The sequence below is a fragment of the Lagenorhynchus albirostris genome, chromosome 14 (genome assembly GCF_949774975.1).
Source record: "Lagenorhynchus albirostris chromosome 14, mLagAlb1.1, whole genome shotgun sequence".
Taxonomy (NCBI): domain Eukaryota; kingdom Metazoa; phylum Chordata; class Mammalia; order Artiodactyla; family Delphinidae; genus Lagenorhynchus; species Lagenorhynchus albirostris.
This window is the reverse complement of record NC_083108.1, coordinates 421329-702613: the sequence shown is the minus strand read 5'-3', so window position 1 is coordinate 702613 and position 281285 is coordinate 421329. Positions and strand designations below refer to the sequence as shown.

At 52.5% G+C, this 281285-nt stretch overlaps 8 protein-coding genes and 2 long non-coding RNA genes across 31 annotated transcripts; 7 read left to right on the top strand and 3 right to left on the bottom strand.

The window, feature by feature from the left end:
- Positions 1 to 5097: 5097 nt before the first annotated feature.
- Positions 5098 to 8467, bottom strand: TIGD1 (tigger transposable element derived 1). Its single transcript, XM_060121821.1, has one exon. The coding sequence runs from the start codon at positions 7393 to 7395 to the stop codon at positions 5620 to 5622; it is 1776 nt and encodes a 591-aa protein (XP_059977804.1). The 5' UTR covers positions 7396 to 8467; the 3' UTR covers positions 5098 to 5619.
- Positions 8468 to 8871: 404 nt separating this feature from the next.
- Positions 8872 to 50082, top strand: CTDP1 (CTD phosphatase subunit 1). 7 transcript variants are annotated; one of them, XM_060121819.1, is made up of 13 exons: positions 8872 to 9337; positions 14791 to 14874; positions 15530 to 15623; positions 17003 to 17131; positions 18710 to 18860; positions 21710 to 21800; positions 23698 to 23864; positions 24714 to 25697; positions 26004 to 26145; positions 26727 to 26930; positions 33064 to 33226; positions 41638 to 41822; positions 49349 to 50082. In XM_060121819.1, the coding sequence occupies exons 1-13, from the start codon at positions 9033 to 9035 to the stop codon at positions 49488 to 49490; spliced, it is 2841 nt and encodes a 946-aa protein (XP_059977802.1). In that variant the 5' UTR covers positions 8872 to 9032; the 3' UTR covers positions 49491 to 50082. The 7 variants fall into 7 exon arrangements, with proteins under 7 accessions (XP_059977802.1, XP_059977799.1, XP_059977797.1 ...); XM_060121816.1 differs by having other exon boundaries at positions 25920 to 26145; XM_060121814.1 differs by lacking the exon at positions 49349 to 50082 and adding an exon at positions 45712 to 46577 and having other exon boundaries at positions 24732 to 25697; positions 25920 to 26145.
- Positions 50083 to 73955: 23873 nt separating this feature from the next.
- On the top strand, positions 73956 to 152688 carry KCNG2 (potassium voltage-gated channel modifier subfamily G member 2). Of its 4 annotated transcripts, XM_060122084.1 has the most exons (4): positions 74464 to 74679; positions 102357 to 102575; positions 113788 to 114507; positions 145100 to 152688. In XM_060122084.1, exons 2-4 carry the CDS (start codon positions 102495 to 102497, stop codon positions 145898 to 145900), a joined length of 1602 nt encoding a protein of 533 aa, XP_059978067.1. In that variant the 5' UTR covers positions 74464 to 74679; positions 102357 to 102494; the 3' UTR covers positions 145901 to 152688. The 4 variants fall into 4 exon arrangements, 2 of the variants coding, with proteins under 2 accessions (XP_059978068.1, XP_059978067.1); XM_060122085.1 differs by lacking the exons at positions 74464 to 74679; positions 102357 to 102575 and adding an exon at positions 73956 to 73979; XR_009534938.1 differs by lacking the exons at positions 74464 to 74679; positions 102357 to 102575; positions 145100 to 152688 and adding an exon at positions 119223 to 123177 and having other exon boundaries at positions 114448 to 114507.
- SLC66A2 (solute carrier family 66 member 2) lies at positions 148410 to 197397 on the bottom strand. 3 transcript variants are annotated; one of them, XR_009534939.1, is made up of 6 exons: positions 197058 to 197397; positions 191856 to 191989; positions 184342 to 184392; positions 162517 to 162733; positions 150483 to 150768; positions 148410 to 148640 (listed from the first exon to the last, which is right to left on the bottom strand). XR_009534939.1 is itself a non-coding variant. In XM_060122087.1 (5 exons), the coding sequence occupies exons 1-5, from the start codon at positions 197258 to 197260 to the stop codon at positions 150561 to 150563; spliced, it is 813 nt and encodes a 270-aa protein (XP_059978070.1). In that variant the 5' UTR covers positions 197261 to 197397; the 3' UTR covers positions 149097 to 150560. The 3 variants fall into 3 exon arrangements, 2 of the variants coding, with proteins under 2 accessions (XP_059978070.1, XP_059978071.1); XM_060122087.1 differs by lacking the exon at positions 148410 to 148640 and having other exon boundaries at positions 149097 to 150768; XM_060122088.1 differs by lacking the exons at positions 148410 to 148640; positions 184342 to 184392 and having other exon boundaries at positions 149097 to 150768.
- Positions 197398 to 197648: 251 nt separating this feature from the next.
- LOC132504549 (uncharacterized) lies at positions 197649 to 208328 on the top strand. Of its 3 annotated transcripts, XR_009534942.1 has the most exons (4): positions 197649 to 198515; positions 198923 to 200433; positions 206374 to 206709; positions 207225 to 208328. It is a non-coding gene; the product is annotated as an uncharacterized LOC132504549 (long non-coding RNA). The 3 variants fall into 3 exon arrangements; XR_009534940.1 differs by having other exon boundaries at positions 197652 to 198515; positions 206374 to 208328; XR_009534941.1 differs by having other exon boundaries at positions 197656 to 198515; positions 199340 to 200433; positions 206374 to 208328.
- A 5093-nt stretch (positions 208329 to 213421) lies between these two features.
- HSBP1L1 (heat shock factor binding protein 1 like 1) lies at positions 213422 to 216754 on the top strand. Its single transcript, XM_060122089.1, has 3 exons — positions 213422 to 213819; positions 214808 to 214867; positions 215874 to 216754. Exons 1-3 carry the CDS (start codon positions 213769 to 213771, stop codon positions 215988 to 215990), a joined length of 228 nt encoding a protein of 75 aa, XP_059978072.1. The 5' UTR covers positions 213422 to 213768; the 3' UTR covers positions 215991 to 216754.
- Positions 216755 to 221359: 4605 nt separating this feature from the next.
- On the top strand, positions 221360 to 225231 carry LOC132504495 (uncharacterized). Its single transcript, XR_009534915.1, has 2 exons — positions 221360 to 222531; positions 223796 to 225231. It is a non-coding gene; the product is annotated as an uncharacterized LOC132504495 (long non-coding RNA).
- TXNL4A (thioredoxin like 4A) lies at positions 224815 to 237415 on the bottom strand. 6 transcript variants are annotated; one of them, XM_060121982.1, is made up of 4 exons: positions 237323 to 237415; positions 236755 to 236995; positions 229172 to 229275; positions 224815 to 225225 (listed from the first exon to the last, which is right to left on the bottom strand). In XM_060121982.1, exons 2-4 carry the CDS (start codon positions 236977 to 236979, stop codon positions 225054 to 225056), a joined length of 501 nt encoding a protein of 166 aa, XP_059977965.1. In that variant the 5' UTR covers positions 236980 to 236995; positions 237323 to 237415; the 3' UTR covers positions 224815 to 225053. The 6 variants fall into 6 exon arrangements, with proteins under 6 accessions (XP_059977965.1, XP_059977966.1, XP_059977964.1 ...); XM_060121983.1 differs by lacking the exon at positions 237323 to 237415 and adding an exon at positions 237281 to 237298; XM_060121981.1 differs by lacking the exon at positions 237323 to 237415 and adding an exon at positions 237138 to 237273.
- Positions 237416 to 237528: 113 nt separating this feature from the next.
- LOC132504494 (glyoxylate/hydroxypyruvate reductase B-like) lies at positions 237529 to 259622 on the top strand. The gene is given in 8 exon segments (XM_060121987.1): positions 237529 to 237758; positions 242750 to 242839; positions 250024 to 250405; positions 252136 to 252307; positions 253781 to 253941; positions 253944 to 253958; positions 255399 to 255492; positions 259423 to 259622. Coding segments are annotated over 7 exon segments (1047 nt in total). The 5' UTR covers positions 237529 to 237758; positions 242750 to 242773; the 3' UTR covers positions 259580 to 259622.
- Positions 259623 to 260798: 1176 nt separating this feature from the next.
- Positions 260799 to 281047, top strand: RBFA (ribosome binding factor A). Of its 4 annotated transcripts, XR_009544367.1 has the most exons (9): positions 260799 to 261115; positions 263814 to 263856; positions 265083 to 265259; positions 265820 to 265932; positions 269080 to 269164; positions 273342 to 273412; positions 274489 to 276106; positions 276932 to 277475; positions 277543 to 281047. XR_009544367.1 is itself a non-coding variant. In XM_060170752.1 (7 exons), exons 1-7 carry the CDS (start codon positions 260799 to 260801, stop codon positions 274850 to 274852), a joined length of 1170 nt encoding a protein of 389 aa, XP_060026735.1. In that variant the 3' UTR covers positions 274853 to 276383. The 4 variants fall into 4 exon arrangements, 1 of the variants encoding a protein (XP_060026735.1); XR_009544366.1 differs by lacking the exon at positions 276932 to 277475 and having other exon boundaries at positions 280494 to 281047; XR_009544368.1 differs by lacking the exons at positions 276932 to 277475; positions 277543 to 281047 and having other exon boundaries at positions 274489 to 274985; positions 275917 to 276383.
- Positions 281048 to 281285: the final 238 nt, after the last annotated feature.

The following is a 281285-nucleotide window of genomic DNA, read 5'->3' as shown; positions in this document are numbered from 1 at the left end:
CACCTACGAAGCCACAACCAGGTTAACAGACTTCCAACAATAAAAAATGGAAACCAGAATCTAATGAAATCTCTTCTAAATGAAAAGAGCCACTGTCACTCTATAGCTGTTTGTCTACCAAGATTACCTTTCCAGAGTGAGAGCAGAATACAACATTCTCAGATAAACAGACACTGAGAGTGTAACTCCAACAGAACTTTACTAAAGGAATTCTAAAGAATATATTCCAAGGTGAGCCCTAATCCCAGAGGGAAGATGTGATATATTTACAACACAGTATATACAAATGTGTATGACATGTACATGTCGTATGTAGATTATATATTATACAAATATTTTAGGTATCCATCATTTTAGTAGAACCTGTTTATTTTCATTGGAATGTATCTCTTTCATAATAAATTGTTACCAAAAAAAAGGAGGATATGAAATGTTAAGGAAAAAATGATGAAAAATAAATTGGTAAACATATGTTAAAGCAAAACATTGTCTAGAAAATAATGTCTAATTTGGGAATTGTAAAAAGGTAGAACTGAAATATTAGACAATTATAGTGTATAAGTCTGGAGAACAGAGGTATAGTGTTTTAAGATCTATATATTGTTTGGAAGGAAACTGGAATATTCACTTTAAATTTATTAAGTTAGGAATACAAGGTTCTTTTGGCTTCCAATTCCAATACGTGTGTGTGTGTGTGTGTGTGTGTGTGTGTGTGTGTGTGTGTGTGTGTGTGTGTGTGTGTGTGTGTGTGTGTGTGTGTGTGTGTGTGTGTGTGTGTGTGTGTGTGTGTGTGTGTGTGTGTGTGTGTAGGCTTCCCCACACCAACAAGAAATTCTCAGATGCCAGCAGGATGTCCAAGAATTCGAAATCAATCCTGATACTGTCTCCCTGGAGATAGAATCAGATTCTACAGGTTAAGGTTCAGTCCCACAAGACAGCCCTCCACTTCAGGCTCCAGTCAAAAGCCCAGGTTTCATGCTCCTGACCCACCGGTTACAAATTCGAGATCCCAATGACCCCCTCCAACTCAGGATGCCAATCACAAGTCCAGTTGTTACTTGTACTTCTGATCAACTGGCTATGAATCAGAGGTTCCCACAACCCCCCCACCCCTCAGGTTGGATTAATTTGCTCGAACAGCTCACAGCACTCAGGAAAACCCATTTTCTTACTGGATTACCAGTTTGTTACAGAAGGCTATGGAGAAAGGATACAGATGAACATCCAGATGGGAGAGATACACGGGACAAGGTGTATGGGAGGGGCGTGAACCTTCCATGCTCCCTCCAGGTGCACGACTCTGCCAGGTCTCCACATGTCCACCAACTGGGAATCTCTCCAAATGCTGTCCTTTCGGGCTTTTATGGAAGCTTCGTTACTTAGGCACAATTGATTAACTCATTGGCCATTGGCAGTTGATTCAACCTGCAGCCCATCTCTCCTCCCTGGAGTTCAGGGTAGAGGTGGGGATGGGGTGAAAATTCTAACCCTCTAATCATTTGGTTGGTTCTCCTGGCAACCAGCCCCTACCCTTAGGTGGGGCCCTACTGAAAGTGTTTTCAGGAACTAAGGACAAGAGACCAAATATTATCCCATTGTTCTTATCACTCAGGAAATTCCAAGGGTTCTGGGAGATGTGATCCAGGCACTGTGGATGAAGGCCAAATATATATTTCTCCTATAAATCACAATACACAAAGGTAAAACTGCAATGGTGATCGCCAAAATAAAAAAAATGGAGTAAGAAAAAATATAAGAAAATAAACAGAAAACCAGATCTCAATATATCCCCAAAGGGAAAAAAAGATGATAAGGGAGAAAAGATATCCAAAGAAAAATTGGAAGGTTAAATATAAATGTACTGGACTTTCCAACTAAAAGGTGGAGATTGTCAGAATGAATTATAAAAGTCTAGCTAGATGCCATTTATAGGAGAATACCTAAACTTAAGGTGTAAAAACTCTAAAAGTAAAAGTGAAGTATATACCAGGCAAGCATTTATTAAAAAGAAGTTAAAACAGTTATATTACTTCAAGCAAAAAACATTTTAATAGATAAGCATTATTCAGGATACAGAGGGCTCTACATAACAAAAAGTTTCAATTCCTCAAGGATATAAAAATTTTTAACATGTATGCCTTAATAACAACCTCTGCCCCCAACCCATTTGTGTATGTATGCGTACAATTGTGTGTGTACACACAAAAAATTAATAAAACTACAGAGAGAATTTGGTAAATCCACTATCATAGTGAGAGGTTTCAACATGTATCTCTCAATCACTGCTTGGTCAATCAGGAAAAAAACATGGGAAATTTTAATAACACATTCAACAAGCTTAACTTATTGAGTAGATATAGACTCCTGATTCAATAAGGAAAGATGACACATTCTTTTGAAGTACATATTAACCATATACCGGAATTATGTTAACTGCATTAAATTTCAAAGAAGTAGTATCATTCAGATTATGTTATCTAACCATAATGCAATTAACTTAGAAGTCAACAATAAAAAGATGGAGAAAAATTCCCACGCTTTGGACATTTTCAAATATACTTCTAAATAACCCATTTGTCAAATAAAAAGATCATAATGGATATAAATGAATAATTGAATGACTGAAATGAAAAAACTATATATCCAGACTAGTGAGATGAAGCAAGAGTGATATGCAATAGCACACAAATGGCATTGAAGTTTTACTTAAAAAGAAGACAGGCTAAAATTAATGCTTTAAACATCCAATTTAAGATGCTAGAAATAAGAATGAATCCAAATAAATTGACAAAATTCCTAGAAAATGCAATTTCCGAAATGACTCAAGATGAAATAGAAGGTGTGAATAGACCTATAACTAGGAGAGAAATTGAATCATCAGGGTAAAATCTTCCCACAAGGAAACAGCAAGACCAAAAGGTTATAAAGGCTAGTTACACCAAACTTTCAAGAAACAGGTCATTCCACACTTACAAAAAATCTTTCAGAAATAGAACTAGAAACAGAAAAGAAAAGCTCCCCAACTCATCTCATGACACCTACTGGCCTTGAAATCAAGTTAAATAAGGATAATATAGAGGAGGAAACATATGGACTATTCTCACTCATAAACATGGAATGTATAATTTTAGTTACATAAACAGAATTCATATATCTGTTATGTGTGCATATGTGTATATGTACATATATGCATATATAATTTTAACAAAAGAGAAAGCCATATGATCCCTCAAAAGATGCAGAAAACATCTGATAATATTCTAAAATAGTCATAAGAATCTTTTAAGAGACTATGAATAGACTGAAGTTTCTTTTACCTGATCATGAATATACAAAAAACACTCATCACGTGTCTTTCCTAATGGGGAAATGTTGGAAACATTCCCCGTAAAATGTGGGGTAAAACAAGGATACCACAATAACTGATCCTGTTATATAACTGATCACTGCAGTATAGGGATAAACTAGCACATTAAGACAAGAAAAGTAATAAAGCTATAAAACTTGGAAAGGAAGTAATAAAACAATTATTTGTAAATGATACGAACTCCTACATTGAAAACTCTGAAGAATCTACTGATATACTATTTAAAATAAAAGAACTTATTAAGGTAAATGGGTATAAGATCAGTTCACGAAAATCTACTGCATTTTTATATACAACCAACAGTCAATTAGAAAATGTCAATTTTTTAGAAGTATCATGTATCAACAAAAGTATCAACAACAAAAAGTAAAGTTAACTAGAAATATATCTAACCAAAAATGTGCAACTCCTATATGCAGAAAATTATAAAACCTTATTGGAAGATTTTAAAGGGGGCCTAAATAACTGGAGTGATATACTGTTTGTGGATGGGAAGATTCAAATCACAAAGATGTCACTTCTCCCCAAACTGAATTATAGATTCCATATAGTTCTGATCAAACAGGTTTTACCAATAAACTTGACACATTAATTCAAAAATTTATGAAACAAAGGCCAAGAATAGCCACAAAACTTCTAAAGAAACTTCTAAATAAGTAAACTACTGTGGGGCAATTGCCCTCCCAAATGTCACGCCTTATTATGAAGCTACAGCAATAAGACGATACAAGAACAACCCAGAATAGAAAGTCCAAAATAAGCTCGTACCTTTATAGAGACTTACTCTGTATCAGAGACGGCACCACAGCTCAGTGAGAACAAGGTAAGCTTTTCAATATATAGTGCTGGGATAACTGGTTACCCATATGGGAAAGAAATCAGATCCCTGCCTTACAACATATACAAAACATCCAGTTCTTATTATTTAAAGACTTGGCTGTGAAAGGCAAACTTTTACAAATTTTAGGAGTAAAAAAGGAAGCTATCTTTATAACCTCAGGTTAGGGAATGCATTCTTAAAATTAAGGACTTCTGTTCTCAAAACAGAAGTTTTGAGAACTTGAAAAAGACAAGCCAAAAATTGGTAAATGATATGAGTAACATGTAAACAGTAAAGGATCTGTATTCAGAAACCATAAGGAACTACCACCACTCAACAAGAAAAAGACAAACAACCCAGTAGAAAGGTGAGCAACAAACGAATAGACATTCTGCAGAAAACAAAAAAGGTAAATTTTAAAAAACAGGAAAAGATACTAAGCCAAAAGGCTATCAGAAGAGTGCAAATTAAAACCACAACTTAATTTTAACACAGATTTTCATTTAGATTGGCAAAGATAAATAAGTCTGATAATACCAAGTTGTTGAGAATGTGGTGAGAATATAAACTGAGACAACCATTTTTGCATTATCTCATAAATCTGAACATTTGCATATCCTGATTCAGCAATTCCACACTTATGCACATATCCTCACATTTTAACTCATTACACCAAGAAACACACAGAAGTATGTTCACTGTAGCAAGTTTCAGAATATCAAAAAGCGAAAACAATCCAAATGTCCATTCACAACATAATAGATAAATCCATCCTGGCATATTCACACAATGAGCTATTATATAGAAGTCTCAATATATAAACTATACCCAGATAAAATAATATGAATAAAATTCGGATTCATAGTGATGAATGAAAAAGCCATTCAGATTTAAAAACATGATGCATTTTTATAAACCTCAAAAAAAAGTGACTACACAGTATCTTTGTGCATACATATATACAAATGCAGCAAAACACCGTACAAAAGGAGAAAGACAAACATAAAGCCGAGGACGGCAGATACCTCTGGTGGGGAATCAAGGGGATAAGATGGGATGGTAAGGAGTGCATAGGTAGTTGTAACAATACTGGTCATGTTCTAGATTTTAGATTGGCGGATATGTTCATTTTAGGGTTACATAGTCTTTGGTATGTACATAATTTACATAATTTTTAAATGGGGGGAGAGAAGAACAAAGGGAGAGAGAGATCCAACTAAAGACCATGACAGGTCTACCTCACAGTATCACAGGTTTGGTTCCAGACCATTGCAGTAAAGTGAATATTGCAAGCCTCACAAATTTTTGGTTTCCCAATGCAAATAAAAGTTATGTTTACATTATACTGTAGTCCATTAAGTGTGCAATAGCATTATGTCTAAAAATAAGCATACATACCTTAACTTAAAAATACTTTATTGTTAAAAAAATGCTAAACATCCTCTGAGCCTTCAGTGAGTCGTAATCTTTTTGCTGGTGCAGGGTCTTGCCTGGATGTTGATGGCTGCTGACTGATCAGGTCAGGGGCTGCTGAAGGCTGGGGTTGATGTGGCAATTTCTTAAAATAGGACAGCAGTGAAGTTTGCCACATCAATTGACTCTTCCTTTCATGAACGATTTCTCTGTAGCACGCAATGCTGTTTGAAAGCATTTTGCCCACAGTAGAACTTCGTTCAAAATTGGAGTCAATCCTCTCAAATCCTGCCGCTGCTTTATCAACTAAGTTTATGTAATATTCTAAGTCCTTTGTTGTCATTTCAACAATCTTCATAGCATCTTCACCAGGAGATTCTGTCTCAAGAAACCACTTTCTTTGCTCATCCATAAGAAGCAACTCCTCATCTGTTAAAGTTTTATCATGAGATTGCAGCAATTCAGTCACATCTTCAGGCTCCACTTCTAATTCTAGTTCTCTTGCTATTTCCACCACATCTGCAGTTACTTCTTCCACTGAAGTCTTGAGTCCCTCAAAGTCATCTATGAGGGTTGGTATCAACTTCTTCCAAACTCCTGTTAATGTTGATGTTTGCACCTCTTCCCATGAATCACGAATGTTCTTAATGGCATCTAGAATAGTGAATCCTTTCCAGAAGGTTTTCAATTTACTTTGCCCAGATCCATCAGAAGAATCACTATCTATGGCAGTTATAGCCTTACGAAATGTGTTTCTTAAATAATACGACTTGAAAGTTGAAATTACTCCTTGATCCATGGGCTGCAGAATGGACGTTGTGTTAGAAGGCATGAAAACAACATTAATCTCACTGTACATCTCCATAAGAGCTCTTGGGTGACCAGGTGCATTGTCAATAAGCAGTAATATTTTGAAAGGAATCTTTTTTTCTGAACAGTAGGTCTCAACAGTGGGCTTAAAATATTCGGTAAACCATGTTGTAAACAGGTGTGCTGTCATCCAGGCTTTGTGGTTCCATTTATAGAGCACAGGTAGAGTAGATTTAGCATAATTTTTAAGGGCTCTAGGATTTTCGGAGTGATAAATGAGCATTGGCTTCAACTTCAAGTCACCAGCTGCATTAGCCCCTAACAAGAGAGTCAGCCTGTCCTTTGAAGCTTTGAAGCCAAGCATTGACTTCTCCTCTCTAGCTATGAAAGTCCTAGATGGCATCTTCTTCCAATATAAGGCTGTTTCATCAACATTGAAAATCTGTTGTGTAGTGTAGCCGCCTTCCTTAATTATCTTAGCTAGCTCTGGATAACTTACTGCCGCTTCTACACCAGCACTTGCTGCTTCACCTTGCACTTTTACATTATGGAGATGGCTTCTTTCTTTAAACCTCATGAACCAACCCCTGCTAGCTTCAAACTTCTCTTCTGCAGCTTCCGCACCTCTCTCAGCCTTCATAGAGTTGAAGAGTGTTAGGGCTTTGCTCCGGATTAGGCTTTGGCTTAAGGGGATGCTGTGGCTGGTCTGATCTTCTATCCAGACCACTAAGACCTTCTCCATATCAGCAATGAGGCTGTTTCGCTTCCTGATCATTCGTGTGTTCACTGGAGTAGCGCTGCTAACTTCCTTCAGGAACTTGTCCTTTGCATTCACGACTTGGCTAACTGTTTGGCGTAAGAGGCCTAGCTTTCGGCCTATCTCAGCTTTCGACAGGCCCTCCTCACTAAGCTTAATCATTTCTAACTTTTGATTTAAAGTGAGAGACGTGCGACTCTTCCTTTCACTTGAACACGTAGAGGCCATCGTAGGGTTAATAATTTGCCTATTTTCAATATTGTTGCGTCTAAGGGGATCGGGAGGCCCGAGAAGAGATACTGACACGGAACGCACATCAGTGGAGCAGTCAGAACGCACACAACATTTTTCAGTTAAGTTCCCTGCCTTACCTGGGTGCGGCTGTCAGCGCCCCAAAACTACAACAGCAACACCAAAGGCCATCAATCACAGATCAGCGTAACCAGTAAGGACGGAAAAGTTTGCTTGAATTACCACAATGTGACACTCAGGAAGTGAGCAAAGGCTGCTGCAAAAATTGGTGCCGACAGACTTGCTCCATACAGGGTTACCACAAACCTTCAATTGGTAAAAAACGCAGTATCTGTGAAGCAGAAGAAAGCAAAGTGCTGCAAAATTATGCACGTACTACTGTTGAGTTGTCTGCCTTCCTTAAATTACGTCAGCTTTTGCTTCATGCACTTGGGGGCTCTGCCGTTGGGACAGGTGGTTATGTTCAAATCCCACCAGAGAAAGTGCAGCTCTTCAGAAATCCTATCAAGAAAGACCTTGAAGGCCCCCGCCGACGACCACTCCCACTCCTCCCTGACGGCTCGGCTTGTCTCCACAGTGGCTCCTGGTCCCTGCGCACAGTGCACCTGGCCTCCCCAGGCGGGCACGACGGCGAGGCGGCTCCGACAGTGCGGGAAGGGCCAGACCCCGAGAAGACCCCAAAACACGCACCCCGGGGCGACGCGAGGATCCCGGCGCCCACCAAGCTCCAACCCCAGACCGCGCACAGCATGCTGGGACCACAGTCCACGACTCCCGCGAGGCACGTCGGGATTCCAAACGTCTGACTGGGATTCATGGGACAGCGGCGCGCTGCACGCTGGGCCTCGTAGTTCTACGACGGACGACCGGCCTTAGCACGTGATGGGAGGAGTTGTGGGACGTCAGCCCCTGTTGCATGCCGGGACCAAAAGCGCCCGATTGGGTTTCTGGGACACCGGCCTCTTAGTCCTAAGACACCAGCCAGCCCTCAGCGCATAAAGGGTTGTGGGAACAGCAGAGCGTTGCATGCCGGGACTTGTAGTTCTCATGACGCCGGCCCTCAGCCGGTGACGGGGACTGCGGGACAGAGACCCTCGTTGCACGCCGGGATTCACGGCGCCTTACGGGGATTCGTGGTACAGTGGGGCGCGTTGCAGCCCGGGACTCAGAGTCCCACGATGTCCAGCCTCAGCGCCTAACAGGGCTTCTGGGCCGGCAGCTCCGCGTTGCATGCCGACCCACAGCCCCAGATGCCGGCGCTTATGGGGTGGATGGGGCGAAGGAACACTGTTCCCACCGGGCCCAGTCGCAGAAGCGTGGTCCTAGGACGCGCCCATTTCCCATGGCCGGCGGAGGACCTCTCGGGCCCCGCGTGGGCGTGTTTACACCCAGGCCCTCGGCGCCTGCGCGCACGAATGCGGTGGCACGTGACGTCGCACGCTGTCCCGGAAGTCGGCGCGGAACGGGCGGCTGGTGGAAGCCGGTGGTGCCGAAGGGGGAATCGTAGCGCCGCTGCCGCCTCTGCTTGGGCCGGGGTCGCCCGGTAGCCTGCGATGGGCGCCGGACCCTGAGCGTCCACCGCCGCTTTTCCACAGCGCCTCCACTCGGCTGCGATGGAGGCACCGCCCAGTGGCCGCGTTCCCGCCGAGGACGCCCAGCCGCCGGCCGTGGCCGAGGTGCGCTGCCCCGGCCCCGGACCGCTGCGCCTGCTCGAGTGGAGGGTGGCGGCTGGCGCGGCCGTACGCATCGGCTCTGTGCTGGCCGTGTGCGAGGCCGCCGCCTCCGCGCAGCCCACCGGGCCCGCCCCTACTCGCGCCGGCTCCGGGGGCTGCGTGCGCACGGAGCGCAGGCTGAGGTCGGAGCGCGCGGGCGTGGTGCGGGAGCTGTGCGCGCAGCCTGGCCAGGTGGTGGCACCCGGGTGAGTGGGAAAGAGGGAGGGGGCTGAGGTCTAGAGGGAGTTCTGGGCTTGGGCCGGGAAGGGGTCCTGGCCCGGCACTGGGTGGGAAAGGGTCTCCGGGGCAGCAGCTGAAGGCTGCACTCTGAGAGAACTTTGTAAGTTAGAGCCCACAGCGGCTTGGCTGCCTGTTTATCTAAGGCTGGACGGCAGTCACTGCTAGTGACTTTACTAATCAGAGGCAGCTGGCTTTTTTTAAAAAACTCTCCGTCACCGAAATTGCACCCTTTGTAAAACAGTTGTGTTCTCTTTTCTCTCTTTCTGTAATAGGTGTCTCCCCCACAAGACTTCACGTTTGTAAACTAGGAAACCTAGGGGGTCATAGTGCGCACAGGACTAATCAGGCGTACTCCATGCTTGTCGCAGTGTCAGCTGTTGGGAGGCGTGCACTTCTTTAGGTTCTAGTAAACCTTGCGAAACGTGGTTGTAAAACCTGGTGCAGTTCTGCATCTCAGCTCAGGAAGGGGGTGCGGCCTGGGCACAGGTAGGTCAGAATGAGAAGTAGTAGTGCACCCTCCTGCCACAGGCTCTTGCTGTCGTACCTCTGTTTTAATCTAGTAAAGGGTTTTTTTTTTCTTTTTTAAAGTGTGTGAACCTGTCAGTTTATATCTTCTCCCTGAGTTGACCAGTGTTGTGCACAAAGGCGTGTGCGCATGGCTGGTGTGGTTGCTGTCATCGTCAGGGACAGAAGCCTGGGGCAGGGGAGCATTCCTGCCTCCTGCTTAGTGGCTGGCGTGCAGCTGTCCTCTGTGGGGACCTCAGTGCCCTGGGTGCTCAGTTCCCTTTCTGCCCACCCTGGCCCTCCCCGGGGGTGGGGGGGCATCAGTCCCTGCTACTCTCCCTGTGGCTCTAATTGCCCCTCTGTCTTTGGAGCATCTTCTGCCTAGTCCACACAGAGTGGGTGACCAGGATAGAACCGGCCTCCCTGGGAGTCTCATCCCGCATCCTTTCCTCTCCTCTCCTCTCCTCTCGTCTTTGGTGGGGAGCCAGGCCCTCAGCCTTCTGCTCAGATGCCTGCCCCTGCCCACTGAGTGCATCCGCCACCAGAGCTGTCTGCCTGGCCTCCTTTAGGGGACAGGGGCTCGCTGTGCTGTGTGTGTGTGGCACACTGTCAGCGTTACTTTGAAGTCAGCTCTTAACCTGACCATTGGTTGGTCCATAATGAGCCTGTAAACCTGCCAGCTAAACGATGGAGGTGCACCCTGATGCTGCTGTATCACTGTGTAGAAAAACCCTGAGGGAAAGACATCTTCTTCATGTGGTTCTGTTCCTCTGCATGGAAAAGGCCACCAAGGCCCAGACGGGCCAGTTACTGGTCACGGCAGTTAGTGAGACTCACGTGCATGCATGGATCAGGACAGCCAGTCCTGCAGATAGATCAGAGTAACCCAGTGAGGTCATGTAACCAATCAGCCCAGTAGCTGATAGAGTGACAGGCTCCCAGCTGTGAGTAATTCTCTTATTGGTGTGTTTTTGGTGTTTCAGGTCTTGGGGTATCTTACTGCAGTGGTTCATCGTGGGGCTTTTTGAGGACCTGAAGAGTGGTAGCATTTCTCCTGGAAGGCAGGTGTGTGGGGGAGGAGAGCACCAGCGCAGCGTCGGGCCCACCTGGCTGGAGTTGTCCTTGTCTCCATCTGCACTGTCCTCTGCAGGACTCATCCTGACCACGTCAGAGGTTGTTCTCAGGCAGTGAACAGTTGCAGGAACGTAGAAGTCCTGCCTCTGGGTGTAGTGGAAATAATCAGTAGTTACTGTTGTGATCTGTAACGGGATTGCACGTTTTTGTAGTGCTTCGTGCAGTCGGGGAGAACGGGAGCTATTCTGACTGAGACAGAGGAAGGGGCTGAGGTCCCAGGAGGTTTTGATAAAACAGCACTGTCCCTACTGAGGCTTTGCCAGGGCTTCCTCTGCGCTGCTCTCTCCTTAGGCTGCGTTTCATCCAGAGCGTCCCCCTGGGGGGAAGCAGATAGAATGAGAGTCTGTTTCTGTCTTCGTAATATATATGTGGATTGAAATTATTTTGATTTGAAAATTTTCTGACAAGGCACTGCCTGCCAGAGAGTAAGTCTGTTAATTGTGTACCTGATGATGTCTTTCCCCCTCACCTGTCTGCTTTTTTTCAATTCACTCGGGTACATTGATGTCTCCAAAGGAAAGGAAAACATATGCATAAAGTAATCAGGAAACAAGTGTGGTGATGGATAAGGACCGACACGGGAGGAGGCTGTGTAGGTGCGCCTTTGCCTCTTCCACTGACATCCAGCCAGCTTGATCTGTGCCTGTCTGAACCTGCTGTTTTTATCAGGGTTGTACAGTGCCGATGTTCTTAATTTCATCGCTTCTGCTTTATTTCTTGCTTCGTTTTCCTCTGTAAGAACAACTAATTTTTCAGTGTGGATTCAGGGGTTCTTATTTTATTCAGTGGCTTATGGTCCATTCCGATGACTTGCCTTGATGCTCAAGCTGTCCTGGATGTGGAAGCGGGCGCCCTTCCAGGTCCCGTTAACGTAGAGCATGGTCCTGTTTTCTGACACAGATGGCTTCTGCTCTCCCATCCCCAGCCCTGGAGTCAGCCATTTCTCCAAGAAATCCTGCCTTCTTTTAATGGAGAATGGCATTTAGAAACCCCAATCTGGGTGCACAAAATAGTCTCTTTTCCTCCAATATTTTTCAGTACTCAGAGGTTTAGCACTTAGAAGAGATCCCGTAGCCCTCCTAACCTGTAAGCCCTACCCAGATCCAACACCTGACAGTGACTGCTCCAGGGAGCAGCGTGCTGGGGCCCAGCTCCCTGACACTGCCCTTTCTGATACACCCTGTGCTCTCTGACCTTCCTATTGGAGCAGACACAAAAGCTAATGAGTACAAAAAAATTAGAGTTTGATACTTGTGTGTTTTGGGGAAAATAACTTGTTTAGAAATTGCATTTGATGGTTATCCTATGGATTTTCTCCAGGAACGAACCAGGAAAGCTGACCTTTATGGGTGACTGGCCTGGCATTCTGCGGCTTGTTTTTAGAGTTCACGGTGCATCAGTCCCTTGGCCGTGTGGAGGATTAGGGTAGAACACAGCCCACTCGGCGCGTTTCACCCGGCCTCGAGCAGTGTCTGCAAAGCTGGAGGAGGAAACAACTTATGCCAAAAAGGACGTTGCTGCTGTGCTCCTATCTAATTCCCTTTCCCTCTCTCTTGTCATTTTATCTGATGCAGAAGTCATTTGGGATAGACAGTGTCATACTCAGCTCTGGCCCTGGAGAGCAGTTCCGAGTGATCTAGTAATTGACAGGAAGTACAGTCCGGCCCTCCACACCACAGGTTCCGCATCTGTGTATTCAGCCAGCTTGGATTGAAACATTTGGGGGGTGGGGGGGAAGTTCAGAAAGTTCCAAAGAGCAAAACTTGAATTTGCCACATACCAGCAATTATTTACATAGCGTTGGCATCGTGTTGGGTATCATAGGTAACTGAGAGGTGATTTAATGTACACAGGAGGGTGCATTTAGGTTATATGCAAATACTAGGCCTTTTTTTTTTTTTTTTTTTTTTGGCGATATGCGGGCCTCTCACTGTTCTGGCCTCTCCTGTTGCGGAGCACAGGCTCCGGACGCGCAGGCTCAGCGGCCATGGCTCACGGGCCCAGCCGCTCTGTGGCACGTGGGATCCTCCCGGACCGGGGCACGAACCCGCGTCCCCTGCATCGGCAGGCGGACTCCCAACCACTGCGCCACCAGGGAAGCCCACTAGGCCTTTTTATATAACGGACTTGAGCATCCTCAGATTCTGATACCTGCGAGGTCCTGGAACCAATCCCCTGTGGATACGGACGGGTGACTGTCAAGTCTGTTTCCCCCTCCTTTTAATTTGGGCCGAGTGTTTCTGAGCTGCTGTACCCCGTAAGTTTCACTCCACCAGTGTGCCTACCAAGAGGAGCGGTGTGTGGAGGCTGAGCCCCAGGTCATCGCTCCTGGCCCAGGAGCTCTGGGGTCACTGGTGTTCGTGTGGCCTGCACGTTGTCACAAGGCAGCAGGTCAGTGGAGCCTGTAACTGAAGTATAAGCAGCCTCAGCATATGTAAGCCTCCTGGGCTGGTGGATGAGCCAGTTACTGTTTCTCAAACACCTGCCGCCAGCGTCCCTGGAGGTGAGCGGCAGACTTTTCACCAGGTGCCAAAGGGCCCACACGCACCACTGGCCCGTGAGCAGCTGTCTGAGACGCGCCTTTGAGCGGAGCAGAGTGCCTCCGGTCCCCTTGCTGGCTCCACCGCGCCGTCGCAGATGCTTCCAGGGCCCCGTTCCTCCCCTCGGGCGCAGGAGAGCAGGGCTGGCTGGGAAGGGTCCCGGCGGGGAGGGGTCTGGGAAGGTGGGTGCCCCGTGTCAGCAGTGAACGCCCCCCAGAACCGACCGGGCAGGGAGGACCAGCTGTGGCCCGGAACCGGGCCTGGAACCCAGGGCATGGCCCGCATGCGGCCGAGGTGCCGTGAGAGCTGGGAAAGCAGAGACCCCGACCAGGCCGCGGGCGGAAGAGCCCTGGAGGCGCTGCTGGCTGAAGGGGTCGTGGGCACCTCGTGGAGGGATTTGGGTGGACGTGGGGGGCTGGGGGGCCACACGTGGAGAAGGCCAGCCAGGGCAGGGCTCCCCCGGGTGCCGGATCACCAGCGGCCGAGGCGGGCGGGACCTGGAGCAGGTGCCACCAGAAGGGCAAGGTCGAGGGAGGAGCCGCGTGTGCTCAGGGCAGCCCCTCATCCGCCGCTCCGGTTTGTCTAGGATCGGGGCGAGGGGGGCCGTTTCAGGGAGAGGTTGAGACGGCGTTGAGGGTGGGAGAGGGGCCAGGCCGGCGGGGCCTGGTGTGCCCACCCCGCCCAGCACCGGGGTCGGGGGAGGGGGGCGTCCTGGCCCAGGGCACCGAGTGGCTGGTCGTGATGAGCAACGGGGCCGGAAGGGCGGGGAGGAAGGAGGCCCTGCTCGGAGGAGGGGTGTCGCTTCCCTGGTTTTGCCCCCCATTTGGCAGCTCTGTCTGCCCGTGAAAACCATTTGCAGTCCAGAGCCTTTAGGACAGAAACGGGTGAGGAGGGAGGGGTGCGGAGCCGTCCACCCTCACGGGTGGGGCACCGACCAGGAGGCCGCTGGGCCTCAGAGAGGGTCTTTGCTTTGTGGGCAAACGCCCAGCAGGGCCTCCCTCACGACACCGGCACGGGGCACAGGTGTTTCATCGTAGATGAAAAAGTCCTTCATTTTATAGCCAGAGAAACGGCAGCCCTGGAGGGTGATGTGAAGTTAAAGTTATGCAGGAGTCGCCGGGAGAACCGGTACCAGAATCCAGGTGCCTTGTGCCCACTCAGATGCTCTTTCTAGAGGAGTTGGATAAGGCAAGAGATTTTAGGTCTTGCTAACTTGTGACCGTTTTCACCCCCGATTCTAGGGCGGTTCTGGTGCAATTAGAAGGATGCAGCCACCCTGTCGTCATGAAGGGCCTGTGCGCCGAGTGTGGCCAAGACCTGACCCAGTAAGTTCTGGCAGCTTGAGAGTGGGACACCGTCCCCCCTGGAGCCCGAGGGTGGTGGGTGTGAGCGTGGAGGGCCAGGTCGCCTGAGGGGCTCAGGTTGGAGGATCTGTCTCCGCTGCCCTTCGTCTGCCCGCATGTAGCGTGAGTCAGTCCGCTTCCTCTCTGGTTTGATTTCTTTGAGCTCTGGAAGCACTAAAGCATGTCTGCCGCCCACCCCAGGTGTGGTAGGAAACAGCTGGTGGGTTGGGATTTGCCTTCTCATCCCCGCTGAGTGAACCGCGCTTCCGCACTGGGACCGGCCATCCCTGGACACAGCCGGCATTTCACAACCTCCAGGCCCCCATCTCGCAGCCTGCGCTAGTTTGCCACCACTGTTGAGTGGCTTACCCCGTTTGTACGTGTAGAGCAGTGTGGACTGTTCTGCTTTCACGCTCTGGGCCTCTGTGTTTCAGTGGGACCATCTTTATTTTCAAAGGGAACTCTGTGAGTGTGACTCTTACTTAATTTTTTCCTTGGTTTTCCTGTCTGTTTTCAGACAGTGGGGGAAATTTCAGCACTAAGCCCGCAGGACTCATCAGCTAAAGCCTGAGCTAAAATTTCCGCGTAAGTTAATGAGCTGCAGGTGTCGCTTCAGCAGCCCCTTCTCGCTTCGCAGGCTGCAGAGTAAGAATGGGAGGCCGCAGGTGCCGCTGTCCACGGCCACCGTGTCGATGGTGCACAGCGTCCCCGAGCTAATGGTGAGCTCCGAGGTAAGTGTGCCCCTGGCAGGGGCAGCGTTTGGGAAGACGGTTCCTGAGAGCCGTGAGCGCATCTATGGGCCGCTCTTAGTGTCAGGAGCGACAGGAGAAGACACCAGCTCTGTCGTCGCCGTCGCTGTGTTCACAGTGTGCCCGTGGTGGACGGGTGGTTTATGTGGCGCATGTGGCCTGCCCGCGGGTGAGGGCTGCACCCCTTCCTCCTCCTTCGCCAAGCGATCCCGCCTGCAGGCAGCACTGCTCCGCGGGGCTGCGTTGGGTCGGCAGCTCTCCAGGGTGCTGCAGCCGGACCCTGGGCTTGGAGAGCTGCGGGTGGGAAGAGAGCCGAGGGGGAAGTGCAGAGCCCGGGCCCATCGTGAGCAGGGGTGAGGGGAGGGCATCTCGAGGGCTCCTGCCCGGGGAGCAGGGGGCCGAGCAGGAGGGGGGAGGTGTCAGGTCTGATCCGCGCTGGCTGCGTGGACGTGGGGTGGAGGGTGAGGGCCCGGTGCTGTGCTTTCATGTGCAGAGACGTGCGAGTGCTGGAGAGATGTCTGGAAAGAAAAAGGTTGCTTTTTGTACATTGCCGTGTTGGTCAGAGGCCTCCTGACACCTGGGCCAGGGTCCACACGGTGGGGTGAGTGAGCGTCGCCAGGACCGGGCACTAGGCACGGTGCCCACCTCACGGGGCTCCGTAACAACTGGCTTTTTGTCTTACCTCAAGGCAGTCTCGGAGCTCTACGTTCTTGCAGGTAGTAGGTAATAGCTCTCTTCAGTGTTATGATTTTGTTAGGTGTGTGCTTTTAAATGATGTGTACCTGCTTTGTCTTTCATGGGAAAGGCAAAGTGCGAGGTACGTGATTCTGGCTTTTCTGAATTGCTGAAATTTAAACAAATACAAATACATAAGTGTATGTTTAAGACAAAACAAGGAAGTTTGAGGATAGAAAGAGAAGAAGGCGCCCCCCGTCGTTTCTGCTGTGCAGGACTAATCCTCGCCCGTCCTGCGTGAGCCGCTTCAGGAGCGGACGGCGGGATCCCCTCCGCCCCACGCTCGGCTCGCTGCTTGTCTCAGCTCTGCCGGTCGCTTGCCCTGAGCAGCTCCAGAGCCTTCGGCTGAGTCTGTATAGACACAGCCACTTTCTTCTCAGCCCCCGTGCACCGGTCTGCCTGTTTAATGAAAAGCAGTCACAAGTCGGAGTGGCTTCAAGAGGGTTGGACCACGCAGGACAGGCACTGGGGCCTAGTCTGCAGGCCGCTAGGCTTGCGAGCGAGGCGGGCGAGGCGTGTGGGGCCGTGAACCCCTCGGCTTCCTCTTCTGTTTTCTCATAAGACCGAGTTTTGTTTTGGATCCACATGTACTTGCTTTGTCGTCTCTCTTTTTCCTTTTTAACTAGCAAGCTGAAAAGCTAGGAAGGGAGGACCAGCAGCGACTGCATCGCAACAGAAAACTAGTGCTCATGGTGGACTTGGACCAGACCTTGATCCACACGACGGAGCAGCATTGCCCGCAGATGTCCAACAAGGTGAGCTCCTCCGGGGGCCGGGGGGGGGCAGGTCATTCAGCGACACGCACAGGCCTGTGCAGCTTAGGTACAAGCTTCGTCTGAAGGAGCGCGGATCCTCGGCTCAGTAAGTGTGCAGGAGCAGGGCGCTCTGCTCCGGAAGCTCTCGGCCACGGTGCGGAGGCCGGTGAGTAGCTGGTGAGCGCTGGCGTCGAGTCCCTCACCCGCAGAACAGCGTGTGCTTTTCAGTTAGTCTTTGATGTCGTGGGCTCTTCTGTAAGACGCTCTTTATGTGACGTCCACGATTGGCAGGCGTCTCGGGGGTTTCCTGCATCACGACCGCTGCACTCAGGCTGGGGGGCAGAGCTTGAGGGCATGGCTGCCGCGAGCACCGCAGCCTGCGAAGCCGGCCCTTTTCACTCCTTGCATAAGAGTTTGCACGGTTACGCCACTCCCGTTCTCAGCTTGTGTGGCAGGAGGGTGTCCTCGGGGCCGTGTGGACGGCGCTCAACTGCTGCTGGGGGCTTCCCTGTGCCTCTGCCCACACCTGCCCACTGGCCAGGCCCCTCTGGACCCCCAGACAGCATCGGGACGCATGGCAACCCCCCGCCTCGCCCCCAACTCTGGACGCACAGGACACCTGCTGGCGACAGCCAGAGAGGCATGTTGAATCCTTAACCTCGGAGATCCTAACTTGGGATTTTAAGGATGTTTCTATTGTAGCTTCTGGACGTTTTAGCTGTTGAGTATGGTGGAAGGTGTTTTATACCATTTCACACTCCCAGATGTTTTACCAAAACAGCCCCATCATGAGGGGTGTGACGAATTTAGAGCTAGCAAAAAATTAACTAGGCCTCAGGTTGTTTCCTTTCTTTTTAGTTTATTACTACTGAGAAAATGAATGACAAAGAGGATTGAAAGGATCAAAGTTTAACTCCCTAAGGAGAGTGGACGTGCGTGCACGTTAATCACGTATAAGCAGGTTGTCTGTCTCCTAAAGATGTCTGCGAATAATGTTTCAGCTTCTGTGTTTCATTTGTACGGTAGTAAAGTTGCATCTTAAACCGCCCATGAGTTAGACTGAGTGATGTGGGACCCTTGGTCTGTGTTCATCTAGCTCTGGGAGACACTGTCAGTAGCCCCTGGAGGTGGGTCCTAAGCGGTCCGCAGCGGCTCTGCCGCTTGCTTCTATGGGCAGTGACTCTCTCAGGGGTGTGCACTTTGTCCGTGATCAGGGAAACAGTGTTGGCAAGACGGTCAGGGTGTGTAAGCGTCCACCGGTGTCCTGATAGCCTTTTAGTGAAGCCCTCGGACAGCCGAGTTACCATAGTCATCACAGGAAGTTATCCCAGGTAGGTAGTTACCTGGTCGTTCTGGGTAGCTCCTTGCTTGCCCTGGGCGCTTACCACAGGTGGTTACTGCAGCAGGGAAGGTGGAGCCCCCCTCCTCCATAGAGCGTGAGAAGGAGCGTTCCTGTGGAGTGGGCGTGGCTCACTGCAGTCAGCCCGCCGGTGACCCTGCTGTCACGTGTCACGCGTCAGCCGCAGGGCCAAGCCTTCACGGCGGCTCCCGCCCCCTGACTGGGCCTGTTCTCTGCAGGGCATATTCCACTTCCAGCTGGGCCGGGGCGAACCGATGCTGCACACGCGCCTGCGTCCGCACTGCAAGGGGTTCCTGGAGAAGATCGCCAAGCTGTACGAGCTCCACGTCTTCACGTTCGGCAGCCGGCTGTACGCACACACGATCGCAGGTGAGCGGGCCGTGGGGCTCAGTCCCCGCACTGGACGCTTCACGTTTGGCTTCTCTCTTTTTCTCGATGTTTCTTGAAGATGAAGGGGAAAGATCAGGAAGGTCTCCCAAACTCAGTTTCAGTCTCCCAGCTGGCAGGTGGGGGCCCAGTTAAGTCGGTCCACAGGCTGCAGGCGGACGAGAACCTCCCTGCTCTGCCGGGCCCACGGGCCGTGACAGACGCGCTCCAGTGCAGAGGGCAGGCTGCCATCACTCCAGTCAGCTGCATGCCACGGGCCACTTTGGAAGTCGGTCAGGACCACACATACATGGAAAAGTAGAAACTCTCGCTATGAGGGTTCTGTTAAAAAATGTTAATCCGTTTGGAAATAGCTCTGGAGCCGTGTTGCTTGTGTTTGTCTGCAGTTAGCACTTTCGGCGCAGACAGAACAGTCTCTCTTACTTGGAAGGGAGCAGCGTGATGATGTATTAACCTGCTGTCCTAGTTCGGGCTTGCGGTTCTGTGCTGGCTGCTCTCGTGCATGGACACCGGAGGCCCCTGGCCCCCAGCTCTGGCTGGGGACGGGGTGAAGGGCACCAGCTTCCCCTGCGTAGGCACATTTGGGCTCTAGCCCACTGGGGCCCATCATTGGACATTGGCACCCGCAGTATGTCACAGCTCCTAAGGATTAGTTACAGGTACGTTAAACTAAGTACTTTTAAATGCAGACGCCTTTGCAGACGGCTCTTGGTCTTGTCAGTGGAGAAATACATTTTAAATTCCCTTTAACATTTGCTGCCTCTGTAGGAAATGTTAGTCACAAACACAGAGGCAGCGTCATTAGTTAATCCATCTTGTAACTAACATTCAGCGTGTTCACCTTCAGCGTATGGCTGCTCTGCGGCTCCGCGGGAGCGTGCTTTGGAGACTGACGCAACTCCTTTGCAGAGTTCTCACACCGCCGAGTAAGCCACACCCCACGTGGGAATAGCAAGTGACGTCTTCAGGTGCGGCCTCAGGCTTCTCCTTGTGGCCGTCACCTCTGGAACCTGGCCTCGCTAGGTGTCAGTTAGTGAGGCACGGAGGGCACCAGCGAAGGTCCCGGGGGGGGGCAGGCGTCCCTGCTCAGCCTGCCGCCCTGCCCCCCCCCAGGGCCTGTGGCCATCGCCGCTTCCTGAGGTTCCTAAGAACAGGGCTCGCCCCATCTCAGGCTGCGCCGTGTGCCGTAGAATCCCAAGTTGCAGCAAGTCCAGACGAGGCCATCACGAGGAGACCGCAGGCAGTATCCCAGCGACAGTGGGTGCAGAGACCCTCCAAGCAGCACCTCGACCAGGGGACCCGAGGTGGTTCGGCCACCCCAGTGAGGGCGTTGAGAGCGACCACGGTTCACCTGCAGAGAGGGCCCGGGAGGAAGCACGTGGCCCCCAGGGCTGGTGCCCCACATGGCTCTGGGAGCTGCGAGGCCTTCGGGGGCACGTGGATTTGAGCTTAGTGGCCACTGCGCTTTTCGCTGGAAGGAGCCGGCTGACCGGCCGTGTCAGTCTGATCATTCGCAGATGACAAGCAGAGGCCACACGTGCGGAGGCCTGACAGTGGTTTTAACAGTGATGGTTTTCGTAACTTCCTCTTCCTGTCAGCTTTACTGTTTTCACAAAATGTGTCCTTTCGGTGTAGCGAGGATAGAAACGCTTCCGTTGGGGCGGAAATGTTAAGCGCTTCGCGTGCTCTTCATTTGTTGTAGAGGCTCTGATACTCAGTGTTTTAGATTTAGCCGCTGAGAGGCTTCAGCGTTCATACAAGTTCTTTACATAGAACGGTAGTGTGTGTTTCTCCTGCGAGATGGGCGTTGCCTGTCGATGAAGCAGACGACTCAGTGACCTCGAGGCCCTGAGCACCGGGCGGCTGCCGCCCCGCTGCACAGGGGCCCTCAGGAGGGGCACACGGCTCCGCCCGGAGGAGGACCTCGGGCTGCAGGCCTAGCGACAGGTGACGCGTCCGTCTCCGTCAGTAGTAGGAAACAGTAAGGCGTGGGTGTCAAACCTGCAATGTCAAGGGTCCTGTCACCGAGGGAGGCGGCTGTGGGCAGGCCGTGTGGGAGAGGATGCACGCGAGGTTATGAAGGTGCCTCCTCGTCCGTGTAAAGAAAGGCTTGAGGAAACACGGGTTCTCCTGTCACGGTGTGAGTTTAGGAGTGCTGCCCGAGCACCCTGCCCTCCCCTTTGCTTTGTGAACGCGAAGGTCAGGGAGACAAAGCCAAACTAGCGCGTGAACTCCTGTTTGGCGCCACTTCTGTCGGCGACGGGCTCCTCCCTGATGCCACTCCCAGTCCCCTGCGAGGTGGGCGGATGTGGTGCTAATTGCCCGCGGCTCTGAGCTGCCGGGTAACACTGAACTTTGTTCATCCCGTCTGCTGTCCCAGCAAGATTCCAGGTGATGTGAGATTCAGTCAACATTTCCTGGACCAAAGCCCTTACCTGCGTTAAGATTAGAGGGAAGGAGGGCTTCCCTGGTGGCGCAGTGGTTGAGAGTCCGCCTGCCGATGCAGGGGACACGGGTTCGTGCCCCGGTCCGGGAGGATCCCACATGCCGTGGAGCGGCTGGGCCCATGAGCCATGGCCGCTGAGCCTGTGCGTCTGGAGCCTGTGCTCCACAACGGGAGAGGCCACAGCAGTGAGAGGCCCAGGTACCGCCAAAAAAAAAAAAAAAAAAAGATCAGAGGGAAGGAGCTGTACGAGGGTGTAAGAGGGTGACGGTCTCACCTGGAAGAGGAAAGTGCTCGATGCTGGTGCTCTGTTCTGCACATCACCGCATGTAGGAAGGGACGTCAGCGCGTCGCAGACACGTGACCTTGTCCTGTTTTCTTTTCAAAGGCTTCTTAGATCCTGAGAAGAAGCTTTTTTCACATCGAATATTATCGAGGGACGAATGTATTGACCCGTTTTCCAAAACGGGGAACCTTAGGTATGTACCTGGCTGTGCGCATCTGAGGCCACCGTTCAGTTTCCGTCGTAAAGTCTGCGTTTTGAGCATCAGCCCAATCGTTCTGTATTTATTCTCCCGGTTACCAGCGCCCACTTTCTGGCACGTAGCGAGTCCGCTGTCTTCTAACCAGACCCCTCCCTTCCCTGCTCTCCTTGAATGTCCGGGCAGTGGTGGCTCCTGGGGCGCTCGGGCCAGAGCCCGGGGCGACATGGGTGTCGGGGGAGGAGTGAGCCCAGGGCCTGGGGGATGCGTGGAGAGATAGTCTGGGCGGCCCAGCCCCCAGAGCCTCCCCAGAGGGCGAGGGGGCTGTTTGGCCTAATCGGGAGTTTTAGGGGGTGTTGGCACCTCGGACTTCTGTTTCCTTAAGACCTGCGTGCTGTGCAGTGTACAGTCAGTTATCAAATCCTAAGTCGTGCTACTCTGCACTGGCGCTCGGCCTGTTTCCACGTCCTTCCGTCCCCGTGTGCCCCTCCCGATCCGGGTCTGTGTGCTCTTACACCAGGGCTCCCTCCCATCCCTCCCTGAGAGCTGATTTATATTCTTGGGAACTTCCGGCTCACTGTACAAGGAATTTCCCCACTGCTACCCAGAAAGTCGCCTCCCCGCATTGTGTCCTGTGTCAGGTATCCCTTTCTTCATGGCTGTTGATTCTTGAGACTTGGACAGTAACAGTTGTGGCCCCAGTGGCCTTTTGGCTGGCGTTGGCCACCCTTAGCTAACATTTCGTGTTTCAGATTTAGGGTATCCACACAGACTGAGACCTGTTCACGTCTATGGGATGCAAGAAGAGAATCAGAGTACTTGTTTCAGAAACAGTTCTCGTGTTTACTGGTTAGGCATCCGGACGAGCAGGTTCGAGGACGAAGGAAATCGAGGGAGGGTGTGATGACTGGTTCGGGGGAAAACCTACCCGAGGCTGAGCGTGTCAGAGGGGAGGGGCTCCATGGCAGCTCCGGGGGCGGCGCTTGGCTCTGTTCCCCGGTCTCGATTTGGTGTGGTTTTCACCTCCCTCGTCTGGAATTAAATGTGCTAAAGGCATTAACTGTGTAGGTCATTTTAGCTACCGCTTATGCTTTGCCTATGGAAAACAGACTCACTGAAGACAGTTCTGGACACGTGAACGTTTTTTTCTGGCTAGTTGTAGCCTTTAGTAGCAGCTAGAAAACCTGAACAATGACATGCGTTTCTCCTGGGTTTGTTTCTCGATCCTAGAAAACAGGCAGGAAGCACGCATCCTTCTGAATTTTGCATCCTTGCGCCTGTCTGTCTGAATCTAAGTGTTGTGGGCAGAAATCAAGTGAAAAGACCACAGAGCAGGCCTGTGTCCATAAGGTGGCTTTTTGGACCCTTGTTAACATCTTCCTCCACCCATACATCCTCATAGCTTTCGGGAACACAACAGTCACTTTTTGGACTTGGCATCGTGTAGGTGCCCCAGCCAAGATTTGAGTAAGGCCTTGCCCTCCTGCCTGTAACTGAGAGCTCTCACCGGCACAGGCCGAGTGCACGTACACGTGTTTGTAAATAAAGCCGTGTTGGGGTGTGGCCCGGCCCGTTGGTCCGCGCCAGCCCCCCTGGGTGCGCGCTTCCCACGGCCCCAAACAGTAAACCTTCCACTCTCTGGCCCTTTGAAGAATTTGCCATGACTCCTGCCTTAAGGAGTGTCAGACGCTGGAGAAAAGTGTAACTATCTTAGTATAACTTTCTCTGGAAACTTTTTTAAATGTGAGCTAAACAAAAGCCCTTCAGTGCAGTTTGCATCTGGTTCTGATTAATATGCTCTCTGCTGGTTTCATATAAAAGATGGTCTTGACATTTGATCGATGATGACCTTTTGTAGATTGTGCTAGTACTTCCGATGCATTTTTACTTCTAGAAATCTTTTTCCTTGTGGAGACTCCATGGTTTGCATCATCGATGACCGAGAAGACGTGTGGAAGTTTGCCCCCAACCTGATAACTGTGAAGAAATACGTGTACTTCCAGGGCATAGGTGACATCAATGCCCCATCCGGGTCCCGGGAGCCCCAGGCGAGGAGGAGAGGTGGGTGTGGCCCCTCCTGGCTGTCAGATAGCACCGGCTCTGTCCTGTCTCTGTTGTGGCTGTTAATTGAGGCTTCAGTTTGGTTTGGGTCATTTATTTATATTTCAGTAGTCATAGAGATTGTGTTGGGTTTATTTATATTATGCTGAAAAACGTGGTATTATTTGGTTTCAGTTTGGGTTTTGTTTTTTTCTTTTACTAGTACCAGCCTAAACATTTTTCCCGTTGAGTAAAGATTAAAGAATACTATTTAATTTAATGCATCTGAATACTACCTTTCATCCCGGCTTTCCTTGAAAGACAAGCATGACACTGAGAGTTTGGTGTGTGAGGCTCCAGCCCGTGGGCGGTTGGTGCCGGGCCCCGGCCCAGAGCCTGCGGGGAACCTCCCAGGCGAGCTGGAACCCAGAGTTTGAAAAAATTTTAAAGTTTCGGTTCGAAGTGTTTCTGATGATCTTTAGCTTTTAAATAATCCATTTTGAGGCCTACAGTTATTGCTGTAGTCACTAAAGTAGAGCTTTGAGGTGTAGGCAGGGGAGTGAGACCCCAGGGCACCCTCGGGGGCGAGGCTGCCCAGCACAGCTCGAGCTGGGCCCGATCTGGCCACAGCCTGGGAACCAAGCATGTTCTGCGCATTTCGTACCACTGTGGAACCCAAAACGAGGCGGCCGGGCGAGGCCCGCAGACCTGAGATACTCGCCCTCCAGCCCTTCCCGGCTGAGGGCGCCCTCCCTGGCCAGAGGTCCCTCCAGCTAGCAGCTGGGGGCAGGTGGATGGAGTTTGTTTCCACAGGGGGTTTCCTCTTAAATGTTAGGTGACGGTGACCTTGTCTCTCATGCACACGTGCAGTCAGTCCTTCTCCTAAAGGTGCCGATGCCACGGAGCAGCCTCCATCCGTCAAGGATCCTGAGGAAGGAAGGCAGGTGTCTGGGGTCGAGCAGAGCAACGGCCTCGGGAAGCCCACGCGGGAGCTCAACGGGGGCGCAGGCCCTCGGGGGGGCTGGCCCTGTCCCGGGCAGGAGGAGGAGAGGGGCGCTCGGCCTGCCGCCTGCGCCCCCTCTGCTGACGGTCGGGGGCCCCTGGCGGGCACCCAGCAGCACGGGCGGACGCCGCCAGAGAAGAGGCCCGTGCTGGGTCCGGTGGGCCCTGACCCGGACCCAGATGTCCCCAGTGACAGCGGGAGCAACAGCGAGTCCGAGGGCCGGCCGTCCCCCATCCCCTCTGATGGGGAGAGTGGGGAGAAGAGGACCCGGAGAAAGCCTGCGGCCACCCGCCATGCTGGGGACATCGTGGCCCAGGGCAGCGCCTCGGGCGCCAGTCCGTGCGTGGAGCCCGGGCCCGGCGTCCAGGCGGCCGTGCAGGGGGAGGGTGAGCGGGACGGCCTCTGCGGGCTGGGCGGCGGCTGTGCCGACAGGAGGGAGGCTGAGACAGAGTCCCAGAACAGCGAGCAGTCAGGCATCACGGTGGGCGAGTCCCTGGACCAGAGCGCGGAGGAGGAGGAGGAGGAGGAGGACGCCGACGCCGACGACCACCTGGTCCACCTGGAGGAGATCCTCGCCCGCGTGCATGCCACCTACTATGCCAGGTATGACTGCTTTCTCCGCGGGGAGACCCAGGATGCCCCCGACATCCGGAAGATTGTCCCCGAGCTGCGCAGCAGGGTGCTGGCCGACGTCGCAATCATCTTCAGCGGGCTGCACCCCACGAACTTCCCCATCGAGAAGACGCGGGAGCACTACCACGCCACGGCCCTGGGCGCCAGGATCGTCACCCAGCTGGTGCTGGAGCCCGGCAACCCCGACCGGGCCACCCACCTGATCGCTGCGCGGGCCGGTGAGTCACGCCCTCCTGCCCCGGCCCCGACCGCCTCCGGGTGGGGCTCCGGCTCCCCCTCCGAACCGGCTGCCTCCACGGTCCGCGCTGCGGGGGCACCCAGGTGTCACTGCTCCCCGAGGCCCCGGGCTCGAGGCTCTGGGGTGGGTGCCGAGGTAGAGAAACGGGGCCCTTGAGGAGCCATCACACGGTGGGCCCTGCTCTGAGGGCTGTTCCCTCCAGGGCCCCTGCTGTCCCCGCCGCCCCAAGCCCTGATGGCAGACCAGTGGCCCGCGGCGGCTCCGAGCAGAGTGCATGTGCCCGCAGGCACGGAGAAGGTGCGCCAGGCCCAGGATTCTGGGCAGCTGCACGTGGTCAACCCCGACTGGCTGTGGAGCTGCCTGGAGCGCTGGGACAAGGTGGAGGAGCGGCTGTTCCCGCTACGTGGTGACCCGGCCAAATCCCAGAGGTGGGCGCCCGCGGGGGGCGGCTGGTGGCTCAGAGGGAGGGTCCGCGCTGGAGCCCACACAGCCGCTGCTCCCGCTCGGGAGACGCCGCCGCCCCCGCCGCGCAGACTGTCACAAAGTACCTCTGACCAGTGTCACCTGGAGGAGAAGCGGAAGTGCTTCTCCTAAGACACAAGTCAGCTTTACGCAGCGAATCCTAGTTTGCGGCTGTTTCTTTCGCAGCTGGGACGTGGTCCCATCGAGTCACAGGGTCTTTACAGAGTCCAGCGTGGAGGGAGGGGGTGGCCAGGACGAGGGATGGGTGCAGAGGGCCCGTGGGCAGAGCCAGGCAGCACGGACAGCGCACCGGCTCCATCAGAGCGCGTGCTGTGTTTAGAGGTGAAGCCGGAAACAGTGTCAGAGAGACAGCGGTGCAGCCCGCGCTCTCCAAGGGGCCTTGTGTCCGCAGCCGAGGTCGAACCCCAGGCTTAACGGAGAACCACGACTTCACGCGTGGATTCACAGTCCCGGCGGGAGGGAGGTGCGGGGGGTCCCGATCTGTTCCGGCCTCTCCTCACCGCCCTCGTTCTCGCCTCCCCCCCAGGGAGGACGGCCCGGCCGCCTTTCCCGACAGGCAGGGCCTGCTTCCAACCACCCTGTTTCATCCAACACCCGTGCATCCCAAGGCCCCGCCTGGCCCTGAAGTTCGGATCTACGACGCCAGCACGGGCAAGCTCATCCGCCAGGGTGCTGTGGGCCCCGGGCCCCCCGGCTCCCTGCCGGTGCACGCGGAGCTCTCCTCCTTCAGGTACGCGCGCCCCGCACGCAGAGGTGTCCTCGCAGGGCTTAGCCAGCAGGCAGCAGAGTGAGGTGCCTGTGGGGTCGGGCCAGGGGCACAGTCCTCACCCATGCCCACGTCGGGCCTTTCTGCATGTTCTTCCGTCCTGTCTCGGGTCCCGGGACTGGGGCAGACGAGTCTGTGGCTCAGCCTGGACCTGCAAACGCCCCACCTTTGCTCGGTGCCAAGGGGTGGCCTCAGGCGGCTGGACCTGACCCTCCTGTCTTGCCCTTCGGGTCTGTCCCTGCTGCCACCCCCAGAAGGGCCAGTTGGGAGCAGCTCTGCTCTGTAGCCCCGGCCCTCAGGTCACAGGTCACACTGGTGGCCGTGGCAGTTGGTAAATAGGAATGTAGAGAGAGACCCAGGTCGGGGAGGAAGGCACTGCCCGGAGGGAGCGTGGCCAGTGGTTTCCACACGTGTCTCCACGGGTGTCTGTTTCCTTTCTGCCTGTTGACTGGAAATCAGCTGAGTTGGGGACCTCACAGAGCACCCTGTAAACACCTTAGCACTCCGAGGTGTAAGTGAGGGACCTGAAGCTTTGCTTTGTTTTTGAGGGGTGGCCACTGCCTTGAAACGCTTGTGCTTCTGCTGAACGCACGTGGTCTTGCTTCCGGGTCCCTTCCTTTCTGGAGCCCCGAGCCCATCCCGAGAGCCACCTTTGCTGTTAGTGGCCCACGTGTGGTGGTGGATTCCTCCTGCTCTGGTGGCCTGGCAGCCTGCGCTGACCGCGTGGCTCCACCGGAGTGCTCGTTGCAGGGGGCGGGGACTCACCCGATTCCCTACCCTCTGGCCTCGGCAACAGGCCGCGGGGGCCGACATGAGCCCGGTTGACGCCAGCAGAGTGGATGTGGACGAGGGGCCCCTGGAGGCCAGCGGGGTGTCAGTTGACCCTGCAGCTGGGCTCCAGACGTGGACAGACGCCCGGGGTTTAGGCCAGTTTCAGTTGGGCTATTGGTTGGTGGATTTTTGTTCTAAAAGCATCGTCGCTGATTAAGCTCTGATTTTCTTCCGACAACATGGTATCTAATTATTTGAGAAGGTGCATTGTGATCTCTGTGCTGCCTGTACTCCCGTGGAGTTACTTCCAGAGCAGGGTCACTAGGTTAAAGGTCGTGGATGTCCTTGACTTTAATAAACGGGGGCAGTTGTTTGTTACTTTGCCAAAGATGTGTTGGGATTTGTGTCCCGCCCGGCAGGACCGGCCCCTCCCTCTCCTTCCTCCTTGATCGGTCTCAAGGCGCACGGCCGCCCTCTCTCTCCAGTGAGGCCCAAAGTGGGCCTCCCACAGGCGACGACCTCGGGTGTGTCTGAGGGTGAGAGGTGCAGGGTGGGGGGCAGCACCCCTCACGGAGACAGCGGGCTGCGAGTGGCCCCGGGCTTCCCGACACCATGCACTGACATGTATCTCCCTGCACGGACAGCCTCTGCAATTCCGAATTCCTTTTCATTTACCCTTTGTTTGTCGTGTGCTATAAGTTGTGAACTTTTGTTTTCTTCAGTAAAGGTTTTATTTTGAGACAATCGTAGACTCACAGGCAGTTGTCAGAAGTAACAGATCCCAGGGACCGTCAACCCGCTGCCCCCATTGGCGTCATCTCACAGAACTGGCCATAGGGCGCAGCCAGTCTCGAGCCGGGACGCCGGCACTGGCCTGGTCCTGACGTAGCATCCAGCCCCACCGGGCTCCCCGGCCCGTCTCCAGCCCTCCCAGCCCCACCCCCAAGCCTAACCCGGCCACCACTGGTCTGTCTCTGTCCCTGTACTCCCGTCATCCCGAAAACACGGAGTAAGTGGAATCACACGGTGTGCAGCTCCACTCAGCACAGTTCCCTGGAGATTCTGCCCCGACGTGGCCGCGTCCGCTGCTGAGGAGTGTTTCGTGGAAAGAGGTGCCGCGGCTTCTGTGGCGTTCACCCGCCGAAGGTCATCTGGGGCGTGTCCAGCTCTGGAATGTTACTGATACGGCCGCTGCTGTTGTAAACGTCTGTGTGCGTCTCTGTTTCTCCTGAATCAGCGCCCAGGAGTGGGACTGCTGAGTTGTACAGTGAGTGTGTTTAGTTTTACAAGAAGCCGTCCAGTTTTTTTCTGCAGTGGTGGTACCTTTTACGTCCCCACCAGCGGGTGGGGGACATTGTTTCTCTGCATCTGGTGCCCCCGTTTCCATTTGAGCCTCCCTGAGGGTGTGGGACGTGTGGTTTCATGCTCACCCTTTCTCTCGGCCCTTTGCCCCTGTGGAGTCTCCTCAGCGAGATGTCCCGTCGCCTGCCCGTGCATTCGAGGCCCTTAGGGTGTCTCAGGTCCTTGTCCTGCGTCAGTTGTGAGCCTTGTGAAAGCTTCTCGTGCTCTGGGGATGCCTTCCACCCTCTTACAGAGTCGTTGGCAGAACAGACGTTTCCCGTTTGGGGGAGGTTCTCTGACTGGTTGTCTTTCCGTGAGTCATGCTTCGGTGTCAGGTCTGTGGACCCTGCCTGGCCTGGATCCTGCTAGTTTCACGTATTGTATTGAAGTCCGTGGTCTGTTCCGAGTGAGTTTTGGCCTAATGTGAGAGGTCTGAGGGTGGGGCCGTTTGTGGGCAAGGCCCTCTTTCCTCCATGGGCTTGTTCTGCACCTTTGTTGGACTCAGGGGACCGTATTCCCATGGGTCCGTTCCTGGGTTCTCTGTCTCTTCCAGTGGTTGGTGGGCATTTTTGCCTTTTTCCTAGTCTGAGGGGGGAAACGTTGAGCCTCGCACCGTCACACGTGGTATCGGCTGCGAGTTTCTGTAGCTGCTCCTCCTTGGATTCCTCCCGTCTTCCCTGTGTTTCACCGTGAATGGCTGTTGAATTTCTTCGCTTTATCTGTGTTGACCTCAAGCTCACGCAGTTTTTCTTCCTTGGCGTGTTACTTGAGTCGTGTTTCCCTTGTAACTGGAGTAGCATTTCTCTCACTGCTCTCAAGATTTTTTTCCTTGTCTTGAATTGCAGATTTGACAGTGATGTGTCTTAATATGGATGTGGGCGTTTATCCTGTTGCGGATTCACTTAAGAGTCTCGAATCTGGAAGTTTCACGTCGTTTTTGCCAAATTTGGGGCATTGTTTCCGGCCATTATTCTTCAAGTACTTTTTCAGCTCTGCATGTTTCTCCTCTCCTTCTGGGGCACCAGCAGTGACATGATCGGGGACTCTCACTGTCGTCACGTGGGCCTGAGGCTGTGTGCGTTTTTCCTCTTCAGTCTGTTTCCTGTCGTTTACATGGAGTACTTTCTAGGGTGTCTTCAGATTCAGATTTCCTTCCCTCTGTCCGCTCCGTCGCGACACTGAGCCCACCTAATGCATGTTTTTGTTTGTTTTCACTTCTAAAATTTCCATTTGGTTCTTCTCTTTATCTTCTATTTCGTTCCTGAGGCTTTGTTTCTTTCATTTATTTCAAGCATGCTTGTAATTGCTTATTGAAGCATTTCTTTTTATTGAGGATACTTTGGAATCTTTGTCAGACAGTTCTGTCATTTCTGTCACCTCAGTTGACATCTCCTGATTGTCTTTTTTCAGTCAGTTGGAGATCTTCCTGGCTCTTGGTGTGACAGGTGGTTTTCAGTTGAAACCTGGAGACAGGTCTCTTTCTGAGAGTCTGGACCTTGCTGAAACCTTCTGTTTAGCTGGCTTTCGCAGGCCGTGCTCCCGCAGCAGAACTTATAAGACACCTCCTCACCCCTGCCGGGCAGCGGCAAAAAAAATCCAGGGTCCCACTTGGCCTCCGCTGACGCCGGCCTGGGGGTCACTGTTACTGCTGGGCAGCCTTGGCGCGGGGTCCACGACAGTCTGACGCCTCCCAGTTTTTGCAGGTGGGTGGGCTCCACTGACACTGCAGCGCGTCACAGACCTGCTTAGAAAATATAGAACTAGGATATCGGACCAGGCAGAGTCCACACACTTGACAGCGGAAGCATGACCCATAGAAAGAAAACTGATCAGGAGCTCCCTCCAAGTGAGAAACCTCTGCTCTGCAGGCGACTCTGCCGCCGGCTCCGTGACGCCCCCGCGCGGTGGGGCGAGGGGAGGCAGCGGGCGGGGTTGCTGTCCAGTCCTGTGCTGGCGGCTGCGGCTGTCGTGAGCCGGGCCTGCCCGTGGGCGTGTCCAGTTGCCGGTTCCCGGGATGAGCAGCGGGAAGCGCCAGAGAAGCCACCGTGGGGCCTGGGGCTCGGGCTGTGCGTGCGGAGCCGATTCAGAAGCCACAGGGACGCTGCTCCGTCCGGGGGGAGACGCGCGAGCAGGCGGCGGGGGCTGCGAGCTGGCCCTCCAGCTGTCCGTCCTGGGGGCTTCGTAGCCTGGTGTTCACCAGGTTAGAAAGCAAAACCGAGGCGCCTTTGAAGTACTCGCTTCTCATTCATCTCAAAAGAGCAATAAACCACTGCCCGTTAACACTGTTTTAACGAAGAATAGCTCTTCTCCAAACCCAAAAGAAATGTAATGAGGAGGGCGGCTCGTCTGCATTTCTGCAAATCTCTCTGGCTTAGCGGAAGACGGGGTTCCCACCTGCCTCCTGGTCCACCTGGTGTGACCTGCCATCCGGTGGGGACGCGGGAGGGAGTTCTGGCCTCGCCCGGTGTGTCTCTAGAAGAGGGAGGATCTTGCGACTGCCCTGAGGGGGTTCTCAGGAGCCCCCAGCGTGGTGGCCGATTTTCAGCATCTTCCACGTGGAAGAACATCCTGCCTTTTCAGGTGCTTGTGCGCAGCTCAGGCTGAGCCCACACCCCACTGCCTTGAGGACCAGTCAGCCCCTGGGCCCATGAGCCTTCCGTAGGGGGTGCACGTGTTCTCACCTTCCCCGTTCTGGGTCTGAAGGGAGGCTGTGCTAGTAAAAAGGTACTTCTGCCGTTTTCCATATTCGTAAGAGGAGCTCTGGGTGGTGGGGTGACGGTAAGTGGGTGTGGGCTGAAGTGCAGCCTGATGCCCACCCAGGTCAGAAGACAGGACGGGAAGCTCTTAAGCCGCATGGATACGTGGAGGCGGGCAAGGCGTGGGCCGTCGAGAGGCTGGGGACAGAGTCTGACTTCGGAAGAAGCAGGGGTCAGCGGTTTCTAGATGGTCCTTCATGTTTCTGGGTCAGAGATCTTAACCACATCAGGTAGTATGTGGTTAGCCCAGTACAGTTGCTTCCTTTCAGTTTTGTGATTCAGACTTCTTATTACCACCACTTTTCTTCAGAGTAACGAGGTTTTGCTACGTCGTCTTCAGTTTCCTGGTGGCCGTGAGGTGCCCACGGCCAGCTCCAGAGGAAGGCACGGCCGCCCGCTTCACAAAGCCCCTTAAGTTCTGAGGCCGTCACGGGCACTAACCCGTGTTGGGAACCTGACACGGGATGAGAGCATGTGCGGGGGACAGGGGTGCTCTGGGGTCTGTTCCAGGTGGAATGGAGAGGGTAGCTCAGAGGACAGTCACTGTCACACCAGCCTGGGGCTCGGCTCCAGGACAGAAGTGTTCTGGGAACAGAAGGTTGGTTCCTCATGCAGTGTTGATGTTTAATAGTTTAATAAAACCACACACATGACCCTGCATGTTCCTGTCCTCTGTGGACGGACGGACTTTCACTACGACCCAGGGCACTCTGTGTCTTAAATTCTCTATCACGTTATCTCTACTTCGTAGCCCGGATGATACAGAAATGGTTGGTTTCTCGCAGTCTTACAGCTGCTTGATCTTACTTGGAGCATAAATGGCACTGCGGCTGGTTTCTGAGCAAGTGTTCACCGTCTCTCTGCACCTTTGCCCTTTGTTCTCAAATGAGTCCCGCCAGGCGGATGCTCGGACAATGCGGTTTGTTGATGGGAGGAGCTAAGTGTTCACTTTTAGCCCGAAGAAGGGCGAGCCTGACTGGCCCACAGCCTGGCTGGACTCAGGGATTTGGTTTCATAAACAAACGCATATCAAGCCTGAGTAGGTACCGTCCACGAGACAGCGTGTGTTTCCACAGCTGAGATATCTCGTGTGTGTGTGTGTGTGTGTGTCTGTATCTGTATCTGTGTCTGTGTCTTTACCTATCCCGAGAATTGGGAATCTGATTCAGGGCTGGAAAGGTGACTTCAGACCAACTTTCCTCATACGGGGCCTGTGAAATTCCTTTCAGAGCGGTCCAGCCACATCACCAGCAGATGTTTGGTGAAGACTTGCCAGCCAATCAAGATGGAGAGCAGCCTGGTCCTTCTAGAAGGAAGCGGCAGCCCAGCATGTCGGAGACCATGCCACTGTACACGCTGTGTAAGGAGGACTTAGAGAGTATGGATAAAGAGGTGAGCCCCGGCCCGGCCGCAGCACACGCCTCGCGCGTGGCCTCACCTGGCCTTCTGGTCTCCAGGGACGTGTGGGGGAGGAGGTGACGACAGCAGGAAGTGACCAGTTGGTGTATTGGCAACATAGAAGGCAGGTTTCTGCACCGACGGGCCTGACCTCCCCCTTCCACCCCGGGGCCCACGGTGGTGTCTGGCGTTGTCGCTAATAAGGGGGCTCCTGGCGTCGAGTGGGTGGGCGCCAGGGGAGCCGCCAAGCAGCCTTCAGTGCCCGGGCGGCCCCCGCGTCCTCAGGACCCAGGTCGAGACACCCTCTGCCCTCTCAGGTTGCACACCCAGATCGTGACAGGGAATTGGCTGTCACACCACTAACAGGTGTCGGGCAACGTGGGTAGAAGTGGTGTTTTTCTTCCAAATGCTTAATTGTGGGAATAATGATGATAGGACCCAGAATCCCTTTTGAAGTGAAGATTAAATACAGAGGGGATTCTTCTTAGGACCAGAACAAAACTAAACTGTAGATAATTTTGCAAGTCAGCTGTTTGTCTCTGGCCCACGAGGGAAGCAGTGGGAGCACCTGTAAGCCCGCCCTTTGTCCCTCTCGCCCTGTGTCCCGTGCCTGCCCCAGGGCCTGTGTGCCCCTCGTCCATCCTAGGTCAGGCCCCTCAGGGAAGGCCCCAGCCTGTGGAAGGTGGCTTGGGCAGCATGGCTCTGGGGCTGCTGTTCTACACAGGCACCGTTGTGGACACCACACCTCACGTCCCACTAAACGGAGCTGGGCCCGGATCAGGACCGACACTCCTCCGGCCCTCGGATCTGCGTCTTAGAGACAGACAGCTCCCGCGGCCACTCAGCCACTCGTACTGTGCAGACAGAAGTCGTCCTCGGACCATCGCGGACGCCAGGGAGAGCCCTGAGGACAGAGATGCATTTCAGCTTACTTCCAGTGGTAGCAGAAGAATGTTATATTCAGTATAGAATCCTACCAGCAACTCAGACCATCATCTTCAGATGATAATTTATCCCGTGGCGCTTAAACCTGCTTTCAGATGTGCCGAATTTCTCTGTTTGCCGTTCGTTTTCTGCCTTTTTGAGCATTTAGCCAGTACACTGCTGGGGTTTGTTCATAAAAATGTTTTTTCCTAGAAGAATTTTTTTAGCCGTAAGCCTGTCTTCTTGATCAAGGATGTTCCTTGTTCTACGTGAGGGACGCTTCCTGCTGGGGGTTGGCAGGGGACAGCTGGACACTCACTTCTCTCCTCCTGCCCACCCCCTCGCCCCAGTCCTCCCAGGTGGGCGGGGCGGCGTCGCTGCTGGGCACCTGCAGAGACACGGTTCAGTTTGTCAAGCAGTGGCGACGATTTTGCTACTTGTTTGTTGCACATCAAAGGGTGGCGAAATCTTAACATGAAATAACAGTGTTAAATACACTTCCCATCACTCTGAAACCTGGCTTTTCTTTCAGAAATGAAAATTAGCCTTAAAACCTTCGTTTTGGCTCTTCGGGAAGAAAGGTTTTGAAGGAGAGAGAAATCCTGGACTTGGGATTCCAGCAAACATGACTGTCGTTTTATAAATGAGGGAACCAGGGGTTGGTGTCCAGCGGTGCTCAGGGGATCCTGCTCGATTCCCGGTGACATCTGGGCCCCAGAGAGACTGCTCGGTTAGTGCCGGGCACCAGATGACCAGGGGAGCAGGCACCTGGCTCTCCATCTTCCCTGCGTGGCAGGGCGGGGGCTGTGTGGGGCTTTAGGACTTGAGGCCGGACAGAGCTGGGCAGAGACCCTGTCCACCACCTGCAGCTCTGCTCAGAGAGACAGCCAGGCTGTGGTCCCCAGGGTCGCACGAAGGGCGGAGGTCCCCGTGGGGCCGCAGCAGGCGGCTGAGGCCAGAGAGGTGTTCCCTCTCCTTAAAGTTCAGGGGAACAGGACTACTGAAGAGGGTGCTGTCTGTGTGCTCATCTGGGCGGTGGCTCTGAGCCTGTTGTAGTTGTAGTTTACTCCACCAGAGGGGGCTCTTTAGATGGTCCCGGACTGGCAGCGACAGGTGCTTGTCTGCTCTACACTTTGAGGACCATGTCTGGGCGCTCCACAGCCAGGGCGTCCCAAGCACAGACGCCTCTCCCAGCCCCAGCCGCCCGGAACCCTTCATTTCCAGGGTCAGCTCCTCTCACCAGAAGGCACATCTCACCAGCACCAAGGTGTTCTGTACTCGCAGCCTGCACCTAAACCTGATCAGGAATGCCGCTGTTCTTGTAACACGCCACGCGCAGGCTGGCGTCTCAGATGAGCATCTTTGCAGACCCAGAATCTGAGCAGAACCTCCTCGTTGCTTTTTCAAAGAGGCAAAAGTATACGCACGTCTGGTGTGATCACCGCTGTCTTCGTCTTGTTGATGCCAGATGGTTGTATTTGTGTATTTTGGTTCACGTGAAAAAGCTGTTTGCTGAGTAGAGGCTCAGCAGCTCCCCGTCTGCCGTGGTTCAGGCGCAGTCCGCGTGCGGACTTTGGGCAGTGGTTCCCTTTCAGCACCGCGGCAGCCTCCGTCAGGGAGGAGATTGTTGACTTTATTTGATAGTTTAAGGGCACGCTTTGTCTGTTTGGACCAGCGAGCACCATCCGTCAGCACAGCGAGGAAATCCTGTCTCATTTCCCACCTGTGGACATTAACACGTTTCACTGGAGAAATTGAGACCTCAGGCGCAGGTTTGCTATCTGGTGGGTTAAAGCCTTTGATACGCAGTAACCAACGTGTCCGAAGGTGGTCCCTTGACCCCGAGAGGCCACCGTTGCACACGTGGGTGGCAGTTTCAGCCTGCTGCCCTCACTACCGTGGTCCATTTTGCTGCGCGTGTCACGGGGCTGTTTCCCCAGGGAGATCTGCAGAGTTGCTTAGCCCACCCTGACGGCGGGTCCGCTCTGCTGGCGGCAAACACTGTCTTGTGAGGATTCTGTTCTGGATAGGACAGGCACATCTTCCACGAGCTTCACAACATTGAGAAGAAGCCAGGTGATCCCAGAAGCTACCTGAAGACCCAGCTTCAGGGAGTTGGGAGGCTGGAGCAGGCATGGTCCAGCAGCGTTTTGAGTTTGTGTTCAAAAGTCAGGGCCGTTAGCACATTTGTGATCCTTTTTGCAAATTATGATGATTCTTAGGATTGACGTGGCCTTGCATTCTGCGTGGTTGCCATAAAGCTGTCCTTTCCCAGAGTCGGTGGTGTCTTCTCACAGCATGTTTTTGCTGGTGATCAGTTCTGTCAGCACGTGTTTTTGTTACCAGCAGATGCACAAGAAAAGCGTGGAAAGTTCTCACAGCGCCTGCCGTGCGGCGTCTGCTCAGCTGGAGGTGCACAGTTAGCACGATGCACAGGCGGCGCACGTGTCGGGGGAGCAGATGCGGGCAGCGCGTGTGGACGGCGCCCACGTGCCGCGCCCCCCGGCCAGTGCAGGGTTGCACTCTTCCTCTGGCGCGCTTGACGCGGCTGCATCTCATGCCTGCGGGCGCTCTGAGCGCACGGACACCTCCCTCCTCTGCCACCTTCCTGCGCCACTCTCGCTCTGCGGTGGCCCGCGTGTGCCGGTGTGCGTGCGTCCCGTGTGCTGCCTTGGCTTCCGGCTCTGTTTCTGCTCCTCCCACTTTTTTTGTCTTCAACTGTTTGTTAGAAGTCGATCCCAGTCGTGCTGGGTGTGGGGCGGACAGCACTGCAGAGGCGTGAAACTCACATTGCAGTCCACGGCCGGCAGGACAGAACTTTCCATCTTAGCCTGACTGGGCTGGTCACCTGCTAAAACACGAAACCCTGTTCTCCAGAGCTTCTACCAGGACATGATATTCAGGATGTCCAGCACACGATTTAACAGTTACTCAACACGCGAACACAGCAACAGGCGATTCCCAAGAGAGTGACAGCAGGCGCCTACCCGGATAGCCCAGGCGTTGGGATCGTCAGACCAGCACTACAGCAGCGGGCGTGGCCGTGGCCGTGGCCATTGGGAGAGGCACAGCCTTGAAGAGAGTGCAGACCACGAAGAAGAACCACACGGAAACATCAGGACTGGACACGCACTCAGGCAGATGCCCTGAAATTCACCAGGAGGACCCCTGGTGACGGGAGTGTCGAGGAAAGATTAAGTGAACTTGAAGACAGGGTTATAGGAATCACCCTGAGGAACAACAGGAAAACAGCCCGGGCCGGGGGTCAGCGTCTCAGGGACACCGGGGTCAAATCAGAAGTTGAATGTTTGTGTCATCTGAGCTGATAAGAGGGAGAGATCGGTGCAGAAAAAATACTTGGGGAGATAATGGCTGAAAACCTCAGGTTTGGTGGAAGACTTCAATTTACTGCCTTTGATGGCATAGACTAGTTTGGCCAGTTGTGGAATTTCTTCAGAGGTGGTCACGACATCCAGGCTCCTTCTCCCCTGGGATGGAAGCGGGCTGTGGGAAAGGCCGGCCCAGCGGGACACAGATGGTCACGGGTTGGGGGTCGGGGTTGACACCCGCTTGCCCTCCTCCCCCCACGCGTGGGCTAACCTGAGCTGATGTGAGGCCAGAGCACGCGTTGCTCGGGTACTGGGTGTCCTTACTGCGTGATTTAGGAGCAGTACGTATCTGCAGAGGTTTAATGGTTTGTTTTCACGACCACCTGAGTCTTCTCCTTTTGTCTTCGGCCCTTTTGCTTGGCCGGGCTCGCCCTGTGGTCCTGTTTCTGTGCAGCCCGGTCAGCCTCGACACCCGTGTGAGGTCGGTTCTCTTCCCGGGACTGTACCCGAGCCTGAGGCGGGGCGGGCGCTCCTGGGCGGGCCGTCAGGGTCAGTGTGGGGAACAGGCTCCCAAAGTCAGCGTGTCTTACCACCGCGCCGTGCCATCTGGGTGTCAGGAGGTGGGCAGCCCCGCAGTCACTGTCATGGACTCCAGTGTTTTGAGGTACCGCACGTCGGGCTTCAGGAGAAACACTTGAGATTGAAGATAACGCACGCGTGGAAACAGCACGGTAGTGCCGACGGTGGGGTAGAGGCACGTCCTGGCCTGGCTCTCACTTCCCAGAGGGCCTGTTCCACAGACTCTGCTGGGCCGGCCCGTGGGGGGCAGGTGGGTGCCAAGCGCACGGAGACCGTCGGGCCCGGCCACCGGGGCGCTTCCTGCGGAACGCGGAGCTCTGTGGGCCCCAGGAGCGCGTCCCCTCCGCTGCTGCCGAGGGGACAGCAGACTCTGGTGGCGTTCCCCTGAAGTGTGGAGTCTAGACGAGGGTCGACCACGTGGGTGTGTGCACGGCCACCTTCTGGTCCTTTTCCACATCACGGGAGCGTCGTCAGAGAAAGTTAAGTTCAATAGGCCCAGTAGTGCTTTCGGTTTTATTTCGTGAGAATGCAGCACATTAAGGGAATGACCAGGACGTTTGTTCTTCTGGCCAAGAGAGGAGTACGTTGGTGTCGGTCTAAAGACCCTTCAGGTGGTATCATTTCTACCTCACCGGAAGCGCGTTGCCTGAGACCAGAGCTTAGAATTCACGCCCGTAGTCCTCGGAGGCGTGTCCTCTTCACAGGTGGTGCTGTTAGTCGCTTAGAGCAGCTCACTCATGCTCTGCGTGCGGCCCTCGCTGCCTCAGGTTCCCTCCCTCTGCAGGCAAAGTAACAGAATGGTGAGAAGAAAGTGCTGGGACCAGGGCTGGGACAAGGCCGTGTCCCCTCTGGCCGTTCTTGGCCTGGACTTGCTGTTTCCATTTCTTCTGTTTCTCTCTCGTCTGCCTCGCTTCCACGGGTCAGAAGCTGAGATGAGTTTTACTAAGTCTTCATGACCTGCATCTTCCAAGTCGATGGATGGAAACATTCCCAAGAGCGTTTGATGTCATTCGTGCTTGCCCTTTGAGAGATTTCAGTACTTGAGGAAAAAGTGAACTTTGTATTTCTCTTCACATACTTGCTTTTAGATTTTCCCTTAATTAAGATTTTAAAATCTTTACACGAGCATTTTTAAAACAACATTTACGAAGTAAATGGTTCATTACAGATCCCTGTTTTCCAGGAAGTGCAAAGTTGTCCTCATACAGAACTTTATGTGAGGGAAGCCAGGGGAGCACACCAGGCAGGGTTAAATGAGACCAGACCTCCTGCGGGACGAGCCCGCGCTGTCCGCCAGGCCTGAGGCTAACGCCGCCGAGCTGCGAGCCCTTTGTGGGCGGCCTGGCGTGCGTTCCAGGCTGGGGTCGCCCCGCGGTCCCTGAGCTGCTGGGATTGTGTGCTTCGGGGAGATTTTAAATGATTGGCTTCTTTTAGTTCTTTCTTTTCCCCTGCGAAGGTGGGATGCAGAGTTAAAGACCTGAAGTATTTTCAGAGCAAAATTTGACAAGAGGAGGTTTGCTTATCAAAATGAAGTTAAGTACAGCCACCTAAATATACCGGTGAAGCCAATAACCTGTTAGAATTAATACAATTAGATGCTTTTTGTTAGGTGCCTTTAGTTTAACCCGAGAGGATATATTACGTGTGAAGATCTTGTGACCCCTGACGATAAAGCCAACACTTTAACTGTCAATTAAAATGTTTCCGTAGTTTAACTTGTGAGGTCCCTGCGCGTTGTTCCTCCCTAGACTGCGTGTTGATAGACTTGAAATTGGATACAGTGGTTCAAAGACGTCAGCCTTGGCCCGAGCGCTCAGGGTGTGGCTGGCGGTCGCTGATCAGAGCTGCTCTGTAGAGGGGGTGCTCCCCCCGCCCTCGAATTTAATCAGAGGGTTGAAACCCGTTCTGTCCCGTTTGCGGTGCCTTCCCCGAGGTGTCCCTGCCACGCACTGCGAGTCCACGACTCTCACAGGGAAGCGGGCCCAGTAGAGCCACGGGGAGCAGCAGGTGTGCAGGGCACACACCCAGGAGGGTGCTGCGGGCGTGGGAGGGGTGCCGAAGGGGCATCCCCTGGTCGTCCTGGGTTCTGGGCCCCACGGGAGCCTCCCTGACTCAGGGCTCAGTTAGAAGTGGGTGGTTTGCTGGAAGAAGTCAGAGTTCCCGTGAGTGAAGTCCACCTCACAGCCTTCCTTCCTTGGCGTGTTTTCTGAGCTTGATAAGGTAGCCATCCCGCCCCGTAGTTTAAAGTTCCAAAAGCCCAAGAGCCCGCGTGGCACAGCCCTCGCCCCCCCGCCGGCCGCCCTCTGTCTCGCGTGTGCCGCGCGGCCCCCGAGTGCTGGCTGTTAGCTGGGCTCCAGCCTCGCTGCGCTGGAGCCGCGAGGGCGTCCCCTGAGCGTTCGGTGCACGGTCGCTCTTGCTTGGTTGACCAGGGGTGTGGCAGTGCCCCCCGGCTTCGCCCTGAGACCTTCACCCGCAGCCGCAGCCAGCAGTCGAGAAACACAGGACGCGCACGGCCCACGGGACTCCCCGACGCCACACGCAGTCGTAAATGGGGGGTCCCGGGTTGTCACGCGTCCTTCTGACCAGCCGGCCGCCTGTCGGTTCCCACACCCCTGCCGGGGCGGCTGAGAACTTGGGAAACGCGGAATCGGGCACGCGGTCGAGACCTGACTGGCGGCGGGTGAAGGGCACACGGGTGAGGTCGGGAGGGTCCTGGCCAGAGGCTCCCGAGCCCTGTGCCTCGGGGGTTCTAGGGAGGCTCCCTGGGGGCGGGGTGGGGTGGAAAGGTCCAGGGCGCTCATCCGCTGGTGCTTCTGGGTGACCGGCCCCACCCCAGAGTCCACCACGGTCGCCTCATTAGAGCAAAGGTGCTCCCTCGTCCAGGAGACTCCGGGGGTTTGGGAGCTCTGGCTGGGAGCTCACGGGGGCAGAGCCCGGTGAGCAAATCTCTTGTCGCTTCGCACACTTGAAGCAGCTTCACAGATCAAACTTGTTAAGCGATGACCCCGCTCTGAGGCCATAAGAACGTAGTTACGCTAGCTGATGGGACACGGGGTCTCTGCTCCTTCCTGGAAAAGGTGCTGGCGGGTCCGTGTTCAGGAAACGTGGGCCCGGCCTCCTCTCGCCGCTGCCTTCCCCTTTCCAGCGCCCCGTCCGCCGTCGTGGGCATCAGGTGTCGTCGGGGCCCTGCCCCCTGCCCCCCAAGCCCCCTCCCTTGCCGTGTCTGTGAACAGTTAAGCCTGAGGTCTGTCAGAGAAGACAGACGGGCAGGCACCCCACACGTGGCCGCGTGGGTCCCAGGACCCAGCGAGGTGGGCGTGGAGGAGGGACAGCCCAGGCCACCTCTGCCTCCCGTCGTGCACCCCGTGGGCTTTGTCCACGCTCCTCGGTGCTGGTTGTAAGCATCCGTCTCGCGGCAGGCCCCGTGTTGGAGCTTTACGGGGTGTCCTGCGTGCTTAGTCACGGGAAGCGGGGCCCGTGCAGAAATCTGCGGTGGTGTCACTCCCGAGGGAGGGGCCGTCGCGAGGATTCTTCGGAAAGGTGATCTTGTGCTGACTCTTGGCCCTTCGTTAGGTGGATGACATCCTAGGAGAGGGCAGCGATGACAGTGACAGCGAGAAGAAGAAGCCGGGAGATCGGGAGGACCGGCAGCGGGGACCGAGGCCCGGGCAGCCCGAGGCCCTGGGGGCCCCGAGGGGGCCCACGCTCAGGTCAGCGCCACCCACCGAGAGGAATGCAGCAGACGGCCGGGGGCCCAGGTGAGGGGGCCTGCGAGAGGAAGGGGGGCAGTCGGGGGCCCAGGAGCGGAGGGGGGCTCAGGTGCAGGGGAGGGGCTGGGAGGCGGGGGGTTGCCCAGGTGAGGGGGGCCCTGTGTGCTGCCCCGCGAGTGCCAGACAGCTTCCAAGCGCCAGACACCTTCCGTGTTGATCAGTGCACTGTTGTTATCCTGCTGTATCTTCCCAGTGTTGTTACGGACCATGGTGTGTGGGTATCATTTTCAAGGCAATAGTGAAGGGGGTAAGAGACCTAAAGACGTCGGTCTGGGTGGTCCTGAGAGGGCAAAGGTCACTGTCCTGTTTCTGAAACATACAAAGCACGTTACAGGTTGTTTAGAATATTACGTTTGTGGTGCCCTTGATTTTTATCGTTTTTTGTGATTCAGTTACCATTCGGGCAGATGTAACTCTTCCCCTTCACAGAGTGTGTGTTGTGGGTGGTGGTTCGTGCCCAGGTGTGGTCCCAGCGACCCAGGAGCCTGCGGTGGGGCCCCTCTCCCTGAGTCCCCGCTCATGTCTGGAGGGCTGCTGTGTGTGGGCCCAGGGTGGGACACGGCCGGGAGCAGCGTGCTGTCCACCGATGGCGGCCCCGTGCTCTGTGTCCAGCTGCGCGGTGTGTTCACAGCCCCAGGGTTTCGAGTGTTCAGAGGCAGGTCGTGGTGAGAACTGGCCCCCGCGTGACCTCGGGCGTGTACAGGGCGTGGGCCGAGGGCAGCTGCCCACACCAGTGTCTGCCCTCGGGGTCACTCGGCTGTTAGGACTGTGAGTGCTGACGCTGAGTCAGGCAGGATGGCACGACGGTGCTTGCTTTTCCGTTTCATTGTATTTTCCTTTGCTTACTTACCGGTATGCACATGCGTACGGATGGATGCACGTGCGTACGGATGGATGTTTTGTTTTGCTTTGTTTTGTTTTTGCCGTACCTCGCAGCACGTGGCCTCTTAGTTCCCCAGCCAGGAATCAACCTGTGGTAGGGGAGGGGCGGTTTCTTCCGGGGTGATTCAGGCATTACGTCTGTCGTGTACCCTGTTTCTGTTATTACATTGTAACGTGCGATGAAATAAGTATACCGTTTACCACAGTGCAGAATCAGCGGGAGCCCTGAGCTTGCCGTCACTTGCCACTCACTCACAGGGTTTTGATACGAGTCTGCGAGCCATTGATTTACTATGGTCTCTGGGCAGCCAAACCTCCCTGCTAATGAGAATCTATCTGCAGCCGCTCCCCAGCGGGTCCCAGCGTCCCCACCTCAGCTCCACCCCAGATCATCAGGCATTAGATCCTCATAGGGAGTGTGCAACCAGGACCCCTCGCGTGCACAGTTCCCCGCAGCGTTCATCCCCCCTGAGAATTTGATGTCGCCGCTGACCTGACAGTGATGCGAGCGACAGGAGCTGCTGTCAACAGAGATGGAGCTTCGCTCGCCCGCCACTCCCCTCCTGCCGTGCGGCCCGGTTCCTAACAGGCCATGGACCAGTCCGAGGCCCAGGGGTTGGGGACCCCTGCCTTACACAGGTGTTTGACCCAGCTGCGTCTTCAGCTCCGCGCGAGGGCCCCGTGGGGCTCTCGAGGGACATAGAGAGCTGGGGCCCCTCTGAGGAGTGTGCTCCCGGAGCCCCGGTTCCACTGCTGCTGCGCTGCTGCGCCTGCCAAGTGAAGAGGAAGACAGAGCCTTTTCTCTAAGACTGGGAAGGACGGGCCGGAGTCCTGGGGCGCGCGGCCTGCTTTGTCTCCACGGAGTCATCTGCCCACACGGGAAGTAGCTCGGGGCCACGCGGAGAAAGCCTTGCCTGCGGTGGTCGGGGCTGCCATCGGGGTCAGAGGCGTGTGGCCTGCGCCCACCGCGGCTCCTCTCGGCCCTGCACAGTGCCGGGGAGTCCAGCGCGGGGGCCGGGGCTGTGGTCCGCGCTGGGCCCGGGGGGGGGTGGGCGGGGGTGATCGGGAGCCCCCCTTCACCCCGGCCCGGGCCTCCTCACCATCCTCACTGCAGCTGCTGTTTCACACCGTGCCGTGGGGCTTGACCTCAGCGCTGTGGGAATCTGAGATGAGTCCAAAGCCCAGGGTCCACCCGGACACCGCCTCCCCCTGGGTGGCCAGAGACCCTTGTTCCCGCCCCCGCCTGCCCCTCCGCCGCTCAGCGTCTCCCTGTACCCGACGTCGAGTCTGCCCTGCGTCGGGGCTGAGGCGCCGTGATCGGGCTTGGGAGCTCACCCCTTTCTCTGCCCAGAAGCTGGCGAATGTGGTTTTCGCGCAGGTTTTATTCCTGTCAGTGGGCTCTGGGTGTAGAAGTGTGGATGCTTTGGACTTTCCCATAGTAGCGTTTCTACTTGAAATTAAGTCAGGCTTGTTTGGGGGGTTTGTTTCTTGCCTGCGGGACATTTCGGTCCACGGCCTTTGCTGCGAGCGCTGGCGCCTTGCGCCCTGGGTCGCAGCCTGGCTTCTCCCGAGCGGTTGGCAGCACGTCCTGCCGGCCTGAGTGGCCAGGCTCCTCTACGGGATCTTAATGTCACTGGAACTTGAAGGTGACTTCTGATGGAAGGACGGGGGTGGGGTTTGGGCTTGTCCACTGAGAACCGATCCACTCTTCTTTCAAATGAACAGACGTCAGACGCCCGTCTTACACACGGCAGCTGGAGGGGCACTTCCGCTCCTTGAGGTAGATCCCTGAGTAAGAAGTCAGGGCCGTGTGGCAGGCACTTGGCAGACGAGACGTCTGCAGGCGTCGGAGACGCCGCCCTGCCCCCGCCACTCGCAGGAGACGCGGCCTGGGGTCTCGTGTCGTGGGCGGTCGGCTTGGCCAGCGGAAGCCGGCTCTCTCTCCCCGAAGCCCGCTCTCTAAGTGCCAGAGAGTTTAGTCTCGGCGCCTTCCCCATCCCACCCGGTCCCGTGGTGAACTAGTCAGGAGCGTCACTCCACGTCTAAAGGCGCAGCTCCTGACCCGCGTCCCGGGCTCCCACCGCCCGGTCCTCTGCCGCCTCCCCTTCTCCGCAGGGGTGCGGTGGCCGGGGTCCCGGCCGAACGGGTAGACGGACGGTGCGAAGTTGTGCGGAGGCCCTCATGCGTGAGAGCTGTTCTCAGTGCTGCGTGGTCACCTAGGCAAGGCTGTCTTTACTACGCTGGGGACGTTGGTCATTTCTAAAGATGGAGGAGACGTGGGCCCGGTGTTTGTGACCAGAGAGCAGACCCAGCTCTGCTGCCGCGGTGGAGCCCGGAGGCCGCTTTGCAGCCAGCCCTCCACCTCTACCCTGTCGCTGCCTTGCCGTCGGACACCTTCTGTCTGCGCTGCCAGCTGGTGACCCTGGGACCAAGGTGCTCGGCTCAGGTTGTAAATTCCCCAGGCTGTGGCTGAGGAGCTGCCCTTCTGTCGCGTGGACACGTGGCTTCCCGTCGATTCGTGTGTCGATCTGTGATGTTTAACCTGCCGTAGCCGACAGCACCGTGGTGACGCCCTGGGCCCCAGCCCTTTGCGTGTGCGAGCTCATCACACACAGTCGATTTCTGAAGGCGGGCTCGCCGAGGTCGGAAGGCCTTCGCACTCTTGGCCTGGTAGCTGCTTCAAGTTGCCCTCCGACCGTGGAGGGCCGTGCTGATGGCGAGGGGGCTGGCTGTCCCCCCCCTCCCTGCCACGGTGCTTCGTGACGGCTTCTGGGCCCTGCAGTGCGGTGGATAAAAAGCGGCGCTGTTTTAGTCGTGTGTGCCTTTCTGTCTCCCTGCGCTGAGCCCGCGCCCAAGGCTGGACCCCAGAGACGTTGCGCTGTTGGGGGGGGCGGTGCCGGTGCAGCAGCTTCCCCAGAACAGCCCCGCCCTGTGGGGAGGGGAGACCAGTGCCCGGAGCGGCTGCAGCGCAGTAACTAAAACGTCCGGTTTCCAGCAAAGAGAATCGTGAGACATCGGAGAGACAGAAGAATGAGCCACAGACAAGACAGAAGAGGCCGGAGAAGCTGCCCGAGAGGGCAACCGCGTATCAGAGAACAGACGGGATATGTTCCCAGAGCCGCAGAGACGGAGAATCGCCGAAGGGTCCTGGGGACAGCGTCTCAGACGGCACCGCCAGGCCCTCGGCGCGCACGTGGCAGGACTGCCAGGGACGTAATGACTGGCACCTTGCCAAATGTGATGGGGAACGTCATCTGACACATCGGGACCCGTTTTTCAAGTAAAAACGCTACTATGGGAAAATCCAAAGCGTCCACGCTTCTACACCTAGAGCCCAGCTCAGAGGTCCCCATCCGCACGCTTCACGGCGAAGATGCAGGAAGCCAAGACCAGGACAGGGGTCAGAAGACTTTGTCTCAAGATAGGTGACATCACCTGAGTTCTCAGGTTTTTCAGAAACAGTTCAACAGATGTGGCCCGTACGATTTTTCCTTGGAACGTGCCCTCTCGCCCTGTGGCCCTGACCTGAGCACACGCCCTGGAGCCCGGTGTTGTGTTACAGTGACCTACACGTGCACCTCTTTGAAGAAGCAGCAGAGCCTCCGCTGTCGTGACCAGACAGGGCAGGCAGGAGCCCACACGCGTCCTCTCTGCCTCGGGGTCCAGATGGCCTTCCACACCCCAGGGCAGGTGCTCCCCTTCACGCACGTGGACACATGCACACACGTACCTGAAACAGCTTTTGTTAGGTAAAATAGTGACCTTACCACCTGCCGTGCTGCTCTGTTCTTTTTCTTTCTGCCAAAAATACCAAGCTGGTTGTAACCAGCAATTTGAAAAATAAATGTGTTATGGATTGTTTGATCTTGTTGGTTAGACACTGGTATGAAATAATAATGTGTGTTTGTTTGCCGTAGTTGCTAAAATAATTGTGCATCTTTTAAACAGCAGACTTCAGGTGCGGGTCCACATGCCTCTTTACAGCAAAGAGCTCAGAGGCTGGGACGTGAGGGAGGAAACGTACACACGTGATTTATGTTCCTGTTCACGTTCTTGCTTTATTCCACGCTGAATCTGAGCTGATTCTTGAGCCTTAAATTTTCCCCAAATTAAATCTGTTAGCATTTCTCTAGGGGACTGTGCTGTTGGTTGTGAAAACAGAATACAATTATTGCAGGCTCTGCTGAGAGGAAAGGAAGCTGGTATCAATTTTAGGCATCTATTAACCGCGACTTGCAGCTGTGTCCAGTCTTTGAGGTGATCTTTAATTACTAAAACTCAATCGTGTTGGATATAGGAATACTCCAAACATTGTTTAACCGAGACTGCAGGTTTTGCTCTTCCCAGCACAAGGCACTGCCGCTGCGGCCCCCAACCCTGGTCCCCAGGCCCCCGGACACGGCCGCATGAGTGGACACCGAGGTCCCAGGGTCTCTCCCGCAGGACCAGCCGGGCTCAGCACAGTCGACATTTGTCTCTCCGCACAGAGGCTGCGACAGCCGTGGGGTCCTGCCTAGCTGTTAGCTGGCGTCGCCCTGGGGGGTGGGGGGGACACCCTGTGCAGCCCGTTCTGTCCCAAAAGGCTGCCCTGCAGCGGGGCAAGTGCAGTGCAGGAGGGCAGTGCACTTGCCCCAAGGGCAGTGCAGGAGGTTTTATCAACAGGACGCCCCGGGATCAGCCTCCTAGGGGCCTGCACTTCTCGTGCCCCGGGGTCCCTCCCAGGCCTCCCTGTGCCACCTGTGGAGCCGTCCCCGCAGGAGAGCACCAATCCCGGCCGACGCAGCCGGGCACCGTCCACTGACTCAGCCTCGGCTTCCTTGTTGCAGCAGCTCGGGGTGCGTGAGGGTCTCTGTAGGCAGGCAGAGGGCCCGGCCCTTCCTGGACCCGGGGGCTTCCTCACCAGTCACGGGGACACCTCCTCTTTGCCCTTGGATTTGCTACTTCCTGGAAGCTCGTCCCCTCGGTGACCAGAAGACGGGGATCTGCTTTACAACACGCGCGGCACCCGCCCCAGGGACACCCAGGAGGCGGGACACCCCGGAGGTGGAGGGCGGTTGGGGAGGAGCCTCGAGGACAGACCACGTCCCCACGTGCTCTCAGCGCCGCCGGCGGTGCAGCCACAAGTGGGGGCCTGGAAGGTGGGGTTCAGCCCCCTCTGCCCGCCACCCGCAGCTGAGCACAACTCAGGCCTGGGGCTGACTCTGCTCTGCTCTCGTGTGTGTTACCGCTGCCCACGCGCACACACGCGACCGCCCAGTTCTGTCCTGGGAGGCGGTGCTGGGCACTGCCCCGTGGAGCGTGGGTGTCGTTGGGGTTAGGAGAAAGCAGTCTCTAAACTGTTCCGTCTGCACGTCGTTTCTAAGTTTATCTGTTGTGTTCACTCAGCGAAGGGGAATCGTGCGAGCGCCTCAGCTTAATTACGCTTAACGCTTAGCACCATCTTTGGCTCCACCATCTCTCTCAGATCCAGAGCTAACCCTGCAGTGTGTCTGAGGGGCTGGACCCTCAGGCCGCATGTCTGCTCAGATTTGGCTCGAGCTGGCGAGGCCCGGGCGCCGTGTCCCAGCCGTGGCTGTGCTCCAGCAGACACCTTGGTCAGTGTTTGTCCTGAAAGCGCATCACAGGGTCCACACGGCTCCGTCCTCTTGTCCAGACCCTGGCGCCCTCCCAGCCGCCGGGTCGCTTCCCATCCGCGCCCCCTTCCTGCACCGACCTCCTCCCGGTGCCGCCGGGACCGAGAGGAGGGGTTTCTTTCGGGTTTACTTTCCCTTCCAGCCGCCTGTGCTGCCGAGCCAGGCCGCAGCGGCTGGGCATGGGCGGCGCTGGGTCACAGTAAGCGCGCGCTTCCCCTTCGGGTCACGTGCTCCCTCCGGGGCCGGGGTCCCTCTCCTCTGACTTCCGCCAGCCTGGGGGCTGAATGTGCTTCCTGACAGGCACCTTGATTCGCTTTTCAAATTACGTCGTAGTATCTTTTTCAGTGTTCGTTGGCCCTTTTTTCTGCCAACTGCCCTTTTCTGTTTGAGGAGTGTTTCTCACAATTAGGTTATTCCTTGTCTGTTGTAGAAATTTCTGTGTGTATTGTAGGTCTTAGGTTATAGACGTCATAGTCTTGCACGTCATTTTCCCAGTCTCGTGTGTGTCTGTGACTGCTTGAGATGCCTTTTGTGTCTCTAAGAGGTAAATCTTTTGGGGGGTTTCTTCCCTTCAGAAGGTTTCCCCAAACCATAGTAGTTGTTGGGGGGCGTATATATATTCCTACGTAACTTTTCGATAAATGGTGCGACAACAGCTGTGAACTATTGATGTCCAAATGCAGAATAATTAATCGTAGCCCACAGTCAGAAATGTACTCAGCGGTTAACTCAAAATAGATTTCATAGACCTGAATGTAAAACATACACCCGTCTGCTGGCGGCTGTCCCCGCCTCCCTTCCCAGCGGCAGCTAGCTCCGGGCCCCTCCCTCTCCCGCCTGCACACGTCCTGGGTATTTCATTACCTGCCGGAGACAGAGGCTGCCTTGGTGCCCAGCCTGTGCTGTCAGGGCTGTTCCGGAAGCATGGGGGCTGGCGGCCGAGGGGCCGGGGAGCGTGTGCGCCACGAGCATCTCACGGTGCGTGTGCTTTCCTTGCAGGGGCCACAAGAGGAAGCTGAACGAAGAGGACGCAGCCAGCGAGTCCAGCGGAGCGTCCAGCTGCGAGGACGAGGAGGGGGGCAGCTCGGAGGCGGACGAGATGGCGGCCGCGCTGGAGGCCGAGCTTGGCGACCTCATGTGACCGCGGGGCGTGCACTCGACTCACCTCTGTCCCGGGAGCTGCCCCTCCTCCAGAGGGACATGTCTGTTTGCAGAGCTCCACCTGCAGAAACACACTTTTGCAGAAAGAGGTGTTTTTAGAAGTTTCACTACAAGAAAGCCGACTTGTTAAGGACAGCGGGGCAGGGAACGCGGCCATGCCAAAGATCCTGGGTGAGCCCAGCAGAGCCGCACAGCGGGACTGGAGTTGGCGCTTTTTATCAGGAAGACGGGGGGGTGTGGGGAGGTGTTTTTCCTTTAACTAGGCAGCACATTGCTTAGGGTGAAGGCTGGGCGTCCGACCAGACAGAGGGGTGAGGCGGCGGCAGCCCAGCATCCGCCTGCTTTTTCACGACTGAAGCTACCAGAACATGCACGGGTTTCAAGCGAGGCCGTGCATCGGCGTGAGATGAGGACAGGCCTGGGGCCCCCAGCTGCCCCCAGGGCCCTGCAGCTCCCGCGGGCGCCGGGACAAAGGGCCCCGCCCTCCCGGGCATGTAAAGTTTTGTATATCTATTTCATACGTGACCCACCAAACAGATTTTTCTTTCCTTTAATAAAAGTCCCTTTTGTAAGCCTTCTGCTCTGCCCCGTTCCCTCGTCACGGGATCCAGCTCTCGCACCACGTGCGTGGGTGAGCTGCCCTGTCCCGCTCCCCTCCAGGGCGCTCACGGGGCCGATTCCTGGGTGAATGACCAGGGCCTTGGATGCTGAAACAGAAAAGCAGATGACCCTCTCAAGCCGGTCCGTGGCTGTTAGTCTGTCCCTTACTGCACCAAAGCTTTAGGAATGCCAAGGACCGGTGTTGTTTCTAATCACTAGATTTATGATAATTTGACCCAAGACACCCAAGGAAACCAGAGGCGATTCTGACCTGGGAGCTCAGTGCTGACAGGGTGTGAAACATCGTATTCGGTGTGTCAGCCAGACAGCATGGCCACGCGTGGTCCCACCCCTGGGGTCCCAGGTCTCACCCACAGGCCCTGTGTGCTCGGGCAGCCCCAGGAAGACCCCACCCAGTACCGCTGACCTGAGCCCCCTGGGCGGTAACGCTGGTGAACTTGCCTTCGTGCCTCCTCTGAGACAGCCCCTTGGTCCTTCCTGCGTGATCCCTCCGGGTCAGGCTGCAGGTGGCGGGAGCAGAGCCCGGGGTCTGCCTGAGATGCTGCATTCCTGTTGTGTGGAGGGGCAGCCCCTGGGCTGCCGGATCACCAAGACACAGAAGGTGTGCCCCCTTCCAACTCTAGATCAGCACACAGCAAACGTTCTTCTTTGCATTTTCTGGGCTAATTACTGGATTAAAAGTGAGTGTTGGGCTCAGGCTGTGTCCTGTTCACACTCTTCAGTTGCAGGTAAGAGCCGCAGCTGCAGGGGGCTTGTCTTCCTGTATCTAACCACTGGCTTGTCTGAGAAGTGGGGTGGAGCTTCAGGTGCGGCTGGATCCAGGTGTTCACCAAACGCTCAGGTGTCATTGGGAACTTGAATCCTCCTCCCATGGTTTGTCCTCTCTTTGATGGTCAGATGCCACCCACCCTCCGGATGATGGGGGTGGGGGGCAGAGTGGGAATCATGATGCACGTGGGACAGGTGTGGGCCGGCAGACGTCAAGAATCTAGGCACAGTCCCCGCCTAGTTTCCTCACCAAGGTGAGTGTACCTTCGTGTACTTGCCAGTCTCCACAACAGCACTGTGAGGCTCCAGGATTCCCGGTCAGAACCATTCCTGGGGAGCAGCAAGGGGGAGGCCCCTCTGATGGGTCTGTACTAGGGCAGGAACGGAGAAGACAGAACTGGGAACGTGACTAATCTCAAGGTTTCCCGCTGAAACCCGACACAGCGCGTCGGGTGGATATCCCTTAGAGGGCTGGGGGTAGTTACACATCTCCTTGCAGCCTTGTTCTCCGTGGCGTGTGCTTGGCATGCTGAGCCGTCCCGGGGGCCGGGGTGGCACCGAAGGTCCCCGGGGCCCCTTGAGCCTCCTGAGGAGGTGATACCACCTTTGGGGGAGGGTTGCCTGGGGGACCTGCGTGCTGCCTCACAGAGAGAAGTGCGCTCGAGTCGGAGATGCTGGGTAATTTGTGCAACTCCTCCAAGTGACATCTTTTCTGGAAATTTTAATAGAAAGCTTGAACTTGCCATCCTGAACGGAACTTAAACGTCAGGCTTTACGCTTAAGACAGCTGTCTGAAAATTCACGACCAGGAATTGGGAGGGAATCCCTTCGGTCCATGAGAAATCTTTGCACAAGCAGATCATAAATTTAAGCCACTTTTTACAAACACTCAAAGGTCTGTGACGCTGGAAATGTGACATTTTACCCTCTTCCTTGAGAAGCGCAATGTTGAAATTTTGTGTAAACGTGGGTGGATCTCATGTCCCGTCTGAGTTTTTCATGTTTTTTCACGTTTTTAAAACAACCGTGAAGCTATGACGTGGGGACACCTGTCGTGTGAGTCCGACCCGTCTGTGGGCCCACCCCACGCGGAAACCCGAGTCAGGGCCGGGGGCTGCCCGGGTGTCAGGGCGGGGGCACTGGTGTTCCCTGCAAGGACCCGGGCTGCCCCACGCGAGCAGAAGAGCCTGGAGGATGACCAGAGCCACCCACTCGTGCGCCACAAGGGCCAGCTTCAGGGTACACGCCTTGTATTCTCAAAGTCAGATTCAATCCAGTGTGGACTGCTGAGCATGTGCATGTACACGTGTGCACATGTGTGTACACACACACGTTCAGAGCTGCAGCCTGGTCTTTACATAAAGCTTTTCCATTTTGAAAGTGCTGCGCAGGTGGAAAAATGTTCAAGTACAACAAAGGAAACAGGCCGTTCATCACCCCACCCAGAGGTGACAGTCGCATTCAGCGTTTAGTCCTTTCCTGTGGTCATGAGCCTGGCTTTTTAAAAGTAATCTAATTGTGAAATTTTAACGTAGACCCCATCGAAGATGAGGAAGAAAAATTGCTATAATCCTGCCACCAAATCTAACCACATTAGCATTTCAATGTATTGTTTTAGTTTCTTATGCATATTGTTTTAATAGAATTTAGTTTTCGAGCAGCTTAAGGCTAGAGCACCGTCGAGGGGGAGGTGTGGATCCTTCCTGTACACCCCCTCCCGGCCCGTGCACGGTCTTCCCCACTATCAACACCCCCACCAGACGGGACATTTGTTACAACTGATGCACCTATGTCCACACATCATCACCCACAGTCCACAGCTGTTAAAATTCACTCTGGGTGTTGTACATTCTATGGGTTTGGACAGATGTGTAATGACACGTATCCACCATCATGGGGTCATACGGAGTGTTTTCACTGCCGTAAACATCCTCTGTGCTCCCCCGTATCTCCCTCCCTCCCCCAGCCCCCGGCACCACTGATCTGCTCACCGGGTCCACAGTTTTGTCTTTTCCAGAATGTCCTGTAGTTGGACACACAGTGCTCAGCCGTTTCAGATGGGCTTCTTTCACTTAGCAACACGCGTTTACGTCTCCTCGTCTCCTCCATGTCTTTTCATCGTCGATATCCAGCATATGCAAAAGGCAGGCTGCTGGAGGCTCCGTGAGACAACCTGGCTTCTTCTAAAGATAATTAGCGAGAAAAGCAGAAGAGATGGAGGGGAACCTATTGATTAAAGGCAAGCACGCCCGCCAATCCCAGCGCGTGGGCTTGTTTGGGTCCTAATTCACACAAACTGAAAGTAACAGACACAGCGTGACAACAGGCAATTTAAACATGAACACATGTGTGATATTAACGAATATTGTTCACTTATTTTAGGTGAAGTGTAGCTCTTAGGAGCCCCCTTTTTAAGAGGATGTACTGAGAGATTTGATGCAATGGCATGATGTCCGGGGTTTGCACTGGAACAGTACGAGGCGCAGCGGGTGGGCTGAGGCTTGGAGGGGAGCAAGGTCAGTGCAGTTTTCACTGGAGAAGCTTGAGTCCTGCCTACTTTGTATGTGTTTGGAATTTTCTGTAATAAAAAGTGACAACAACATGAATAAAGTCACTCGGTCTGAGTTTTAGAGACGCACAGAACAAGGCCGGTTGCTTTGTAGTGAAAGGACGGTTCGGTTGGTCCCGCACCCCAGGCTGCAGACCCAGGCCCCAAGCGTCCCAGACCCCAGGTGGGCAGCTGGGCTGGCCCCCCTTGTCGGCTTTCCTCCCAGGGGCCCCTGGGGCCTGAGGTCAGCAATGTCTGTGGCCCACGCTGGACCCGCTGTAGTGGTCGCTTAGCCCTGCTGAGCGTGTGACCCCCCCAGGCACACGCACACGTACATGTGGGAGCACACGTGTGCACACACGGTGTGCGTGCGCGCACACGCCACCGTTCAGGGTTGGCTGGCGCCACACCCACGGGACATGGTCTCCCGCGGGCTCTGGCCTCGCTAACAGCTGAGCGCCCGCCGCGTCCTGGCACCAACCAGGGACCATCTGTGCAGAGACGAAGGCCCCTAAGGACCTGGCCTTGGAGTCTGAGCTCCGAGCAGCAACACGAGTTGACAAGGTCACCATGTGTGGTGTCACCCGAGAGGCTGGACCGAGTCCCACAGCACTCTGTGGGCAGCTGCTTCCAGGCTCCCTGTCTCCCCCGGGACGACAGTGCTCCAGAAAAGTCGGCCTGGATTTGAGGTTGGGGACGTCCTGGCTTCCTGTGTGTGCTGCAGAGATCACGGTCAGGACCCCTGACTCACGCCACGAGGGACGAGGGGCCGCGACAGGTTGGGTCAGCCCTGCAGAGAGAGCCCCCCGTGAAGTCTGGGGGCCCCGACCTGCTCGCCCTGTGAGGGGCCCCCTCAGAGCCCGTCAGGGTCTCGGCCTCTCCCCTGCCCTCTGCAGAGGCCCCGGCCGCTGGGGAGAGGCTCAGAGGCAGGTTCCGTCCAGCTGCATCTCTGGGGGTGGAGCTGCCGCCCAGCACTCGGCCGCCATCGCCATCGTCACGTCTGCTGAGAAGGAAACAGCTCAAAGCCGATGGGCGCCATCCTGCTTGCCCTCGGGGAGGCGGGAGCCGCTGGGGGGGGCAGGGCGCGGGGGCATGCGGGGCAGGAGAGGAGGGCACCGCCCGCCACCTCTGGACCAGGGTCTCCAGGGGCCACCCCGGACTCTGTGGGCAGCTCCGCCTCTGACCCCTGGAGGGTCCCGGGGTAAAGACCCGGGGCTGCGGAGCCGGCAGCCCCTCCTTGCCCACGGTGATGCCCCCCAGGCGCCCCAGGGTTTCCTCGTGGACTTCGTGAGAAGAGGCAGCCCCCCGCCTCTGGGCTGAGATTAACGTGTGGCCCTGGTTCCTCTCTGTCCCAAGAGAGCCGCCAGCTCGACCGGCACGGCGAGCACCGAACCCCGCTGCTCCGAGATTCACTCCGACAGCAAGTGTGTGGTGGATTCTGTTCCCTCGGGACGAGGGGGGCCAGTCCACAGCCGCTTTATCGTTAGAAACAAAGTGAAGCCACGGGCCCCCGGGGACGAAAGGAGCCCAGCTCCCGGAAGCGGCTCCGCCCGTGCCCCCGATGAAGTGACGCGGGACCCCCGTCTGAGCCCTGAGTGGCGCCCGCCGGGGCCCAGGCAGCATCCAGCGACCTGCTGCTGCTCCAGATCCAGCGGGTTCCCGGCAGCAAAGCGCATCCGTGTCCTCCCCCCACCCCCATGGCTCCCGGCCCTGCTTCCCTCCCGGGACTCGGTGCCGGCCCATGGCGCCTCCGCGAGCACCTGGTGGGCGCAGTGGCTGCTCCCGTCTGTCGAGCGTCTGAGAATGGCAGCGACGGCAAAAAGGGAGCCTCTGGCTTCGGGGAGGGTGTCGGCTGGACCGATGGGTCCTGGACGGCGCCTTGCTGGGACCCCAGCGGTGGCCCGGCTTGTGCCCTTCCGGAAAGGACCCGCTGCCCTTCTGTCGGCTCACGTGCACGTCTGCACACAGGACCCAGTGCGAGGAAAGGGCTTCCTGCTAAATAAATAAGTGATCAGAACAACAACGGGAATAGCAATGCTTGAAACATCACTGACTTAATACCCTGATAGGTACTTTCAGCACCGAAAAAAAAAAACGAGAGACCCCATCTTTTCCTTTGCTGAAAAAGTCACTTGATGCGAAAATGCAAACCCAGGGGAGACCAGCGCTCAGCATAACAGGTGTTGGTCTTGACGAGCGTTTCTCGTCAATGCAATGTCGTAAGTGGCTCGTCCGTCCAGGGTGTCGCAACCTGCACTTGGTGACTGGAGAGAACACAGCGCCCGCACTGTCAGCGCCCACACCCAGACCGCCTACAAGGAGCACCTCGGGAAGAAAACAAACCCTCGCCTGGGCCCACGCAGAGCCGACCTCGCCGGGCGGGCGACGCGAGGGCGTGAACTCTGGGATTGAAAGCCTGGGAGGGCGGGTCGAGTTCGATCACCACCCCCAGCCGACGTGATCCACTCGGAAGAACCGGGCTGGGTGTGGGCAGCGGGCTGTGTCCCCAGCTACCAGCACCTGCTCGTGCTGTCCCCGCGGGGCCCTGGCGGCCCATGGCTGTGTGTCACCGGGGTCAGTGGGTGAGGAGCCTGTGCCGGCGGCCCGGCCGCCTGACACCCTGGGGACAAGCTTGTCCCCTAGGGTCCCCTGTCCGCCCCCGGTCCGGCCCGGCTCCGGCGTTTCCTCGGCCGTCAGGCCCCCTCACCCCCTCCTGGTCCTCAGTCTTTTCCTGTCACGACCCAGACCCTTCGACGAGCACAGCCAGGGATTCCCGGACGGTCCCTCAAGGTGGGCTTTTCTCAGGTTCCCGGGACCTCGCCTGGGGGGGCCAGTCAGCCTGTGTCGGGACTGCAGTCAGAGCAGCGGCAGCCAGCTTTCTACTGCGCTTTCAACAGTTCCTGAGACCTGCAGTTACCCTGCCCATCGTGGAGCTTCTGCACCAATTTTAGCCTCCATGGATGGTCTTAACAACAGTTACTGCTCTGGTTTTTGCCACATAGGGAGCCTTGAGGCCCAGCCCACTATCGGGGCCTCTAGCAGCCACGGGCCCCTGAGGCCCTGCCCACCCAAGGTCTGGGCGCACTCGGGGGTGGGCTGGGCCGCGGCGCGGCCAGCTGGTGGCGGTTACCACAGCAACACACGGGCTAAAAGACAGTGCTGGCCTCCAGCACCCAGGAGAGCCTCAGAAATACCGTCCAAGTGAAGCAACGAGCGGTCGTATTTGCTTTGATCAGGGAAAACTAGACTTCACCTCCTAACAGCTGAGCTACATTACACCTCCTAATAGCCGAGCTACATAGAGGAGGTTTTAAATTCTTTTTCGGTTTGTCTGCGTTGTTTTAACCCTCACCCCTCGGTGAGCGGCATGAGTGAACAAGCAAGCCGTACACTGCAAGATTTCCTGAACGTTGGGCCAGGCCCTCCATCCGCAAGGCGGGTCCAGCTGTCCGCGTGGTGGGCGCCCGAGCGACCCTGGAACCGGCAGCACCTGCTCTAGGCGGAAGGCAAGCTCCGCGGCTGTGAGGACCAGTCCCGGGTGAAGATGCTAAAGACGCAATGCCGCGAAAGTGCAGAGACCTGTCCCAGACGCCGCACCCTGGAGAAAGAGAGCCCGTGCGATGTGACGAGGTGGGCCCTGACAACTGCGCCTTTGAGAATTCCAGGGCGTGCTCGGAACCACGGAGGACTCGGCCATGAGGAGGACCTCCCGGGCGATGACGGCAAGGGTCAGCGGGGCCTCGGGACACCCAGAGGAGGGGAGACACGGGCTTCTCACTCACCTCCAAGAGCCCTCACTGCTGGGACAGACGGCCTGGGCCCGGCTTCGCCCCACGTGCCTTAGCGGTGAGAGCAAAGTGGGCGGAATGTACTGAACAAGATTAAGGCGGGATTAAAATCGGGGCCTGCGAGGCCAAGGCGCGCGAGGGCTTGAAAACTGGCGGCCCTGGTGGACGGCCCTCCCCGAGGACGGACATGGCAACCTCAGAGTCTGGTCCCTGCACAGCCAGTTCTGGAAACAGGATCATCAAAGAAGTAACAAGGGGGCCCTGAAACTTCTGGAAGGATAGGCAGGCACACAGGACGCAGAGTCAGACCAGTGCCTGGTGACCAGCATCAAACACGCCGTCGAGCCTCTAACGCCTTCCGGGGGGGTGTCCTGAGGACACAAAAATATTCGGCTATGCCGGAGAGAAAACCCAGCGAAGCCTGCGCCCCAGAGGTCAGAGCCCACTCTGCCTGCCTCTCCGTGCTGACCGCTTCCTGCGGCCCCTCCCCTCCTGGCTGACCTCTCCGCAGGCCGCCCCTCACACCCCGTTCCTCGGCCTCTGCCCGTAGCCAACCTCCTGGTCGTGGTCCCCACCGCGGAAGCCAGGCCACGCTTCTAGAGGGACACGTGTGTGGTGTCCAGAAGGGCCGGGGGAGCCTCACTTCTCTTAGCGTGATCTGGGGTCTCTGCAGCCAGCGGGGGGCGAGGGCTGCCCCCTGGACGGCAGCCTCCGTGCCCTGGAGCCTCGCCGGCCCCTCCTGTCTGCACCCGACTTCCAGGAGACCCGCTGGCTCATTTCACAAGCCTGTGCTGCTCTGTTTCGCTTCCACTGACAGTTACTCAGCTGCCCGTTGGGCCCAGGGGACTTCCTTGTCACCTTGACGCGGAGCCCGCGCTTTCCCATTTAAGAGGCTTTGTGGGACAGCAGCTTTCACTGACCTCCACCTTCTCTGATCTGTGAGCCGCAGACCCGGTGCGGCAGCCCCTCGGGCCCCTTGGACTCCGCCTGACCCGGGAGCAGCTTGTGATCCTGCAACGCGGCCTCAGCTGCCCAGCGAAGCTCAGGGGAAATCTCTACACGGAGCACACGAGGAAAAAGGAAAATCCGAGCTCTAGAAGAACCACCGTAGGGGCTCCTTCCTGTCCACTGTTCAAACATCAGTGTTGTCTGAAGTATATTAAAAGGATAAAATATAAAAATACGCTGGAGACAACACAATCCGTGCATTTATGATTTATTTATCTATATGTACGTATAACACATTTTGCAGGAGTTTCATTTCTGCAACAGAAAAATATAAACATGGAACGCACACGCGCATGAACTGAACTTTTGTTTGCGTTTCTTCCGCTGTAAACACATATGTGCATCGAAAGGAGAACGGCGCCTGGACCCGGCCCAAGCGCAGAGCCTGGGGGGCGGGCCCCCCCCATCCCAGCCCATGAACCTTCCTCCGCGGTGCGAAGCGTGTCCTGGTCAGACCCTCTGGGCCTCTGGGTCATCCCACTGGCTCCGGGTGACAGGCGGGGGGACAAGCAGGCCCTGAAAACGGGCATGAGGCTTGGCTTTGAGCTCTCGCCGAAATTCCTCCGACGGCTGTCAGCTGCGCCAGCCCACGGAGCATCCGTGAACGCCCGCTGCTCACGCCAACGGCACGCCCTTTGACACGCGTGTCAGAAGGCACCAGCGAGCCGGCGACAGGACAGGACAGCCCCTCCCGGCGGGGTGGCTTTCTTATTCATTTGCACATTTAACACGTATTTATTTGGTGCTGGTCAGTGCGCTGGGCACTGGAGGTGCAGCCACGCAGCGCGGCAGGATGGTTCCAGGGGAGGAACGCTGCAGTGGTCATCACTCAGCAGGCCGGGCCCCGTGGAGGGCAAGGTGCAGCCCGGCAGGAGCGGCTCCGCCTGCCCCAGGGCGACCCGGCCATCTCCCAGCCCCGGCAGCCAGCGTCCTGCAGCTGCTGCTGAGGCACAGCGAGCCCCCTTTGGCTTCTGGTGCAAAAGTCAATCACATCCAAGTAAAAAGGTGCACACGCAGAGCCCCAGGCTGCTTCCACGTGATCCCGTGACCCCGCTCACCTTCTGTCTGAGACCAGGCCCTGGAGTTCCCACATCTCGCTGGAAGCAGCCTTCTCCCTCCACTCACAGCGAGACTGTGGACAGACAGACGCCCGGCGCTGGGAACGGGTCAGGATCCACTGGGGCTGGTCTGTGGCATGTGCCGTCTCCGTGCTGTGAGTACTCCCACCTGGGGCTGGTTTCAGACCCAATGCAAGCGACCCAAGAGACAAAGCAGGACAGCAGTCAGGAACTGATGCGTTTTGCTCTGTGATACGTTATTTCATGGTCAGGCTGCGAATGTTGAACGGTCAATTCACAAACGTTAATTTTAATGACAGCACTGCTGCACGGGGCCACCTGTGCTTGCCCTGCACAAACATTAAACACGAAGGTTCTTCAGCAGCTCTGTGCTGCTGCCCTTCGGTGAGAGAGTCTCTCTCTGCTGGTCCCTTTATGGCCTCTTAAGAGCCTTCCTTCTTTCCATAGAATCAAATAACACAGAGCTGGACGGACTTCAGAGATGGGGAGGCCCAGCCTCCGGCACGTGCTTGCGCGCGGATGAGCGGCCTGAGACCTTATAAAACGGAGATTCTGACCCGTGGTGGGGGCGGAGCCTGAGCCTGAACCCCCAACAGGCTCCGGGGGTGCAGGCCTACCCTGTGCAGACCACACGTGGGCGGCTGCCATCCATTCGTTTCACATCCAGAGAGAGTCCAGAACTTCCCCCAAATCGTACCGCTGGCCGCTTGGACTGCCTGCCTGCCTTTCCTCTAACTTATTACAGATTCTCGGCTATTTTCAGTACACTCACCTGCACACACACACACATATTAAGCAAACCTCAAGAATGATTAGAAGTCCCTCTGTAAACAGAACCCCCCGGGGAAATTTGGCTACGTAATTACACAGCGTGAGATATGCAGCCCCACACCGCGGAGTAACCCATGGGGCTCCGAGCCTGCAGACACCCGCTCTCCAGGGTTTCACCCCCCAGCAATGATCTGGGGAAACGTAGGTGCCTGGACTGTGCTGCCAGGACGGTTCGGGAACGGCCACCATTGGGCCTGAGTTGTGCTGGCCTTTCTGGCCCCGTTTCTCACAATCACCACGAGGCCATAACCCGGCCTGCGGTCTGTCAAACGGCAGACGTCCCCGCTCCGGAGCTGAGCGACCACCCCCTGCCCCTCGCTGAACGCAGCACAGGCGCTGCTCCAGGCTCGGCTTGCAGCCACCTTCTTGGCCCTGCCTCTGCCCACGGCCACCGACCGTCCCGCCCCAGAGGCCCCGAGCACCAGGGCCTCCCCCGAGAATGCTGCTGCACGAGTTTCCCCGTGTGCAGCCCCCTGGGTCCAAGCTAACGCTCTGTGATTGGCTGAGCTGCCCCTCGCAGGCTCTGCGTCCACTCCTGACACTGCTTTCTGGCTGCACACCGTCCAGGGCAGAGCAGGCTCCGTCCGCTGGGAAAGCTGAGACCCACACCCTCCCCTTGGTCTCCCTGGGGCCTGAGGGCAGGACCAGCCAGGTACGATCTCTGTCTCAGAGCCTCAGCTGCGGGGGAGTGGATGTGTCGTCCTCCAGGGAAGCCTGTGGAGGCCTCCGGGCGTGAGGACTCCTCACCAAGCTCTTGTCTCGTAGGGACGTGGACTCCTGGGCACATCTGCTGTTGTGATGAAGGTAATAACGCTGGGAAGTTGTTAAATTAGGCGCTGCTTATATGTGGAGACAGTGAAGGGTACGATTCCTAATGAGGGATCTTTCTCTCTGTATGTGTTTCGTAACATTTGTCTTCTGCAAGACCTGGTATCACTCTTGAACCCGTGGGCTGTTGCGTTTCTTTCTAAAATCTAAATGTTCAGCTTTATAAAGTGGCCAGAGTCCAATCTGATCAAAAGGAAGGATTTAAAGCTCGCAGCATTTGGTACTTTTCCCCCAACAGCAACTGTCTCTAATTGCTTGGCTGTCTCGGAGCCCCTGATGGGGCCGGTGGAGGAGGCCTGGGGGAGCCTTCAATCACCTCGCTGCTCCTCTTTGAAAAGCTGTGGGTATCTTTTTATTTTTGGTTCTGGTAATCTCTGGCTCGTAGGCGTTGAGGGATGGGGAATTTTCCAGTCACTCCACGGCAAATACAGGAAAATAAGCGAGCGGGGTAACCATTCAAGTACCGGGCCTCTGCCTTCCGAGCCTCTGCAGGGCCGTGACTGTTCCCGAATTGTGTTGCCAGAGCTGCGTACCAACCAAGGAGGGGTCAACCACGGACGCCCCAGCGCTGTAGACCCCTGAAGGCGGGGGTCTGTCTTTCACCTGCTGAATCAGTCCCAGTGAGCGGCCCTGGATGGGTCCCTGGAAACTGCCTTCGCGAGAATAAACGAGGGGACAGCGAGTGTTCACGGTCAACCTGAAAAAAGCGACGCCTCCTAGAAGCGCCCCTTTCAGAACAGCTTCACGCGCTGGACGGCTGGGTTTAGGGACGCCCGGGCCGCGTGGCTGCAGGCGGGAGGGGCTGGCCTCTCTCTCCTCTTTGGTCCCTCGTCTCTTCCAGCCCTGGTCACCCCTCCTGTGACGCTGACCCCGATTCCTGCCCGTGAGGTCGCTGTGGGAGACTCACTGCTCTGTGCTCGGGCCGGAGGGGGCTGGGGGCGCCCGGGGCTCCAGCTCAGGCACCCGGGAGCTGCAGGCTGAGCCCAGAGCTGGGCCCCGATGCCACACCTGCTCCCCTGCCCTCAGCAGACCCCCCAGGTCCTGTGCAGCGACACGCCTTGCAGGAAGTGAGGCGTGCCCAGGGCATCACTCGCCTGGCTGTTAGAGCCCATCCATTCCGCCCGGAGCTGGACAGGGAGTCGGGGGCCAGCTGAGAGCCGGTGGAAACGTCTAGAAAGCCTTTCCAATGTTCTTCAAATAGGTCTTTCCAAAAAGTGATGTCCTGTCAACGCTTGTTATCTTGCTGCCAAACAAGTAAAACTTTCTACCCAAAGCAAACTTGTAACCAGCACCCTTGTCTGTTACCTATGATCCCTCGCCTGGTAATTACCTTTCCCACTTCTGATAGTAAGTAGGAATCCACCCCACTGGGGGAGGGAGGGTGCGCGTGGGCAGAGAGCGAATCCAAGGGCAGTAGAAACAGCGTGCAGCCAGCCTAAGGCTAACTTGCCCCCTGCCCCGCCCCCGGCAGCACCGCCCATTCACAGCATGCCTGTTCCACTTGTGACATCACGTGGGTGATGATGTCACACTTGACGTCCCACAGTGACAGGCCCATTGCCTGTCCCCTTGACCACCAGTCCAGCACTCTGCAGAGAGCCACAGGGGGAGATGTGACCTCAGCGTCTGAGTCACCAGGTCCCTCCTTTCCACGAGGGTCCCAGAGCCACCTCCGCTGCTCTGTCCTGCAGACTCGGCCTCCCCCAAGGACACCGCCCCCCAGACACCCGGGGCCCATCGGGCTCCATCCTGTCGTGTCGTGAAATGACCCTTCTGACCCTTCATCCAAATACACAGCCCACCACCGCTGGGTGAGCCCTACATGTGTCCTCATCGGAGAGGATGGGGGGACGAGAGGTGCCAGGGCCAGAGGCCTTCTCAGCGTCCGACGGTGTCCCAGCTGGGAGCTCGGGGGTGGGGATGCATCCACAGAAGACCACCCGCAGGCCGGACTCGAGCCCACAGAAGGCTGTCACGCTCGGGGTTGTGCTTCGTCCCAGAGAAAGGACACAGACGCGGCAGGCAGCGGGGGAGCCCGTGGCAGAACCCGGGGGGGCACCAACCTCGGGGCCTCCGTGGTCCCGGCCCTCGGAGGTGGGCAGTGTCACCGTCCTGAATCTGTGCGCGGCAGCCGCCCAGGGCGTGTCCCCAGGAGGCAAGCTGAGCCCGGCGCCCACTCTTATATGCGGCTCGGCTGGGGCCGTTCCCCCCAGGCCAGGTTCTTCCCTGTGGAGGCACGAGCTGCTCTCCACCGAGGAAGCCCAGCCCAGAGAGGGTCTGGGCCTTGTGCTCTGCACCCCAGCACCGTGACCATGAGCATCACACCCTGTGATGTCCCCGCCTGCAGCCCAGCACCAGGGGCCTGGGGTTCAGTCTGTGTCTGCTGCCAGCTGAGAACGTTCTAGCATCTCTGCTTCCTGGAGCCGTCTGTAAAGAAAACCATAGCTCTTGTTTTGTTTTGTTTTCTGTGGACCCTGCTTTTTCAGACCACACGTGCTCCTCTGAGAGTGGAAGCCAGGAGGGGCCCCGGGCCCTGCAGGCACCCGAGTTTCTGTGAGACCTGGGGCGCTGAGCCGGGGAGGGACTCGCCTGCCCGGGAGGGCTTCGTCCTGGGATCTTCGGGACCCGGCGACCCCTGTCAGGTGGCCACGGGGACTTGGTGTGATGACTTGGTGCGGCGGCCGGAACTCAGAGGCCTCGAGCGCATTCACAAAGGCCCTGAAAATGCCTGGTGCAGAGGAGCACCCAGTCCCGCCCGGGTCCAAACAGCGTCCAAGGAGCGCTTTAACGCCAGTGACACATCTGACCCCGGTTCGCCTGTCTCCTTGGACACCAGGATGGTGAGGACACAGGAGGAGCCTCGCTTGCGCAAGTTGTTGCTTCGCAACTGGGGCAGAGGCTGGGAGAGGGACCGCTGTACTGGGCGTCGCCCAGAAACTTCTGAGAGCGTGAAGCAAGGGGCACAGGACCGTCAGAAATCATGAGGCAGCGGCGGAAAGACGTGGACGTGCAGAGAGAGGTGCATTCGGAAAATAGGCCAGAGCAGAGTCAGCAAAGCGGGAGTGAGGGCTGGAGCAGGAGGGTGCCCCGGGGTGTCTCTGGCCACTTCCCCTCCCCCCTGTGGCCCCGCCCAAATGAAAGGGAAGCCGCACTGCTCGCTGCTTGTAAACTCAAAGGCCCTCCGGACACTCCTCAAAGAACTTCCTGCCTGGCCAGGGGCCAGCTCTCCCAGGGGTCGGCTAACAGATGTCTTTCCCCGCCCTGGAGGAGAGACACTGAACCAAGGCCGGCGTGTGACAAAGGTGGGGGGAATCCCGGTGGTCCGAATGTCTGCACAGTCACACCTGACTACCCACATGGTCACACCTGTTTACCTGCGCATCACACCTGGCCACCTGCAATGTCACACATGTCTACCTGCACGGTCACACCCGTCTACCTGCACCATAACATCTGACACCTGCCTACAGGTCTGTCTCCCTGACAAGAGCAGAAGCTCCTTGGTCATAGGAACCCTTTGCATGACAAGCGTCTGGCGCAGACCCAGCGCCGAGAGGGTAATTAAGGAAAGTTCATAAATGAGAGAGAAAAAATTACAAGAATGGAAAATACAACTAAGGACAGTGTCCACGCACACCAGCAGGTGCTTCCACTGTGGATCCAACGGTCAGTTGCATAGGAAATGGGAGCCTCCCAGGTACGGCCGTCGCTGTTGGCAAAGGGCGTGTGGGCTGCGGCTGCGCCCCTGCCATGCCGCGCAGGGCGAGCTCCCCTCGAGACGCTCAGCTACAGCTCCTGGATGCTACACGCTCTCTGCACCCCCGGGCCTCGAGCCGACTGGACCCCCTTCGGGGGCTGGCTCAGCCCTGGACTCCCACAGCTTGGGAGCCAGAGGGAGGACTTGGGGCATTTCATCCAGAGCCGCACACGCGGGTACCTGGCGGCGGAGAGGGCTTATGAAACATTGTAACAGAGCTGGGCTGTTTAGCCGGAAGAAGGGAGGGGACAGGCTGCATTTGTCACCAGAACATGTCTATTTTTAGCTCCTGCAACTCCCATTTTTGAGGTTTGGGGCTTCAGAAAACTATGGGGGGCCGTGAGTAGCCGGGAGGGGCACACAGGGCAGCTTCTGATGTGGCCACACATTCTGCCCCTATTTTCTCCTGTGTTCACATCCATTCGTTGCAGTGAATAGTCAGCCCTGAAACAATGAAAATAAACCAGGGTTTGCCTTATCTGTTCCTCTAAGTTGTACCTGAGACATTAGTAACCTTTCCTCACCTGTAAGTGAGAGCGGCCCAAACGACCTCTGACATTGGTAACCTTTCGTCACCTGTAAGTGAGAGCCGGCCCAAACGACCTCTGAGATCAAGTCCAAGCCAACTCAGAACCGACTGCAGCTCTGAAACAGCGATTTCCTCGCTTCATTCTAACAGAGAATTCGCGATGGCGCTCACCGGGGCGACCCTGCCGCCCCTCCACGGGCACACTCGGCAGCAGCTGGAGAGCCTGGGTGATGCGATGGGGGGGGCGCTGCATCTCGCGCCGGGGGCGGGGATGTGCTGAACCTCAGCCACAGGACCCCAGGGGTGACCCGCCCGGAAGCTGAGGGAGCGAGGCGCTGGCCCTCACCTCCCCGTGGTCCCAGCCTGATGTGCCGGGAGTCCCTGCCTCTGGACGCCGTGACGCGAGCCTAAGCACCCAGATCCCTCCTGGAAGTGTTGCCAGAACCTTCCCTCCCCTTGGAGCCGACGGGGCCTTGGCTCCGGTACAGTCCTGCCGAGAGCAGACCGAGGGCACAGACCAGAGAGACACGTGGGCCCCGAGACGCCGTCTGAAGCCTCAGCTCACGTCCTCTGCTGAGAGGAAGTGAGGTGCGGGGCTCACGCCAGCCCACTTACCTATGTAACAACTGTTTCCAGTAAGGAGGCAAATGTGATTCTCCACCAGAATTAGTTTTCTTTCCTTCTTCCCTTTTTAATGTGAGGCAGTCAACACATTTGGTTTTTCTCTGTTGAACATTTTTTTCTTCGCTCGGCTGGTCTACGGTTAGAAAAAGCACTTTCCATCCTCAGTTTTCACCAAATTGTAAAAGAATCCGTTGTCAAAGCAGGGCTAGGCCTTCCCGGAGTAAACCTTGGGGAATCCTCAGGTTTTCCATCTCCAGCCCGTTTCCTTCAGAGGGGTTTTCAGGACAGGATGACTGGGACCATTGGAAGATATTTCTTTTCATAAGGAAAAGCGGCATCTTTTCAACTTGCAGTTTTTACTTATAAGTGAGCTTAAACAGTTCTTCCAAATGTTTGTTGACATTTTTATTTTTTGTCACTTTCATTTTGGTCCCTTGGGAAGGAGCCGCTATTCCCAGGAAGCAAACAAACCGAATGAAAACATCCCCTGGACCCTGAGCGGACGGCAGTCCCCGCAGGGGAAGCAGCCCCGTGAGGCGCGAGGAGGTCGCAGTCTCCACGGGATGGGGCTGAGCTGTGCCCCGCGCCCCTCCCCCACCTGCACAGAGGACCCGGCACAGAGAAGAGCCTCCTGCTGGAAGGGCTCTCTCGTCCCCGAAACCAAACGCGACCCGAGGTCGCCATCAAGCCGGTCACGGGACATAGGGTCGGGACCTGCTACTTCTAGAAATTCACACTAAAGATCTGTCTGCCTTGAGAGGTAAGTAACGTAGCCCTTCTGGTGAACAGCTGGTTTACTAGTTTTCAGTGGGGAACTGGGGGTGAAGAGCCGCCACCTCGACTCTCAGAGAAGCTGGGAGCAGGGGCCACCAGCACCGGGGCCACGGCCAGGAGCCCGGTCCAGTCGGTTAACCAGTGCAGGAAAAGCTCTCCAGACGGCTGGGGCTGTTCCTCGGGCCACCACGTGGGCCCTCCTCCGCGCCTGGCGACATCCGCGCTCCACGGGGGGAGGACAGACCGAACTCTGCCCAGAGGCTGACCCCACCCTCGCCGCCCTAGAGCCACAGCCCTGGTAGCCCCCACCCGTGTCCCCGCTCCTTCGCCACGAGGCCCCGGGGGGCCCCCGAGCCGGAGGGGCAGATGCAGACTTTCCCCGGAAGCAGGGGAACTCCACCGCCCGCCCACCTGGCCCACCTCTGCTCCTTACGGGGTCCACCTGGGGCCGTCCTTCCGGAGGGCTCGTCCCATCTCAGCCGCTCCCGGACAGGAGGTCCGCGGGGTGTTCATGCGCAGGGGCCCGCCCTGCACCCCACACCGGGCCCAGCATCCCTGAATCCCGGAGGCTTCCTCCCCCAGGACTGAGAAAGGGCACGGAGGGGCGGGGGACGGAGGGGAGCGGCTGCCATCAGGACAGAAGGAACCCCAGCATTTCCCACGTGAAGCTCCGTGTTCTTCCCTGAGCGCGTGCACCTAGCGCCTGCCACAGCACGGCGCACACGCACACACACGTGCACACACACACGCCTCACGGGTGCACGCACACGTGCACACACACGGGCTGGCTGCCCAGGGCCCTCATCTTGTCCGAGGGGGGCGTGACCAGACTCCCAGCCCTGCTAGGAAGCACGAAAATCCTAGATGACTTGCTGTTTCGTAACCAGGGCAGGAGCTCCGCCTCGCGCGTGTAACCAGCGTGGGCGTTCTGTTCTCTCGTGGCAGATGCGAGCAGGACAGCCACAGATGGAAGTGTTGTCAGAACCGTGGGGACTCCTCGTAATTAGGATCGGGCCTTGTTATTCCTCAGCAAAGAAACACCCCAAAGCCAGCGTGGGAGCACGGGGCAGGCAGCCCTGCCGAGGCCACCAAACGCCCCAGAGCCGCGGCGCTCGGACGGTAATTAAAGACCAGGCAGACCGAGGCGCCCACCCTAGATGTCGTGAGGATGAATGTGTACCAGGGAACTGTTAGCACGGGTGCGAGGCTGAACATTTACCCAGGAAAAAGGCCAAGAAACAGGCATTTCTGCCTGAAATGCAACACGCTCTTACAAGCAATGGTCTTGCTGTGCGCTGGGGGAGATGGACCCGAGTTGTTAAAAGGCAAGCGCAGGAAGAACGTGCGTGATGAACGGCAGCCCGTCGTCAGAAGGAGGGAGCGAGCGTCGTGAGTGGGGGCCATGGACGGACGGGATCTGCGGCGAGGCCACCGGCAGGTCTGACCTCGGCGCCTGGACAGCCGGGCACCTGAGTGGACTCGGGGAGCCCAGCTTAGGCCCTGATAGCAGCATGTACGGGCAGGCAGGAAGCTCTAACCACCACCCCAGCGAGAAGAGGTGGCTGACCGGCCAGGGCAGCGTGGGGGGCGGGGAGGCAGCCCTGCTCCGCGCTTGGGCCTGACGGGGACGGTCACCCTCCTTCTGAGGGACGGAGGAAAGTGCGGTCAAGGGCGGCTGGGATGTCACTGCTCGGCGTCTGTGTTATTTTTGTCGCACCCATTCTGCTAACCCTTTTCCGAGCGTCTCCCGCACCGCTTTTATTATCACTTGCAGGAAATCCTTCCGTGCGCCTCCTCTGATTCATTCATCACTATCCGAGGAAGGCGCCTACCTCCAGCGCAGGCCATCAAGGGCCTGCTGCTTGCTACTGCCTTGTCCAGAACCCAGAATGGCTCTGCGCTCTGTCTGGGCTTGTGCGTGGGTGCCGTGGGTGCGGGGCAGCTGTAGCTTCTCCCTGTGTCTCTCTGTCTCTTTCTCACCACTGTCCTGGCCTCTGTGATCTGAGACACCACCGTTCTGCAGAGCTTGCCGGTGGAGCGCAGTGGCTTCCCGTTTGTGGGGGAGAAATTTAAAGCTCATTTATAGGCTGAGCCAGGACGGAAAAGCCCTGCGCGTCACCATTCAGGCTCTTCCCATCCGCCCACCGCACAGCTACCGCAGAGCAAGGTTTTTCTAGCTGGTTCCAGTGCACCTTTCAGGCTGCAGTGCCCAGCACTCCCGGCACCGATCGGGTGTGAAGGAGAATTTACTGAACTGGATGAGGGTGACTGGCCTGTCCCGTGACACTGGAGCCGCCGAGGGCTCTGCCCTATTCACAAAGGCAAGAGAAGTATTTCTCTTCAAAGTGTCACTGAGGCCAATAACTCGGGAAAAAGCAAGTCCCAACCAGCCAGACCCTCACTCAGTATTCTATACAGGATTAAGCAATTCAAACAATTTAAAACGTTATTGCGTCCAATTTGAGGCCACTTTCGAGAAGCATGACACAAGTGAAACTGCATGTTAAATTCATAAGCACAAAACTGAGGGAGGCAGCAAGACCCTCGCATCCCACTGTAGGTTTAAATTAAATGACGAGCGGCTCCCGTAGAAACCCTGCTGCGCTTCTGGGATCACGAGCATCTCATAATAACAAAAGCCACGTTGAGAAGTGTTGCACGAGTCGCCCGCTGAGGCACAGATTCTGAAGTTCACAGATGAAAAGCAGCAGAGCCAGGCCCACGGGCCTGGACCACAAGTGTGCTGCTCGTTAGGACGAGAGGAGGACCCAGTCCCGGGAAGAGCCTCGCTCCTTAGATGCGTGGGGTTAAGAGAATTCAAACGTGCGCGCCGCCCACCCCCCAGCCGCGGAGACAAGCTGGTTGCTCACACTTGGCGAGAATCCACCGCAGGCCCCTGTCCTCAGAGCCCACCCTAAAGTGATGCACACGTTTCAGAAGGACGTCTCTCTCCTGAGTGAAACACCGTCCTGTTCTTGAACCACAGGCATGAGGAGAAGGCCCAGGGCCTCCTGGACGACACGCCGAGCAAACGATCTACCTTTTAGTAGGTGGTGTCCCTGTGTGGAGCTCAAAGTAAGATGAGGAAATGGAAGAAGAGAAATGCAGAGCAGGGGAGTGGGGGTGGACGATGAAAGGGATGAACAAAGGGGGAATTCTGGGGAAGCTCAAAGGCCCGGCCTCCCGTGACGGGGTGGGGGGGCGTGTGGTCCATCAAAGCGGGAGGATGGGGTGGACACAGGGTGGGACAGCCACCAGTGGCCTGGGGGTGGGGGCAGCACAGATCATGGGCATCTGCGGGAACTACAAAGTGACCAGAACACGTGAAATGCTGCAAACGCTCCCGAGAAAGAAAAGTCAGAGAACAGAAAGGCAGAAAGAGGAATGTTTTCAAGTAGCAGCTGAGCGAACCACTGACAGGGAGAGGGCTGGTTCCCCGCAGCACTCACGTCAGAAATGGACATGAACAAGAAGAGACAGCAAAAAAGAAAGCCAAGAACAGGCAGATAAACAAACAAAAGAATGCAAGTGTCTGAAAGGCCGACAGACTCTTGACGGAGCTCTGAGCACCTTGCACGCAAAAGGGACAGGTGGACAGACAGACGGACGTACAGAAAGTGGGTTCACGGCACCAGGGTCCGGGGTTCTTTACGCGGAGGTGAAAGTGCTCTGTCACTGACTGTGACGGTTGTACAGCTCTGTGCGCATCCTAAAATCCACTGAACCGCACACCTGAAGGGCACGAATTGTGCGGTACCTGAATTCTTCCTCAGTAAAGCTGTTACCAAAAAGAGAGGAGGGACTGTATCATCTTGTCTCAAAAAGGAGCCAATTCATGAAAATTTTAGTTAAGTACCCAGAATAAAAGTGCTTACTTGGAAAACACTGGTGAAGAATGTAATTAGACGTGTGCGTTCATAACAGTATTCACGCCCTTCTGCACTTATACACTCACAGGAAACACCTTCCAAACACGCACATGGGCGCCAGGTCCCATCTACGCTAAGGACAAAGAAGCGAAAATAGAAATGTCCCTGCACACGGGGATTACTATCTGCAAAGAGAGAGAGAGAAACAAGTTCATATGCAAACTTTCTATTTCTTCAAGAAAAGGATTTCACTCACAGCAAGGATTTTCCACTAATAACATACCAGTCAGTATTTACTAATATGCTACTATAGTCAAGAAAGTGGGTTAAGATATATCTAGAAAGCTGTTTTGGCAGAAGTATTTTATAATTAGTGGAAAACTGGAGAAAACATAGATGTCAAACAACAGAGTCTCAGTGACAGTTTGGTACCAGCCACAAGAAGGAATCCTGTGCAATCATTTAAAATGATGTTGGAGCCTGGAAAACACTGAAGATGTTCATTTGCTATTAAATCCAGTGAAAATCCAGGAGCTACTATGATGCTATTTTTGTATAGAAACAAACAAAAATATATTCTTACATTAAAAAAGTCCAAAATGTTTTGGTACCAAAATGGGTCCTAAACAGTAACAGGGGTCAAGTTTGAATGGTGGAGATGGGAAGTACAGGGATTTCTTATTTTCTCCTTTGTATTCTTCACAGAAGGTTTACTAATTTTCAACAATAAGCACGTATTACGTTCAAAAACCATTTTGTAAATGTTTGCTCCTTTCCTAAAACAGAAGCTACACGAAAAATGCAAATGCATCAAACAGCAATGAATTTAATATTATTCAGAAAGAGCAATGATGAGTCTACTGGGGCTGATGGTACCGTCTTTTGCAACCCTGTCCCTGGCTCCCGTCCTGTGGACCAGCAGTGAATTTATAAAATCCCTGCAGTGCTGGACCCCCAGGCACGTGGCTGCCAGAGGGTCCAACATCCGCAGCGTTCGCTCCTTACTGACGCTGCCTAACAGTGGCTTCAAAACGATCAGAAATACAGAGCAAAACCTGCAGAAGTCCAGAAACAAAGCAGTAAAAATAATAAAAGGGAATGAGACACACATAATGAAGGAAGTTAAGGGGCTTAGAGAGACGAGAAGAGTACTTAAAAAGGAAGTTTGAGAATGGTCTGTCCCTCTCCGACAAGCTGAACTATTTGCTTGGTTTTAGGGAGAGGAGTTGGCCCACGTGGAAGGATGCCCACAGTGCCCATCGCATCTGCGGGTGCCAGGCGGCCCACGGGCAGAGGTTGGACTGCATGTCCTCCCCAAGGGCCCCTGGGCCCGGAGTTCAAAGCTCCTCGGTTTGCAGACGTGCTCAGTCTCTTGTTTCAGCATTCCTACCACATTCTAGTTTGTTACTGCTCTGTAAGCGCCTAAAATAATGATGATAACTGGTTTTGTTTGCTATGGCCCAGATGTGTCCTAGCGCTAACTCATTTAAGCATCAAAACAGTGAAGGAGGTTCTACTGTTATTTCCACTTTATAGACAAGGAAAGTGACCCACAGAGAGCTAAGTGATTTGAAGATGCACTGAGGCTACTAAGTGATGGACAGGACTTGCACCCGCTGCCAGCAAGTTCACATGCACTGTTTCTAAACCAAAGTGCTGACGGTTACTCCATCACGACAAGTGAAATTAAGCAGAACATGCGTGTTATCCTTTCTTTTTCGTTTTTGTAAAATTGGTAGACTTAGCAGTTCAGATGCCTAATGAGTTTTGCTTCTATCTCAGAAAGGCATTCAATTAAGTCTCCCAAAGAAAACAGAAATGTGCGTCCCTAGAACAGTCTAGATGGGGGGAGAGTGTCCCTGGCACCACGATGAGGCAAGTTGATTGCAGTCGGCACCAGAGGCACAGCTCACTGGAGGCCCCGGCCCCTGGGTGTCCTCCTCTTTGGAGAACGTTGAGTTACCGCTTTTCCACCAGCTCAAGCTGAGGACAGAGCTAATACACTGTATGATAGAATTAGGCTTCTGAAATACCTGACAGGCTCACCAAAGAGGTTAGTAAAAATGAACAAACACAATTTAATAGAAACAAATATACTGCACCTAGATTTTAAAGAACCAAATAGCTAAAAACCGCGGATCAGGAGAAACCAAGAACAACTGCACCAGTAGAGACTGGGGGAGATGGAGAGATCTTTGCTGACTGAAAATGCAGGGTTGACTGAGAACGTGACGTGATGCCAGGAAAGGCTAGTGAGTGCTTCGGCCGGATGCACAGAGGTACGGTGTCTGGAGAGGGGAGGGGCATGGGCTCGTGCCACTCCGCACATCACAACCACGGCACAAGCTCTGAAGGGGCAGCCGCGGTGGAGCTGGGGCTGGAAATTTCCTCCCATGAAGGGTTAGGGGCTGGGGAGTATTTAGCCTGAGAAATCATACATACCCATCCGCACTCAGACCTATGTAACCCAGAGGCTGGGCACTCGCTGTGGGCCAGAGATTTCCATAAGCCGCCTTGTTTACTCATTTATTGTTCAGTGTTTCCTAGAGTTGGAGGGCTTCTGTGTTAAAGGGATCCTCCACCTAGTTCTGCCTCAGCAGCTACAATATCCATCCCCAGGGGGCAAATGCCCCACCACCCATAACAGGTTCTGCTCAGCCTAGGACAGACTCTGTCCAGAAAACACGGCACGGCCAGCGCCCAGAAGCCATCACCTCCTGGGGGAGAGGTGGCCTTTCAGGGACAGAGAGGTGGCCAGGCCTCTCCGGCTCTGATATTCAGTGAGTGTTTCTGTGAAGAAAAAAGCCTTCTTTCCAAGGTTTCGGTGTCCAGGCTCAAGCTGGAGAGGAACACCTTCTTCGTGTAAATGCACGTGGTGAAACAGCCCCTCACAGAGGCCGTCAGGATTCAAGACACACCACACACGCATCTGGCAGTGCCAGCCCGCAAAGCGCAGGCTCTCCTGGTGACCGGCCGAGCGTCTCCAGACCCCTCAAGTGCCCTTCCTCCGGGCTCTCGCGACCGCGCTTACTGGAGAGCCCCTCGCCTGCCCCTTTTCCGCAAGGGCCGCTTCCGCGTGTGGTTATGGAGGGGGCGAGGGTCTCTGCGCCTCTGGAGCCGCCCCTGCGTCGGTGGGCCCGGGGCGCAGATCGGGGTCCGCGCCTCGTGCGCCCCCGAGAGTTCGCCCTGAGTGGACACGTCCCCGGGCTCCCGGACGGACCGCCGCGCCCAGGGGTCCGCTCGCCCTAGGGACCCGCGTCCGGGCGCGAGGGGGCGCCGCGCCACAGCAGCCGGGCGGATCGCCGGGGCCGGGCCGGGCCGGGGGCGGTGCGCGGGGCGGTGCCGGACTCCGCGGGCTGCGGGCTCCAGAGACGCCGCGCTCCTCCTGGAGGAGGCCGCCGGCCCGGCGAGCCGAGCGGCAGCCCGCGGAGTCGGGGGCCCCGAGGTGAAGCTGCGCGCGCGGTGGGGCCGGGGACCCACAGGGGAGGGTCCCGGGGCCGGAACGGGGCCGGGGGCGCAGGCTTCCACACTGGAGGGTGCCGATGCCGGAGCGGGGCGGAAGGGCGCGGGGCTTCTGCAGTGAGGGCTCCGGGGCGGAGCGGGGACAGGAGACGCAGTAGGATCTACACCGGGGGGTCCCGAGGCCAGAGGGGAGACGGGGGGCGGACGCGGCGGGGAGAGAGACCTACGCTGGAGTCTCCCGGAGCCGTAGCAGGGACAGCGTGTCTACACCGTGAGATCCTGGGGCGGGGGCGGGAGGGGCGCGGGGTCTACACCCGAGCGTCTGGGCGGGCCCAGGGCAACGGGGGCGCAAGCACCTGTCCCAGAGCGGCGACAGTCCGGCGCGCGCGGTCTCTACTCGGTTGCGCAGGGGGCTGGGGCCAAGGAGATTGCGGGAGGGACATTTAAGCGCCCCTCCCCCACCACCACCCCCCCCCGGCCACCGGAGCGGCGGGCGGGGCTGGGCTGGGCGCCGCCCCCGGCCCCCCGTCAGGCTCCAAGTCCCGCGCTGGGCCGGCGCCCGGCCGCAGGCGCGCGCGGGCTCCGCCAGCTTCGTGCGCTTTCATGGAGGTCTGGGCGGCCTTGGCCGGAGCCTGGTTCCAGCTGCCGCCCCGTCTGTCTGTGTCGGATCTGCAGGAGCCCAGGTGAGGGGACGGAGGGGTGGGACAAAGCGGCGTCCGCGACCGGGAGCGGGGCGGTGACCTAAGCGGAGATCGGGGTGGGGGCACCAGAGTGGGATGACCAGGGGTCTCCCAGGCACCCTCCCTGGCTGGCTGTGGGCGCACCCGGCTCCGCGAAGAGGGCGCGGGACGTGGGCGAGTCCCCGGCGCGCGGGTGCCCTTTCCTCGCCCCTTCCTGCCGCCCCTGCTGTGCAGAGGGGAAAGTCGCCCCGTATACACAGCGGTGCGCGCTAGGGTAGCCTTACACACACACACACACACACACACACACACACACGCACGCACGCACGCACGCACGCACGGCCGCCCTCCCAGCCTTGCCTTCTCTGGCCCGGGCGCGGAGCCGGGGCGCGGAGCTGAACCCAGGAGAGGGTCTGCGAATTCTGCCAACTAGGATCCCAAGCGGAGCCGAGCCCAAGGGGCTCCCACACTCGCCCTCTGAGCCCAGATCGGGCGCCGGGGCTGGGGGGCTCAGAGAGCAGCCCGGGGTCCGGATAGTGGCTCCAGAAATGAGGGGGGCGGGTGCTCAGGGGGTCCTGGGCTTCGGCAGGGATGACAAGGACGTCCAGAAGGGCGAGCTGGGGTCTCTCTGCGCCCCTAATGCTCCCCCAAGCTCCCGAGTCCCTGGGGACCCTGCCGTGTCCCTGCGCCCGCGCGGGTTTGCTCTCCAGGGGGTTCGGGTGACCGGTGGAGCCCCCTCCCAGCCCGCTGGTCCCAGCAGACTCAGTTTCTGATTTCCGACTCTCTGGGCAGGGCTCTGATCGTGGGCTGTGTCTCCTTTTGTCACGGCTTGTCACCTCATCCGAAACTCCAGCCCAGAGCTGGGTTGGCCCCGGTGGATTCTACTTGGCCTTTGGAATCCCCTGCCTGGGCCTCCCCTTCTCCTCCCTCTCGCTGGGCTGCAAAGATGCCAGTTTCCTGAGTCCTGTACTCAAGGCCAAGATTTGGAGCCAGTGGCAGTGACCCCGCTGGGAGGTGGCCTCGCGGAGGCAGCGGTGGCAGCTGGTTTGCCCCCTCGTTCCCCGGGGCAGCTGCCGAGGGGGTCAGTTAGGGGACCCCCAAGGTCTCCCTGTCCCCCAGGGGTGGGAGCACAGAGACCCTCCGTCTCTGCGGCGACCTCCAGGGCGATCCCACAACCCAGGCAGTTTAAGCAGAAGAGGGCGCCGTCCTTCCCCCACCCCTAATCTCTAGATGGTGCGGTGTATACAGCAGGCCTCCCGAGTCTTCACCACATCTATGATGCCCCGTTAGTCGATGGATGGACTCATTCTGGCTTCCCTTAAACTGAATGCAGGGGGAGCGTGATGCCTCACTTGGGGCTGGAATCCCCTTGCTGTGGATCCCCATTGCTTACCAGCCACACACACGCTAAGGATTACACAGTATTGCCAATGAAACGCTAGTATATCTGCACCTTCACTGGGGATAAGTTAGGAGAAAACTCCCAGACCCCTTCCAAGGCCAGTGCCAAGTGTCTTGATCCTTTTCATCTTACAATTTGTGTATTTCCACTTTGCAAAAGTTTTTTTTTTAATACCTTGAGATTCCCATAATTTAAGGAAACAATTGGATGTTTTTGTAGGCATGAGAGAAAAGGAGGGACACGAGTTCTTGCCTGGCACTGAGGCCTGCGCACGCCAGATGCTCAGAAAATATGTGCTGGTTGATTCATTGTTTGAGTTTAATTAAGAGATTCTACCCAGGGTATGGCTGGGACCTGCACTATCATAATTACAGGTGTATGTGCGATGATTAATAGGTCGTGTGGAACACATGGGTTGGTAGGAAATGATAACATGTTGGGTTTTGCCCTGGCAAAAGCAGGTGGGCTCCGTGTCCCTGGAGGATTTGACAGCCAGGGGCACGGGCAGCCCCGTTCCTACCCCAGCTCTCCCCCCCGGGCACCAGGAGGGCAGGGCGGGCTCAGGGGCGTTGGAGCAGGGGGCAGCCTCTCAACTTCCGCGGCAGCGTGGATGCGAGGGGTGGGAGCGCAGGGGAGCAGATGAGGCGGTGCCGGATGTGAGGGCCCAGGGGGTCCGGGAAGAATGGCCACGTGCGTCTGAATATCTGAGCACCATGTCCTAATGGGCAATTTCCCGAGGAACAGGGACATTTTAGGACTGAGGCGCGGAGCCCGCACTGCCCGCGAGGTCACTCAGGGTCAGACTGAAGAGGGCGTCACTGGGTAGCTCCAGGCCGAGGTGGAGGAGGGTGCCGGGTGAGAGCCGCTCACACCCCAGCACCCTGGCAAGCCCTCCCTCGCTGCCCCACGACGGCCTGGAACCTGCAGCATCACCCTCGGAGCTGGTCAGGGCTCAGGCTCTGGCCCCAGCCAGCCTTTCAGTGGGTGATTAGTCTGCACGTCACAGCTGAAAGGGGGTCCGCTTGGGCGTTGAAGAAACAGCCGTGTCATACATACAATGGAATATTACTCAGCCATAAAAAAGAAATGAAATTGAGTTATTTGTAGTGAGATGGATGGACCTAGAGTCTGTCATACAGAGTGAAGTAAGTCAGAAAGAGAAAAACAAATACCATATGCTAACGCATATATATGGAATCTAAAAAGAAAAAAAAGGCATGAAGAACCTAGGGGTAAGATGTGAATAAAGATGCAGACCTACTAGAGAATGGACTTGAGGATACGGGGAGGGGGAAGGGTGAGCTGTGACAAAGTGAGAGAGTGGCATGGACATATAAACACTACCAAACGTAAAATAGATCGCTAGTGGGAAGCAGCCGCATAGCACAGGGAGATCAGCTCGGTGCTTTGTGACCACCTAGAGCGGTGGGATAGGGAGGGTGGGAGGGAGACGCCAGAGGGAGGAGATATGGGGACATATGTATACGTATAGCTGATTCACTTTGTTATACAGCAGAAACTAACACACCATTGTAAAGAAATTATACTCCAATAAAGATGTTAAAAAAAAAAGAAAGAAAGAAACAGCCGTGTCTCTGTCACCTCCCAGTGGCTCTCCTGAGAGCTTCAGCGCTTCTCAGCCGAAGCAGACGAGACAGAGGCCTGCTCCCCACTCGGCGTCGCACCTGTGGGCACCTGCCAGGTACAGACGGTTACTCGGTGCCCCGTGCCATTAACGCACCCAAGCAGGCACGGGTGCGCGTTGCTGTGAGGCCAGACACACGCGTACTGGGCCTCCTCGATCGTAGCCGCAGGGCAAACGTTTCAGCTGCTGCTGCTTTGTCTTTCCTGATCCCTCCCGTGTCAGACCAGAAGGCTGCACTGAACCATGCCAGCTCTCTGACTTTCGGGGGAAAACTCGTTTCTGTGAAACAGAGCCGGGCATACATTCACGCAGAATGAAACTCCCAACACTTTAATTTGATTGTTTAGAAAGAAGACAAACTGAAATGTCACGTATAAATAGTACAGGAGACATTACGTTGTTTTTTAAATTAATGAAGCTAAAAAGCGAGAGCAGACCGCACACCGAGGGGCAGACGGTGCCCTGGGCCCCCGACGCCTCGCCGCTCCCGAGGGGCTCCGGCTGGGCCACGGCGCTCTGCCCCCGCCTCACCCACCCGACACCTGCTCTGTCCGCCCCCCTCGGCCTCCCGCCTCCCTAGACAAGCCTCCTGGGGAGGGAGCAGATAAGCTCCAGTGGTGGCAGAGCCAGAGCGCTGGGCTGCAGTTCCCAGAATTTAATGACCTTCCTGGATATTTTTAACCTTCTCAGATATTTAAACGATGGAGTTTAAACCTCAGATTAGACTTGGGAAGTGCTGGGCACATGAAAAGCGAGGCTAGGATTATGGGGCCCAGCAGAGCCTCAGAAACCCTCAGGCTGATATGAATGTTGGGTTTTTACTAAATTCTAGCTTGAAGACGCAGGTTTATTTTTGTAAAGGATTAGCCTTTTCCGGTGGGAAAGGCTGTGATCTCCGTGTTCCTGACTCAGCCCTCACCGGCCTGCAGCCACCCGGCCCCAACAGGACGCAGGGAGGGTGTGTGTGGATGGAGGGTCTGCCCCCCGCTGGCGTGGCTTCCTGGAGCCTGTGCGCTCCCAGCCAGGGGTCCCCACATGCACCCTCACCCCTCCCATCCCCAGAGGGTGCCTGCCTCCGTCCCGGGTTCTGTCCGGGGCTTGGCATGGGGCCTGGGCTTCGGAGCCTCAGCCGGAGTCCAGGTGATTCCCATCACTGGGGCAGTGGGAAGCTGGTGTGTGGGTTCTGACTGGCGTCTTTGTAGCAGAGTGAAACGGAAAGTACCGGCATGTCACCTATTATGAGTGCAGTTCTCTGTGTTCTGGGTCACAACGTTAAACGGGTTCAAAATAACGGAAAGGCCCTGCCCAGAACGTATGTCTAAAAGCCGGATCTCCCCGCTGAGTTCAGCGTAGCCGGGCAGCCGAACGGCCAGGCTCACAGCAGAGCGCAGGGCTGCCCACTGGGGTGGGGCCGGCCCGGGGCGGGGGGCGGGGGGGGGTGGGGGGCGGGGGCGCGCCGGCCGGGGGGGCGGGGCGCTGGCTTAGGCCCCGCCCCTTGCTAAGCAGGCACCTGCTGGACTCCCTGGTCCCGGAGTCCCACCCGCACAAGGGTGCCGCCGCCGGCCCCTGGGGCAGAGTCCCCGTGCGCTGTCTGAGGCCCCGACCTCCAGGCCAAGCTGATTTCAGATCGTCTCCCTGAACAAACAGCGGCCCAACCGGGTCTGGTAACAGCCAGGAAGAGGGTTCCCTTCCTTTCCGGGGGTCGAGGAGGCGTGTAGATTAACATGGGAAAAAGTGCATGACAAGTGTTAAATCCGTATGTTTTATGTAACATCATAGCAATTAATGCAATGGAGTGTAACGCTTCAGTGCAATAAAACGCATTAAAAATTAATGGCCGTTATGTAGATTAGCTACTTAGTCTTGGGAAGGGAACGGTCTTGCTTCTCAGCCTCTGATGTTTGATTGTGGTGCTGTACTGTTGTGAGGCCCCTTTCTGGAGAATTTAGCTAGTTCACAGTTACTTCAAGAAAATGACCGCTTCTGACTGTGAACAAATTTCCTTGATTTTTTTTTTCCACCAAAAGAAAAAAAAAGACATATTTTAGATGAAGAAAGATAGGAAATATGTATCGTTGGCTTCTCGAATACTCACCAAATTGGAAGTAGAAAAATTCTAGAGTCTCAAGAAAACGCAGAGGTGGGCGGGGCAACGAGCACGATGAACAAGGTGGCTTTTCATCTCCTGGAATCCTGACGTGTTGTTTTAACAAGAAACCTACAACTGGGGGGCGGAGGCTTCGCAAGTAAGAGGCTTCCGAGGGGCTGTCACTCCCGGCAAACACCTGCCGGCCGGCTGGGGGCCGCGATGCATCTGAGCCCACGCCTGGTCCCCGGGGAGGGGGGTGCCCGGTGCGTCCACCGGAGCAGAGCTGCAGGCAGACAGGCCGTTGGGAGGGAGAGGGGCCCGCTCTGCTCAGCGGCGTCATGGGTGGGTCACGTCTGGGCTGACGCCCTTTTATATGAAGAGATTATTTCACACCGAAGGGAACGCGACCAAAGAGAAGCCCGCTCCAAGCCCGAGGAGCAAGTGGAAAGGTGGCGCCTCATGTCTCCAGATACGACAAAGGCAACTAAAAATATCTGCTATTTCACCATGAAAGAAGTACATTTTTATCATAGAGGAACTGGAAACATAGATTAAAGAGAAGCATAAGTTTAAGAAGAAGCTTGTGTAATTCCACTCCTAGAGGGACCAGCTACTGATTGTTAGGATATGTCCAAGCTTGTGTAATTCCACTCCTAGAGGAACGGCTACTGATTCGTTAGGATATGTCCTTCTTTCAGGGTTTATATACAGAATTACCACCCACAGTCCCACGTACACACACTCTCACACAAGCATTTGGGATCATTTTATGTCTTCATGTTTTCACTTGTTAAATTGAATATTTTTGGGTGGATTTGTCAAAATGCGTTTGTGTTTCCTTCTATTGTTGGCCATGTGGGTTGTTTCTCATTTCTCAATATTCTATAATAGACATCTTTATCTTCAGAAGGCGTTTCATTTGGTCACAGTGCATGAGCCCTCAGGCTTTTCATACATGACGCCAGATGGTTTCTCGGGAAAGTTGTGCTGGAGTTCCCTGCACATCACCTTGACTCTCATCACATTTCGAATCTTAATCTCTGCATTTCCAATGCCAAGGTCTTTCTGTCGGAAGGTACCACGGGGTCGTTACAAAACACTCGCGCAGGAGAAAGTGTGAATCGGGACGTGTGTTGCCACCAAGCTGGCCGGCTCCTGGGCTGTTTGTCACGCATGTCCCTGCATGTCCCGCACTGGGAGATGCCTGGTTTCCTGCCTGTGTTTTCAGGGGTCATTGCTGCCTCGGTTGTCCCATCTGTCTCCCGGGAAGGCTGTGCTTCTTCCCCCGCTGCCTTTTCCTCCTGTCCTCTGTTTCTCTGTGGCGGCCTCGCTTCTCCCGTTTTTGGCGTGTGCTTCCTCCCGGACCACCGTTTGCCCACGCTGTTTGCATTTACCTCCAGCCCTGCAGTGGGCCGCCAGCCGTGCGAGCACCAGCACTTGGGCGCCCACCCTCTGGCCTTGGCCACATGGCTGTGTCTGTGCTGCAGGGCCCAGCAGACGTCTCTGAGTGTTCACAGTGAGCTGGGTTCTGTGCTGAGCATCTGGAGTCCAGTTGTGGAGGAGGAGATGTGTACAGATACAGGAAGATGGACGCAGCTACACACACATGCACATCCATACACACGTGTACACACCCACCTATACACCTACACGCATGCACATCGACACACACGTATACATGTATACACACATACATACCCACCCACATGTGTACACACCCACATATACACACATTCACACACACACGCTTGCACAAGCCTGGCGGGCAGGGGAGACCCTTAGAGAAATCTCCAGGCAACACTCCGTGAGCCATGCGGCCTGGAGACTTGGAGTGGCGCCCGGGGGTTGGGGGCTCTGAGCGGGGTGGCCCGTGTGCGCTTGTGTGGCTCACAGACCTCTTCTTGGTGTCGGTACGTGGGGGGAATGTAGGCGACTTTGAGACGTGTCCCCACTGAGCAGCGTGCGGCCGTCTTCAGGCCACGTGCCTGCCCTGGGGCTGCCCCCCGTCCCCCTCCACTCCGCACCCCCAGTTCAGGGAGGCTGCCCAGCGAGGCCCTTTGTCCGCGCTCGGTACTCAGTCGGCCTCTCACTGCACCTGCCCTGCAGCCCGTGCGGCCCTGGGCCAGGTGCGGCCTGCCCTCCCACCGCCGCGGCCCCGGGGAACAGGAATCATTCTGTCCACACACACAACGCGCCGCCCAGCTCGGCCTGGAGAAGAAGGGCCCCAGAATCGGACGTCAGTTGGCGCCATTCACGGCTGCGGGGAGGAGGCCTTGGCACGCGGCTCCCCCACCCCCGGCCTGTGAAGGGGCGTCCCGCTGCCCCTTTGGTGGTGAGACCAGAATAAGGGCTTACAAGCCCCGTTTCAGGCAGGTGAAGGCGATGTTAATGGAGGACAAACAGGACAGTGTGGGCATTTGTTTGCAAAACCGTCATTGGCTCGGGGCCAGAATTAGAAGTTACTGACTTGAGCTCTGCAGCATTTCCTTCTTCACCCTCCCCACGGGTCTAGGCTCCGCGTAGAGTCTCAAGGCTGAACTCCCTCATCTTTTTTCATGTTTAAGTATTAGAATTAGCCCCAAACCTGGGCCACTTGAGACTCCCAGGTGTTGAGCTGGAAAGAACTCGGGGAGACTCACCCCAAGGACAAGGAAACTGACCTGCCCGCGATCAGTCACGGCCCTGGGCTCAGACCTCGAGTTTGGGTCGGCGCCTGGGGTCTGCAGGCAGCGGGCGGCCGTTCTCTGCTCCCCCAACAGCGGGGCCTCTGGGGGTGTGTTTTGAGAGGTCTGTGCCCCCGGGGCTTGTCTGTCCTCACTGTCCATGTGACTCCTGCGTCTCGGGGCTCCGTCTGCCTGGGGATGTCATCACCCAGATGTCCTCTCGCTGGGGGGACAAGCCCTGCCGCCAGAGGTCCTTGGCGGGTCGTTTCCTCCATTGGATGATAAGAAACATCTGAGTGATGAGCTCAAGGCCACACAGCTCCCGACTGAGGGGCCAAGGCTCACATTTTCTGACTCACAATCCTTTCTAGCCTCCGTGGTTGTGAGGCCCCAGACCCGGGCTGGAGTCTGCACTTGAGAGCCTGGTGTGCGGCCCCAGCCCCACGCAGACACCCCGGCACACGGGCACCTGACGGGGCATCCCTGCCATTCCTCCCTCACAGCAGGGTGGGCACTCGGACCCACTGATGACACCTCCAGATGGTGCCTCTAGGCGTCCCAGCCTAGAGCAGAAGCCTTCACTTCTCCCAGGCACTGTTAACAGGAGTCTCGCCGAATGCCCGCCGACTTGGGGCCCAGCCTCCCTGCCTCCGTGACTCACTGCTGTGGTTTCCAACCCCTCCTCCTGCCTCATGGGCTCCCAGCCTCCAGGGGTTGTGAGGTCGCTGAGCTGGTGGCCAGTGTCCATGTCACTCAGGCACCTGTGGCGTGCTCACACGACTGCTGTCCCTCTCTGTGGCGTGGAAACAACCCCCATGGCCTTGCAGGGAGGAGAGCAGGCACGAAGTACTGTCGGCACCCAGGGTGGAGCTTCTTAGGTAAAAGGCCTTTCTGTCTTAGGGCAGAAGCTAGTATTTCAAAAAGAGGAGGAACTTGGAAATAGTCTAAAAGAAAAAAAATCAAAGTAAAGAGGGACAAAAAGAGAAACTTAGAAAGGAAGCGTTGGGAAAGAGACAGGAGAGGCTGGAGAAAGACGCCCGTGTCAGGAATGTGACAGTCGTGATGGGGCACAGGCTCTCCTGGGACATGGGGTGGGGCTCCATGGCACTGAGGGAGACTCATCCTAGCACTGCAGAGGGCAGGGCAGGCTGACCAGGATGCTGGGGCCGTGGCTCAACCAGTAAGAGGAGACCGACTTCAATGTCATCCAATACCAGATACTGAGTAGAGGCAGTACATACGGAAAGCAAACATTTTAAAACAAACTAGAAAAATCTAGAAGTTACTATTTAAAGTCTCTGGAGGGACAGGACTTTCCAACCTCAGAAGTGGTGGGTGATATCCGTCAGCAATGACTGTTATAAAAACAAACCAGAACTTCAACAACACTCAAAAACTGGTTGTGTTTCTATACACTAGCATTGAACAATCTGAAAAGGAAATTAAGAAAACAACTCCATTTATAACAGCATCAAAAAGAATAAAATACTTAGGAATACATTTAACCAAGGAAGTACTTGTACGCTGAAAAATACAAAGAAATTAAAGACCTGAATAAATGGAGAGACATCTTGTGTTCATGGATTGGAAGGCTTAATATTGTCAAAGTGTCAGTACTCCCCAAACTGCCCTACAGATTCAGTATGCTCCCTGTCAAAATCCCTACTTCCTGTTTGCAGAAATGGCTGGTCCTAAAATTCATATGGAATTGCAAAGGACCCAGGTAAGTAAAAAAAAATCTTGAAAAAGAAGAACAAGGTTGGAGGATTCACACTTACTACTTATTGAAACTTACTTCAAAACAACAGTAATCAAAATGGTGTGGTCTTGGCATAAGAAGAGATGTATAGATTAATGGAATAGATTAGGGAGTCTGGAAATGAACCCCAAAATCTGTGGAGGTTGATTTTCAACAGAGGATCCAAGACCATTTAGTGGGGAAAGAATAGTTTCTTCAACAAATGGAGCTGGAACAATAGGATTCAACATGCAAAAGAACGTCCAAAAGTATCTCTGATACAAAAAAAAAAAAAATCGCTCATCATACCAAGAACCAGAAATATCAAAACCTGACTGAAAAAAGACCATCAATAAATGCTGAGATGAATCAGATGTTGGAATTATCTGACTAGTCTTCTAAAGCAGCCTTCACAAAAACGCTTCACCAAGCAATTATGGGTTTTCCTGAAACAAACAAACAAGAAAAACCCAGAAAATTTCAGCAAAGAAATGCAAGTTATAAAAAAAATACAAAGAAATTATAGAAGTGAAAAATACAATAATTGAATTTAAAAACTTGCTGCATGGGGTCAAAAGTAGAGAGGACATAACAGAGGATAAAATCAGTGAACCTGAGACTAATCAAAACTGACCAGTCTCAACAACAGAGAGAAAAAGAAGACTGAAAATAAAAATGAACAGAGTCATAAGGACCTGTGGGAAAATAACAAAAATATCAACATTTTTATCATCAGGCCTCAGAAGGAGAGAAGAAACGGAATGGGACTGAAAAAGTGTTTGAATAAAGAATGCCTGAAAACCTCTCAAACCTGACAAAAAATACAAACCTACAGACTCAAGGAGCAGAGCAGAAAAATGACAGAAAAATCTCTAAATTCTTGGGAATTAATAACACACACAAACAATTCATATGTCAAAGAGGAAGTCTCAAATTTTAAAATATATAGCACTAAAAGGAGATGAAGACACAACAAATCAAAACATGTGGAATGCAGCCAAAGCAGTGCTGAGGAAAATTGATAGCACTAAAATGCTTATATTAGAAAAGAGGAAAGATCTCTATATATGATACTGTATCAATAATATAACTTTTAAAATTGTGTTAATTCTTTAAGAACTCCTAAAGAAAAGAAATCTCCAGGTCCTGGGGGTTTCACTGGAAAATTCTACCAAACATTCAAAAAAGAATTAATCCTACCAGGGCTTCCCTGGTGGCGCAGTGGTTGCAAGTCCGCCTACCGATGCAGGGGACACGGGTTCGTGCCCTGGTTCGGGAAGATCCTGCATGCCGCAGAGCGGCTGGGCCCGTGAGCCATGGCCGCTGAGCCTGTGCGTCTGGAGCCTGTGCTCCGCAACGGGAGAGGTCACAACAATGAGAGGCCCGCGTACCGCAAAAAAAAAAAAAAAAAAAAAAAAAAGAATTAATCCTACCAAACATTTAACAAAAAGGAGGGAACACTTTCTAAGTCTCTTTGAGGTTAGCATTACCTGGAGACCACATTAGACAAAGACAACACACAAAAAAGAGAACTACAGATCAATATCATTCATGAACTTGGACACAAAATCCTAAACAAAATATTGGCACTTTGAATCTAGTGATGCATAAAGTTACTGGACCAAGTGAGATTTAATCCAGGTATGCAAATGTGGTTCAACATTCAAAAATCAGTCAGTATAATTCACCTTATCAACAGAACAGATATATAATCACATCAACTGATGCAGAAAAAGCATTTGATAAAATACAACACCCACTAATAATGAAAACTCTCAGAAAAGTAGAAATAGATCCTCAACTTGATAAACAGCACCTGAAAAAAACATACAGCTAACATCATACTTAATGGTGAATGGCTGAATGTTTTCCCCCTCAGATCAGGAACAAGGTAAAGGCGTCTCCTCTCAACCTAGTACTGAAAGTTAAATAAAGCAAGAAAAGGAAATAAAAGGCACACAGTTCAGAAAGGAAGAAATATAACTACCCCTCTTTGCAGGTGCCATGATTATCTGTGTAGAAAATTCCAAGGAATGTACCAAGAAAGCTCCTAGAACCAGTAAGTGAATACAGCAAGGTCACAGGGTAAGATATTAAGACACAAAAATCACTCACATTTCTGTATACCAACAATTAATGTGTGAAACCAGTTAAAAACACAAGACCATTACAGTCACTTGAAAGAAAATTAAATACTTAGGTATGAATGATGCAAAACACTTATAGGGTCCATATGCTGCAGTTTATAAAATGCGGATGAAAGATATCAAAGAAGACCTGAACAATAGGACGGCATACCATGTTCATGGACTAGAAGGCTCTGCACAGTACAGTTGAACGATAGAACGGCATACCATGTTCATGGATTAGAAGGCTCTGCACAGTACAGTTGTCTATTCTCCTCAAACTGATCTACGGGTTTAATACGATTTCTATCAAAACCCCAACAAGAATTTTTGTAGACATGTACAGCTTATTCTAAAATTCATATAGAAAGGCACAGGCTCTAAGATAGCTAAAACAATCTTGAAAAAGAAGGATAAAGTGGATAATTACTCTACCCAATATTAATGCTCACTATATAGCTCCAGTAATAAGACAATGTGATGCTGGCAGAGGGACAGACAGATGCGTAGGACATGGAACCCAGTAGTGGACCCACACAGGTACACCTAACTGATCTTCAACGAAGTTACAAAACCAGTTCAGTGGAGGAAGCGTAGCCTTTTCAACAAATGGCAGTTCAGTTGGTCATCCACAGGAGAAAAAAAGAACTTATCCTTAACTTCACACCTTCTATAAAAATCAACTCAAACAGGGGCTTCCCTGGTGGCGCAGTGGTGGAGAGTCCGCCTGCCGATGCAGGGGACGCGGGTTCGTGCCCCGGTCCGGGAAGATCCCACATGCCACGGAGCGGCTGGGCCCGTGAGCCATGGCTGCTGAGCCTGCACGTCCGGAGCCTGTGCTCCACAACGGGAGAGGCCACAACAGTGAGAGGCCCGTGTACCGCAAAAAGGAAAAAAAAAAAAAATCAACTCAAACACAACACTGTAACTCAGTTATATTTCAATAAAATACATGTTTTAAAAATTAACTCAAAAATAGAACACAGACTTTAATGGAAAACTGTAAGACTTTTAGAAAAAAATAGGAGAGAATCGTCTGGATTTAGGGTTAGGCAAAAAGTTATTAGACTTGACACCAAAAGCATGGTCTGTAGAAGGTAGACTTGATAAATTGGACCTCGTCAGAATTAAAAACTGCTTTTCCAAAGACCCTTTGAAGAGCATGAAAGGAAAAGCTACAGAGTGGGAGACAATGTTTGCAAACCACACATCCAATAAAGGACCCAAATCTGTAGTATATAAAGGATTCTCAGAACTCAATAGCCAACAACAACAACAAAACCAAAAATATCCAATTAAAAATGAGCAAAATACATGAACAGTTATTTCACTGAAGAGGATATAAAGATGGTAAATAAGCACGTGAAAGGTGTTCACCATCATTAGCCACTAGAGAAAAGCAAATTAAAGCCACAAAAGTGTTTCACTACACACTTATCAAAATAAATTAAAAATATACACCAAATGCCGACAAGGGCGTAGAGGAATGATCTCTCGTACATCGCTGGTGGGAATGTAAAATGGTACAATCACCGTGGAAATGTGTTTGGCGGTTTTTTATGAAATCGATTATGCAACTACAATATGACCCAGCGGTTGCACTCCTGGGCATTTATCCCAGAGAAATGACAACTTCTGTTCACATAAAAGCCTGCACATGACAGTTTATTGCAGTTCTGTTTGTAATAATCAAAAACTGGATACAACCCAGATTCTTTCTGTGGGTGAACGGTTAACTGTGGTCCGTCCACACCATGAAATACTACTTGCAATAAAATAGGAGTGAGGTATTGATACACGCGGTAGCTTGGATGAATCTCTGGGGAATTCGCTGAGTAAAAACACTTTTTACAATGAAAAATCTATTTATGTGTTAGTTAGTAATATACTTTAATATATATTTCTATTGGGGGTAGGGAAGGCTTCTCAGAGAAGATGACTTTAATATGCAAAGTGGTGTTCTCTGCGGCCTTCATACAAGTGTCTAGCTGTAAAGTACCAGTGAAATAGTGTCCAGTGATAGGGCAGTGCTGAGGGAGGGTAATGGCCCATTACCCCTCCCCAGTGTCCACCCACACGCTTACAGGCAGTCAGGAGAGCTTAGGTAGGACTTGGAGTGGCATCAAAGGAGAGCCAACGTCCTATTTCCATGGGGTTCCCGGTGCCAAGGAGAGAACCACGATTTAGCGAAAATGTGGGCATTTCCCTACAGCCCTCGCTGCCCACCGACCCCGTCCCACCAGCCAGACCCCTGCGTGGAAGCCTTGCTCAGCCTTCCTGTCTGACTGGGAGGGAGCAAAGAGGAGAACTGTGTAGTCTGAGGACATGTGAGCTCCAGTGTTCCCCTGGGGGCTCTCTTGCCTCTCCTGCTGTGGACGCAGGGCCTGCAGGCACCCACCCGTCCATCTCCCTCCCCGCCGGGCACCATGCCCACTGCAGCTGCCAGCAGCCGGAGGTCAACTCAGCCACCTGAGTCAGAATACGGAAAGAACGTGGGGGCGGACCCCCAGCTCTACGACGGCTGTCAGTGGTGATGGGATTAAAGGTAGTTCTTCCTTCTATGTTATCGCACTGTCCAATTTTCCACTTTTCCCATGGCTTAGTTTTATACTTGGAACATTATTCTTTACGAAGATGAACTTCTAAGACTCATTTATGCAAATTAATGTAGAGATGAATAAGAAACATCAAAACATATCCTTCTTGTGGCTGAAAAGAAAAGTGTTGCGTCCGTGGTGGGAAGTCTCGTCCCACGCCTTTCTGACAGACCTCCTCCTCTGCATCCAGCAGCTGACCGGTGACACCTGGGGCTTTTGCAGGGTGGACGAGGCACAGCTGCCTCCCTCATTGCTGGGAGCTGGATCGCAGTGGGATCGTAGTGCTCTGTTTGGGCGAAATTAACCCTCTAGTCCCGTCGAAGCAGCTGGAACGCATGGGGTGGGTTGGGCGGGGGCTCAGGGGCGGGGCGTGTCGTCTCGGGGACTCGGGATGCTGGGAACCACGTACATTCACATCCTCCCGTGAAAAGTTCGGAACCTCCTTAGGACCCTGCGACGCTCAGGATACCACATACCCGAGACAGGGTCCGGCAGCCCTGCGTGTCCCCTGGAAGGCGGCCACTGGAAAGGCCCAGTGCCGGGAGGGCTGCCAGGAAGCTGCTAGGATCAGGCTGTGGGCTCTTCCCTGATGGAAGGCTCTGGCGGGAGCGGCGCCCAGCCCCCTGCCCCCTCCTGACTGCGGCTGCTCCAAGGGACCTGCTCGCTGCCTCTGCCGCACACCCCCAGGAAGAGTTGGCCGCTGCTTGGCCGTCATCCCAGTTGTGAGTGCGAGGGGCAGTGGACCCCCATTTGTTCTCCCACCCCAGGTCCATCCGGGCCGCCCTACGGAGGTGCCGACGGAATCCGCTGGGTGGGACCCACAGGTGAGGCGCCCGGGTCGTGGAGTCCCCTCCCTCGGGGCTGCCCTGGGCCTGTTGAGCCGCGCCCTGCTTCCTCTTCATCCCCGCCCCCCCCACAAGCTCTCCCGACCTCTTAGAACAAGTGTGCGTTGGTAAGGTAAGAAACTATTTGGGGGCTTCCCTTCCCTGGTGGCGCAGTGGTTACGTCAATGCAGGGGACACGGGTTTGAGCCCTGATCCGGGAAGATCCCACATGCCGTGGAGCAACTGAGCCCGCGTGCCACAGGTACTGAAGCCCGCACGCCTAGATCCCATGCTCCGCAACAAGAGAAGCCACCGCAATGAGAAGCCTGCGCACCACAACGAAGAGTAGCCCCCGCTCGCCGCAACTAGAGAAAGCCCGCGCGCAGCAACGAAGACCCAACGCAGCCAAAAATAAATAAATTTTAAATATATATATATATATATATTAAAAAAAGAAACTATTTGAACCGAAGAGAAAATGTTCTTGAAGCAAGTGGCACAACTGTTTATTTTGGGGCCTCTGTTAACAGCAAGCTGTATAAAAATTAAATGATACCAGTTCACCCCAAGTAGGTCATCATGTGCGGCAGCCCCTCCCCAGTCAACGGAGTTTCCTGCTGTGCTTCCACACAAGCCTCACCTGATCTGGACGCCTCATTCAGAACTGGCCCGAGGGCCTGCGTACCCCTGGGCCATCGGAGAGCGGCTGCCCGTTGGCAGGACCTGCCTGCAGTCCCACAGGCAAACACGAGGGCTTTGTTGTCATCGTAGAAATGGTCACATCTGGGCTACAGGAAGGTGATGGCACTGCCTGGAAGGAACAGCGATGGCCTCGCTGGTTCCCTACCCGGTGATACAGGCGCCGTCACTGCCACTCGCCGTCGCGGGTGGAGAAACGGACACAGGGTAGGCAGTCGACTTGCGAATGTCACATAGCTCTCGAGCTCTCGAGCTTTCGGTCCCTGAATTTAACTCCTCAAGGGACCTCCTACAATGTTTGCCCTTTTGTGACTGGCTTCTCTCACTTAGCACGGTGTTCTCAACGTTGGTCCACGTTGTAGCGGAATTTCTTTCCTTTTTATAACGTAACCTTATAACATTCCCTGTGTCTATCACCACCTGCTGCTGACCCACCCGTCGGCTGATGGACACCTGGGTTGCTTCCACCTTTGGCTGTTGTGAACCGCACTGCTGTGAACGTGGGCGCACAAGTATCTGTTTGAGTCCCTGCTTTCAATTCTTCTGGGTAGATACACAGAACTGGCATTATTGGATCATACAGTGACTCTATTTTTAATTTTTTTTTTTTTTTTTTTTTTTGCGGTACGCGGGCCTCTCACTGTTGTGGCCTCTCCCGTTGCAGAGCACAGGCTCTGGACGCGCAGTGGCCATGGCTCACGGGCCCAGCTGCTCCGTGGCATGTGGGATCTTCCTGGACCGGGGCACGAACCCGCGTCCCCTGCATCGGCAGGCGGACTCCCAACCACTGCGCCACCAGGGAAGCCCCTATTTTTAATTTTTTGAGGGATCCCTGTACTGTTTTCCACAGTGATTGTACCATTTTATATTCCCACCTCCAGTGCCCAAGGGTTCAAATTTCTCCACATCCTCGCCAATACTCTTTCTGTTTGTTTTTTTTCTTTATAATAGCCACCCTAATGGATGTGAAGTGGTATATTATTGTGGTTTCGATTTTCATTTCTCTAATGATTAGTGTTGTTAGAGCATCTTTTCATGTGCTTATTGGCCATTTATTTATTTTTCTTTGGAGAAATATCTATTCAAGTCCTTTGTCCATTTTTAAAATAGGTTTTTTAGGTTGTCATTGAGCTGTAGGAGTTCTCCATATATTCTAGATACCAGTCCTTTATCAGATATATGGCTTGAAAATATTTTCTCCTTATCATCTGATCTGTGGGCTGTCTTCCCACTCTGGTGATAGTGTTCATTGGTGAACAAAATTATTTAATGTTGACGAAATCCAGTTAATCTACTTTTCCTTTCTTTACTTGTGCTTTTGATGTCATATCCAAGAAATCATTACCAAATCCAACATCATGAATCTTAGAAGAAAAGCTCTGTTTTCTCCTAAGAGTTTTATGGTTTTAGCTCTTATGTTTAGGTCTTTGATCCATTTCGAGCTAATTTTTTTATATGGTGTAAGGTAAGGATCCAACTTCCTTTTTTTTTTTTTTTTTTTGCATACAGATATCCAGTTTTCCCAACACCGTTTGTTGCAGATGGTCTTCCGCATTGAATGGTCTTGGCACCATTTAGGCACGTATTCGAGGGTTGATTTCAGGGTTCGCAATTCGTTCTGTTGGTCATAAACTGTCTTTGTGCCAGTGATGTACTGTTTTGTTGGCTACAGCTTTGTAGTAAGTTTTGAAATCAGGAAGGGTGAGGCCTCCACCTTTGTTCCTTTTCAAGATTGTCTTTTCTATTTCGGGGCCCTTGAGGTTCCACATGAACTTCAGGATGGCTCTCCTATTTCTGCAAAAAACCTCATTGGGGTTTGACAGGGATTGCGCTGAAGCTGCAGATCGCTCTGGGTAGTGTAGATATCAGAATCATATGAAGTCTTTCAGTCCATGAACATGGGATGTATTTCCAATTATTTGTGTCTTCTTTCGTTCCCTTTAACAACCTTTTGTAGTTCTCAGGGAACGGGCTTTTACCTCCTTGGTCGGGTGTATCCCTAAGTATCTTGTACATGGAAGTTTCTTTCATTTACAACGGCCGGGCCTGGATACAGCCCAGCTTGTAAAGCAGGGGCCACACCAGCAGCCCTTTCAGGCACTGTGCCCCCGCCCGCGCCCCCATCCCCGGCCCTCCCCACACACGCCCCACCTCCTGGGGCCCTGCGCCGAGCCTCCGCCCGCTGCTTCTGCCCGGAGGTCCTCTGGGCTTCCACTGAGGATGGAGCCCCGCTCCGCCTCTGGTCCAGCCGTGTCCCCGGTGAACCCTGTCCAGTGAGGTGGGACCACGACTGGGACACATCCTTACTGCTAGTGCCCTTTGCCTCCGAGGAACTGACTTCCCAGAGGAGAAAATGTAACCAACACAGATGTTTCCCAGGAAGGGGTCTCCCGTCACTGACTGATGCCTGGTCCCTTCAGGAGCCTCATGGCTGACGCCCCATTGAAGGGGGGCGCACAGGGCCTCCACGTGGCAGGGGCCTCCGCGTGGCAGGGGGCCCTCGTGACTGCAGGAGCAGGATGTCAGGTTTTACTTATTTTGACCCATTTTTATCTATAGCAGCTGTGGATAAAGGAGAAGGGGGAAAAAGTCTTCCCATTGCTGACAGGAAGCAGCATTTCTTCTAAAAATGTTGTTTTCTGAAGCCTGAAGTCACAGCGGGGGCTCCCCCTCAAAATCGCTTAAGGGCTGCGAAGGCGTCTCCTAAGGGGTCCTAATTACAGAGAATGTGGGCTGCTGCCAGAGCAGCTAAGTCATCACCTCTGGGGACGTGCGATGGTGACCCAGCCGGAACCTGCAGAGCCTCTGTGTCCCCAGACAGAACCTTGTCCTGGAGACTCCGGAGGGCTGGCGCGGTGCTCTGCGTGCCGCTTGCAGGGTGAGCCGCTCCCAGGGAGCAGAGGTGGGCGTCCAGCAGCCTGAGGTCTGGCCAGGCTGCTGGGATCACCTGTGACACTCGGTCCAGCCCCTCGGAGCCCAGGGCCCAGCCCGGTGCCTGGCGATATAGCACCTCAGTGACCGTGTGTCAAACAAGAAACTGAGGCATCTGCAAATACTCAAGAGATGAAAGAAGCAAAGTAAGAAGAGCAGAGAGCTCTGCCATGGTGGAGGGGTGGGGTAGGTGAGACCCCCTTGACCCGAGCCCAGCGAGGGGCAGTGGCCACGTGGGGAGGCCAGCGGACGAGGCCACATGGCCACAGGGCACTGGCTATGGGAGGAGCCGGCAGAGGGACGCTGGGCAGGACAACGCAGGCAGGACCCCGCGGGCCATGGCCGCCTGGGACGGCTCCGCCGCCGGCACCGCCTGGCTGTCCTGGGCACCTGCCCTGGGGCAGGACACTCGGCCTCACTGTCCTGGGAGCTTCCCTGGTGGCCGATCGGGTACAGCTGGGGCTCAGGCCACAGCGTGTGAGCAGATGGGGAGGGCTCCTCCATGCACACCCCAGGCCCCGTCACTCACGGGTGTGGGTCCGCACCGGGTGCCACGCTGAGCACGCGGTCTACACAGCAGTGTGCAGCCGGCGCCTGCTGTCTGCTCTGGCTGGGCCGCGTCGGGGCCGTGTCACCGGTCAGGGTCACGAGTCAGCGCAGGCCACAGCTGGAGGCTCCCCACCGTGTAAAGCGTAGAGTTGGCTGTTTCAACCATTTTACATTGTACTGTTGTGGCGTTAACTACACTCACCGTGTTGTGTGACCATCACCACTATTTTCAGGATTTTTTCATCACCCCAAACAGACCCTGTGCCCATTAAGCAATAATTCCCTATTTCCCCTCTTCAGCCCCTGGTAATTTCTTTTTTTTTTAATTTATTTTTATTTTATTTATTTTTGGTTGCGTTGGGTCTTTGTTGCTGCGTGCAGGCTTTCTCTAGTTATGGTGCGCGGGCTTCTCATGGCGGTGGCTTCTCTTGCTGCGGAGCATGGGCTCTAGGCCCGCAGGCTTCAGTAGTTGTGGCTTGTGGGCTCTAGAGCGTAGGCTCAGTAGTTGTGGTGCACAGGCTTAGTTGCTCCGCAGAACGTGGGATCTTCCCGGACCACGGCTCGAACCCGTGTCCCCTGCGTTGGCAGGCAGATTCTTAACCACTGTGCCACGAGGGAAACCCCATCCCCTGGTAACTTCTAGTCTACTTTCTATCTATACAAATTTGCCTCTTCTAGCTGTTTCATACAATATTGGTCCTTTTGTGTCTGCCTTATTTCGCTTAGCACAACGATTTCAGGACTTATCCATGTTGTAGCAGGTGTCGGTACTTCATGTCTTTCTGTGGCTGAGAAATATCCCCTTGCGTGGGTGGACCGCATTGTTTATTTGTTCATCTGTTGAGGGTTGCTCCCAATTTGGCTATTGGGAATAATGCTGCTGCAGACATTGGCTGACATATAACTGTTGGAGTCCCTTCTTTCGATTATTTTGGTATATACTTAGGAGTGGAATTGCCGGGTCATATGGTAATTCTGTGTTTACTTTTTTGAGAAACCATCAAACTGTTTTCCGCCGAGGCTGCACCATTTTACATTCCCACCAGCGCTGTGTGGGCGTCCAGTTTCTCCACATTCCAGTCAGTGCTTGCCACTGTCTGTCTGTCTGACTAAAGTCATCCCCATAGAATCTCACTGTGGGTTTGGTTTGCATTTCCCCAGGGACTAAGGATGTGTGGCATCTTTTCATGTGCTTTTTGGCTGTTTGCCTTCTTTGGAGAAATGTCTATTCAAGTGCTTTGCCCATTTTAAAACTGAGTTGTTTCTCTTTTTGTTGTTGAGTTGTAAGAACTCTTTATATATTCTCGATATTAAACCCTGATGAGGTATGTGATTTGCAAATATTTTCTCCTGTTCTGTGAGTTGTCTTTTCACTCTGCTGATGGAGTCTTTCAATGCACCAAAGTCTAATTTTAATCAAGTCCAATTGATCTATTTTTAGATTTTGCTGTGTATGCTTTTTGTGTCATATTTAAGCATTACCAGATTTAAGATCGTGAAGATTTGACCCCATTCTTATTTCATTTTTATAGTTTTAGCTCTTAAACTTAGATCACTGACCCATTTTGAGTGAAGTGTTACATGTGGTGTAAGGTAGGGGTTCAAGTTCATCCTTTTGCACGTGACTGTCCAGTGTTCCCAGCACCATTTGTTAACAAGACTGTCCTTTCCACGTTGAGTGGACCCGGCACCCGTGTCTAAATCAACTGACTGTGATTGTGAGGCTTTGTCTTGGGCTCTCGATGATGCCCACGTGCCAGGACCACCCTCTTAGTTACTGCAGTTTTGTGGTATGTTCTGAAATTAGAGCGTGAGTCCTCCAACTTTGCTCTTCTTTCGTAAGATCGGCTGTTCGAGTCTCTGGTGTTTCGTGGGAATTTTGGACGGTTTCTGGTTTCTGCAGAAAGCATCGGAGGCCACGCTGGAAGTGGGCTGAGTGTCTGGGGGTTTGGCCTTTGAGGAGATCCCAGCGCTGATACCTGGGGAGGGGGTGTGAAGGCTGAAGTGAAACTCATCAAGTTCAGACTCAAGGTGCTTTTCATTCCAGTGCCTCAGGGTTTAAACAGAAAAAATTAGATTAAAAAAAACCTTCTTATTTGAACTATTTTAAACTTCCAGAACAGCTGAAAAATTAGCACAGAGTTCTCCTGTATCCCCACCGAGCTTCCCCTCATGTTAAGATCTTCTGCAAAAACACAGTGAAACCAGGGAATCAACGCTGGTCCTGCACGGTGACCGCGCTGAAGCCCGTTCCGGGGTCTCCCGTTCTCACTTGTGCTCCAGGACGCTCGGATCCCTCCCCACGTCTGGGTTGTGTTTCTCCTTCATCTCCTGAGTCTGCAATTCCAGTTTTTCTTTGCATATCGGTTGCTGACACTGCAGAAGGATGTTCTCAGCCTGAGAGTTTACCTACTCGGCACAGCCTTGCACGCCCGGCTCTTGTCTGTGGCCTCACAGCCATCAGTGCTGTTTCCCACGGCTTCTCGGGCGGGTTCTCTCTTCCTCCCCCCCCCTACGGTGAGGCTCGTACTGTTTTCTCTCCCACCTGGCTGTTGGTCGTTGGTGGCAAAGGGAACGTGGAGCGTGTGGCTCTGGGAGCTCAGGGGAGGCCCCCGCCCTGTCCTCCCCACCCGCCCAGCCGGGGACCAGTCCCTGTGGTTTCTGCTTCTCCTTCCTAAATGTCTCCTGCACAGGCAGGCCCTGTGCGTGTTATATGCCTCTGCCTCACTAGACTGTGCGTCTCCAGATGTGCCCCTGAACACACGTCCCGGAAGTCATCACGCCCGGCTGCAGACATCTTCCTCGTTCTCTTTGCAGCGGTTGGTTGCTCACTGTGTGGACCGTGGTAGTTACTCGGTCACTCTCCTCTGCGTGGGCAGTTAGTTGGGGTGTTTCTGATAATTTTCAGAGACACCGCACCGAACTGGAGAGAGAATTTCTGGTGCGTGAGGTCTTCACAGTGAGGCAGTTGCTTCAGACTTGGATTGAAGACTTATTTCTGCAGAGAGTAGGCAGCACCCCCTCTCCTGAGGTGCGCTGCTCCTTCCGTGAGGGGTTCGGGGTGCACAGGAGTCCCCTGTTGTCGGGACTCCCTGGAGAAGGTGACAGCACAGCGGTGCCCCACAGCCTCGCAGGGGCTCACACGGAGGTCCAGTTACGTGCATCACATTCTGTTTCAGAAGGTGTGGGAATGATTACTTGTTTAATAAAATTGATTTGAAAAAGGAATTACCAATTAAGAATTGTCCTGACTAAAAAGTAAAAATTCAATTATCTAGAAACTTTGCTTTGTTCACTTCCTGCTCAGGGAGCTGAGATCTGATGTTTGGAGCCTGTGAGGAGGCCGCCTGCTCTTACTGGGATCACTGGGGGCCTCTGGTCTTTTATGGGATTGCAGTGGAAGCCTTGGGCCTCCTTCTGGGGACCAGCCTGGGGACCCTCACTTAAGGCCCCAGAGAGTCCAGGGGCCCCGGAGCTGGAGTTGGAGGGTCTGGGGGCTGGTCTGGGCCAACCCTGTGCCCTCAAGCTTCAGCCCCTCCTCTCAGGTGCCAGGGATACTGGTCCACACAGGGACGCCCCACCCCCCACCCCGCGATCCCTGTGTGATGGGCAGAGAGCGGTAGCGGGTAGCAGCCGTGACCCACGAGAATTTCAAACCATCATCTTTCCATTCACTGCAGTTTCAGTAGCTCCGTCCTGTACAAACATCTGCTCTGGGGTCGGTGTCCAGGGCCAGGCTGGACTGCAGGCTCAGCCTCTTAGCTCAGGAAGCCCCCCGGGGGCCCAGCGAGAGCTCAGGCCCCCACCAGCGGGGCAGGGCCAGGGGGCTCGCTAGCTCAGGACAGCGGCTCTCAAACTCCGCGGTCTATTTTAGACCATTCAAGAGCTTTCATTATGTGGGTTTAGAAATTGATAGGGGTGGGGACAAACCCACTGGGGGCCCCTTGACACACTGAGGGTGCTCAGGATGGATTTGGGAAATGCTGCAGAGAGACAGAATGCCAGTGTGAACCCCTCCCTCGGGGCGATGCTTCCTCCAGGGATCCACGTGTAAGGGATGGGGCGACTCCCCTCCCCCCGCTGGTGCCGCAGCCCCGAGGCTGGGTGGAAGCCCCCCTCCTCTGGGCTCCAGAAGCAAAAGCACCCATGCAAATAGCTATTTCAGAGAAAACAATGATGTAGCAGACATCTGCATACAGATGTGCTAATTAGAATCCTCTCAGCTATACCCTGAAGCAGACTCAGCAGTTACCGTGGTCCTGGAACGCAAGATGCTCTTCCAGCCCCTAGGCTCACAGGCACAGGGAGACGCACTGAAGCCCATAAGGAGGTTCATGCTGAGGGTCCAGAGACCCTGACCCTGCTGAGGGTGAGGCCCAGGCGCCTCTGAAGTGACCGTTCGTCCTGTGAATCACGCAACAGAGCCCGGGGCCTGGGCGCGCCCAGAGGCCTGGGCCACGGGCAGGTGCTGCAGTGCACACACGGGTCAGCTGGGCTCCGGGCGGCTGACAGTGGTGCGCAGGTGGCCTGAGCCCTGGTGACCCCTGGGCTTCTGCCCCAGCGGCTCCTCCACTCGGGGACAGCTCACTTACAACGTGCAAGGGCATAGCTCACGGTCGTCCAGGAGGGCGTCGGGCCTGTGGGGGCAGCGGGGCGAGCCGGGGAGCCCCGGGTGGGCCCAGAGAGGGGAGGCTTCCAGAGGGACGCGCTGTTCATCCCCCGAGCGCTCTGTGGGGCCGGGGCGGGTGCGCGCAGTGGAGACTCTCGCCCAGCAGGCAGGGCCGGAAGCGGCTAGCACTGGGGGCAGGGGTGTCCATCTGTGAATTGCTCTTCTGCTGATTAGAAAGAGCCCACGGGGGCCTTGGAAGAGGGAATAATTGGGGAGGCGAGGCGGGATGAGGGCACAGGACACACACTGGCCTCCAGAAAGAATCCTCTCCCTGAAACAGGGAAGACGTGGTCAGGGGCCTTGCGTTTGAGCCTGGAGGTGACAGTTCTTACATTTATAGAGCGATACGCCGAGTGTCTGTCTGGGTCGCTGATGGGAGACCGAGAGGAGATAAGAAAAGAACAAGTTCTGAGAAGCTATTATGTTTCCATCTGTCTTGTCAAAGCCCTGCGCTCAGAGCATGTGCACACCTTGGAGATGCGAGTGAGAACGTTGATTGGGGTGAAGTACAATGACCATCACGATGTCGTTAAGCAGGTAATTGGAATAAACATGAACATTCCCCCGGGACCGTGGGGCCCCGTGACCACGGCAGACTTCAGAGGGTCCTCAGACCCCCAGACCGACCGTGTGCTTTAGGAGGCAGTGAACCGTGTTTCCCGGATTCTGTAAGAAGTCCGTGACCAACCAACGTCCAGACACGGCGCCCCGAAGGAGGGCCGACCTGTCGTTTCAGGGATTGGAGAAGCACCGGCAGACGGCCTGGGAGACAGCAGCTCTGGAAGAGGGCTCCCTGGGAGGAGCCCTGACGCGGGGAAACCAGCCAACGGTAAGAGGGTCCTGCGTGTGGCCCAGACGCCCCCGGGGAGAATGGGCTCATCGAATTAAAACCATCGCCTAAAGAGTCCCAACATGTGGACACCTGAAAACAGCGATTTCCTCAGAGGTTAACGCACAAGAGGGAGGAGGACAGAGATTTGGGGAAAGAACCAGTGGCATGGACTGGCCACTCGGACGCCTGTCCCCACCGGACAGCTCCCCGGAGCCTGAGGCTGTGCTGGGGAGGAAGGAGGGAGACAGAGACAGAGAGAGAAAGACAGAGACAGAGAAAGACAGAGACAAAGAGAGATGGCCACGAGGAGCTCTGAGTAGAGAAGAGTGGGGTGGTGGCAAAATGAAGACCTCGGGGCCCCCAGAGAGCCTGTGTCCACTGTCCCGTCCCATCCTTGTCCCCTGGGTGCCCCAGGCTCCAGCCGACCTCATTCTCCTCAGGGCTGCCTCACCCAGGACACGGAGGCCACAGAGGAAACATCATTTCGTGCCAGGACCCGGACTGAAAGTTGGGCTGCTGGTCGGGGGTGCTAACCCCCGGTGGAACTGTGTCTACCTGCCGCCAGGTGTCCCCCACCTGCCCAGGTCTCTCTCTTCTTCAGGCTTTGCTGCTACTGCCCCCCTCCATCTTCCCGCTCTCTTTTGCTTTTTTCCAAGAGGCTAGGCTTTCCATCTTTTCCACTCTTGTCTGGTACTTATGGACCTTGAGTCTGGAAGAGGCCTAGGGATCATCTCATCCAATCCCTTGACTCACCGACCGGACCCTGAGACCCTGAGAGATTTTAAGTAACTTTTAAGTAACTGGCCCCGGCACCTGGCTTCTGGCTCCGTCCCGGGTTTTCCCGCCTACATGCAGGAATCTCGCTGTGTGCAGCACCTGGCAGGCTTACGAGGTGTTCACACATTTACGTGTGTTGTTTTCAAAGAAATACAGTCTTGGCTTTGTCCCCGCATTGCAGCACACGCGGGCCCTGCGAGAGCTGGGCCGCTTCCGCCTCACCTGCTCGCCTGCCAGCTGGCGCCTCCCCGTCGGTGTGGCAGGCAGAGGCCCGACTTCCCTTAAAAACTGGCCGGGAAGGATGTTGTATAACTTTTCTCAGTGTTTCTCAAGCTTATAATGAATGGAGGCTCCCTCGCCACGTAACCTAAATCTCTCCTGCTGCCGTTGGATGTGACTGTTATGGTCCTTGGGAATTTCCGTTGTGATTCTAATTGCTTTTCTTTCGACACCTACGGTGTGAGTGATGTTTGCAAAGTGAGAAATTAGTAAGGACGAGTTTATAGAACAAAACCCAAATCTGTGGCCACGTATCTTAAAAGAAACAAACTTTTGCAGAACTCCCCGCGGACGGGCAGGGGCCACTGGGAGCAGGTCGAAGTGTGCTGAAAAGTGAATGAACGATGGACAAGTCAATATGTGCAAAAGAGTCATCTGGCCCACGTGGTCAAGACCAGTGTGGTCGGTTCTGAGTGATGGTTCTGCCTGAAACAGCACAAAGGCAGATCCACACAAGCAAAGCTGAGTCCTTGACCGGGGCCTCTGTGTCGGAGGGTGTGCGGGCTCTGTCCTAGCACAGCTGGCAGACGCCAGGAAGGGAAAGGAAGGTGGGGTGACCCACAGCCGACGTAAGCTGCCAGCCCAGAAACGCCACCAGCAGCAGGAGCAGGGACCGGCGTCGGGCGTCGGTGGAGGGGGGAGGGGGACCTTGCAGGGCCGAGAGGCAGCGGGCTCGGCTACGTAGCAGGGTTTGTATCTTTAAAAACCTTCATGCTAAGACATAAGATGTAAGACACCCACGTCAGGGAGGGCAGTCTGCTTTACTCTACAGATTAGATGTTAATCTCATTCAAAAACGCCTCGGCGGAAACACCCAGAAAAGTGTTTGACCAAATATCTGGGCACCCCGTGGCCCAGCCCAGCTGACACAGCATAACCATTATTAATGTTTCCTTCAATAAAAATGGAGGCGTGTGTTGCTCTGCATCCTGCTTTGTGAGGAGAAAAGTAATGTCGTTAGAATCACGTTTAGTTGGTTTTGGCAGGGGGCTGCTTTTTCCTAGCTCCTTTTTAAAATTTATTTATTTTATTTTATTTTTGGCTGCGTTGGGTCTTCGTTGCTGCACGCGGGCTTTCTCTGGTTACCGTGAGCGGGGGCTACTGTTCGTTGCGGCGCGCGGGCTTCTCACTGCAGTGGCTTCTCTTGTTGCAGAGCACGGGCTCTAGGCGCGCAGGCTTCAGTAGTTGTGGCTAGCGGGCTCAGTAGTTGTGGCGCACGGGCTTAGTTGCTCCGCGGCATGTGGGATCTTCCCCGACCAGGTCTCGAACCCGTGTCCGCTGCATTGGCAGGCGGATTCTCAACCACTGCGCCACCAGGGAAGCCCCTTTCCTAGCTCTTTCTAAGTGAAAAATTTCAAGCATAAAAAGAAGTTGAAAGAGTAGTACAGTGAAAACCTAGCCATCTGTGTGGAAGTATATATATATATATATATGTATATATATATATATATATATGAAATGTGTGTATATTTATGTGTGTGTGTCCATATATATATGAAATGTATGAACCATTTGGAAGTAGTTTACAGAAACCAAGACAATTATCCCTGAATAGTTAAGCATGTATCTACTAAAAATAAGGTCATTCTCTTCTGTAACCAAATTCCACTGTAACACCTAAGAAAGTTAACAACAATGAATATATCAGGTCCAAATTCAGATTTCCCCAGTTGTCCCAAAACTGTGTTTTGTAGGTTTTTTGGATAAAATCTAATCAAGGTTTATGTACTTCATTTGGTTATGTCTCTTGATCTCCTTTACCCCACATTCTAGAACATCCCTCCCACCTTTTATTTTCCCTGGTCATTGACTCTGAAGACCCCAGTTGTCTCTCCCTCTTCCCGTATCCCCCGGACACAGGGACTTAGGTCTGGACACCTGCTGGAGCTCGTCCTTGCCCAGGGCAGAGCTGGACGGCTGCTGGAGACTCTGACCGCTGCACCTTCACCACAGCCCAGACCCTTGGCACCAAGTTCGGCTACGGGATTAGGGGTGGACATGGTTCGCACCCGTCGTGAAGCCCGCCCCCCTCTCGATGACCTGGTAGCCAGCACCGTGCGGATGTCTTGTGTTCCGACGGTGAGTTGATTTTTCTCTTTCCTCCTCTTTGTCACTGTGTATACTGTATGTACCATAGACTTGAGGGCTTTACTTACTCGTGTGTTAAGTCCAGTCACTATGTATTTAGACTTTCAAAGTCTGCCTGAAGGAGCCCTTCCGTGCCACCCTCGACCTTTGACACATGCCCTTTGACCCTGGAGCCCTGCCTTGCTTTCTGGTACATGGTGTCTGATCTCACGTTGGGCCTGAACTGCTCCCATCAGAAATGAGCCGCTTCTGGTGAGAAACGCTTCTTCAGTGGGAAGACGTGGTCCCAGCTGGTGAACTGCGATTGCAGTAGAAAGAGAAAGCGTTTAGCTGTACGAGCCTACAAGCTATGCTGGGCGTGTTCATGTCCACGCTCTGAGCAGATCGGATATTTCTTTCCTATTTATTCAGTAGAACTATCTGAGCTTAATAAACACTTACAGGTAAATTAACCCAGTCTAGGCTTATTGATTTCAAATCCCCAAAAGGCAGAGGTTGAACAGAGGGGTTTGAGAGAACTGGTACATTTCTGCCACCGGGTACCGGTACAAGGTGGGTGGTGGGTGTCACAGCTGCTGGAACCAAGGCCAGATGTTCCCTCAGAATTGGTGGAATGTGGGTGAAGATTGCTATTAAAATTCTGAGTCATGCTGGGAGACTAGAGCCACTTTCAGTGACTGCTATTCTAAGAATAATTTTAGAAAAACTATTTGTTTAGAAATCAGAGTCAATGGGCACCTAAAACATCTGTTTACATATTTCTATTTACACACAGCTTCCAAAAAATGTGTAAGATACTGAGCAGCTAGAGCATGAAGACACGCTAGATGCTCCAAGCATATCATTTAAGTAAACTGTAAAATTTTTAGAGGAAAAATTACATTGGTTTTATTTTATTGTAACTTGTTTCCAGAGCCGGCAGAATTTCTTGTAAATGACTCTATTATAAGTCACAAGGTTAGCGAACATTTTATAGCTTGCTTTCAAAATCTTTGGGGACTTCCACTTCCGGGAAGACGGTGTAGACGTATTTTCCTGCTGAGCACCTAAGTCCCACACCTTATACAAGAATTAAGTCAGACTTAAATGTAAGTCAAATTAAGTCCGACTTAAATGTAAAATGCAAAACTATTAACTTTAGAAAAATAACAGTAGAAAATCTTTGGGATGTTGGATCATACACATCATTCTTGATACCAAAAGCACAGTGAGGGAAAAAAGAAATGTAAATTAGACTTTATCAAAAGTAAAAACTTTTGGGGCTTCCCTGGTGGCGCAGTGGTTGAGAGTCCGCCTGCCGATGCAGGGGACACGGGTTCGTGCCCTGGTCTGGGAAGATCCCACGTGCCGCGGAGCGGCTGGGCCCGTGAGCCATGGCCGCTGAGCCTGCGCGTCCGGAGCCTGTGCTCCACAACGGGAGAGGCCACAACAGTGAGAGGCCCGCGTACCACAAAAAAAAAAAAAAAAGGTAAAACCTTTTGCTCCACTGGCTATTTAACCCAGAGAGGGGAAAAAACCTTTATGGAAATGTTTATAGCAGCTTTGCTCGTAACAGCCAAATCGTAGAAGGAACCCAGCTGTCCTTCACCTCGTGGGCGGTTAAAGAGCTGTGAGCCTCCACACCACGAGAGCTCGTGCAGTGAACTGTTGATACAGCAACAACCCGGTGAGTCTTCAGAGAATTACGCTGAGTGAAAGAGCCAATCCTCAAAGGTTACATAACAGCGCAGGTCCTTCTATACACCATTCTCGGGATGACGGGAGCACGGGGACAGAGAACAGACCAGTGGTGGCCGGCTTAGGTTCGGGGGTGGGGCTGGGAGGGCTGGAGGTGGGTTGCGGGGGCCGTGGTGGTGATGGATGCTGTGTCTGGACTGTGTCAGTGTCTGCACCCTGCGGTTCTGCGAGATGCTACCACTGGACAAATTGGGTAAAAGGATCTCTTCAAGCTCAAAATTGAAAGTTTAATTTAAGAAAAATCTTCAGGGCCATTATATGCAGCTCTGCTGTGTATATACATCATGCTTTGTGAATAAGAGTTATTAGTTACCAAATGTCAATGTGTCTTACAGATTTGGAGATTATATGTGGTTCTCATAAATCATAACTGAAAAATAATCATCAGTCTTTCCGTCAACAACATGGCTAAAAATTAGATCGATCTAATCAGCAAGTCTTGAGTTCTGTTCATATATACACTTTAGAAGCCTTTTGTAATTTGTGTAACTTTGACGTATAGAATATAAATGCATTTCAAAACACAATAGTTGAACACACTGGAGTTTAACAACTGGAAGGAAATGATAGGAATGATCCTAATAGTACGTATCTTTAAGGCTGAAACTTCCTAAGAATCATGTTTCGTTTAAAATTAGTTCTTTGCCTTTGGATCTTTGTTTTTAACCCATAGATGATTTTTATCTTAATTCATATGATGTTTGTCTTGGTAGGACAATAAGAATTGAAAAACAAAAAAGGCAGTGGCTCACGAAATATTAACCTCTGCTCTCTTTATCGTCAGGAGGTTAGATGCATTTTTATTTTAAGCTAGCTCAGCCGCAGTCATCTGCTAGTTGGAGAAAAGCATTTCTTATTTAGATCACTTTTTCCATCCTGTCACATGGCCTGTTTTATGTGTTCGTTCTGGTGAACCTGTGTCAGCTCAGAGGTTAAGCATTTCAGCTGTAAAGCAAAGCAGGTACCTGGAAGGAGAGACCAGCCGAGAGGCTGGAATGGTCCTTGTGGAAGGGCCGGGTCACGGCCCCCTTTTCCCGCAAACCACCGGGCGGCTGAGGGTGAGAAGAGGTGAGGGAGGAGGTGGCGTGTGAACTGAACTTGTAAAGATTCCGAACCAGAACTGAGGCAGGGAACAGTCTATCAGAGCCTTTAATCACTGGATTAACTATCCGGCAACATTTACGGTGTGAAATAATGTTTTAGATCCTAAAGCCACTGGCTTTTCAGCTGAGATCAAACACCCACCTTTTGGACGCATCTGGGGGCCTCCTGTGCCCTCGGGGCGCCTGGTTCCCCCACCCTCCCCCCCGTGCCTCACCCTACCCCAGTCCCCACCCCCCAGCCCACCCCATGCCCCACCCCCTACCCCAAACCACCCACCACCCCCACACCCCAATCCCTACCCCACCCCACCCCCCACCCCCCACCCCCCACCCCCACGCCCTAACCCCGAGTCTGCACTGAGGCCCGTCCGGGGACCGGGGGCTCAGGGGCTTCATGTCACCATGGCAAGAGCTGCCCCGGGGAGCACGAAGGCTCAAGCATCTGTGGCCTGTCCGGCAAAGAGACAGGTGCTGACAGCTGGAAGTCCACCAGCGTGTGCACAGGCCGGGGACGTGGGGGCCACAGGGGGGTGCGGGGTGCCCAACAGCATGGATCCCTCGTCCCAGGTACAGCCAGGGGTCTCATTTTAAAGGTCACCTTCTCCAAGTAAGCAGCTGTCTGTTTTGTACAAGGAAAGAAATCTCTCCTAGAGAATACTTTGCTTGGTGACACCAAAAACTTTATCTCTGCTAAAGAGGTTTTAGTCTGTTCCAGTTCATGTTTTTAAGCCTAAATTGGTAAATTCAGCTACAGAATAAATGTTTCCTCCACTGTGGGTTGACCTGGTATTTGAGAACCTCTTCCTAATCATGTGTGTTTTTCCCCCTTTTCATTTTCATTCACACACGCCCCTCTGCCGCACTCCCTTGCAGGCCCCCCAGGAGATGCATCCCTAAGCGGCCCCCCTCCTGCCCGCAGCTCCAAGGGCCCAGGGACGGAATGCGGGGGTGCCAGCCGGGGCAGGACCCGACGGGCGCACAGCACGATGGGCAGACGCTCCCTCTCCTCTGGCCACGGCTGCCTTGGAGGCAGTGCACCAGGCCCCTGGCCCTTTCTGCGGTGACCGCTGAGTGTGTCCAGCCCCAGTTACAGTGTCACGGGGCTTTGAGCTGAGGGAGAGGCTGTACCAGACACAGGGGCGTCTTTCCCCAGAGTAGCTGCGAAGCCAGGTCCCACAGCACACATTCCTTTTGAGGATAAAGCCCCCAGGTCTCCCTGTAAAGCGCCAGGCGTGGAATCTCCTCGTCCTATTGTGCACTGAGCCTTTGCAGCTGGATGTCTTCCATCTTCACCACATTTTCGTCACTTGGTTTGTTTTCACCTCTTCTCCTGGGATTCCTAGTAAACAGAATTGATCATTTTCCTTTCTCCTTTGCTTGCTTTATGTGTCCTTGTCTGTGATGTCTGTCTTCCATTGACCCCTTTTGGAGGGTTCCTGGGAGAGAATGCCTCCACCTGACCCAGCCTGACCTCAAGCTGACCCAACCTGACCTCAAGCTGACCTAACCCGACCTCAACCTGACCCAACCTGACCTCAACCTGACCTCAAGCTGACCTAACCGGACCTAACCTGACCTAACCTGATCTCAGCCTGACCCAACTTGACCTCAGCCTGACCTCACCCTAACCCCAACCTGATCTCACCCTGACCCTAACCTGACAGACTCTACTTTCAGTCTCATCTGTTCACCTCTGGAAACTGTCTTTCTTATTCAGATCCTCCTGGACTTTGTGATAATGTCTTTCTTCCTCTGGGGTTTTAATTCCTTCTTTGATGTCTGTGAAGATTTTTGATAATCCTATCATCTCAAGTTCCCAGGAGCCTGATCCTCTTATTCCTGTGTCTGCTGGGGTTTGCTCGGGTGGGACTCTGCCCTGTGTATTTTATAATTTCGGTTTGTAAATTCATCTCAGTTGAGGCTTCATCAGCGGGAAGCTATGAGGCTTGAGTGGCGAGCCGTCCCTCTGGACCAGGGGTGCTGATGGCATTGGGCTGGGTCTGCCCTTGTTCTGGGGTGTCCTGCACGTGCGCTGTGGGGCTTCGTGGCACCCCTGGCTCCTTCCCACCAATGGCAGTCACACCCAATCACGACAACCAAAAATGTCCCGGGCCTTGCCAGGTGTCCCGGGGGCAGAGTCACCCCAGTTGATTATGTTTGTCTCCAGGATATTGCCAACCTGGGACCACCTTTCACGGGGGATAATTTCCTAGCTTTGAGTTTCAGAGACAAAAGTTTCAACCTCAAATCCATTGTGCAGGTAGGCTTTTCGACACATATTCTTGTAGAGCCAGGCAGAGAAATCTTGTAATCCTCCTATCCCATAGGCAGATTTTTTTCTAGTTTACCCTTTCACTAGGGTGTAAGGACAAACATCAGTGCTTCCTGTAGGATTAGTTCAAACCCTCCACCTCCTGTCATGATGGTTTACCAGTTTACTATCTATCAGAAATGAACACGTCCGAGAGACCCCACATCCTTGGCAATAAAGTGTGTCATCAAACCTTCCCACCTTACAACGTAGTAATTTGAGATGCTTATTTTTGCTATTAGAAATGAACTGGAGGGACTTCCCTGGTGGTCCAGGGGTCAAGAATCCACCTTCCAATGCAGGGGACGTGGGTTCGATCCCTGGTCGGGGAACTAAGATCCCACATGCCGTGGAGCAACTAAGCCCACGTGCCGCAACTACTGAGCCTGCGCTCCTCAACTAGAGAGAGAGAGAAAACCCATGAGCCACAACTAGAGAGCCCATGCGCCCCAACAAAGCCCTCTTGCCACAACGAAAGATCCTGTGTGCCGCAACTAACCCCCGAGGCAGCCAAATAAATTAATAAATTAAAAAAAAAAAAGAAATGAACTGGAGCATCTTTTCATATATTTAAAGTCTGTGTTTTCCCTTTACTGTAAACTCTGTGGCAATCTGCCCATTTTTTCTACTGAGCTGTCCGTTTTTTTCTTAAAATCCACGGCACTTGAATGCCTCTTATGCCCCACACAGCGGATAGGGACGCACTTCAGGGCTCTCAGCAGAGAGAACGTGACTTAACACTTAGTAACATGGAAGTTATGTTTATGTTTGTAAATGTATATTCCGGGGAAGAAAACCCTTTACAGGAAAGCTGTAGGGTCTGGCTGATTCCCCAGTTACTTTAATGATCAGTCATCCCTACCTACAAAGAATTCGGAGCACACATTTGATGTGGCTACAAAGGGACTTGATTAACCTGTGCTACGGATTTGTCACTGGCTGCACGGGGACAGGAAGACGTGGAGGACCCCAGCCTAGCGCAGGCAAGGTGGGCTTTCCCACTCCATACTTGTCTCTGCCCCTCACGGTATTCCAGGCAGAAGCTGCCGTCAGCTCTGGTTCTGACAGTTACGGGAAAAGGACGTGAGGTCACGTGGCGCTTTCCCTCGGGCACACCTCGGCCTCAGCCCAGAAACTTGCGAGCCTGCCCTGGAGGCTCCATCCTTCCCGGTGGCCTCGCACGGCTCCAGAGAGTGGGGCGCCTCCCGTGAGGACCCCCGCCTGCCTCCTGGGCAGATGCTGAGCCCTCCTCCGGGCTGCCTGGGAAGGAGGTCGGCTGTGAGCCGCTGGCATCCTTGATGTGGGACTCGAGCCGCTGTCCCTGGGTCCTCGATGAGAAGCGGCAGTTGGGGGATCTCTGCAACAAGTTTCCGCGACCTGAACAACTGACTGCGTTTGAGGAAAGTAGGATCTTCCTCCTCAGCATTACCTCCTCAGATTTCCCCAACCTCCTGCCGGTCAGCGAGCCTGCAAAGCCCTCGGGGCAGCCTCTCCTCTGCGCAGAGCCAGCCTCGCAGCGCAGCGTTGGAAGTGCCTGTCGTCCTCGCGCCCCCGGCTCCGCCCCCCACCCCCACCGCCATGAGCTCCAGCATCACGTGTCTAGCACCAGCCGATGTTACTGACATTTGCTGCATGAAACGCCGACCCCGAGGCGTCAGCAACACAGCTGAGCCCGGAGCGCCTTCGCCCTCAAATCCTGCAGTGACTGGGCAGGCACGCTGGCTCTCTCCCCACGGCCCCTTCTATTTGGTTTCCTCCCCCTCCCAAATCTCAGGGTCAGTGAGGCATCCGGGCTGCATGCCGAACACCCCTTGGGCGCCCCCCGCTTTACGGTTCGTGAGTCGCCCTGGTGGTAGGTTTGCCTGGCAGTGGTTAGAGCAGCAAATCCTTAACAACAACGAAAGGTCTTGATTTTGGCCGTTGAAGCAGTGGTTCTCGGGCTTCAGTGCACTACACCTGCTCATTGACATGCACAGAACCGGATGTCAATTTTTTTTTAATTGAAATGATAATGTCCATTTTAATGTGTACAATTCAGTGTTTCTAGTATTTTAACCCTCACCACTACCTAATGCCAGAGCATCCTCATGACCACAAAAAGAAACCCCGTCACCATTAGTGGGTCACTCCCCCGCCCCAGCCCCCAGCCCCTGGCAACCACTAACCTACCTTCTGTCTCTGCAGATTTGCCTGGACAGCTCCTTTCTGTCGGGCCTCTTCCACTTACACCATGTTTCCAACATCCATCCGTGCTGTGTCCTGTGTCCGCACTTCCTTCCTTTTTGTGGTTGATGGTGTCCCGGTATGTAGATGGAGCACGTTTACTCATCCATTGGTCAGCTGACGGACAGTTGTGTTGTTCCCACATTTTGGCTGCTGTGAATGTTCACGTACACGTTTTTGCGTGAACCTAGGCTTTCATTTCTCTTGGAGTAACATTGCTGGATCCCATGGTACATCTATGTTTAACTTTTTGAGGAACTTCCCAGCTGTTCTCCACAGCAGCTGCACTATTTCACATTCCCACCAGCAGTGTACGGGGGCCCTGAGTTCTCCACGCCCTTGCCGACACTCCTTTTTCCATTTGTTTGGTCGCAGCCGAGCTAATGGACGTAAAGTGGTACCAAGTCATTTTGATTGGCGTTTTCCTGATGACCGATCACACTGAGCATCTTTTCAAGTGTCTATTAGCCATTTTTGTATCTTTTCTGGAGAAGTCCTTCAAATCCTTTGCCCACGTTTTAATTGGGTTGTTTGTCTTTTTGTTGTTTAGTTGTAGGAGCTCTTTATATATTCTGGACACTAGACCCTTATCAGATATATGATTTGTACATTTTTTCTCATCCCATGAGCTATCATTTCATTTTCTTGATAAGGTCCTTTAATGCACAAAAGAGTTTAAGTATGACAAAGCCCAGTTTATTTATTTTTCTTTTGTTGCTTATGCTTCTGTTGTATTTCAGAAACCATTGCCTACTCCAAGGCCGTGAAGATTTACTCCTGTGTTCTTCTAATCAGATTCTTCTGCTCCCCAGGGTTTGTTGTAATTGCTGTTGTTTGTTTGACTTTTCTGGACAAATTAGGCAAAGTTTGTATGTTTTTGTCTTGTGTGGCCACTGATATCTCTGTCCCATTAGCTTAATGGTCAGCAAGTGACTGGACAGAGATTCTCACATGCCTGGAACAAAAACAAAAACAAACCAGTCTTTGCAGGCGGGCCCTGTGTGTCAGGGCACCCTCAACACCCAGCAGGCCTGTCCCTTGCCTCCCCCTTTCGCCTCCTGCTTGTGCAGAGCTGCAGGTCCGCTGGGGGCGGGGCGGGGGGAGAGTGTAGGGCCTTCTCAGGTCTCTCCGGAGCGCGCACATGGCCCCAGGCGCGTGAGCAGCATTCTAGATTTCCAGCAGTGTGTTGGAGCATTTCCAAAGCGTCTCACTCCCCAGCCTCTTCTCCCAAGCTTTCTGGTTAGTCTATTTTTTGCCCCAACAATAATATTCATCCGTTGCCTCAGCAAACATTTTCGTGTAAGTGATTTCCACAAACTGCCTGGGTGGCCACTTTAGCCCTGGGAGAGTCCCGAGTTAGGGGAGGTACAGGCAAGCCTTCTGACGGGTCTTTCGGGGGAGCCACCAGAAGGGTCCAAATAGTTATGGTTCCTCCTGAATCGGGTCCACTCTCCTCTTCCAGTACCAGTCCTGGTACCAGGAACGCAGGCTGTCATCTTCAAGGCGAATGCTGAACTGGGAAGCAGGTTAAATAAAATGCTAAGAGCTCACTTTTCTTCTTTGCGGTACGCGGGCCTCTCGCTGTTGTGGCCTCTCCCGCTGCAGAGCACAGGCTCCGAATGTGCAGGCTCAGCGGCCATGGCTCACGGGCCCAGCCGCTCCGTGGCATGTGGGATCTTCCCGGACCGGGGCATGAACCCGCGTCCCCCGCATCAGCAGGCGGACTCTTAACCACTGCACCACCAGGGAAGCCCTCAGCTGTTTTTACTCAAGGGTTCCCCTGGCTGCTGCTACCCTTTGGTTACTGTCCAGAGTTCCAAAAAAAGTTGATTCTGATGGTTTTTGCCGGTTTTCTCATTGCTTTAATGGGGGGATATTTGGGGGGCCTTACTGTGCAGTTTTCCAGTCCCTCAGAATTTTAAGTGTAGAGCCAGGAATATACTTTTTTTTGCAGGTTCTTTTGATAATTTTGGTGCTGTTGGCCCTCAGTCTACACTTTGAGAACCAAACTGGAACTGTCCCTCCCCTGCAGATTACTGCCTAGCCAATGTCTAAGGCCCCCCTGGTAAATGGGACCTTTGGAGTTTATGTCCCCGGATTGGTATTTGCCTGTTTGCTCTGCTCTGTCACTGTTGCCACGGTGCAGAGAAGTGCGTGGTGCCCCGTTGTGTTAACACGTCAAGGGGGGCCATCCTGAGCAGGATTTGGAGGAACAGAACCGCCCTCCAGCGGCGTGGAAAAGAACCCACGGGAGTCTCTGCAAAGGACACAGTCATCAGTGTTACTTATGGACCCTTTTTGATGTGGTTCCTGAGTCAGGGACCCTGTTTCCAAACAGATACATAGACGTTAAGGGGTGACCCAGCTCTGGGCAGAGGAAGGAATGTCAGGTGCAATTGTGGGTAAATATGCCACAAAACTTTAAATGTCCACATTCAGGGCAAAAATGATTTTGTCTCAGTAACATATTTCGTGACACGTCCTTTTAACAAGTGCCGAGTAAACCAACACATTTAGGAATTCTGGTTGCTGGTCTATGCACAAGCTATGATGAGATACTCATTAAGAAGAATATGATTTCTTTTGTGAGTTTCTTGAACCCTGGTCAAAGAATAAAACAAGTAATCATTCCTATAAGAAACTCACCTGGAATCTTACCTCTGCCCAAGCATTCTTAAGAAGGCATCCGACAACGAATGCCGAAGTGTACATGCCCACCAACTAGTGTGGGTGACCCACGTTCAAAATATTGTAAAGGGGACCCGGGCTAGCAATCCCCACACTACAGAGATATTTCCCTCCCTTATATGTTTGGAGCTGTGAGCTTCATTAAGCTTTGAGGCCACAGACCCCTTTGAGAATCTGAGGATCCTCTATTAGAAACATGTGTACACAGACAAGTTTGCATCTAATTTTAGGAGGCTCAGAGATCCCTGAAGAATTCCCATGGAACCTCTGGTTTAGCGAATCAAGGCAACCGAAGCACCGTGAGTTTCTCTACATCAGCGCCTCCCAAACCCAGCTGTGCAGCAGAATTATCTGGAAGCTTTTAAAAAGCAAGACAAACCTGTTTTTATTAGGGACGTTTGTAAATGTACGTAAAAGCAGAGAGAAAGTATAATGGCCCCAGTGTTCTCGTCACCGGGCTCCAGCAGCAGGTGAAGCGTTTTGTCTGCACTCCACCTTGAGAAAGATGTGCTTAATGAGGACCCAGACCTCATTTCACGTGAATACCTCACTGTGGGCCTCTAAGAGGCCGAAACGCCCTGTTTTTCAGGAGTGCAGTACTCGTCTCATGCCTTCAAGGCGGCTTTAAAACCATAGGTAGTGCTGGGATTTTCTTATTTACTCTTACGTGTCTCTTTATAGTTGGTTCCCTCTAATCCGAATCCGAACAGCGTCCACAGGCTGCTCTGGCAGCTTGGCTGACGCTTCTGAAGCATCAATACATCCGTAGCAGCCCCCTCCCCCGGCCCCACTTGTTAACCAGCCGGAAACCCCCAGGTCTGGCCTTGCCATCATCTCCTGAGGCAGCACCTCCAGGGCGGCCCGCCCTCCTCCCTCGTGCTGCCCCGCGTTGGCCGCGTCCCTAGTCTCCAGGCAAGAAATGAAGGCGGGTCCCTTGTAAGCGGGGCCTGCTGGAAAGCTGAGGGGCGGGCTCCTGGGACCACCTGCAGGCGTCAGGGATGCAGGAGAGAAGAACCGAGCGGCTGGGCCGATGGAGCCCTTGGTTTGGTTCGCTCCCCAAGCCCCAAGGTCATGCGTGGGCGGGGGTGTCCCAGAGCTCCCGGCCGGTCTACGGCCTAACGCGCGCTCCCTTCCTTCGCAGGCCCAGCCTCCGGACCCTGGTGTGGCGCATGGGGCCATGGCCCTGCTCCCCGGGCCCGCGGAGCCCCCAGGCCCCGAGCGCCCGGTTGGCGGCGGCGGCGGCAGCGGCAGCAGCAGCAGCGGCATTGGCGGGGCCCGCGCCCGGCACGTCATCATCAACGTGGGCGGCTGCAGGGTGCGCCTGGCCTGGGCCGCGCTGGCCCGCTGTCCCCTGGCGCGCCTCGAGCGCCTCCGCGCCTGCCGCGGCCACGACGAGCTGCTGCGCGTGTGCGACGACTACGACGTGAGCCGCGACGAGTTCTTCTTCGACCGCAGCCCGTGCGCCTTCCGCGCCATCGTGGCGCTGCTGCGCGCCGGGAAGCTGCGGCTGCTGCGCGGCGCGTGCGCCCTGGCCTTCCGCGACGAGCTGGCCTACTGGGGCATCGACGAGGCGCGCCTGGAGCGCTGCTGCCTGCGCCGCCTGCGCCGCCGCGAGGAGGAGGCCGCCGAGGCGCGCGCGGGGCCGGCGGAGCGCGGGGGCCCCGGCAGCCCGGACTGCGCCCCTGGGGCCGGCGGCGGGCGGCTGGCGCGCGGCCGGCGGCGCCTGCGCGACGTGCTGGACGACCCGCGCTCGGGCCCGGCCGGCAAGCTCTTCGCCTGCGTGTCCGTGGCCTTCGTGGCCGTCACGGCGGTCGGCCTCTGCCTCAGCACCATGCCCGACATCCGCGCCGAGGAGGAGAGGGTGAGCGCGGGGCCGGGATGACGGGGCCGGGCAGGGCTGGGGGCGGCTGGGCCGGAACTGGGGAGGGGCGGCGGCAGCTGGGCCGTGGGGCGCCCGCTGGGTGGTGGTCTTGGGCACCGCGACCCCGTTGGTCGCTGAAACCGCAGGCCCTGGGCCCCCCTGCACCCGCCCAGGGCAGGTTCGCTGGGAGTGAGCCCCCGGCGCGGCTGCCCCGTCAGGCCGCCCACTGCGCTGCCAGCAGAGGCTCCAAATTCCAGCCGATTTCAAGAGCTCGGCGAGGCTGCCGGGCCAGCGGGCCTTCTCGCTGAACCGCTCTGACGGCCAGGCCTTGAGGCTTGGACAGCTTGGAGTTGAAACACCCAGGCTAGAGAGTGCTGTGCTCTAAACTCAAGTCCGTCGTCCTGGGCCACAGGGACAGGGCCTCTGAAATCTTCCAGGCGCCCGGCTCTGGTACACCCAGGGCCGGCTTCGTGGAGGTGCTGGGGCTCGTTTCTGCGCAGACAGTAGACTTCCTGCCCCCTCCGTTGTCCCGTGAGGCAGCGGGCAGAAGGGTCATCCTGGCGTCAGGATGTCACCCAGAGCTCAGCAGCGTTTGTGCGATGCGCACACTACGGAATGTCTCGGAAACACTCGGGGAAGGCCTGAGTGGGTGTCGGCCGGGTCGGGCTTAGACGAGAGGAGGTGCTGCAGTATTTGAAGGATGTGGCTTCGTGTTGCCCTCAAAGCATTGCCTGTGTTTTCTCACGGGGTGGCAGGGGCGTCCTGCCTTAACCTCCCCAGCTCCAGCTTCCAGGGGTGGCAGAGGCTCGGACTTGAACCCCAGGGCCCCAGGCAGAGCAGGGCAGAGCTCATGTCAGCCTCTCAGTGAGAGCCCCTCTGCAGTCCGGGGTAGAGCCCGAGCTCCCTGCCGTCAGCTCATTATTCAGAGACACGGAGCTCTGTTCTCCTGGAACATTAGCTGTGAGCCGTCTTGACCACGAGCCTGGTGATCCTGACTGCAGATTAGATTTAAATGTAAATTTTAGGAAATTGGTTTGGCTTCTCCTTCATCGTGTGGGTGTCTGGCTCCTGAGCTGTCATTTCCAGTTGTCTTAACCAGGCCCCAGCTGGGGATTCTGCTTGGAAAGACACTCGACGTGTTTGGACTTCCTCAGTAGCAGTAACTCCATACAGTCCGAGGAGGGAAATCACTTACACAGGGATCAGGGAACAGAAGTTAGGGTGGTGCCAACCAATGACAGCGTCTCCGGAGGTCGAGCTGACCCTGAGAATCCTCTAGGCGTCATCTGGTCCCCACGTCACCCGCCATTCACATCCGTCACCCACCTCTTCCCCATTTCCAGAAACACTGCTTCACACCACCCAGGTGCTGCCTCACCACATCAGTCATCAGATTAGGAAGTAAGGACCCCAGTGTTGGTGAGCACGTGGTGAGTGTGGCCATGTGCTTGTGAGGGGTGCTTACGAAGCCCCGGCCCACTGCACACAGTAGGTGCTGTCACTGCCACAAGAAGGAAGAAGTTTTATGTTTCATCAACTGTGTGTGTGTGTGGTAAAAAACCCCATAAAATTCACCGTCTTCGCCATTTTTATGTGCAGTTCAGTGGCGTTAATGCATTTACAGTGTTGTGCAACCATCACCACCCTCTGTCCCTAGAAATCTTTCATCTTCCCAAACTGAAGCTTTGTCCCCATTAAACACTAACTCCAGCCCCTGGAACCCAGCCTGTACCTTCTGCCTCTGTGAATTCAGCTACTTTAGGGACTCATTTAAGTGGAATCCCACAGGCAGCATCTTGCTATGACTGTCTTGTTTCACTGAGCACAGTGTCCTCTGGGTTCATCCGTGATGCAGCAGGTGTCAGACCCCTTCCTGTTTAGGGGCTGAGTACCACTCCCGCGTATGTATCGCCTCACCTTGTCCATCCATCATCCGCCCGTGGACACTTGGGTCGCTTCCTCCTTTTGCTGTTGGGAATAACGCTGCTGTGGACACGGCACAAACGTCTGGTGAGTCCCTGCCCTCGGTTCTTTGGGGTTTATCCCAGGAGTGCACTAGCTGGATTCTGTGGTGATTCTGTTTACTTTTGCGGGGAGCCTCCCTGCTGTCCCCTGCAGCTGCACCCTTGACGGTCCGACCACGGAAGTTTCCAGGCACGAGGCATCAGGGATGGAGGGCATGGAATCCTTCATTATTTTCTTGTTTGTTGGGGTTTTTCCAGTAGAAATTTTTATTTTATTTTATTTACTTATTTATTGGCTGTATTGGGTCTTTGTTGCTACACATGGGCTTTCTGTAGTTGCCGCGAGCAGGGGCTACTCTTCATTGCGGTGCGCAGGCTTCTCATTGCGGTGGCTTCTCTTGTAGTGCAGCACAGGCTCTAGAGCGCAGGCTCAGTAGTTGTGGTTCGCGGGCTCTAGAGCGCAGGCTCAGTAGTTGTGGCGCACGGGCTTAGTTGCTCCGCGGCATGTGGGATCTTCCCGGACCAGGGATCGAACCCGTGTCTCCTGCATTGGCAGGCGGATTCTTAACCAGTGCGCCACCAGGGAAGCCCTCCAGTAGAATTTAGCTTGAAAGGCGCAAGGCTGAAGTATTATCTCTGTGTGGTCTCTGATTTTAATTAAGTGGCTAAAGAACTTCTTTGTGAGATTTCAGGTCTTCTCTTGAAGGCTCCAGAAAGCATCCTCTGAGAGGCACAGCACCGACAGCTCCGTGGGCCTGAGGTCCTCATCCTCCATCAGTGACAAGCAGGGACGCTTCCCCAACGCGCCCACATTCTAGTTAGCACTCCAGTTAAATGCACGCAATTCCCTCCTGAAAAACGACCTTGGGGGAGCAGGGAGTGTCATGAAGAATCAGGGGTGAGCTGGCGTGGCTCCCTTTTCATCAGTCTGTCTGGTGACATCTCTTGTCATCTCTGGCAACATTGGCATCGGTGGTTATTTTTGTGTGTAGGTGCAGAAGAGCATCAAGGGAGAAGAAAGATTATTATCCTCCATTATTCAGGGACTCAGAGGAAAGTTGATTCCTGCTGCCGATCCCTGAAATACCCCTTGAGGGGCCAGGCCCCCGCCTGGGCTGGAAGGAGGCCCCCACTGCACAGAAACCCCAGCCCCCGGCTCCAGTGTGGCCGGGACGCGGCCTTTGGGCACAGGGACCAGCTCCCTTTGCCTTCTTGTCTTGGCCCCAGGACAGACTCTGCAGCCAGACGTCCAGGTCCCCTCTGGCTGGTGACGTGGCCTGAGCCCCAGGGTGGCTGGCAGAGCTGCGCAAAGTCCCTGTGCCCCCGAGGCCACGCAGCCACCGTGTGCTTGTGGGTGGGCTCCCTGCGGTCCGCCCTCCCCTAGAATCCAGGCTCTTGCCGTCCAGCGCTGCCCCTGTGTCTCCTTGGCGCCCTGGTAGTCCCTGTGCCCGGTGGTGGCTCTGTCCAGAATTTGCTCTCACGCGCTGTAACTGAGCGAGAGCTAGGTCTCCGCTTTCGCGGTTTATGGGAAGAAGGATGGTAAGAGCATGCCTGCGGGACGAACCTTGAGGACGTTTCGCCGAATGAAACAAGCCAGCTGACCGTTCAGTAGGACAAATCCCGTCTGATTCCACTCACATGAGGCACTTAGAGCCATCAGATCCGTGGAGTCGGAGTGTGGACGGGCCGGTGGGGGCCGCAGTGACCCGCAGGGCGCAGCCCGTCCCAAGTCAAAGCAGCTGGGGCTCCGGTGCGTCCGACCCTCGGCCAGGCGGGGCCCAGGACCCCCCTCACGCTTAGCGAGAGCAGGGCAGCCCCGGGCCGAGCAGCCCTGGCATGGCTGCAGCAGGAGAGGCCACAGGGCCCACAGCCACGCCGGCACTCGCTGCCTCTTGCGCCCCCGTCGAGGTGCGGGGGGGGGGGGCCTGGGCAGAGCCGCCCCTCCAACTCCATGGCCGTTCGGTGTCCAGGTCAGCGCGGGGGTGGGGGCCGGGTCCCCAGGAGCGTCTGTGGGGCAGCCCAGGGCTGGGCTCGGCCTCGGGGTGGGACCCGCGGGACCCTCACGGCCCGTCCTCTGGCTCCTGCCGCTCTGAAGGTGACACGGTGAGCAGTTAGGCCTGCTCCTTGTTCGCGGTGGGGCCTTGACGGCTACGGCTCCGCCGTGGACCGCGTGTGTCCCCTGCTGCCGTGAAATAAACCACCACGAGCTGCCTCATGAAACGGCACGACTCGCCCTCGAGGTCCCGGTGGGACCCGGGCCTCACGTCCAGGGCTGGTTCCTGCGGAGGCTCCGGGGGGCCTGTCCCCTTCCCTCATCCCTCGGCCCCTCCTCTGTCCTCCCAGCACGTCGCCTGGTTCTCCTCTCCCACCACCGTGCCCTCCTCGTGATGGGCTGGAAGGACCCTGTGACGACACTGGCCCCGTAAGCAGGATGCTCCCGGCTCCGGCCTCGCCATCATCCCACCCTCCATAGTCCCTTCTGCCGTCAGAGGCGACGCAGCCGTGGGCCCGAGGACCAGGATGTGGACGTCTTCCAGGCATTATGTGGCCGACCACCGTCGTGAAAACACTCGAGGGTGAGACTCCTGCTGCGTGTCCCCAGGTCCCTGCCCCGGTCGGGGCCACGCCGGCGCTGCCCAGGGAGCTGTCTCCCTCCTGCACTGAGGTCTCGGCCAGGAGCCCCTTCCAGCGCTCAGCTCTGCCTTCGTGGACGCCTGTCCTCACCCTTCCGTGTCGTGTTCATAACCTCAGGCCCAGCAGACGTAAGGATCCCGCCCCTGTCTGAGGGCTTCCGAGGGTTCGAAACCCCAGGTGACATTGGAGTTGTCCATGCAGAATCTCCAGGCCCGGACGCTGGTTTTGCTTTGGAGATGAAGACAGGTGTTTGCAGGGCGAGAAGCTGGCCAGCGGGAGAAAAGGAGACCGCCACCCGGAAGCCCCATGGAACGCACACCAGCCCTGAGTTATCTTAGCACAGCGTTCGCTGTGTGTCGGCAACAGCTCTCAGGAGCGTTGCTGTGGCGTCTCGGGTGTTCACCGGGTCAGGAGCACAAAGAAGGACCGGGGGCCCCCCCACTGCTGCACCGGTGTCCCCCCCAGACTTCTGGGGTGATGGCTGCTCTTGGCTCCGCCTGCAGGACCCAGGGGCAGGGGTTGGGGGCGTGCACGCGGGACCCACTCTGTCCTGCCCCGGGAGGGCCCCGCGGCGTGGGCTCAGTCCCCAGCGTCTGGTCCACGGCGGGACCATCCATGCAGGAAGGAAAGGCTCCCTGGCACCCAGCGGGTCTCGTGACCAGGCCTCAGGGCTGTCTGCTCAGCAGTCCCTCCTTGTCTGCAGAGATGAGATTAGTAACACCAAACCCCTGAACACCGTGGCCACTGAAAGTTACCGTGCCTCCTCGGACCCCAAGAGTGCACTCTCAGCTAACGCACTGCCTGGTTCCCGGGAGAAACGATCACAGCGGCCTCCACCCCGAGATGCCCCCCGTCTCATTACCGGGCTGGACAGCCTCCCCTTGGCACGCGAGCAGCAGTTTTAATGCCAGGCTCAGAGGGAGAGGGAGGGGTCTGTGCCCCCCGACCCGGTGAGGTGAGGCGGGGGGCCAGTGCTGGAGGGACGCCCCCCAGCTCCTGCGGACGGCGAGGCAGCCCCAGCTCCAGGGCTGACCCCAGACCCCACCTACAAGTCGCTGTGGGAGCCCCAAGCCAGACGGGAGGCGAGGCCCCCGACCCGCTGCCTCAGGGGGCTCCAGTGGGCCCCTGGCCTCACTTCTAGGGTACTGGGGGCTCTGTGAAGGAGACAGAGCGTTTCTCCAGCCCTCCCCACCCCACCCCCCGCCGGGCACCACGCAGGCCCAGGGCCTGGGCACCAGGCCATGCCAGAGCCCACGATTGCTGCAGGATAATCCAACCTCCTGAGGCTGTGTCGGGCGTGGTTAGGTGACCACGGGGCCAGGTCGTCCCATCGGGGCCCTCCCCGTGCTGGAAGCCACCCCGTGGCGCCTGGCCAGCCATCAGATGCTGAGGACAGGCCTTTGGAACCGCTGGGAGGATGGGACAGGAGCCTTTGTTTCAGCAAACAGCTCGCAGATTCCTTCATGCGGTGGCGGCCGTCGTTGCCTGGAGACAGTGCAGAGCTTGGCAGCGTTGGGACGGGCTGCGAACCGGCCTGGGGGGAACAGCGCGTCCTCACGCAGGCTGCGCTCAGAGCCAGCACTTCCTTTCCACGGAGGCTGGTGTTTGGCTTGCGAGTCGATTTTTTCCTTTAAGCTCATATGATTAAATCAAGACCCACATAATTAGTTATGGATTTCATGACTGGGACTTCAAGTATTGAATTCACTAAGACATTTGGCAACAGCTTCGGAAGCTGGTGACAGAGCTTCTGCTGCGTGTGGGCACAGACACACACGTCGAGTTTGCCAGCCTGGAGCTGGGGTGAGAGCTTTGCTGCTTCCGACCTGTGTCAGTCAGGGTTCCCGGGAGAAACAAACGGAACCAGCGCAGCGGGCTGTCTCTCCTTGGTTCTCCCCTGTGGGACCCCTGGCCCACCGTGATGTGTGGAAGCACGGCACCGTCTGGTCACAGGCTCACAGCTGGAGGGATTTTGCCTCCGATGATTCGGCCTGGAGTCCCCCACCACCCGCCCCCGGCCTGCCTCGGATGATGTCAGGCCTTAGACTCTGAAGTGATTTAGACTTTGGGGGCTGTTGGATGGAATGCAGGGGAGAAGGACATGAACTGGCGGCGGTGGGGTGCAGAGTGCTACCGGCTGAATGTCATGTCCCCCAGATTCACATGCTGAATCCTAACGCCCAGTGTGTCAGGGCCGGGAGGCCTCTGGGGGCGACGAGGTCATGAGGGTGGAGCCCTCGCGATGGGATTAGTGTCCCCGTAACAGTGACCGCAGAGCTCCCCTGCCCCTTCGCCATGTGAGGACACAGTGAGAAGGTGCGTCCACGTACCAGGAGCAGGTCCTCAGCAGACACCGATTCTGCCTGGACCCCACGCGTCTGGCTCCAGAGCTGCGAAGGATGAACATCTGTTGTTTCAGCCCCGGCAGCAGCACAAACGGACTGCGCCGGCGGCAAAGGAGCCCCTGAGCCTGGGGACCTGGGCTTCTTTCCAGCTCCTGGCACAGCGTGTAAGAATGCTGCACTTGGGCCGCTCCCACAGGGCCGGACCACGGGGCTCTCCCACCAGCATCCGCTGGGCACGGGGGCTGCACGTGACCTCCACCTCGTCCCAGGAGGCTCCGGTCCCCACCCAGCAGGGGAAGGTGGCTTCCCTGTGGAAACGCGGCCCGTGACCCTCTGTGTCCCATCGTCACACGCATGCGAACGGACTGGTGGTGCTGTCCTGACCTGGTGGCCACAGGGCCCAGTGGAGCTGAAAGGAAAAAGGAAGGATGGAAACCGGCCAGCAGCCTCTGCTGACACAGCGGCCCTGGGGCTGCAGGGAGCGCCCCTGTGACCCCAGGGCCCCCAGGGACTGAGCTGGGAACAGAGGCTCCCAGGACCACTGAAAACGGGTAATAGGTTTGGCTGGTTTATTTTCTTGTTTGCAAAGATCTGATCCAGGAACCACCAAAATGTGGTGGCAGATATTCTGCTATGGCAGAACCTCATCTGAGAGCCAGACGTTCCTGGGCCAGGTGCTAACCCTGATCGTCGTTCTCTTCTGTAAAATGAGGGTGGTGGCTTCAGGGCTGCTGGGAAAGGCGAGGCTTCGGCCCCTCCCCCTGACGCGTCCCTTCTCCCCCCACCATGCCCCCACCACGCCACCCAGAACTGTAGTCCAAGGTCCCTAGCAGTCATTGGCCGCCACGTTGGAGGGACCACTGCCTGTTTTCAAGGGAGACCCTCTTACGAGGCTCTTAGAGGCACTGGAAACCGAGCCAGATGTGCCAGGGGATAAACATGAAGCTCGGGACACTTTCCTCTACTTTCCATGTAAATTTGGCAGGAAAAACAGGGGATTTTTGTTTTGAATTTGTGCTTTAGTCTGCGGGGAAAAAAAGACTTGTGCTCAAATGCCTAGAATAGAAGCTACAAGACTCTTTTTCTTTTTTAAAGACAATTTTTTAGAGCAGTTTGAAGTTCACAGCAAAATTGAGAGGAAGGTACAGAGATTTCCCATATGCCCCCTGCACCAGCACCCCCAGATGCACAGCCTCTCCCAGCATCAGCGTCCCCAGAGCGTGGACGTTTGTTACAAATGATGAACCTACGCCGACATGTCATAATCACTCAAAGCCCAGAGTTTACATGAGCGTCATTCTGGGTAGTGTGCGTTCTGTGGGTTTGGACAAATGTGAAATGACATGAATCCGCCATAATAGCCTCACACAGAATCGTTCCACTGCCCTAAAAATCCCCTGTGCTCCTCCCCCCCGCCCCCGCCGCCGTATTCATCCCTCCCTCCCCTTCCCCAGGCCCTGGCACCACTGATCTTTTTACTTTCTCCATAGTTTTGCCCTTTCCAGAATGTCCTATAGTTGAAATCCTCTTCAGATTGGCTTCTTTGACTTAGTAATATGCATTTAAGGTTTCTGCATATTTTTTTCGTGGCTTGGTAGCGCATTTCTTTTTGGCCTTGAATGATGTTCCATTGTCTGAATGCGCCATAGTTTATCCATCACTGAAGGACTGAAGGGCATCTTTTGGTCGCTTCCATTTGGCAGTTATGAATAAAGCTGCTCTACGCATCTCTGTGCAGGTTTTTGTGTGAACATGCGTTTTCGTTTCCTCTGGATAAATACCAAGGAGTGCAATTGCCGGATCGTCTGGTAAAACTATGTTTAGTTTTTTAAGGAAGCCCCAAAATGTCTTCCGAGGTGGCTGCACCATTTTTGCGTTCCCGCCAGCAGTGATGAGCGTTCCTGTGGCTCCACATCCTTGCCAGCCTTTCATGCTGTCAGTGCTCTGGGTTTTGGCCATGCTAACAGGTGTGGAGCGGTGTCTCCCATGCTAATAGGTGTGGAGCGGTGTCTCGTTGTTTTACCTTGCATCTCCCTGATGACATAGGATGTGGACCATCTTTTCACATGCTTATTTGCCATCTGTATGTTTTCTTTTTTTTTTTGAATTTTATTTTATTTATTTTTTACACAGCAGGTTCTTATTATTTATCTATTTTATACACATCAGTGTATACATGTCAATCCCAATCTCCCAATTCGTCCCACCCCCCCCGCCCCCGCCCCCGCCACTTTCCCCCCTTGGTGTCCATACGTTTGTTCTTTACATCTGTGTCTCTATTTCTGCCCTGCAAACCGGTTCATCTGTACCATTTTTCTAGGTTCCATATATATGCGTTAATATACGATATTTGATTTTCTCTTTCTGACCTACTTCACTCTGTATGACAGTCTCTAGATCCATCCACATCTGTACAAATGACCCAGTTTCATTCCTTTTTATGGCTGAGTGATATTCCATTGTCTATATGTACCCCAACTTCTTTATCCATTCGTCTGTCGATGGGCATTTAGGTTGCTTCCATGACCTGGCTATTGTAAATAGTGCTGCAATGAACATTGGGGTGCATGTGTCTTTTTGAATTATGGTTTTCTCTGGGTATGTACCCAGTAGTGGGATTGCTGGGTCATATGGCAATTCTATATTTAGTTTTTTAAGGAACCTCCATACTGTTCTCCATAGTGGCTGTATCAATTTACATTCCCACCAACAGTGCAAGAAGGTTCCTTTTCTCCACACCCTCTCCAGCATTTGTTGTTTGTAGATTTTCTGATGATGCCCATTCTAACTGGTGTGAGGTGGTACCTCATTGTAGTTTCGATTTGCATTTCTCTAATAATTAGTGATGTTGAGCAGCTTTTCATGTGCTTCTTGGCCATCTGTATGTCTTCTTTGGAGAAATGTCTATTTAGGTCTTCTGCCCATTTTCTGATTGGGTTGTTTGTTTTTTTAAGATTGAGCTGCATGAGCTGTTTATATATTTTGGAGATTAATCCGTTGTCTGTTGATTCGTTTGCAAATATTTTCTCCCATTCTGAGGGTTGTCTTTTCGTCTTGTTTATGGTTTCCTTTCCTTTGCAAAAGCTTTTAAGTTTCATTAGGTCCCATTTGTTTATTTTTGTTTTTATTTCCATTACTCTAGGAGGTGGATCAAAAAAGATCTTGCTGTGATTTATGTCAAAGAGTGTTCTTCCTATGTTTTCTTCTAAGAGTTTTATAGTGTCCAGTGTTACATTTAGGTCTCGAATCCATTTTGAGTTTATTTTTGTGTACGGTGTTAGGGAGTGTTCTAATTTCATTCTTTTACATGTAGCTGTCCAGTTTTCCCAGCACCACTTATTGAAGAGACTGTCTTTTCTCCATTGTATATCCTTGCCTCCTTTGTCATAGATCAGTTGACCATAGGTGCATGGGTTTATCTCTGGGCTTTCTGTCCTGTTCCATTGATCTGTATTTCTGTTTTTGTGCCAGTACCATACTGTCTTGATGACTGTAGCTTTGTAGTATAGTCTGAAGCCAGGGAGTCTGATTCCTCCAGCTCCGTTTTTTTCCCTCAAAATTGCTTTGGCTGTTTGGGGTCTTTTGTGTCTCCATACAAATTTTAAGATTTTTTGTTCTAGTTCTGTAAAGAATGCCACTGGTAATGTGATAGGGATTTCACTGAATCTGTAGATTGCTTTGGGTAGTATAGTCATTTTCACAATATTCATTCTTCCAGTCCAAGAACATGGTATATCTCTCCATCTGTTTGTGTCATCTTTGATTTCTGTCATCAGTGTCTTATTGTTTTCTGCATACACGTCTTTTACCTCCTTAGGTAGGTTTATTCCTAGATATTTATTCTTTTTGTTGCAATGGTGAATGGGATTGTTTCCTTAATTTTTCTTTCTGCTCTTTCGTTGTTAGTATATAGGAATGCAAGAGATTTCTGTGCATTAATTTTGTATCCTGCAACTTTACCAGATTCATTGATTAGCTCTAGTAGTTTTCTGGTGGCATCTTTAGGATTATCTATGTATAATATCATATCATCTGCAAATAGTGACAGTTTTACTTCTTCTTTTCCAATTTGGATTCCTTTTATCTCTTTTTCTTCTCTGATTGCCATGGCTAGGACTTCCAAAACTATGTTGAATAATAGTGTTAAGAGTGGACACCCTTGTCTCGTTCCTGATCTTAGAGGGAATGCTTTCAGTTTTTCACCGTTGAGAGTGATGTTTGCTCTGGATTTGTCGTATATGGCCTTTATTATGTTGAGGTAGGTTCCCTCTCAGAGTTTTTATCATAAATGGGTGTTGAATTTTGTCAAAAACTTTTTCTGCATCTGTTGAGATAATCATATGGTTTTTCTTCTTCAATTTGTTAATATGATGTATCACATTGATTGATTTGCATATATTGAAGAGTCCTTGCATCCCTGGGATAAATCCCACTTGATCATAGTGTATGATACTTTTAATGTGTTGGATTCTGTTTGCTAGTTTTTTGTTTGTTTGTTTGTTTGTTTTGCAGTATGCGGGCCTCTCACTGTTGTGGCCTCTCCCGTTGCGGAGCACAGGCTCCGGACATGCAGGCTCAGCAGCCATGGCTCACGGGCCCAGCCGCTCTGCAGCATGTGGGATCTTCCCGGACCGGGGCACGAACCCGTGTCCCCTGCATCGGCAGGCGGACTCCCAACCACTGCGCCACCAGGGAAGCCCTGTTTGGTAGTACTTTGTTGAGGATTTTTGCATCTGTATTCATCAGTGATATTGGTGTGTAATTTTCTTTTTTTTTAGTATCTTTGTCTGGTTTTGGTATCAGGGTGATGGTGGCCTCATAGAATGAGTTTGGGAGTGTTCCTTCCTCTGCGATTTTTTGGAAGAGTTTGAGAAGGATGGGTGTTAGCTCTTCTTTAAATGTTTGCTAGAATTCACCTGTGAAGCCATCTGATCCTGGACTTATGTTTGTTGGAAGATTTTTAATCACAGTTTCAATTTCGTTACTTGTGATTGGTCTGTTCATATTTTCTATTTCTTCCTGGTTCAGTCTTGGAAGGTTATACCTTTCTAAGAATTTGTCCATTTCTTCCAGGTTGTCCATTTTATTGGCACAGAGTTGCTTGCAGTAGTCTCTTATGATGCTTTGTATTTCTGCGGTGTCTGTTGTAACTTCTCCTTTTTCATTTCTAATTTTATTGACTTGAGTTCTCTCCCTCTTTTTCTTGATGGGTCTGGTTAAAGGTTTATCAATTTTGTTTATCTTCTCAAAGAACCAGCTTTTAGTTTTATTCATCTTTGCTATTGTTTTCTTTGTTTCTGTTTCATTTATTTCTGCTCTGACCTTTATGATTCCTTTCCTTCTACTAACTTTGGGTTTTGTTTGTTCTTCTTTCTCTAGTCCCTTTAGGTGTAAGGTTAGATTGTTTATTTGAGATTTTTCTTGTTTCTTGAGGTAGGATTGGATTTCCCTCTTTCCCCTTCCCTCTTAGAACTGCTTTTGCTGCATCCCGTAGGTTTCGGATCATCATGTTTTCATTGTCATTTGTCTCTAGATATTTTTTGATTTTCTCTTTGATTTCTTCAGTGATCTCTTGGTTATTTAGTAACGTGTTGTTTAGCCTCCATATGTTTGTGTTTTTTTATGTTTTTTTCCCTGTAATTGATTTCTAATCTCATAGTGTTGTGGTCAGAAAAGATGCTTGATATGATTTCAATTTTCTTAAATTTACTGAGGCTTGATTTGTGACCCAAGATGTGATCTATCCTGGAGAATGTTCTGTGTGCACTTGAGAAGAAAGTGTAATCTGCTGTTTTTGGATGGAACGTCGTATAAATATCAATTAAATCTATCTGGTCTATTGTGTCATTTCAAGCTTGTGTTTCCTTATTAATTTTCTGTCTGGATGGTCTGTCCATTGGTGTAAGTGAGGTCTTAAATTTCCCCACTATTACTGTGTTACTGTCGATTTCCTCTTTTATAGCTGTTAGCAGTTGCCTTATGTATTGAGGTGCTCCTGTGTCGGGTGCACATATATCTATAATTGTTATATCTTCTTGGATTGATCCCTTGATCGTTATGAAGTGTCCTTCCCTGTCTCTTGTAACATTCTTTATTTTAAAGTCTATTTTATCGTATATGAGTATTGCTGCTCCAGATTTCTTTTGATTTCCATTTGCATGGAATATCTTTTTCCATCCCCTCACTTTCAGTCTCTGTGTGTCCCTAGGTCTAAAGTGGGTCTCTTGCAGACAGCATATAGATGGGTCTTGTTTTTGTATCCATTCAGTGAGCCTGTGTCTTTTGGTTGGAGCATTTAATCCATTCACGTTTAAGGTAATTATTGATATGTATGTTCCTATTACCATTTTCTTAATTGTTATGGGTTTGTTTTTGTAGGTCCTTTTCTTCTCTTGTGTTTCCCACGTAGAGAAGTTCCTTTAGCATTTGTTGTAGAGCTGGTTTGGTGGTGCTGAATTCTCTTAGCTTTTGCTTGTCTGTAAAGCTTTTGATTTCTCCGTTGAATCTGAATGAGATCCTTGCCAGGTAGAGTAATCTTGGTCGTAGTTTCTTCCCTTTCATCACTTTAAATATATCACGCCAGTTCCTTCTGGCTTGTAGAGTTTCTGCTGAGAAATCAGCTGTTAACCTTATGGGAGTTCCCTTGTATGTTATTTGTCGTTTTTCCCTTGTTGTTTTCAATAATTTTTCTTTGTCTTTAAGTTTTGTCAATTTGATTACTATGTGTCTTGGCGTGTTTCTCCTTGGGTTTATCCTGCCTGGGACTCTGCGTTTCCTGGACTTGGGTGGCTATTTCCTTTCCCATGTTAGGGAAGTTTTTGACTATAATCTCTTCAAGTATTTTCTTGGGTCCTTTCTCTCTCTCTTCTCCTTCTGGGACCCCTGTAATGCGAATGTTGTTGCATTTAATGTTGTCCCAGAGGTCTCTTAGGCTGTCTTCATTTGTTTTCATTCTTTTTTCTTTATTCTGTTCCATTGCAGTGAATTCCACCATTCTGTCTTCCAGGTCACTTATCCGTTCTTCTGCCTCAGTTATTCTGCTATTGATTCCTTCTAGTGTAGTTTTCATTTCAGTTACTGTATTGTTCTTCTCTGTTTGTTTGTTCTTTAATTCTTCTAGGTCTTTGTTAAACATTTCTTGCATTTTCTCGATCTTCACCTCCGTTCTTTTTCCGAGGTCCTGGATCACCTTCACTATCGTTATTCTGAATTCTTTTTCTGGAAGGTTGCCTATCTCCACTTCATTCAGTTGTTTTTCTGGGGCTTTATCTTGTTCCTTCATCTGGTACGTAGCCTTCTGCCTTTTAATCTTGTCTATCTTTCTGTGAATGTGGTTTTCGTTCCACAGGCTGCGGGACTGTAGTTCTTGCTTCTGCTGTCTGCCCTCTGGTGGATGAGGCTGTCTAAGAGGCTTGTGTAAGTTTCCTGATGTGAGGGATTGGTGGCGGGTAGAGCTGACTGTTGCTCTGGTGGGCAGAGCTCAGTGAAACTTTAATCCGCTAGTCTGCTGATGGGTAGGGCTGGGTTCCTTCCCTGTTGGTTGTTTGGCCTGAGGCAACCCAGCACTGGAGCCTACCCAGCTCTTTGGTGGGGCTAATAACAGACTCTGGGAGGGCTCACGCCAAGGAGTACTTCCCAGAACTTCTGCTGCCAGTGTCCTTGTCCCTTGGTGAGCCACAGCCACCCCCTGCCTCTGCAGGAGACCCTCCAACACTGGCAGGTAGGTCTGGTTCAGTCTCCCCTGGGGTCACTGTTCCTTCCCCTGGGTCCCGATGCACACACTACTTTGTGTGTGCCCTCCAAGAGTGGAGTCTCTTTCCCCCAGTCCTGCTGAAGTCCTGCAGTCAATTCCCACTAGGCTTCAAAGTCTGATTCTCTAGGAATTCCTCCTGCCGTTGCCGGACCCCCAGGTTGGGAAGCCTGACGTGGGGCTCAGAACCTTCACTCCAGTGGGTGGACTTCTGTGGTATAAGTGTTCTCCAGTCTATGAGACACCCACGCAGCAGTTATGGGATTTGATTTTATTGTGATTGCGCCCCTCCTACCGTCTCACTGTGGCTTCTCCTTTGTCTTGGACGTGGGGTATCTTTTGGTGAGTTCCAGTGTCTTCCTGTCGATCACTGTTCAGCAGGTAGTTGTGATTCCGGTGCTGTCGCAAGAGGGACTGAGCACACGTCCTTCTACTCCGCCATCTTGAACCAATGCCCTGTATGTTTTCTCTTCTCCCACATTTGCTGTGAGAACCTCATCGACCTCCTGGTGGTTAATCTCACAGTGTTGAGGGCCTCCCCTGACAGGGTCCCCTGGAGCTTCTAACTCTCAGACTTGTTCACCCTGAGCCTCCAGCAATTGGAAAATCACAGTCGGGTTTTCCTGCCTGGCACTGGTTCCCACGGCAGCTTCGAGTCTCTGCCCCAGGAAGCGGGACTCCCTGCGTCCACCCGTCTGTCTCTCCAGTCCTCGGGGGGCAGTGATTTGCCCTGTGACCTCACCTCTCTCACGGCCCAAGAAGAGTTGTTGACTCTCCAGTCTGTTCAGATTTTCAGTTGTTGTTTGGAGGGAGCGGCGACTGCCAAGCTCTTGACGTGCAGAACTGGAAGCCGGTCCCGAGGTTCTCTGTGTCATAATCTGGCCAAGGCCTTTGGTTCACCTTCTCTGTCACCGGAAGAGGCAAAACTGGGTGTTGGTTAAGTTCTCAGACTTAAAAGCAGACCAGGGCTCCCGCCCCAGCTCTTGTAACCCACGGCTGAAGACCTGACAACACTTCCACGTCCTTTCAGAGCCAAAGTTTCCTCGTCTGTGAAATGCAGATACTTCAGAGCTGCTGAGGTTAAACTGAATAATGCTTGGAAACTGCTGTGGACGGTGCTTTGCACACGGAATTCAGTGACAGCTTTTTACCCTTTTGCAAACAAGATGCTAAAGCACGTGCGGGATACGGGGTGGGCGGCGGCGGCGAGGCCGCGTCCAGGCACTGACTCTCCTTCTCCAGACACTGGTTTCTGTAGACGACACAGCGGGAGTTGTCGGTCCGCAGTGGGAGCAGAGGGGAAGCCAGGCCGAAGGGGCAGCTGGGGAATCAGACGACCGGCCCCTGCATGGCTGTCAGCAGGTGCCTCATCGCACTCAGGATGTGACCCGGGCCCAGGGCGGGGGCCTCCGTCTCCCCAGCTGGTGTGGAGACCATGGGGCAGGGCGACTGGGAAGCCGCTGTGCCAGGAAACAGCCCTCTGGTCGCTTCCCCACCCTCCCTCCTGGTGCCACTGGGGGTCCCCATGCCATCCCCGCACCCCAAGTCTGCACTGACCCCCTCCGGCCTCCAGGGGCGAGACTGGCCACTGCCCTCGGCTTCAGGTGAGGAGGCCTGAGTCCTGGTCTCCCGACACAGCCACCTCGATTGGGCCCTCTGACAGTCTCTTGCTCCAGGACAGAGCGGGGAGAGAAGCGGACAGAGAAGAAAGCGGTGGAGCCCAGCGGGCCTCCCTGAGCCCGTCCCCACTGAGGCCCCTCCCTGGCCCCAGGCGGGGAGGACGGGCGTCACCTCGTGTTGCAGTCAGTGCCAGGGGACCCGTGCCTCGCTCCTCCACGGCAGCCGGTGTCGGGGCAGCTGTGAGAACCTTGAACGTGCCTGGAAATGAGTGGCGATCAAGGGTGTCTCCCGGCGTACGCGAGGCCATGGCCTCAGCACTTCCCTCACGGGCTTGAGGTATTTTGCTTTTTAGAAGCTGCACGTTGAAGGCAGCAAAATTCATCCAGCACCAGCCAGTTAGCGGGAACAGACCTGAGCACATAACATGAAGGAATTTTTTAATGAGAAAACGTTAACTGTTGTAATTCAGCAAACTGGCTGTTCCCAGAACCCCAACTTCTAATTTATCAGCGCCCACAAGCTCTTTGGTGAGTGAGGGTCAGGGTTACTCCAGCGGGTCGGCTTTGTTTGTGAAATCCCCACACTGGCAGCTCCTAGGGAAGCGGGCTGTGCCCCAAGGAGCAAGGTCTCAGCGGAGACTGGGGGACTGGGAGAGCTGCTGTTTTCTGATGTGACCTGGCAGTGAGCATCTTGAGAAATAAACCCTGCGCTCCTGTGAGAACGGCCACGTGGGCTCAGCTGGGTGCAGAGCTGGGAGAAAACAGCCACCACGCCGCAGATCCTGTCCTGGACGCGGTCAGCCAGGCCCCTCGCCCGCCCAGCGTGCCTGCCCAGACGGCCGGTCCCTCTGCTCCCACCAGCCTGACGCGTACCCACGCTTCAGAGTGTTTTCCTGGTCGTAAACGTGATGCTCCTTCTTTACGGAAGCGTGGCAGGTACAGAGCCGTGTACAGAACAAAGTGAAAATCAGATGAGAGGTGGTTGCTGAAGCCTGAGTGCATTTCACTGCCTCTGTTCCCGAAGCCTCTTCGTGAAACTGTAAAAGCGGTGCAGTAGTGCCTTGTGGCCACTTGGCTCCCGTAACGGTAACGTCAAAGCGGTCCGGTTATTTGGTAATTTTAAGCGCTCCCTCCCTGCAGCTCTCGTTTCCAGCCCTTCCTGTCACATCTGCTAACGGATCTTCCACCGCTCGACCACTCTGCTCATTAGGTCCTCAGCTGTACCTGTGGGGGGCGGGGCTGTGAGCCCACGCCCCGAACGCTGCCCCAAGGGGCCCTTGCGATGCCTTCGTGGGCTCCAGCCCCTGGACCCTGGGCCCGGCCAGTGCTGGGCGACCTGATAACAGTTTGCCTGGCTTTTTACGTTTGCATTCGCTCACTACAGGCTGTCCTCTTTTCGCATCTCCACCTGCATTTGCACTTCTGACGATTTCCTTCTTCATCCACCTGCCTTGGGTTGTTTGTTCTTGATTCGGTGTGTGCGTTGCGGACGTTTCCCCAGTGTGATGACACACATCTACTGCGCCCCTCCTGAGCGAGAGGGGCTGCCAGCCTCCGGCCGGGGTCCCCCGCCACGCACGCCCCCGCTCAGCCTTCCCTGCCCGCCTGACCCTCCGTCCTCTGCCCCAAGGATGTCCGTGCAGTGTTGGCACGGCCCTGGGTCCTGCAGAAAACCTTGGCTGGTCCTGCGGGTCCACAGCGCTGCCACTGCTGCGGTGGCCGTGATGGGCAGGGCCCCTGCCCCTGGCCCCGTGCATTTGTGCCTTTAGCTGCCAGATGGACGTGCTGAGGTCGGCAGGGAGGGGCTGCTTTCCCAGGAAAAATCACCTCCTGCTGAAGCCAGTCAGAAAGCGCACGGAAGCCAGGGCACGAGGGCCCTTCTGGTCGGCACCAGGAGCCGCCTCCTGCCCGGGTCACAGGAGCCGGAAAGCGTCGCGGGGCGAGCGCCCTGTGCGTATCACCTCGGAGGGGCCACGACTGAACCCAGCAGCCGGGAGGGTGCGATCAAGTCGCTGCCGCCAAGGGCTCTAAGGGGGATTCGCACAACTGTGCGTCAGGGGCGCCGCACGGACGGGTGGGACCAAGCCCGGCACAGGACAGAGAGGAGGAAGCACGCCTGTTTCCCTGGAAAGAGCACGCCCACCCCTGCGGGAGGGCTTCCCTAGGAACAAGGACTAAGCTTGGCGAGCAAACGAACAGCAGCGCCTGCCCACTTCGTGCCGTTGCCTGTGACTCGGACGGAATTCAGGTTCCTGGCTGGGAACTGTTCTCCCCTGAGACGGACGCCCTCTTCACCAATTCATGGGCGGCGGCGCTGTCTGTGATCATGTCGTTCGTCTGTGTCTGCGGCTCACGTGGGTCGCTCCCGCGAGGATGGCGGGGCCCTGGGAGCCGGGTGCCCAGCGCTCACACTCAGCGAGCTGGTGGAAAGGATGAGTGAACACCCTGTAGCTCAGACATGCTCGCAGCTGTGAGCACTGAGCGACCTCACTCCTCAGGGCACCGAGCGTGAAGATGCTGGTGGCTGCGGTTCTGTCTGGTTCTTGAACCCCTCCAGCATTTGGGCCGGCGCATCGTTCCCAGGAGGGACCAGAAGATGCGGGTGGGTCCAACGGGCAGACAGGCTCATTCCAGCCAAGCAGAGGGTGGAGTACTTCGTAACCAAGGTGTCTTCACTTCTTTCCGTGTGCCCCCACAAAACTGGTTCGTGGGCTGTGGCCAGGAAAGTGAACTGACAGCGCTGCTTCAGTGCAGACAGTTCGAAATGAGTACATTCATTATTTCTGTGTAAATGACTGTTTGATCTTTTTAACCATTTGTTCTCTTAAGTGGATTTAATATTCCTTCCCCTAATTATCCATTTGTACTACAAGAGCCTGTTACCATAGGTAACCGGAAAAAATAAACCTCTGTTCAGCTCAAACTATTATAAATTTGGAGTTGGTGAAATGAGTTCACAAGTATTTTCCTTAAGGTACTTACGGGCGGCACAAAGGAGACCCGCACGCGAAGCTGTTAACAAGCGACCAGCTCAATGAGTAAGGACGAGCCCTTTACTCTTCCAAGTGTCCCGTCTGTGACGGGGTGGCTTCGTGGCCCTGCTGGTGCCCCAGCTGCAGGCCACAGCTTGGCTTCGCTGTTTTGCCAGACACAAGGTCCGCGGTGGATGGATGGAGGGACGAGAATCTGTCCAGAGCACACACAGGCAGCGAAGGGACGTGAGCATTTTAAGGGTCTAATCACACCCTAGATAAACACAGGGAGAGCCCGCAAGCCTCGGGGTCTTTGGTGGAACGCTCCCTGGGGTCGGATCCCTCAGGCCGGCGACAGGCGTTCAGGCTGAGCTCAGCGCTGCCCTCGCAGTTACGAGTCCCGCCCTCCGCCCCCCGCGGCCCGGCCCCTGTTCCTCTCCTCGCCCTCACACCTGGGTTTATCTACGAAGAGTGGTTGCACACAGTCTAATAGGGGCAGCAGGCGCCTCAGCAGGACGAATGCCACTGAATCTTTGATGCTCTGAAATGAGAACGAAGCAGGGGCTGGAGGTGCAGCCAGGCCAGGCCTCTGCTGCCCGCCCGCCGGCCCACCGAGCCACTGGCCACCCCTCAGCCTCTGTTACTGAGGAAACCCGGCCGGCTGTTTATTTTCACTAGGAAATCAGGGTCGGTGTTGAGTGAGGGCCGGGCCGTGGAGGCCGCACCTTCCGAGAACAGTTCCAAAACCACTTGGTGTCCAGAAGGCCCTGGTGTGGAGCCCGCCTGGCCTGTCCCCTGTGCTCCCACTGTCCCGACGGGGCTGCTTCCGGCCGCCTGCCCCCAGGAGCCCTAAGCCCGGGAGCGGGCTTGGGGTGCAGCCGCGTGGGGTGGGGGAGAGCCTGCCACGGCCGACCTCAGCCACCCCGCACCCCGCCGCGGGCACCTGGGCGACCCTCCTCTGGAGGCGCTTTCTCTCGACGGGGTGGAGGCCCACCGGCCGGCATCGGGACCCCGACGCAGCCGCCGCCCCAGCTTTTCACCTGCGAAGCCGGGCGGCCGACGGGCCCATGGTGCAGGCAGCTTCCACACGGTGCCTCGGCCTTCGGAGGAGGAGAGGCCTGTTGGGAAAGGAAGCCCACGGCAAAGACGGGCAAAGGTGGAGCTTGAAGGAAACAGGAGACCCCAAGGGGCCTCACTGGTCCCTGTGGAGGCCCGAGGGGAAGGGCCACGTCCACAGAGCCAACAGGGGTGAGAGCGGCCCTGAGATGTAATCGCAGCGCCTGGTTGGAAGGGTTGGCGCTCGTCTAGGGGGCGCTGAGAGACGACGTGGAGAGGCCGGGGGAGGGAAGGAGTCAGGGGTCGAGCCAGGAGGGCAGCCGTCACTGGGAGGAGATCATGATGAGCAGACAGAGAGGAGGACACGGGGACCCCGAGTCTCTGGGACGCGAGGGCCCGGGTCCTAGGTTGACCAGCCTTGAGAAGATAGCCGAGAACTTCCGCGAGACAGGGAATCGTGACGGGTGAACAGTCCCCACGGCGCCGGACCTCAGGGGAGGGAGCTTGGGGCAGACCTCGGGGTGGAGTGGGCCTGGGGGTGGCCCTCAGATGGACCTCGAGGAGGAACTCTGGGTGGCCTCGGGGTGGCAGGCTCGGGAGGCCCAGCTGGCCATGTTCGGGTTCCGACCTCTGCCAGCTACACGGTCCCTTCGGTTGGAAACGCATTGACTGAGGTTTAAGCGCTTCTCCCTGTCAGTGCTAAGCTTCACCAGCAACACTGAAAGCTTGGACGTGATGGGGCAGCCCCGTCAAACTTCCGAGTGGAAATGGACTTTCTGCCCATCGCCTACATCAGGCCAGAGCAGTCAAGCATGGAGGTAGAGTCAGGACTCTCCAGACATTCAAAGGCTCAAAGACGTACCCGCCGCGTACCTCCTCTCGGGGGGGGGGGTAACCAGAGGATGCGCTTCGGCAGGAAAATGGAGTAAACCGAGGAGGAGACACCGCGTATCAAGGTGGACGGAGAGCCCCAAACAGAGAGGAGCTGAGAGCCGCTGCGGACCACAGGGCACAGCAGGAGGGCAGAGGCCCCTGCAAGGGGAGGCAGGCCTTGGAAAGGAAACAGGACCGTCCGGTGTGTTTTCAATCTGGAGAAAATACACCATGATTTACAGCAAGCTAAGCAACTTTAGAACAGGGCCATAAAACTTGAGGGAAAAAAGAAAACATTTTATGAGGGAAAAAGATGTAATGCAGCGTAGCCCACAGCCTGGCTCGGCGGTGAGGCATCTCCACCTTATCTCAGTAGCTCCAGGTTTCACTTCGAAGCGTGACAGCCCTGTTTCTAGAGGAAAGGGATCATGGGTGTGGTGGGGATGGTGTCAGAGAACCGAATCCTCAGCTGCACAGAGTCGTAGAACTGTGTACAGTTACTACATCAGTAAGCCAGCTAAGCACGTTGCCTAAAAGTATGGAAGTAACTGTAGCAGAAGGAACAGTTGAGAGCTCCTGCCCCTGGGAGATGGGTCGCGGTAGGAATACTGTTTCTTCCTTTATAAGTCTATCTTTTTTGTTTCGTAAAACAAAAATAATTAAAAACATGTTCCGTCACCAAAACTCATTCAAGAAGGAGTAGATAACCTTATGCTGATTACAGAAATGTAATTCATAGTTTAAAACCTTCCAAAAAGAAAACTCCAGTCCCAGATGGTTTCACTGGTGAATTCTACCAAAAGTTTAAGGAAGAAATGATACCAGTTTTGCACAATCTCTTGCAGAAAGTAGAACACTTCCAGTATTATCCTGGCACCAAGCCAGACAAAGACACTAAGGAAAGGAAAAAACCACAGACCAGTGTCTCACATGAACATAGATGCAAAACTCCAACGAAATGTTAATAAATCAAGTACGGCAATGTATAAAAAGGGGAACACGTCGTGACTAAGTGGAACTTTTCAGGAAAGCAAGCCTGGTTCAACTTTTGAAAATCAATCAATGTAATTCACAGTATTAACACAGCAAAGAAGAAGAACCATCTGGGGCTTCCCTGGTGGGGCGGTGGTTGGGGGTCCGCCCCGATGCAGGGGACGCGGGTTCATGCCCCGGTCCGGGAAGATCCCACATGCCGCGGAGGGGCTGGACCTGTGAGCCATGGCCGCTGAGCCTGCGCGTCCCGGGCCTGTGCTCCGCAACGGGAGAGGCCACAGCAGTGAGAGGCCCGCGTACCGCAAAAAATAAATAAATAAATAAGAAGAGCCATCTGGTCATCTCAATAGATGTGGAGAAAGTGTTTGACAAAAGTCAACGCCCATTCACGATTAAAACAAAAGCGTTCAATTCTAGAAATAGCGGGAATTTCTTTAACCTGGTGGAGAACACCTATTTAAAAAAACCTACAGCTGATGACATACGGAATGAGAAAGATAAATTACGATGCTTTCTCCCTGCCATGGGGAATAAAGCCTGTTTATTCAGCATCGTTCTGTAAGTCCTCCCCTGTGCAATGAAGCAAGAAAAAGAAAGACAAGTATATGATGGGAAAGGAAGCAGCAAAACTACGAACACACAAAAAATCCCAGGAAATCCACCGAAAAGCTTGTAGAATGAGTGAGTCAGTTACACGGGGTCAGCACCCCCCAGGTGTATTTATCCAAGAGAAATGAAGCCCCGCAGCCGCTTGCGTCAGCCCCAGGCTGGAAAGCACCGCCACGCACACCCACGGATGCAGGGGTAACGGGCACGTCCGTGCAACAAGCCGTCAGCAAGAGAGCAAAGCAGCGCGAGTCTCAGGATACGACGTGGGAAAAGCAGACTCGAAAGTCTACACGCGGCGTGAGTCCATTTATGAGGCGTCTGGAAAAGGCAGCGGGATCCATGGTTGCCAGGTTGGGGTGGGGACGGCCTGGCTGTGAAGAGGCGGCGCGGGGGCCTCGGGGTTGGCAGCGGTGGCTCCGCGGCTCCACCCCCGGCCTCACCGGAGCGCGTATCCTTCCACGTCAGCCTGTGGGCTCGTGTCTGACAGTCCCTGAGAACCCACTCCCCAAACGGGCTTTCCAGGTCGAAGGGTGCGCACCCTTGAAGGCTTTTCAGATGTATCTGTGAGCCGTTCGTGCCGATATATATACTCTGCCCAGGGTTCTGGGCCCCCCTTGATCCTTGGCCTGGGGCAGGGGCCCCCGTGACCCTGGCCTGGTGGGGAAGCGGGTGAATTATGGAGCTCCTGAGGGGAACAGCTCAGCAATTTCTGATAAACGTGAAAACGTTCTTGTCTGGCAGCCCGAGGCTGCCACAGCCCTGGAGGAACGCTAGCGGTTCCGTTTGGTTGGTTTTTCGGCGACGGTGGCTAGCAGCGTTCACGTAAGGTTTGCAGTCCGGCACGGAATGTGATGTGCGGCGTCGACATTTCTGGATGTGCGGGGACATGGACGGTGTGGCCACACAGCCCACTGCCCTGCGTCCACGTCTGCGGTCAGCGCAGACTCGACGCCGCGGTGACAGAGCCGCTTCCTTGGGGGCAGCGGCCTTTGGTTCTTGAGCCGCAGGTAACTGAAGGACGCCCAGTGACCCCTCCGGAAGGAGAGGGGAGGGACCCAGCGCCCAGGGCAACGCCTGCTGGAGCATCACGCACAGACTCTCAGGCTGGTGCCGAGGTCCCGTCCGGGGGAGGGGGCGGTGTCCTGCGGCCTTGCCCTGGGAAGGGAAGTCTCCCGTGGGACCAGACAGGACCCAGGGCCCTGGGGGAGGTGGCGGTGCCTCACGGGGGCCCTGGCGGAGCCCATGAGCGGCACCAGTGCAGGCTGTGCGGGGGGAGCTGCAGCCTGGGGAGAAGGCCCTGCCTCCAGTGCTGGGGGCCCTGCCCACCCCCATCCAGCTCCCAGCTCAGCCCCACAGCCGTGCTTCTGGCCTCCTGCCCTAGAGGACGACCGGGCCACCCCAGGGCCCCGCAGCCGCCGAGGCCAGTTCTGGGCCACCCGCACCTCCCTGTCCCTTCTCCCCCCTCCTCAGGAACCCCCTTGCCTGTGCGGGACCCTCCCTCCCACCCCCGGCCCGGCTCTTGCACCCCCAGTGAGAACCCCCTGCACCTGGTCCCGGTGAGTGGCGGGCCTGTGATGGTCGCACGTGGTCCAGCCTGCGGAGCCCAGGGGTTCCTTACAGCAGATGCTGCACCCACGGGTGGCCGGAGGCGGAGGGGCCGAGAGGGGGTCAGGGCTGCAGTGTGGTAGTGGCCCAGCCAGAGAAAGGGGCTCTGGGTCCTGGGATTCCCTTTGCTGCTCCTGTCTCCTCTGTGGAGCCGAAAGGTGCTTGTGATTCTGAAGGGGGAGCCCTTTCCCCGGGCTCTGGGGGTCGCTGGTCCATTTGAGTGGCTCTGGCGCGTTCCAGGCCGTCTTCCTGGGGTCAGAGGTGCCCTGCGGTTCTCATGGGAACACCCCCGGGGCACGCGAAGGGTGGTGTGGAGGTGAGACGGTCCCACCCACCGAGACCAGACACGGAGGTCCCCCACTGCCTGCGACCGTCCCAGGGTGTAGGGTCCACCTTCTCTCCCTCCGGAAACGACCGCTCTGGAGTCTCCGTGTCCCCCGCAAGCCCCCGAGACCCGAGCCCTCCCTTCCCACCCCGACAGCTGGGGGGCGGCAGCCGTTAGCAGACGCCCCGTCCGGCCTCGATGGTCAGCCCGTGGGGGGAGTGGAGGGCACGAAGAGTGGACGACTGGGGCCCCCAGCCTCGAGCCGGGCAGGCGGGGTGTGAAAGGTCCTCTCGGCTCGGGCCGGGGCCGCATCGCCCCGCGGCCGGCGCACAGCAGCCCGTGCGGGGCAGCTATGGCCTAATTACCGGCGTCAGTGAAAGTGCAGGCAGTGGGCCCTTCAGAAGTGGGTGAAGCAGCGGAACATAGCTTACCGCTGACCCAGTTTTGGCCAGACAGGCCAGATGTGTCAAATTATGATAAATCAGCGTCATTTTCTGGACTCAAAGTTCCAGACATAGCTGCCTCCAGTGAACCTCCTGGCTGGTCCTTAAGGGGGTGAGGGGAGGCGCTCACAGTACGCGCCTCTTCCCGGACCCACCGGATGGGTCTGGCTCCAGGCTGGAGCGCTGGGGTCGCTCCTCCAGCACGGGGCGGGCGGGCCGGGGGGGCCTTTGTCCCTACCCCCACCAGCACACGTGGCCGCAGCCCACCTGAATGGGGGCCAGTGGCTGCACTTGGCCCAGGGATGACGGGGGACCCAGAGCCCCAGGTCGGCCCGGACGAGGGGGCGTCGTCGGGGGTGCTCCTGGGGCGGTGGGTCACGGGACCCCCAAGCACCCCTTGGGCTGAGGTCATCAGAGTCCCGAGCAGGTGAGGCAGGTACGACCTGGGGCTCCACCTTCCCCTCCTGCTCACTGACCAGCGGGTCCCCTTCCCCCGCCCAGGTTTCCAACCCTGTCAGTCCCCACGGCCCCAGCTGCGTCCTCCTGCCTAAATCCTGCAGCTGCTGTGTCCTAAGGCCCCAAGCCCAGCGGGACGCCCCGTGCCAGGTGGTCGGAGGCCCGGGGCATCAGCGCCGCGGGGAGGTGCGGTAACCTCCCAGAGCCTGACAAGGTGTGCCCCAGACTCGCCCTCAAGGCTTGGAGCGCCCGCCCCACCCTCGCTGCTCGGGGGTGGGCTAGGCTTTTCCGCTGTGCGCCCACGAGCGGTCCGCGCCCGAGATGCGGCGGGAGCCCTTCATCCAGCTGGAGCCGCCAGCACCTCTGTTTGAGGATGGACCTGCCCCGTGACATTCAGGGCTTTATCCTAAAGCGGTGACCTCAGTAAGCACACGGCCGGGTTTTCCAGGCGCACGACCGGGAGGGTGACTGACGTAGAGGCCAAGGCGCCGGGCTCAGACAGCTCATTAGTGAGGACGCCAGGCTCCGCTCGATACACATACAGCGCCCTGGGCACTGGGCGGCTGGCTCAGAAAGTGCAAATCGGAGAGGTTAGCGGGAGTCGGGGTGCCCCAGGTTCCCCATTGACGAGTTGGTGTATGGCTTGGGGAGCAGCCCTGCGGGGTCCTGCCCACCTCTGCGCCCTCAGGGCACCGAGGCCAGCGCTGCAAATGTCTTCTGAACCACGACCTGCTCCCCGTTGGGAGCACCAGGCGGGTCCTCACTTCCGGTCCGCTTGGCGACGGAAGCTCACCACTTCTCGCTGGGCGGGGACTCAGAGGGACGTGAGCCAGGTGGGGGCGGTGCAAGGCCCCGGGTCCCCTCACGCCCGGTGTGAGCCGCGCCGAGACTGACAGCAGAGAGCATCAGGGGCGTCCGCTGAGTCTGGTGTGTTCTCCTGACCTCTCCTTCTGTTCCTCAGCAGTGATAGAGGTAACCTGGGGAGGGGACTTGGGCTGGCTGGGGGCTCGGGGTCAAAGGTGAGACGTGGCCAGACGGGGGCAGCTGGGGAGGTCTGCACACTCTCTGGCTTCCGCTGTGGACGCCCCTGCACACGGAGCCCCGACACCGGGGTCCTCACTCACTGTCCACACCCAGCCAGCCACACTCTGTGAGATTAATTAATAAGTCTTTTTTAAAAATTAGCTTTGCTGGGCTTCCCTGGTGACACAGTGGTTGAGAGTCCACCTGCCGATGCAGGGGACACGGGTTCGTGCCCCGGTCCGGGAGGATCCCACATGCCGTGGAGCGGCTGGGCCCGTGAGCCATGGCCGCTGAGCCTGCGCATCCGGAGCCTGTGCTCCGCAACGGGAGAGGCCGCCGCAGTGGGAGGCCCGCGTACTGCAAAAACAAAACAAAAAAAAGCTTTGCTGATATATAATCCACACACTGTACAATTTGCCCAGTTTGAGTGTACGATTCAGCGGGTTTTCGTATGTTCGCAGGTTGTGCTGCCATCACCACCGTCTGATTTTAGAGCATTTCCACCTCGCAAAAGAGACCCAGTGCCTTCAGTACTCACTGCCCGGCCCCATCTCTCCCCCCACCAGCCCCAAGCAACCACAGGTCGACTTTGTCTTTATAGATTTCCTTGTTCTGGATCCGTGAGAACAGAACCACCCAGCACGTGTCTTGTGTAACTGGATCCTTTCACTCTGAACTATCTTCAGGGTTCATCTGTGTTGTAACAGGAATGAGCGCTGCATTCCTTTCCGTGGCCCAATAACGTCCCCTTGTACGGCGCTACCAAGTTTTGCTGATCCATTAATCATCGGATGGACATTTGGGTTGTTTCCAGTTTTTGTGAGTCATGCGGCCACGAACATCCGCGTGCAGCTTCTTTGTGCACGTGCATGTTGACTTCTCTGGGCTCACACCTAGGAGTGGAATTGCAGGGTCATGTGAGGAACTGTATGAGGAACAGCCAGGCTCTTGTCCAAAGTGACTGGACGGTTGCATGTTCCCATCAGCAGTGCACGAGGCCCTGATTTCTCCAGCACTTGTCGTCTGCTCTTTCATTCTGGCCGTGCTGGTGGGTGTGAAGTGGGACCTTCGAGTGGGTTTGATCTGCACTTCCCTGATGATTAACGGTGTTGAGCCCCATTTCATGTGCTTCTTGGCCACTTGTGTATCTTCTTCAGAGAAATGTCTATTCAGATCCCTTGCCCATTTTTTTAATTGGGTTGTTTGTCTTTTTTATGGTTGAGTCGTAGGAATTCTTTCTGTATTCTAGATACAAGTCCCTATCGTATATGATTTGTAAATATATTCTCCCATTCTGCGATTGTCTTTAAAGACCTCATCTCCAAAAAGTCACCTTCTGAGGTACTAACAGTCAGGGCTTGAACAGAAGGGTTTTGAAGAGGAGCATTTCAGGCCTTTGAAGTGATTACGTTTTAAATTTGATTAAGTTTAATTCATCTATTTTATCTTGTTTGCTCCTGCTTTTGGTATCACATCTAAGAAGACTCTGGGGTCACTGGTTTTCAGCCTGAAGACCTTCCTTTCGAGTTCTTGTAAGGCAGCTCTCAGTCTTGTTTATCTGGGCAAGTCTTTATGTCACCCTCATTTTTTAATGACAGGGTTGCTGGATGTAGGATTCTCGGGTGTCTTCTGAGCACTTTGAACACACTGCCCACTGCTTTCTGCTGAGATGTGGGCGTAATCTCACCAGAGTGAGCTCTCAGGTGACCTGTCGCTGTCTCTGCTGCTTCCAAGGTTTCCTCCTTGTCTTTGGCGGTCAGCATTTTTCCTGTGATGTCTTTTCCCTGCTGGAGCTCAGTGAGCTTCCTGGGTGTGTAGGTCCTTGTTTTTCAATAGGTTTGGAAGTTTTCAGCCACGGTTTCTCGAACGCTCTTCTCCTCCTCTCCTCTCCCCTTCCTGCTGGTACCTGGATTCCCTGGTTCCAGCACGATCCTTGCGTCTCTCTGTTCTCAGCCTGCGTAATCGTCACCAATCGATCTTCAAGTTCACCAAACCTTTTCTCTTGACAGTTTACATCCACTGCTGAGCTCCTATAGTGAATTTTTTGTTACTGTACTTTTCAACTTCAAAATTTCCACTGGGTTCTTTTTAAATTTTTCTTTATTGATCTTCTCCATCTGATGGAACGGATTGTCATCATACCTTCCACTACTTTTTTTTTTTTTTAGTTTTTTTTTGCGGTACGCGGGCCTCTCACTGTTGTGGCCTCTCCCATTGCGGAGCACAGGCTCCGGACACGCAGGCTCAGCGGCCATGGCTCACGGGCCCAGCCGCTCCGCGGCACGCGGGATCCTCCCGGACCGGGGCACGAACCCGTGTCCCCTGCATCGGCAGGCGGACTCTCAACCACTGCGCCACCAGGGAAGCCCCCTCCACTACTTCTTTAGTCAAGTTCTCCTTAGTTCTGTGAATGTATTTATAATGGCAGTTTTGAAGCTTTTTGTTAAATCTGACGTTTGGTCACTCTCATTGGCAGTTTTTGTTGCCTGATTTCTGATGTGTGGGTCATACTTCACTGTTTCCTTGCCTGCACTATGATTTTTTATTGAAAAATAGACATTTTAGACAATACAATTTAGGAACACTGGATATTGCCTTCCCCTGTTCCCCAGTTCAGGGCACATTACTGTCATTTGCTTGTTCAGTGATTGGTTGGATTATTTTAGTGAAGTCTATGCCTGCCCTGCCCCCTGCCACACGCACGCACGCACGCACGCACGCACGCACACATGTTCAGCCCTTGGCGCTGCTCCTCTAAGAGGCCCAGTCACCCTGGGAGGACACTGCTTTTGGTAGCACTTGGGTCTCTTTCCCTGACGGAACTTTGAAAGTCCTCTAATTGCTGGCTGACTGCTCTATTGTTTTCAGCTGCCCTTGGGCATAAATTCCTCTAGCAGCCAATCCAGCCGCATCGCAGCTCTCAGGATGGAACAGTTTCTGAGGTCAGCTGATACTCGTTCTGACTCCAGGAGGGCTCCTCCAGTTCTGCACCCCAGTTCTCTCCTGCAAGCTGGCCACCCCACAGCCTAGGCTGTGTCTTCATTAGGTCCACAAACGTCCTCTTGTTTTCCTTCACTGCAACCTCTACCACTCTTGAGAGCACCCTTGGGTTTGAACTTCACCACTTTCTGTTGCAAATGAAGTCGGTTCCTCTGGAAGTGATCAGGGGCACCTCACTTACAGTCTGCGTCTCCGCTACACAGCATCTCTGTGCCAGGGCTCTGGGCCTGGGGGTGGGGCAGTGGCAAGCTCCTTCCTTGGTGACCCCCATTCTCTGAGCTGACTGCCCTGCAGAGAGACGGGGAGCCAGCGGGCTGAGGTCCTCTCTGTCGTCTCTCCTGGCGTGGAACCACCCTCACAAGCGGGGGCGAGGGCTCTGGGGGTCCCGGCATTCTCAAGGTACCGCCTCCTTTCCACTGCAGGAGTGGGGGCTGCGTGGGAGCAGGTGCCCCTCTTCCCAGCCGCACTCCCCGGGGACTCAGCCCACGGGACCAGGGAGCCCCGCGTTGGTGGCTGCAGCCTCTGGACTGGAGCCCCCTCCTCGCTGAGCTGGGACGCTGGGGGAGTCTCGGTTCAAATACCAAAGACTCCTTTTTAAACCAATTTCCACAGATTTTCTTGAATACATTTGTCAATTTCTGTTGTCCTCAGGAGTGTTTCCAGAGACTTTAAGTGGTTGTTTTTTAACGATTTTCTCTGGTTTTGCTGGGGAGTTGGTCCGCTGAGCTCTGATTGCTGTCCTGTGGGAAGCCAACCTCCCAGTAAATTTTTGTGTTGTTTTTCTTTTTACAGGAATTGGGCTTTTTTGGTGTACAACCCTTGCCCTTACAGTGGCACATGTGCACGGGTGGGCGTCAGGAGGAAGGGCAGCCCGGGAGGGACAGGCCTCCCTGCCCCCAACACGTGTCCCCTTCTCCCCCCCCAGGGCGAGTGCTCCCCCAAGTGCCGCAACCTATTTGTGCTGGAGACGGTGTGTGTGGCCTGGTTCTCCTTCGAGTTCCTGCTGCGCTCGCTGCAGGCTGAGAGCAAGTGTGCCTTCCTGCGGACACCGCTCAACATCATCGACATCCTGGCCATCCTGCCCTTCTACGTGTCGCTGCTCGTGGGCCTGGCGGCGCGGCCGGGCGCAGGCGGCAACAAGCTGCTGGAGCGCGCGGGGCTGGTGTTGCGGCTGTTGCGCGCGCTGCGCGTGCTCTACGTCATGCGCCTGGCGCGCCACTCGCTGGGGCTGCGCTCGCTCGGCCTGACCGTGCGCCGCTGCGCGCGCGAGTTCGGGCTGCTTCTGCTCTTCCTCTGCGTGGCCATGGCCCTCTTTGCGCCACTCGTGCACCTGGCCGAGCGCGAGCTGGGCGCGCGCCGCGACTTCTCCAGCGTGCCAGCCAGCTACTGGTGGGCCGTCATCTCCATGACCACCGTGGGCTACGGCGACATGGTGCCGCGCAGCCTCCCCGGGCAGGTGGTGGCGCTCAGCAGCATCCTCAGCGGCATCCTGCTCATGGCCTTCCCGGTCACCTCCATCTTCCACACCTTCTCGCGCTCCTACTCGGAGCTCAAGCAGCAGCAGCAGCGCGCCGCCAGCCCCGAGCCCGCCCTGCGCGAGGACAGCACGCACTCCGCCTCTGCCTGCGCCTCCGCCGCGGAGGACGACGGCTCGCAGGGCCCCGACGGTGCCGGCCCGACCGGGGACTCCGCGGCCGCGCTGTGGGCATCCGCGGGGCCGCCCTGACCCGGCGGGGACGCGGCACCGGCGAAGAGGCTGCTCCCCTGGAGCTCCAGGACCAGAACCGCATTCTCGCCTCCCGCTGCGCATGGAGGGACGGGGACGACTCTGGGGGCCCGGCTCCCTTTGCCGTGCATGTTGCTCGCTCCGCACAGCCCAGAACTTGGCCCGGGGCTGACCCCGGCCTGAATCGGGGGGTCACAGCCATCCTGTGCTTTGGAGTTGAACTCCAAGGAGCGTCACCAGCCTGTCCTCCGCTTTCCTTCTGCCTCTGGACTTTTGACTCCGTGATGGCCAGCTAAAAGTAAATTCAGCGAGCCCAGAAGCTCCAAGCCTGTAGCTCGTCCCCAGGCCTCACTTTGACCTTCCCCTGCGCGTCACTGGTGGGGGTGGGGCGCAGTGGGGCTGGGAGAGGGCACAGTCCCTTCCTGCGCCCGCCGTGTCACCCACAGTGGGCCATGCCCATCAGAGGGGGTCTCCTCATCACGCCTGCAGAAGCCCACATCGCTGCCAAGCGATAGGGACAGAGGTGTGACACTGATGCTCACAGCACGCCAGTTCCTTCGGGAGAGGGAGGTCCCAGCCCTGACCTCTGACCTCCCTTCCCCGGCACAAGCTCCGTGGGGATCTTCCGGGATCCCTCCTCATCTGTTTGCCCCTGAAAATGCCCGGCAAAGCTGAAGGCCTGCACGTCAGCCGGCCCCACCCTCCCCTCGGGCACCCCGGCCCCCGGCCCTGCCCGGGGTGACTGAGCTGCTTCTCTGGAGGCCAGAGGAATCTGTGCTCGTCACTTCGCTTGTCACCCAGCACGGCTGGTCGTCCGGAAAGAACCGCTTCCTCCTGTGGGGCGGGGAGGCCTCGCCGATTTTCCCTCCAAGGGTTCGGTCAGCGGTGGACTAACCCAAGGCAGCTGTCCTCTGTCCTCCCCCCCCCCCCCGCAGTGGCTCTGAGGGCACCCAGGCGCCCTGCAAGACCAGAGGCCACCTCGGGTCACGGGATGGGGTGCCCGTCGGCCATCCTGCTGGGAACCGCGGGTGTGTGGGGAGGGGCGGAGCACACCCACTGACCACCACGCGGGCGGAGCGCCAGCCACTGGCTTGTCTGTTCCGTCTCCCCACCGCCATCCCGGCCACCCCCCCACACCGTCCCTCCGGCTGCGCTCTGGAAGGCTCCGCTGGCTGTGGCCTCGGTTGCCCATCTGGGTTGGGGGCCGGGAACTGGCCAGGTCCCCGCCGGCCTGCTCCCTCATGCATGTCAAGGAAACCCAGACTGGAGACACTCCTATGGGACAGCTCTGTGCGTCTCCTACAAGACGTGGTGTTACCATCACTGCCTCCTTGGCCACCTGCTGAAAACGCTCGAAAGCACTGCAGAAGGGAGGACAGGAGACTGAGTTTGCGAATGCAGCTGTCTCAACCCCCCAAGTGCTGTGCCGAGAGCGAAGGTCAGTTCCCGCCGACTCACGACTCGCTCACGCGGGGGCACTGGGTTTGATCTGGCCACCAAACCAGTGGGCAGGCTGAGTGGGCCAGGCACACCCCCCTGCACCTGAGTTTCCCCATCGGTACAACCAGAGTGATCCGGAAGAACCCTCTGGCTCCACAGCCCCAAGATGCAGGATCCTGGTCCCCGCCAGAGCTGTCTGGTTGACCCCAAAACGTCTGCAAAGCGTTTAGGGGGTGACTTGCGTCTGTGACATTCCAGGAATCAGCCAGCGCTCCCCTTCCCCTCAGGGCTGCTTTCTGCACAGGCTGTGCATCCTCCCTTGGGCCCTGGCGGGCCCTCCCCCACCCCCAGCTGACCCGCGTGTGCCACTCAGACTGAACAGGGCAGCTCCAGGGCTGAACATGCTCCACCGTCAATGTTGAGGGTTGGAAACCCCCATATTTGCTTCCAAAATAGCCCCAATTCCTGTACTCCTTATCTTTGGGCAAAATGCATCCCCCGCCTCTGCGCGCGCGCGCGCGCGCGCACACACACAGAGTTTCTTCTTGGCCAGCTGGATACCAGGGCTGGGGTGGTGAGGGCAGCTCGAGAGCTGTGGGCAGGGTGCCGGCACCGTTTGCAGCTCTTTATCTGCTCAGAGCTTTCAGCAGCTCAACTGAACGAGATGAACTTTCTCACGCACCCCAGGAGCTGGGGCAACAGCACCATTTTGTTCCCATTTCCAAAATGCTATCCTCGTTGAGAGGAAGAGCTATAAAAATAAACAGGGCATTTAGGGTTTGGGGGAAAAGTCACCTTCCTATATTTTTTTCACTAGAAGCCCCGCTTCTCGTGGGGCTATTAAAAACGTCTGCCCTTTCCGCGGTGGATGGCTGTGCCCAGGGCTCGGGGTTCAGGGCTCTCGGGGCAGCAGCTGGGCCTGTGAAACAGCTCTCTCTTCTCTGTGTCTGAAGGGCAGCTCCAGGGCTCGCTCCCCAGAGGAACACGGGAGCCTGTTCAGTGCTGTTTCCCGGCTCAGCAGTGAAGTCCCCAAAAGGCACCTTCATGTTTTTTGTTTTAGTATTTGAACTTCTACGGCATTAATTTTTTAATTAAAATAGTTATTTTCAATTAACACATTATCAGAAGGAAAACAAAATCTACCCCCAGAGCAGGACCCCTGTCCTGCGTGACTCAGTACATGGGCTCCAGGGTCCACACCGAGGCTCCCTGCTGCCTGGGGCGGCCACATCGGATGTCACCACCTTTGATCAGCTCACTCAGACTCTCCGAGGCCAGCGCCACAGGCTGGGGTGACTCGCTGAAAAAACGTAAAAAATATATCACTTCCATGTATTTCGACTCTGTTGATCCTTTTGGTCTTGCCCTCAGCAGAAATACTCTCCACGAAAAAAGAACTGCTCGGCACAAAGGGATCCGACCCTACCTGCTATACAGAATTACCCGTTTTCCTCGAAACACTTCTTCTGGCCTTGAAAGGAGACACTCCCCAACCTTTTGAGGCATCCCCTTGTTAAGGGAACTGTGTGAACTGGCGGAGACCAGGGCGCCACCACCTCCCCCCGCCTGGCACGGGACGGCCACTGTCCCCGGGGGCCTGGGGGAGCAGCCCCGGTCTCACAGGGGCCACAACTGTCCCCCACGGAGGAGACGCTGGCCCAGCCCTTCCCTGGGGTCCCCTGAGGTGAATGAGGACGAGACCGGCCCTTTACTCTGCCCTGGACCCCCCCGCTCCGACGCCACTCACGAGGCCACGCTGGATCCACGAGCAGTTTATTGAATTCAAGCCGCCCTGACAGAACCAGCAGTGCTCCCACACGTGGCATGTAGGTCACCCCTGCACTGGTAATGTGTTAATCTGGAGGCAATGACTGCTACAGACATCTCCTTTCATTTTTAAAAAGTAAACGTTTTCAAAGCGTCTTGCAGGCCAGAGAACTAAGCAGGATCCTCAAACATTCAGGAGTTTTTGAGGAAAACTCAGGAGGAGGAAACGGCTCCGCACGCCGTGCACTGGCCACGGCAGACGCTGCAGCTTTGGCACCAGCCCCAGGACCGTGGACGCTACAGAGCCACCCCTCCCTGGGGGAAGGAAAGCGCCTGCGGGAGCCGTGTGGAAGCATCTAAACACTTGCCCTGCGGGGCCCGGAGGTGGAGCAGGGCCGCTGGGCACAGCTGAGATGCTCGTGTAAACCGAAGGGGGACCAGTGTCAGACCAGCACCCCACCACCACCAGGCACAGCGGATGCGGAGGGCTGCACAGGAGGAGGGTGGCGGCAGGGATGCCCTGCACAGCATGGGGGAACACCTGCCTCGCTGTCCCCTGCCCTGACCCGCAGGCATCTCCAGGCCTGGAAGACAGACACCTAAGGCCTGCAAGCACACGGTTCCCAGAGGAAAGGGATGCCTGTGCGGTAGCCCTCCGGGGGGATGGCCAGTGGGTCTGCCCCTTCCCAGGCAGCCCCGGGGGCTGCTGCACCCGCCATGCCCCAGGCCCCGCTCCCAACACCCCGGGGCTCACGCTGGCCAGAGCCCGGCTGGAGACGGTGGGTCCACAGCAGCCTGCCCAGGAGGAGCGAGGCCACTGGGGGCCCTGGAAAGGGACCGACCTAGGGTTTCGCAACCAGAGCCCTGTGATGCTTTGGTACCTCACCCCGACGTGTCCCAGGCCCGACCCTGCCAGGAGTCACCCCCAGCCAGTCTGAGGCTGTGGGCTCCGTGGGCTGGGACCTGGGCTCTCCTGGTGCCGTTTCTCACTCCTGCCCCCCGTCTCTCCCATCTTGGGGCTCCGCAGCCCAGCTGCAGGCCCCCTCGGCCCCATCAGCCACGTCGAGGCCGCGGGGGCTGAGATGTGGAGGTTTCCTGAGGTCCTCGGTCCTGCAGGGCCCAGGGTGGCCTCCTCCCGGTATGTGAACATGACCCAGGCTCCAGCCAGCAGTATTTTGAGCCAAAGTGGGAGAGGAGACCTGCTTTTCCGTCACTTTGAGAGCAGCAGGCGCCCAGCCTGGGGGGAAAACCTGCTCACACGAGTCCTGGATAACAGAGCACAACGTCGGCACCCAGGCCCCATCACCCCCTGAGAGCCACAGAAGCTGAGCAAGACCCAATGGCTGGGACCCTCTCTCGGGGCCGCAGCACCCACCTGCCCCACTCGGGGAGGACAGGTGGCCTGGCCGGAGCCCACGGCCCGTGGTCCCGCATCCTCATCCTCCCGGCTGCCTCAGAGGGCCTTGGCGCTGGCGGGGTGCGCTGCGTGGGGGGCCGGCTTTAGGGGGTGGCGGGTGAACACGTAGGCCTGCCCCAGGATGGCCAGGTCCACCAGCACCTGCAGCAGCCCGCACGCTGAGAACTGCAGGGGCGCGCCGTTCAGCAGGAAGTAGGCCGTCTTGAAGGTGTCGCCGCTCGTCCACATGAGGACCATCTTGATGCTGTGGAGACATGAACGGTGGTCAGGGCTCACAGACCATGGATCAGGGGTCACGACCCCCAGGTCGGGGGACATAATCCAGGGGCCAGGGGACATGCCAGGCCTCCTGTCCTGGCCATGAAGCCACCGCGTGCATGGCCGCAAGGACAGGAAGGCCCTTCGGCAGGAGCAGCCTCCGCTCTCCAGAGCGGGGGAGGGGCTGGCATGGGGCCGAGCCCACACGGCCTCACAAGCGCCCCCACAAGCGCCCCATCCGTCCCGGCTGCAGGCACATCAGGTGTGTGTCCCTCGGGAGACACGCTGTGGCCTCAGACGGGAGGGAAGACCGCCACCTCATGCCGCGCCCCCCAGGCTGACCCTGCAGCACGAGAACTGGCCTGGGAGGGGCGGCCCTCTGCCCCCCACACCTGCACCCAGGGGTGCTGAGCAGGAAACCAGAGGCTGCCGGGCGAAGCAGGGTGATGCGGGCTTCTCCTGGGAATCCCCTCCAGGCCAGGCCCCTCACTCAAAACACAGCCTGAGGGCGATTCCATTCCTGGTCATCGGTGCCACTCCCGAAGTCTGAGATCGGTCCGTGTGGCACAGAGCGGCCCCGTGTCATCTGTCGCTCACGTCTGCACACACCTCTCCACACACAGCATCTAACGCCTGGTTGCCAGGTAACGGGCATGGGCACCATCATGTTTTCCTGCATAAAGTGTTTAAATCAGACCCACTTCCACAGCAGGTACACCGCGTGGCTCACTAAACCAGGCCACGGCTGGGGGGGCGCCTGTCACAGGGAGGAGGTGAGGACTCTCAGGGACAGGATGACACCAGGCTGGAAGCCGTCTGTGCCCCAGGCAGGGCGGGCACTTTGCGCCCCTGAGGTGGCCCCGGTTCACCCCAGAGCTGGGCGGCCTTCGACCCCAGGTCAGCTCTTATCAGTAAAACCAGGCGAGGAGCCCATGGCCCAGTGCAGGGATGTCCATGTCCCCTGCTCTGCCCACAGGAGTGTCAGCCCGACCGTGCAGAACCGGGACAGGAAGTGGACAGCTCCCCTGACCTGCACCACAGCGTCTGGAGGCTCCCCGATCCTTAATCGGGAGAATGACTCAGGGCCCGGGGAGGCCCAGAGGTTGGCTCCCGTCGACCCCGCAGCCGGCCACCCATCTGAACAGCCCAGCGCGTCTCGCTTGGCTTGTCGGGTTGACCCACATGGCGTTCAAAGACTTTTGTTTCTAATTAGCTGATACCTAACTCTGCATTTAAAAATCCAGGTTATTATATCATCAGTCCTTTTTCTCTGGCTTTCCACATTTGTTTGACTTTGGTTTTTAGCAGTTTGTGATGTAATGCATGTTTGGGACTTGCTGAGTATCTTAAAGCTGTACGTTGGTCTTGCATCAAGTTTGGGAGGTCTTCAGCCGTTATTTCTCCAGCATTCTCTTCTGCACCAGCCTTTCCCCTCTCCTGTGGTCTCAGGTGACACGAATGTTAGATTTCATGGTGCTGTCCCTGAGTCTGTTCTCTTTTTTTCCCCCGATTTTTTTTCTGTTGTTCAGACTTTCATTGATCTTCAAGTTCATTAATTCGTCCTCTGTCGTCACCATTCTACTACTGAACTACTGAAGTGTAGTTTTTATTTAGCTACTGTATTTTCAATTTAAAAATTTCGGGCTGGCTTTTCTTACAGCTTTTATTTCTCTCCTGAGACGGTCCGTCTTTGCATTGATTTAAAGAGCGTCTGCTGTTGCCCTTTAGAGCAGTTACACTAGTGCCTTGAAAATCTGATAATTCCAGCATCTGTGTCACCTTAATTGACTGTTTCTCGATTCTTTGTTGTCTGTTGATTGTCTTTTGAGAGTTGCTGAGATTTTCCTATTCTTCGTGGTGAGTAACTTGGGTTTATATCCTAGACGTTTTTAACGTTCTGTAAGGAGACTGTCTTGCTTCAGTCCTGTGGAGAACGTCGTGTTTTATGTTCTACCAGGGAACCGACGCGGTTAAGTTGAGTTCAAGCTGCAAGCTCTGGGTGGTTTTCAGGGGCTACGGCTCAATTTCTGCTCAGTTTTCAAAACCACTGCGGCGCTATTTGTATCTGCACTGTGTGGGCAGCCCTCGGTGGCCAGGCGGGGACTTGGGTGGTGGTGTGCCCCGCAGGTCCTGGAGGAGAGCCCTTCCTGCCCCTCAGACCAGGCAGAGCGGCTTCTCTCGGAGCTTTCTACCCAGCACACCGTTCTGGACTTGGGGCTGTGCTGGAGTCCAGGCTGGCAGATGTGAGAAAACAAAACGTCAATCCGTCTGCTCCAGCACCCAGAGCTGCTCCATCCGTCCTGTCCGGATTTGTAGCTGCACCCGAGGGGAAAGACGGGCCCTTCGTGGAAGAGATCTGAGATTAGCAGCATTCCATCACTGGCCACCCTGTGCCCCGTCCCAAGTTCTGCTGGCCTTCGCTGGCTGGTCCCTGTGGACACCTGACCTAGCAGACCCTGGACGATGGCTGAGGAGCAGCCGGGAGAATGCCTCACTGCTGTCATCTCTTCTGCGTGGCATCTGTCGCCGCAAAGTTGTTCCTCTCTCTCCGTCTGAATTCTGTCCTGCTCTGGTGCACCAACTCGGAATTTTAGAGTGAACTAGTGGTGTGAAAAATGGCCTGCAGGTGACTCTGCATCACGGTCCGGGGACACAGGGGACTGGACAGGGGCCGCCCACAGCGGTATCTGGAAAGAGCAGCAGGTGGGAGCACAGGGGCTGCCCAGCAGTGGCTCGGGTCAACCTGCACACGTAGAACCCCGGGGGGGATCGCAGAGGCTGGGCGGGAGGGAGATGCACATGACACGGTGGAGAAACGCACCAGAGTGACAGCTGTGGCGGGAGCGGTGTGCGCCGGGGGACTGGGCACCAGTGTGGCCGGGTGGCACCAGGAGGCTGCGGGCACCTGGGCAGACCGGCGCCACCCATCTGATCTACAGAGATGCCCAGCCTGCCAGCGAGGCTGCTCCCAGCTTTCCACAGCTCGGAGCACCTCCATTTCAAAGGAAAACCCACACCCACAGAGCAAGCATTTCAAGGAGAAGCTCCCACAAGCAACCTGTATGTCTGCAAAAGGCCATGAAGACAGGAAGAGAACCAACGAGTCATAAATGAGTCTAGTTCCACTCTACAGAATTAAGAGCTGAGGCACAGTCTCCCCCAGAGGTACGAACTTAATAGGAGACCCAAAGACCCCCCCTCCAAAAACAAACAACACGGAGTGGCCTGTGCGGCCCCTTTCATGGAGGAGAGGCTGAGGCATAGAGAAGTCGGGTGGCTTGCCCACGGGCACACAGCGAGTGCCTTACACTGTGGGAAGGGCTGGGGAGGGGGCGGCAGAAGGCACAGCTGGAGCCTGTCCCGGGCTGGTGTCCGTCTGGGCCCTGGAGGCACAGGTGCACCTTCACCCCACAAGTGGAGACGTGAGGTCACTGCAGAGAGCGGGGCCCTGCCTGACGCACACGAACATTTTTAGCTGCCCAGGCGCCTCCCCAGGCCCGGCCCACAGTCAGCTCTCGCCCCGGGGGCAGGAATCCGACAGGCCCCACCACCAGCCCCACGTGTCGAGGGCTCGGGGCAAATATTAATCAGGCTGCTCCCGGCCCGTCTAAGCAGAAGACCAGTGCCAGCCTGAGCGATGTGAGCCCTCGTGCAGGGCGCTCTGGACGTACAAGCTCGTGCCTCGCACCCTCTGGTCACCCCAGACCCTGCGGTGCCCTGTGGACGTGTGCCGAGCCCAGGCCCATTCTCCCCACACGGGTGTTAGGTCATCCTTTACCCTCAACAGCTATTGGGCAGGGCGAGCCCCGAGGCTTGGCTACCACTGGCCAGCAGGCCAGGGACGTCCTCGTGGACACCACGTCCGGAGCTCGCCTGCTGCGCACAGCTGGGTCTCCAGGAAGACTCCTCCTCGACAGAGGGCTCAGCTGGCCCAGGGCTCCAGTGATACGGGGGGCGCAGGGCTCAGAGAACCTTGCAGAAGCCGGTCTGGGTGGGAGGGGAGACTGTCCCCAGGCTGCATTCCTCCAGCTCAGGGGGCGCCGGGAAGCTGAATTCCTTTTTCTAGGTCCCCCCTCACACCGGGCCCCACCCCAGCTGCTGCCTCAAATGCCTGGCCCTCCCCGCCCCCGTGCTATTTTAATCCGGGCCCCCGGTACCTCATTCTTGGCTCCAGCATGTTTCCTCCCCAAGTGAGCAGGCAGATGACTATTCCTAAAATACCGCTCACCTCATCCTCGCCCCATCCGGCCGTCCAGAGAGCCTCCGCCCGGCCAGTGCCCACGAGGTGAGAGCCTCACCCCTGCGCCTACCCCGGCCCCGCCAGCAGCCCACACACCTCCCCGGCCGCGCCTCATTCCCACCTCCCGGCCCGGGCCACACCTACCCTCCTGTCTGCCTATCCAAAGCTCCCTGAAATTCAAACCCTACCCAGAACACATCCCACAGGAGTAGGTCTTTGTGACCGTGGGTCACAAGAAACAATGGTTTCTTGGGTGTGACATCCAAAGCATAGCAGTTTTTTAAAAAGATACGTTGGACTCCATCAAAGTCAGATCTTGTGCTGCAGCGTGAAAAGCCAGCACACAGCGGGAGAGGGTATCTGCAAATCATAGACAGCACACAGCGGGAGAGGATATCTGCAAATCATAGCACACAGCGGGAGAGGATATCTGCAAATCATGTATCTGTAAGAACAGTTAAAGATCTCTACAACTCAACAATGAAAGACAGCTAACCAAATTTTTAAATGGGCAAAGAATCTGGATAGACCTTTCTCTAAAGAAGACGCATAATGGCCAATAATCACAGGAAAAGGTGTTTGATGTCATTAGTCACCAGAGAAACGCAAATCAAAGCTACAGGAGATCCCACTTCACACCCACGAGGATGGCTACAATCAAGGGGTCAGAGGGTAACAAGCGTTGGTGAGGGTGTGGAAAAGCCAGAACCCCCGAACACCCCTGGTGGGAACGGAAGATGGTGCAGCCACCAACTCAGCAATTCCACTGCTAGGTGTATCCCAAGACAAAGGAAAACATACGTCCACACAGAAACTGGTACACAAATGTTCACAGAAGCACTGTTCACAACAGCCGAAAAGATGTCAAACCCAAATGTCTACCAGCTGAAGAAGACATAAGCAAAACTTGATCTGTCCGTACACTGAAGTATTATCCAACCTTAGAAAAGATGGACACTGACAGGTCGTACGTGGACGGACCTTGGGAACATTATGCAGAGTGAACGCAGCGAAGGACCTCGCATCGTCTGATTCCATTTACATGACGTGCCCCGAGCACAGAGCCGCCGAGACGGAAAGCAGACCGGTGGTTGCCCAGGCCTGGCAGCGAGGGTAGGGGAAACGGGGAGTACTGATGGGTGTGAGGCTGCTTCCTGGGTGACGAAAATGTCCTCAAATTAGATTGTGGTGACGGCTGCACAACTCTTTGGAAGTCCTAAAATCCACTGAATTACGTACTTCAAATGGCGATGGTGTGATAGGTTACATCTCAGTGAAGTTTTTTTTTTCTTTTAAGTTCCAGGGCTTTTGCTGAATTCTAATTCCAGTCCTCCTCGTCCATCGACTGGACCCTGGGTGTGGCGTGTGCGCACATGTGCAGGGGTGTGTGGCGTGTGCGTGTGGGAGCCCAGGCGTGCGCTGTTACCACGTGCATGGCATTCTCCGCTCACACCATTGTGGGCTGATGACGTGTCAAGGACGACAGAGAAAGATGAGTGGGGGCTGAGAAGTGACGTACGTGCGGCCCCCGGGGGAGACGCCACCCTGATTCCCGAGCAGCCAAGGCAAGGCTCCAGGCGCCCACCTCCAGGTTCAAGGGCAGCGCCGGGGCCGGACCAGGTGGACACTTCCCGGACGCTTCCTGTCAAGGCAGGAAGTGTCCCCGCTGGGACAAGGCAGCGGGCTGGGGCATCCCCACCACACCACGGGGGCCGCACACGCACACACGCACGCGCGTACACACGACCTCCTCTCGTGGCCCCTGCTCGCTCCCGGGCTTCCCGCCTGCCCCTCCCCCTCCTCAATCGTAACCGGTTCCCCGGATGGTTTTCCCCACAGCTGGCCTCCTCTTCCAGTCCCACCCGCCCCCAGGCTCTCCAGTAATTACTTGTTGGGGAACATCTTCCGATCCGGCAATACGCGGAGGAAGGAGGAGGGAACTTCTGCACTAATTAGTAACATGATTTCAAAAGCGACAGCACTTTCTAGTACTGGTTCAGAAGCAACAGTCACTCAACATTTTGTAAAGGGAAATCATCAAGTATCTCTTGCATTTCCTCCAAGAAATGTACGTGTGTGAAAATGAGTGTGTGCATGTGTGTGCGTGAGCATATGTGCATGTGCGTCTGTATGTTTGAGAATCTGTGCGTTTGTGCGAGTGTGTGCATGTGTGCGTGTGCACACGTGTGCGTGTGTGTGTGTGCACACACCTGTGCGCGTGGGCTCACACCCTCTAAAGGCGTCCATGGGTAGGCCCTTCCAAGCAGGTCCGCAGGAGACGAAGTTGGCCCTCAGATAGGACCTCACAGCCCCTTCCCTTCTTACACCTCCTGACGGTCTTCTGTCTGAAGCAAGTTGAGGCTGAGTGTCCTGCAGCAGATCTGTGGTGGCCCTGACCACAGGGCTCTGAGAATCCCAAATCCCAGCGGGTCCAGGGCTTCTCCATCATAGAGAAGGTCGGGGGATGAAGCAGCCCTCCCGGCGGGCTCCCTGGATGGTTGCCTGAGGATGCTGGGTCAGGCCACGCAGAGCGGCTGCTGGGAAGTGGGGACGAGGGGCAGAGGCAGCCCTGAGACCAAGTCCTGAGTCCGGGCCTGGGTGCAGGAGAGGGAGGAAGGCCTCTGGTCCTCTGCTTGGGACGGGAGCAACCAACCTCAGGAGGCTCCTGTGTCCATGCCGAGGGGGGCTGACCACGCAGCCGGCCGGAGGGTCCCGTGTCGGGGCAAGTTCTGGTCTGAACCTGGGCTGAACCGACCCCGCTAAGTGCACACAGGGAGCCCCAGCCTCTCTCTTCCAGGCCGGGATGTGGAAAGCGCAAGGGGCGCTTTCCTCACAGCCCCACCCTCCTCGCCCCACCCAGGAGCCCGCGATCCGCCCCGTAGGAATCAGGCTACAACGTGACAGGCTGGACACTCGGGGGCAACCATGCTCGCCACGGCTCAGGCTCCAGCGGGCATCCAGGCTCCCTGAACACACGGGTGGCATCGTGCTGGCCCTGGGGACGAGGGAAGGGTCAGACGCAGGTGAGACCAGCCCGGCCTGCACAGGGAAACCTGAGAGTCTCATTTTCAGGATCGTGGAATCGGATTTATTGACGTGTGACAGCCAAGCTGTCCTGAAGACAATTCACTGAGCAAGGAAAGAAGGCCCCACCCTGGGGACAAAGTGACAAAACGGAGCTTGGCAGGGATGGAGCAGAGACCGCGGTGGGGCTGAGGGAAGACCCAACAGAGGGACGCGCGGAGGCCCGGGTGCCCGTGAGCTGCGCTGGGAGAAGCCTGTGCCGGCGTTGCACTGTTTACGCACCTGCTTCAGGTTTAATCCATCACTGCGTGAAAATTCCTTTACCTTAGAGTTTCTCTTACGCAGACTTCTTCGAAGAAGCACAAATTTTACAGGAAACAAAACTGTAACCAGGCTCCAGCCCTGTACTCACTGTCTCTCTCAGCACTCAGTCTGTGCTCACCGCTAAGAAAAAGGGTGTTGGCCCTTTAAATACACACAGAGCAAGGTCACCTCTCTGTTAACTCCAGCTGAGCAGAGAACCTGTGACCCTCCCGTCACCTCCGGTCACCTGTAGGACACCCACCCCACACCACACGCAGAGGCCCCCAGCGGCCTGGCCCTGCAGACCCGCCCACGGAGCCCTGCCACAACAGCAACGCTGAACAGGCCCCTAACCTAATTCCACCTCCACCCAGAGCCGGCTCTGAGCGGCAGGGCCCACGATTAGGTTAGACTTCCTAACGAGGGTGAGTGGGGCTCTTGAGAGGACCCTGCCCTCCAAGCTGATCGTTTTAGCGGCCCGTGCCCAGGTCCGTGACAGAGACTGCCCCCCTCCGCTGGCTCCGGGCCCTGCTCGGGCCCCGCCGGCTGGCATGGAGCGGGTCTTCGTCCCCGCGCAGCCGGGCCTTCTCGCGACCTGCTCGCGGCACTGACCGCAGTCTCCTTCCCTTCCCTTCCGCCTTTGCCTTCTGTCTCCTTTACCCAGTGCCACCAGGCAGGCGGGTGGTCTGTTGGGGGGAGGGCACTGGGGGAGAGGGGCTGCGGTCACCAAAGGCTGATGACCACACGCATCCTTTCCGCCCTAAAGTCAGAACCTCAGGAGCACGTGCACCACCCGGGCTTCCTCCTTTCCGGTCCAACGCCCCAGGTACCAGGGCCTTCCGCGCATCCTGTCACTCCCGAGGTCACCCTGAGACAGGAAGGGGGATGGCCACGCCCACGGCACGCTTCTGCAGAGCAGCACAGACCTCCGTGGTCCGGCCTGGCGTCTTTCCAACACTGCCTTTGCTGGCTGAGTCACCGCAGCCCCACCAGGGACAATTCCCACTGGGGCCTTCTGCAACTTTTGCTGTTGTGCACAAATTCTCCAAGAATTAGCCCGATCAGCTAGGTACCCACACTGGTAAATCTTCCACATTCATACCTGCTTCCCCAAGTGTTCTCACTTTCCCGAAAGTGATTTCGAGAATCAACTATTTTAGTCCTTCATGAGTTCATTCAATAAATATTTACTGAACTGAACTGCTGTAATTTTCCAAGCACACTGTCAGGTGCTGGGGAAAGAAAGAAACAGGATACAGTCCTTGCCTTCAAGGCTGTCAGTCAAGTAGATGAGCTGGGCAAATTAAAACATCCGTGCATCACTGTCAGATGGCAAGGATGTTTCTGGAGAAACATGGAGACGGTGGTCAGATAAAAGGAGGTTTAGAAGGTCAGCCTTTTAAAAGACAGCTGCAGTCATGTGTCCCATACCCAAGGTAAGAGGATTGCACACAAAAACAAAGGGTTAGTTAAAATCAGGTGTGACACAAACTTCAGCTTCTTGGAAGACAGAATCGTCTCCCTGTTCCTCCCCTATACACCCTGGACATTACACAGAAACACAAGACTCTCAAAGGTGGGGAAAAGGCCACAGGAATGCCAGACTTGGAGCTGAAGAAGCAGGAAATGCCAGGAGGCCCCAGGAACAGGCTGTTCTCTGTGCAAAAGACCAGGAAGGGTGCAGCCTGGCAGAATAGGCAACTTTAGCCAATAACTGCTCTACTCCAAACAAAACAGAAAAAAAGGCAGCCCCACCACCACCCGTGATAGCAGAGGAGGGTGGAAATCCTAGACGTTTACTCCTGCCAGGCATCCCAATCCCACCGCCAGGGTAGTGTCAAGAAAGCCAGCTAAAACCAAAGGTCTAAGTAAGACCCAGAGTCTTAAAAATAACGTGGAAATGTCCAGGTTTAAACTGGAAATCATCTGTCATATCAAGAACCAAGAAGATCTCAAACAAAATTTAAAAAAGACAGTGTTTAGATGCCAAAACTGTGAGAAAAAGCAAAGATTTTCAAACAGCCGCTTTAAAACTGCTTCAATGAGCAATTATGAATATGCTTGAAAAAATGAAAAAAGAGTTTCAGCAAAGAAACAAAAAGCTTCACAAAAGAAACAAATATGTAAAGAAGAACCAAATGTAAGTTTTACTGTATTGAAAAATACAATAACCAAAGGAAACAGTCAGTAAATGGGCTCTCAGAGCACAGTGGCTGGAACACCGGAAAGAACCAGTGAACCATAACAAAAAAAGAAACGATCTAACAAAAGAATCATAACAAATGACCTAACGTTCCACGTCATCAGAGTCCTAGAGAAGAGGGGTAAAGGGCAGGACTGAAAAAGCACTCAAAGACATAACAGCTGAAAACTTCCCCAAATTAGCAGGAAGTATAACCCTAGGGATTCAAGAAGCTGAGTGAATCCCAAACAGGACAGATCCACACCAAGACACACGTCACAGTCAAACTTCTGGAAACTAAAGACCAAAAAAAAAAAAATCTCAAAAGCAGCTAGAGCAAAACAACACCTTACTTACAGGGGAAACAAACATCACAGTGGGTTTCTCCTCAGAAGCCACAGAGGCCAGAAGGAAGTGGCACATTCCTCAAGGGCTAAAAGAAATGAACTATCAACCTAGTTCAACCTGTATCAGCAAAAATATCCTTCAGAGATGAAAGGGATATCAAGACATTCGCAGGGGAAGGAAAAGTAAAAAAATCTGCCACCACCTGAAATACCCTTAAAGGCTAGTTACAGGAGTTTCTCAAAACAGGAAAAAAAAAAAAAAAAAAACGAAAACAAGAAAAGAAGGCATCTTGGAACAGCAGGAAGGAAGGAAGAACATCATAAGCAAAAATAAGGGTAAACACAATAGACATTCCTGTCCTCTTCAGTTTTGTGCATTATGTTGACTGAAGCAAAAATTATAATATTATCTGATGTGGTTCTAAATATGAATAGAGGAAATATTTAAGAAAATTATAAGTGGAGGGAAACATCACATATATAAAATATACTACATTAAAAATATCATAAAGGGAGGAAGAGTTTCTACACCTCACTAAAAAAATCTATACAGAGAGATACCCACTCAAAAACACCACAGATAAATACTCATTAAACAACAACTCCCCAGCCTCCCCTCTTCCTAGCCCCTGGCAACCACCATTCGACTTTCTGTCTATGAATCTGATGACCCTCAGTCCCTCATATAAGTGGAACCATACGGTATTTGTCCTTTTGTGACTGAGCACGTCCTCACGATTCCATGAAGTAACCTGTGTCAGAACTTCCTTCCTGTTAAGACTGAATAATATTCCATTGTATGGACAGACCACATTTTGTTTATCTATTCATCCACTGATGGACACTTGGGTTGCTTCCGTGTTTTATCCGTTATGAATAATGCTATTATGTTATGAACATGGGTGTACAGTATCTCTTCAAGACCCTGCTTTCAATTCTCTTGGTTATATGCCCAGAAGTAGAATTGCTGGGTCACACTGTAATTCTATTTTTAATATTTTGAGGAAATGCCATATTGCTTTCCACAGCAGCTGGACCACTTTGCATTCCCACCAACAGAACACAAGAATCCCAATCTTTGCACATCCTTTACCAACACTTGCTGTTCTGTTTTTCTGACAGTCACCATCCAAACGGGTGAGAGGTGGCATCTCACCATAGTTTTCATTGTACAGGTCTTCCACCTCCTTGGTTAAGTTAATTCCTAAGCATGTTTTGCTTTTTGATGTTCTCATAAATGGAACTGTGCCTGAGGGAGGCAGGGAGCGCCTGAGACCTGCTCTTGGTGGCGCTAAGGGGGTGGAGGCTGCCGCGTCGTTTCCTACATTAAAGGGCTTGAACCTTCCGCCTTCGGGAGACATCTGTGGACCCCGCCTCCCGTCCATGGCCCGCAGTGAGCTGCTTCACGGGAGGGTCTCGGCTTCCCCTCACCCGTCGCACAGGAGCACACCTGCTTGTACGTCAAGAGGTCAGAAGACCAGCGTCCTAACCCGAAGCTGCTCTTGAACTGAAAGCGAAGCAGCAGATGTGCGCACGGGCCCCTGCCGCGCCCCTACCTCATGCCCTCCGTGGACACGGGTCCCTGCCGCGCCCCTACCTCATGCCCTCCGTGGACACGGGTCCCTGCCGCGCCCCTACCTCATGCCCTCCGTGGACTGGTGGCGGTGGTTGCGGCAGAGCTGCGGCATGCCCAGCATGGCCTCGGTCAGCACGGCCAGGAAGCCCAGGCTCTCCACGAAGAGGGCCGAGTCGATGGACAGGTAGGTGACACAGCCCGCCACACCGGTGAAGGCCAGGACACACTGCACGTAGTCCCCAAAGCTGTCCCAGTGCCAAAAGTGCTGGGGGTCGAGGTCTAGGGTGAAAGGGAGAGAAACGTGAACGAGGTGTGCAGGCCAAGGTCAGTGGGGGAGGATGGGACCGAGTGAGGAGGCCAAGGTCAGTGGGGGAAGACGGGACCGAGTGAGGAGGCCAAGGTCAGTGTGGGGGAGGACGGGACCGAGTGAGGAGGCCAAGGTCAGTGGGGGAGGACGGGACCGAGTGAGGAGGCCAAGGTCAGTGTGGGGGAGGACGGGACCGAGTGAGGAGGCCAAGGGCAGTGGGGGAGGACGGGACCGAGTGAGGAGGCCAAGGTCAGTGTGGGGGAGGACGGGACCGAGTGAGGAGGCCAAGGTCAGTGGGGGAGGACGGGACCGAGTGAGGAGGCCAAGGTCAGTGTGGGGGAGGATGGGACCGAGTGAGGAGGCCAAGGTCAGTGTGGGGGAGGACGGGACCGAGTGGGGAGGCCAAGGTCAGTGTGGGGGAGGACGGGACCGAGTGAGGAGGCCAAGGTCAGTGTGGGGAGGATGGAACCGAGTGAGGACGTCAAGGTCAGTGTGGGAGGACGGGACCGAGTGAGGAGGACAAGGTCAGTGTGGGGGAGGATGGGACTGAGTGGGGAGGTCAAGGTCAGTGAGAGGAGGACGTAAACTGTGGGCTCCATCTGCCTCCATTACGGCATTTCTGAAGGAGCCTTGATACAGATATTAGCTCCACATAAAAGACACTAAAATCCTTAAATTCTTCCTAAATAGTCTGAGAGTGTACTGCGGGCTGGTCCAGAGCCTCTGGAACCTCTCTCCTGGTTAGAATCCCCATTCCTTCCCTCTACAACTTTGGATTAATTTTGTTTCTCCATTTCCTCAGATGTAATAGAGGAACAATAGTTCCTACCTCCTAGGGTTGTTTTATTGGTTAAATGAGTTTATCTTATGAATCTCAAAAGTACCCAGCCCATAGTAAGGGCCCAGTAAAAATGTACGATATCACCACACACTCAGCTGGTACGATGTTATCGTTTGCCGCACAGACGTGTCCTGCCGACACCAAGTTCACAAGCACTCACACAATGAGCAGTCCGCACGAGCTTCCTGGGCTCGGGCAGAGACACGCGGGGGTCCTGGGCACAGACGTGGTGGCCGGGAAGGTCAGGGAATGGGGATAAACACGGAGGGAGTCGGGGAGGGCGTGATGTGCTGAGCCTGACCCCATCCTTAGACTGGTAAGGTCCAGAGCCTGGCACCCCTTCAGGAAAAGGCCCAGCAAGGGCTGCCAGCACGGGCGAGGCCACCAGGAGTCGGCCGTCCAGGGGGCCGGGAGGCGCCGTGGGGGAGGGTCCAGGCTGCACCACACGCCCTGTCCCCCACATCCAGGTCTCCCACTACCTAACCCCATGTGAGGACACTGTGGGCATCGGAGCTGGGAAGGGGGAGGGCAGGCAGGGGCGCCAGAGGCGGAATGGACACGGCCTGCGGCTCTGAGGTCCCCTCCCCGAGGACCTCAGGGTCCTGAGCCTGGCTGCTCCCTGAAGAGGCCCCGGCTGCAGTGTGTGGCCCTGCGTGTGTGGGGGCAGGACACGGAACAGCGGGCCCACGTGCAGGCGTCCCAGACAGAGGGCCCGAGAGGGTGTGGCAGGGCAGGACGCGCAGGCCTGCCGAATTAGGTCCTGTCTTTGTGCCCGAGAAGCAGGGAGAACACGGTCAGGGCTGAGAGCTCGGGCAGGACAGGGACGGCTGAGGACGCCAGGTGAGTGTGCGGGGACTTCAGAAAGCTGGGTCTGTGGTCAATCGATCGGAAGCCTTTCTATCTTAGGTTCTCGGGGAGCAAGTCAGTTGGCAAATGACTACCAGAAAACCCGTGTCAAAAAGTTTCTGAGAAGAGACCGAGGTTGGGCCCCTACCTTCATGTGCAAAAATGAACTCAAAATGGACCAAAGACTAAACATACTAGATAAAACTAGAAAACTCTTAGAAGAAAATACAGGGAGAAGGCATCATGACACTGAGTTTGTTAGCGATTTCTCAGATATACCAAAAGCACAGGCAACAAATGCAAAAACAGATAAATTGGACTACATCAAAATCTTAAACTTCTGTGCTTCTAGGCAAAAAGCTCCTTGATATGAGTCTTGGCAACGATTTTTTGGATGTGATTCCAAAAGCACAAGCAACGAAAGCAAAAATAAACAAGTGAAATTACATCAAACTAAAAAGCCTCTGCAACTCATAGATATAAAGAACAAACTAGTAGTTATGGTGGGGGGTGCGTCCATTACAGGGGTGGGAGGGTGCAAGGTACAAACTACTGGGTGTAAGATCAGCTACAGGGATGTACTGTACAACACAGGGAATACAGCCAATACTTTGTAAATGGAGTGCAACCTTCAAAACTTTAATGGAAAAAGAAAAAGCTTCTGCAGAGCAGAAGAAACAATCAGCAACACAAAAAGGCAAACTATGGAATGGGAGGAAATATTGACTACCTTATAAGGGGTTAATATCCAAAATATATACAGAACCAGACCACTCAACATCCAAAAACAAACAACCCCATTAAAAATGGGCAGAATGGGACTTCCCTGGTGGCGCAGTCGTTGGGAATCCGCCTGCCAGTGCAGGGGATACGGGTTCGAGCCCTGGTCCGGGATGATCCCACATGCCATGGAGCAACTAAGCCCGTGTGCCACAACTACCGAGCCTGTGCTCTAGAGCCCACGAGCCACAACTACTGAAGCCCGTGCGCCACAACTACCGAGGCTGCGCTCTAGAGCCTGCAAGCCACGACTACTGAGCCCACGAGCCACAACTACTGAAGCCTGTGTGCTAGAGCCCGTGCTCCGCAACAAAAGAAGCCACCGCAATGAGAATACCGTGCGCTGCAACAAACAGTAGCCCCGCTCGCCGCAACTAGAGAAAACCCGCACAGCAACGGAGACCCAACACAGCCAAAAATAAATAAATGAATAAATTTATTAAAAAATAAAAAAATAAAAATGAAAGCGGGCAGAGGAATTGAATAAACGTTTTTCCAAAGAAGACATACAAGTGGGCGACAGGTACATGAAAAGATGTCCAATATCACTAATCATCAGGGAAATGCAAATCAGAACCACAATGAGATGTCACCTCACACCTGTCAGAATGGCCATCATCAAAAAGACAAGGAATAACAAGTGTTGGTGAGGAGGTGGGAAGAGGGAGCCCGTGCACTGCTGGTGGGGATGTAAATTGGCGCAGCCGCTGCGGAAAACAGGACGGCAGTTTCTCAACAAATTAAACACAGAATTACTGTATGATCCAGCAATTCCACTTCCGGGCATACACCCAAAAGAACTGAAAACAGGTACTCGAAAAGATATTTGTACACCCAGTCCTGAGGCTACAGGACGTCAGCGCGAGCTTGGACAGAAGAATGGCGCCCAGGGAGGGGCCGTGCTAGAGCCACGGCATCTCTGCCCGCCCCCCACCTGCAGGGAGGGTCAGAGCTGGGGCTTCACCGTGGCTTCAGGGAGGCCGCAGGGGGCCCACCTGGCCACCTCCGACTTCTCGCTAGCTCTCTTCAGGCCATCCCGGGCCCCTGGTCTGCCGGTCCGCATCCCGCTGTGTCACAGGCAGGTTCTGCAAAGCCGTTGTAGCCAAAAAACCATCCACACAAATGCCAGAAACGGCACAGCGAAGGTCGAGGTCACCCCACGGGCGCTCGGGGGAGTCCGCATCCTGTCAGCCCCCTGCTCCACTGACGCTGAGGACAGCACCCCTCCCTGCGTTCACCACGACGGACTCCCAGGAGGGGCACGAGGACCAGAAGCGGGTCAAGACGAGGGGGGACGGCGTCCGTGGGAGCGCGGAGGGGCCGGGAGCCCCGCTGCCACCTCCAGAGAGCTCGCTCACGTGGCTGCCGTTCGCCAGAGCGCGTGGCTGTATTGAGTCTGTCGAGCACTCTGCGTTTACGCTCGAAAACACAGAGCCGCATTTTATGGAATTAAGCTCATCTGTGGCAGAAATCACAGCCTCTTGGACACATTTGTAAAGAATTCCTTTTGAAAGCAAGGCCTATGTACAGGCACATGAGCCCCCAGCATGACGGACGGATCGGCCTCCTCCCATCAGCCTGGCACCAGCCAGGGGGCCCTGGGCGGGCGAGCCGGCAGGACGCACAGCGCACGCCAGCTCCCGGGGCTCGATGCTCAGGAAACTGCCCCCTCTGAAGGATTAGGTGCCAACAGTTCACTTCGAGAACCCAGGAGACACGGCCCTTTTCGCCGTGACTCACTGTGGTGACCTGTGGAAATGAGCGTAATTCCTGCCGTTCAGGTTTATAAAACTTCAACCACGTGGGTCAGAGTCCAACAGCAGCGCTCAGGCATCACAGCTGTCAAATTCTCATCCGACAGCCCCTCGCCCAAGCATCCACTGCTGTGGTGGTGACGAGGGTCCGGGCTGCCCACCACAGCCACTGCAGTCGCTGGGACGGGCCCCTTCAGTAAACCCGACCTGAGACCCGCACCCACCTGCTGCAGCTGAAGTGCTGTCCCCGTGCAAGGACCCCACCCAGAACCAGCAGGCAGCCCGGGCGGGTGGGTGAGTGACGTGGGCGGGCGCAGGGGCGTGCGGGGGGCGGGGGGAGGGGACGTGAGGGCGGCCCGGCAGCGCCACTGGGCCCTGCGCCTGAGTGCGGGGGGCTTGGAAACAAAAGCTCATGCAGCTCGCTCCCAGGTCTATGCTCAGGAAGAGGTGGGCCCAAGTAAGCATGTTCTGAACGAGTAACTCAAGGTGTCTCCTCAAAAGGCCCGAATGACCGTAACAGGCAGCATCACCAATAAGCATGAATTCCGAACGAGGTGGAAAGCTGCCCAATTCAACGCTCATTTGGCAAACAGCACTTGGCCGCCTCAGAGAACAAGATCCAAGAGGTCGATGCCTCCAAGGCCACTGCCGCACGGTGACCGCCGCACGGGGACCGCCACACAGGGACCGCCACACGGTGACTGCCACACGGGGACCGCCGCACGCCCTCCGGGGGGCGAGGACAAAGGTCCCTGAGAACGGGAAAGGGCAGGAGGAAGTGTGGCTCAGAGGAGGTGGGACAGGAGCTAGTCATCGGGGACAGAGGACCTGTCATGATCGATGCCCACTTCCCAGAAGTCTGTCTCTGCCTGTATCACAGGCAGGGGAATCGTCTCCTCCAGGAGCTGCGTTGACCACTGTTTCTGAAGTCCCAGGGAAACGCGCCAGCACCCGGGAGCACCTGGCCCTTTACGGGGCACAGCAGTGAACTGCCAGACGAAGGGAAAGGACCCTCACGTGCATTTTCACAAAAGTTACCACGTATCTGAGACGGAAGAGGAAGGCAAAGTGTGATGAGATCAAGAAGATGAGAGCTGGGCTTCCCTGGCGGCGCAGTGGTTAAGAATCCGCCTGCCAATGCAGGGGAGACGGGTTCAAGCCCTGGTCCGGGAAGATCCCACACGGTGCGGAGCAACTAAGCCCGTGCGCCACAGCTACTGAGCTGCACTCTAGAGCCTGTGAGCCACAACTACTGAAACCCGCGCGCCTAGAGCCACTGCTCTGCGAAAGAGAAGCCACTGCAGTGAGAAGCCTGTGCACTGCAACGAAGAGTAGCCCCCCGGTTGCCGCAACTAGAGAAAACCCACGCACAGCAACAAAGACCCAACGCAGCCAAAAATAAATAAAATTAATTAATTAAAAAAAAAAAGAAGACGAGAGCCCCACAGATGCCCAGTTGTGTTTCCATGGCAACAGCGTGCCTTGATGCGCGTGGGCTTCAGATGCGGTCACTGTCCCTCTCTGTGGCCCATCCAACCCCATCCAAGCCTGTCAACTCACTCAGCCTATGATGTTCTCTGAAAATCAAGGCACAGGCCCTTCCTAAAAAATAGGCGCCGGTAAGCCGAGCACACCTAAGCCGTTGACCACAAACGGAGCCATCGAAGGGGGGCCCCCCAGAGCAGCAGGGGGACAGCTGGTGCCCCTAGCGGGGAGGGGTGGGGATTCCCTGGGACACCCACAGTGGCAGTTCGCACCAGAGCAAAGGAGCGGAGGGAACAGCCTGTCACAGTCACCACCGCCCTGAGAAGAAAGGTTAATCATCCTTCCACTCTGGCAAATTCCAGGCTGTAGGACAGGAACAAAAACCCATACTAGCTGGGCATTTACACCTAAGCGGCTAGCGGTGCTCAGAAGAATACAAAGGCCGGAAAAGTGAGAACTCAGCTGCCACTTCTCTTTCCAGCCAAGACGGGGCAACGGGGCCACATTTACTCTCCCAAACAACCAAAACACGGTCAAAATACGCAGAGTTTTGGACCAAAAATGGGCAAAATACATCCTTGTAAGACCCTGGACACTGGGCGTGAAGGACAGTGACCTCTGAGATGGGAAGCAGGTGTGGTGCGCCCCAACCTGTCCCAGTTGTACCCTGCGAGTTCCCAGTAAGACCCTGGACATTGGGCAGCGAAGGACAGTGACCTCTGAGATGGGAAGCAGGCGTGGTGCGCCCAGAACTGTCCCAGTTGTACCCTGCAAGTTCCCAGGACACACGACAGGAAGTGGGCCCCTCACAGCCAAGCCGACAGACAGCCTGGGTGAACGAGCTGGTCTGGGAATGAACAGGTGGGGTGTGCAGGTCTCGGAGCTGGAGGGAGGGCCGTGTGGAGGCCAAGGGCCTGCAGAATGGCCCTCAAGGACTCGGCGGGGCCCCCACCAGCGAGGGAACCAAGAGGGTTCACATTAGCATCCCTCACCCCAGCCAGCCTGGGAAACCTCAAAACACACAGGCGTTAGGCAGAGCACAGGGGCAACTTGCCCCAGCAGTAGGGAACAGACTGGGCACTGCTTTGGTTCCGCTGAACTAATCTTAAAAGCAAGATCTAAGAAGATCAAACTGGGACGTCCCTGGAGGTCCAGAGGTAAAGAATCTGCCTTACAGTGCAAGGGACGCACGTTCGATCCCTGGTCAGGGAACTAAGACCCCACATGCCACGGGGCAACTAAGCCCGCGTGCCACAACTACTGAGCTCACCCGCCTCAACTTAGAGCCCGTGAGCTGCACGCACTACAGAGCCCACACACTCTGGAACCCATGCACCACGACTACAGAGCCCACGGGCCCCGGAGCCTGCGTGCAACAACTAGAGAAGAGAAAACCCACATGCCACAACTAGAGAGAAGCCCATGCACCACAACGAAACATCCCGCCTGCCTCAACGAAGATCCTGCGTGCTGCAACTAAGACCTGATGCAGCCAAAAATAAACAAGATAAATAAATAAATCTTTTCTAAAAATAAAAAGATCAAACTGTTTCCAAGTTACTTAACTGCACCCTAGAACAAAGCTCAAGAAAATCTATAGGCCCACAAAAATATCCATCACTTAGCAAAGTAAAATTCACAATGTCTGGCATCCAATCAAAAATGACCATTGGGGGCTTCCCTGGTGGCGCAGTGGCTAAGAATCCGCCTGCCAGTGCAGGGGACAAGGGTTCCAGCCCTGGTCCGGGAAGATCCCACGTGCCACAGAGCAACTAAGCCCGTGCACCACAACTACTGAGCCTGTGCTCTAGAGCCCATGAGCCACAACTACTGAGCCCGCGTGCCACAACTACTGAAGCCTGCATGCCTAGAGCCCGTGCTCTGCTACAAGAGAAGCCACCGCAATGAGAAGCCCGCGCATCACAACGCAGAGTAGCCCCCGCTCGCTGCAACTAGAGAAAGCCTGCGTGCAGCAACGAAGACCCAATGCAGCCGAAAATAAAATAAATTAAATAAATCAATTTAAAAAAATGACCATTGGAAATGGTAAATAAGTGGGTGAATATATATGATTTTTTTCTTATCATTTAAATCTTATTAATAGATAAGTGACTATTTAAACAAAATAAGAGCAATGTAGCATGGGGCTTTAGCACATGAAAAGTTAACTGTATGACAATTACACTAAGGTAGGCAGGGGATAAACAAAAGTATGCTTTTCCCTAAGATCAAGAACAAAGCAAGTATGCTCACTCTTACCACTTCTAATCAACACTGCTGTAGTCTCTATCCAGAGCAACCAGGCAAAAAAAAAAAGAAATAGAAGGCACCCAGGTGGGAAAGGAAGAAGTAAAACTATCCCTTTTTGCAGATGACATGATCTTATTTATTATGTCTCTAAGGAACCCACTAAAATCCATTAGAATGTATAAATGAGTTCAGCAAGGTTGCAGGCTATCAGATCAATATACAAAAGTAAATTGCATTTCTACATACTAGCAATGAACAATCAGAAACTGAGATTTAATAAACAATACCATACATGATACGGTAATAAAAAAATATGAAATACTTAGGGATAAATCTGACACTGTGCAAGATGGGCACACTGAAAACTACAAAACGTTGCTGCGGGAAATGAAAGCAGACGTAAGTGGAGAGCTACACGGTGTTTCTGCGCTGGCGTCTCAACACTGCTGTGTCGGGAGCCTCCAAGACCATCCCCAGGTCCGATGATCTTTCAGGGGGAGTCACCCAGCATGTCTCCAGAGCCACAGCCATGATGATTATACCACAGGATATAAAGCAAAATCCACAAAGGGAAGGGCAGATGGGGCGGCGTCTGGAGGACTCCAGGTGTGAGCTCCCAGGAGCCTCTCCCAGGACCCTCCCTCGGATGAGCTTGATTCCTCCAGCAACGGACGATGACCAGGGAAGCTCATCAAGGACTCGGTGCCCAGAGCATTTACTGGGGGCTGGTCACGTAGACACCCTCTGCCTAGCACACACCAAAATCCCAGACTTCCAGAAGGAAAGCAGGTGTCCAGACAGCTGAAGCACAGAAAGCCCCTCTCATCAGTTGAGAATGACGGGAAGTATGCCAAACTCCAAGTTCCCAGACGTCAGCCAGGGGCCAACTTGGCAAGCAGGCTTTCCTAAGGACAGCAGTCCCAGGCCTCCTGTGTTAACACTTTCTGCACAATCATAAAGATGTCGATTCTCCCCAAATTAATCTATAGATTCAAGATAATCCCAATCGAAACCCTACCACACTTTTTGTAGAAAATGACAAATGGATTCTAAAATTCATATAGAAATGCAAAGCACGCAGAACAGAGAGCCAAGTTGGAGGACTGACACTACCTGATCTCAAGACTCAGCAGCAAAAAGCCACAGCGATCAGGACAGTGCGGTGCTGGCGTGGGAATCGAGAAATAAATCAATGCGACAGAGCAGAGTCCAGAAATGGACCCCACACGCAGACAGCTGATTTCTGACAAAGATGCAAAGGTGATTCAGTGGGGAAAAAAGACGGTCTTTGGACATCCACGTGCAAAAACAATAACGTTGGAACCATACCTCACACTGTGAACAAAAATTAACTCACAGATAATTAGATCACAGATCTAAATGTAAAACCTAAAACTGCAAAACCACCAGGGGAAAAAAAATAGGGAGAAACCTTTGTGCCCTTGAGTTTAACAAAGATGCCTTAAACCTGACACTAAAAGCACAACCGATAAAAGAACAAACTGATAAACTGGGCTTCATAAAAATTTAAAACTTCTGCTTGTCAAAAGAAACCACTAAAAGAATGAAAAGACAAACCACAGACTGGGAGAAAATACTGCAAACCATGTACCTGATAAAAACACCTGTATCCAAACATTAAAATCTCAAAATTCAATAAGAACAATTGTTAAATTGACACAAGATTTGGATACTTCACCAATGAAGATATAAGGATGACAAACAAGCACACGAAAAGATGCTCGACATCATTAGTGAAATGCAAGTTAAGACAACGATGAAATGCCACCACATACCTATCTGAATGGCTAAAAATTTTTTTTAAAAAGGTCCATACAAAGTATTGATGAGGATGCAAAGCAACTGGAATTCACACACTGCTGGTGGGAATGCAAAATGGTACAGAACTTCGGAAGACAGTGCAACAGTTTCTTAAAAAATTAAACATACACTTACCATATGATCCAGCCAGTCCACTCCTAGGTATACACCCAAGAGAAAAGAAAGCATATGTTCATATAGAGACCTGGACGCAAGGGTTCATTCACAGCAGTTTCATTTGTAACAGTCAAAAACTGGAAACGACCCAAACTTCCATCAACCAGTTAATAAACACACAAATTGTAGTGCAACCATATAACTCAACAGTAAAAAGGAATGAACTATTGATATACTCTACAACCTGGACAAATTTTAAAACAATTATGCTGAGTGAAAGGAACCAGACAAAATAGTACATACTGTATAGTTCCAGTTCTGTCACATCCTAGTAAACGCAAACGAATGCCTAGTGAGAGAGAGCAGATGAGGGCCTGGGGGTGAAGAGGAAAATTTGGGGGGTGACGGTCATGTTCACTGTCCTAATTTGGGTGAAGGCTGTATAATGCCCAACCTGACCAAAACTGCACACCAAGTGCGCCCGTCATGTGCTGATCAGACCTCAGTAAAGCTGCTAAAAGAAAACGGAGCTGCTTAAACAGGGCGGGAGTTCAGAGGGGCGCGAGGAGCGAGCCACGCGGCGGGGGACAGGCCCTCCGTCCCAGGAAGCCCACCCCCACGGCTCAGTGTTCGGAGCTGCACACGGGGTCGATGAGAACTGGCGCAGTTTCACCTGCCGTTCTGCTTGCATGAGGGAGGGGGTCTGCTTCCCAGTTCAGAGGTTAAGACCGAGGCCCCTCCCAGGTCCCGGACCGACTGTCACTGTCACTCGGATGCGAGGAGGGGTCCGCGCATCCTCACATGAGGGAACTGCCAGTGTCCGGACCCCACCCGGGCTGCAGCCCCGGCGCACAGGGCCTCACCGACCCTCTGAGGGGCTCCTCCCACCACAAGCCAGCCCTCGGCCACTTCCCACACAGGCTTCGTCCAGGTCACGCAGCCACGAGAGAACAGCTGGAGCCCGTCCACTCCTCTGCCTTCTGATCTTGCCGCAAGTTAAGGAAGCCCTCAGGGGCTGTGCTCTCAGCACATCCTCGGTGCGACGGTCGAGGACCAGGCAGCCCCGGAGGGCAGCGCCCAGGAGGCTCCTGTGGACCTGACTCTTCTAACCGCTGGCCGTTACGCAGGGGCCAGGAGAGGAAGCACGGAGGCAGCTGCAGGGAGGACACACGCGTCCCGGGTCACCTCCCGCGACGGCAGGGCCAAGAGAAGCTCTGAGAGACACTAAACCAGAGAAATCTACAAAACAAGCATCACTCGGCTCCCGGGAGAGGCCAACAAGCACATGAAAAGATGCTCAGCGTCACTAATCGTAAGGGGAACGCAAGTCAAAGCCACAGTGAGATGTCAGGTCACAGTTACTATGGTGGCAAAAATAAACAAGACAAAAGTTTTGATGAGAACGTGGAGAAATTGGAACCTTCATACACAGCTGATGGGGATGTAACATGGCGCAGCCACTTTGAGAAGCAGCCTGGCAGCTCCTCAAATGATTCCACATGGAGTTACCACAGACCCAGCAACTCTACTCCTACGTAAATGCCCAAAAGAACTGAAAACATATGGCTACATGAAGCCTTCCTATGAATGTTTACAGCAGGACTATTCACGACAGCCAAAAGGTAGAAACAACCCAAATGTCCATCAATGGACGAACGGATGAACAACATGTGGTCCAGCCATACAGTGGAATATTACGCAGCCTTAAAAGGGAAATTAAGTACTGACACATGCTCCAAACTGGACGAATCTTGAAAATATTATGCTCAGTGAAAGAATCCAGACACAAAGGCACATATTGTATTATTCCCTGATGTGAAGTGTCCAAAACGGGCAAAACAGTTGAGTGGTTGGCAGGGCTTGGCGTAAGGAAATTGGGAGGTGTGGGGTCTCTTTTTGGGGTGATAGAAATGTTCTGTAATTAGACAGTGGTGATGACTGCACAACATTGTGAATGTACTAAAAAACCCTGAATTGTATACTTTCAAATGGTTAAAATGGATTACTTTGTGCCACTTTTATCTCAACTTTAAAAATTTTCAGGGTACGTTTTATGGTATGTAAATTATATCTTAAAAATAAATTTTAATGTGTAATAAAGTTTTTCATATATATGATTTGCTTTTCATAGAGAAATACAGATGTAAATACCCACTTTAGTAAATATATTTTCTAATGCTGAAATTAAAAATAGTTCTTTTAAACTTCAAGTTTTAGGTGCTGTCGTTGGAATCCTGGACAACTTAAAATCCATTCAGCGACCCATCTACCCATCAACTGTAACTGATGTGTTGCGGTGAATTAAATCAAGCAGTAGGGAGAAAAAAGTAGGAATTATATAAGGAAAAATGTCAGCTGAAGATACCACTGGGTAGATATGAAAGCATGAAATGAAATTTGCAGAGTTTAGTCAGAAAAAGTTAGAGGAACACAGAAGCTGCTTAATAAAAAGTAGATTCCCGATCTGTAATCAGATGTGACCAAACATTTTTTCTACTTCTTTAGAGATTCCCATGTCAGAAGATTTTCTCATTAATAATTTAAAAAACTAAGCTAACAAAGAAGAGAGGTCTGGATTCCCTTTCAGAAAAACTGGTGCTGGCCCAGGCACAGGGGAGGGCGGGCACCCCGACTCCTCAAAAGGAGCCACATCTTCCTCCCCTGGGGCCCCCGCGCCCTGCTGTGCCGGGACTGTCAAGTGCAGGTGCAGGCGTGAGCAGACGGTGCTCAGAGAACAGGAACACGGGCAGAACACCGCCAGGAGGAGGCCCGAGGAACTGGAGGTATTAACATAAACTGCACCCCGTCACCATTTCCGCAGCGAGCCCCAAACTCAGGCAGGATATGCTTCCTCCTGGGATGTGGGGATGTCCCGGGATGTGGTTTCCAGACAAGAAGGCAAGACTTGAAGACAAGGCGTTGAGAGCTGAAGGGAGGTGCCCAGGACTGGGGGCTGAGCCACGTGTGGCCTCAGACGCATCCAGCTCACCTGCTCCCTACCTGCCTCTAGACACATGGTAAAGAGCACATCCCTGAAGCTTCGCAATTATTGAAATGTTACTCAGAAGGTCTGAGGCTTCCCTGGATCCACAAATCCATCCCTTCCTTGTTCAGTCCCATCACTTCTGGGTTAAGACGTGATTTACCATTTGGAGAATCTGCACTAGGAGACTGTGTCCTAGTGGCAAGAAAGACTCGGTTTCTTAACGGATTGTGTTTTTATGCTCCAAACGAATATGGAAGACATCTGGCCTAAGAGGGTGTAGACCGGCCACCGGTGAGAAGAGCAGAGACCCAGGGGAGGTTTCTGAATGCGGCTCCAGACACAGAAGCCGCTGCGCCACGGAGCCGACCTGGGTCGCCGCAATCAGCCTGGTGCTTTCCTTAGTGAGAGAAAAGCAGGAACAGCGCGCAGACACCCCAGGTACCGCCACACGCAACCTGCAGCCGTGTCCGGGCAGCCCTTCCTGGGCCTCTGCTCCGGCCGGCACACGGGGCCCTCCCCAGGCAGGATCGCGGGTACTCACCGTGTACCTGCGAGGGACACGCACCAGCCGGCCGGCCCAGGAGCCCCCTGCGCCCCCAGCGACTTTTCTAGAGCGCACTCCCTCCAAGTGGGGGCTCCGCTGTATGTAAACTGCACCTCCACGGAGTTGATTTTTTAAAATACACAAACCGCTCACCTATCTCAATGCAACAACTTGGTCCTCTCAAATCGTGAGGTCACATTTCAAAGAGGAAGGAGGCTTCTGGGGACGCTGTGGGCACTGCCCTCTGACCCCGGACGCCTGGGCCTGGCCGGCAGCACGGCTGACGCCGAGGCCGGTTTGCTGCCACCGGACTGGGCTGTCGGGTCCGCTCCTCGCGTCGCCGTCCAAGGCCATGGAAAACAGGCACAACCGGCACCACCGCCTCCCGGGCCCGCCACGGGGGCCCGGACCCGTCCCGCCCACAGCCCGGGGCCCGCCCCTCCCATTAAAGCCGAGACCCTATTAACCACGGGCAGTTACGGCTCCGCAGCAACTGACGCTCAATCCTGGCCTGGCGGCCCGCGCGCGCCCCCGTGCGACCCGCTCCCGGGAAGACACGAGTGACCGCCGGAGGGCCCCGTGCGCTCCGGCCCCGGCCCCGTGGGGAGCGCGCGCGAGCCCCGGGGCGGGGACACCACCAAGGGGGCTCCCCACGCGCCCCACTCCCGGGGGCAAGGCCACCCTCGGGATGGCCCCGTTCTCAGAAGACCCTCACGTGCCAACCTTCCATCCCTTCAAAGCCCTGGTTCAAACTGAAACCCGGCTCTTAACCCCACCGCTGTCTCATTCACCTGTTTATATGACTGAAGTACTCGCTGGGCCCTGGGACACAGCCCTGACCTCCGAGCCCATGTCCAGGGCTCACCCTCCAGCAAAGAACGAGGGAGCACAGGGCCATCTGAGAAGGCCCAGGGCACGGCCCGGCCGGGCTCCAGATAGGGGCTGACCCGGAGGGAAGCCCACCCAGGTGCGCCAGCCCCCATGGGAGCACAGGGACATCTGAGAAGGCCCAGGGCACGGCCCGGCCGGGCTCCAGATAGGGGCTGACCCGGAGGGAAGCCCACCCAGGTGCGGACCCTTCCTGGCCCCCAGCTTCACTTTATCCAAATGACCAGGGACGACACAGGACTCAGCGAGGGTAGCCAGCGATCTGGTGCACGAGTATAAATGCCCTCTCAGCCTACAGAGCCTGGCTCACGTTTCGAACCCACCTTTCATCCCGTATGCACTCGTCCAAAGCAGGCAGGCCACGGCCCGGAGACTCAGAGACCCAGCCGAAGGCCCCACCGACCCCCTAGCTGGGCAGGACTGACCACTGAGAGGGGACACACCCCTCATTCAAAAGTGCTACCTGGGAGGTGAGCTCATCACGTCCCAAGGCGGCCCCGGGCAGGGTGAGCCTCCCCGTGGGTGCTGGCTGGTTGGCCTTCCTGGCTCCTGGCTGCAAGAGGCTTTTTGTCGTGTCCCGTCACACCTCCAGGCCCCACTGCTAGCTTCTGCTCGGACAACGAGAGAGGCCAGAGGCTGACGGCCTGTGCTCCCTGCTCTGCCAGGCTGCCCAGCGAGCTAGTCACTGGTTGACCGAACCAGCTCTGTGCTGAACCACGGCACCCACATGGCTGTACCCAGCTGGACGAGCGCCAGAAAGGCCCTGACCCAGGCAGACTGGGATAAATCGTTTTCCCCAAATCAAGATAGCAGCTTCACTTTAAAAGTGAAGCTTTAAGGCTACTGCTCAAAACGGAAGGGAGGACATGGCCTTCCGGTAAGGCGGACCTTCCAGGGCGCCCGCGTGACGGCAAACCCACAGAGATGCTCAAGTGCCCTGAGTTCCCCCGTAAGTAAAGAAACACGGAAAAGCTAGTGCCCTCCCGGCCCGAAACACCCTCTGTAATCCAGCAGCAGGGCTTCCGTCGGGTGAAACGCAGCCGAGGGGACGGGCCGTCCAGGACAGGGGCGTGAGGTTCTCCACCCCCTGGTGTGAGTCTCTGGAACCGAGAGGCAACTATTTGGGAAAAGAGCCTGGACGTGGCCTGCTTCCTGCCCTGCCCCCGAGTGACGACAGCATCACCCCAGGTGGGGGCAGCCCAGAGGGGCCCCTCCCCGCAGCCCCCAGGAGCAGCAGGTACAGAATACCCCTCCTGCCTCAGTGCGCTCATGGGGTGGAGGTCCCGCAACTGGAGGGGAAGCCGGGAATACCAGGGGCTACAACCCCCAGTGCCTGCACTTAGAGCACTGCAGTCACCCCAACACGGGCCACCGCTGCCCGGCCTCCAGCTCCAGAGCAAGGGTTCAGAGGGTCTGCCCTGGAGGTGGAGGGGTGAGAACAGAGCGCTCCACAGCTCCCCCCAGAGGGGTAGCTTGCTTGGAACAGGCTCAAGCCTAAGGGCACAGACACAACAGGTAACCTGCCGGAGGGGCACAGACAAACACAATAGGTAACCTGACGGAGGGCAACTGAGGGGAAGCTGGCCGTTTATCAGACAGAGGCAGCAAGAGCCGCCCTCCTGGACACAGCAACTGTCAAAGGCGGGCCTCAGGCCACCCCTGCCTGCCTTTAACTGGATCAGACCTTGGAGCGCTGCCGGGCCTAGGCCGTTATCAAAACCAACAGAGCAATCAGTTGTTAATCAGTGGTGGCAGACCCCGGAGCAGCTTAACAGGGGGGCCAAGGACAGTCAAAGACAGCAGGTCCACAGCCAGCCTGGCGGGGGAGCGGGGGAGGGACTCTAAGAGGGCAGCCATCCAGCCAGGTCACTAAACACACAGACACCAAACAGGCCCCCAAGCAGGGTGGGGTCAGCGTCCAGAGTTGCTACAGTATTTTACCTCAAACAGCCAGTTTTCAACAAAGTATGTATGGAAAGTGGCCCATACACAGAAGAAGAAAGAAAAGAAAAAGAAGGAAACATTGCTTTTGAAGGGACAGAACCATTGGACTCAGCAGAAAAGACTTCAAAGCAGCCATTACAAATATGTCCAAAGAACTAAAGGAAACCATACATGAAGAATGAAAGGAAGAAGTATACTGACGTCTCATCAAACAGAGAACAGCAATAAAGAGGTACAAATTACTAAAAAGAGCCAAATGAAAATTCTGGAGTTGCAAAGTCCAGTAACTGAGGTAAAAAAAAAAAAAAGCACAATAAGGGGCTCAACAATAGAGCTGAGCTGGTGGAAGATTCAGCAAACTTGAACACAGATCAATAAAGATCATGCATGTGAAGAAGAATGAGAAAATGGAATTCAGAAAATTGAACAGAGCCTCAGAGACACACAGAACAATAGTCAGTGCACCAACGTGTGTGTGACGGGTGCACTGAAGAGAGGAGAAAGGAGAGGAAAACAGCCTAGGAAACAATGACCGAAAACTTCCCAGATTTGATGAAAATATCAGTCTACACACCCAAGAAGCTTAACAAGTTCCAAAAAGGATAAGTACAAAGAGAACTACACCCTCACGGAATACCAGAGTCTAAATGTTGAATGCCAAAGAAAAAGACAGCAAGAGAGGGAATTCCCTGGCGGTCCAGTGGGTAGGACTCCATGCTTTCACTGCCAAGGGCCTGGGTTCAATCCCTGGCCAGGGAACTAAGATCCCGCAAGCCGAGTGGCACAGCCAAAAAATAAAAAAAGAAGAAAGAAACCAGGGACTTCCCTGGTGGTGCAGCGGTTAAGCATCGCCTGCCAATGCAGGGGACAAGGGTTCCAGCCCTGGTCTGGGAAGGTCCCGCATGCTGCAGAGCAACTAAGCCTGTGCACCACAACTACTGAGCCCACGCTCTGGAACACTCGAGCCACAACTACTGAGCCCGTGTGCCACAACTACTGAAGCCCGCGTGCCTAGAGCCCGTGCTCTGCATCAAGAGAAGACACCACAATGAGAAGCCCACGTACCGCAACTGAGAATAGCCCCTGCTCACCGCAACTAGGGAAAGCCCATGTGCACCAACGAAGACCCAATGCAGCCCAAAATTTAAAAAATAAATTAACTTAAAAAAAAAAGAAAGAAATCAGCAAGAGATAATGAGTAACATATTTGAAATGCAGCAAAGAAACTGTCAACCAAGATTCTTACATCCAGCAAAACTTTATTCTTTTATCCTGGCTGCACAGCTTGTGGGATCTTAGTTCCCCAACCAGGGACTGAACCCGGGCCCTCAACAACGAGATCGTGCAGTCCTAACCACTGGACCACCAGGAAATTCCTGCAAAAATTTTTTTTAAAACAAGGGCAAAATAGAGACATTTCCAGATAAAAAAGAACTGGGAGAATTTCTTGTTAGCAGACCCATCTTACAGGGAATACAAAAAATAAGTTCTTCATGATGAAAGAAAGAGACATCAGGCAATAATTATAATCCACTTGAGAAAAACAAAAAGTATAGGTAAAGGTAATTATGTAGGTAATTATAAAAGACAGTATATGTGCGTAGTTCTTCTCCTTTCCTCTCTTAACTGATTAAATAATTAAGTTAGTATAAGTCTGAAGTAGATTCTGGTAAGATGCATATCATAAGCCTTAGAGTAACCACCAAGAAAATAACATAATATAATATAATATAATGTGATATAATGTAGTATACACACACACACACATATGTATGTGTGTCTATATATATATATTTAAGGCTCATTAAAGGAATTAAAATATTACACTAGAAAATGTTCACTTAATACAAAAGAAAGCAGTAAAGAAGGAACAGTTGGGGGTTAGGGTAGACATGAGGATAGAAAACAGAAACTGAAATGGCAGGTGTGAATCTAAACATATCACAATAACATTAAATGTGAATGAATTAAACAATCCAATCAAAGGGCAGAATTGCCAGAATGAGTTTTTTTAAACGATCCACTATATGCTGTCCACAGGAGACGTACTTTAGATTCAAAGATACAAAGAAGTCAAAAGCAAAGTGTTAAAAGATATGCCATACAAACAGCAATCATAGGAGATCTTCAGTAGCTACACTACTGTCAGAAAAAAATTGACTTTAAAACAAAAACGTCACTAGAAATGAAGGAAAATTTTATAATGATAAAAGGGCCAATCTATCAGTATGATAAAACGATAAACATATGCACCTAACAACAGTGCCCCAAAATATAAAAAGCAAAAACGACAGGAGTGAAAAGAGAAACAAATAATCTAAAGGTAGCTGAAGATTTCAATACACACTTTTAGTAACGGACATGACAACTAGACAGAGGAAAAAGGGAAGAGGAGACCTGACCACTCTACAAACCTAACAGACACCCCTCCACCTCCACCTGACAACAGCAGAATATACATCGTCCTGAAGTGCACATGGAACGTTCTCTAAGAGAGACCATCAGCCAGGCCATCAAACAAGCCTCAATTTTAAATGACTGGAATAGGGACTTCCCTGGTGGTGCAGTGGTTAAGAATCCACCTGCCAATGCAGGGGACACAGGTTCAATCCCTGGTCCAGGAAGATCCCACATGCTGAGGAGCAACTAAGCCCACGCGCCACAACTACTGAGCCCACGCTCTAGAGCCCGCAAGCCACAACTACTGAGCCCGCGTGCCACAACTACTGAAGCCCACATGTCTAGAGCCTGTGCTTCACAAAAAGAGAAGCCACTGCAATGAGAAGCCCACGTGCCACAACAAAGAGTAGCCCACGCTCGCCCCAACTAGAGAAAGCCCGCAAGCAGCAACAAAGACCCAATGCGGCCAAAAATAAATAAATAAATAAATGTATTTCTTTTTAAATATAAAATAAAATAAAATGACTGGAATAATACAAAATATGTTCTCCAACTACAATGGAATTAAATTAAAAATCAATAACAGAAGGAAATTTGGGGGATTCACAAATATGTGGAAATTAAACAACAAACTCAAAAATAACAAATGAGTCAAAGAAGAAATCCTGAAGGAAATTTAAAAATATTTTAAGACCAAAATGCAAACAAAAACACAACATACCAAAACTTACAGGACGCAGCTAATGCATTCCTTCCAAGGAAATTACGGCTGTAGATGCTGTATTTAAAAAGAAGATCAACTATATGTCAACTTAAAAAAAGAAGAAATACCTCATCAATAAATTAATTCTATCTTAAACTAAAAGAAAAAAAAAGCAAACTAAACCCAAAATAAGCAGAAGGAAAGAAATAATAAATACTAAAGTGGAACTAAATAGGGACTAGAAAAACAGTAGAGAAAAATCAACAAAACCAAAAGTTGGCTCTTTGGGGGAAAAAAACCAATTAAATGGACAAACCTTGAGCTGGAAGAACCAAAACAAGAAGGAGAGAGAAAGGGAGGAGAGTCAAATTACTAAAGTCAAGAATTAAAGAAAGATCATTACCACCAACTTTACAGAAGTCAAAAAGATTATAAGGGAATACCAAGAACAATTATATGCCAACAAATTAAATAACAGATTAAATGGACAAATTCCAAGAAAGAACTTCTATTGAAACTAACTCAGGAAGAAATAGAAAATCAGAATAGATCTATAACAAGTAAAAGACTGAATCAGTACTTTTAAAACTTCCCACAAAACGCCCAGGCCCAGAGAGTTTCACTGGATAATTGTACCAAACATTTAAAAGAATTGGTGAACTTGCAACAAGCAGTAAATAAGCCCCACAGATCTAATGCACAGTAGAGTGAATACAGATAACAACACTGAATTATAATCATCAAACTTGCTAAGAGACTAAGAGTAATTATTCCAACTACTAAAAAAAAAAGATAATTATGTAACATGATAGAGGTGTTCATTATCACTCCATGGCTATCATATCACAGTATATACATGTATCAAATTAACATATACACATTTAACTTACATAATGTTATATGTCAAACATATTTCAATTAAAACATTTTAATTAATAAGGAATTGATAGCAAAGTCTTAAAATTAAAAAAAATAGAAGAGGAAGGAACACTTCCCCTTCCTAACTTACTTTATAAAGCCAGTTCTATCCTGATACTAAAACCAGTCATCACAAGAAGGAAAAAAAGAGACCAATATTTCTTACGAATATAGACACAAAAATCCTCCACCTAATACTAGCAAACAGAATCTAGCAACTTATAAAAAGGATTATACATCATGATCAGATGAGATTTATCCCGAGAATGCAAGGTTGGCTCAGCATACAAAAATCCATCAATGTAACACACTGTAAAAGCAGAATAAAGGACAAAACCACACGATCACCTCAACAGACACAAAAAGCACTTGACAAACTTAAATATCCTTTCATGATGGAAAAACTCAACAAACTCAGAACAGAAGGGCACTTGCTTAACCTGATAAAGGGCATCTCTGTAAAATCCACAGCTAGCATCATACCTAATGGTCAAGGACTAAATGCCCTCTCATTACAATCAGGAACAAGACAAGCACACCTGCTCTCCCACTTCTGGCCACAGGGCTATTAGGCAAGAAAGAGAAATGAAACGCATCCAGATCGGAGAAGGAGTAACACTACCTCTATCTGCGGGTAACAGAATCTTGCATATAGAAAAGCCTCAAATATCCACTAAAAAACGGTTAGAATAAATGAGTTCTGCAAAGTTGCAGGACACAAGATCAATATGTGAAAATCAATTTTATTTCTACAAAGAAACAATGAGCAAACCAAAGTGAAATCAAGAAAACAATTCCATTTACCACAGAATCAAAAAGAATAAAATACTTTGGAATAACTTTAACGGAAAAATTCCAAAACTTGTGTTCTGATCATTTCTCTTTCTTTCTACCTCTCCATGCCCCTCCCTCCCTCTCCCCCCTCCCACACACGCAGGAAATGGGCAGGTTTCTAGGAGCTACTTCATGCTCGAAAACAGCAGGTGTGGCTGGTTAGCTGGCTGCAGCCTCGGCCACACTGGGTGGATGATGTGCATGCAAGGTGAGGATGCAGCACAGATGGGAGCAGAGACAGAGAGGGACGAGCTGCAGAGGAGGAAGCTCATGCAGCGTGGTACCTACCCAGATGTGACCGCCTGGGGGGGGTTCATGCAGCGTGGTACCTACCCAGATGTGACCGCCTGGGGGGGGCTCATGCAGTGTGGTACCTACCCAGATATGACTACCTGGTAGGGGGGGCTCATGCAGCGTGGTACCTACCGAATGTGACCGCCTCGGGGGGCTCATGCAGCGTGGTACCTACCCAGATATGACCGCCTGGGGGGGGCTCTGGCTTCATCTTTATTATCTGCAGCTACATTTAAAGACAGAGAGAGAGAAAACAGGAAGGAAGAAGAGACAAAAACAGACTGGTTTTAACACTGGTAAGTCCTTGTTGTATTTCTTTAAAAAAAACACAAAAAACAATGGAACACGAAGACAGCAAGCTTTTGGTTTCTGTGCATTAGGAAATACACTTTCTGAACCATTTTTCTCCAAACCTACCCTCCTCCAAATAAGTGCTTGGGACAGAGGGAAAAAAATGAAAAGCCACCTCATTTTCATTTAATTTCTAAGGTCAGAGGTGCTGACAGAGATACAGCAGACCCTACTTCTACTTTCCCCTGGGAACTCATCTGTACACAAGCCCTGGTTGCAAGACAGTTGTCTCAGGGTCCAAACTCTCCGGAAGGTTGCTCAATAGAGCTGTTTTCAGAGGACACTCAACAGGACCCCCGCCATAAACGGAGAGCTAGCTCAGCACGCGAACTTGACCGCCCTCGGACATCACACCCAGTCAGGGAGCAGGTCTGGCAGCTGTCTCCACTGTGGCCCAGGAAGGAGTACCTGACCCAGTATGCGACAATTCGACTGCCAGGTACCTTGCCCCTCCGAGCACCCCACCCCACCTGAGACCTCCCTAGTCTGGGCCACCCCAGGACAATGACCGACTGACCTACCGACCAGAGGCCCTGAAGACAGAGCGCCTCCAGCTGGGTTCCACCTGCAGGTGGGGCCTGGGACGGACGGTAGTTAAAGAGAAGAGTCACTGAGGTCAGAAAGCAGAGGCAAGACCAAAGGTCGTGTGTCACCTGCCCCAGGCCATGTTCACTCTACCCCAAAATGGAAACTTTGCATGTAATCAACTAAAAGCAAACACCAGACTTGCTGCCTAGACCGGGAGGAGCTGGGGGGTCCGGGCAGGGGGAGTGGTTTATAAACCAACACAAATTGCAGTCTCCTCTCCGCACCCCACCCCTCTCCCCAACACCCCCTCCTGGACCTTCTGGGTTCTGACCCCTCAGAGTTGGTCAGATTCTCTCAGCTTTTTGCTTCTATTTCTTTGATTCAGACCAATTTCACCATTCATGGGCACCTCCTCTACAGATCAAAATCCCAAAAGAGGGAAGGAGGGGAGAGGAGGGAGGCTGTAGGAGAGAGCGCTCAACTCAGTTACTTGTGCGTTTCAGACACCGTTTCCCTTCTCCTCTCCAGGCCTGATCACACTGAGCTGACAAGCAGAGCTTCGCACATGCAGAAGCACCGGGCATGGCTGCGAGACGCACAGAGTGCGCGGGTGCAGAGCTGGGGGTCGGCAAGCAGAGGGCTGGGTAAGTTGGGTGGGAAGGTCACATCCCTGTGTATTGCGGCAAGCTGCCTAAGGTTCCTTGGCTGGAAAGCAACATGATCAGATCTACGTTTTAGAAAAGACACCTTTGCATAGGACAGATGGAAGAAAGTGGGCTCTGAAGCTGAGAGACGCTAGAAATGTTTTCAACAATCATGTGCTTCCACAGAGCTGTACTGAGGACACACTCCAGGCCAGGCACGAAGGTTCCAAAACAACTGCACTGGGACTTCCCTGGTGGTCCAGCGGTAAAGAATCTGCCTTACAGTGCAGGGGACACGGGTTCAATCACTGGTCAGGGAACTAAGATCCCACATGCCACAGGGCAACTAAGCCCACGTGCCACAACTGGAGAGCCTGCATGCTGCAAACCACAGAGTCCATAAGCCCTGGAGCCTGCGTGTCACAACTAGAGAAGAGAAAACCCACACGCCACAACTAGAGAGAAGCCCGCACACTGCAACGAAAGATCCCGCGTGCCTCAACGAAGATCCTGCGTGCCGCAACTAAGACCCGACGCAGCCAAAAATAAATAAATAATAACTGAATCTTTAAAAAAACACACAACCACACTGTCCTCAGAACCTCCCCTCCCCCACCAGGAGGCGGGTCTTTGCCCCCTTGACTATGGGTGGGCCTGAGACTGCAGGTCTTCAGAAGTGATGCTGTGTTGAGTTCCAAGACTAGATCTTTAAAAAGATACAGCGTCCACCCGGTTCTCCCCTTGAAACTCAGCGCCACCTTGTGAGGAAGCCCAGGCCACATGAGGAGGCCACGCAGGGATGTTCCAGCAGAGCCCGGCTGAGGTCCGGCAACAGCCAGCACCAACCCAGACACATGAGAGAGGAGTGAAAGAGAGAGACAGAGACACAGAGAGAGACAGAGACAGAGCAAGAGAGAGGAGTGAAAGAGAGAGACACAGAGAGAGACAGAGACAGAGGGAGAGACAGAGCAAGAGACAGAGAGCTAGACAGAGAAAGAGAGGGTAAGGGGGAGAGACAGTGAGAGGGAGAGACAGAGATAGAGAGAGAAAGGGGGGGACCGGAGAGAGTGAATGAGACAGTGAGAAAGGAGCTCGAGCAAACAGCCGAACTGTGGAGTCCGAAGCAAAAATGTCCTTTCATGTCATCAAGTTTTGGGGTCACTCGTCGAGCAGCCCCAGAGACAGGAACCAGAGATGACAAGGCAGAAGTTCCAGCAGAGCTGAGACGGGAGAGTCAGCCTCTGGTGGCCAGCAGGAGGCTGGGGGGTGGACCAGAGGCAGGCCCTCAACTGCCCCAGGGGCTTTAGTCCTGTCACACTTTGAGACTCACTGCTGGGGTCTCTTGGAGAGACCACGCGGGGGCAACGGTGCCTGCGTGTGGTGGAAGGGATGACGGCTACAGGGGGACCGGGGGACCGGGAGACCAGGAGGAGTACTATCATGGTGGTCCAGGCAACACGGGAACAGGAGACCCTGTGTCAGCTCCAGGGCAGTGGGCTGAACTGAAGCAGGATCGTAGCCTGATGTCCGAGGACACAACGGAGCCCTTGAAAATGCAGGACCGTCTGTGGATAAACATCTTCCTGGGGAAGGGGGTGTCCTCAGCTTTCAATCTCAGGATGGTACGTGACCTCCCCACCCAACGTGTTTTTACAGCTTTACTGAGCTGTAACTACACACCATAAAAAGTCGCTCTCCCAGTGGTGTGGAGGATGCCCACAGGTGTGTAGTGCAGCCCCCACCGCTACGGTATCTTAGAACTTGCTTCACCTCACAGGAAACCTGTCCCCTTCAGCAGTCACCCCTCCCGGCCACCTCCCCAGCCAATGCCACCCCAGTGCTGAGATGTGGGGCAAACCTCAGGTGAGTTCACGCCTGCAGCCGGTTGGTGACGCACCCATCGGGAGGCACTATTCTTAGTGACAGTACAACACGGGAATCTGGCGGGAGGAACGTGTGGCCCTGAGGATCCCCGAGGAAACAGCTTCTCAGCAGCCTCGCTGTCGGCGGCCTCATGACGGAACCTGGCCAGGAGCCATGAGGGAGGCGCCTGGTGGAGACGCCACGCTCTGTTATTCTTGGGTCCCTGGGCTGCAGTGGGAAGATCAGAGCCGACCAGGGCCCCGTGAAGGGCCAGCCTGGGAGGGGGCACTCTGTCTCCTGGGAAACCTCCAGACCAGGCTCCTCGGACACCTGGCTGACTGCAGGTCTGGGGCAGGAAACTGGACAGCACGCTCAGAGCATCTTGTCGCACCAGTGTCCGGGGTCCACAGGACCAAAGGTCAAAGATCAAGAGCCGGCGGCAGGGCTTCCCTGGTGGCGCAGTGGTTGAGAGTCTGCCTGCCAATGCAGGGGACACGGGTTCGAGCCCTGGTCTGGGAAGATCCCACATGCCATGGAGCAACTAAGCCCGTGCGCCACAGCTACTGAGCCTGCGCGACTGGAGCCTATGCTCCGCAACAAGAGAAGGCCGCGACAGTGAGAGGCCCGTGCACCGTGATGAAGAGTGGCCCCCGCTCGCCGCAACTAGAGAAAGCCCTTGCACAGAAACGAAGACCCAACACAGCCAAAAATAAATAAATAAATAAATTTTAAAAAAAAAGAGCCGGCGGCAGAGGCTCCCACTGGCCAGAGGTGGGTAAAGGGGCTTCCACCTCATGAAACACAGAATAACATATAAACAAACGTGCTCATCGCTGCAAGGTGCTGGGAACCAATTTTGAAAAGAGGCAAATATAGGCCTTCACCTGCCTTCCTTTAGAAATCAAACCATCGGAAGACCAAGTAGCGTTTGTGGGGAAGTTTCTCTACAGAAGCTGAGACGGCGGAGCCTCGGGGCTGGTGGCCCGGGGCTGACTGTCAAGACTGGGCCCTGGGCCCCCGTGGCTGCCACCACCCAGAGGGGCCAGCTGACAGCCACACCTCCCAGAGGAAGGACGCAACAGTCCTGCAAAGACAAAGGGCCAGACCTGGGTCCAGTTATCTTTTAAAATGTTCTCTGCAGGGCGTCCCAGACAGACCTGGTTCAGCAGCCCGATTCCGTCCAGATCCCGTGGGCCTGACTCGCTCTGAACACTGCTGCTGGTCTGCTGACCCTGTGCTGGGCGTGCAGCGCTCAGCTCACAGCAAACGACCTGTTTCAACAACAGATAAGTTCCAAGGAGAAAGGGGAGTTAGGGAGAACCTATAGATTAAGAAGACAAATCAACAACAAAAAGACACCAGCCAATCACAGTGTGTGCTGCATCCTGATTTAAGGAAACAAACTGGCCAAAAAGTCAGGAAACGGACAAGACAGCTGGAAAGTCACACACAGATGGTGGTTTCATGATAAGGAACCATTGATTTCTTATGGGTGACGATTTCTTTAGAGATACGTTACAGACTATCTATAAAGAGGCTACATCTGGGATTTGCTTCAGAAACTGCAGGAAAAAGACGTGAACGGGGTCTGGAGGTGGTTATGGTGCCACACGGAGCTCCGTTATGCTATTCTCCCTACTTCTACGTGCTTGAAATTCTCTACAATAAAAAGCGAAAAAGGAAAAACACAGCACCTTCGAGACGGACACCACACTTCACTCCTAGTTCACAGTTAAACATCAGGCGCATATTAGTGTCTCCAGCCAATTCCTCCCTGAAACACGTGGTCTCGGTGGATGCCATTTCACCTGGGACAACCCGAGAAGGGGGACCCACACCCCTGGCCCTGCCCCCACTACACACAAGGGCATGGAAAAGCTGCCAGTGGAAAGAGAGGTTTGAAAACGTTTGATCCTAATTTTGAAAATGATCCCAATTTTGTGATAGGAGACTAACAAAGAAAAAAGAAAAAAATGGGAAACTATAGCACAATGTTCAAAGCAGTCACCGCTGGGTGGCGGGACGGAAGGTTTTTTACCCTTACTGTATATCCTGTCTTCCCTAAAATGTCTACAATGAGCACATGCTGCTCTTCAGATAACAAGTTAGATATTTAATTTTCTAAGTAACCTGCTTTTTCTCCTCACCACCATCTATGTTTCTTTAACCTTAACTTTCAAGTTGAATTAGTGACCTTCAAAACTGCAAACCTCTATAAAAGATAGCTGGAAAATATTTAAGCTTTTTTTTAGGCTGCCTGGCCAGCCTATGAGAACCGTGAAACAAAGCTCCCCAGACTCTCCTGGAGAGTTACTGTAATGTGCATGGTCAGCTCCCCAAGAAGTCTGTGTCCCGAGGCCTCGGCCAACACGTCGGGAAGCGGAGGCCAGCCACCTGCCACGGGGGGTTGGGGGAGAGACGGGGGCCGCGGCACAGCGGCCCACGGGCTCTCAGAGCTTCCAGGCCCGAACCGCTTGGCTTTTTCACAGCCCACCCGCCTACTTCTGGCAAATGAGAGGAAATAAACCCACACATTCATTAAAAGCTTCCCACAGTGCGGTGGTGAGACCTGTGTGTCTCATAAACAGTAGACACGGAAACATGTAAACCGATCTGGACTCAAGTGTTGAATGCTCAGACGCTCAGCCGGTGTGGGCGGAGCTTAGGAGACGACTCTCCCTGAGGCCGCAGGGGACCCAGTGGGGGAGGGCCGGGGTCAGGAGGGGGCCCAGACGTCAGGAGGCACGGTCCGCCCTCCACCAGGGCCGGCGTGCACCAGCAGGCCCGCCATCACCGTGAGCTGCTATCCAATGTCCACCATTAAACTCTAAGTTTGCCGCGTGACCCAGAGGCCTCGACACCTGCTATATCTGGCACCCTCCGCCTTCACGACCCACGCACAGTTTCAAACAAGGTCACAAGCCTGGTCTCCCGCTGCAGAGCCTGAGGGGCAGGACCACTAACCACCAGGGCACCGGGTGTCCTCTCCAGGCCTTCCGCCCGCCCTGGGTGAAGACGCACACTGACCACCCCACGCGGCCCGCTCTGCACTCGGCTGTGAGATCCTGCACCCATTAAAGGGGAGGCTCGAAAGGGCACAGACCACAGAGGGCAGGGGCAGAAGCCACTTGGGCAGAAAGCCCTCGACTCAGAGAAAGTTAAGAGCCAGCTCCTCAACTCATGAGGGGTCCAGGGTCCAGAAGCCCTGCTTTCTAGGCAAGAGCAGCGGTACAAGCGGCACCACCTCTGGTGGATCTCCTGAGTCACAGCTGGGAGGATGGCGTTAACGGGAGAGGAAAAGCAAAAACACACCGGAAACAGACAGTGGCAGGTGATCCTCTTCATCATCTCAGTGACCCTAACTGATCCAGGCTCCTCATCGGAGCTGAGGCTGACCCATTTCTACAAAGACTGAAGTTAGCACACACTCACTCTCACTCTAGAAGCAGAAGCTACACAAGAGGAGAGGAGTCGCTCAAAGGGAGAGAAAATAACCACCAGGGAAAAAATAGCTGGGCAAGACCTCAAGTCTGCAGGAGTCCCAGAACTAAACAAACTCCAGAGAAAACGCTTCTCTAAGCAGTAGCTGAGATCGCACACACCCACATTCTCAGACAAAGTCGAAGGGGAGAGCGGGCTTAGACTTAGGCATTAGAAAAACCAGAAGTACGGCATCAACCCTCCTGCACAGAGAAGCCCACAGCCCGCGCGGTCGAACACAGAACATCGGCTTGAAAGAGACATTTCCAAAGGAGAAGGCAAAACCAGCAGGAGCACCTTCTATCTTCTGAGCCGAGCGTGGGGCTCGCCTGCCCGAGCTCGTGGACCCCGCTGCCCACCCGAGGCCCACAGAGCACGACGCTGGGTGAATGTTTAACAAGGTATGTGAGAAAGATGCCGGCTGACTCAGCCACAGGGAATGGGAAAAACAGAGGCTGTGTTTGGTGCACAAGCCACACACAAGGTCAGAGACAAAACCGCCTCTGCAGGAAACATCTGGCTCCGGCCTGATCAGAAACAGACCAGCAGTGCCGCCCTCCTGCCCCAGCTGAGGGGCCCGCGTGACGACGGCCACGGCGAGGGACACGGCAAGAACAGGTCGTAACTCGCCCGAGTTCCAGTTTCACACGATACGGTGTCACTTGGCTGACTGCAAACACCAGTGTCGCGCCAGACACTGCGCCACCTGGCGACGCCAGCGCTGCTGGGGTGGCACTGGTGGAGGCCCCCCACCCTGAGAGCTCCAGCCGAGCCTTGCTCGTAGAGTCGCTGGGCTTCATCCCCACAGCTGCGGGTCACCAACCTGCAAAGACCCGGCGCTTCAGGTTCAGCTCGTTGGCCACGCGGACCTCGGTGCAGAGCTTCAGCATCAGCAGCATGGTCAGGATCATGACAACGCTCTGCCAGAGCAGCGGCGCCTCGAAGCGCCTCCCGAACCTGCGGGGGAAGGGCCGCGGCGTCAGGAGGCGCTGGCCAGGTCTCCAGACGCCACGGTGGCACGGAGCCGGGATGCGGAGGGGCCGGGCGCCCCCCCCCGACGGCCAGACCGGGCCTCCACCGCCCCCCAGAGCCGAGTCACGGGCAGGCTGCTCCTCGTGCTGCAGGCCCCCCCGGGAGCCGCTGCGACCCTCCCAGGGCCCAGGGCCGAGGGCCGGTGGGAGTGGGTCTCCTTCCCTCGCCCCCCCACCCCCGGTCCGGCCAGCTGACCGTCACCGTCCTGCGGAGGCCCAGCTGCCACCAAGTGAGAAGCCCAGGTGCTGGAACACCTGCCTCCCCAGGGCTCGTTCCAGAGTCTGGAGACCGATGGCAGCCCTGGTCCCTGGCCGTGGGGAGTGGGGTCTGCAGGCCAGCACGGCCCCCAGTGTGAGCGGAGCAGTGGGGGGCCGGGCCACCCAGCCCTCACTGGAGAAGAGGAGACGGCAGGCAGGGCATGGTCCGCACTGCTAGCCTCAGGCCCTGATGCCCGACCAGGCCTGGCTGGCCCGCACGGACGCCTCCACGTCCACTCTCTTCTCTGAGCCCCAGCCTGCCCAGCCCTCCCAGCCACAGGCCCCAAGGCCTTCCTGCTGACTTTCCTCCAGCGTGTTGAGCATTTCAGCAGCTCGGCCAAGAGTTCCTGGAGGCCACAGCCACAGTCCAGTGAGTGGCACTGCTGGGCCCATCAGAAGACCCCGGCCCAGGGGCTGGTCACAGCACTGCCCTCCGCACACCAGCTGGGGTCTCAAACGTGGCCACCAGCATCACAGGACTGGCCTGCAGAACTGTCACCTCTAAGGCGAGGCCCGAGAAGAGCACCCTCAAAGCCCAGGCCCCCATTCTAGCCTGGCTGCTCCGGAGCACAGATCCCACTGGCACCAGCGGCAGCGCGGCCTGACGGTGTGCCCCCAACCCGAGTTAGTGGCCGGCAGCTCACAGTCGGGAGGTCCTGGATGGCAGTCTGACCTCCAGCTTCTCCTGGAAACCAGGAGACACGGCCCGGCCCACCTCCCCTGGCCTCGCTCTCACACCCGCCCCTACAAGGAGAGGGTCACTGACAGCTGGCTGATGCGGCCACACACGCGCTCCGCCACAGGCTGGCTCTGGGGACCACGCTGCCCCCCAGCCTTCTCACTGTGCCCCACCACCTCCGGGCTTCACCTCTTCCGTAAAGTGCGGACACAACCCTACAGCTGCTTGAGGACGTTTCTAGCAGTTCTAGGAACCAGTCCCCACTGGTTACCTGACTGACCCCGGGGGGCTGACTAATCAACAGATAGTCCAGAGGAGAAGACAGAGAAGGTTCTTCGCCAGGCTGGGGAGACTGGAGCGGGCGGGCATCACAAAAAGTCAGTCAGTCTAGGGACCAAGCTCATTTCCAGTTAGTGACAAGGCTGAAGACACGGGGTGGGCCTTTATGTAATAAAGGCTACTTCCATTGTTTTCAACAGAAACAACGAGCGACTAGAAAAACGGTGGGGGGCGGGGGTGGGGTGGGGGGGATGAAGGTTTGTGCTTCCCCTTATACCACACACCGAAAATCCAATCTAGGTAAATTCAGTATTTACAGTGAAGTAAGGGGGGGCAGAGTGAACATTAAACTGCTTTTAGGGTGAAGACAGGCTGAACAAGACAGAAAATTTCAAAAAGCACAACTTTCCACAGAAGATACACAAGAGACAAAACAAATATGAAACAAAAGTTCAACATCATTAGTAATTTTTAAAAGCCAATTAAAATAGAAAGACACTATTTTTTACTTATCAAGTTACTTAAACTTCTGCCTTTAATGCTAATAGTCTGTGCCGGCAGAGGTGTCACCGGGCACCTCTCCCCCCCCACCCCCGAGAATGCAGTTGGCAAAGCCTGGTCTGCAGCAGAGGACAGGACAGCCCAGCAGACGAGCGTGTGGCCTGCTGCTTGGAGCAGCCAGTGGAAGCGCCGTCCCCCGGTGCAGTGCACATGCCCCGCTCCCAGGGAGACGCACGCGGCAGAGAACGTGCACTGCCTCACCGAGCCTGAGCAAAAGCTCCCACAAGGAACACCTTCTACGCGTCTTCAAAGTAGCAGAGAAAAGCTCGATTGGAAGAAAAGCTGTGTATCTACTCCCCTGACTGGCTTCTCGAGTAGCAGATTGTCACTAGCCCTCTGGTGCAGTGTCACCACATCTCCGATACCATTTTACTACACCCGCAATACAATGTCACCACGTCTCTCCGTCTCCGGTACAGTGTCACCATATCTCTGATCAGATAGGGACGGGGCTGGGGAACTAGCTCTGTGAATGCCTCAGGCCCTGGGTCAGATGGCCCTGCAGCACCGTCCTTGCACCCTGGCCCCCTCCCTCCCCTTCTCATTTACAGAATCACTCCACCCTCTGGCTTCCGACACCACAAAGGCCAAATCCTGCACGTCAGCATTTTGTATGATCTGCTCAATGCTGGTTCTGCAAAAGGATGGGAAGAATTGCGAGAAATAAAGGCATTAGAGTTCCGTGAGTTACAGAAACGCCAGGTTTCTACAGCTTGGTCAGCCTTCCCCCACCCCACCCCCGACCCCCAGGACTGCAGAGCTTCTCACATGCCTCACACCACACATTTCCCTGGGCGGCTTCCCAGGCAGACTGGAGTTCTGGAGACTGCATTCCCAGCCAGCTTTGGGAAACGTACTCTTCACTTCCTCCAAGGCCATCACGGCTCTCGTCCCACCCGGAGCCCACCACAGCTCCCGGCCGGTGCTCTCGCCCTCCCCACCACCCATCACCCATATACACGTGTCTGGCACGTTCCATACAGCACGTCTGCTCAAGCGTTAACCCTGCAGCACCTGCCCAGTGTCTGGCTCATGGGAAACCCTCAAAAACCTATTAAATCAAATGGGCTGCTAGGGGACCCAGGAGTAGGGGCTTTGGAGGCTCCAGAGAAAGGAAGGAAAGGGAGCACAGGCATCACCCTCAGAGCAGTGGGGCCTTGGGACCACGTGGGAGGAGACGCGTGTATTTGCTACAAGTCGTAGACGGAGCCCGGCCTGTCTGCTGGGCTTCACCACGTGAACTACAAAGTACTGCCAGGTGTGAAACACAGGGAAAGCACAACCCCAGGTCAGAGGGATCCTGGAGGAGAGACCTCTGCCAGCCCTCCCTTCTTCCCCTAGGGTCCCACAGTCTTCTGGAATCCAGGCTGAGGGCAGCCCTGTGTGTTCACACAGCAGCCACTGAGCTCACGGAGGGGCCCAGGACAGCTCACGCAGCTGATGCTGCGGGCAAGCGGCAATCAGACGTGCAGAAGTGGACATGCCAGTGCACAAAGTTCAGAATTCCACCAAAGCCTCTTTCCTTCTCAAAGCCTCAGGCCCTACAACGGGGAGAGAACTCCCAGTCCCAGCGCATCAAATGCTTGCTTGTTAAACCCAGAAGCACTGACGAGACGGCATTCAAGAAACTGGTTTAATTTCTGATTTCTCCAAAACAGATAGTTAGAGGTCGATTAGCTATCCTATTTTCTTTTTGCAATTCTGAATGATAAGCATAGCTGGGGGGAAGCCCTCTCAAAGGAACTATTTCCCGTAAGAAATGCAACCTCAGCCAATCCTCCGCCACTCCTCCAGAAAACTTGCCACTGCCTAAAGGAAATGCTGCTTCCCGACCTAAGGCCCGGGCCTGGGCTGGGAGCTCCGGGGGCCACACCCAGGGTGCTCAGGGTTGACAGCAGTGTCACACACGATTCCAGTTTGGGACCTGCTTCTGTGCAACCTTAGACCTAGAGAGGGGCAGCTGAGAGAGGGAAGGGGAGAGTCTTGCTGCAGCGGGCGAGTGCTGTCCTCAGCCACCGGGAAAGGAGTCGTCGTCAAATGCAGTTTTTCAACTTGTGCTAAACAAGTTAAAAGATAAGCACCCTCTGACCCCTCCTTCAGAAGGGACTGGCCCAGAGACAGGGCTCATGGTGTGACCAATTCTTCCAGGAGAAGGGGTCGACTCACCAGCTCACCTTTTAAAACCTCAGACTGAGCAAAAACACGGTGAGAGTGACCAAGGGCTGCCTTAGGCCAGGTGGACAGAAGGTGAAGGAGCAGAGAACTTCTGGACTCAGGGGACTCACACCCTGATGACCGCAGAGGGGACATCTGCCAAAACTCATCAAACTGCACAACGGGTGATTTTCTTCCCTGTAAATCGTGCCTCGGTAAGGCTGACTTAAACTCCATAGCAAGAAAGCACGATTACTCCAAAAAGTCAAAAGAAGGAGCCAGCTGCCCGGTCCCAGGCTGTCCTGTCTGTGCTCACAGAGGGGCCTGGGACCGTCTAGAAGGAAGGAAAGTTGCGGGCTTTTCTGGCCTTACAGTGAGGCCGCAAGACCTCTTATCACTTCCTCTGAAAGTGTACCCTCCCAATTACGTCTGACTTCAACAACTGTTAAAATTAACTTCAAGTTCCTGACCAGAATGCAAATGATAATAAGAGGAATCTGGTCTGAGAGGAGCAAGAAAACATAGTCTCTTAAGTATTACCCAGAAAGTTGACTTTACTGTTAAAACAAACAAAAACAAACCCGTACACACAAGGCGGAAGGCAGGAAGGGACCACCCTTCAAGGCAGACCACCCCCACAGCACTCCTTCCTGTCTGGTTCCCTCCTGAGAGCCTTTACTGGCCCGTGGTTTGTCCTTCCTATGCTGACCACCTTCTGTTACTGGTATTCATTAATTCCCTTCGTTTTCTCTCCACTACCCCCAAACCTCACCCAAATTCCTAAGGGCATGGACCCAGTCCTAGAACACAGCTCCACAGAAAAGGCCCTGGGCAAGCATCCAGTACATGTACGAGCCACCGAAAATGAAGACGCAGATCCGAGATTATGTGAGCTTCTCCACTTCAATCCCACCATTTTCCCTGGGAAAAAGTATCATCCATTTCACCAGCTCCTTCCCAGGAAGTGCAAACACTTCCGCCCCCACCCCACCCTGGCCTCACCCAGAAAAGGAGAAAGCCATCTCCCTGGGAGCACCCCACAGTAAGAAAACCCTCAACCTACCAGAAGAGGATTCGTAAGATATTGGCCACCAGGAGCACCAGACATACGTAGGTCGAGAAGCCCTCGGCGTTCTGGGTCCTCCGGATGTCCCTGTACTGCGGGATGTACGGCACCACCCCTCCGAAGACCATGGCCCCAGCTGCCCCCCAGGAAACCAGCTGCTGCAGCGGGACCAAAAGCCAACCCAAGCCTTCGGCGTCCATCCCGAGCTCCCGGCGGCCCCGCCGGCAGGCTGACGTCCACCTGGCCCACGCGCGCTCCGCGCTCTCGGGCTCCTGGCGCGCGCGCTGTCACCCTCACATGCCGCCGCTGCCCTGAGCCGTCCTCCGTCGCGGGGCCTGGCGAGAGAGGAAAAGCGGTAAAGCACTCGGGCCGGGCCTCCACGCCCAATGGGGGGCGCACCGCCGGGCTCGCGGCTGGGGCACGAACCCCTCCTCCGGGGCGCCGGCCCGGGGTGGACTTTCAGTTCGGGGTGGGGGCTCAGGTCCGGGCGAGGGGGTCGCACAGCCTGGGGGTCGGAGGGATGGGAGGAGGGGGAAAGAGGGTAGACACTGCCCAGGGGGCCCGGCCCGGGGTGGACGCTCAGCCCAGCGCGGCGCTCGCGTCCACGCACACTGCTGACCCCGCCGGGCTCACCCGCGCCGGCGGCTCCCAGCGGTCAGTCCACCCTCCTTCTGTCTGTCCAAGCGCCGGGCCCCGCCTCGGCGTGACGTCACAATACGTGGCCCCGCCCGCGCCGGGCGGAGGGGCGGGCGCCGCTGGGTCCTAGAGCGCGCCGGTGGGCGTGGAGGTGGGGGCGGGACCCGGGGCGAAGCCGGGTGTCGTGGGTCGTGGCCAGGGCGCTCCGTGGGCCCACCCGGCCCTGGTTAGGAAATCGCTGCCTGGCGGGGCCTCTCCTTCTGGGCCAGGGGCCCACGTGGACCCGGCGCCATCTGTCCCACGGCGAGTTGCCTTGTAGACGCGGCGCGCCGCCAACGGGAGCAGAGGACCGGGTCCTGTCGCCGCCCCGAGGGTCAGCGCGAGGCCCGGGGACGCCCCCCTCGTGGGGACTCGGGCAGGGTCTGAGCGCCCCATGATTCCAGGGGTCCTTCCACCGTTCGTGGTCTGCCCGGGTCTGTGGGGCTCCCCATCCTGAGCCGGGGCGTGTCCCTGAGGAGCGGCGTTCGGAAGTTTGCAGAGGGCCAGGGCAGTTTCGGCCAGGCGGGGGGGCCGGGGGCGCGACTCCTCGGGGAAGCGAAAGCCCACCCGCAGCCTGAAGCCCCTGAAGGTCCACTTCGGGGCCCAGGGCAGCAGCAGCCAGGACTGCCGTCCACAAGTGCGTTAGGTACCTTGTCACTGAAGACAGTGCTGGCCGGTGGAGCTCGGATCCGCGAAGGGTACGTGCTTCATCTCGAGCGCACAACTCTAGCACTCACTGAGAGAGAAAACAGGAATTCCTGAGTGTGTCACCTGACCAAGGTGAGCCCTTCGAGGGAGGTAGGTGCTCAGAACCCAGATGCTGGTGGGCGAGGGAGGGGTGGGGGTCAGGGAGGGCCCTGGGAGAAGCCAGCCAGCCTGCCCAGGACCCTGTGCAGGTGGGCTCAGAGCAGAGAAGACCGCCTGCAGGCCCCCAGGATTCTGTCTACAGAGGAGCTCCCCCAGGGCTCCCACCTCCACCACAGCAAGCCCAAGTCACCCCAAAAGGGAAGGCCTGGTGGGTGAGAGAGGGGGGGCCCCAGGGGCACATACCGGCCAGCCAGCTTCCTACCTGGTACGCTTCGTGGGAAATCCTAAGAACAGGTACAACCTCACTTAGAGCAACTCCCAACGAGCCTGGCTATAAGGAGAGCTCTCCGTGAAGCACAGGTTGCTCTCATCCTCTCCAGCCTCTGAGGCCAGTGTACTGAGTATCCACCAGAGAAGGCCGAGAACACAGCACCAGAAACGTACAAGGAAATGAAACACAGACGGAGAAGGAAGTCCTGGAGGGGCTGGAGAAGAAAAGTGGTGTTCCTCCTTAGCCAGATCCTCCCCCGAGCTCTGGAGCTCCAGAATGTTCTGTCCTCTTTATGGTGGAGGTTGGAGTAGGGATATAGTCTTCCCTCCCCACGCACCGGAGCATCTGAGGCCACTGCATCTGGCCCTGTTTGTCCTGGAGCACGTGGGCAAAGTGGTGCCCGTCCATAGCCAGCTGCTGCCCTGGACGCATCAGCTGTGCCAGGTGGAGCGTGGGCAGCAACGCCTCCAGAGCCCTGCGAAGTGCATACAATCTTGCATTCTTGACCCAAGATTTTGCCTCACAGAAGGGGCCTGTAATCCTTGTGAACCCCACCTGTCTGGAGTAGAGGGGCACCCACTGGTCCAGAACCATCGCTCAAGCAGAAGGAGAGAGCTCATGTCGGCTGCTGCACATTACCTGGCTTCCTGTGTTACAAACAAAAGAAGCCGGCCAAACTGTGCAGTCTGAAAAATGAAACCCAGAACTAGCACATCCTAGTTCCCGGAACCTGTGAACATTACCTTCTGTGAAAAGAAAGAAATTGCAGATGTGATTACGTTAAGGACCTTGCGATGCAGAGATTATCCTGCATTACCCAGGTGGGCCCTAAATGCCATCACATGTATCTTTATAAGAGAGAGGCAGAAGGAGACTCGAGACACACAGAGGCCATGTGGTGACGGAGCAGAGAGAGGTCTGAAGATGCGGCCTTGAAGCCTGGAGTAATGCAGCGCAGGAATGCTGGCAGCCACCAGCAGCTGGCAGAGGCGGGGAGCGGATCCTCCCAGGAGCCTCTGGAAGGAGCAGAGCCCTGCCAACGCCTTGATTTTGACCCAGTTAAACTGATTTCAGATTTTTGGCTTCCAGAACCGTGAGAGAACAAATCTCTGCAGTTTTATGCCACCCAGCTTGTGGCAGTTTATCACAGCAAACCACTGGGAACTAGTATAGAATCCATAAGCGAAGGAGAAACACCTTCTCAGAAAAACATGGCCCCAAGGAAGTCATTGCCCGCAGACCAGCCCTGTAAGGAATGTTTTGTTTTGGCCGCGTTGGGTCTTCGTTGCTGTGGCTTTCTCTAGTTGCAGCAAGCGGGGCTACTCTTCCTTGTGGTGCGCGGGCTTCTCGTTGTGGTGTCTTCTCTTGTTGCAGAGCACGGGCTCTAGGCACACGGGCTTAGTAGTTGTGGCGCACGGGCTTAGCTGCTCCGTGGCATGTGGGATCTTCCCGGACCAGGGCTCGAACCCATGCCCTCTGCATTGGCAGGCGGATTCTTAACCACTGCGCCACCAGCGAAATCCCCAACCCTGGAGGAAATGTTAAAATAAGTTATTTAGTCAGAAGGAAAATTGGATCTCCGTAAAGAATTGAAGACCCTCAGAGAAAGAATAAATGAAGGTAAATCTTTTTTTTCTCTTATTCTTAATCTGAAAGATTATTGTTTATTTAAAGCAATCAAGTAACAGTGTATTGGGTGATTATAGCACGTGGATAAATGAAATGAATGACAAGGGATGTAAGGGAGGAATTGGGGAATATTCTCATATAAGGTACCAGCACTACACATAAAGCAGTATATGTTATTTGAAGGTGAACTTAGATAATTTTAAAATATATATTGTAAACCCTAGGGCAACCACTAGAAAAGTTTTTTTAAACCATAAATAATACACCAAGAGATGAGACAAAAATGGAATTGTATAAAATGCAGTTAAAACCAGAGAAGGCAGAAAATGAGGAGGAAAAGGAAACAATAAATGCAATGAATAGAAAACAATTACAAAGTGCTAAATTTTAATCCAGCTATATCAATAATCACTTTAAATGTGAGTGGTCTAAACACACCAATTAAAAGACAGAGATTGTCAGGCTGGGTGAGGTTCAGAAATAAGCCTCCGCAAGCGACACTGTCCCTGGGGTATGTGGTGTCCTGTGCAGCAGAAATACAGGGAAGAGGACCACGGAGGTCTGTGAGCAGATGGGTGACAGGGACAGCTGTCTCAGGCAATGCTGCTGGCCCTTCACCCTCCCAAGGGAATTGCTTCTACGCTGCAAAAAAGACGGAGTGTCAGCAAGGCCATTAGTAATCTATTCACGTATATGAGTAAGTGCGTGAGAAACAAGTCTGAGCAGATAAAGCCTCAATTCTTAATACTTATCTCTCATATGACTATTTTATACCTCTCTGTGTGGTTTAAATTTTTTTAACTAATTAATTTGTTTTATGTTTGGCTGCATTGGGTCTTTGTTGCTTTGCTGTGCGGGCTTTCTCTAGTTGCAGCGAGCAGGGGCTACTCTTCGTTGCAGTGCGCGGGCTTCTCATTGCAGTGGCTTCTCTTGTTGTGGAGCACGGGCTCTAGGCGCGCGGGCTTCAGTAGTTGTGGCACGCGGGCTCAGCAGTTGTGGCTTGCGGGCTCAGTAGTTGTGGCTCGCGGGCTCAGTAGTTGTGGCTCATGGGCTCAGTAGTTGTGGCTCAGGGGCTCTAGAGCACAGGCTCAGTAGTTGTGGTGCACGGGCTTAGCTGCTCCGCGGCACGCGGGATCTTCCTGGACAGGGCTCCAACCCATGTCCCCTGCATTGGCAGAATCCCCGATTCTTAACCACTGAGCCACCAGGGAAATCCCTGGTTTAAATTTTTTACAGTGAGTGTATATGATTTTTGGGGGGGAATATTTATTTTTTGGCTGCAACACAGCATGCGGGATCTTAGTTCCCCAACCAGGGATCGAACCCGTGCGCCCTTCAGTGGAAGCTCGGAGTCCTAACCCCTGGACCAGCAGGGAAGTCCCTGTATGACTTTTCTAATTGAAAAAAATACATGGCTCCACTTTACCAGAAGAAAAGGCGAGTTTCTGCATTGCTACCTCTCCCCAGAAGTGAAAGCACGTCCCACACTTGGGTCGTGTGGCATCCAAACGTGTCCCCCGTTTGCCCTTGAGCCAAGCACATGCCACTTGTTGGATGCCTGTGGGCTCCATTGCAAGGCTCTAGCTGAGACAGATGGGCTCCAGGTGTGAGCTCTTACGTTCTCCTCAGCGCACAGGTGCTATTTTTGGAACTAGTCGAGAATATGGAAACGGCACCGAGAAAGGTAAGCTCTCGCCGAAGTCACTGAGCCCACCAGGCTGAGGGCTTGTGCTGAGCCGGCACGATGAGGACGCGCGGGCTGAGAGTCACCCGAGGGTCCATGCATCCCGTTGCCGGAGGATGTGCTTACGGGTTGTTTCTGAGAACTCCATTCTGCCTCTGAATGTAGACAAAGTAGAATCCAGGGGCTGTGGACAAAGCACCCAGCTGAGGCTTGTAGAGGCTGCAGAGCTGGGCGGTTGTGAAGGGCAGCTGCAGGGCATCATGGGCCCGGCCTTGGCTTCTGCCTGGCGAATGTCTATTTTCACGTATCCTGAGCTCGTGCCTTTACCATGTGAGGCCGGGCTCACTGCTGGCCCCCAGGCCCACCCCTTGCCTCGGGGCGGCCGTGTGGCTGACCTCTGGCCAGTGACATGGGTGGAGGTGCCTGGCCCCGCCAGTCTCCACCCCACCCTCCTTGCTCGCCCTCTCCTGCTGGCCAGGTGCGAACAAGGTAGTAGAGAGCTCCACTAGGGCGTGGCCCAGTTCCTGCCTGCCGGCCTCGGACTGTGACACCAATGAGAATGTCGCTGGGCCCAACCACTGGAACAGGGATTGGTCATTACAGAGGAGCATCACTTCCCCTAACACGCACACGAATTTTGAAGTGTCCACAACTTTAGCACTTCCCAAGTGGCATCTAACAACAGTCAACCATACTACACAAACCCCCAGCCCAGTGACCCCTAACAGCCCACATGAGCCCACTTCTGCTTTCCAGACTGACACCTGTGTTCCCACGTAGTGGAGCCACTGCAAGCCCACCCGAGTTGCCCTCGGCCCCACACAGAGCAGGCGGTAGACATAAACGGCACCTCTCATTAGCATCAATACTCATTGACAGCACGGCGGCTCTGCAATTGCTCCATAAACAATGGTTCTGCAGGCGAAGAACACCTGCAGAGAGCACAGAACTGTGCTCCCGCCCCTGCACCCGCCGCATGTCCCATCTCCGCAGGCCTTGGGACAGGCCATCACCCTTCCAGGTCTCCTCTGGCCTCTACCGGACTCACCTCAGGCCCTGGACATCCTCGAAGGTCGAGGATATGACCACCCTTCTCAGCCTTGCCTCTGCCTTCCAGAGCCCCATGCTGGAGGGCCCTTTGTGTGGGAGTGTCATGTAGCCGATGGACTGCTAGGACCTTACACAAGAACACTGTCACCTCCATAGATTGTAAATGACAAACACACAAAAGTAAGATAAAAGGACAACAAAGGGGAGAGAATATTCTTTTAAAAGCAGGAAAGGAAAGATGTGCATCCTGAGAGGTGTCCTGTCCGGCTCCTGGTTGTGAAGCCCCGAGGTTTCCCTGGTGAGATGGAGACAGAGCTCCTGGGCCGCAGGCCCGGCCAGACAGAGCACCAGCCTAGATGCACATGTCCCTCCCCCAAAGCAGTGAGGAACCCCTACACGGAAATGCAGACTCCACCTGCAGTGAAATCAGGAGGGCGGCAGAAATACCAAAGACCACACAGCACGTGGGGCAGCTGCCCGAGCACAGAGGTGGGACACCACCTGAGCAAAGTGAATGGGGCGGGGGTGTTCCGCAGCCGGGAGACCACCGGCTGGGCCCCGAATTACAGAGCAAGCCCCCAGCTTGAGAGGCGGGTGGTAGGAAGGTTGGGAACTAGTTAGAGCCCCGTCGGCCTCCAAGAGATGAGTAGGAAGCAAGGGTGCAGAGGCTGGTGTCGGAGACCTTTGAGAATCACGAGTGGAGCAGCGCCCGGGGGCCCTGGCGGTGCTGCCCACGGGGGTCTGAGCCTGGTTTTCATGAAGTACCTGGGCACCCGGCACCCTCACTGCTTTGTCAGGCATCGATTGCTTTGCCACTTTTCTTCTGGGAACTTCACTTTCCAGAAAGTGCAAAAGACGCCAGCGACTGAACAGCAGAGTATGCGAACGTTTTTAAATATCTTCAGAGATAGATGCAATTCTTAAAATTTGTCGGGTGATGGTAGCATTATGCACCAAAAGTAAGTGAATAAGCAAATGTGCCTGTGAAACTGGACAGATCTAACGTCTGCAGTTTAGCCAGTAGCATTGTGGCAACGATGTCATATCCCCTGGTTAAGTGAGCCGCCCTTGCGGGAGGCCGGAAGTGTGTACAGAACAAGATGCTCTCTGAAAAAGAGGCTGAGCTGGGGGGTAAAACTGCAGTTTGAAGAAACTAAACAAATGCTAGTGGGAAATCTGCTCATAGGTTGAAGACTAGAGGAAGGCTAGAAGGCTATGGAACTACATAGTTACAAGTTTTATCAAGGAATTATTTTGTAAAACATGCAGAGAAAAAGCCCATAGTGAAATTAAACCGAGTAAAGATGAGGTCTGAACCTGATCACATGGAAAAAGAAAAGACCAGAATAAGCGTGTGCAGTTACTAGACAAAGAACCGTCCAGATGTGAACAACGTGCAGAGCTCAAAGGACCGATGGCGTCGCATCAGAAGTCTCAAAAGACCCAGAAAAGGTTTTGCTTATTTTAAAAAGTGACATGGAAGTTCCGTGCAGTTGGTTTATCCAGCAGGCTAGGTGGCCAGTGAGCACAGGGAAAGTAAGAGAAGGCAAATGAAGGCGTCTCATGCTCAAACTTCTTTGTTAATAGTTGGAATAGAAACCATTTCAAGTTCAAACCAAGTAATTAGATCTCAGCTACCTGTGAGATGAAAAATAAAAACAGAGAAGTTGGAATGTGACCTTTGTTCACTGTGTTTGGCTGAAAATCCACTGAAAATAAATGCGAGATCTTGTAGCACAAAAACAAACAAAAAGCAGTGGTTTGCAACAAGCTCTGATAGCAGAAGTTCATGACTCTGCAAAGGGGACTGACTCAGGAAGGGAAAGACGAGGACGGAGCTGGAGGCGGCAGCAGAGGGCGTGAGGGCTGACAGCAGAAATGGAGGAGGCGTCCAGAGGCAGCATCGCCTGTGAATTCGAGGTGGCTTCGCGGAGAGAAAGGCCGCGTCCTCGGGGTTCACCACTCACTCATTCAGCGAAAGGAACTCTTGCTGGAAAGAAGATGCAGAGTGCAGGCTCGAGGTGCAGATTACTACCAGTCAGCCGAGAACAGCAGTGCTTACGCTGAGGGGTGCCCTCAGGAGCACACAGCACACACGCACGATCCCGTCTCCAGAAGCGCACGCTTTTGCCTGTGAACCTTCCTCTTCTTTGTTTTTAATTGAGGCAAAATTCATGCAACAGAAAATTAGCTCTGTTAAATGAACACCTCAGTGGCATATAGTACATTCACAGTGTGGTGGGAGCACCATTTCCATCTGGTTCTGGAACATTTTCATCCCCCAATAAAACCTCACGCCTCTTAGGCAGTTCCTCCCCAGCCCCTGCCCCCTCCAGCCCTGGAAACCAGCAGTCTGCTCTCTGTCTTTATGCCTTTGCCTGTTCTGGACGTTTCAGAAAATGGACTCACACGATGCTGGCCTTGTGTCTGCTGCTTCTACCAGCATCATGTTTACACCAAGGAAGCAGGGGTGCAGGATGCTCATTCCCTCCAGGGGCCCCCGGAGCCCCCTTCTGCTCACCTGCCTGGTGGCCTGCTTTTTAAATGATAATTAACGTGCTTGAGCTCCAGAAATGTTTCAGGCGACTTAAGTTTTCTGTCATTCACATTTCCTCAAGTATCTTACCTCTTAAGACTGTGACCTGACCAGTAGCAAAAAGCACAATTTTTTATTTGAAAAGTCATACAGTAAAGGGAAAATAGACTGTACTAAACAAATTTTTTTTAAATACAAAGTGTGCATTAACTTGCAACCAATCACCCACAGGCTTCTTGAACGTTTCCTCCCTCCCTCCTTCCCTCTCTCCCTCCCCGCACCTTGCCTGAGAGTTTCCTGGGCCCTCACTCCTCGCTGGGGCTGGAACAAGCACCCGAGGCTCCCCAGAGAGCTGGACACTTTCGTCCAGCTGGACACATTCTCTAAAGCTCACGCAAGTGTTTCCTTGAGATCCCTCATTGAGACTGTGATGTGACAGGGAATTGCCTGGCATCCCAGTGGTTAGGACTCAGTGCTTTCACTTACGGGGGGTGGGGAGGGGGGGGGTGCTTGGGTTTGATCCCTGGCTGGGGAACAAACTCCCACAAGCCACGTGGTGCGGCAGAAAAAAACGGAAGATTGTGACATGATAAAATTGTTTACCTGGAAAAGAAGCAACTTCATTTTTAACTCAGACTTTGGATTTTCTTTTCTTCCCAAGGCAACTGTGGGCCACAGACAGGTGCCCACTGAGAGGCTCAGAAGTACCTGTGAATGCTAACATGGGGTGGGGGGTGGCCAGGAGCCAGCCCCCAGCCCCAGAGTTTCTACCTCTAAGGGGCTGACAGCAAGACACTGATTTTCCTGAAGTGGAAAAAGGCGAGCTGATTTTATTTTTACTCGGCAAAGAAAGCTGTTTCTTCATTGTGTATTTTCCTTGGGGTGGCCTTTGAGAGGAGTTGTTGGAGTGGTGGGAACACCAACACTGACACTGACCAATGCAGAATAAAAACCAGATGCTGGGCTGGTCAGAGCAAGAGTTGGGGCAACCTTGGAAGTAAGTATTTAAAAGCTTTTAAAGAAGTTTATAGGTTGGAGAGGATTCTGGGATGATGGCAGAGCAAGAAGCACCGGGAATGGCCCCCACCTGGACCACAACTGCAGGGACAGAAGCTGTCTGATGTAACTAACTTGGAATCCAGAGCTGGTTAAGGCTTGCAAGTTCCAGGGGAAGTGCTGGATGGTTACTGCAGTCAATTGTGGTGACTTTCAGGTCTTAGCACGTAGCACCTACCCGTCCCACCCTCAGCCACATGGCAGGAGGCCATACACGTGTTTCTAGAGCAGCTTGCAGAAGCCAGCCAGGGTGGACCAAAAGGACCTTGTCCTCCAATATCAGGAATCTGCGCTCTGATGCTGCTTAAGATGGCAGAGATGCAGCCAAAGAGGCAGGTGGCCATTGTTGCCACACCTCCCCCCTTGTTGCAAACCCCTCCCCCACCAAGTGGATTTCAAGGGCGAGTGCCCCGTTTATCCCCCTTTGTTTTTCTCTTTTCCCCCTTTTCAAGCCAGACATTAAAGACTAGGGCATTGAAAAACAACTGCATAGACACGAAAAGACAGAAAATGATGGCACATGCCCAGGAAAGGCTCAGGAAAGACCTGAGCAGACATTAAGTTTCCACCTCAGGCTGAGCCTCAGCTCAGACAACCTACAACAAGCAAAGAACAAAAACAATAACAAAAAGCATCAGACCTTGAGGAAGGGGGAGAATCCGATTTCCAGAGTTACCACATTATTGGATTCAAATGTCCAATTTTCAGCAACAACAAAATAAAAATCACAAGGCATACAAAGAAACAGGAGAGTATGACCTGTTCAAAGGGAACAATTATTTAATAGAAACTGGCCCTAAAGAAGACCTGATGACAGATCTACTCGATGAAGACTTTAAAACAACTGCCTTAAAGATGCTCAAAGAACTAACGGAACATAGAACGTTGAGAAAGCAATGTGTGAACAGTGGAGCTATCAGTAACGAGGGAGAAAACCTAAAAGAAACCAAAAAGAAATTCTGGAGCTGAAAAGTACAATAGCTGTAATGAAAAACTCACTAGAGAAATCAAAGGCAGATTTGAACAGGCAGAAGAAAGAATCTTTCGAAAATCTATCTTATTTCAAGTTCTAAACAGCTGGCAGTAAGACATTGGTCTATGTCCAAATTTGAGAAAATGAAGACCCTTTCTGCCTTTGGGGAGGTTTAAGCCAGTTCCTCCTTTTCTGTTTTCCTCAATCTGTTCATTCTGCAGTTTTGACTGCTTGTTCACACACCGAAACCCCTGGAGGGCTTTAAAACCACAAATGCCAAGGCGTCCAGAGTGCTGACAAATGTTACGTGGCTCTATCATGCAGCCAGGTCTGAGAGCCACTGTTTTAAAATTCACAACTAGTACCGGAGGTCCTCATGACTCAGGATAATTGCTTCTGGGAAAGGCAACTTACTGTAAATGGGGCCAGAATTGCATAATAAATAGTACGTTAAAAAAATAGTTAATTATGTTGCATTAAAAATAAAAGTTAAGGGCTTCCGTGGTGGTGCAGTGGTTGAGAGTCTGCCTGCCGATGCAGGGGACACGGGTTCGTGCCCCGGTCTGGGAAGATCCCACATGCCGCAGAGTGGCTGGGCCCGTGAGCCATGGCCGCTGAGCCTGCGCGTCTGGAGCCTGTGCTCCGCAACGGGAGAGGCCACAACAGTGAGAGACCCGCGTACCGCAAAAAAAAATAAACACAAAAAAGTTAAAATTATGAAAACATTGCAACAATTTTAGAATCAATAAAAGGAAGCAAAAAATTCTATGCTCAAATCTGTATGTCCAAATCAGTACCCTGAAAGAACCCTTCTTTGCTTACAGAATTTTTAAGTGAGAATTTCAAACATACACAAGAGTAGAGATTATAGCACAGTGAATTCCATGTATCCATCACCCAGCACCAATAACTATAAAAAAGCCCTTTTAATGAATATAAAATAAAGAACAGCACCGTCTAATCAGCAGCATTCCTCCCTTTCTTGGCAGTAATGGTGCATCTTAAAATCAGCAGCGTCTTAGGTTTAAGGCCTTAGAAATGAAGCCATTCACCTGGAATCAAAGGAGCATCTGGGCGCTTCCACCTGCATTCACGCCTCACAGGATAGAACTTCCTCTTACATTCGGTCACCCTATAATCTCATCTATCAAAGTTAAAATTTCACTTTTCTAATTTGAAATTTTGTTTCATATTTAGCTGCCGCTCTTGTGGTCTGTGTCTTTGATTCCATTAGGTACTTCTTACCTAGACTCTATTTTCCTCCCCAAACTATCTTTGCACCATTAAAAACATCATCTAATTTCTGCAGCTTCACAGCACACTTGAATACTCTCCTATTGTAGATTTGCAAGATGAATTGCATTCGAGAATTTTTCCCCTGAACCTAGTTCCTGAAATTTAATATCCTTAACAAAATGAATTTTTGTTGAGTGATTCTTGCTTCCATATTAATGATCTTGTCCCCCACGGATGCAGAACTAAGAATCTGATCCCTAATTAGGCAGCATAGGTGAGAAGCCATTCAGGTGCTAGATGTAGGATGACAGGTTCTATTTCTCCATTAGAGATTGGGTTCTCAGGGTTATCAGAGAATGTCTAGGAGGTTTCCACTGGACCACAGAGATTACAGTTCAGAAAGATAGACACATACTAAAGAACACAAAGGGGTAGGGAAAGAGAGTCACAGGTTTCCTAGCTCCTGGAATTCTTAGCCTAGGCTTTGAAGCTGGGGTGATGTACTTAAAATATATGTACACTGTGGTAGAATATACATAACATCAAATGCATCATCTTTATTGTTTTTTATTGAAGTACAGTTGATTTGCAACATTGTGTTAGTTTCAGGTGTAATCTTAACCGTTTTTAAGTGTACAGTTCGCTGGCATTAAGTACATTCATACTTGTTGTGCAGCCATCACCACCGTCCATCTGCAGAATTTTTCATCTTTCCCAACTGAAACTCTGCACTCACTAAACACTAATGCATTACCCCTCTCCCCAGCCCCTGGCACCCACCGTCTACTTTCTATCTCTGTGGAATTGACTGCTCTGGGGACCTCATATAAGTGGAATCATACAAAATTGATCCCTTTTATGATTAGCTTCTTTCACTTAGCATAATTCCTCAAGGCTCATCCATTTTGTAGCATGTGTCAGAATTTTCCTTTTTAAAAATAAATTATATATATATTATTTTATTTATCCATTCACTCATCCGTCGATAGACACGGGTTGCTTCCTCCTTTTGGCTATTGTGAATGGTGCTGCTATAAACATGGTGTACAAATATTTGTTCAAGTCCCTGTTTCCACTTCTTTGGGGTTTATACCCAGAAGTGGAATTGATTCATATGGTAACTGTATGTTTGATTTCTTGAGGCATTGCTGTAGCATCCTGATTCCCGCTCTTAGGGAGCCCTCCAGGCTTCAGCCTCAGGCGTTCCCGGGGCTGTGCCTCCCCGTCTCCGCCAGATCCACCTGAGGAGACCCCTGTCACCCACCCCTACCTCCACCCACTCTGGGCGAGGGCCTGGGGCTTTGTTTCCACAGGTGAATCCACCTCCCCAGTGGCCCGCTGTGCACACCTCATGCTAGTCGCCCTGGTCAAGCTGTTCTGGAAGCTTGAACTGAAAGAACCTCAGGCCAGGCGGTGGCCACACAGAGAGGCCCCTCCAGGGAAGGGGCAGCCCTCACGGCTCTTTTTAGCATCTTGCCACACAGAAAAGTGGCAAGATGGCCATGCTTTTGAAAAGTTATTGTATTTCTCCAAAGAAGACATGCAGATGGCCAACAGACACATGAAAAGATGCTCTACATCGTTAATTATTAGAGAAATGCAAATCAAAACCACAATGAGTTATCACCTCACACTGTCTACAAATAATAAATGCTGGAGAAGGTGTGGAGGAAAGGGAACCCTCCTACACTGTTGGCGGGAATGTAAATGAGTGCAGCCAGCCACGATGATAAACAGTATGGAGGTTCCTTAAAAAAAAAACTGAAAATAGATCCAACAATCCCACTCCTGGGCATATATCCAGAAAAGATGAAAACTCTAATTTGTAAAGATACAGGCACACCCATGTTCACAGCAGCACTATTTACAATAGCCAAGACATGGAAACAACCTAAGTGTCCATCAACAGATGACTGGCTTAAGAAAATGTGAGATCTATATAGAGAGACATAGATATACAGAGGTATAGATACTCGGCCATAAAAAGAATGAAATATTGCCATTTGCAGCAACATGGATGGAGCTAGAGATTATTATACTAAGTGAAGTAAGTCAGAGAAAGACAAATATTATATGCCATCACTTATATGTGGAATCTAAAAAATAATACAAATGAATGTATATACAAAACAGAAACAGACTCACAGACGTATAATACAAAATTATGGTTACCAAAGGGGAAAGGGAAGGAGGGATAAATTAGGAGTACGGGATTAACAGATACTCACGACAATACATAAAACAGATAAGCAACAAGGATTCACTGTATAACACAGGGAACTATATTCAGTATCTTGAATAACCTATAATGGAAAAGAATCTGAATATAGATCTAGATCTAGGATAGAGATAGAGGCAGATATCTGAAGCCTTCTGCTGTACACCTGAAAACTAACGCGATATTGTATACTTCAACTATACTTCAATTAAAAAGTTACAACTTTAACAACCCTATTGAGATGTAATTCACATATATATGCGATACAATCCACCCATTTAAAGTATACAATTCAATGATTTTTTTTTTCTTTTTTTTTTTTGCGGTACGCGGGCCTCTCACCGTGGTGGCCTCTCCCGTTGCGGAGCACAGGCTCCGGACGCGCAGGCTCAGCGGCCACGGCTCACGGGCCCAGCCACTCCGCGGCATGTGGGATCTTCCCGGACCGGGGCACGAACCCGCGTCCCCTGCATCGGCAGGCGGACTCTCAACCACTGCGCCACCAGGGAAGCCCCAATTCGATGATTTTTAATATATTCACAGGGTTGTGCAACCGTCGCCACGATTTGACCTTAAATATTTATTTATTTATTTATTTTGGCTGAGCCAGGTCTTAATTGTGGCACGCGGGATCTTTAGTTGTGGCATGCGGACCTCTTAGTTGTAGCATGCGGGATCTAGTTCCCCAACCAGGGATCGAACCTGGGCCTCCTGCAGTGGAAGCGCAGTCTTACCCACTGGACCACCAAGGAAGTCCCCCCACGATTTGATCTTAGAATATTTTTGCGCCCAAGAAGAAACCCCTTAACTATGGCACAGTCTCTCCCCTTCCCCCTCAACTTCCTGTCTCCATGGATTTGCCAATCTGGACACGTCACATGAGTGGAATCCAACCACGTGTCCTCTTGTGATTGGCTTCTCTCACTGAGCATCATGTTCCCAAGGTTCATCCATGTTGTGTCATGTGTCAGGGCTTCATTCCTTCTTACGCCTGAATTATATTCCATCGAGGGGAGGGACCACATTTTGTTTATCCATTCGTCTGTTGATGGACATTTGGGTTGTTTCTACCTTTTGACTAGTGTTAATAATGCTGCTGTAGACATTTGTGTACATGTTTTTGTGTGGACATATGCTGTCATTTCCCTTGGGTACATACCTACAGGTAGAACTGAGATTCTATGGTAACTCTATGTTTAAGTTTTTATGGACCTGCTAGACTAGCTGCACGACTTTACATTCCCACCAGCGTGTGACGTTCCGACTTTGCCACACCCTTGTCCACACTTGTTATTGTCTCTTTTGATTTTAGCCATCACAGTGCATGTGAAGTGGATCTTGTGGTGGTTTTGATTTGCATTCTCATGATGACTAAGGATGTTGGGTTTCTCTGCATGCAAGGCTGTGTTTCACACACATTCAGCAACCAGGTGTCCCCACGTAGTCACTTGGCTGGGCTCCTGGGATGTTGGCAGGACCCAGACAGACGCAGCCCTGCCCCACAGAGGGGTACAGACATGTAAACAAAGCAGGTACTTGCTAAGAACAGGGTCCTGGGACATCACCCATAAAATGCCCCATGAGCCACAATCCAGACAGGCCTAAAGGGCATCTGAGGGAGGGAAAGTCACAGTGAGGCCTTCCTTCCAGATCTTCGATAAAATCAGAGCAGAGATGCGAGTGTTGGCAGCCTGTTGGAGTTGGTCACAGAACATAACTATTCTTTTTTTTTTTTTTTAACCATGCAGCGTGTTGCTTGTGGGATCTGAATTCCCCCAACTGGGGACTGAACCTGGGCCTTTGGCAGTGAGAGCTTGGAGTCCTAACCACTGGACCGTCAGGGGAGTCCCAGAGCATAAATATTCTTAATCTTAAAGTTGACAGCAGACATGGCAGGGGTCCGGAGAGATGGCCGAGCCTCCTGGATGGATGGTCACAGGTCCCAGGACCGCGGTGCGAACTCGGGCTGTGTGGTGACTGCAGCCACATTCCATCCCCACCCCTGCCTCCAGGATCCCCCATTAGACGGGTGACAGCCTTGCAAAAACACGACGGGACACAGGGGAAGGGCGAGTGCTGGGGGCTGGTGAGGCTGGGGAGCCGGTGTCTCCTGGATGCAGAGCTTGGTGTGGGAAGGTTAGGAAGTCGCGGGGGGTGGGGGCGGGGGGGTGGTTTGCACAACAGTGTGAACGTACCTAACGCCACCGCACTGCGCCCTGAAAAACAGCGAGAACGGCAACTTGTAGGTTGTGTGTTCTTTGCCACAATGATAATGAAAAGGTCGTGCGCACTCTGGGCTCTGACGCAATGAAAACGAAGCCAACAGCGTAGCTGGGATCGGCTGGTCCGGCGAGGTCCCGCCCCGCCCGGACGGCCACCTGCGCCCCGCTACGGCCTCACCTCCGTGCCCGGCTACTCGGCCCGGTTCGGGCGCACAGCCCGGGCCGCGCGGGTGGATCCACGGCCATCGCCGCGGGAGCCGCGGGCGGCGGAGCGGAGCCGACAGAGCCACCGGCCCTGGGACCAGCCGACCCACCTGGACACCCCGCACCCCGGACCCGGGGGTGACCCCCATGGCCGCGCGGGGCCCCGAAGCCCCCAGCGGGCGCGCGCTGCGGGACGCGGTGAGTCGGACCCCGCGCGCGCCAATCTTCGCTCCCGGGCTGGACACCCTCCCCTCCCCTACCTCCCCTCCCTTCCCCCCTCCTCCTCCCTCCCCTCCTCCTCCCTCCCCTCCTCCTTCCCTCCCCCTCCCCCTCCCCTCCCCTCCCTCCCCTCCCCCCCTCCCACCCCGCCCAGCGCCGGGAGGCCAGCGGTCCTGCTTCCCGTTCGCTGAAGGAGCCGCAGCGCCGGAGAGGAGACAACCAGTGGTCAGGACCGATCAGTTTGCCTCGTTAAAAAGAATTGGTTAGCTGTGCACACTCGAATCCACGTTTTCCTGACATGATTGAGGGGAAGAGCTCCTGACAGAGGGCCTTCTTCATACGTAAACGCAGGCTCCAGGTGGAGATCTGCCTCCATATCCTGGGCTCTAAAACGGAGATAATACACGGGTGCCAGGAGTGAACTGTGTCGTAAATGGTATGAGATTTAAATCTGTAAACTGTAAGGCGACTTACAGTACCGCCTGCTGTCAGTCACCATAGATGATATATCCGTATGGCCTGGTAAACAATTTCTGCAACCCCAGTCCCAGCTAATAAATCCCCACAAGTGTGGGCGAGCAAGAGGCCCGCGGTGGGTGTGTCTGGTGACTGTTTCAGGCCTTCTCAAGAAGTCTGTGAGGAGCCCGAGGTTAATAAGACTTTCTCCTACGTTATCTTCTAGATGTCTGATAGGTTATCGCTTATATTTAAGCGTATGATCATTTTGAGTTACTTGTTGTGAGTGGTGTGCGGTAAAGGTCGGGCCTGCTTATTTAGGGAGTTACGCATTTGGCTAGCACTGTTCCAGTGCTGTCGGTTGACTAGACCTTCCTTACCCTTTGAGTGGGAAGGCCTTAACACCTGGTCAGGAATCAACTAATGGAATATATAGATGGTTCTCTTCCATGGTGCTTAGAATGCTCTGCCTCACAAGGAAATATATATTCACTTGTGGTTCATTTTTCAGGCAGAAAATCTATTTCAGGAACTCCAAGAACACTTTCAAGCTCTGACTGCAACGTTAAACCTGAGAAATATCCTTTTCTGTCTCATAACAAATACTGCAGTTGCTTTTGGACTATTGAACTGTCGTGGACTATCTTGTTGTTTTCTGTATTAGTGGATAATTGTTGACCTAAGACTTCCTGGTGTTTACGTCTGTGCCTTTACATGGCATCCTGATGTATTAATTACCGCTCACAGGTAATTACTTCCTACTTGACCAGCAATACAGGGCATTTCATGAGGCAAGGATAAAACACAAGGACACACGAACAATACATACTACCCGGTGGGGCCTCCCAGCAAGCCCTAAAGAAATCTGGTTAGTCTGCTAAATAGCATTTATACTCCCCCAAACAGTCAACCCTGCACAGTTACTGGTTAGGTCTCCAGCGCAGGGTACGCTATCTGGCTCTCCTTGCCTTGTTTTGTTTTGTAACTTCAGCAGCTCGCCATTTGGTAAGCCATGGATTCAAACAGAGTTAGGTGGAATGTTTGTTTCCGGTTTAAGAAAATCCAGAAAAGGGGACACTTGCCCTAAGACTTGCCCAAGTGAACTCACTTCACACAGTTAAACTCCTGCCTTAAAATGTGTACAAATTGTTTGCAGAGAGATCCTGTAGATGGGCTCCCACAGGGAAAAAGAGATTCTGAAACAGGATAAAATTATAAACAGTAGGAAAGTTTGTTTTAAACACAGTTAATTTTCATTGTATTTACATACTGATGAGAGTTTGGTTAAAACATAGTTAAACATACCAGACAACCTCATATCCCCGAATCCATGCCCACGGAAAGGGAGCCAAGGTTTCAGAACCGGGCTCAGCGTGCAAAGATTAAAGGCACGTACAGACCCTCAGGGATGTGATTAATGTGCACTGACTTAAGGTGTTAGTACACATCCGCTGCCTTTGATTCCCTCATTTTAGATGCACCACAGGGCATTTTTATCAGCCCTGGTGATGCAGTTTACGTGGAGGCTTTGAGGGACCTGGGTAGGTGCCCGTATTCCATGTGCTGTTCTCCTTAACCTCGTACTGGAAGAAATGGGAGGTCGCATTGAAGACTTGCAGAAGAATGTGAACGACTTGATGGTGCAAGCTGGGATTGAAAGTTCTGCTCAAGAGCAAATGGCGAGGCCTTATTAAGGCACTCAGGTGTTCACCGTTTACATATCTTCTGCTTTCATCTTGAAACATTTAAGCCCATATTTGTTCACTAAGGGAACTACTGCTTCTGCACTACATGAAAAACCTTCAGGAATAATAAAAAAAATTCACAAATGCTCTTTTCTAAATGGAACAGAAACACTCTTCGTCATTGTTCCTTAAAAAGTGCACATTTTAAAGGAAAACTATTATTTAAAAATTGGATTTTGTTAAAGTACTTTTCACCCTCATCCCTCAAATTAGTTTTCAATCAAAACACAAGTCATGATGAATGAGTGCTTGGGGATGACAACTAGTGGCTTCTGTCTGAGACGTTCATGGAAGGATTTAAAGAAGACACATGTGCATTAGGTTCTCACCCCATTTCATGAGTGGTTCCTGAGGAGCCCACCCCGCCCCCCAGAATGCAAATATTTCTTTTCCAGTGGAATTTTGCATTTCATCTTTTTTCTTTTACTATTTTATTTTTAATTTTTAGTCTTAGTTTTATTTTTTAATTGAAGGTTTTATTGTAGTTGACGTACAACAGTATATAAGTTATAGGTGTACAATGTAGTGATTCACAATTTTTAAATGTTATACTCCATTTATAGTTATTAGAGAATATTGGCTGTATTACCCATGTTGTACAATCTATCCTTGTAGCTTATTTTATACATAATGGTTTGTACCTCTTAATCCCCTACCCCTAGTTTCCTCTCCCCCTTCCCTCTCCCCAATGGTAACCACTAATTTGTTCTCTATATCTGTGAGTCTGCTTCTTTTTTTTTTTTCGTGGTACGTGGGCCTCTCACTGTTGTGGCCTCTCCTGTTGTGGAGCACAGGCTCCGGACGCGCAGGCTCAGTGGCCATGGCTCACGGGCCCAGCCGCTCCACGGCATGTGGGATCTTCCCGGACCGGGGCACGAACCCGTGTCCCCTGCATCGGCAGGCAGACTCTCAACCACTGCGCCACCAGGGAAGCCCTGTGAGTCTGCTTCTTTTCTGTTATATTCACTAGTTTGCTATATTTTTTAGATTTCCTACATATAAGTGAAATCATACAGTATTTGGCTTTCTCTGTCTGACTTATTTCACTTAGCATGATGCCCTCCAAGTCCATCCATGTTGCTGCAAATGGCAAATTTCATTCTTTGTTTATGGGTGAGAAGTATTCCATTGTATATACACACCACATCTTCTTTATCCGTCATCTGTTGATGGACACTTGGGTTGCTTCCGTATCTTGGCAATTGTAAATAATGCTGCAATGAACATTGGGGTGCATGTATCTTTTCGAATTCGTGTTTTTGGTTTTTTTTCTGCACTTCATCTTGAAGATGCAGATAAATGCTTGGCTTCGGGTCTTGGACTGAATATGTATCTGTGTGACATACCTGGAGACACAAACCTTTTGTCTTTTGTGAAGATACTCAAGCATGTTTCACTGACATAATACTCTGATTCTATGAGCACATTCTAATTTTAGTTGAACAGTTAGATGCTGTTGTTTTCCTTGCTTTCCTATTTCTCTGTCAACTGTTATCCCAAGTCAGCTGGCAGATCATCTGTGCTTATCCTGCTGAATCAGAGTGCGTTCACCTGTCAGTGACTTATTTATCAATTTCTACATCCGCTGTTCTGGTAGAAAGGGTCATTGGAATCTGTGTCCTGCACACACGAGCTGCAGATCTCGGGGAGGGCGCTCCAGTTCTGTCTGCAGGATGAATACTTAGCTCTACCCAGGGAGGTTGCGTCAGACGGGTCCACCTGCCCTGGAGCCTTGTCCTGCCTCCACCCTCTGGGTGCTGAGGACCAGGTTCTGCAGGGCACCAAGCCCAGCTCTGGGCATGCTGCCAGGAAGGGGATGGCGGCCAGTAACTTAGTTCCTTCCTGTCATCACCCAGACTCCAGCTGGCTGTTTTAAATTTGGTCAAAACCCACCATATATTAGGCATCAAATTAAATGGATGAGTAGGTATCAAAACTTCACTTTTTTTTTTTTTGCGGTACGCGGGCCTCTCACTGTCGCGGCCTCTCCCGTTGCAGAGCACAGGCTCCGGATGCGCAGGCTCAGCGGCCATGGCTCACGGGCCCAGCCGCTCCGCGGCATGTGGGGTCTTCCCGGACCGGGGCACGAACCCGTGTCCCCTGCATCGGCAGGCGGACTCTCAACCACTGCGCCACCAGGGAAGCCCCAAAACTTCACTTTTTTGATGCACGTACAGCCATTATTTAAAGCAGCATGAGAGAAGGTCAGATATCTAAAAGTGTGTTTAAAAGCTGATAATGCCTTTTAAATTAAAAGAAGAACCTGAGTGAGTCTAAATCTGTGCTTGTTGGTTTTGCTGGGTCAAGGATTCCTAGCACAGTGCTGTGGATTTCAGGGGATTCGGCAAACCCCCTAAACTTGCTGTGCTCCTGCTGTGGGGAGGGGAGTCCATGACCCCCAGATGGTAGGAGCTACTGTTCCGTATACCAGCGGATTTGGCCCGCCGCCCCGACATCCGAACACCTTTCCTGCTGCGAGGAAGCAGGCACGCTGTTGTCTGAGGAGAACCTCTCCACACTGTTGATGCAAAGTGATGCTTTGTCACTTGAAGAACACACCCCTTAAGCTGTGTATCCACACAGACTCCATCTGACTAAAATGAACATCATCTAACATTTAGGGTTTTCTATATTCCGAATTTTTCCTGTACAAAACTGTTCTAGTAATTACGGGAAAGTAAGCTAATTTTATTGATAGCTTTGGATTCCAGTTTACGTAACTGTACATTAATTGATATATAAAATCAATCGTTACTTCTTTCCACTTTTTTCTTACAGACTTGAGGACAGTAGACCAGTCATTTGAAAATGTGAAAGAGTGAAAACTGTACTTTTTGAGTAATAATCTACCTAACACGAGTTCTTATTTTTAGTATTTAAGAATTCACTTTAGTAAAATAAAGCATTAAAAGAACAAAGGCAATGCAATAAGAATGTAATTAAGAAGGTGACTAACCACTTAACAAAGATGGTTGTAAAATGGCAGAACACTTTTCAATGCACACCTAACATTTGTAAATCATGGAGGAAAAGCACGAGTTACATTAGGTCAATTTTTTTTCCAGAATTAAGTTCTATATAGATCCTTCTTTAAAATACCACAAGAAGTTTTCTGATAGAAGTTGCTTTTTTTTTTTTTTTTTTTTTTTGTCCACTGCAGCATGTGGGATCTTAGTTCCCCAACCAGGGATCGAACCCACACCCCCTGTATTGGAAGTGCAGAGTCTTAACCACTGAACTGCCAGGGAAATCCCAGAAGTTGCTTTTTTAATAACTGCATTCCAATTCAGTAATTCCAGTCACACAGTTTTGGGGAAGACTTGCTTTAATCTGCCCAGTCCAAGCAAATTCTAACAGTATGTTCTCCAAATCAAAGGAAACCAATCAAAGGACAGCCAAAGAAACAGGTGATGCAGGAGCTCCATGATTGCTTCCTGGGACACCCTCACCCTCCAGCCCCCACAGAGGTAGTTACCAAGGAGATGCACAAAGATTGCACCTAAGTTTAATTTGTCAGTTAGAGATGCTTTCAAACAATTGTTCAATTCACCTGTCTCTGAGCCAAAGTACGAATAGAGCTATGATCACCTAAAAAGGCTCTCATTGTAAAGAATAACATTATTCCTGCATATAAAATAAATCATACTCCTTATACAAAAGTCAAAATCACTCATAATTCTACAATTTAGAATTAACCACTGTCAATACTTTTTTCTATGCAGGGACTTTTATATAGCTGATCATATTGTTTATAATCTAATATCCTGCTCTCATATCATAAACACTTTTCCCCAGGTGAAAGTTTCATACCCACTTTTTATGGTTACTAATATTCTATTATGTGGTTGAAATAATTTAACCATCCCCTTAACTATTCCTTGGACTTTGAGGTTATTTCTCACTTCCTTGCTATTATAAATAATGCTTCAATGAGCACTGTTATCCACGAACTCTCTGCACATTTCACTAGGGCCAGAAGTATGACCACAGGCCAAGCACATTGAGCAGAATGCACCTAAGAAAAGAAAGGAAGGGTCATTTCACACCCCCGACAGTGATGCAAACCCAAAGTTCAAACCCAAAGTTTTAAAATAGCATCATTTAACTTCAATATTCTTGGTGGTTTAAAATCACGGTATTTCCATTTGATTATGTGAAAAATCTCAAAGCATCTTAGCCATAATTATAATTTTAGTAGAAACTGGGGCAAATACTTGAATTAAAGTAAACTAAACAGATTTGAGCCTTCATCAATAATATAGAACACAATTTACAGTCCAGGATTTTTAAGAAATTAAATAAGTAGAAAAGAAAGCTTCTATTAGTTATTAACTAAAATAAAAACATTGATATTGTCCAAAATATGCTAACTTCTTTCTAAAGAAAGTCCCAGGCTGATCCCCTTTTATTGGCTCATCTGACTGACATCTCAATTATTCACTCAAACCACAGACATCTAGCTTTAAAGAGATTATTTGGCATTTCATAATATCATACCTGTTTCTATATCTTCCTAATGTTTTTATAAAGAATTGCTTTTTTCCAGCACCCTATTACATATATTTAAAAGAAACGAGAATGTTTTCATAGGGAAAAGAGGGAAAGTAACAGATGGATTTACATGTATTTAAATACTCTTATTCTAATCCAAATTGGACTAACACAAGATTTTAGTAGAAAGCATTTTACTTAAGTAAAATGGAGTTACTTCAATATCAAATCCTGCATTCACGTATCTGTTATGAAACTTATGAAAACATAAAGCTTAATAATAAAGGGATGAATCTATAAGGCAGAAGTTCTGGGTGCAGTTGTCTGAAGTTTTAAATTCTCACATTTCACTTCCTTTTTTACAATTGCCCAATCTATTACCATAGATTTTTAACTCCCCCCAAATCTCCCTTCAGCCGCTCCAAGCTTGGGCAAGAAAGATCTTTTCAGAACTGAAATTCCATCACCTTACACCTCCTTCCCCAAGCAAAGCCTCCAAAGCTGCCAGCACCCCCCTTCCCCCCCCCCCGCCCTCCCCCCCGCCCCGCATCCCACTACACTCTCCCCGTAGGACGAGCCCCGCTCCCTCCCACCACTGGCTCCTGAGGTCCCCTCTGGAATGGAGTTACACACACACACACACACACACACACACACACACACACACACACACGCCTAGTTAGCACTTTTTATATCTGATTTCAGCTTGAAAATAATTTCCTCAGAGATTCTTTCCTTGAGCGCCTGTCCGGGTCTGAAGTAATTTTATGGGGTCTCTTGCTGACTATCACAGTTGTAATTTTACTTTTATGTGATCATTTGATTGTCTTCTCCACAAGGCAGCAACTGGATTGATTTTGTTCACCCCAGGTGCCCAGATGCCACTCAAACATTTTCTTTGAATTAATGAATGAATTTTGAGAGTTTCAGAATACTTTGCAATCTTTTTGTCCATGGAGATGTGTGAAAACTTGACCACTTTTTGAACAAGAAAACCGGAGGCCAGAGGGAGGGCTGGGGACAACAGCAATGACTGGAGGAGACTAGCGTGGTGTGGCCCCCAGAGAGGAGGGGAGGTGATGCTGAACTCCTGGGGGAGCTGCGGTGGTTCTTATAGAACCTTTGATGATAAATGTAAAAATGCCACAGAAGAATGCTACGATCAGATGCATTTTAAAAGCCATTAATAAAAACAGTGTAGGAAAAACAATTCAAAATGATACCCACTTAAAGCAAGTCTTCCAAAATGTCCTGGTCTGATTTTCAAGACCTCAGACTTTCCCAGGCAATCCGGGGAGGTCACAAGAACACCCTGCATTTTGACTGAGCAACCCGAGAAAGCAAACTTTCAGTGGGGTCTTCGGAATCATCGGTGATGCAGTTTTCTAGGGTAGTTTTACATGGGAGATGCTTTGATTCTGTTGGTGCCCCAAGCTCCCCGTCTCGTCCGGACTCGGCGCAGGCAGAATAGGGCAGTCAAGCCCACAGACCCTTGGACGCCTACGTAACAGCCTAGTGCAAACACGGAGGCTGCTGATTGTTTTACTGTTTCACATCTTGTTTTCAGTGTCTTAAAACTATATGAATGGCATCATGCCGTAGTGTCCTCCGGACCTGGCTTTTCCATTCAGCAGTTTGAGATTCACCTGCGTTGATATGTATAGGTCTAGACAACGTAACTAACTTCAGTGTAATAGTCCTTTGACTCTGCCATTGGTTTCCAAATGGTGCTGCAGTGAGTACTCTTGCATGCCTGCTGTGTGTATGTCAGTCTCTCTAGTGTACCTGATGACTTACTATATTCCTGAATATGTTCTGTACCTCCTAGGCTGGTTGCCTCTGTGTCAGCTGCCATGTCTAATTCCTGGACTTTGCATAAAAGCCATCCTGGGAAGGTTGGGAAACAGAAGTCACTCGATGCCCAGAGAACCAGGGGTATCAGCATACTTTCTCTACTAGTTAATTTCAACTTGATTAAAGCAGTATGCACAGCAGTGAGGTAAGGTTTGGTAGCCCTGCAGATCTAGGTTTTGAATTCATGTCCTCTGCGACTAGTTGTAACTTTGGGCAATCTATGCTTTAGTTTCCTTCTCTGCAAACTATCTACGTGGCAGGTGCTTGGACGGATTTGAGAAAATGGCTTATAAGTTACTTGGTTCAGGGTGAGGTAGATAGTGATAAGCTATAAGCTTATTATTACAATGATAAGCTTATAACAATAAGATATAAACTTGGAATGAAGAGGCCAAATCATTATAAATTCAACAATATTGCAGTTACAAAGCACCAGTGAAAAAGATAGTTATTAAAGTCAAATGTGAATGAACTTATAAATAAAATTTACGATAAATATACAGTGTTTACAAATGTAAAGTGTAAGCTTTTTGCTTGCTTATTTTTTTGTTAACAGTTAATAAAGCTTTATTGATGAGATCTAATTCACATGCCGTACAATTCATCCAATTAAAGCATCCAATTCAATGATTTTTGGTACATTCACAGAAATGACGGTGAGCGTCTTTTCAGGTGATTACTGGCTACAGTATTTGTTTTGAGTAAGTGTCGGAAGTATATTATTGTTTTTTTTAAATAAATTTATTTATTTATTTGTGGCTGCGTTGGGTCTTCGTTGCTGCGTGCAGGCTTTCTCTAGTTGCCGCGAGCGGGGGCTACTCTGTCGCGGTGAGCAGGCTTCTCATTGCGGTGGCTTCTCTTGTTGCAGAGCATGGGCTCCAGGTGCACAGGCTCAGTAGTTGTGGCTCGTAGGCTCAGTAGTTGTGGCTCGTGGGCTCTAGAGCGCAGGCTCAGTAGTTGTGGCGCACGGGCTTAGTTGCTCTGCAGCACGTGGGGTCTTCCTGGACCAGGGCTCGAACCCGTGTCCCCTGCATTGGCAGGTGGATTCTTAAGCAGTGTGCCACCAGGGAAGTCCCGGAAATATATTATTGAATGTCTCTTATATGCCAGGTACTTGGGGTCACGTTGACTTTTTTCATTAGCACTTCATTTGATATGGTATTATACTATTTTGTAAGTGGGAAAATTAAAGCTGGAGATAGTAAACTGCAGATTTACATCTGAATTTTATATCCATTTAAAAGTACACTCCTTCGAGTATGTGTGTAGCTTTTCTTGTATTTGTTAATTTCATTCTTTGGTATGTACTCCTCGTGTTTCAACAATGAGTCAATCTGACGAGGCAGTGGGTCTTTTCACATCACGGAGGGCCCACCAGCCCTGTTCTAATTGATCTGCGTGTAACACAGGTCGGACAGCAGACACCATCATCCTCTTCACATGGGAGGAAACGGAGCTCTGGGGGCCACTCGCCCAAGGTCCTCAGTAACGACAGAGCCTGGCTGTGAAACCAGGTAGGGGCTCCAGGGTGTGCCCCCCACAGGCCCCGGGCTGCCTCCACGCCGTATGTACCCTCTTTCACCTCAGAGGCTGTGTGCCCTGAGATGTGCCTGTGAAGATCCCAACCAACAACACGCTGCTGGGGTAAGAGACTCAGGAGAGAAACTTGAGATTGTGATAAGGAAACTAGCTACACAGACTGAAGGGTCATGGTTGCTATGGAAAATACGATGCATTTAAGTGCGTTAGATACAATCTTAGGAGGCATGAGAAACACCTCTTACTTTTTATATTTAAAGGGAGTCCAAAAATCATTATTGCACTGTTTTTATAACCAGAGAATAAAAGATGATTTTTCCCTTTTCCTGAACTCAAGCCTTTGGTTCTGCTGTGGGTCGAATTGTGCCCCCTGAAAGTTCACATGTTGGGAATCCTCACCCCAGGACCTCAGAATGTGCCCTTTCTAGAGACGGGGCTGTTGCAGGTGTAACTAGTCGAGATGAGGTCATGCTGGAGCAGGGTGGCCCCCACCCAGTGGGGACACTTGCACACAGACACGCACACGGGGAGAACACCGCGTGAAGACGAATGCTGGGCCTGGGGTGAGGCATCACCAGCCAAGGGACCCAAAGATGCCAGAAACCACCAGGGCCAGCAGGGGTTAGGAACAGACTCCCCGTCAGGCCCCGGAGGACCAGCCCTGCCGACACGTGGATCTGACCCCAGCCTCCAGAACTGTGTCGCGTCACCAGTCTGAGGTCCCTAATTACAGGAGACCCAGGAAACTCAGACAGACTCTGACAAGTGTGCAAACCACAGCAGCCCCATGGGACCCACACCTGACCCTCACTCAACAGTGAAGAGTTAATTCTTGACTACCAAAATCACTAATCTATACACTACTTTTCATAAGAAATGATTTTGACTGTTCCCATCACCATGTATTTTATTTATTTCAGTTAGATATTTACAGATATTTGCTGATACAAAAATACAAGGACCAGGCAGACTGAAAGTTGAGGCAATGCCACCCTCACTGCAGAACCCTCCAGCTCCTTGAGCTCTGTGTACTTCCCCAAACGCTTTCTCACAGGCTTTAAATAGTTGAAAATGTTTCCGTGTGAGAACGACCCCACGGCACTGCATGCACCAGGACTGGACGGGGGCTCAGTATCTGTACTTGGTGGAGTAGTCCTTCGGGGACACGACCAGGCCGCGGCCCTTCCGGGCCCCCCGGTACACCGTCTCGATGATGTCGATCATCTCCTGCTTGTCTTCCATGGCCCAGTTGATCTTGTTGTTGTTGCCAGTGCCCAGGTCGATCATGATGTGCTTGTTCCTGTAGGTGGGCAAGAGGGGGTCCGTGCTCGTGAAAATGCTTCTGAAGCAGAATCCCATGGAAAACCTACCTGTATCTCCCACTGCGAACGAGGACACACACAATCAAGCGGGTCTGCCACTGTTTAGCAGGCTGGAAACCACCTAAATGCTGCTTAAAGAAACACATAGCTCCTTCCGCGTGCTCTGCACTCCCTAAGACAAAAAACCTACAGGGCAATCAAGGCCAAAGGACACAGCTTCAGTCACGTGGAAAGACGAACTGTTTTCCAGAGGGCTGCACTAATTCACCTGAAAAAGGCAATGTGTGCGTTTGTCACGGTGTTCTTGTGAGCACTTGGTGTAAATTTCATTGAAAGCCATACTAACTGTGAAATAAATGATATTTTGCATTTCTATAATTCTTCGTAGACTGACCTTTCAAGACGCTTCTTTCTGAAATGAATTTATACGGGCACTGCATAAAAGAAAGACATTAACGCTTCTTGTACCAGCTGCACTGACTTTTATCAATTTAGCTTCCCGTTTCTGCAAGGTTGTGCGTCTGGCCCCCGGCTGCTGTTCCATGGTGCGTGCCCCATCCATCCTGAGGTCACAGCGTGGCCTCCTTTCAGCCAGGGCGAGCTTCCAAAAGGCAGACCTGATGCTTCTCTCTTGCTGCAAACACTCACTTCCAGGAACCTTCCAAGTCCACACACTGGCCCAGGAAACCGGGCATCTGGGCCCCGACACGCTCTCCCCTGAGCACCCGCCACTCCCCAGCCCTCACCTGCCCGTCCTCCCTCATCCCCGCAGGTCCCCAAACGTGCGGCCTGCGCTGCCCTGTGCCCCTGCCTGCGCTCGCCCGTTGGGATGCACGTGGCTCATGCCAACCTTACCCAGCAGCCTTTGGGCACTCCCTATCACCCTGCTGCGCTCAGTGTTTGTGCCTCTGTAAACACCTGTTGCAATACTGTGATTTATAGGGAAAATATATACTTGGTCACTCAGAAGAATATATTTCTCATATGCATTTGGTCTTCACCCACAGATCCTGGCTCACAGCTGCAAAACCTTCGGAATTTCCTGCAATAAGAGTGATGGGATATTTGGACTCTAGTCCTCCGTTCCTGAAGACGCTTTAGGGCCATAAAGGTGAAACGGGTACATAAGCACCCTTTCTGTCACAGTGAGTTTGTTAATGAAGGTGACTTCTAGATCCCTCCAGCAGGGTGCCCAAGAATCGCCTGTTGGCGTAGGGAAGGCTGCACACGCGCACACGCACACACGTTGCAACTGGGCCTGGGAACCCCTTTATCACCTGTCCCCTTGCATCTCCCTGGTTCCTTGTGCTAATTTACTCAGCTGTCGCCATCAGATGACGGTCTGTGATAGGAGGAAGCCTGTCTTATCTGACTTATGTCCCAGCACTAGACATAAAAGCCAGCAGGACTCTATACGTATATATACTTGGTGAATAAATTAATTAAAATACTGTTACTACTTGTCTTAGAATCCTGGAATCCCGGGTCACAGATACAGTAGGTTTTGTCCCCTTTTCCAAGTGCAGCATCAGTCCTAAACTATCAAAACACACGGTGGCCGCAGCGCCACTCGACTCCTTTCTGCAACCTCCTTCCCCGTCAGGGCAGCCCCGCCCAGGTGGGCCCTACACAGTGCGGTGCCCACGGCCCACCTGGAGGGCTCTGGGAAAACGTGAGAAGCACGGCAGAAAAGGCCGAGATTGCCTTAAACAGCCTGTTAGTGGAAACGTGGCTTGGAAGGAGGTGGGGATGCATTTCGGGGAGTGGAGGAAAGGGATCCTTGCTGCGCAGCGGCAGAATGTCTGTGACGCTGCAAAGTGATGAGCATGGATACCAGCCGAGGACACGTAAGCAAAGTCTTGAAGGCGCTGCCTGGGTTCGTACTGCTTATAGTAAAAGGAGGGAGACAAACCGGAGTAAGATCCGTTAACCCAAAAGATTTCTCAGCCTCTCCAGGTAGCAAAAGATGCTGAAATCCAGAAATGGCTGCTGAGCTGTTGACACAGAGGCCACACCACCTTCTGCTGAAACCTAGTAAAGACCTCAAAGTCAGAAGGTTCAGTCACAGGACAGGATCTTCCCCCAGGAAGCAGCCATCGGGCAGAGGGCAGCCCCGGTGCCCAGGACAGAAACATGACTGGCTCAGGCTAAGAGGGACAGAGCACGCAGTGAGAGGGGCTGATGCAACCCCAAAATGCTGCTGGGAGGAAGCAGGTTGAAAAATGAACCAGCTGCAAATGCCTTTCATAAAAAAGGCAGGAAAAACTGGGTAGAACCCTCCCAGCGGGAGGCACTGGGCCAGGACTATGGTCCCAGTGCCACATCAGAGCCCCCTTCCGAACCCTGACGCCCCACGGTGAACCCAAATCGCTTCCTGTGCCTGTCCCACACTGCGTCCTGGAGAGGGGGCCACAGATACGGAGTTGTGTCCAGGAGCTGTGCTTAATGGGTCACCTGGGAAGCCTCAGCCACACCCAATTTTGCACATGGGAGGGATGTGAATCTTTGGGAGCCGGAGGGCAGGCTGCAGTAGGCAAAATGCTAAAATAACTCCTGCTACTTCCCGCCCTAATCCCTGGGACGGTGCTATGATGGGACACCATGCCTCTGATCAGTTACACTGCACTGCAGAGGGAATTCTGCAGATGTCCCTAAGGTTACTCATCAGTTGATTTTAAAATAAGGAGACCTTCCTGGATTATTGGGTGAGTCTAATCCAATCACAAGTGCCCTCTGAAAGCAGAACAGGAAGCTGGAGCAGCTGTACGAAAAGGACTCAACTCGCTGCTCAGGGCTTCGAAGACAGACGGGCCTCTAGAGGCAGACAGCGGCCCCGGCGGCAACAGACCTCAGACCCCCAATCACCGGGAGATGGATCCAGCCCACAGCCCCGGTGAGCCAAGTGGATTCTTCCCTGACCAACTGCCTACATGACAGCCCAGCCCGTGACTCTGGCCTTGTGAGACCTCGAGGCAGAACCCACTGAGCCTGCCTGGACTCTGCCCTACAGACCTTGAGCTCATAAATGGTGTTGTTTTCAGCCACCAAGTTTGTTACAGAAAATAGAAACCGAATACACACCCTGCACACTCCACCCAGACCTTCCTCGACCTTTAGGGAGCTCCGCTTCTGCAGTATGGCCTAATGTTTATATTGCTACTTACTAACTTTTGTAGTAACAATAAACAGTACGAAATTTTGACAAGTAAAAACAGTGATTTTTTTTTTAAAATGGTGACTTCTTTCCAAATTAAACCTCCACAACAGAATTTTTTTCACTCATGATGTTACTTAACTTTATTATATAAATACCATCAAAGGTATCTGCGTCTGCATCAGACTCTTGTGTACCTAACTCCGCATTTTCCTTTCATGCAAAGCCTGCCAATCATGGGTACAAATTAATTTAAGGTGATTAGGGAAAGTCTATTCCTTGAGCCCATGACTGACTGACTAGGGTACACAATAGAATTTTTCAGCTGATAAAAGATTTTTTACAAGATTTTGTATTTATAAGCAAAGTAATTAAGTACAGGTTTTCCTCTTGGATATCACAAAAGGATGCTAAATAGAGTCATTGATACATTTAAAAAGTGAGTTATTTTAAAGACATTTTTCATCAACAGATTAAATTTAAAGGTATCTTAAATTTCAGTAAGAATGTCTTCCATTTAATAACACTTCCCCTAGGTTCCTGGGCAGTTATTTCAAAATGGTAATTTGTTACTGAGTAAATGCTAAAACTGGAATTGTTACTCTGAAAATTATTTAAAAGATTGATTGCCTGGTGATACAAACTATATTATAATATGACTGCATAACTGATTTCCTCCTAAATAAAAGAATCTAAAGATTTCTTGATCTCATTAAACTTCCAGACCATCTATTCAATTTAAACAACAACTTTAAGATAAGAGAACATACCTGAAGAAAAACATGACAGTGCACGGATCGTATAACTCATACATTTTGTTGAAGTCAGGTACTTCTGTAATATCCACAAGATAAATAACTGCGAAATTTTTAACCTAAAAGTAAAGGAGATTGGGGGAAAAAAACTAAAATAACAAATCAACTTTTTATTCTGTAAAAGCACATTCAAAAACAAAAACAAAAGAATTTGTGTATAACAGGACAATTTTCAAACTGACTGCAACATTTTTTCCCAGTAGAGCTGCCATGTAGGAAATTACTTCAAGAGGATCAGGGGCCTGAGCAACCGTCCATTAACATCTCATTTAATGTTTTTCAGAACAGCAAGTTATGAGAACCCTGCAGAAGACGTCCACAGATACATTATTCACGCTGATCTAGTAATAATCTATGTGAACTTTTCCAATTTGTACTTTCACAAATACTGAATTACACGCATTAAACAACTGCTTTAAAACATGCCTTTGGGTTTCAGCCACACACTCCCCTCTTACTGAGGTCTGGACACTTGCACATACTAACGGCCTAACACCCCAAATCACGCTGCAGGTAACTAAGGTTCTTTAATTTCTTCCACAGCTGGAAGCTCATCAGAGAACATCTGGAAAACCCAGAAAACCATAAATAAAACCACCTTCAACCCCAACACCCCGAGCTGACTGCTGAGAATATACTTTCACTATATTCCTTCCCATTTTTTCTGGTATATATGTTTATACTCTTTTAACAGATGTGATCATAGCGTGATCACACTACAAGATTTTGCATCCTGCTTTAATTGTGAGCATCCTCTTATATGAACCGTATACTTTACATAAGAGAAAAACAAAACCAAAATTTTACGGCTACGTAACAGTTCACCAAGTGGCTATGCCATTATTTTTACCATTCTTTTGTTATTTCCTTTGACTTTTCATGAATATAAATAATTCAGATTTTCACTGATATCAATTATTCACATGTGCACATTATTACCCTTAAATTCACATACATACTTCATTATTTCCTAAGGATAAACACCTAAAATAGAATCTTTAGAACAAAAGACATGACATTTTAAAGGCTCCTTGTAAATACTGTCTCAACGCCTTTTAGGAAGCTTATACCGATTTATATCATGGGTTGAATTATGCCCTTTCACCCCACAAGAAGATATACTGAAGTCCTGACCCCCAGTGCCCAGAATGTGGCCTGAGCTGGAAAAAGGGTGCCTGCAGAGCTCATCAGTGAAGGTCAAACGAGGCCACGCTGGAGTCTGACCCCTGATCCAATCTGACTGGTGTTCCTATAGGAAAAGGGCCATGTGAAAACACACCAAGGGAGAAGCCACAGGAACACGGAGGACTGGAGTGACGCACACCTATAAGCCATGGAGTGCCACAGATCGCGGAAGACGCCAGGAGCTGGAAGAAACAAGAGGGGATTCTCCCTTGAGGGTTTCAGAGGGAGCACGGCCCTGCTGACACCTTGATTTCGGACTTCTGACCTCCAGGATGTGAGGTAATAAATTTCTGTTGTTTTCATCTGCCCGGTTTGTGGCGCTTTGCTACAGCAACCCCCGGAAATTCATAGAAAATGCACAACGTTTCTTCATATAAAACTAACTCTGAAAGCCTAACTGTAATTTACAGATGAAATAATACGGTATTGGGGATTTGCTTTCAATACTGCAGCATGAAAAGCGTTTGAGGGGTAAACGGTACAAGACTGACAAAATATTGGTGATTGCAGTAGGTACAGAGGAATTCACTGTTCTCTCCCCTTTACTTGGGAATATGAAGAAGTATTTAATATGGAAATTTAAACCACCATCACCCAGAGAAAGGAGGGAAGGAAGTTTACATTTAGTGGGCACTCCTTTTGAGGACAGACCTCGGTGCTGAGGTAGGGGAAGAACAGGTGTCTCTGCCAGCCACATGCCCCTTTCCTGGTGAAAGGAGAGAACACACCTGCAGAAGGTGGAGAGTGAGCTGAGCACCACGTGCTCACGTGGCCACAGCAGACACCGAGGTGGAGGACTGGGCAAGGCCAGCCACGCGCTGGCAGAACTGCTTCCTGCAAAAGTCACCCCGCTGGCGTTTAAGGTTCTGCCCACATCCAATTTCACTAAGCAGACATATTTTATTTCTTCCCACATAATAAAACAGATATTATATATATAGAAAACAGATATTATAATTAAAAAGATAGATACTAACATCACAGTATAACCAAACACAAACACACACACACACATCTGCCTCCTAAAGCATAAGATGACAATCCAACAGGAGTCCCAGACACCTTTCAGTCCCACGGAAGCCAATTGGTTCTGCTTCCTAGAACCTCCAGATCTCCCAAGTTAAAGCAGAAATCGACCGGAGAAACCACATTCTCTTAAAAGTTACTAGGATATATCTCAACTAGTTCACGTATGAGGACATTCAAATATCCCAACTCAATGTCATATAATTTTCACACTGTAAACACTGGTTTTTATGTGAGACTTTCTAAAAAGGCCTTATTTTCTTTTGCCTTCAGTGATGAGTAAGAAAACCGTAGCTCATTCAGAAGCAAAAAACAACTGACACGACAGGATTTCATTTTCTCTTCCCTCCACATAAACCACATCATGACGCCTCACAAGGTCGGGAACCACACCTGCGATATTTATTAAAGAATGAACTTTAGAAATAAACCTGTATTTCAAAATTCAGGAAATATATTATTGTCATTATGGACTTAATTACCTAATCCTGAGTTCAAACAGACCTGCATTAAGAGATGGTCTGGTCCCGCTTCTTCCTTAGAGGAGGTGCCCTGACGGGTCCTCCAGCCCCTGCAGCTCTGGGAGGAGAAGGCCCACGGCACCAGCTGGCCTTTCTCTAATTCTGTGACCCTCCCAGCTTCTCTCCTTTGGAAGAGCTTGTCCTAAAGGGGGTTGCACGGATTCTATCATGATGCTTTCTACAAGGGCTGAACTATTTCTCCTGAATGTTTCACATCCATTAATGAATCTGCAATTAACTATAACCCTTGTGTATTTTTTTATATAAAACTGAAATAAGCTAGGTGTCTATGATCTTTTCTCCATTTAAAAAATGTCCATTTTGAAAACATAGAAATGGAATGGAAACATCACTGCTTTGTTTCCAGCCTAGTATTTTTAAAACAAGTTATATAATTTAAAAGTACATGACAGTCAGGAAATTCCCTGGCGGTCCAGTGGTTAGGACTTGGTGCTTTCACCGCCAGGGCCTGAGTTCAATCCCTGGTTGGGGAACTAAAATCACACAGCCACGCAGCCCAGCCAAAAAAAAAAAGTATATGACAGTCAAATAAAATCAATAGTATATAAGTGCTTTAAAATGAAAAGTAAATGTTTCCCTTTCCCCAGACCCACATGTTCTCGTGAGAAAACTGCATACATTCTGCTTTTCTCTAGCTAATGTCATTAACCAATGTCCCCCCACGTTACTAAATAAAGCTCTTAGGAAATCATTTTTAATGGTCAAATAATATCCCATCCAGGGGAGAAGATGCTCCACTTTAAATCCTAACGCCCCATTTCTGAGCCCCGACAAACTACTTCGTGGCACCTGTCTCTTGGGAGCTGCCGTGAGGACCACGCCGGGAGTCCATTTCCCACCTATCACCGTGACGGGCCTACGTGCCACACACTGGAGATTACGGTCATAAGCGTGCTCCCCCTTCACTGGGCATCACGGTTCTTTCCAGTTTTGCTATCAATCACAGCAACAGTCTCGGGGAGCCTAAGGCATGGCTGTCCTTAGGGCTCTTCACCCAATGCCGAGCTGCTTCCCAGGGGCTGTACCTGCTCCACTTCTGCCTGAGTGTTAGGTCTGCTTTCAACGTACGCCCTAAGAGTTAGACCTTTGATACACCTGAAAAATGACAGTACACTATTTTAACGTGTGCTTCTTTGAAGTTTATTTAACCGTTGGAATTTCCTCTTTTTTTCCAGTTCTGTGCCCATTTATCCACAGGGGTCTTACCTTTTTAAATGGTACTTTAAACTGACCTGCAGGAGTCTACAGTATCTACAATAATATTTTGCCCACTAGATTTGCAGTAATGTTAAGCAGCTGTTGAATAGTATTTTTTTTTTAAATCAAGAACCAGATGTACAAATTTCCCTTCTATTATCAAGTTGTTTTCTAGTATATGTCCTTTTGATTGTCTAAACTAGTAACTGTCCTTTCCAACCCTGCTGCCATACATTTTACAAGCAGGCTGCTTCTTCAGCAAGTCAGTGATTATGCAGTTCAGTGGTCCTGCATGCTGCCAGGTGCCTCCGGGTTAATGTAACTCGTGCAAGTTACCAAGGCTGAAGGCCGTCGGTGCTGCCAGCCACGCTTCCACCCTTCTGTACAGAGCTCCTCCACTAGCTAAGAACCCACCTAAGATTCTGGAAAAAATGTTCTTGACTGTCAATTGGCACTATGTATTTTTGAAGTGTCAATTTTTACATTTTTAGATAGTTCACTTCAAAGCCATCAAAAAACTGCATGATAACTTCATTTCCTCAAATTACTGTTTGCCCTGATTGGCTGTTGGTTCCTATGACATTCCTCATTTGAGCATAAATTTCTGCTGATTCAACCTACTTTATCTCATGCTTAAGAATGACCCCCTGAAGTCATTCCTACGTAGTTCCATGAATACATTTACCTTATGTACAATCTAATTAGCACTTATGGCTACGAGATAGCATCACTGAGGTTTTGCATACTTTAAACTCTATCTGTATGAGCTTTGTAAACAGACCAAAATTAAACATCCCATTTATTCTTACATATAATGGGATTTAGAAGCAGTGAGCTGTGGCGAAGTGCGTTCCTACAAAATGGCAAGACAGCTCAGAAGTACACAGTAGTCTCGCTTCGAAGCTGTGCGTAAAATCAACCCACTCAACAGGAACCTTTATTTTGGTTATCGCTCTACCAAACTCCAGGCATCTGTCAAATCTTTAAACATATCTCTAGGTTTTCCATACAGCTCAAAACGAGCGCAGCACGCGGCGGGGCTGGAGCTACCAAGCAGCGAGTCGGTGAGTCCCGTTCCAGGAGGGACAGAGCGGTCAAGTCCAGCCTCAGCACTGGGACTCTTACTCACTTTAACACAGCTGGGGTATCCAAACAGGGCTCGCAACAAGACGAGGAAGATGCCCCATTATCTGCCGTTTCTGCAGAGGGAGATAGACAGTTAAATTGTTCTTTATACTAAAACCTTAAATTTCAAAAATTCCTATTGTGCTTCCCCAGAAAGGGCTTCCAGAATTATAAACTCATATTCTGCCCTTATACTAAGTAGAAAATAAAACATTAATAGTCTTGTAATGCATTTCAAGCTTGCATTCTGAATAACTATACTGTAATATAGTATTGAAAGTTTATTAAAATAGAAATCCAAGTTTTGGACAAAAGAAATGGAAGAACTTAAAAGACCAAAGAAAAGCACTCAAAGTGAGCCCAGTTAAACTGTAGCAAAAGAGCACGTCTGCTAGTCCTACAGCGATTTGCGCTCTGACTGATATATAGGGATTAGAAAGGAACAGTTCCGGTAAAGCTCCCTAAAAACTTAGGCTGACACAAAATCTGCCTCCTAGCTAAGAGCATCTTGCTGAGTTTTGCTCAGATACGAAGAGCAAACCACCCTCACGCCTCTGCCATCCTAGCCTCGTGCTGGGGGCAACCGGGTCTGGACATCCCCTGGTGCTACCTGCAAGGCAGAATCCAGAACACACACCTAAGTTACTTCAGAGTCAACACAGCAGTGGTTCGCTTACTGAACAGTGTCTTTGCCCATCTTCACTGAAGCCTGCAGTCTCTGCCCTTGACTACTGTAGCTTAAGCCATGCAGACACGAGTCCGCGACACCACCTCACTCTTGACCTCTGATGGGACTGGGAGGACCCCCGGGGGAGAACCCTGCTCTCCTGAGTTCCCCAGGCACCTCCTCAAGCTCCCTCAATGTCTAGGCGCCCAAGAGGAAGAAGAGGGGAACGGCTATAATCACAGCACTCCTACTCTGACCCTGACCTCGTTGAGGGGATTCTGAAAGTCATGTCAGAATTCCCTGGGGAGCTTCTTTAAAAAGCCATTTCTGGACCTCGCCGCAGACCTGTAGAATCAGGATCTCTGAGATGCACTTTGGTATCCCAAGCGATACTTACGCTGACAGACACAGAAGGACGGTCCCTAATGTTCACAAGGCCACCTCCCCCAACTCTGCCTGTCCCACCAAATAGGAGACAGTGGAAATTACCGATGGCAGGTCAGATCATTTTTCCTTTCCTAAATACAAAATATATCCTTACACCTGTTACTCTTTACTCAAAGGCGTTAATTTAACTCAGCCCATATTAGCATATCCTACTCCTGTGAAAGAAAAGATGGCTTCAATGTTTCTTACTTTTACTCTTCGTTAAAATGAATAACCTCTCAAATTATTATGGAATATTAATAAGTTAAATATTTTATTAGCATCCTTTTGCCCTATTGCTACACCTGCAAAAATCTAAATCAAAGTTATCTTAGAATCCCTATGAGACAATTATAGAAAAAGAATTAAGCCCTGGTTATTCAACAGTGCCCTACAATTGCACTTTATTGTCAGCAAACAAAGGCCAGAGACAATCCAGTGTACTACATTTAAGAATTAGGAAAATTAGCTCTAACAAGTATAGTTCTACTTTCTCCAATGTTTCCTGCATCTGAGTCACTCTAAGCTATAAATCGGGTCACTTAAAAGAGCACCGGTGGGGTACAGAAACGACCCAAAGAAAAAGAACGGGATTTACTATGCTACCAACATAAATGTTCTGCTTTATAAACGCAACAAATAAACATGGTACCAAAAAAAGGAAAATCCTTTTAAACTAAGCTATTCAAAGTAAGCTCCTAAGCTCCTGCCAGTCTGCAAATGTGTTTTGCTCTGGGCACTACAGATGTCAATTTTTGAAAACACCCTCTCAGTTAAAACCCCTGTACGTTAATAGGAATTATGAACTTCTTTAGGGGGGAGAGATCATGAACTTCTTAAAAATTTGAAAATCTATGGAAAATTCTCCCAGAAAAGAACATAAGCTATTCTGACCAATTTCAGGGAGCCCATCCTCACATCCCAAGGGAAGACTGTCCGTTTGTGAATCCTACTGCTTCTCTTTCATCGGTGAACATGCCGCACTTTTTTTTTTTTAGTTTTTACATTTATTCTTTTTTTATTGGAGTATAATTGCTTTACAATGGTGTGTTAGTTTCTGCTTTATAACAAAGTGACTCAGTTATACACATACATAGGTTCCCATATCTCTTCCCTCTTGCGTCTCCCTCCCTCCCACCCTCCCTATCCCACCGCTCTAGGTGGTCACAAAGCACCGAGCTGATCTCCTTGTGCTATGCGGCTGCTTCCCACTAGCGATCTATTTTACGTTTGGTAATGTATATATGTCCATGCCACTCTCTCGCTTTGTCACAGCTTACCCTTTCCCCTCCCCGTATCCTCAAGTCCATTCTCTAGTACGTCTGTGTCTTTATTCCTGTCTTACCCCTAGGTTCTTCTTTAAATCTTACCGGCAAAGCAATCCAACACGATGAAATGACCAAACGGAAGGCGGGACGCGTTGTGAGGCGGGGCTGCGTTACCTTTTCAGCTATGCTGTACAGAACCTCGTCCATCTTCATACAAGTAGGGTCCCAGTCGTGTCCAAACCGAATGACGACCACGCGGTCTTCTTCCGAGAGGATGGCCTGATCCACTTGCCAGCCATTGTGCAGGTGCGGGAGCATGTACGACATCTTGGGGCCGACGGGTCTGCGGGAGGGAACCACCGGCCAGCTCCTCCCAGCTCCAGCGCGGCGCACCCACGGGGCCCCCACCCCACGGAGCCTCACCCCGCGGGGCCCCCACCCCACGGAGCCTCACCCCGCGGGGCCCCCACCCCACGGAGCCTCACCCCGCGGGGCAGTCGGTGCGCTGCCGGGAAGGCCAGGCCCGCTTCCACCTCGTCCCCAGACCCCGACCGACCCCACCAACGGATCGCCTCCGCCCCGCGGCCCAGAACCCAGGGAGAAGGGACCCTTGGGGTCGTGCACCCACGCCTCCCTCGCCACCCGCTCCGGCGCCCGGCCCGGCACGCACACTGGGCCCTGCGGCTCAGCGTTCCTTCCGGGCGTGTACGCACGCCCGCAGTGCGTGCGCGCCGGCGAGTGCGTGCGCGCGCCCCCGGGCAGGGGCCTGGGGACCGACTGGGCGCCGCAGTGACGGGCGTGGCTGGGAGGTCCTTATAGTGAGAGGCTCGGAGGCGGTTCGGCTGGGTAGGGCTGGTCCAACCTGCTGCCTCTCCGGTTGGTCCATCGGAGTCTGAGTTCCTACGGTGCCACCGGGGCCCGGGGTAGACGGACCGGCCCGCCGGGACCCCGGGCTGGACGGAGAGGATGGCATCGCTGAGGAAGGGCTCGTCCCCGTTTACCCCCAGACGAAGTCCCCCAAATTAATCATGTTGGCGGTCACGCTTTCCAGCCGTAAACACAGTTGCTTTACTTGTCAAAAGCAAGTAATTAACAGAAGAGTCCTGGTAAGACTCACACGCGCCCAAATAATTTATTTAAATTAGTATTTCTAAACATATTTTGTTGTGGTAAAATATATATAATACAAAATTTACCATTTTAGCCATATAGTTCAGTGGCATCGTTGACATCCTTGTACAGCCATCACCACTCCAAATACTTCTTTTGTTAAAAAGCTTTGTTGAGGTATTATTCACATACCATAAAGTGATTCCCCCATTTCAAATAAGATGGTTTTCCCCAGAGTTGTGGAACACTACAGTCTATGGAAAATTTTCATCACCCCAAATCCTGTACTCATTAGCAGTCAGTACCATACTCCTCCCATCCCTTTGGCTTTTGTCAACTACTAATCTATCCTAGACATTTCACGTAAATGGAAGCATAAGTATGTAGTCTTTTGTGACTGACTTCGTTCACTTCGCCTAATACTCTCAAGGTTCACCCACACTGTAGCAGGCATCAGCACACTTGACGCTTGAGCAACAGGGGTTTGAACTTACACATGTACTATGTGTACTACATGATCTGCAATTGGTTAAATCTGCAGATGGGGAACCGCGGATATGAAGGGCCAACCGGAAAATTATGCGTGGATTTCTGACTTCACAGAGGGTCATGGTTGAAGGGTCAGCTGTACTTGGTTCCTTTTTGTTGCTGGTTAATCTATTGTTTGGATATATTGCATTTTATCTCTCCATCAGTTAATTGACATCAGGGTTGTTTCCACTCTTTGGCTGTTGTGAAAAATGCTGCTATGAACATTTGTGTACGAGTTTTTGTATGGATTTTAAGTCTTCATTTCTCTTGGGTATGCAGGTGGCGTGGTTGAATCATGTGATGTTTACTGTTTTGAGAAATTGCCACACTGTATTTAAAAGCGGCTATACCATTTTACATTTCCAACAGCAATGTGGTGGGGTTGGATTTCTCCACATCTTTGTCTACTCTTATTTGTGTGTTTTTGTTTTTGTTTTTTTACAATGATATCCTGGTAGTTGTGAAGTGATGTCTTATTATGGTTTTGACTTGCATTTCCCTAATGGCTAGAGATATAGAGCATCTTTTAATGTACTTATTGGCAATTTGGAGAAATGTCTATTCATGTCCTTTGGCCACTTAAAAATGGATTAGTTGTCTTTTTATTATTGAGTTGGAAGAGTTCTTCATATATTCTGGATAGAAATTCCTCATCAGATATAAGAAAATATTTCCTCCCTTTTTTTTTTTTTTGCGGTACGCGGGCCTCTCACCGTTGTGGCCTCTCCCGCCGCAGAGCACAGGCTCTGGACGCGCAGGCTCAGCGGCCATGGCTCACGGGCCCAGCCGCTCCGCGGCATGTGGGATCTTCCCGGACCAGGGCACGAACCCGAGTCCCCTGCATCGGCAGATGGACTCTCAACCACTGCGCCACCAGGGAAGCCCTCCTCCCATTTTATGAGTTGACTTTTCACTTTTTATTGGTATCATTTGCAGCATAAAACTTTTAAATTTTTATTAAGTCCAAGGTATCTGTTTTTCCCTCTGTTGCTTGTGCTTTTGGTATCGTGTCTGAGAAACCATTGCCTAACTCAAGATCATGAATATTTATTCCTCTTTTCTTCTTAGACTTTTAAAGTTTTAACTCTTACTTTTAGGTCTGTGATCATTGTGAATAAATTTTTATGCACGGTGTTAGGTAGGTGTCCAACTCTATTCTTTTGGTTTTTTGTTTTGTTTTGTTTTGGTGGTGCCACGCAGCTTGTGGGATCTTAGTTCCCCCACCAGGGATTGACAGCTCTATTCTTTTGTATGTGGATATCCAGGTGTCCCAGCACCATTTATTGGAAAGAGTTTTCTTTCCCCATCACATTGCCTTGGCTCCCTTGTTGAAAATCAATTGACTTTAAATATAAGGATTTATTTCTGTAGTCTCAATTCAATTCCATTGATCTGTATGTCTAGCCTTATGTCAGTACCACACTGGCTTGATTAGTGTAGCTTCGTGATAAGTTTTGAAATCAGGAAGTGTAAGTCCTCCGACTTTGTTCCTTGTCAAGATTGATTTGGCCATTCTGGGTCCCTCGCATTTCCATATGATCTTTAGGATTAGTTTGGCAATTTCTGCCAAAAAAAAGAAAGCATCTGGGATTTTGATAGGAATTGTGTTGAATCTGTACACCAATTTAGGGAGTATTGCCATCTTAACACTATTAAGTCATCCAATCCATGGATATGGGATGTCTTTCCATTTATTTAGACCTTCTTTAATTTTTATGACTTTTATAGTTTCCAGTATTCATGTCTTGCCCTTTTTATTAATTTTATTCCTAAATATTTTATTCCATTTGATGCTATTTAAATGGAATTGTTATTTTAAATATTTTCAGATTATTTGTAATCAGTGTATAGAAATAGAATAGATTTTTGGAGGAGGGAGGGAACAATCATTTTTTATTTTTATTTTATTTTTTGAATCTTTTAAAGTTGTATCAACCACACATAATTCAATGGAAGTTTTTAGTGACACATCTTTAGTGCCTTTCTAAAGCATATAACTTAGTCGTCATAGATATAAGCATTCTATGCCTTTTGCACTCATACTTCATAGTTTTACGGGACATTTAAATTATATAACTTCAATAATCCACAAAATTTGCATAAACTGGTTTGGGATTAAATTCGATCACATATAATTCAACTGGTGACAGCAAAAATGCACAGATGTATAGGGAGCCGCTTGAGCATTCAGCTTGGTTTGTGAAGAGAATGAAGAAATGCAGTTACTCCTAAGAATCTATTAGGTAGAGGTCAATGTGAAGATCTTTGAATGTATATGGAAAGTGATGTTGGCATGCTTGTAGATTTTACAAATCTATGTTATCACACTGAAAAAACATAGTAATATGGAGACTGCAAAATAGAATCGATTTTTTTTCATTTGTTTTTATTTATTTTGTTTTTCTCCCAGTTTTATTGAGATGTAATTGACATATAGCGCTGTATAAGTTTAAGGTGTACAGCATAATGCTTTGACTTACGTACATCATGAAATGATGATCACAGTAAGTTTAGTGAGCATCCAGTATCTCATATAGCTGCAAAAGAAAAGAAAAAGAAGAAATACTTTTTCCTTGCGATGAGAACTCAGGATGCATACTCTTAACTTTCATACATAATATACAGCAGTATTAATTATATTAATCATGTTGTACGTTACATCTCTAGTACTTATCTTATAACTGGAAGTTTGTACCTTCCGACCACCTTCATACAATTCCCCCTCCCCCCACCCCCCCACCACTGGTAACCACAAATCTTATCTGTTTTTCCATGAATTTTTTGTTTCTTTTTTGAAGTATAATTGACCTACAACACTATGTTAGTTCCTGGTGCACAACATAGTGATTTGCTATTTCTGTATATCACAAAACACAATTGAGTTTTGTGTAGTGATCTTGTAGTCTGCAACCTTGCTGAATCATTTATTATTTTGAATAGTTTTTTAGTGTATTCCTTGGGATTTTCTATATATAAGATCATATCATCTGCAAATAGGGACAGTTTACTTCTTCCCTTCCAATCTGGATGCTTTTTAGTTTTTCCTTGTCTAACTGCCCTAAAACATCCAGAACAATATTGAATAGAAGTGGCAAGAGTAGACATTTTGTCTTGTTCCTGATCCTAGTGGGGAAGCATTCAGATTTTCACTATTATGATATTTACTGTGGGCTTTTCACAAATGCCCTTTATGAGGTTAAGGAAATTCTCTTCTATTCCTACTTTGTTGAGTGTTTTTGTTTGTTTGTTTTAATCATGAAATGTTGCTAGGTTTTGTCGGATGCTTTTTCTAATGCATCTATTGAGATGATCGTGTGAGTTTTGTCCTTTATTCTCTTAACATGGTGTACCACGTTGATTTTTGTATGTTAAACTAGTCTTGCATTCCTAGGATAAATCCTATTTGGTCACAGTAACTTTTCAAAATATGTCGCTGGATTTGGTTTGCTAGTATTTTATTGAAGATTTTGTGTCTGTAACTCACAAGGGATATTGGTCTGTAGTTTTCTTGTGGTATCTTTGTCTGATTTTGATAACAGTGGCCTCAAAGAATGAGTTGAAAAGTCACCAGCCCAGACAAGAAAAATCGATTATTTGACCAAGACTCTGCATTTCCACTTCCATTTCCTCAAAAAGTATCTGATCATTTAGAAAATGGGAATAAATAGGCTAAATCATCTCTGAGTTAATCAAACTTCTTGAATTACATTTTTTAAAAAGATTTATTTATTTATTTTATTTTTGGCTGTGTCGGGTCTTCGTCGCGGCACTCAGGATCTTCCTTGCGGCATGCGGAATCTTTCATTGAGGGGCGCGGGCTCTTGGTTGTGGTGCACGGGTTTTCTCTTCTCTAGTTGTGGCACGCAGGCTCCAGGGTGCATGAGCTCTGTAGTTGTGGCGCGCGGGTTCCAGAGTGTGGACTCTGTAGTTTGCGGTAGGCAGGCTCTAGTTGAGGCGTGCTAGAGCTCAGTAGTTGTGGCACACGGGCTTAGTTGCCCCTGGGCATGTGGTATCTTAATTCCCTGACAAGGGATTGAACCCATGTTCCCTGCATTGTAAGGCGGATTCTTTACCGCTGGACCACCAGGGAAGTTCCTTTAATTACATTTTGTCTTTAGAAATTGAATTCTTCATTTAAAAAAATGACTAAACATAAGCATTAAATAATGCAGTCTCATGTTCTCAAGTAAGAGCAAGACAGATGTTTGGTGGAAGATGTCCCTGTGTCTCCTAACTGGGAAAGGATACACATGTCCAGACAGAGTGCCCATTCCTGCAGAGCAACTGGCTTGAGTTAAGTTGAGAAGGCGGCAATTTGACTGAACTAATTGTTACTAATAAAAAAATCACTGGAGAGGCTTATAACTTTTCTAGAGGGATTTGCATTTTTAAAAGAAGAAATGTTTTAAGTCATATGTAAGACAATGTTACAGTGAGACTTTCCTCTCAATTTCAGCAGAGGCCCCAAATTGAAGATTAAATGATTGAAAATGCCATATTCCAAATAAAGAAGGCAGACCAGCTTTTTCCAGATTTTGCAGAGGAGGTAAGAAAATGTGTTAGGGAAAAATTGTGACATCGTTTCTCTGGAGGAAGTTGTGGAGTGATGTACAGTCCCATTCTCATTCTCTTCTCTTTGGGAAAGAGAGGGATGCTTCCATCCTGCCTCAAGCCAAGCAAAGGAGTTCTAAAAGAACCCCTCACTTTGGGCGGGAAATGGTCAGGAGGCAAAAGACCCTGTCACCCAGGACTGTATGCTTAGCTGAAGAAATTTCTACATCCAGGCCTGCTAAAGGGACCAGAGTTGAACTCTTGGGAGAAACCCTCAAATTTATGCAGTGTGCTCTCTTTGAAAGTGGCCAGCGCTCAACCTTACTTACCCTAAGAGCAATGCAAATATCTGACTGCAGAAAAATAGATAAACTGAGGTGTATTTATTGATATTATATAGCTGTAAAGATGAATGACTACACCTCCATGTATAAACGGGGATGAATCTCACATACTGACAAGCTTAGAAAAAAAGCAGGTTACCAAAGACTACATAAGGTATAATTCCATTAACATAAAATGCAAAAATATGCCAAACCAGACAATATATTATTTAGGCAGATTTTCTATCTATCTATCCATCTATCTATATCATAAAATTCAAGATAGGAGTTATATCTGGAGCAGCAGGGAGTGGCACAGGGAAAGTCAAAAGTAGCGGTAATGGTATATTTCTTAAGTTTGGTGGTATATAACCAGGGGCTCATTTTATTGCTGTTTTCAAAACATGCATATTTTATAACATTGTGTATTTGTAACGTGTATTTAATTTAAAAGTTAAGGCCAGTTTTATCAAATTCTAATTTTTTCATTATATTTACTCCCAACTGAACACAGCAGGGATTCTGGCAATCTGTGAATTCTTGCTGGACCAAATTCAATAGAGGCCCTCTGGCTAGGTAGCTGGATGGTAATAAAACTCCAAATAATCTTTTGTGACAGGTAGTATTCACTTTTGCAAGGCGATGCTTTCTCAAGAGCTTTTTTATGATCTTGAGATAGACTAGTAAAACTCTATGTCCTCTTTCAGTCTAGACTTTCCAAACAGTTCTAAGAAGCTTTCCTCCCTTATTTGTATTTTATTTATTCTTTAGTTTTTCAACAAATATTTATTGAGTATGTACATGTGCCAGACAGGATATCAGGTGCTGTTATCAAGAAATAGAACAATAACAAGACTGAGTCCCTGCCCTCACGGAGTGTAGTCTAGCAGAAGGCCTGACGTTACACAGAAGATCGTACACTGAATTTGGATTCACAGCAAAGTCCTACAGGTAAAGAGTTTAGGGTATTAAGAGAACATTTAGCAGGAACACACTTAGTTTAAGGAGTTCAGGAAAGGCTTCCTTGAGGATATTACGCTTAAATGGGGACCTGCAAGATGAGTGAGAACTAGGGGAAGAGCTGGGGTCCAGTCCAGGCAGCCAGGGAACAAGTCCAGTGCCAGGAGCATGGCAGTTTGGGTAAACGTGCAGCTGAAATGATCAGCACACACAAGTGGTTTGCTGGGTGGACAGGCCAGATAATGGGACCTCTGTGCTTAGGATTTTGTACTCTACCATATGAACAAGGGGCTTTAAGCTGGGGATTAACATGTCAGATTTATATGTCCTTCAGGCATCTAGGCTGCCATGTACAGGAGAAAGGATTGCAAAGGGAGTACTTGAAGAGAGGGAAGTAGGGAGACTAGCATCAGGGTAATGAAAGCTGCCAGAGAGGAGTTCTGGGCTGGAGATAAAAGTTTGAGAGCCATCAGAGTAGAAGGCAGCAAGTGAAGCCAGGACACTGCATGAAACGCTCATCAGTGTTTCCTAAAGAGGACTATACCTGTTCATTACCTGCTCTCAGTAGTACCATCTAGTCTAATTTTAAAAATACCAGAGATATCCCCAGATAGTATTATTTTTGACTAGGTAAGTAAACACTTGAGTTGATTTTTAATTTACTCAGGGGAGAAAATGAGTAAATAGCAACACAGATGGTGTGTGACTATGAAAAATGACTGAATTTGTGACACACTGACCCAGAACCGTGGAGACACAGGAGTAAACCCTCGCGGGTGACTTAGAGCAGGGCCTAGGCAGCGCCAAAAAGGAGGAGGCCTCTTGCCGCAGGGAGGGCCTGCGTCATCCACTGCCCACTTTCCCGGGAAGAAGGCAGTCCTGATCTCAGGGTGAGACTTGCTCTTTACAGAAGCCAGCCAGGCGCCAGCGTGCAGACCCTGCCCAACAATGCGCCCCGCAAGGTCCCCCCACCCGACCACCTAAAACAATAAAATAGCTGATTACCAGCAGAATGGGTTTATTCAGGAACAGCAAAAAAACTGCAATTTAAAACGCTCAACTTATAGCAAACCACAGGCAAGTGCAAAGAACAACGCAGGGGAAACCCTTTTATAGAAGAGAAGGGGGAGTTGGGCGTGGCTGCTTGTTATAAACAAAGAGCCTATTGGAGGGAACCCCGAGTTGGAAGTGTAGTAGCTTCCCATTGGCTGGGCTGTTTCCAGACTCGGAGAAAGGCTTCCTTCCCCGCCTGTAGCGAGGTTGTGCCCTTTTTCCTGCTGGATCTCCGATCGAGGGGGAGTGGTGCCAGAGCTATCCCTTCTGGACTCCCGGCTCCATCTTAAGTGAGGTTTCTGTGTATTAATTTTCACACTCCTCACGCCGAAGCAGGCCAGCAACCTTCCCCACCACACAGTCCCCACACTCGACCACCCAGACTCCGCTCCTGAAGGAGGCTCCACCCCAAGCCCGCCCGCCAGGCGCGGGGCCTCGGCAACCTGCCCTCCAGGTGGCTTCTCGCATGCGCACTCCTGGCGCCCAGAGTTCCCGGCCGCGAACCGAGCGCCGGAGATGTGGGCGCGGCCTAGTTGATTGGGCGGGGCTAGCAGACGAGGACCAAGCTGTGGGGCTTGGGGCGTGGCCTTGGGCACGGCAGGCGGGCTTGGGGGTGGCTGAAGGTGTGTGGTCGGCGGTTTGGGGGCTCGGCTGGGAGGTGTGGTCGACGAGCTTTGGGGCCTGGCCCTAGCGTGGCTGGCCGTAGGACTGGGGAGGGGGCACTACGCTCTTTGACCTCGCGCCTTCGCTGTCCGGGTCTTGCCTGGGAGACTGGGCCTGCTGGAGCGTCCCTTAAATCTGGGGTCTTTTTAAAAGACCCGGAGGTCGCGTTGTGGGCGGGAGACTGGACTGAGCTCTGCCGCGTGGTGTGACTGACCTCGAACTTCACCTGGGGCAGGTGGGCAGCATTAGAATCCTAAGACCCTTCTGGGCTCGCAGGGCACGATCCTGAAGAATTTAATAAGGAAAATACATTGTTGTTATTTGTACCTGCCTTGTTCGAGAGAAGACTTAAGGCGGCTTCACACACTGCCGGAATCTAAAGGTCATTTTGGACAGGTACTGTTTTCTAAGCTCCAGGCCGTGGCAGATTAAGCTGTAAATGAATAGATTCAGGTATCCACATCAGATTTTATAGTTTATTCCCCTGCATGAATCCAGGTTGGTTTGGTTTTTTTAATGTATTTATTTTTGCCTGTTTTGGATCTTCATTGCTGCGTGGGCTTTCTCTAGTTGTGGCGAGCAGGGGACACTCTTCACTGCGGTGCGCGGGCTTCTCACTGCGGTGGTGGTTTCTCTTGTTGCGGAGCACGGGCTCTAGGCGCGCACGGGCTTCAGTTGTTGTGGCTCACGGGCTCTAGAGCGCAGGCTCAGTAGTTGTGGTGCACGGACTTAGTTGCTCCGTGGCACATGGGATCTTCCCGGACCTGGGCTTGAACCCGTGTCCCCTGCATTGGCAGGTGGATTCTTAACCACTGCACCAGCAGGGAAGTCCCTAGGGTTTTTTTATCTTGTCTTTCTTTTCCTTAATGTTTAGCAGGTCCTGACAAACCATTTCTTAGGAGGGAAGCAACTGTTTTTGCCGAGACACATTGTGACAGTATTGGTTTTAAATTACATTGGATTTGTTGATACCTGGTGACTGGAGAAACCTCACATAAAGGGTGTAAACAGTGCAGTTTTCATTAAGCTAGAACTAGCAAACACACCCTCAAGGATATGCCCTTTGGTGTATCTTAAACTTTTAGGTACTCTTACCTAGTCATGAGTGAACAGATTGTTCTCCAGCAAATCCAGAATATCAAGCTAAGGATGATTATAAAAGCAGAGGGGCTAACCATGGCGTCACCTACCCCTCATTACGGAGAATTCTTTTTTTTTTTTCCAGGCTGTTTTCTGAGCCTCTTTGGAGCAGAATCTGGGCTGGGGATCTGTAGAGGACAAAAAGCAAACAACTTTAATTTTATACCCATAGACAGGGCAGAGAACTGCTTGGTAGGTGAGGTGAGGATAGACTTTGAAAGGGATTGGAGAGAGGATAAGAGGACAGAGTGGCAGGGAGAGAAGTTAAAAGTCAGTTGGTGTCAGTTTGAAGCAAGTCTTGGCACGTTGGGTACGTGAGGATGATGGGGGTGGTATTGGACTCACCTCTCAAATATTGAGAGAGGAAGCTTCATGAGGAAATAGGATTTTAAGAAATGTTACTGTGTTGTATGAATTCAGTCTCCCTCTTTGGTGTAAGTTTGTTTCTAGACACCTGGGTAAATACCTAAATTGTCGTTCAGATTTAAACATTAGTAACTCCCATTCGTTGAAGGCTTGCAGTAGGTTCTCCAGGCTCTGAGTGTTCTCTTTCACTGTCAGGGCCACCATGCCAGGCTGTCTGTTCCCCCTCACTTTACGTTGGAGGATAGCGGGTTTCAGAGGGAAGCACAGCCAGGCCGAGCAGCCTGAACCCAACGCCCAGCTCCTCCTTTGCACTCGGTCCTGCTTTGCCCTCTTGCTGCCCTCACCCCGTCTTTGTTTCTTTCTCTCTGTCCCAAAAACTAAAACATATTTTTATTGGTTGCAGTTGGTTTTTATTTTCATTTTTGCTTTTTAAGTTAAAAATACCTTCCTCACTCCCCTGCCCCTTGCCTGCCCCCGTCCTTGCCCCTTCTGTGATTTGAATTTGTTCTCTCTGTGCTTGTGTTACCCTAGAACTCCTCCTGCCCTGTCCTCTTCTGGGCCCAGAGTCCCGCTGGGCAGTCACAGTCACTGGTCACGGGTCTGCATGCCTCCCTCCACACTTCCCTCTCATGAGTGCTATACAAACGTCGGTCTTACTTTCCTTTGAAAGAAGAGGTTGGAAGTTCATTCTACTTTTTTCTTTCTGGGTCTCAATTTTACAGGGACTTTAAAAGAAGAAAATCCTGAATTTAGAGCCTTGGGTCTGTTGAAGGCAATTTCCACAAAGTTAATACATATTCTTTTATTTTTAAATTAAGCAATCATTTCGCAAGGAGAAAACTAATTTTTAATCTGTGCTAGCAGTTCAAATTAAACAGTGTAAGGAGAATGCACATAGCAGTTAGAAAACGTAGTCTAACTGCTTTGTTAACCAAAAACAAAGCTGTAAAATTTTTGACTTTTCCAAATTTCACACATGGGTTTATCTTTTGACTTAGACGAAATGCAGTTGTGTAAAAATACACCTACTTTGTGGTGAGTTCCTTTGTGGTCAGAATGTTCCCAACCTAACCATCATGTCAGTACTGTGCATGCAAGGACACCTGCCAGAGGCATGTCCACTTAGCTCTCTTTATGCAGAAATTAGGGGAGGAGAATGAAATGTGATCTTACGGTGCAACTGTAAAGCACTACCTGTTGATATCACTCCGGTTTCACCAAGAACGCAGGAAGCCCGGGAGACACTTGATCAGCCGCAGAGCTGTGCTGGAGCCAAAGTTCTCGTCTTGCGGCCCCGCCCGCTCCTCTGCGCCCAGGGCTCAGCATCAGCAGCGAACAGGGCTCACGCTCCTTCTCAGGAAGCTGTTGACGGCGGGTCCCACTTCCGGTCTCGTGCTCCTTTGCTGGACTCCTGGCTGTGAGTGGAGATGGTCAGAGGCTGGTGCTCGTGAAAGGAATTATAGAGCAAGAGACAGAGCCCAAGGATGGAGCGAGCTCTTGAATGTGCCCGGTGCTCCCATCCCTGCTGCGTCTATCTGCCCCAGCTGGGACTGTCTCCCTCTTCACTCGTGGAGCAGCCACGAGTCACTTGGAGGATCTTGGATCTTTTCCATGTACGACCACTGACAATAATGGTGTGATGGCTGTGTGTCATTGCTCCATAACCAACGTTAAAGCAGTCAGGAGTTGAGACTCCTTTCTATCAAAATAGCTAAGATCTTATCTTCAATGAAACTCTATTAATCTTTTACTGAAAGTCCAAAAAGTAAACAAGTTTTTTAGCCCATTATGCTCTGAGCTGTGAACACATTGTAAACATTTTTAGCTAAGTTTGTGACCCAAAGATAAAATGCATTCACTAGCCTCGACTCTTGAAAGCAACTGGTTTTCTTTTTGGAAGAAAGCTATAAAATGTTAAAGATATCTTCTTTTTAATTAGGAACAAAGAACATAAAACATTATTTGTTTGACAGACAGTAAAAAGTATCTTTTACTTTCACAGTAAAAGATGGTCAGTTTTATTTGTTAGTTATTGTTGCATAAAATTACCCTAAATTTTAGTGGCTGAAAATCATAAACTTCTGTTACCCGCTATGTCTTCAGGTTGCAGTCCAGGAGTGGCTTACCTGGGCGGTTCTGGCTCAGGGTCCCTCGGGAAACTATAGTCAAGGCGCTGGCCGGGGCTGCGGTCATCCCCAGGCTCCCAGGCCGTTGGCCAGCCTCTTAAATCCTGCCTCTCACTCACTTGGGCCTTGGCACAGGGCTGCCTCCCAGCATGGCCCTGGCCCCCCGGGAGAGGGGGGAGCAGGGGAGAGCAGGACCCGCCTTCGCTTCTGCTGCGTTCTCTTCATGAGAAGTGCACTCCAGGCTGGGGGTCTCACGAGGGCCTGATCACGGGGAGTGCCGTCGGAGGGGGCCCGGAGGCTGCCACCGCAGCCGAAGGGCAGAAATAAAGACCCCCGTCGGGTGGGGAGGAAAGTGGCAGTGATGGGAGCATGGGTACCTTCGGAGTCCAGCTCTGCTGTGTTACAGGTTTTACAGGAATTTTTCCAGGAAATAAAATGAATTCCAGTCCTGTTGTAATTTAGAAAATCTAAAGAGCAGTGGAAGAGCATATGGGTTGTTCTCTTGAAGACTCTCTTTGACAGCAGAAATTGCATCTATCTTTCTGCAGGCCACGGGCGACCAGGACCTGCCTGGAGTTTTGGTGTCTGGACTTGAAGGACAGTATGGTATATGTGAAGATCATGCTGGAGACCTGCAGAAAGGCTTTACTCTCATTACCATGCAAGAATTTTTGGAAAATAAAACACAGCTGGGTCCAAAGACCCGAGCCGTGTACGTCTGGGACGGAAGGCCGGCCGTTAGCCAGGAGCTGCGCACCCCGACCTGCTTGAAGATCGTCGCTGGCATAGGGGCGGGGCCGGACCACCTGGACCCGGGACTTATTGCCAGCTTTGGTGTGAAGGCGGCCAACACGCCACACGCCGTTTCCAACCCCACGGCAGACCTGGGGATGGCCTTGCTGCTGGCCGCAGCTCAGAGAGTCGTGGAAAGTAAACAGGCAGGAGACGCTTGTTTTCCAGAGATCAGATGACAGATACTTAATATCACACCTGATAAGGCCCTGATCTCTTCACACTGCGTCCAGGACTTTGTTGCCCTGAACTTGGAGCGACTTTTGGTTGTTTCAGCCTAGTCAGGGCCAAGCTTGGCACCCAGGCTCATACGGTCCACGTGATCTGTCTGATACACTGTTTTCTCCTCCACCAAATTCCATTAACTACGCAACGTGTGAAGTACTTTCAGCACCACTGCGGAAATGCCCTTGGAGTAGTTCACTGGCCGTTCAGCATGCTACCCTGGGGTGAAGGCCCCCAAGTGAGCAGGCAGAACCCCAGCTCCCCACACACTGGACCTGGCTGGGTGCACCCCACGAGGAACAGCGCAGCACTTCAGCACTTGGCCGTCGTCCTGGTGGAGCTCTGGGGTGAAGGGGCTTGAGGAAAGGAGGCAAGAACCAAGCAGGTTCTGTTTCTTTTTTTTTTTTCCAATATTTTAATTTTAATTTTTAATTTTTGGCTGCGTTGGGTCTTTGTTGCTGCCCGCGGGCTTTCTCTAGCTGCGGCAAGCGGAGTCTACTCTTTGCTGCGGTGCGCGGGCTTCTCACTGCGGTGGCTTCTCTTGTTGCGGAGCACGGGCTCTAGGCGCGTGGGCTTCAGTAGTTGTGGCACACGGGCACAGTAGTTGTGGCTTGCGGGCTCTAGAGTGCAGGCTCAGTAGTCGTGGCACACGGGCTTAGTTGCTCCGCGGCATGTGGGATCTTCCCGGACCAGGGATTGAACCCCTGTCCCCTGCATTGGCAGCCGGATTCTTAACCACTGCGCCACCAGGGAAGTCCGAGCCGGTTCTGTTTCTGACTGCTGGTTCATGTGTGCACACTCACAGACACACACACATGCACACACAAACATATGCACAGTCACACACATACACATACATGTAGTAACAAATGTACAGACACTTGCACACACCAAAACCAACAAATTTTTTTTTTTTTTTTGTGGTATGCGGGCCTCTCACTGTTGTGGCCTCTCCCGTTGTGGAGCACAGGCTCCGGACACGCAGGCTCAGTGGCCATGGCTCACGGGCCCAGCCGCTGTGCGGCATGTGGGATCTTCCCGGACTGGGACACGAACCCGTGTCCCCTGCATCGGCAGGCGGACTCTCAACCACTGCGCCACCAGGGAAGCCCCAAAACCAACAAATTTTAACCAGAAATCCTCCCTTAATGTGAAAGAAGTTGCTGGGTTTTTTTTTTTAATATTTATTTATTTGGTTGCACTGGGTCTTAGTTACGGCAGGCAGACTCCTTAGTTGTGGCTCGCCTGCTCCTTAGTTGCAGCACATGCGCTCCTTAGTTGTGGCATATGAACTCTTAGTTGAGGCATGCATGTGGGATCTAGTTCCCTGATAAGGGATCGAACCCGGGCCCCCTGCATTGGGAGCCTGGAGTCTTAACCATTGCACCACCAGGGAAGTTCCAGAAGTTGCTCTTTTAAAGCATTCTGCCAGGAGGCTGGGGTTTGTTATGAGGAAACTGCCCTGTTCCTGTCATTCTTCCCTTGCAGAAACATTTTGCTGTCGGATAGGAATGAGTGAGCGCCCAGTGTCCGCCCTGGACTTCCTGTAACCTCGTCTCCCCTTCAGGCGGCCCAGTGAGGGTTGTGGGGATTTTGTGTGTGGTGCTGTCCACACTGCCCACTCTGCATCGTGTTTATTTTAGGTCATCATTTGGCTATTTCGCCACATACGGAGAACTTTTCTACAAACTGGGTGGGTTAAGAAGTGACAGGGACCACTCTGGGAATTATCGGCGTGGGGAGCATTGGCTGTAAGATCGCTCAGAGGGCCAGAGCATTTGAAATGGAGATTCTCTACCACAGTAGGAAACGCAGGTAAAATTCAGAAAATGGACTTGAAATTGACTGAGCAGAACTTGCACCATCACTGCCTTAAATATAGTTTAGATATATTATTCCTCCACTTTTCATACAATTCTCCTATTCTGTTTCTCCAAAAAGGACTGATGATCAAGGAAGGGACTGTGGTGTTTTTATGATCACCCAGAAATGCAGCAGATAATCTTCTCTTCATTGAAAAAATTTCACCAGAGAGAAAAGAGATTTTGGCTCACCTACAGCTGTGCTCTGTTTCAGTTTGTACAGTGATTCTTTCTGGTCATGGGAGATGCTGTCCACACTTGAACACACATAACACACAGGTGTATGCTTCCCCCCCCACCCCGCCCCGCCAGTATTCAGTCTGAAACCCTCTTCCTCATACTCCACCAGCAGCATTCAGCCCAACACCCAGTCCTGTTAATTTTGTCTCAGAACAACCCTCAGACCTGCCTGTTCACTCTCACTTCATCGCTGCCACCTGCCACCGGCCTAGGCCCCGGCCTTTCTCACCTGCCCTGCCCTCTAAGGGGCTGGTCTCTGCTCTCGAACTTCAGCCCCGTCTGCAGACCGGCCAGATGATGGCGCTGTTCGCAGCCTTTCAGTGGCTTCTGTTGCCGCGGAATAGATTTCCACTCCCAGAGGCAGGGTGAGCTGGGAGACTTCACATCAGGACTGCCCTCTTTTCAGTCACCCTGTTTGCACAGTGGATAGTGGCGAGGCTTCGGTAGCTGTCACCGCTCCCAGTGCGGTGAGGGCCGCCGCGGAGGCCAGGACAAGGCGTGTGAGGTGGGCAGGGCTTTCACAGTGGCAGCGTGTGCTGGCCCTTCCTCTTTCCTTCAGGTGCTCTGCTGGCCAAGATGTGTGGAAAGAATTCATGTATTTTTGTATTCCATATTTGTAGGGCAGTAGCGGCTACCAGGGATGCTGTGACCTCCTGGAGCTTGGAATTTCTGTTGAATAATCAGCTGTCTGGGGTGCCCAGAGCAGGAGTTAGGATTGGACCCAAAACAGAGCACTCAATCCTGCCCGCACCAGACCCTTGGATCCTTGCTCTCTGTTGAACAGATGGCGCTCCCAGGCTCTCTCCCGTTTTGTTATTTTTCTCTGGAAATTCTGATATGTTTGCTCATATGCAGCAATGCTGGACGTCACTGAAAGCATGTCTGACACCATCGGGCTTGTACCAGACTCTGGGGGCTCAAAGTTGAGTGAGAGGAAGCTCCTGACCTCAAGGGGCTCGCAGTCTGGTGTGACACCCCACAGACACGGGGCTCAGAGCACCCAGAGACGCCCATGGCGTTTCCATGGGTGAGCCCTGGCCTCGGGGTCCAGCCGCCTCTGGACCCAGGTGGGGGTCTGGCCCACGGGAGGACAGACTGAGTCCATGGCTCCTCTCAGAAACTCCTTCCGGGAGTTGATGAATTTCTAACTAGAGAACGTGGTTTTTCTCCCTTGTTCCCTTCATAGAAAATCGGAGGAGGAGGAAGCCATTGGGGCCACTTGCTGTGAGAGGCTGGATGACCTGCTTCAGCGATCGGACTTTGTGATGTTGGCTGTGAGCCTGACACCCCAGGCCCAGGGCCTGATCGGGAGGCGCGAGCTGAGTGCGATGGAGCGCACTGCTACTCTCTCAACATCGGCAGCGGTGCGCGCTCCACCGCTGTGTGGAGGCTGGGGGGCTGTGGGGGCTGTGCCGGAGGGCCCCGCCCCCAGCCATGGCCATCCTCTCAGCATTCCCAGGCAAGCTTTTCCCTGAATGGTCTGAAAAATCCACTTAGACTGCTGGGTGGTGAGTTAAAGGGGTTTTACTTTATATTTAGAAATACGTCTGATTTTTGTCTTCACATCATTTTGAACCTCAAATTAGTAACAAAAAGAATGAGAATCGTACACTGTGGGGTTTTCAGATCCAAGTACGGGCATCTCCTCAGGTAGCAGAATCAGTTTGACCTTCCACGTAGAATCAAGCAAAATTTATGGGGATGAATTTTCAGAGCCTCAGTTTAAAAAAATAACTTTGTGTTCGTTAGTGTGGTTGGTTCTCTGACATTTTCGTAGAGCTTTGTGTGTTTGCATACAGGCGGCTTTAGGCCCCGCGCGATAACCAGATTCTCTGGTGGGTTGGTGTGGCATTTGTGAAGAAGAAAGCGTCGGAGTGCTCGACGCTGGGGGCGCCAGCACACGGGAGGATCGGAGCTGGCCTCAAACGCGCAGGCGGCTTGCCTTTGGGATGGGGCAGAAGACATGCGAGAGCTGGCGTCACCAGCAGCCACCTGTGTCTCATCTGTAAACCAAGGAAAACAGGGCTTGCCGTGAAACCCCACAGGGCCAAGCTAGTATGCTGGAAGGTTTTCTGAAAATTCAGACCCTGTAGATGAGCAGGAAGGACCAGTGCATTATATGCTTTTGGTAATGTCAGAGGTCGGTGACGAAGTAAAGATTCTGGAAAAACAAACACCCCAGGTAGGAGCTTGGGACTAGGTTTCTCCACCAGCAGCACAGGCAGGCTGGGTGCTGTGTCTTGACCTGTAGGGCGGCTCAGCACGCCAGCGGGAAGGAGGTTCCCTGAAGGTCTCTGCTGGGAGGAAGGGGTTTCCTTCTCAGCTGCTGCTGCTATCTTGTATTTGAAATGCAGTTATGGGTGATGTTTGTGGCTGTTTGGTTTTTTAACGTGTACCTAAAACTACTATCTGGGGGCTGTTTCCTGGAACCCTGCGGTAGCTTTGGGAGGCGGTGTGGTGAAGTGGCAGGGCCCAGGCTCAGGGTCAGACAGACCTGGCCTCGGATCTGGGTAGATGCTTTAGAAGCACGTGACTTTGGCTAAGCATGTAACCTACAAGCCTCACGTGTAAAAAGAGTATTGACTTTTGCTGGGTAAGTGGAGGAGGTGGCGAGACAGCATCTGTAAAGGGTTTAGTGCGCCGCCTGGCATGTAGCAGGCTCTCAGTGTCTGAGAACGAAATGGCAGAATGAAGTTCACATGCTGTCAAACCTGTGACAAGATCAAGACGTGTTTGAACAGTAGTGAATGTGACCAGAGTGCACTGTCTGTGGGACCTACCGAGGAGGGGTCTCGTCCACCCAGGTCTGTTAGTTGATCAAGACGCCCTGGTGGAAGCCCTTCAGACCGGGGTCATTAAAGCAGCAGCACTGGATGTGACGTACCCAGAACCCCTGCCGTGGATGGAGACTGCACAGGACAGCCGTTCTCAGATCAAGCCAAGTAGTCCTCCCTTTACCCACCGACCCTGGTTTGCCTTCTGCAGCATCAAAGGCGAGCTCTGATTATTCTCCTCTTTACAAACCTTCATGTATTTTAAGACAACCACTACATTTCATCTTAGTCTTTTTTTTTTTGAGGCTAAGTATCTTCCTATCCTTCAGTTGCAGCCTAAATGATGTCATTTCCAGACACCTTGCCTTGCAGCACTTTAGATTTTACAGTCCTTTGAAAATGTGCTCCTGAGAATGGCACACAGTATTCATGTTGTGGCCTGACCACTGTAGAGAAATTACACAAAGGCTGTGTTGGCAGCACCCTTCCTCGAAGCCTCACTGCACCTTAACTCGTTAAGTTTTTAGTCAGCTAAAATTGAAATTGTTATTCTCTCAATTGTTTTTTAAGTTTATGTGTGGAATTTTACACTTATTTGTATTTAATTTCATTTGCTTGTGTGTTTTGACCCAGTGATCCAGCCTGTTGGGACTGGAGTCTTGGTCTGTCACTTATTTGGAATCTTGATGCTGTCATTCATTAAACCAGCTATTCCTAGCTTTGATTCCTCCAGCTTTGATTTCTATCCAGTAAGCAAATTACTGTCAGATGAATGTTTGACATTATGACCAAATTTAATACCTAAGTTTATCAAGATTGGTCATAGAACTTACAGAGATTTCTGAGAAAAACAATAATTTATTCAGAGCAGAGTTTCTCAAAATGTGGTCTGGAGACCCTTTCAGGGGGTCTGTGAAGTCAAAACTAACTTTTTTTTCTTTTTAAAGGTCTAACTGGATTTATTTAATAATTCATGAATCAGGCAGCATCCTGTCTAGCAAGTAGAGAGGAGCTCCCAAGTCAAAACTATTTTCATGATACTGTAAGATGTTATTTATTTCCACTCATGTTTTCTCACACAAGTGTACCGTGGAGTCTTCCAGAGACTTAAGGACATGTGATGACATCATCACTCTGACAGCTAATGAAATGTGTGCTTCTGTATGATTGTATTAAATTTTTTTCAGTTTTAATTTCTAATACAATAAATGTTGATAGGCATAACCCTCATAAACACATGTTCTTTGGGGTTCTCAATTTTTAAGAGTGTAAAGACCAAATAAGAGAGCCACTAATCTAGAACAAAAAACAATTTCAATATAAATGAAGAAGCATGACCATTTTAGACAGTTGTCAACTTACTCAAAAATGGAGAAGTCATGTCATCACCCCTGTTGCCTGCTAAAATGAACTTTTACTCACAAGTCACAAGGCAAATACTAGGGTTATATCCCAAAGCTTAGTTTATTCTAATAGGTGATGCACTCCCAGTGTCCCATGTGAAATCATTCTTGTGGCCAAGAGGTTTAACAACTATTTCATGAATAACTTATATTCAGATCCCATGTTAATTTCTAATCTGTATATTTATCAGATAGGTCTGAGTTTTCATCTTGGTTTTTCAGGGAGACATTTTGATGCCACTTACTGTGAAAAAAGTAATTTAAAAAGTCGGAAACCTGTGGTTATTTAGTCATACTACATAAGTATTCTTTGCTTTACAAAAGGATTTACTGTGTTTTGGTTTTTTTTTTTGCGGTACGCGGGCCTGTCACTGCTGTGGCCTCTCCCGTTGCGGAGCACTGGCTCCGGACGCGCAGGCTCAGCGGCCATGGCTCACGGGCCCAGCCGCTCCGTGGCATGTGGGATTCTCCCGGACCGGGGCACGACCCTGTGTCCCCTGCATCGGCAGGTGGACTCTCAACCACTGCGCCACCAGGGAAGCCCCCTGTATATTATTTTAAAAAGAAAAAATTCATTTGCCAATAGCGCCAGGAGTCCCCAAGATCACCTTCAGCCTTTATGATTTGCTAGCAAGACTCACAGAACTCAGAAAAGCTTTTCTACTCACAGTTACAGTTTATTACAGTGAAATGATATAGTTTAAAATCAGCAAAGGGAGAAAACTCATAGGGGAGTCGAGGAGAACCAGGCTTGCACTTCCAGTTGTCCCCCCAATGGAGTTGTGTGGACAGTGCTACCACCTCCAGCAATGGTGTGTGACAACACACGTTAAGTATTTCCAACCAGGGAAGCTCATCCCAGCGTTGGTATCAGGGGGTCAGTCATGTAGGTGTGGAGTGCCCACATGTCTGACACTGGCTTCGTAGTCTCCAGACCCTGCAGAGGTCAAACTGATACAGATTGGCCTAGAGCCCTAGGCGAAAAAGAACAGGTATTCACCACAAATTAAATCACTAGCATAAACTATCTGGCTTTGCTCAAGGCCCCAAGTATAAGACACTCTTACCAGGCAATATATCTCAAGGGCTCACAGGTTATCTTCCAGAGGCCAGTCAAAGGCCAGTCCTATCTTTGGAATGTGCAGGGTTCAAGAACTCCAAGCCTGCCTGCTGAGTTAATTCTTTACTACACAGGCCAGCCACTGGCCCTTGGCCTTAGCTGTCTCAGAGCAAAATGATGTTTATTGGATTATCTACATTTATTACAGTATTTATATGACAGATACAGTATGACTTCGCCTAACATTTGGAGGAGCCAATGTGGGGCAGGGATAGATTTAAAGAAACTAACCCATTGTATTTTTGTACCAATATGATTACTTGTTCCCCCCAACCCCTTGATCTACCACTATTTGTACATTATGATGAACTTGTGTAGCACTATTTAGTATATAAATTAGCTGGTATTGACCTAAATCCAGTATTTCCTCAGGCCAGTCATTTCCCATTGATCGTCAATGTCAGTATTATCATCTGACTTATTTACATGAGGTACTTAAATCTTACCAACAATGCCAGTGTTATACCATATTGCAATATTGTCGTGGTACAATGCAGTTTCATTACATAACAAATCGATAACAATTGCAGAGGTATTTGCTATGCCTTCTCAACAAAATTGTCTCTTGCCTATACACCAGATATTATTATGGGCAGGTGTTGTACAGTTGGCCGTGATTCAGTTCTTTCTGGGTTCCAAGTCAGTTGGGACAAAGCCAGTCACCCCGTCTCAGTTCGCACCCTTGTACTGTTTTCCAGCGTGTGATGTTATATAGTAGGACCCACCTCCTTCATAAGGGGAGGATGAGTGTTTTTCAGAATAGTTTCTACCACTGCTAACTGTACCACAGGATATGTCTTACTTCAGTCATTCCTGGAGGTGAGGGCAGTCAAACTGCATTGATATAAATTACAGGTGCCCCCAGAGAACTTCCATAGGTTTGGGGGTCTGTAAGATTCTCAAGGGTGTGCCCCTTGAGCCTCAGTATCTATGATGGGGGACCACTGCCACATGTCTACTTTGGCCTCTATTAAAATAGTCAGGATGCCCGCTGGGCCAGGTCATAGCACTTTCCCAATCCTGGGTGCTAATATTATCCATCATTATGCTTGAGTCTGCCTGACCCACTTCACTAAAACCTCATTATCTTTCCAGGCTAACTCCCATCCTTTGCCTTCTTCCTGGACGAGAGCTCCCTCTAATCTGCTAATTCTAGTTAATAAATCTTTCCCCTCTGAATGCTATTCCCATTACAGGCACATTCAGCTTGTCCCAGGATGCCTAGATCAACACCTAATTCCCCAACGCCCTTTCTTGTCCTGTGGGTCAGTGTCATTTAATCCATCATGCATGTTGTGCAATTGTGAACTAATGGCCTGGGTGCAGTTAGGATACGTATTTTCCACCCAGAAATGCTGGGTCACCCAAACCAGGGTTAGATGAGCAGTGGTCATACCTAGGTGTCATTAAGAGTACGCCATAAGGCTCCCACAGCCTTCCCCATCTCAGCGTAAGGGATATGAAACCATAACATGACATTAAAGAAATGAAACAACTCTGAATAGTTTTCCTCAATTAATCTGTATTTCAGAGATCATCCTTTGTTGGAGTTGAGGAACGTCACTCTGACACCTCACATTGGAAGTGCAACTCATCAAGCAAGACGACAGACAATGGAAAATTTGGTTGAAAGCATCCTGGCTTCTCTCAATGGCCTTCCTATTCCTAATGAAGTGCTATTTAAATGATTTATGTGGGCTGAGAATTCAATGGGATGAAAACATGGCAGATTAAATGGACAAAAAACACTTACTTTGTATGTTAAGAGTCCATTATATAGATTGAATTAATACTACTTAGATGAAAAACTTAAGGAATAGTAATCATAGTTACCACCCGTTGAGAGTTTGTTAAATTCTTTCCTTACACTCTCACTTCATCCTCAAGGCAGCTGTATGAGGGAAGTTATGTTGTTACGATTCGTAATGAAACTGAGCACAGAGAATTACTTGTCCAAAGTCCAAAAGCCTGCACTAGGTCTACGGATTTCCCAGTGAGCTATGTTGCTTTCGATCCTGATAAATTCTGATACTTTATTGGATTACATAGTCCCCCTGATACTCTAATCACTATCCATTTGTTTCAATCATTAAAAAAAAAAAAAAGGATTACTGAGCACCTTCTATGTGCCAAGTCCTGTTCTAAGTGCTGGGGCTGCTATAGGAAAAAAATTCCCCACTGTCAATGCCCAGTATGGAATTATCAGGGATGACCATGAAGAGGGGTCTGAGGTGACTATGCCTCCTTTCTGGAGTAGTTTGGAAGCTGTGTCTTTCTCCACGTAGACTGGTGAGGAGGTATTACAGGAAGTGAGCAAACGAACTGGCAGCGTAAAGAGGAAGAAACTCGAGTCCTTCCTAGTGGTGCGGGCAGAAGGAGCTCTGCTCCGGGACGCCCACCCAGTTAAGACCTCTTACCTCCCTGCTCTTCATTTGATATTCTGTGGCAAGGGAGTTGAAATGCACCCTTCTCTGTTAGCTTCGTGCGTTTCCGTAAAGTGTATTCCTCGCTCCGCAATCTCCGCATCCGGGTGGTTTGTGCGCTTCCCCACCGCAGAGTCCCAACCTCCCTTGCACTCGGCGGCATCTGGCTGAACCCAGCTCGCCGTGGGAGTACAGCGGGTGCGTGGCCCACTCGCTCCGCCCACGCGCCAGCTGGCCCTGCCCCCGCACAAACGTCATCACGTACCGTCCCCGCTCCTCAGTTACGTCATCAGGCCCCGCTCTCCACCACGTGTCGTCTGGCCCCGCCCACAGGCGTCCCGTCCTTCACGTCACCCGGCCCCGCCTACTACCCCACCCACGCCGTGTCTAGCCACCCCTCCCTCACGCGTCGTCACGCCTGTCCCTGGCCCTAGCCGCACGTCGCTCCGCCCGCCGCTTCACGTCCCGCCTACCTGTCCTCCAGATGCCGCCTCGTCCTCTCGTCCCGCCCACAGTCTCCCGGCGACTTCGCACGTCGCCTCGCCGCACGTCGCCCCGAGCCGCCTCACGTCGTTCCGTTTGCACGTCTTTCCGCCCCGCGTTTCCCCGCCCCACGTCTCACTGCCAACCTCAGCCCGTCTCGCGTCACCCGGTAGGCCGTCGCTCGGCTGAGATGTGGGCGGCTCTCGGCGGGGCCGGGGGTCTCCATGTGGGGCTCCTTCTGGGCGGCGCTCGAGGCCTGCACAGCTCGCCTGTCTCCTGCGGCAAGAACCTACTCAAGAAATTTGCTTCGAAAACCAAGTACTGTTACCCCAGTGGGGGCGGGGGCTCCGGGGACGGTGGCCCGGGATGGGGGCTTCGCGGGTGGGAGGCTTGGCGGGGCGGGGGGTCCGCTGGCGGGAGGCTCGGCGGGGTGGGGGGCTCCGCGGGCGGGGGGCTCGGCGGGGTGGGGGCTCCGCGGGCGGGAGGCTCGGCGGGGCGGGGGGCTCGGCGGGGTGGGGGCTCCGCGGGCGGGAAGCTCGGCGGGGCGGGGGGCTCCGTGGGCAGGAGGCTCGGCGGGGCGGGGCGTCCGCGGGCGGGGAGCTCCGTGGAGCGGGAGGCTCCGCGGGCGGGGCGCTCGGTGGGGCTGGGGGTCCGCAGGGGTTCCACCGCCGACGCATTGGCCGGCGCCAGAGCTCCCAGCCGCGTCAGTAAGCGCAGCCGCTGCCTGTTAGGTTAATGGCTGTTGAAAGCTCACCAGGGAGCCCCCCTCTGACAGTTAACGTTTTTCCCACCCAGCCTTTTTTCTGTTCTTTCACACAGCTGTGACGGTAAAGTTCTAAGTCTCCTAAAAGCTAAAAGTGCATCATGAATTTATGAAGCAAAGTGATGTATACATTTACAGTCCACTCTGGGTCCGAGGTTCTCAATCCTCGGATTCAACCAACCTTGGATTGAAAATGTTCCGAAAAAACTCCAGAAAGTTCTAAAACACAAAGCCTGAACTTGCCTTGCTGGCAACTCTTTACGTAGCATTAAGTAACCTAGAGATGAGTTAATGTATCCGGGAGGGTGTGCGGAGGTTATATGCAAATACAGCGCGTTGAGCATCCTCCAGTTTTGGTATCTTTGGGGTCTTGTAACCAATTCCCCACAGATACTGAAGGATGATGATTCTTGTTACTAGAAGCGTTTTTCGGGAGAGTAGTTGCATCACGTGAAGAGAGAAGGAAGAATTTCCTTTCCATATTAGTGCTTTCTCTGTGGGGTTAATTTGAGGAATAAAGAAAGCTTGTCACGATAGGTTTTTTATGACGAGACATAAGTATAATAAAATATGTTGACTTCATATCATTTTCATTTAATTGTAGATATGTATATATGTATGTTTTTGTTTTAATACACTTTTTTTAAAAGTTTAAGGTTTACAGAAAAATTGGCAAAGATGAGTAGAGTTCCCATATAAGCACACTCAGTTTCCCTTCTATTAACCTCTTATGTTAGTGCAGCACATTTGTTACAATTGATGAACCAGCATTGATACATTATTATTAACTAAAGGCCATGTCTTATTCACGTTTCCTTAGTTTTTCCCTAACGTCTTTTTTCTGTTCCAGTATCCCATCCAGGGACCGCATTACATTTAGTCGTCATCTTTTTAGACTCCTCTTGACTGTGGCAGTTTCTAACTGTCCCTGTTTTGATGACCTCGACATCTTGAAGAGTACCGGTTAGATATTTTGTAGGATGCCCTTTTTTTGGGATTGGTGTGATGTTTTTCTCTTGAGGATACTGGGGTTTGGTTTGGGGGAGGAAGACCACAGGTGTGAAGCGCCATTTCATCACATCCTGTGGACACACACATGCTCTCAACATGGTGTATCACTGTTGATGCTGGTCTTGATGACTGCGGTCATCTGTGTCTGTCAGGTTTATCCACTGTAAAGTTACCGCCCAGCCCCCCAATTCCATACTGTCTTCTTTGGGGGGAATGTCACCGTATGCAGCTCACACCTAAGGAGTGGGGAATTATTCGAAATTCATGAATTATTCAGAATTTTGCAGGGGAGGTGTGTCTCTTCATTTATTAACTCAGCAGGATGGACTCACGGGTTATAATCCAGTACTACTTAATTTTGCTCAAGTTGTTCCAGCTTTGACCATTGCGAGCTCTTTCAGGTGGCTCCTATATCCCTTTGACACACCCCGTTGTTATGGGGTTTTGAAGTAGTTTTTAAATTAGAAAACTTTTTTTTTTTTTTTTTTTTAGCACTTCCTTACTTTCTGGCACCACAGGATGCCTTGGCCCTAGAATCAGCCATTTCTCCAAGGAGCTCTGGTTCCTTGATTGGAAACAGGGGTCAGAAACCATGATCTGAGAGCTTAGTATGTTTATTGCTACTGGGGTGTCTGTCTTTTAGACCCTTTCAGCTGGCAAAGCAAAAAAAAAATAGTGTTTCTGTTAATCCCTGTGTCTGTGCTTATCTACAAATGTTTCTGTGTGTCACCACCTGTAGCTGTAGTAAGTGAAACTTAAGTTTGTACTGATCTCCAGCCCTAATCCACTAGCACACGAATCATTCTCACTTCCTTCCCTTGCTTGTCTGCAATAGCGAGGGGCCTGGATCCCCCATCTGCCTTCTGTTTACTTAGCTGTTCAGTCCCAGTTGATGTGTGGCGGTATCAGTCGTTAACCCTCCCCTGGGAAACAGCTTTGTTCAGTAGAGGACAGTGCTCATGTGCAGTTTGGTAGGTGTGTTTTTAAGGTCCTCATTCTCTACCTTTGGGACTAGAGGTAGACTTTAGGTAAAAGTTACGAGCTTGAACTGAAACTGTTGTCTGTCTGTCCCCACAACCTGTGCTGCTGTTCATTGGGTATCTAAATCTTTTAGGCCCCTAGTAACCTAATTTCTATGTCCAGGGCTAGCCCCTTAGAAACAGTTATGACGTTAGCTTTTGTAACTGTTTGTTATTTGATTTGCCGTCAGTATCCAGCATAGTTCTTATTTTCTCCCCATAGGAAGAAGTTTTGGTATGAAGGTCCTTCCTTGGGCTCTCACTTGGTAAGTATAGAGTAGTAGCGATGAGCCGCTTGAGAATCTCGGTGGGTGTGAGGCTCCAAAAGGCGGCAGCTCTCCAGCCCTTCCATTTCAATATCGGAGGGGACACGGTCTGTAGCGGTGGGACTAGATACACTGGAACCACAGAATTTTTACCTTTAAAAAAAAATTACACTAGGGGACTTCCTGGCAGTCCAGTGGTTAAGACTGTGCACTTCCAGTGGTTAACCCTCCGCTGCAGGGGGTGTGGGTTCGATCCCTGGTTGGGGAACTAAGATCCCACATGCCGCACAGTGCGGCCGGAGAAAAAAGAAAACAAAATTTACAGGATGTCGGATCTGTTATCAAATTCTAATATGGTAATGTCCATTCAGAGTGTGTAGATACACAGGCATACCTTGTTTTATTGCATTTCCTGGATACCGTGTTTTTTACAAACAGAAGGTTTATGACAACCCTGCGTTAGCAGGTGATGTTAGCATTTTTTAGCAATATTTTTAATTAAGGTATGTATATTGTTTTTAGACATTGTTATTGCACACTTTAATAGACTACAGTATAGTGTAAACATAACTTTTATATGCACTGAGAAACCAAAAAATGCATGTGACTCACTTTATTGTGATATTTGCTTTATTGCGATGGTCTGGAATGAACCTGCAATATCTCTGAAATATACCTGTACTGTGAAAGTTTATGTAATGAATGGTTCTTGATAGAAAAAAATACACTGTATATACTAGAAACCACCGAATTGTACTTTTTTTTTTTTTGCGGTACGCGGGCCTCTCACTGTTGTGGCCTCTCCCATTGCGGAGCACAGGCTCCGGACGCGCAGGCTCAGCGGCCATGGCTCACGGGCCCAGCCGCTCCGCGGCACATGGGATCTTCCCAGACCGGGGCACGAACCCGTGTCCCCTGCGTCGGCAAGTGGACTCTCAACCACTGCGCCACCAGGGAAGCCCCTCGAATTGTACTTTTTTAAGAGGGAGAATTTTATGCTATGTGGATTATATTTCAATAAAATTGTTTTTGGAAAAAAATATATGCTTGGCAGTACTCTTGATCTTTAAGGGATGGTAGATAAAATGTAGATGGGTCCTGGTCTGTAAAAGAAACTGTATCTTCATGAAAACTAAGATGGCCGAGAATGACCTTTATCGTCAGTTAGTACAAGTTTATGTACAGTTGTAATGTTGCCTGTGTGTCTGCCTTTCTTCTTAACGGAGACTCACAAGCCGTCTCAGTTGGCATCCCTGACAAAGAGCACCTCCAAGAGAGCCAGGAGGGAAGACCACGTGCGCCTGAGGGCCCTGAACGGCCTCCTCTACAAAGCGCTGACTGAGTTGCTGTGCACCCCGGAAGTGAGCCAGGAGCTCTGCGACTTGAATGTGGAGCTCTCCAAGGTAGGCCTCGGGGCCAGGGAGGGACTGCGGGCCTCGCGCCTCTGTCGTCGCCTGACAGTTAGAAAAGGCGGAAGGGATGCTCAGTGTGGCCATCTGGGTATTAAGGAGAGGAAGGTACTTGTGGGGTGCAAAAGCAGGTGTCTCACTGTGCACGGGTGGTGTTTGGCCAGACAGCACCGAGGGTGCTCAGAGCCCAGTAAGTGATGAAGTGGGGCGTCTGAAGGTCTGGGGGTCAGGTGAGCGGTGGGTGATCTGCCTTCATCTTGGTGTAAAGACACGGGAGGCAGCTTCTGCCGTCTGTGCTCCCAGAGCAGAGTGCGTGCAGCCAGAGGGAAAGGAGGAGGGGCAGTAGCAGCAGCTGAGGCGTTGCTGTGCGTGGGGTGAGGCTGGGCTCCCCCCGGGGAAGGGGACGTTTCCCCCGTCCCCAGCGGTGTGCTTGGGGCGCTGGCCCTGGCAGTGGGAGCCTGAAGCCAGGACTGCCCGTGAGTTAGTGCGCCTCTCGTGACACGCTCTGTCTCCAGGAGCCCAGGTGAGCTGAGAGTAATTGGGGCTGGGCTCAGGTCTCTCTGACTTCAGACTTCTCCACCTGCCGCGTGTACTGGAGGACGACTGTCTCTGAGGCTCAGAACGCAAACGTGGGGGCTGTCCTGCAGAGGAGCGCTGCGCACATGAGGTGAGGCCTCTCCTTGACCCTGCCTTCCAGCTGGTTTTGTCCACTATTTTTGCTTTTAAGGAAAATTTGGGAAGCATTTTCTTGAATTTCAGAGCAGAACTTACGCCTTCATATAAGCCATAACCTAGGTTAGCTGTTCTTGAGGTGTGATCCCGGGTCCTTTGTAGGGGGAGGTTGATGAGGTGAGAGCTTCTTCACAATGAGGTGTGGTTTTCCGTTCCCACCGTGTTGACATGTTGTACTGAAGCTATGGGGGTAAAACTGCTGGCCCAGATGTCCTGGTGGTCACTGTAGCTTCCGCACATGCTTGTGGTAGTGCGCTGCCAGCTTTATTTAAGAGCATCCGTGACGCGCATCTCGACCCTTTGGCACATCTCTTTAGTATCTGTGGTGGGAAGTGTGCAAGAAGCTCTGGTGGTTGTCTCGGAACACTGCAGTTGCTGATTGTGACCCAAAATAGACGCTTCACTTCAAAGAACAAGTGAACCAACTATGGTTATTCATTTTTTTTTTAACATCCTTATTGGAGTATAATTGCTTTACAATGGTGTGTTAGTTTCTGCTCCATAACAAAACGAATCAGCCATACATATATACATGTTCCCATATCTCCTCCCTCTAGCGTCTCCCTCCCTCCCACCCCTCCAGGCGGTCACAAAGCACCGAGCTGATCTCCCTGTGCTATGCGGCTGCTTCCCACTAGCTATCTACCTTACGCTTGGTAGTGTATATATGTCCATGCCTCTCTCTCGCTTTGTCACAGCTTACCCTTCCCCCTCCCCATATCCTCAAGTCCGTTCTCTAGTAGGTCTGTGTCTTTATTCCTGTCTTACCCCTAGGTTCTTCATGACATTTTTTTTTCTTAAATTCCATATATATGTGTTAGCATACAGTATTTGTCTTTCTCTTTCTGACTTACTTCACTCTGTGTGACAGACTCTAGGTCTATCCACCTCATTACAAATAGCTCAATTTCGTTTCTTTTTATGGCTGAGTAATATTCCATTGTATATATGTGCCACATCTTCTTTATCCATTCATAACTATGGTTATTCAGATGTGGGTATAGGACAGACATTTTCTCCAAAGTGAGCAGAGTGAACCTGTCACTTCAGGGGCACAGCTGACCATATTTGTTGCCAGTGGTAAAATTTAAGCTTTCAGTGAAAATCAGAATTTTAGAAAACTTGTATCCACCGCTCTGAGTTTGACAGCCTCATGGTACATAAGACCCTTTTGATGAGATTGGAGGTGACGTATTGTAAAATACATCACCATTCTGAAAATCTGTGTGACCTGCTGAACCAGTATTTTCTAAAAGACCAAGGCATGAGGTTACAAAATCACACACAGGGAGAGATCGATTCAAAGGGCAAGAGGGCCAGTGGATTTTCATGTACAGAGAACGCTGTTCATGGATCTGCTTTCAGATTCCACATTGCAGTCTTTAATAAACTACTCTTTGTTGAGTTCTTGTGTAGCATCAAAGAAGATCTACACTTTTCTGAAAGGCTGTTCATATACCCTTTACTTTTCAGTTACAGATCTGTGTGAGGCCAGATTTTCTTCTATTTTAAACAAAATAACAACAGATTGAATACAGATAACAGATGAGAATCCAGCTGTTCCATTATGCTGGGTATTAAAGGAATCTGCAACTACATAAGCAATGCCACTCTTCTCATTAATTTCTTTTAAAATATAGTAGTGGGCTTCCCTGGTGGTGCAGTGGTTGAGAGTCCGCCTGCTGATGCAGGGGACACGGGTTTGTGCCCCGGTCCGGGAAGATCCCACATGCCACAGAGCCCGTGAGCCATGGCCGCTGGGCCTGCGAGTCTGGAGCCTGTGCTCCGCAACGGGAGAGGCCACTGCAGTGAGAGGCCCACGTACCACAAAAAAAAAAAAAAAGTTACTTTAAATGAATTAATAAATACATATTTTCAGCTTTAATTTCTAGTCTGGTATATATTGGTAGATGTAACCCACATAAACAAAAGGTCTCTGGCGTCCTCAATAATTTTTAAGAGTATAAAGGGGGTCCTGAGACCAAGGATTTTGAGAACCGCTGAGCTGGGTGAGAGTAAAGAAGCTACTCGGTTTTCTCCTCAGTCTTAAAGATGCAGAGAGACCTGGCAGAGCAGCCCTCGGGACTGGAGTTCCTGCTGTTTTCTGATTAGTTTTTAGGTAGCAGAAAATTCAGTTGAACAGAATGTCCCTTTTCCCAATTCTCTTGATCACCAAGGTTTAGTGTAAAGGTTTTCCCATAACTGCGTCGCTGAGCAGATGTGCTGTGTGTCACAGCAGTGTTTTCACTGGATGCTTGTCGCCCCTGGATCCGCATGTATTGCATGACTGGGTAATATGAAGATCGTTTCTGTGTCTGACGTCCAGGAAGCACAGCCGGCAGCCACACTTCTGTGGCGCTGTTGCCGATGAGTGTCGGTCGGATGGAGGGACGAAATGCTGGCAGGTTGTTGGTGCCCAAACCACAGAGCCCAAGGCCAGAGTGATGCCCAGGAATGTCCCAAGTTCACGTCAGACTATTTATAAGGATCTCAGAAGCTGCATTTAGAGAATTAAAAACAATTGTGATCATGCATTTTGTATCCCTGTTGAAATGTGGCAGTTGGCTAAGGAAGACTTTTCATCTTTGAAGAATGTGATAAGCAAAACTCATGCCTCAGGGCTTCCCTGGTGGCCCAGTGGTTGAGAATCCGCCTGCCAATGCAGGGGACACAGGTTCGAGCCGTGGTCCGGGAAGATCCCACATGCCGCGGAGCAACTAAGCCTGTGTGCCACAACTACTGAGCCTGCCCTCTAGAGCTCACGAGCCACAACTCTTGAGCCTGTGTGCCACAACTACTGAAGCCCGCGTGCCTAGAGCCCGTGCTCCGCAACAAGAGAAGCCACCGCAGTGAGAAGCCCGTGCACCGCAACGAAGAGTAGCCCCCGCTTGCTGCAACTAGAGAAAGCCCACGCCCAGCAATGAAGACCCAATGCAGCCAAATAAATAAAATAAATGTATTAATTAATTAATTTTAAAAAATCATGCCTCACCTCTTTGTGAGATGACATTTTCTGTTTCTGGCACTGTCACTCCTCCGCCAAGTGCCACCTGTGACTGCACAAATCTCTCTTTCTCTCCAGGCACCTTTTGATGTCCCAGCAGACCCTGAGGAACATGCCGCCAATAGTGTTTGTTCAGGACAAAAAAAATGCAGCTGCAGTGGAGGTAAGGCTTTTACATAATTACCTCTTTATGATGTAAACTTTTATATGGGTAAGATTTTAAATTTAATTTTTAAATATTCAAAAGATAACGTATACAGTTTTTAAAAGGTAATAGAAGGGTACAGATGAAAAGTAAGGCACCTGTGCCTTGTTCTCAGCCCTGTTCCCCAGAGGTAACCACTAGCCCTAACTAGTAAAGCAGATCCCTCTCTCTCAGTTTACAAACCTGAAGCAGTCAGAGCTGCCCTCCTGTGCTTTACCTCCTTCTCCCACTTCCCTAGATTTCAGTCTGTCTCTGGTTACTTTACACTGTTAAGGCTGACACACTTACGTTCTGTCCTGTAACTGTAATTGTTTCATACTTATTTTCCTTGTTTTAAGTATAGGTTAATTATAAAGGTTAAAAACCTGTTAAAACATACATACGTTTTAATCTGGGTGGTGGTTGCTTCGTGGTTATTAAGGTATGTTATACCTTTAAAAAGTTTACCGAAGAAACAGTAGCATTTACGGGATTATGATTAGGTTGCTGTTACTCACTGTAGGACTAGGTAGTATTCAGATTCACAGAGGGGGAAAAAAAGTCTAATTGTATATTGTCGTCCTTTGTTATTCATGATACAAGCGATACTGAAAACATTATGTGGATAACTTTGATAGATGTGTGATTTCCTAGCTAGAAAGGGGACAGGAGTGAAGTTGCAGTGCCGCTTCCAGCTCAAGTGGAGTTTAGGTCATGGGTGTGCTGTGCAGATACTCAGCAGGAATCCCCGGGCACGTCGGGTGGGGCTGGTGGGAGGACCCACCTGTCTCAGGATGAGCCCTCAGCTGGCTCGTCCCTCTCTCTGTGGAGGAAGAATTCAGAGCTGCAAGGTCCTACCTGGCTGTGTGGGTTCCTTTCCAGAAAGAGTCACTGGAGGGAGGGAGGTGCATGTGAGCTTAAGCGTTTCTGGGAGGGCCTTATTCCGGAGGCCGTGCTGATGGGTGTTTGCATTGGAGACCTCTAGCATCTGTCCTGCCCCGTGTGCTCCGGGGAAGTGGCCAAGGGTCGGACACGTGCCACGCAGTGATGGTGGGTCCTGCATATGCCCAGAATTCAGCTGTTGACCTGGGGGCCAAGGGTCGGTCAGGCCTCGGCTGGCGCCTCAGAGTCCTGCAGCTTCTGCCTCACTGTAGTTAGAAGTGAAGGCTGGACCAGAGGGGTTTCTGATTTGGGTAGGTGATCATTTGAGGACATGGTCATTGCTTCCCCTGGCGTAAGTCAGGGCAGTGTTTTTCAAACACTGTGTATGTTTTTAATAGATTTAAAGTCAGCTGTTGATAAAGCACTTGGCTAGAGACAGACATTGAAATTGGGAGTCCTGGACGAAACTTTGAGTCTTCTATCAGTCCGTTTATTTCTGTCTTATGTTGGTTGCACCAAAAATCACAGGTAGTTGCAACTGCTAACATGTTACCAGTTTCAGCAGCTTACCTTGCATCCTCAGGATAATCTTCAGGTCACCAGTCTGGACATTTGAAAGAGAACTAGTAATGAGCTCTGTCCAAACTGCACCCTGAGTAATTCAGCGATATTGATGGTACTGTCAGTAAACACACGCGGAGGCACTTGTCAGGAGAGCGCGAACGGAAACTGGATTCCAGCGCGCACCCCTCCGTGAGGACTTTCCTTACAGGAGTGAGGGTGCGAGCGCCGAGGGGTGGGGCCTGGCGGAAGGGCGGCTCACAGTGCCGTGCTAGAGACTGGCCGTCCCCAGGGAAGCTGAGTCTGTGACCCTCGAGGCCCCCCACCCCCACCCCCCGCAGTACCCACGGACTCGGCCGGGAACTTTGGCACAGGGTCTCTGGCGAGTGCAGTTAGCAGAATGGACGGACGTGCTCTGGAACAGTCCCCTGACCCACCTCCCTCCGGCCGTGGAGCCAAGGAAAGGCCACGCGCTGAGAGCTTCTGTTCATAAAACGTTCAGGAAGAGCCTGGCTAATCCTTGGTGTTGGAAGTAGAAGTAATGGCTGTCACGGGGAGGGGAGTGAGCAGGAGGGGCCTGAGGAGGCCTCTGGGCTTCACCTTCTAAGTGTCGCGGCCGTGCCCACACGTGTGTTCAATTTGTGGGATGTCACTGAGCTACGCTTCATGGTTTGTGTACCTTTCCCATAGATGTTGCACTTCAGTCAAGAGGTTTTTAAAATGTTGATTTTTACTGTAACTATAGAGGAAACAACTTTTTTATCTGAATTTTTAAGGGAAATACATAAACTCTGACGCCAGTGTTGTGGTACATGCACACTCGTCTCCCCACTGACGGTCAGGCTTCCGAGAGCAGGCACCCACTGCCCCACTGCGCATGGTCTGGCCCGCACCATCTGAGCTCAGAGCTCCCCTTCCACAAGAAGTTAGCCCGGCGGCCTGTGTTTAAAGTGTTAGAGTTTGAGGTTGTGTTTGGATTTGGTTCTTTGTTAATAAAATAAGCTTTACCGAGGCTTAATTTATGTTGAGTTGCGCCTCCTTTGACAAACGCATACCTTTGTGTCATCGCCACCCCTGCTCACCCCGGTCAGCTCTCCCCTACCACCCGTCTGGTTTCAGTCACTGTAGGTTAGTTTTGCCTGCTGAGATTTCTGTAATTTCACATGAATAGAATCGGGGTGTTGTCTTTTGCCTCTGGCTTTGCTCGGCACAGTGTTTTTGAGATTCATCCACGTTGTTTCACGTGTAAGTAGTTCCCTTTTTATTGGTAAGCGGCATCCATTGTACAGCTGTACTGCAGTTTACTAACCCATTCACTTTTTCATAGACATTTGTCTTTTTTCCCACTCCTTGGCTATAAAGAGTGAAGCACTGTGAACGTTTGCGTACATATGTTTGTGGATGTATGTTTTGTTTCATTTAGGTCAGTTCCTAGGAGCAGCAGGCGTGTGTTTAACTGTCAGAAAGCTGCCAGGCTGCTTTAACCACGGCCTTGCTGTAGGCACTCCCACCGCAGCGTCAGGGTCCCTGGGCCTCCACGCCCTCGCCAGCCCCTGGCGTTGCCATCCTGATGGCTTAAGCTTGCATTTTCTTTTTTTCTTTTTTTAATTTTAGCTGCGCTGGGTCTCTGTTGCAGCGTGCCGGCTCTTCGTTGCGGGCTTCTCTCTAGTTGTAGCGTGCGGGTTTAGTTGCCCCGTGGCATGTGGGATCTTAGTTCCCCGACCAGGGATGGAACCCGCAGCCCCTGCATTGGAAGGCGGATTCTTAACCACTGTGCCACCAGGGAAGCCCCCTAAACTTAGATTTTCTTGGTGACTAATTATATTGAGCGTCTTTTCATGTGCCTGCTGGTCATTCCTCCTTTTGTGGATCAGTTAAAGTCTCTTGCCCATTTTTAATAAGGTTTGCTTCTTATTGAGTTGTGTAGGTTCATTGTATATCTGGTACAAGTCAGTTGGCAGAAATCTTCATTGTGAATATTTTCTCCCACTTTTAACTTTGGAGGAGGCCGCTTTGTCCTTGTTTTGTAGCATCGTCAGTCCTGTTCCTGGTATTTTCTGTGGACTGATTTGTCTCCAGTTCTTCTTTTCACCTTTGTGGTTTGATTGGTGTGTCACCGGTTGGTGATGATGCTTTAGTTCCTGCATATGACAGGACCCAGTTGTGGACCAGGCTCGCCGGGGCTTGCACTGAAGCAGGAGGTCGGGTCTCAGTGCACGGCCCCAGTAGGACGACCTGGCGGCAGTCAGAAGAGACGCGTGAAGGTGGAGAGGCTCTTGACGGGCCCTGCTGAGGAGCAGGGTCTGTCCCCAGCGTAGGACCCTCAGCCCCTGCAGGACCGGAGCCACATGCTAGACTTGGGACGCTCACGTTACCGCACTGGGGGGTTTCCCCGCAAATTCTGCGGCAAAATTGAAGCATTTTATGAAACTTCGTTAGAAACCAGTAAGCGTTAGTAATTCAACTAATATTTCACTGGTTTCTTTGTAAATTTGACTGACATTTACAAGTTTTAAGTGTAGTTTTCAAGAAGCCTCAGTTCATTATCAGAGAAAGTGTGCTTGAGGCCGCGGGTGTGGGCAGCGGCACGGGAGGAGGGGCGGCGGGCGGCCTTGAGGCCGCGGGTGTGGGCAGCGGATGCTCGCACTCAGCCGGCGCCCGGCTCCGACGCAGGCAGTGCGTCGAGAATCACCCTCTGTCTGTTCCTTTTCAGGTTGATCGGTTACTGGCAATCGCTGATTTTGGACCCCCGGATGAAAAAGACTTTGAGCAAAATGATTTCAGGTGATACGTGTGGGCATATGTTTTTGATTCGGGCAGACACCCAGGTGTGGACTTGCTGGTCTCCACAGCAGCTGCACAGTCCTGCCTGTCCCCAGCCAGGTGTCAAGGGGCAGCAGGTCCTGCTTTGTGCGCTTGGCTCTTGCCCTGGGGCCCAGCCCGGTGTCGGCGTGCAACTGGTGAGCTACCCAGCACCTGGGCGAGGCTGTCAGGAGGGCCTTGGGGGTCCACACAGAAGTGCTGGGGCCTGGACTCTGAGTGCTGGCAGTAGCGGTTCATCCTCTCCACTCCCTTGGCACACTGCTGCCTGGCAGGCCCTGTTCTCGTACTTAGGGAACATCTGTGAACAGTAAATGTCAGGTTAGGCCTCTGAGAAGGTGACGTGAGGATTCGGAGGTGGGGGGAGCCCCATTCCAGGTGAGGGAGCAGCTGCACCACGTGTCTGGCCTGTGTTCCATAGATCAACTGTGTCAGCATCATATGGGTACCGTCAGGGCCTCGGGGTGGGGACCCCCAGCCAGCCTGCCAGGGGATGGGCTGCAGCACTCAGACCCCTGAGCTAGAGCAGAGGCCCCAGGCGGCAGTGAGTCCCCGGGTTCCAGATCAGCAATGAGTGGACATGGGGAGAGGCGGGTGGGGAGCCCTTCCAGATCAGAGAGTTGGGGTTAGAGGCAGGATGTGGCCAGATTTGGGTTTTGAAAAGATTGCTCTGGTTTTGCTCTCAGAATAGATTCTTCTCTTTTGGTTCATCAAGTAACCTGAGCGACAGATCTAAAGAACCCTCCCCCGTCCCCCCAATAATTCTGTTTAACTAGCCTAGTGTACTAGCCGTGTTTAAGTGGGGAAAAAATGAAAACGCATTTAATGTCAGTACACAATGGCTGCACCAGAAGTATGCTGGCCTGAGCCACACACGGGCTCCAAGAGTGCTGGCCGAGAGGTTCTGGACTGGAGAACGCCAGACCAAACTCCCCTTCTGTCCAGTTTCCACAGTTTCCCTTAGAGAGGTGCTAGGACAGTGCATAAGCAAATGGCTCTAGGAAGTATTGTGCATGGTGTGGATTTCTTCTCCCCTCCAGCACCCCTGAGGCCCTGGACACTACATCGCCACGTGGTACCCTGGGCCCTGCCGCACCATCAAGTCTGTGTGGGATCGACCACGAGGCTCTCAACAAGCAGATCCTGGAGTACAAGAGGAGGAGAGAGAAGGGGTGTGGGAGCACGGGCCCAGCGTGGCTGGAGCCCACGGCTGAGCTGATGAGGAAGAGGAAGGCCGGGCCCTGCGTGGACGACGACCTCCCGCCCAAGGACTGCCTGTGGGAGATGGGGAGTGACGGGCCCCTGGACGGCGGGGCCCTTCCCGAGGAGCACACCCCAGGACGCAAGGGGGCTCCAGGGGCAGAGCGGGAACCAGAGGCAGAGAGAAAGGATCGCGGGTCCTGACCCGCTCCCGTGAGCACACAGAGACCCGTGCTGCTGGTGCCCCCGGGATGCCCTCGTGCAGGTGCAGGCTGAGCTGTGCGGGTGTCACCTCTGAGCCCTTCAGACCTATTGCTGTGCTACAGTGAGAGATGGGGTGAGGCTGTGGAGAGGGTGTGAAATCTCTTAGGTCAATGGCGTGCGGTCTGCCGTCCATATTTGGGGTTCCAGGCTTGCATATTCGCTTGCTCACTAGAGTTTGTCCACGGCCCCCATATCCATACTTGTGGTACTTTCATGGTCGTTCTTGGACACGCACAGACCAGTGGGATGCACATGTGGCCTGTGGTCACACCAGGCACTGCTCTGTCTGCTTTGTTCATCTTGGGCTGTGAACAGCCACCCTCTCTGATCGGGTTAGCGCCACGTTAGTGCCTTCTGACAGAGATTTCACTCATGGTGCCTAAGTGCAAGAGGCCGTGTTGTGTCTCCTAGAGAAAGCACGTGTTAGATGAGCCTCGTTAGGAAATAAATAATCATTTAATTCTGACACAGAAACGTTGTCCTGGGCTTGGGGCATCTCCATTTCCCAACTATCATTAACCTTGAAACACTGAAAATGATAAAGTTCAGATGATTGGAGAAAGGTACACTATTAAGCTAAAGCAAGGAAACTTGTAACGTGGCTTTTCAGGGAGTGTAATTTCCCTGCTTGTAAACTGTTCAGGAAGGAAGGCGTTGGCTTGCCTCTGCAGCAGTGGCAAGCCCCAAATGCCACTTTCCCTGTCGGCATCTGGGACCAGGTGTGATGCCCCAGCAGGGATATGGCACCAAGAAGCTCCGTCTCTGCCGGGACAGTGGCCGCCTCTGAAGGGACGGCATCACGGGCCGCCCTGTGGATGCTCCAGGCATGTTGCTGTTTGAGTGGTGCTTGTGGGATCCTGCCCCGGAAGGGTGCACGTAGCCTGTGTGTGGGCTGTTTCCATTAGGAGTGTGGGTTGCTTACACAGCCTCTTATGACCAGAGAGGAAATGTCCAGAGGGAGGATTGACCTGTGTTAAAATGTGCACGGGATGTGTCCTGATCAGGTGTGGTAAGATGACAGAGTTGGAAACTGCTACCTTGAAAGAAGAGTTCTTGACTCACAGCTCCCGAGAGGAGGGGTGCACCACGCTGCACGGGGCCCACGAGGAGCGCCAGGGTCTGTCAGCAGGCTGAGGGTGAGGAGGAAGCGTGGCTGAACCCGTCTCGAGGCTCCTGGAGGACGGAGTGGGCCAGGTAGGGTGAGCACGTCTGGGCAGGCCTGGGGTTGGACAGCTTGGTCATTTCAGCAGGCTCCGGGCTCTAGGGGTGGCTTCCAGTTGTCCAGTCCCTGGCCCTGGGGTGACTTGGGGCAGAGGAGACACTGGCCGGGGAGGGCTCGGGCTTGGCTGGTTTGCGTGTGAGTGGTGCGCTCACGGGGAGCTAGCCAGCTTGCGGAGGGGTCTCTCCCCAGCCCACAGGCCCCCAGGATGTCAGAACATTACAGAAAATAAACACCGTGGTTAATACCCGACAGCACTGAGCAGTCTTCTCCACTGACTGCGTCTGGGCCTACACTGCAGAAAGTGCCCAGATCCCAAATTGCGAGGGGCAAGCATGGTGGCAGGCGATGAGTGCACCGGCCCTGTGAGTGCAAGAAGCCGGGACCGTAGGAGAGGCGGGTGCACGATGCCGCTTGCCCTTCTTCCTGCCTGTGCCCCAGCCTAAGTTCTCTATGAAGTTAAGTGGCAGGAACAGGAGTTTTTTGCTCAGGCCAGGAGTTTTTGGTTTTGCTCCATACTCTTACAGGAAGGAGTTACAGTGGTTTGTAAGGGTACAAGAGGGGCCAGGAGTCAGACGGTGTAAAAGGAAGGAGCCTGGAACATGACCCTGGATGTCCTCCACAGGCCCTGGAATGCCGGTGCTGGGTTGGCTGATCCCTGACAGCCCTGCACCTGCCCCAGGCACCTCACCACAAGTGCAGATGCCGTCTAATAGCTGCAGGCACGCTGCACATTTGATGTGAAAAGAGACAAAACTGAATACAGGACGCACCCAGCTCACCTTTCGTTTCATTCAAAGGGCATAGAACTTTGCTTCCTCAGAGCACATGGAAGGAGCTCCCAGGCTGCTGGACACGTGGAGCTGGGGAGTGGCCGCTCAGAGATGGGGGGAAGCTCCGTGCCCTTCCCGGTCCCTCGCCCTGTGCACCTCTTCCATCTGGCTGTTCCCGGGTTACATCCTGTCATAGTAAACCAGTACCTGCAGGTGGAGCTCATTAGCAACCAGATGTCCTACAATTTAAACTTACTGAAGACAGAACAAAGGGACTCTGACTATGGATATCTTAGAAAGGGCCCTCTGAGCAGCCAAAGAACAAAGCTGAAGATGACCGAATATTAAGCATGTAAAAACAGCCAATAGGAAAGAAAAATTGACAAGTCTTCCAGGGGAGCACTGCCCACGAAAGTTACTTTTAGTCTTGAAAAACTTCATGTTCTTCAAAAGGGTTTTTCTACCTTGAGTTTTCCTCTGATATCTTGGCCTTCCAAGTCCTATCAGTAAAGTTCAGAATACCTAAAATTTTCTTACGGCATCTTCTGTTCAAGAATTTGTGATACGTATAGTTTTCTGTTGTTTTACCTAAAATTTTCTTACGGCATCTTCTGTTCAAGAATTTGTGATACGTATAGTTTTCTGTTGTTTTTTTTTTAATAAAAAGAGTAAGTAGTTTTCATCATATGTTTTAAAAAGCATATTCAAGTCATCACCATCAAAACTGTGACGTATCTAAGCTCTAGAGTAAAAGATGGGGAAAGCCTGAGCAAGTGAACTGCCCCATCGTCTACCTGCCTGTGGGCTCAACACCAGCCTGTTGAGAGGTGTGGACACCCGTATCCGAAGGTCGCGTTTCAGAATTTGCTCAACATTTAATTGAAGGTTATCAAAGCTGTGTAGAATGGAACACTGGAAAGAATAATGCGTCATGTGACAAAGTAGAGCTCAAATTTGCCTTTTAAAGACAGTTCGAGATGAAGAACCAAAATCTATCAGATGAAATTTGACAGGAATACACACAAACTCCTGTGTTTGAGATTTAAAATGTTAATAAGCTACAGGATTGTGGGCTAGGTGAAAAGGGTCTGGCGGTCCCACAGTTCTGGCTGAGCTGCGGCGGGCGCGCTGCTGCGGCTTGGCCGGGGGCTGCGGCTTGGCCGGGGGTGGCCGTCACTGTGGCACTGGGCCCTGGAGCCGAGTTTAAACAGGACCTCGATGGTAGGGGACGACGCCCTGGGAAGGGTTGGCTAAGCCTGTTGTGAGACACGCAGGGGAAGCTGCAAGGTTATTCCGTGGTGGAGGGGAGCTGAGACCAAGACCGGCAGCAGCAGTTGAGGAGGAGGCCTGAGCTCCCTGCCTGGGGCACCTGCAGGTCAGCTTTGAATCTGCAGTTTTACCTTGAGATGTTACCTCTGTTAGAGGCAAAGGCTCCTTGCTAAGTGTTTGACTCACATTCACCCCTCTTTTCCCCAGCCCCCCACTTGTCACCCGCTTGCAGGCTTGCTTCTCTCCAGGACCCCTCAGCACAAGAGGCCACTCGAGCCACAGCCCTGTGGGCAGGGTCCACGCTTGCGCACAGTCTCCCCTCCCGGTGCCTCACTGCGCTTGCTCCTGCAGCTGCATCAGGGCTCACGCTCGTCCCGCTGCTCCCGCCTCTCCTGGTGAAGAGCCCACAGGCCCATAACCCAGTCCCCAAGGCCCTGAAATGTGAGCGTCAGCCTCTCGGGGAGAGCCACGGTCCTCAAGACCTGCTAGGCAAGAGTGAAGCACGTGTCGATCTGCCAGCAGTGGACTGCTGTTCAGGTTTGCCCCAAAGTTGAAGGCAGACGTTCTTGCTGCTCAGAGGAAGGAGAAGACAAGCAGCAAACGCAGGAGTGCCTTTGAGGCTCTTTCTCACCCTGTGCCTGAGAAAAGCAGAGAAGAAACAGATGCGGAGCCAAGAAACCAGACAGACATTGGGCATTAGGATCACTGGAAAAAATCCGGGTTTGAGGGTGAGTGGGAGAAGCAGAGAGAAGACAAGACACGATTCTCTGCACACAAGGAGGGTGGAGCCCCGGGTCATCCAGGTCCGACAGGCGGAAGAGGCAGTGTGCTGCAGAGAAGGGCTTTCCAGCCATTTGACTCTTAAACCTGCTGCCCTGGGTTCAGTGCTTGGATCTGACGCTTGGTGGCGGAGTGGCCTCTGCTCCGTTTTCTCCGTGGTCGGGATACTGGTAGCATCTACCTCAGAGGTCACTGGGAGGACTGCCTGGGTGGCACGTGTGGCAGCACTTAGCAGAGCCTGGCACGTGGTATGTGCTCCACGAGTCCCAGTTCTCGGTGCTGCCTTCCTAGGGCTTTGGTTTCAGTGACAAGTAAAGGGACTGAGGGGGGCAGTTGGTTCCGTCATGTCCTTTGGTGGAGATGCACACAGTCTACCTCGTGAGGACGTGCAGAGCAGGACTGTAGGTGCCCCTGGCTGGAGCTGGCTGGGCCTCTGCAGGGTGGGCCCACAGATGTGACTGAATTGTACATGTGGCCAGGTTTTCATGAAGATGAAAGGAGGAGATCAAAGTCTACCTGTTAGAAGTGAAATTTGTTGATCAGAACCCAGAGCACCAAGGATACAGCTGAAGAGCCTTATTTATGCAAACATCTCTGCAACCCCAAAATAAACCCTGTTGGGAAAGCAGAAGCACAAACAGCCTTCTCTCTCAGGTTTTGTCTTTGGAACATGAGGACCCCTGTGTGGCTCTTCTGCATTAATTTGAATACCATCCAGCACTAGACTTGAATAACACCCGAACAGGAAGCTGAATGTTGACAAGTTGTTTTCATTCTGGAAAGTGAAGCTTAGTGTGATTCTTAGGTGTGGACTCCTTATAACCTCCTATGTTGAGATTCCCAAGCTGCGGCCACAGTCCACCCGGTTAAGCTGGTCATGGGGTCTCAGGAGCCCCCTCGGAGGAGATGGGACTCAGACATCCAGGATAAACAGTATGGAGGAGATGAAAAGATTCAACAGAGCATCACACAGTCCAAGGCCAGTGGTCAGCAAAGACCCACCACCAGGTCCCGTTAAGGACTTCTCTGTTGTGTTTCCAAACCTCCCTCCCCAGCTTGGCTCGTTTGCAGGCCTCAAGCTCCACGTGCTCGGATACATTGCCTTGTCTTTCTGGATGCCTCCTGGGCGTTTCTGATGCTCCTGTCTTGCCAGGCCGAGACCAGAACTCACACTCATGCCCTCAGATGCTGAAGAGATGACGTCTCAGTTCTGCATGAAAATTCATGGCGCTGCAGTAGCATTCATGTTGAAGAAACATGTCTTCTGCTTGCATTGGGAGGAACCCCTGCTTTGCAGTGGTAACAGCACCAAACTGGCCAAGTCTAGTAGGATGGCAGCAGAATTCCAGCTTTCCTAGATCTCGGGGCACCTTCCCTTTCTAACCCCCCCCCTCCAACACACACACTGTCAGTGCAGTGTCTTAGTGCAAGAGTCTTGGTAGGCTTCCCTGCCACCAGGCCTTGGTTTCTGAAACTCTGAATCTTGGTGCGACGAGGGTTGGAGGCAGGGTGGAGGGAATCATGCTTCTTTCCCTTCTAGAACAGGAACTATGCAGATTGGCCCATCTTCCAGATTTCAGCCATGCAAGGTGTCAGGAGTGAATTCTCTGTTCCCCAGGTGCAGAGGGCAGATGGAAGATACTGTCACATTCCCCTGGGGTGGGTGCTTGGGTGCCCAACGACTCACCTCTAGAAACATCCAAGCAGCAGCTTCTTTCCCTGAGAAAACTTAAGCTCTGTCTAACCAGGCACTTTGCTGGCCATGCTGTGTGGGAAGCAGTTCTGACTCAGCCTTTCACCGTCTCCCCTTACCCTCCGTGAAGTGCACACAGGTAATCAGACCAGTGTTAAGAGAACTCCCTTCCCTTCACAGCTCTGAGGAATCTTTGGTGGAAGACGGATGTGGGACGTCTCATTGTGCCACATAATCCAAGATGACATGCAGTCACTATACGACTACTGCTGAGATCAGAATCCAAGTGTTCCTGGTAAATGTGGAAGCAATCTAACTTACACCTATTTTTAAAAAATAGGTTTTCAGTAACTGAAGGAAAAAAATGTAGCCTACAATATATTTTATTTAGCTCTGGACAACGGTTCCCAGTTTTATAGAATGCAGGTTCCTGCAACACTGTTTTCTGTACGTATTTTCAAATTCACTTATGCCTAGCACCTCTCAACATGGAGCATGACATTACTAGGTACAGCTTTTTAAAGTAAGCTGTTCTGGGAAGAATGTGTATAGAAGGAACTCTCAAATGTCCAACAAAGCTTCTTCACTCAGCCCCAAACATAAAATTCCCCTCTGTGCCTCCACTGCATGCAGATGGCT

Coding starts and splice junctions, on each gene's coding strand:
- TIGD1 (XM_060121821.1), bottom strand. CDS start 7,395: ATGGCCTCTACGTGTTCAAGTGAAAGGAAGAGTCGCACGTCTCTCACT.
- CTDP1 (XM_060121813.1), top strand. CDS start 9,033: ATGGAGGCACCGCCCAGTGGCCGCGTTCCCGCCGAGGACGCCCAGCCG. Junction 26,146..26,726: donor GACCCGGCCAAATCCCAGAG/GTGGGCGCCCGC, acceptor CCTCCCCCCCAG/GGAGGACGGCCCGGCCGCCT. Junction 33,227..41,637: donor TAGAGAGTATGGATAAAGAG/GTGAGCCCCGGC, acceptor GCCCTTCGTTAG/GTGGATGACATCCTAGGAGA.
- KCNG2 (XM_060122084.1), top strand. CDS start 102,495: ATGGTTCGCACCCGTCGTGAAGCCCGCCCCCCTCTCGATGACCTGGTA. Junction 102,576..113,787: donor GGATGTCTTGTGTTCCGACG/GTGAGTTGATTT, acceptor CTTCCTTCGCAG/GCCCAGCCTCCGGACCCTGG. Junction 114,508..145,099: donor TCCGCGCCGAGGAGGAGAGG/GTGAGCGCGGGG, acceptor CTCCCCCCCCAG/GGCGAGTGCTCCCCCAAGTG.
- SLC66A2 (XM_060122087.1), bottom strand. CDS start 197,260: ATGGACGCCGAAGGCTTGGGTTGGCTTTTGGTCCCGCTGCAGCAGCTG. Junction 191,990..197,057: donor ATCTTACGAATCCTCTTCTG/GTAGGTTGAGGG, acceptor CTTCCCCCGCAG/GTTCGGGAGGCGCTTCGAGG. Junction 184,393..191,855: donor GAAGCGCCGGGTCTTTGCAG/GTTGGTGACCCG, acceptor CTTTAAATGTAG/CTGCAGATAATAAAGATGAA.
- HSBP1L1 (XM_060122089.1), top strand. CDS start 213,769: ATGGCCGCGCGGGGCCCCGAAGCCCCCAGCGGGCGCGCGCTGCGGGAC. Junction 213,820..214,807: donor GGCGCGCGCTGCGGGACGCG/GTGAGTCGGACC, acceptor TTCATTTTTCAG/GCAGAAAATCTATTTCAGGA. Junction 214,868..215,873: donor CTCTGACTGCAACGTTAAAC/CTGAGAAATATC, acceptor GTTCTCCTTAAC/CTCGTACTGGAAGAAATGGG.
- TXNL4A (XM_060121982.1), bottom strand. CDS start 236,979: ATGTCGTACATGCTCCCGCACCTGCACAATGGCTGGCAAGTGGATCAG. Junction 229,276..236,754: donor CGTGTTGGATTGCTTTGCCG/GTAAGATTTAAA, acceptor CTTTACTTTTAG/GTTAAAAATTTCGCAGTTAT. Junction 225,226..229,171: donor ACTGTCATGTTTTTCTTCAG/GTATGTTCTCTT, acceptor GCCCACCTACAG/GAACAAGCACATCATGATCG.
- RBFA (XM_060170752.1), top strand. CDS start 260,799: ATGCCGCCTCGTCCTCTCGTCCCGCCCACAGTCTCCCGGCGACTTCGC. Junction 263,857..265,082: donor CTTCCTTGGGCTCTCACTTG/GTAAGTATAGAG, acceptor TTCTTAACGGAG/ACTCACAAGCCGTCTCAGTT. Junction 265,933..269,079: donor AGGAGCGCTGCGCACATGAG/GTGAGGCCTCTC, acceptor CTTTCTCTCCAG/GCACCTTTTGATGTCCCAGC.